The sequence below is a fragment of the Rhinopithecus roxellana genome, chromosome 8 (genome assembly GCF_007565055.1).
Source record: "Rhinopithecus roxellana isolate Shanxi Qingling chromosome 8, ASM756505v1, whole genome shotgun sequence".
NCBI classification, from domain to species: domain Eukaryota; kingdom Metazoa; phylum Chordata; class Mammalia; order Primates; family Cercopithecidae; genus Rhinopithecus; species Rhinopithecus roxellana.
The window spans coordinates 63,181,489-63,469,846 of record NC_044556.1 but is presented as its reverse complement, the minus strand read 5'-3'; positions in this window follow the sequence as shown (position 1 = coordinate 63,469,846).

Here is a 288,358-nt window from a genome sequence, read left to right as displayed (position 1 = left end):
CCAAGTATCACTTTAAAGATTCCACGAAAAGAGTGATAGCAAACTGCTTCCTGAGGTTTAAGTTAAAAGTCTGTGAGATGAACTCACAAATCAGAAAGAAGTTTCTCAGAAAGCTTCTTTCACATTTTGAAAGGATGAAATAGTCCTTTATCAGCGTAGGCCTCAATGCGATGCAAGGAAGCCCTTCTCAGATTCATGAAAGACAGTGTTAATGGACTGCTCCACGAAACATAAGTGTAACTCGGTGATATGAATTCACACATCACCAAGAAGTTTCTAAGAAAGCTTCTTTCTAGTTTTCGTCTGAGGATATTTCCTTCGTCACCGTAAGCTTCACTGCGCTAAGAGGTATCCCATTGCAGATTTCCAGAAAAATTAGTTAGCAAACTAATCACTGAAGAGAAACGTGTAACTCTGAGAGTTGCATTCACTCATGGCAATGCAGTTTCTCAGAAGGCTTCTTTCCAATTTTGATCTGAGGATATTTCCTTTTTCACCATACCCCTCAATGAGCTCCCAAATACACATTGGCAGAATCCACGAAAACAGTGTTAGCAAACTGTTCCAAGAAGGGAACGTTGGACCTCTGTGTGATGAGGCCACACATCAGAAAGCAATCTCTCAGAAATCTTCTCTCTAGTTATTATGAGAGGATATTTCCTTTTTCACCATGGCCCCCTATGGGCTCCCAAATATCACAATCCAGATTCCACAAAAAGAGTGTTAGCCATCTGCTTCCTAAAGTCTATGTTTTAAGGTTGTGAGATGAACTCACAGTTCAGAAAGAAGTTCCTCAGAAAGTTTCTTTCCGTTTTGAACGGATGAAATTTCCTTTATCAGCGTAGGCCTCAATGCGATCCAAGGAAGCCCTTCTCAGGTTCCTCAAAGACAGTGTTAATGGTCTGCTCCATGAAACATAAGTGTAACTCTGTGAGATGAATTCACACATCACCAAGAAGTTTCTAAGAAAGCTTCTTTCTAGTTTTCATCTGTGGATATTTCCTGTGTCACCGTAAGGTTCATTTCGCTCTGAAGTATCTTATTGCAGATTTCCAGAAAACTGTGTTAACAAACTGATCACTGAAGAGAAACGTGTAACTCCGTGAGTTGCATTCACACATGGCAATCCAGTTTCTCAGAAATTATCTCTTTAGTTATTATGTGAGGATATTTCCCTTTTCACCATAGCCCTCAATGAGCTCCCAAATATACCTTTGCAGAATCCACGACAACAGTGTTAGCAAACTGTTCCACGAATGGAAGGGTGGAACTATGTGTGAAGACTTCACACATCAGAAAGCAATCTCTCAGAAAGCTTCTCTCTTGTTATTATGTGAGGATATTTCCTTTTTCACCATGGGCCCCTGTCGGCTCCCAAATATCACGTTCCAGATTCCACGAAAAGAGTCTTAGCAAACTGGTTCCTGAAATCTAAGTTATAAGTCTGTGAGATGAACTCACAGATCAGAAAAATGTTTCTCAGAAAGCTTCTTTCACTTTTGGAATGGATAAAATATCCTTTATCAGCGTAGGCCTCAATGCGATCCAGGGAATCCCTTCTCAGGCTCCTCAAAGACAGTGTTAATGAACTGCTCCACGAAACATAAGTGTAATTCTGTGAGATGAATTCACACATCTCCAAGAAGTTTCTAAGAAAGCTTCTTTCTAGTTTTCATCTGAGGATATTTCCTTCGTCACCATTAGATTCATTGCGCTAAGAGGTATCCCATTGCAGATTTCCAGAAAACTTAGTTAGCAACCTGATCACTGAAGAGAAACGTGTAACTCTGTGAGTTGCATTCACTCATGGCAATGCAGTTTCTCAGAAGGCTTCTTTCCAGTTTTGATCTGAGGATATATCCTTTTTCACCACAGCCCTCAAAGACCTCCCAAATACACCTTTGCAGAATCCACGACAACAGTGTTAGCAAACTGTTCCAAGAAGGGAAGGGTGGAACTATGTGTGAAGACTTCACACATCAGAAAGCAATCTCTCAGAAAGCTTCTCTCTTGTTATTATGTGAGGATATTTCCTTTTTCACCATGGGACCCTGTCGGCTCCCAAATATCACTTTCCAGATTCCACGAAAAGAGTGTTAGCAACCTGGTTCCTGAAATCTAAGTTACAAGTCTGTGAGATGAACTCACAGATCAGAAAGAAGTTTCTCAGAAAGCTTCTTTCACGTTTTGAACGGATGAAATTTCCTTTATCAGCGTAGGCCTCAATGCGATCCAAGGAAGCCCTTCTCAGTTTCCTCAAATATAGTGTTAATGGACTGCTTCACGAAACATAAGTGTAATTCTGTGAGATGAATTCTCACATCACCAAGAAGTTTCTAAGAAAGCTTCTTTCTAGTTTTCATCTGTGGATATTTCCTTTGTCACCGTAAGGTTCATTCCCCTATGAAGGATCTAATTGCTGATTTCCAGAAAACTGTGTTAACAAACTGATCACTGAAGAGAAACGTGTAACTCTATGAGTTGCATTCACACATGGCAATGCAGTTTCTCAGAAAGATTCTCTTTAGTTATTATGTGAGGATATTTCCTTTTTCACCATAGCCCTCAATGAGCTCCCAAATATACCTTTGCAGAATCCACGACCACAGTGTTAGCAAACTGTTCCAAGAAGGGAAGGGTGGAACTCTGTGTGATGAAGTCACACATCAGAAAGCAATCTCTCAGAAAGCTTCTCTCTAGTTATTATGTGAGGATATTTCCTTTTTCACCATGGGCCCCTATGGGTTCCCAAATATCACTTTCCAGATTCCTCGAAAAGAGTGTTAGCAAACTACTTCCTGAAGTCTACTTTATAACTCAGTGAGATGAACTCACAGATCAGAAAGAAGTTACTAAGAAAGCTTCTTTCACGTTTTGAACAGAGGAAATTTCCTTTATTAGCATAGGCCTCTATGCGATCCAAGGAAGCCGTTCTCAGGTTCCTCAAAGACAGTGTTAACGGACTGTTCCACGAAACATAAGTGAAACTCTGTGAGATGAATTCACACATCACCGAGAAGTTTCTAAGAAAGCTTCTTTCTAGTTTTCATTTGAGGATATTTCCTTTGTCACCGTAAGGTTCATTGCGCTATGAAGTATCTAATTGCAGATTTCCAGAAAACTTAGTTAGCAAACTGATTACTGAAGAGAAACCTGTAACTCTGTGAGTTGCATTCACACATTTCAATTCAGTTTCTCAGAATGCTTCCCTTTACTTTTTATGTGAGGATATTTCCTTTTTCACCATAGCCGTCAATGAGCTCCCAATTATACCTTTGCAGAATCCAGGACAACAGTGTTAGCAAACTGTTCCAAGAAGGGAAGGGTGGAACTCTGTGTGATGAAGTCACACATCAGAAAGCAATCTCTCAGAAAGCTTCTCTCTAGTTATTATGTGAGGATATTTCCTTTTTCACCATGGGCCCCTTTGGGCTCCCAAATATCAATTTCCAGATTCCACGAAAAGAGTGTGAGCAAACTGCTTCCTGAAGTCTAAGTTATATGTCTGTGAGATGAACTCACAGATCAGAAAGAAGTTTCTCAGAACGCTTCTTTCATGTTTTGAACGGATGAAATTTTCTTTATCAGCGTAGGCCACAATGCGATCCAAGGAAGATCTTCTCAGGTTCCTCAAAGTTAGTGTTAATGGACTGCTCCACGAAACATAAGTGTAAATCTGTGAGATGAATTCACACATCACCGAGAAGTTTCTAACAAAGCTTTTTTCTAATTTTCATCTGAGGATATTTCCTTTGTCACCGTAATCTTCATGGCGCTAAGTGGTATCCCATTGCAGATTTCCAGAAAACTTAGTTAGCAAACTTATCACTGAAGAAAAAACGTGTAACTTTGTGGGTTGCATTCACTCATGGCAATGCAGTTTCTGAGAAGCCTTCTTTCCAGTTTTGATCCAAGGATATTTCCTATTTCACAATAGCCCTCAATGAGCTCCCAAATATACCTTTCCAGAATCCACGACAACAGTGTTAGCAAACTCTTCCAAGAAGGGAAGGGTGGAACTCTGTGTGATGAAGTCACACATCAGAAAGCAATCTCTCAGAAAGCTTCTCTCTAGTTATTATGTGATGATATTTCCTTTTTCACCATGGGCCCCTACGGGCTCCCAAATATCACTTTCCAGATTCCACGAAAAGAGTGTTAGCAAACTGCTTCCTGAAGTCTAAGTTATAAGTCTGTGAGATGAACTCACAGATCAGAAAGTAGTTTCTCAGAAAGCTTCTTTCACGTTTTGAACGGATGAAATTTTATTTATCAGCGTAGGCCTCAACGCGATCCAAAGAAGCCCTTCTCAAGTTCCTCAAACACAGTGTTAATAGACTGCTCCATGAAACATAAGTGTAACTCAGTGAGATGAATTCACACATCACCAAGAAATTTCTAAGAAAGCTTCTTTCTAGTATTCATCTGTGGATATTTCCTTTGTCACCGTAAGCTTCATTGCGCTATGAAATATCTAATTGCAGATTTCCAGAAAACTGTGTTAACAAACTGATCACTGAAGAGAAACGTGTAACTCTGTGAGTTGCATTCACACATGGCAATGCAGTTTCTCAGAGAGCTTCTCTCCAGTTATTATGTGAGGATATTTCCTTTTCTCCATAGCCCTCAATGAGCTCCCAAATATACCTTTGCAGAATCCACGACAACAGTGTTAGCAAACTGTTCCAAGAAGGGAAGGGTGGAACTCTGTGTGATGAAGTCACACATCAGAAAGCAATCTCTCAGAAAGTTTCTCTCTAGTTTTTATGTGAGGATATTTCCTTTTTCACCATGGGCCCCTATGGGCTCCCAAATATAACTTTCCAGATTCCACGAAAAGAGTGTTAGCAAACTGCTTCTTGAAGTCTAAGTTATAAGTCTGTGAGAAGAACTCACAGATCAGAAAGACTTTTCTCAGAAAGCTTCTTTCACTTTGAACGAATGAAATTTCCTATGTCAGCCTAGGCCTCAATGCGATCCAAGGACGCCCTTCTCAGGTTCCTCAAAGATAGTGTTAATGGACTGCTCCACGAAACATAAGTGTAATTCTCTGAGATGAATTCACACATCACCAAGAAGTTTCTAAGAAAGCTTCTTTCTTGTTTTCATCTGAGGATATTTCCTTTGTCACCGTAAGCTTCCTTGCGCTAAGAGGTATCCCATTGCAGATTTCCAACAAACTTAGTTAGCAAACTGATCAATGAAGAGAAACGTGTAACTCTGTGAGTTGCATTCACTCATGGCGATGCAGTTTCTCAGAAGGCTTCTTTCCAGTTTTGATCTGAGGATATTGCCTTTTACACCATAGCTCTCAATGAGCTCCCAAATATACCTTTGCAGAATCCATGACAACAGTGTTAGAAAACTGTTCCAAGAAGGGAAGGGTGGAACTCTGTGTGATGAAGTCACACGTCATAAAGCAGTCTCTCAGAAAGCTTCTCTCTAGTTTTTATGTGAGGATATTCCCTTTTTCGTCATGGGTCCCTTTGGGCCCACAAATATCACTTTCCAGATTCCACGAAAAGAGCGTTATCAAACTGTTTACTGAACTCTACGTTATAAGTCTGTGAGATGAACTCACAGATCAGAAAGAAGTTTCTCAGAAGCTTGTTTTACGTTTTGAATAGATGAAATTTCCTTTATTAGCGTAGGCCTCAGTGCGATCCAAGGAAGCCCTTCTCAGGTTCCTCAAAGACAGTGTTAATGGACCGCTCCACGAAACATAAGTAACTCTGTGAGATAAATTAACACATCACCAAGAAGTTTCTAAGAAAACTTTTTTCTAGTTTTCATCTGTGGATATTTCCGTTGACACCGTAAGGTTCTTTGCGCTATGAAGTATCTTATTGCAGATTTCCAGTAAAGTGTGTTAACAAACTGATCACTGAAGAGAAACGTGTAAATCTCTGAGTTGCATTCACACATGGCAATACAGTTTCTCAGAAGGTTTCTTTCCAGTTTTGATCTGAGGATATTTCCTTTTTCACCATAGCCCTCAATGTGCTCCCATATATACCTTTGCAGAATCCACGACAACAGTGTTAGCAAACTGTTCCAAGAAATGAAGGGTGGAACCCTGTGTGATGAAGTCACACATCAGAAAGCAATCTCTAAGAAAGCTTCTTTCTAGTTATTATATGAGGATATTTCCTTTTTCACCATGGGCCCCTATGGGCTCCCAAATATCACTTTCCAGATTCCACGAAAACAGTGTACCAATCTGCTTCCTGAAGTCTAAGTTATAAGTCTGTGAGATGAACTCACATATCAGAAAATGTTTCTCAGAAAGCTTCTTTCAAGTTTTCAACGCATGAAATTTCCTTTATCAGCGTAGGCCTCAATGCGATCCAAGGAAGACCTTCTCAGGTTCCTCCAAGTTAGTGTTAATGGACTGCTCCATGAAACATAAGTGTAACTCTGTGAGATGAATTCACACATCACCAAGAAGTTTCTAAGAATGCTTCTTTCTAGTTTTCATCTGTGGTTATTTCCTTTGTCACCGTGAGGTTCATTGCGCTATGAAGTATCTAATTGCAGATTTCCAGAAAACTGTGTTAACAAACTGATCACTGAAGAGAAACGTGTAAGTCTGTGAGTTGCATTCACATATGGCAATGCAGTTTCTCAGGGCGCTTCTCTTTAGTTATTATGTGAGGATATTTCCTATTTCACCATAGCCCTCAATGAGCTCCCAAATATGCCTTTGCAGAATCCAGTACAACAGTGTTAGCGCACTGTTCAAAGAAGGGAAGGGTGCAACTCTGTGTGATGAAGTCACACCTCAGAAAGCAATCTCTCAGAAAGCTTCTCTCTAGTTATTATGTGAGGATATTTAATTTTTCACCCTGGGCCCCTATGAGCTCCCAAATATCACTTTCCAGATTCCACGAAAACAGTGTTCCAAACTGCTTCCTGAAGTCTGAGTTATAAGTCTGTGAGATGAACTCACAGATCAGAAAATATATCTCAGAAAGCTTCTTTCACGTTTTCAACACATGAAATTTCCTTTCTCAGCGAAGGCCTCAATGCGATCCAAGGAAGCCCTTCTCAGGTTCCTCAAAGTTAGTGTTAATAGACTGCTCCACGAAACATAAGTGTAACTCTGTGAGATGGATTCACACATCACCAAGAAGTTTCTAAGAAAGCTTCTTTCTAGTTTTCAACTGTGGATATTTCCTTTGTCACCGTAAGGTTCATTGCACTCTGAAGTATCTAATTGCAGATTTCCAGAAAACTAAGTTAGCAAACTGATCACTGAAGAGAAACGTGTAACTCTGTGAGTTGCATTCACACATTTCAATTCAGTTTCTCAGAAAGCTTCTCTTTACTTTTTATGTGAGGATATTTCCTTTTTCACCATAGCCCTCAATGAGCTCCCAAATATACCTTTGCAGAATCCACGACAACAGTGTTAGCAAGCTGTTCCAAGAAGGGAAGGGTGGAACTCTGTGTGATGAAGTCACACATCAGAAAGCAATCTCTCAGAAAGCTTCTCTCTAGTTATTATGTGAGGATATTTCCTTTTTCATCATGAGCCCCTATGGGCTCCCAAATATCACTTTCCAGATTCCTCGAAAAGAGTGTTAGCAAACTGCTTTCTGAAGTCTAAGTTATATGTCTGTGAGATGAACTCACACATCAGAAAGAAGTTTCTCAGAAAGCTTCTTTCACGTTTTGAACGGATGAAATTTCCTTTATCAGCGTAGGCCTCAATGCGAACCACGGAAGCTCTTCTCAGGTTCCTCAAAGTTAGTGTTAATGGACTCCTCCACGAAACATAAGTGTAAATCTGTGAGATGAATTCACACATCACCAAGAAGATTCTAACAAAGCTTTTTTCTAGTTTTCATCTGAGGATATTTCCTTTTCACCGTAAGGTTCATTGCGCTAAGAGGTATCCCATTGCAGATTTCCAGAAAACTTAGTTTGCAAACTGATCACTGAAGAGAAACGTGTAACTCTGTGAGTTGCCTTCACTCATGGCAATGCAGTTTCTCAGAAGGCTTCTTTCCAGTTTTGATCTGAGGGTATTTCCTTTTTCACCATAGCCCTCAATGATTTTCCAAATATACCTTTGTAGAATCCACGATAACAGTGTTAGCAAACTGTTCCAAGAAGGGAAGGGTGCAACTCTGTGTGATGAAGTCACACATCAGAAAGCAATCTCTCAGAAAGCTTCTCTCTAGTTATTATGTGAGGATATTTACTTTTTCACCATGGGCCCCTATGGGCTCCCAAATATCACTTTCCAGATTCCAGGAAAAGAGTGTTAGCAAACTGCTTACTGAAGTCTATGTTATAAGTCTGTGAGATGAACTCACAGATCAGAAAGAAGGTTCTCAGAAAGCTTCTTTCACGTTTTTAACGGATGAAATTTCCTTTATCAGCGTAGGCCTCAATGCGATCCAAGGAAGCCCTTCTCAGGTTCCTCAAAGATAGTGTTAATGGACTGCTCCACGAAACATAAGTGTAACTCCGTGAGATGACCTCACACATCACCAAAAAGTTTCTAAGAAAGCTTCTTTCCAGTTTTCATCTTAGGATATTTCCTTTGTCACCGTAAGCTTTATTGCGATAAGAGGTATACCATTGCAGATTTTCAGAAAACTTAGCAAACTGATCACTGAAGAGAAACGGGTAACTCTGTGAGTTGCATTCACTCATGGCAATGCAGTTTCTCAGAAGGCTTCGTTCCAGTTTTCATCTCAGGATATTTCCTTTTTCAAAATAGCCCTCAAAGAGCTCCCAAATATACCTTTGCGGAATCCACGACAACAGTGATAGTTAACTATTCCAAGAAGGGAAAGGTGGAACTCTGTGTGATGAAGTCACACATCAGAAAACAATCTCTCAGAAAGATTCTCTCTAGTTATTATGTGAGGATATTTCCTTTTTCACCATGGGCCCCTATGGGCTCCCAAATATCACTTTCCAGATTCCACGAAAAGAGTGTTAGCAAACTGCTTCCTGAAATCTACGTCATAAGTCTGTGAGATGAACTCATAGATCACAAGGAAGTTTATCAGAAAGCTTATTTCAGGTTTGAAGGGATGAAATTTCCTTTATCAGCGTAGGTTGCAATGAGAACCAAGGAAGCCCTTCTCATATTCCTCAAAGACAGTGGAAATGGACTGCTCCAGGAAACGTAAGTGTAACTCTGTGAGATGAATTCACACATCACCAAGAAGTTTCTAAGAAAGCTTCTTTCTAGTTTTCATCTGAGGATATTTCCTTTGTCACCGTAAGCTTCATTGCACTAAGACATATCCCATTGCAGTTTTCCAGAAAAATCAGTTAGCAAACTGATCAGTGAAGAGAAACGGCTAACTCTGTGAGTTGCATTCACTCATGGCAATGCAGTTTCTCAGAAGGCTTCTTTCCAGTTTTGATCTGAGGATATTTCCTTTTTCACCGTAGCCCACAATGAGTTCCCAAATATACCTTTGCAGAATCCACGACAACAGTGTTAGCAAACTGTTCCAAGAAGGGAAGGGTGGAAATCTGTGTGATGAAGTCACACATCAGAAAGCAGTCTCTCAGAAAGCGTCTCTCTAGTTATTATGTGAGGATATTTCCTTTTTAACCATGGGCCCCTATGGGCTCCCAAATATCGCTTACCAGATTCCACGAAAAGAGTGTTAGCAAACTGCTTCCTGAAGTTTAAGTTATAATTGTGTGAGATGAACTCACAGATCAGAAAGAAGTTTCTCAGAAAGATTCTTTCACGTATTGAACGGATGAGAATTCCTTTATCAGCATAGGCCTCAATGCGATCCAAGGAAGCCCTTCTCAGGTTCCTCAAAGACAGTGTTTATGGACTGCTCCACGAAACATAAGTGTAACTCTGTGAGATGAATTCACACATCACCAAGAAGTTTCCAAGAAAGCTTCTTTCTAATTTTCATCTGAGGATATTTCCGATGTCACCGTAAGCTTCATTGCGCTAAGAGGTATCCCATTGCAGATTTCCAGAAAACTTAGCAAACTGATCACTGAAGAGAAACGTGTAACTCTGTGAGTTGCATTCACACATGGCAATGCAGTTTCTCAGAAGGCTTCTTTCCAGTCTGGATCTGAGGATATTTCCTTTTTCACCATAGCCCTTAAGGAGCTCCCAAATATCCCTTTGCAGAATCCACGACAACAGTGTTAGCAAACTGTTCCAAGAAGGGAAGGGTGGAACTCTGTGTGATGAAGTCACATCAGAAAGCAGTCTCTCAGAAAGCGTCTCTCTAGTTATTATGTGAGGATATTTCCTTTTTAACCATGGGCCCCTATGGGCTCCCAAATATCGCTTTCCAGATTCCACGAAAAGAGTGTTAGCAAACTGCTTCCTGAAGTTTAAGTTATAATTGTGTGAGATGAACTCACAGATCAGAAAGAAGTTTCTCAGAAAGATTCTTTCACGTATTGAACGGATGAGAATTCCTTTATCAGCATAGGCCTCAATGCGATCCAAGGAAGCCCTTCTCAGGTTCCTCAAAGACAGTGTTTATGGACTGCTCCACGAAACATAAGTGTAACTCTGTGAGATGAATTCACACATCACCAAGAAGTTTCTAAGAAAGCTTCTTTCTAGTTTTCATCTGAGGATATTTCCTTTGTCACCGTAAGCTTCATTGCGCTAAGAGGTATCCCATTCCAGATTTCCAGAAAACTTAGTTAGGAACCTGATAACTGAAGAGAAACGTGTAACTCTGTGAGTTGCATTCACTCATGGCAATGCAGTTTCTCAGAAGGCTTCTTTCCCGTTATGATCTGAGGATATTTCCTTTTTCACCAAAGCCTTCAATGAGCTCCCAAATATACCTTTACAGAATCCACGACAACAGTGTTAGCAAACTGTTCCAAGAAGGAAAGGGTGGAACTCTGTGTGATGAAGTCACATATCAGAAAGCAATCTCTCCGAAAGCTTCTCTCTAGTTATTATGTGAGGATATTTGCTTTTTCACCATGGGCCAATATGGGCTCCAAAATATCACTTTCCAGATTCCACGAAAAGAGTGTTAGCAAACTGCTTCCTGAAGTCTAAGTTATAAGCCTGTGAGATGAACTCACAGTTCAGAAAGAAATTTCTCAGAAAGCTTCTTTGACATTTTGAACGGATGAAATTTCCTTTGTCAGTGTAGGCCTCAATACGATGGAAAGTAGCCCTTCTCACTTTCCTCAAAGACAGTGTAAATGGACTGCTCCAGAAAAAATAAGTGTAGCTCTCTGAGATGAATTCACACATCACCAAGAAGTTTCTAAGAAAGTTTCTTTCTAGTTTTCATCTGAAGATATTTCCTTTGTCACCGTGAGCTTCATTGCGCTAAGAAGTATCCCTTTGCAGATTTCAAGAAAACTGTGTTAGCAAACTGATCACTGAAGAGAAACGTGTAAATCCATCAGATGCATTCATACATCGAAATGCATTTTCCCAGAATGCTTCGTTCCAGTTTTTATCTGAAGATATTTCCTTTTTCACCATAGCCCTCAATGAGCTCCCAAATATCACTGTGCAGAATCCATGACAACAGTGTTAGCAAACTGTTCCAAGAAGGGAAGGGTGGAAGTCTGTGTGATGAAGTCACACATCAGAAAGCAATCTCTCAGAAAGCTTGTCTATAGTTATTTTCTGAGGATGTTTCCTTTATCACAGTGACCCCAATGGGCTCTCAAATATCACTTTGTAGATTCCACGAAAAGCCTGTTAGAATACTGCTTCATGAGGACTACGTTGTAATTCTGTGACATGAATTCACAGATCTGAATGAAGTTTTTCAGAAAACTTCTTTCACGTTTTGAACTGATGATATTTCCTTTATCAGCGTAGGCCCCAATGCCAAGGAAAGTAGCGCTTCTCAGGTGCCTGAAAGACAGTGTTAATGGGCTGTTCACGGAAACATAAGTGTAACACTGTGAGATGAATTCACACATCACCAAGAAGTTTGTACGAAAGCTTCTTTCTAGTTTTAATCTGAGGATACTTCCTTTGTCACCGTAAGCTTCATTGTGCTAAGAAGTATCACAATGCTGATTTTAAGACAGCTGTGTTAGCAAACTGAACACTGAAGAGAAACATGTAATTCTGTGAGTTGCATTCATACATCGAAGTGTATTTTCCCAGAAGGCTTCTTCCCAGTTTTTATCTGAAGATATTTCCTTTTTCACCGTAGCACTCAATGAGCTCCCAAATATCACTTTGCAGAATCCACGAAAACAGTGTTAGCAAACTGTTTCAAGGAGGAAAGAGTGGAACTCTATGTGATGAAGTCACACATCAGAAACTAATCTCTCAGCAAGCTTCTCTCTAGTTATTCTCTGAGGATATTTCCTTTTTCACAATGGGCCACAGTGGGTTCCCAAATATCACTTTGGAGATTCCACGAAAAGACTGTTAGCAAACGGCTCCATGAGGACTAAGTTGTAACTATGTGAGATGAATTCACAAAGCACGAAGAAGTTTCTCAGAAAACTTCTTTCACGTTTTGACCTGATGATATTTCCTTTAGCAGCGTAGGACTTAATGCGATGGAAACTAGCTCTTCTCAGGTTCCTCAAAGACAGTGATAATGGTCTTTTCCAGGAAATTTAAGTGTAAATCTATGAGATGAATTCACACATCTCCGAGAAGTTTCCAAGAAAGCTTCTTTCTAGTTTCCATCTCAGGATATTTCCTTTGTCACCGTAAGCTTCATTGCGGTAAGAAGTATCCCACTGCAGATTTCAAGAAAACTGTGTTAGCAAACTGATCACTGAAGAGAAACGTGTAACTCTGTGAGTTGCACTCATACATCGAATTGCGTTTTCCCAGAAGTCTTCTTTCCAGTTTTTATCTGAAGATATTTCCTTTTTCACCATAGTCCTCAATGAGCTACCAAATATCACTTTGCAGAATCCACGACAACAGTGTTAGCAACTGTTCCAGGAAGGGAAGGGTGGAACTCTGTGTGATGAAGTCACACATCAGAAAGCAATCTCTCAGAAAACTTCTCTCTAGTTATTCTTGGAGGATATTTCCTTTTTTGCAATGGGCCAAAAAGGGCTCTGAAATATTACTTTGCAGATTCCACGAAAAGAGTGTTAGCAAACTGCTTCATGAGGTCGAAGTTGTAACTCTGTGAGATAACATCACAGATCACAAAGGAGCTTTTCAGAAAGCTTCTTTCACGTTTTGAACTGATGATATTTCCGTTATCAGCGTAGGCCTCCTTGTAATCGAAAGTAGCCCTTCTCACGTTCCTCAAAGACAGTGTTAATGGACTTTTCCGGGAAACACAAGTGTAACTCTGTGAGATGAATTCACACATCACCAAGAAGTTTCCAAAAAGCTTCTTTCTAATTCCATCTGAGGATATTTCCATTGTCACCGTAAGCTTCATTGCTCTAAGAAATATCCCATTGCAGATTTGAAGAAAACAGTGTTAGCAAACTGATCACTGAAGAGAAATGTGTAAATCTGTGAGTTGCATTCATTCATCGAAGTGCATTTTCAAAGAAGGCTTCTTTCCAGGTTTTATCTGAAGATATTTCATTTTTTACCATAGTCCTCAATGAGCTCCCAAATATCACTTTGCAGAATCCACGGCAAGAGTGTTTGGAAAATGTTCCAAGAAGGAAAGGGTGGAACTCTATGTGAGGATGTCACACATCAGAAAGCAATCTCTCAGAAAACTTCTCTCTAGTCATTCTCCGAGGATATTTCCTTTTCGCAATGGGCCCCAATGGGCTCCCAAGTATCACTTTGGAGATTCCACGAAAAGACGGTTACCAAACGGCTTCATGAGGACTAAGTTGTAACTCTGTGAGATGAATTTTCAGATCACAAAGAAGTTTCTCAGAAAGCTTCTTTCATGTTTTGAGCTGATGATATTTCCTTTATCGGCGTACTCCTCAAAGCGATGGCAAGTAGCCCTTCTCAATTTCCTGAAAGACAGTGTTAATAGACTGTTCCAGGAAACATAAATATAACTCTGTGAGATGAATTCACACATCACCAAGAAGTTTCTAAGAAAGCTTCTTTCTAGTTTTCATCTGAAGTTATTTCCTTTTTCACCATAAGCTTCATTGCACTAAGAAGTATCCCATTGCAGATTTCAAGAAAACTGTGTTACCAAACTGATCACTGAAGTGGAATGTGTAACCCTGTGATTTGCATTCATACACCGAAGTGCATTTTCCCAGAAGGCTTCTTTCGAGTTTTTATCTGAAGATATTTCCTTTTTCACCATAGAACTCAATGAGCTCCCAAATATCACTTTGCAGAATCCACGACAACAGTGTTAGCAAACTGTTCAAACAAGGGAAGGGTGGAACTCTGTGTGATGCAGTCACACATCAGAAAGCAATCTCTCAGAAAGCTTCTCTCTAGTTCTTCTCTGAGGATATTTCCTTTTTCACCTTGGGCCCCAATGGGCTCCCAAATATAACTTTTTCAGATTCCTCGAAAAGACTGTTAGCAAACTGCTTCATGAGGACTAAGTAGTAACTCTGCGAGATGAATTCACTGATCACAAAGAAGTTTCCCAGAATGCTTCTTTCACGTTTTCAACTCTTGGTGCAACAGACCATTAGCACTGTTATTGAGGAACCTGAGAAGGACTTCTTTTAATCGCATTGAGGCCTACGCTGATAAAGGAAATATCATCAGTGGGAAACATGATAGAAGCTTTCAGAGAAACTTCTTTGTGATCTGTGAATTCCTCCCACAGAGTTACAGCTTAATTCTCAGGAAGCAGTTTGCTAACACTCTTTTCGTGGAATCTGCAAAGTGAGGATTGGGAGCCCCTAGGGACCCATGGTGAAAAAGGAAATATCCTCAGATAATAACTAGAGAGAAGTTTTCTGAGAGATTGCTTTCTGATGTGTGACTTCGTCACACAGAGTTCCACGCTTCCCCTCTTGGAAGAGTTTGCTAACTCTGTTATCTTGTGTTCTGAAAAGTGATATTTGGGAGCTCATTGACAGCTACGGTGCAAAAGGAAATATCCTCAGATGAAAACTGCAAAGAAGCCTTCTGAGAAACTGATTTCGATGTGTGAATGCAACTCACAGAGTTACACGTTTCTCTTCAGAGTTCAGTTTGCTAACACAGTTTTCTGCACATCTGCAATGGGTAACTCTGAACGCAATGAAGTTTATACTGAAAAAGGAAATACCCTCAGATGAAAAAGAAAGAAGCTTTCGGAGAAACTTCTTAGTAATGTGTGAATTCATCTCACAGAGTTACACTTATGTTTCTTGCAACAGTCCATTATCACTGTTATTGAGGATCCTGAGAAGGACTTCTTTGGATGGCATTGAAGCCTATGCTGAAAAAGGAAATATCATCAGTTCAAAACGTGACAGAATCTTTCTGAGAGCCTTCTTTGTGATCTGTGAATTCCTCTCGCAGAGTTACAGCTTATTTCTCAAGAAGCAGTTTGCTAACACTCTTTTAGTGGAATCTGCAAAGTGAGATTTGGGAGCCCATAGGGGCCCATGGTGAAAAAGGAAATATCCTCAGATAATAACTAGATGGAAGCTTTTTGAGAGATTGCTCTCTGATGTGTGACTTCATCACACAGAGTTCCACCCCTCCCTTCTTGGAACAGTTTGCTAACTCTGTTATCTTGGGTTCTGCAAAGTGATATGTTGGAGCTCGTTTAGGGCTGTGTTGAAAAAGGAAATATCCTCAGATGAAAAGTGGAAAGAAGCCTTCTGAGACACTGCATTGCGATGTGTGAACGCAACCCACAGATTTACATGTTTCTCTTCAGTGTTCAGATTGCTAACACAGTTTTCTACAAATCTGCAATGGGATACCTCTGTACGCCATAAAGCTTATGGTGAAAAAGGAAATATCCTCAAATGAAAACTACAAAGAAGCCTTGTTATAAACAAAGCCTTCTTTGTGATCTGTGAATTCCTCTCACAGATTTACAGCTAAGTTCTCAGGAAGGAGTTTTCTAACACTCTTTTCGTGGAATCTGCAAAGTGAGATTTGGGGGCCCATAGGGGCCCATGGTGAAAAGGGAAATATCCTCAGATAATAACTAGAGAGAAGCTTTCTGAGAGATTGCTTTCTGATGTGTAACTTCATCACACACACTTTCAGCCTTCCCTTCTTGGAACAGTTTGTTAACTCTGTTATCTTGGGTTCTGCAAAGTGATATTTTGGATCTCATTGAGGGCTATGGTGAAAAAGGAAATATCCTCAGATGAAAACTGGAAAGAAGCCTTCTGAGAAACTGCATTTCGATGTGTGAATGCTACTCACAGAGTTACACTTTTGTCTTCAGTGTTCAGTTTGATAACACAGTTTTCTGCCAATCTACAGTGGGATACTACTGAACGCAATGAAGCTTATGGTGAAAAAGGAAATATCCTCAGATGAAAACTAAAAAGAAGCTTTCTCAGAAACTTCTTGGTGATGTGTGAATTCATCTCACAGAGTTACACTTATGTTTCATGCAACAGTCCATTATCACTGTTATTGAGGAACCTGAGAAGGACTTCTTTGGATCGCATTGAGGCCTATGCTGATAAAGGAAATATCATCAGTTCAAAACGTGAAGGAAACTTTCTGAGAAAATTCTTTGTGATTTGTGAATTCCTCTCACAGAGTTACAGCTTTGTTATCAGGAAGCAGTTTGCTCACACTCTTTTCGTGGAATGTGCAAAGTGAGATTTGGGAGCCCATAGGGGCCCATGGTGAAAAAGCAAATATCCTGAGATAATAACTAGAGGAAAGCTTTCTGAGAGATTGCTTTCCGATGTGTGACTTCATCACACAGAGTTCTACCCTTCCCTTCTTGGAACAATTTGCTAACTCTCTTTTGTTGGGTTCTGCAAAGTGTTATTTGGAAACTCATTGAGGGCTATGGTGAAAAAGGAAATATCAACAGATAAAAACTGTAAAGAAGCCTTCTGAGAAACTGCATTGCGATGTGTGAATGCAATTCACAGGCTTACACGTTTGTCTTCATTGTTCAGTTTGCTAACACCGTTTTCTGGAAATCTGCAATGGGATACTTCTGAACGCAATGAAGCTCACGGTGAGAAAGGAAATATCCTCAGATGAAAACTAGAAAGAAGCTTTCCTAGAAACTTCTTGGTGATGTGCGTATTCATCTCACAGAGTTACACTAATGTTTCCTGCACAGTCCATTATCACTGTTTTTGAGGAATCTGAGAAGGACTTCTTTGGATCGCCTTGAGGCCTATGCTGATAAAGGAAATATCATCAGTTCAAAACGTGAAAGAAGCTTTCTGAGAAACTACTTTGTGATCTGTGAATTCCTCTCACAGAGTTACAGCTTAGTTCTCAGGAAGCAGTTGGCTAAATCTCTTTTCGTGGAATCTGCAATGTGAGATTTGGGAGCCCATAGGTGCCCATAGTGAAAAAGTAAATATCCTCGTATAATAACTACAGAGAAGGTTACTGAGAGATTGCCTTCTGATGTGTGACTTCATCACACAGAGTTCCACCCTTCCCTTCTGGGAACAGTTTGCTAACTGTTTTGTTGGGTTCTGCAAAGTGATATTTGGAAGCTCATTGAGGGCTATGTTGAAAAAGGAAATATCTTCAGATCAAAACTGGAAAGAAGCTTTCTGAGAAACTACATTGCGATGTGTGAATGCAACTCACAGAGTTACACGTTTCTCTTCAGTGTTCAGTTTGCTGACACAGTTTTCTGGAAATCTGCACTGGGATTCTTCTGAACACAATGAAGCTTACGGTGGAAAAGGAAATATCCTCAGATGAAAACTAGAAAGAAGCTCTCTTAGAAACGTCTTGGTGATGTGTGAACTCATCTCACAGTGTTACACTTATGCTTCATGCGGCATTCCTTTAACACTGTCTTTGAGGAACCTGTCAAGGAGTTCTTTGGATCGCATTGAGGCTTACGCTGATATAGGAAATATCATCAGTTGAAAACGTGAAAGAAGCTTCTGAGAAACTTCTTTGTGATCTGTGAATTCCTCTCACAGAGTTACGTCTTAGTTCTCAGGAAGCAGTTTGATAAAACTCTTTTCGTGGAATCTGCAAAGTGAGATTTGGGATCCCATAGGGGCCCGTGGTGTAAAAGGAAATATCCTCATATAGTAAACTACAGAGAAGCTTACTGAGAGATTGCCTTCTGATTTGTGACTTCATCACACAGAGTTCCACCTTTCCCTTCTGGGAACAGTTTGCTAACTCTCTTTTGTTGGGTTCTGCAAAGTGATATTTGGAAGCTCTTTGAGGGCTATGTTGAAAAAGGAAATATCCTCAGATGAAAACTGGAAAGAAGCCTTCTGAGAAACTGCATTTCGATGTGTGAATGCAACTCACAGAGTTACACGTTTCTCTTCAGTGTTCAGTTTGCTGACACAGTTTTCTGGAAATCTGCAATGGGATTCTTCTGAACACAATGAAGCTTATGGTGACAAAGGAAATATCCTCAGATGAAAACTAGAAAGAAGCTTTCTTAGAAACTTCTTGGTGATGTGTGAACTCATCTAACAGAGTTACACTTTTGTTTCATGCAGCATTCCTTTAACACTGTCTTTGAGGAACCTGTGAAGGAGTTCTTTGGATCGCATTGAGGCTTACGCTGATATAGGAAATATCATTAGTTGAAAACGTGAAAGAAGCTTTCTGAGAAACTTCTTTGTGATCTGTGAATTCCTCCCGCACAGTTACAGATTAGTTCTCAGGAAGCAGTTTCCTAACACACTTTTCGTGGAATATGCAAAGTGAGACTTGGGAGCCCATAGGGGCCCATGGTGAAAAAGGAAATATCCTCAGAGAATAACTAGAGAGAAGATTTCTGAGAGATTGCTTTCTGATGTGTGACTTGATCACACAGAGTTCCACCCTTCCCTTCTTGGAACAATTAGCTAACTCTGTTATCTTGTGTTCTGCAAAGGTATATTTGTGAGCTCATTGAGGGCTATGGTGAAAAAGGAAATATCCTCAGACGAAAACTGGAAGGAAGCCTTCTAAGAAAGTGCATTGTGATGTGTGAATGCAACTCACAGAGTTACACCTTTCTCTTCAGTGTTCAGTGTGGTAACACAGTTTTCTGGAAATCTGCAATGGGATAATTCTGAACGCCATGAAGCTTACGGTGACAAAGGAAATATCCTCTGATGAAAACTAGAAAGAAGGTTTCTTAGAAACTTCTTGGTGATGTGTGAATTCATCTCACAATTTTACACTTATGTTTCATGCAGCATTCCATTAACACTGTCTTTGAGGATGTGAGAAGGACTTCTTTGGATCGCATTGAGGCCTATGCTGATAAAGGAAATATCATCAGTTCAAAACTTGAAAGAAGCTTTCTGAGAAACTTCTTTGTGATCTGTGAATTCCTCTCACAGAGCTAGAGCTTAGTTCTCAGGAAGAAGTTTGCTAACACTCTTTTCATGTTATCTGCAAAGTGAGATTGGGAGCTCTTAGGGGCCCTTGGTGAAAAAGGAAATATCCTCAGATAATAAGTATAGAGAAGCTTTCTGAGAGATTGCTTTCTGATGTGTGACTTCATCACACAGAGTTCCACCCCTCCCTTCTTGGAGCAGTTTGCTAACTCTGTTATCTTGGGTTGTGCAAAGTGGTATTTTATATCTCATTGAGTGCTATGGTGAAAAAGGAAATATCCTCAGATGAAAACTGGAAAGAAGCCTTCTGAGAAACTGCATTTTAATGTTTGAATGCAACTCACAGAGTTAAACGTTTCTCTTCAGTGTTCAGTTTGCTAACACAGTATTTCTGCAAATCTGCAATAGGATACTTCTGAACGCAGTGAAGCTTATGGTGAAAAAGGAAGTATTCTCAGATGAAAACTAGAAAGAAGGCTTCTCAGAAACTTCTTGGTGATGTGTGAATTCACCTCACAGAGTTACACTTATGTTTCATGCAACAGTCCATTATCACTGTTATTGAGGAACCTGAGAAGGACTTATTTGGATTGAATTGAGGCCTATGCGGATAAACTAAATATCATCAGTTCAAAACGTGACAGAAGCTTTCTGAGAAAATTCTTTGTGATCTGTGAATTCCTCTCACAGAGTTGCAGCTTAGTTCTCAGGAAGCAGTTTGCTAACACTCTTTTCGTGGAATCTGCAAAGTGAGATTTGGGAGCCCATAGGGGCCCATGGTGAGAAAGCAAATATCCTCCGATAATAACTAGAGAGAAGCTTTCAGAGAGATTGCTTTCTGATGTGTGACTTCATCTCACAGAGTTCCACCCTACTCTTCTTGGAACAGTTTTATAACTCTGTTATCTTGGGTTCTGCAAAGTGATATTTTGGAGCTCTTGGAGTGCCATTGTAAAAAAGGAAATATCCTCAGATGAAAACTAGAAAGAAGCCTTCTGAGAAACTGCATTTCGATGTGTGAATGCAACTCACAGAGTTACACTTTTCTCTTCAGTGTGCAGTTTGCTAACACAGTTTTCTGCAAATCTGCAATGGGATATTTCTGAACGCAATGAAGCTTATGGTGAAAAAGGAAATATCCTCAGATGAAAACTAGAAAGAAGCTTTCTCTGAAACTTCTTGGTGATGTTTCATTTCATCTCACAGAGTTACACTTATGTTTCATGCAACAGTCCATTATCACTGTTATTGAGGAACCTGAGAAAGACTTCTTTGGATCGCATTGAGGCCTACGCTGATAAAGGAAATATCATCAGTTCAAAACGTGAAAGAAGCTTTCTGAGAAAGTTCTTTGTGATCTGTGAATTCCTCTCACAGATTACAGCTTAGTTCTCAGGAAGCAGTTTGCTAACACTCTTTTCGTGGAATCTGCAAAGTGAGATATGGGGGCCCGTAGGGGCCCATGGTGAAAAAGGAAATATCCTCAGATAATAACTAGAGAGAAGCTTTCTGAGAGATTGCTTTCCGATGTGTAACTTCATCACACACACATCCACCCTTTCTTTCTTGGAACAGTTTGCTAACTCTGTTATCTTGGGTTCTGCAAAGTGATATTTTGGAACTCATTGAGAGCTATGGTGAAAAAGGAAATATCCTCAGATCAAAACTGGAAAGAAGCCTTCTGGGAAACTGCATTTTGATGTGTGAATGCAACTCACAGAGTTACACGTTTCTCTTCAGTGTTCAGTTTGCTAACACAGTTTTCTGCACATCTGCAATGGGATACTTCTGAACGCAATGAAGCTTACGGTGACAAAGGAAATATACTCAGATGAAAACTAGAAAGAAGCTTTCTTAGAAACTTCGTGGAGATGTGTGAATTCATCTCACAGAGTTACACTTCTGTTTCATGCAGCAGTCCATTATCACTGTTTTTGAGGAAACTGAGAAGGATTTCTTCGGATCGCATTGACTTCATCACACAGACTTCCACACTTTCCTTCTTGGAACAGTTTGCTAATAGTGTTGTCGTGGATTCTGCACAGTGATATTTGGGAGCTCATTGAGGGCTATGGTGAAAAAGGAAATATCCTCAGACAGAAAGTGGAAAGAAGCTCTCTGAGAAACTGTGTTGTGAAGAGTTAATGGAATTCACAGAGTTACACGTTTTGTTCAGTGCGGAGTTAGCTATCACAGTTTTATTTAAATCTGCAATGAGATACTTCTAAGCCCAATGCTGCTAATGGAGGCACAGAAAATATCTGCAGATGAAAACTAGAAAGAAGCTTTGTTAGAAACTTCTTGGTCATGTGTGAATTCATCTCACAGAGTTCCACTTATGTTTCATGGAGCAGGCCGTTAGCACTGTCCTTGGGGAACCTGAGAAGGGCTACCTTGGATCGCATTGAGGCCTGCGCTGATAAAGGAAATATCATCAGCTGAAAACAAGAAAGAAGCTTTCTGAGAAACTACTTTGAGATTTGTGAATTCGTCTCACACAGTTAAAACTTAGTCCTCAGGAAGTAGTTTGCTAACACTCTTTTCGTGGAATCTGCATGGTGATATTTGGGAGCCCTTTGGGGCCCATGGTGAAAAACGAAATATCCTCAGATAATAATTAGAGAGAAGCTTTCTGAGAGATTGCTTTCTGATGTGTGACTTCATTACGCAGAGTTCCACCCTTCCCTTTTTGGGACAGTTTGCTAACACTGTTGTCGTGTATTCTGCAAGGTGATATTTGGGAGCTCATTGAGGGCTACGGTGAAAAAGGAAATATCCTCAGGCAGAAACTGGAAAGAAGCCTTCTGAGAAACTGCATTGCGATGTGTGAATGCAACTCAGAGGGTTACACGTTTCTCTTCAGTGAGGAGTTGGCTAACACAGTTTTCTTGAAATCTGCAATGGGATACTTCTTAGCCCAGTGAAGCTTACGGTGACAAAGAAAATATCCTCAGATGAAAACTAGAAAGAAGTTTTCTTAGAAATTTCTTGGTAATGTGTGAATTCATCTCACAGAGTTACACTTATGTTTCATGGAGCAGGCCATTAACACTGTGTTTGGGTAACCTGAGAAGGGCTACTTTGGATCGGATTGAGGCCTACGCTGATAAAGGAAATATCATCAGTTAAAAACAAGAAAGAATCTTTCTGAGAAACTTCTTTGAGATCTGTGAATTCCTGTCACAAAGTTACAACTTAGTCCTCAGGAAGAAGTTTGGTAACACTCTTTTCGTGGAATCTGCAAAGTGATATTTAGGAGCCCATTGGGGCCCATGGTGAAAAAGTAAATATCCTCACATAATAAGTAGAAAGAAGCTTTCTGAGAGTTTGCTTTCTGGTGTGTGACTACATCAGGCAGAGTTCCACACTTCCTTCTTTTAACAGTTTGCTAACACTGTTGTCGTGGATTCTGCAAAGTGATATTTGGGAGCTCATTGAGGGCTATGGTGAAAAAGGAAATATCCTCAGGCAGAAACTGGAAAGAAGCTTTCTGAGAAACTGCATTGCGATGAGTGAGTGGAATTCACAGAGTTTCACGTTTGTGTTCAGTGTGGAGTTAGTTAACACAGTTTTCTTTAAATCTGCAATGAGATACTTCTTAGCCCAATGAAGCTAATGGTGACACAGGACATATCCGCAGATCAACACTAGAAAGAAGCTTTGTTAGAAACTTCCTGGTGATGTGTCAATTCATCTTACAGAGTTCCACTTATGTTTCATCGAGCAGGCCATTAACACTGTCTTTGAGAAACCTGAGAAGGGCTACTTTGGATCGCATTGAGGCCTACGCCGAAAAAGGAAATATTATCAGTTAAAAACGAGAAAGAATCTTTCTGAGAAACTTCTTTGAGATCTGTGAATTCGTCTCACAGATTTACCACTTAGTCGTCAGGAAGCAGTTTGCTAACCCTCTTTTCGTGGAATCTGCAAAGTGATATTTGGAGCCCATTGGTGCCCATGGTAAAAAAGGAAATATCCTCAGATAATAAGTAGAGAGAAGCTTTCTGAGAGATTGCTTTCTGATGTGTGAGTTCATCACGCAGAGTTCCACCCTTCCCTTCTTGGAACAGTTTGCTAACACTGTTGTCGTGGATTCTGCAAAGTGATATTTGGGAGTTCTTTGAGGGCTACGGTGAAAAAGCAGGCAGAAACTGAAAAGAAGCCTTCTGGGAAACTGCATTGCGATGTGTGAATGCACCTCACAGAGTTACACGTTTCTCTTCAGGGAGGAGTTAGCTAACACAGCTTTGTTGAAATCTGCAATGGGATACTTCTTAGCGCAATGAAGCTTACGGTGACAAAGGAAATATCCTCAGATGAAAACTAGAAAGAAGCTTTCTTAGAAACTTCTTGGTGATGTGTGAATTCATCTCACAGAGTTACACTTATGTTTCATGGAGCAGGTCTTTAACGCTGTCTTGGAGGAAATTGAGAAGGGCTACTTTGGATCGCACTGAGGCCTATGCTGATAAAGGACATATCATCAATTGAAAACGAGAATGAAGCTTTCTGAGAAACTTCTTAGTGATCTGTGAATTCATCTTACAGAGTTACAACTTAGTCCTCAGGACGCAGTTTGCTAACACTCTTTTCGTGGACTCTGCAAAGTGATATTTGGGAGCTCACTGGGGCCCATGGTGAAAAAGGAATTATCCTCAGATAATAACTAGAGAAAAGCTTTCTGAGAGATTGCTTTCTGATGTGTGACTTCATCACACAGAGTTCCACCCCTCCCTTCTTGGAACAGTTTGCTTACACTCTTGTCGTTGACTCTGCAAAGAGATATTTCACAGCCCATTGGGGCCCATGGTGAAAAAGGGAATATCCTCAGATATAACTAGAGACAAGCTTTCTGAGAGATTGCTTTCTGATATGTGACTTCATCACACCGAGTTCCACACTTCCCTTCTTGGAACAGTTTGCTAACACTATTGTCTTGGATTCTGCAGAGTGATATTTGAGATCTCATTGAGGGCTATGGTGGAAAAGGAAATATCCTCAGATCAAAACTGGTAAGAAGCCTTCTGAGAAACTGCATTGCGATGTTTGAATGCAACTCACAGAGATACACTTATGTTTCGTGGAGCAGTCCATTAACACTCTCTTTGAGGAAACTGAGAATTGCTACTTTGTATCATATTGAAAACTGCGCTGATAAAGCATATATCATAGTTCAAAACGTGAAAGAAGCTTTCCAAGAAACTTCTTTGTGATCTGTGAATTTCTCTCACAGATTTACAACTTAGACCTCATGAAGCAGTTTGCTAACACTCTTTTTGTGTAATCTGCAAAGTGATATTTGGGAGCCCATTGGGACCCATGGTGAAAAAGGAAATATCCTCAGATAAAAACTGGAAAGAAGCCTTCTGAGACACTGCATTGCGATCTGTGAATGCAACTCACAGACCTACACGTTTCTCTTCAGTGATCAGTGTGCTAACACAGTTTTCTTGAAATCTAGAATGGGATAGTTCTTAGCGTAATGAAGCTTATGGTGACAAAGGAAATATCCTCAGATGAAAACTAGAACCAAGATTTCTTAGAAACTTCTTCATGATGTGTGAATTCACCGCACAGAGTAACACTTATGTTTCATGGAGCAGTGCATTAACACTGTCTTTGAGGATCCTGAGAAGGGCTACTTTGGATCGTATTTAGGCCTATGCTGAGAAAGGAAATATCATCAGTTCAAAACGTGAAAGAAGCTTTCTGAGAAACTTCTTTGTGATATGTGAATGCATCTCACGGAGTTACAGCTTACTCCTCATGAAGCAGTTTGCCAACACTCTTCTCGTGGAATCTGCAAAGTAATATTTGGGAGATTGCTTTCTGATGTGTGACTTCATCACACAGAGTTCCACCATTCCCTTCTTGGAACACTTTGCTAACAGTGTTGTAGTGGATTCTACAAAGTGATATTTGCGAGCTCATTAAGGACTATGGTGAAAGAGAAAATGTTCAGATCGAAACTGGAAAGAAGCCTCTGAGAAACTGCATTGTGTTGTGTAAATGCAACTCACAGAGTTATACGTTTCTCCTCAATGATGAATTCTCTAACATAGTTTTTTGAAATCTGCAATGGGATACTTCTTAATGCAATGAAGCTTACAGGGACAGAGGAAATATCCTCAGGTGAAAACTAGTAAGAAGATTTCTTAGAGACTTCTTGGTGATGTGTGAATTCATCTCACAGAGTTACTCTTATGTTTCGTGGAGCAGTCCTTTAACACTGTCTTTCAGGAACCTGGGAAGGGCTATTTGGATCTCCGTGAGCCCTATGCTGAGAAAGGAAATATCATCTCTTCAAAACGTGAAGGAAGCTTTCTGAGAAACTTCTTTGTGATCTGTGAATTCATCTCACAGTGTTACAGCTTAATCCCCATGAAACAGTTTACTAACACTCTTTTTGTGGAATCCGAAATGGGATATTTGGGAGCCCATTGGGGCCCATGGTGAAAAAGGAAATATCCTCAGGTAATTATTAGAGAAAAGCTTTCTGAGAGATTGCTTTCTGATGTGTGACTTCATCACACAGAGTTCCACCCTTCCCTTCTTGGGACAGTTTGTTAACACTATTGTCGAGGATTCTGCAAAGTGATATTTTGGAGCTCATTAAGGGCTATGGTGAAAAATGAAATATCCACAGATGAAAACTGTAAAGAAGCCTTCTGAGAAACTGCACTGCGATGTGTGAATGCAACTCACAGAGTTCCAAGTTTATCTTGTGTGATCATTTCTCGAGAACAGTTTTCTTGAAATCTGCAAAGGGATACTTCTTACCACAATGAAGCTTACGGTGACAAAGGAAATATCCTCAAATGAAATGTAACAAGAAACTTTCTTAGAAATTTCTTGATGACGTGTGAATTCATCTCACTGAGTTACACTTATGTTTCGTGGAGCAGTACATTAACCCTGTCTTTGAGGAACCTGAGAAGGGCCACTTTCGATTGCATTGAGGCTTACACTGATAAAGGAAATATCTTCAGGTCAAAACGTGAAAGAAGCTTTCTGAGAAACTTCTTTGTGGTCTGTGAATTTATCTCACAGAGTTACAACTTATTCTTCATGAAGCAGTTTGCTAACACTCTTTTCGTGGCATCTGCAAAGTGATATTTGGAAGCCCTTTGGGGCCCATGGTGAGTATGGAAATATCCTCAGATAATAAGTAGAGAGAAGCTTTCTGAGAGATAGCTTTCTGATGTGCCACTTCATCACACAGAGTTCCACCTTTCCCTTCTTGGAACAGTTTTATCACACTGTTGTTGTGGATTTTGCAAAGTGATATTTGGGAGCCCATTGAGGGCTATGGTGAAAAAGGAAATATCCTCAGATGAAAACTGGAAAGAAGCCTTCTGAGAAACTGCACTGCGATGTGTGAATGCAATTCACAGAGTTACACGTTTCTCTTCAGTGATCAGTTCACTAACACAGTTTTATTAAAATATGCAATTTGATACTTCTTAGTGCAATGAAGCTTATGGTGACAAAGGAAATATCCTCAGAGGAAAACTAGAAATAAGCTTTCTTAGATACTTCTCGGTGATGTTTGAATTCGTCTCACAGAGTTACACTTAACTTTCGTGGAGCATTCCATTAACACTGTCTTTGAGGAATCTGAGAAGGGCTCCTTTCGATCTCATTGTGGCCTACGCTTATAAAGGAAATATCATCAGTTCAAAACATGAAAGAAATTATCTCAGAAACTTCTTTCTGATCTGTGAATTCATCTCACAGGGTTACACCTTAGTCCTCAGGAAGCAATTTGCTAACACTCTTTTCGTGGAATCTACAAAAGGATATTTGGGAGCCCATTGGGGTCCATGGTGAAAAAGGAAATATCCTCAGATTATAACTAGAGAGAAGCTTTCTGAGAGGTTGCTTTCTTATGTGTGACTTAATCACACAGATTTCCACCCTTCCCTTCTTGAAACAGTTTGCTAACACCGTTGTCGTGGGTCCTGTACAGTGATATTTGGGAGCCCATTGGGGCCCATGGTGATAAAGGAAATATCCTCAGATAATTATTAGAGAAAAGCTTTCTGAGAGATTGCTTTCTGATGTGTGACTTTATCACACAGAGTTCCACCCTTCCCTTCTTGGAACAGTTTGCCAACACTGTTGTAGTGGATTCTGCTAAGTGATATTTGTGAGCTCATTGAGTTCTATGGTGAAATAGGAAATATCCTCAGATGTAAACTGGAAAGAAGCCTTCTGAGAAACTACATTGCGATGTGTGAATGTAACTCACAGAGTTAAAAGTTTCTCTTCAGTGATCAGTTTGCTAACACAGTTTTCTTGAAATTTGCAATGGGATACTTCTTAGCGCAATGAAGCTTACAGTGACAAAGGAAATATCCTGAGATGAAAACCAAAAAGAAGCTTTCTTAGAATCTTCTCGCTGATGTGTGAATTCAAGTCACAGAGTTACACTTAACTTTCATGGAGCAGTGCATTAACACTGTCTTTGTGGAAACTGAGAAAGGCTACTTTGGATCCCATTGAGGCCTACGCTGAAAAAGAAAATATCTTCAATTCAAAACGTGAAAGAAACTTTCTGATAAACTTGTTTGTTATCTGTGAATTCATCTCGCAGAGTTACAAGTTAATCCTCATCAGGCAGTTTGCTAACCCTCCTTTGGTGGTATCTGCAAAGTGATATTTGGGAGCCCATTGGGGCCCATGGTGAAAAAGGAAGTATCCTTAGGTAATAACTACAGAGAAGCTTTCTGAGAGATTGCTTTCTGATGTGTGAGTTCATCATGCAGAGTTCCACCCTTTCCTTCTTGGAAGTGTTTGCTAACACTGTTGTCGTGGATTCTGCAAAGTGATATTTCGGAGCTCTTTGAGGGCTATGGTGAAAAAGGAAATATCCTTAGATCAAAACTGGAAAGAAGCCTTCTGAGAAACTGTACTGCGATGTGTGAATGCAACTCACAGAGTTTCACGTTTCTCTTCAGTGATCAGTTCGCTAACACAGTTTTCTTGAAATCTGGAATGGGATACTACTTAGCACAATGAAGCCTATGGTGACAAAGGAAATAATCTCAGATGAAAACTAGAAAGAAGCTTTCTTAGAAACTTCTTGGTGATGTGTGAATTCATCTCACCATGTTACACTTATGTTTCGTGGAGCAATCCATTAACACTGTCCTTGAGGAACATGCAAAGGGCTACTTTGGATCGCATTGAGGCCTACGCTGACAAAGGAAATATCATCAGTTCAAAACATGAAAGAAGCTTTCTGAGAAACTTCTTTGTGATCTGTGAATTCATCTCACAGACTTACAACTTAGTCCTCATGAAGCAGTTTGCTAACACTCATTTCATGGAATCTGCAAAGTGATATTCGGGAACCCATTGGGACCCATGGAGAAACAGGATATATCCTCAGACAATAACTAGAGAGAAGCTTTCTGAAAGATTGGTTTCAGACTGTGTGACTTCATCACACAGATTTCCACCCTTCCCTTCTTGGAACAGTTTGCTAACACTATTGTCGTGGCTTCTGCAAAGTGATATATGGGAGTTCATTGAGAACTCTGTGAGATGAATTTACACATCACAAAGAATTTCTAAGAAAGCTTCTTTTTAGTTCTTGTCTGATGATATTTCCTTTGCCTCCATAAACCTCTTTGCACTGAGAAGTATCCAATTGCATATTTCAAGACAACTGTGATAGCAAACTGATCTCTGAAGAGAAAAGTGTAACTCTGTGAGTGGCATTCACCCACCATAATGCCGTTTCTCTTAACGCTTCTTTCCAGTTTTTATCTCAGGGTATTTCCCTTTCAGCATAGCCGTCTATGAGTTCTCAAATATCACTTGGCAGATTCCGCGACCACAGTGTTAGCAAACTACATAATGAAGACAAAGTTGTAACTCGGTGAGATGAATTCACATGTCACAAAGAAGTTTCTCAGAAAGCTACGTTCTAGTTTTTATTTGAGGATATTTCCTTTGTCTCCGTCAGCTTCATTGCGCTAAGAAATATCCCAATGCAGATTGCAAGAAAAGAGTGTTAGCAAACGGATCAATGAAAAAGAAAGTGTAACTCTGTGAGTTGTATTCACGGTAACAATGCAGTTTCTCAGAACATTTCCTTCCAGTTTTTAACTGAGAATACTTCCTTTTTCACTATAACCCTCACTGGGCTTCCAAATATCACTTTGCAAATTCCACGAGAACATTCTTAGTGAATGGCTTCCTGAGGAGAAAGGTGTAACTCTGTGAGATGAATTCAGAGATCACATTGAAGTTTCTCAGAAAGCTTCTTTCTCATTTTCAACGGAGGATATTTCCTTTGGCCCTTTAGTCTTCAAAGGGATCGGAAATGTCATGTCTTAGATTCCACAATAACAGGGCTAGCCAATGGCTTCACGAAATGCAGGAGTAACTCAGTGAGTTGAATTCACACATCACAGAGCAGTTTCTCAGAAAGCTTCTTTCTTGTTTGAGCTGAGGTTATTTGTGGTCTCGGATCACCACTGTGTGTCTTATTACAGTTTCTGCGAAAACACTGTTAGCAAGCTTCTCAATGAAAAAAATCGTCTAACACTGTGAGCTGAATTCACCAACAACAAAGAAGTTTCTGAGAAGGCTTCTCTGCAGATTTCTCTGAAGATATTTGATTATTCACTATGAGATTCAACGATATCCAAGACATCACTTCTGAGATTCCACAAAGACAGTGCTAGCAGTCTCCTCCATGAAAGAGTGGTGTAACACTTTGAAAAGAATCCACACATCACAAACCAGTTTCTCAGAACACTTCTTTCCGGTTTTTCTCGGAGGATATTTCCTTTTTCTCCATAGCCCTCAATGAGCTCCCAAATACCACTTGGCAGAATCCACGACAACAGTGTTAGGAAACTGCTGCAAGAAGGAAAAAGTGAATCTCTGTGTTATGAATTCACACATCAGAAACCAACTTCTGAGAAAGCTACTGTCTAGTTATTATCTGAGGATATTTCCGTTTTCACCATAGGCCTCAATGCGATCCCAAATATCACTTTGAAGATTCCATGAAAACACCGTTAGCTAACTGCTTCATGGAGACTAAGTTGTTACTTTGTCAGATGAATTCACATATCACAAAGAAGTTTGCCAAAAAGCTTCTTTCACGATTTTAATTGAGGATATTTCCTGTAACAGCCTAGGCCTCAATGCGATCCGAGGTAGCCATACTCAGGTTCCTCAAAGACAGTGTTAATCGAATGCTCCATGAAACGTAAGTGTAACTCTGTGAGATGAATTCACACATCACAAAAAGTTTGTAAGAAAATTTTTTCTAGTTTTTGTCGGAGGATATTTCCTTTGTCGCCGTAAGCCTCATTGCGCACAGAAGTATCCAGTTGCAGATTTCAAGAAAACTGTGTTCGCAAACTGATCTCTGAAGAGGTAAGTGTAACCCTGTGAGTTGCATTCACACATCCTAATGCAGTTTCTCAGAATGCTTCTTTCCAGTTTTAATCTGAGAATATTTCCCTTTTCAGCCTAGGCCTCTATGAGCTCTCAAATATCACTTGGCATATTCCACGACAACAGTGTTAGGAAACTGTTGCAAGAAGGGAAAAGTGAATCTCTGTGTTATAAATTCACACATCAGAAAGCAACTTCTGAGAAAGCTTCTTTCTAGTTATTATCTGAGGGTATTTCTGTTTTCACCATAGGACTCAATGCGCTCCCAAATATCACTTTGCAGATTCCACGAAAACACTGTCAGCAAACTGCTTCATGAAGACTAAGTTGTTACTCTGTGAGATGAATTCACGTATCACAACGAAGTTTGTCACAAAGCTTCTTTCACGTTTTTAATTGAGGATATTTCCTGTAACGGCCTAGGCCTCAATGTGATCCAAGGTAGCCCTTCTCAGGTTCCTCAAAGACAGTGTTAATGGACTGCTCCATGAAACGTAAGTGTAAGTCTGTGAGATGAGTTCACACATCACAAAGAAGTTTCTAAGAATGCTTCTTCCTTGTTTTTGTCTGAGGATATTTCCTTTGTCACCATAAGCCTCATTGCGCTCAGAAATATCCAGTTGTAGATTTCAAGAAAACTGTGTTCGCAAATTGATCTCTGAAAAGTGTAACTCTGTGGGTTGCATTCACACATAATAATGCAGTTTCTCAGAACGCTTCTTTCCAGTTTTTATCTGAGTGTATTTCTTTTTTCACCATAGCCCTCAATGAGCTCCCAAATATTACTTGGCAGATTCCGCGACAACAGTGTTAGCAAACTGCTTCATGAAGACAAAGTTGTAACTCGGTGAGATGAATTCACATGTCACAAAGAAGTTTCTCAGAAAGCTACTTTCTAGTTTTTATTTGAGGATATTTCCTTTGTCACCATCTGCTTCATTGCGCTAAGAAATATCCCAATGCAGATTGCAAGAAAAGAGTTTTAGCCATGGATTAATGAAAAGGAAAGTGTAACTCTGTGAGTTGCATCCACATGCCACAATGAGGTTTCTCAGAATGCTTCTTTTCAGGTTTTATCTGAGGACATTTCCTTTTTCACCATGGCCCTCAATGAGCTCCCAAATATCACTTGGCAGAATCCATGACAACAGTGTCAGGAAACTTCTGCAAGAAAGGAAAATGAATCTCTGTGTTATGAATTCACACATCAGAAAGCAACTTCTGAGAAAGCTTTTTCCTAGGTATTATCTGAGGATATTTCCATTTTCACCATAGGCCTCAATGCGCTCCCAAATATTTATTTGCAGGTTCCACGAAAACACTGTTAGCAAACTGCTTCATGAAGAGTAGGTTGTTACTCTGTGAGATGAATTCACATATCACAAAGAAGTTTGTCACAAAGCTTCTTTCACGTTTTTAATGGAGGATATTTCCCGTAACAGCCTAGGCCTCGATGGGATCCAAGGTAGCCCTTCTCAGGTTCCTCAAAGACAGTGTTAATCTACTGCTCCATGAAACTTAAGTGTAACTCTGTGAGATGAATTCACACATCATCAAGAATTTTCTAAGAAAGCTTCTTTCTACTTTTTTTCTGAGGATATTTCCTTTGTCACCTTAAGCCTCATTGCGCTCCGTAGTATTCATTTGCAGATTTCAAGGAAACTGTGTTAGCAAACTGATCTCTGAAGAGAAAAGTGTAACTCTCTTAGTTGCATTTACACATCATAGTGCAATTTCTCAGAACGCCTCTTTCCAGTTTTTATCAGAGGATAATATCCTTTTTCACCATAGCCCTCAATGTGCTCCCAAATATCACTTTGCAGATTCCACGACAACTGTGTTAGGAAACTGCTACAAGAAGGGAAAGGTAAATCTCTTTGTGATGAATTCACACCTCACAAAGCAATTTCTCAGAAAGCTTCTTTCTAGTTTTTACCTGAGGATATTTCCATTTTCACCATGGGTCTCAATGCGCTCTCAAATATCACTTTGCAGATTCCACGACAACAGTGTTAGCAAACTGCTTCGTGAAGAAAAAGTTGTAACTCGGTGAAATGAATTCATATCCACAAAGAAGTTTCACAGAAAGCAACTTTCTTGTTTTTATTTGTGGATATTTTCTTTGTCTCCGTCTACTTCATTGCGCTAAGAAATATCCCAATGCAGATTGCAAGAAAAGAGTGTTAGCAAACGGATCAATGAAAAGGAAAGTGTAACTCTGCGAGTTGTATTCACAGGTCACAATGCAGTTTCTCAGAATGCTTCCTTCCAGTTTTTATCTGAGGATATTTCCTTTTTCAACATTACGTTCAATCAGCTCCCAAATATCACTAGGCAGAATCCACGATAACAGTGTTAGAAAACTGCTGCAAGAAGGGAAAAGTGAGTCTCTGTGTTATGAATTCACACATCAGAAACCAACTTCTGAGAAAGCTTCTTTCTAGTTATTATCTGAGGATATTTCCGTTTTCACCGTAGGCCGCAATGCGCTCCCAAGTATCACTTTGCAGATTCCACGAAAACACTGTTAGCAAACTGCTTCATAAAGACTAAGTTGTTACTCTGTGAGATGAATTCACATATCAGAAAGAAGTTTGTCGCAAATTTTCCTTCACGTTTTTAATTGAGAATATTTCCTGTAACAGCCTAGGCCTCAATGTGATCCAAGGTAGCCCTTCTCATCTTCCTCAAAGACAGTGTTAATCAACTGCTTCATGAAACGTAAGTGTAACTCTGTGAGATGAATTCACACATCACAAAGAAGTTTCTAGGAAAGCTTCTTTCTAGTTTTTGTCACAGGATATTTCCTTTGTCACCGAAAGCCTCATTGCACTCAGAACTATCCAATTGCAGATTTCAAGAAAACTGTGTTAGCAATCTGATCTCTGAAGAGAAAAGTGTAACTCTGTGAGTTTCATTCACACATCACAATGCAGTTTCACAGAACGCTTCTTTCCAGTTTTTATCTGAGGATATTTCCTTTTTCACCCTAGCCCTCAATGAGCTCCCTCTATGAGACAAATACACACATTGCAAAGCAGTTGCTCAGAAAGTTTCTCTGCAGGTTTCATCAGAAGACGTTTCGTTACTAACTACAAGCCTCCGGGCGTCACTAAATATCCCTTCACAGATTCTTCAATGACAGAGTTTCGGAATTGGGCAACATAGAGTAGTCACTAACTCAGTAAAGTGAATGCACATATCAGAGAACAGATTCTTGGAACGCTTCTTCCTCGATTTTATTTCATTATATTTCACCTTTCGCCATAGTCCTCAAGGCGCACCGAAATATCATGATTTCGGTCTCACAGGAACAGTGTTCATACGCTGCCTTGTCAAAAAAGTGGTATAACTCCTTGCGTGGAATGCATACATCACAAAATAGTTTCCCAGAAAGTTTCTACCCAGTTTTATCTGAAGATATCTCCTCTTTCACTGTAGGCCTGAATGTGTGCCCAAATGTCCCTTCATGAATCCGGGCATGTCAGAGTTTCCAAACTGCGTATTATAAGAAAAGTTTTAACTATGCGAGATGAATAAATGTATCTAACACAAAGCAGTTTCACAGAAATCTTCTTTCCAGTTTTTGTCTGAGGATATTTCCTTTTTCACCATAGCCTTCCCTATACTCCCGAATGTCTCTTGCTAGCTTTTACTCCAAAAGAGATTCTGGAATCCTCTAGCAGAAGAAAGGTATATTTCTGTGAGAGGAATGCACATGTCACAAAGCAGGTCTTCAGAAAGCTTCTCTCCAGTTTCTATCTGAAGACGTTTGCTTTCTCTCCATAAGCCTCAAAGCACTCCTCAATATCCCTTCACAGAATAAAAAAAAACAAGGCTATGATACTCTCTATGAAAAGAGAAGCTTAACTTTGTGAGCGGAATTCACATGACACAGAGCAGTTTCACAGAAAGCTTCCTTCTAATTTCTCTCTTCGGTTATTTCTTTTTCAGGATATTCTAAGGAGCGTTTCCTAATGTCCTATCGCAGATTCCACAGAAACAGTGATTTCATACGGCTCAATCAAAAGAATGATTTAACACTATGAGATGAACACAAACATCACAAAAGAGTTGCGCAGAAAGCTTCTCTCCAATTTTCAATGGAAGACATTTCCTTGCTCGACAGAGGCCTCCGGTTGCCACTTACTATCCCTTCCCAGAAACCTCAAAGACCGACTTTCAAACTGGGACATGTAGAGTATGCGTTAACCCTGTGAAAAGAATGGACATTTCAGAGAGCAGTTTCTTTGAGTGCTTCTTTCTGCTTTTTATTGGATGACATTTCACTTTTGGCCATAGTCTTCAATGTGCTCTGAATATCACTCTTTTGGTTTTACAGGAACAGTTTTCAAACTGTGCCTTATGAGAAGAAAGTTATAACTCCCGTAGGGGAATGCACACATCACTAAGCAGTCTCAGAAAGCTTCTCTCCAGCTTTTATCTGACTATATTTGCTATTTCACCATAGGCCTGAATGTGGTCCCAAATATACCTTCACGGATCCATCCATGAGGGAGTTTCCAAGCCATGTAATGTAAAGAAAGCTTCAACTATGTGAGATGAATAAACATAGGAAAAAGCAGATTCACAGAAGGCTTCTTTCCAGCTTTTATCTGAAGATATTTCCTTTTTCACCATACTCCTGAATGTGCTCCCGAAGGTCCCTTCGTGGATCCGTCCATGACAGTTTAGAAGCTGTGTAATGTAAAGAAAGCTTTATCTATGTGAGACGATTACACATATCACAGAGCACTTTTCTAGAAAGCTTCTTTCCAGTTTTTGTCTGAGGCTATTTCCCTTTTCACTATCCACGTCAACATGCTCCCGAATATCACTTGGTACCTGTTTCTCCAAAAGGATTTCCCCAACGCTGTGTGAAAAGAGACGTACAAAACTGTGAGTGGAATGCTCAGGTCACATAGCAGTTCCTCAGAAAGCTTCTCTCCAGTTTCGGTCTGAACATATTTCCTTTTTCACCGTAAGCCTCAAAGTGATCCCGAATATCCCATCACACGCTAAACATACACAGGGTTAGAAAACTGCTCAATGAAAGGAGAGGCTTAACTGAGTGAGAGTAATTAATACGACACAGAGCAGTTTCACAGAAAGCTTCCTCCTGGTTTTTTCCTGAGGATATTTCTTCCTCCATATTCTAAGGATCATTCCCAAATGTACTTCCTCAGATTCCACAAAAACAGTGATTTCATTCTGCTCAATCCAAAGAATGGTTTAACTCTATGAGACGAATGCACACATTGTAAAGCAGTTGCTCAGAAATTTTCTCTGCTGGTTTTATCGGAAGACGTTTCCTTGCTCACAACAAGCCTCCTGGCGTCGCTAAATATCCCTTCACAGGTTCTTCAAAGACAGAGTTTAGAAGCTGGGAAACATAGAGTAAGCATTAACTCTCTGAAGTGAATGCACATATCAGAGAGCAGATTCTAGGAACACTTCTTCCTCGATTTTATTTCAGTATATTTCACTCTTCACCATAGTCCTCAATGCACTCCAAAATATCACTTTTTCGGTTTCACAGGAACAGTGTTCAAATGCTGCCTTGTGAGAAAAGAGGTATAACTCCCTGAGTGCAAATCATACATCACAAAGCAGTTTCTCAGAAAGCTTCTATCCAGTTTTATCTGAAGATATCTCCTCTTTCACCATAGGCCTGTATGTGCACCCACATGTCCCCTCGCGGATCCATGCATGACGGTGCTTCCAAACTGCGTAATATAAGAAAAGTTTTAACTATGCGAGATGAATAAATATATCTAACACAAAGCAGTTTCACAGAAATCTTCTTTCCAGTTTTTATCTGAGGATATTTCCTTTTTCACCATAGCACTCCCTATACTCCTGAATGTCTCTTGGTAGCTCTTTCTCCAAAAGAGATTCCGGAATCCTCTAGGAGAAGAAAAGCATATTTGTGTGAGTGGAATGCACCCATCACAAAGCAGCTCCTCAGAAAGCTTCCCTCCAGTTTCTATCTGAAGATATTTCCTTTCTCAACGTAAGCCTCAAAGCACTTCTGAATATCCCTTCGTAGACTAAACAAAAACAGTGTTATGATACTGCTCAATAAAAAGAGAAGCTTAACTTTGTGAGTGGAATTCAAGTGACACAGAGCAGTTTCACAGAAAGCTACCTTCTGGTTTCTCTCTGAGGTTATTTCCTTTTCAGGATATTCTAAAGAGCGTTTCCAAATGTCCTTCCTCAGACTCCATGGAAACAGTGATATCAAACTGCTCAATCCAAAGAATGATTTAACTCTATGAGATGAATACAAACATCACAAAAGAGTTGTGCAGAAAGCTGCTCTCCAATTGTCGATGGAAGATATTTCCTTGCTCCACACAGGCCTCTGGTTGCCACTTACTATCCCTTCACAGAACCCTCAAAGACTGACTTTCAAACAGGGAAATGTAGAGTAAGCTTTAACCCAGTGAAAAGAATGGACATGTCAGAGAGCAGTTTCTTCGAGTGCTTCTTTCTGTTTTTTATTGGGCACCATTTCACTTTTTGCCATAGTCTTCAATGTGCTCTGAATATCACTCTTTTGGTTTTACAAGAACAGTGTTCAGACTGTGCCTTATGAGAAGAAAGTTATGACTCCCTGAGTGGAATGCACACGTCACCAGGCTGTTTCTCAGAAAGCTTCTCTCCAGTTTTTATCTGACTATATTTCCTATTTCACCATAGGCCCGAATGTGATCCCAAATATCTCTTCGTGGATCCATCCACGAGGGAGTATACAAGCTGCGTAATGTACAGAAAGCTGCATCTATGTGAGATTAATACACATAGCAAAAAGCAGATTCACAGAAAGCTTCTTTAGAGTTTTTACCTGAAGATTTTTTTTTTACCATAGTTCTGAATGTGCTCCCGACGGTCCCTTCATGGATCCGTCCATGTCAGTTTCCAAGCTGCAAAATGTAAAGAATGCTTTATCTAAGTGAGATGATTACACATATCATGGAGTATTTTCCTAGAAAACTTCGTTCCAGTTTTTGTCCCAGGCTATTTCCCCTTTCACCATGGGCGTCAACATGCTCCCGAATATCACTTGATACCTGTTTCTCCAAAAGGGTTTTTCCAACGCTGTATCGGAAGAGAGGTACAACACTGTGAGTGGAATGCACACGTCACAAAGCAGTTCCTCGGAAAGCTTCTGTCCAGTTTCGGTCTGAACATATTTGCTTTTTCACCATTAGACTCAAAGTGCTCCCGAATATCCCATCACACTCAAAGCATACACAGGGTTAGAAAACTGCTCAATGAGAAGAGAGGCTTAACTGAGCAAGAGGAATTAAGACGACTCAGAGCAGTTTCACAGAAAGCTTCTTTCTGGATTTTACCTGAGGATATTTCTTTCTCCATATTCTAAGGATGATTCCCAAATGATCTTCCTCAGATTCCACAAAACCAGTGATTTCAACCTGCTCAATCCAAAGAATGCTCTAATTCTATGAGATGAACACGCACATCTCAAAGCAGTTGCTCAGAAATTTTCTCTGCTGGTTTCATCGGAAGACGTTTCCTTGCTCACCACAAGCCTCTGGGCATCACTAAATATCCCTTCACAGATCCTTCAAAGACAGAGTTTCGAAACTGATCAACGTAGAGTAAGCATTACTCTGTGAAGTGAATGCACATATCAGAGAGGAGATCCTTGGAACGCTTCTTCCTCGATTTTATTACAGCATATTTCAGTATTCAACATAGTCCTCAATGCACTCCGAAATATCACTTTTTCGTTTTCACAGGAAGGGTATTCAAGCACTGCCTTGTGAAAAAAGAGGTATAACTCCCTGAGTGGAATGCATACATCACAAAGTAGTTTCTCAGAAAGCTTCTATCTAGTTTTTATCTGAAGGTATCTCCTCTTTGACCGTAGGCCTGAATGTGCTCCTGTATGTCCCTTCGTGGATCCGTGCATGATGAAGTCACCAAACTGCATAATGTAAGAAAAGTTTTAACTTTGCAAGATGAATAAATATAACTAACACAAAGCAGTTTCAGAGAAATCTTTCCAATTTTTGTCTGAGGATACTTCCTTTTTCACCATAGCCGTCCCTATACTCCCAAACCTCTCTTGGTAGCTTTTTCCCCAAAAGGGATTCCGGAATCCTCTAGGAGAATGGTATATTTCTGGGAGTGGAATGCACACGTCACAGAGCAGCTCCTCAGAAAGCTTTTCTCCAGTTTCTATCTGAAGACGTTTCCTTTCTCACCATAAGCCTCAAATCACTCCTGAATATCCCTTTGCAGACTAAACCAAAACAGTGTTATGATACTGTTCAATGCAAAGAGAAGATTAACTGTGTGAGTGGAAGTCACCTGACAGAGAGCAGATTCACAGAAAGCTTCCTTCTGGATTGTCTCTGAGGTTATTTCTTTTTAAGGATATTCCAAATAGTGTTTCCAAATGTCCTTTCTCAGATTCCACAGCAACAGTGATTTCAAACTGCTCAATCCAAAGAATGATTTAACTCTATGAGATGAATACAAACATCACAAAAGAGTTGCGCAGAAAGCTTCTCTCCAATTATCGATGGAAGACATTTCCTTGCTTGACTCAGGCCTCTGGTTGCCACTTACTATCCCTTCGCAGAACCCTCAAAGACTGACTTTCAAACTGGAACATGTAGAGTATGCTTTAACCCTGTGAAAAGAATGGACATGTCAGAGAGCAGTCTCTTCGTGTGCTTCCTTCTGTTTTTCATTGGACGACATTTTACTTTTTCCACAGTCTTCAATGTGCTCCGAATGTCACTCTTTTGGTTTTACAGGAACAGTGTTCAAACTGTGCCTTATGAGAAGAAATTTATAAGTCCCTGAGTGGAATGGACACATCACCAGACAGTTTCTCAGAAAGCTTCTCTCTAGTTTTTATCTGACTATATTTAGTATTTCACCATAGGCCCGAATGTGATCCCAAATATCCCTTCACGGATCCATCCACGTGGGAGTTTCCAAGCCGAGTAATGTAAAGATAACTTCAAGTATGTGAGATGAATAAATATAGCAAAAGGCAAATTCCCAGAAAGATTTTTTCCGGTTTTTATCTGAGGATATTTCCTTTTTCTCCATAGTCCTGAATGTGCTACCAAAGTTCCCTTCATGGATCCGTTCATGACAGTTTCCAAGCTGCATCATGTATAAAAGCTTTATCTATGTAAGATGATTACACGTGTCACAGAGTATTTTCCTTGATAACTTTTTTCCAGTTTTTGTCTGAGGCTATTTAACTTTTCACCATCGGCATCAACATGCTGCCAAATATCACTTGGTACTTGTTTCTCCAAAAGGGTTTCCATGACGCTGTATGAGAAGAGAGGTATAACACTGTGAGTGGAATGCACACGTCACAAAGCTGTTCCTCGGAAAGCTTCTCTCCAGTTTCGGTCTGAACATATTTCCCTTTTCACTGTAAGCCTCAAAGTGCTCCTGAATATCCCATCACAAATTAAACATAAACAGGGTTAGAAAACTGCTGAATGAAAAGAGAGGCTTAACTGAGCGAGTGGAATTAAGACAACACAGAGCAGTTTCACAGAAAGCTTCCTTCTGGATTTTACCTGAGGATATTTCTTTATATTCTAAGGATTGTTCCCAAATGTGCTTCCACAGATTCCACAAAAACAGTGATTTCATGCTGCTCAATCCAAAGAATGGTTTAACTCTCTGAGATGAATACACACATCGCAAAGCAGTTGCACAGAAAGTTTCTCTGCCGGTTCCATCAGAAGACGTTTCCTTGCTCACCACAAGCCCCCGGGTGTCACTAAATATCCCTTCACAGATTTTTCAAAGACAGTTGCCAACTGGGTACCATAGCGTAAGCATTAACTCTGTTAAGTGAATGCATATATCAGAGAGCAGATTCTTGGAACACTTCTTTCTCGATTTCATTTCAGTATATTTCATCATTTGCCATAGTCCTCAATGCACTCCGAAATATCACTTTTTCGGTTTCACAGGAACAGTGTTAAACACTTCCTTGTGAGAAAAGAGATACAACTCCCTGAGCAGAATGCATACATCACAAGTAGTTTCTCATAAAGCTTCTATCCAGTTTTTATCCGAATATGTCTCCTCTTTCACTGTAGGCCTGAAGTGCACCCGAATGTCCCTTTGCGGATTCGTGCATGATGGAGTTTCCAAACTGCATAATATAAGAAAGGTTTGAACTATGTGAGATGAATAGATATATCTAACACGAAGCAGTTTCACAGAAATCTTCTTTCAAGTTTTGTCTGAAGCTATTTTCTTTTTCACCATAGCCGTCCCTATACTCCAGAATGTCTCTTGGTAGCTCCTTCTCCAAAAGGGATTCCGGAATCCTCTAGGAGAAGAGAGGCATATTTCTGTGAGTGGAAAGCACACGTCACAAAGCAGCTCCTCAGAAAGCTTCTCTCCAGTTTCTACCTGAAGATGTTTCCTTTCTCACCGTAACCCTCAAATCGCTCCTGAATATCCCTTCACAGTCTAAACAAAAACAGTGTTATGATACTGCTCAATGAAAAGAGAAGCTTAACTCTGTGAGTGCAATTCACGTGACACAGAGCAGTTTCACAGAACGTTTCCTTCTGGTTTCTATCTGAGGCTATGTCTTTTTCAGGATATTCTAAAGAGCATCTCCAAATGTCCTTTCTCAGATTCCACAGAAACAGTGATTTCAAACCGCTCAATCCAAAGAATGATTTAACTCTTTGAGATGAATACAAACATCACAAAAGAGTTTCGCAGAAAGCTTCTCTCCAATTTTCGATGGGAGACATTTCTTTGCTCGACACAGGCCTCCCATTGCCACTTACTATCCCTTCGCAGAACCCTCAGAGGCAGACTTTCAAACTGGGAAATGTAGAGTAAGCTTTAACCCTGTGAAAAGAATGGGCATGTCAGAGAGCAGTTTCTTTGAGTGCTTCTTACTGTTGTTTATTGGACGACAATTCACTTTTTGCCATAGTCTTCAATGTGCTCCTAATATCACTCTTTTGTTTTGCAGGAACAGTGTTCAAACTGTGCCTTATGAGAAGAATGTTATACCTACCTGAGTGGAATGCTCATATCACCAAGCAGTTTCTCAGAAAGCTTCTCTCCAATTTTTATCTGATTATATTTCCTATTTGACCATAGGCCCGAATGTGATCCCAAATATCCCTTCGTGGATCCATCCATGAGGGAGTTTCCAACCTGCGTAATGTAAAGAAAGTTTCATCTATGTGAGATGAATAAACATAGAAAAAGCAGATTCACAGAAACCTTCTTTCCATTTTTTATCTGAAGATATATCCTTTTTCACCATAGTCCTGAATGAGCTCCCGAAGATTCCTTCGTGGATTCGTCCATGACAGTTTCCAAGCTGCGTAATGTAAAGAAAGCTTTATCTATGTGAGATGATTACACATATCACAGAATAGTTTCTTAGAAAGCTTCTTTCCAGTTTTTGTCTGAGGCTATTTCCCTTTTCACCATTGGTATCAACATGCTCCCGAATATCACTTGGTACCTGTTTCTCCAAAAGGGTTGCCCTGACGCTGTATGAGAAGAGAGGTATAACACTGTGAGTGGAATGCACACGTCCCAAAGCAGTTACTCGGAAAGATTCTCTCCAGTTGCTGTCTGAACATATTTCCTTTTTCACGTAAGAATCAAAGTGCTCACGAATATCCCATCACATGCTAAACATACACAGGGTTAGAAAACTGCTCAATGAAACGAGAGGCTTATTTGAGCAAAAGGAATTAAGTCGACACGGAGCATTTTCACAGAAAGCTTCCTTCAGACTTTTACCTGAGGATATTTCTTTCTCCATATTCTAGAGATCATTGCCAAATATCCTTCCTCTGATTCCACAAAAACAGTGATTTCAAGCTGCTCAATGCAAAGAATTGTTTAACTCTATGAGACGAATATACACATAACAAAGCAGTTGCTCAGAAAGTTTCTCTGCAGGTTTCATCAGAACACGTTTCCATGCTCACCACAAGCCTCCGGGAGTCACTAAATATCCCTTCACAGATTTATCAAAGACAGAGTTTTGAAACTGGGCAACATAGAGTAAGCATTATCTCTGTGAAGTGAATGCACATATCACAGATCACATTCGTGGAACGCTTCTTCCTCGATTTCATTTCAGTATATTTCACTATTCGCCAGAGTCCTCAATGCGGTCCGAAATATCACTTTTTCGGTTTCACAGGAACGGTGTTCAAACACTGCCTTAGGGAATGGAGGTATAACCCGTTGAGTGGAATGCATCCATCTAAAAGTAGTTTCTCAGAAAGCTTCTATCCAGTTTTTATCTGAAGATATCTCCTCTTTCATTGTAGCCCTTAATGTACTCCCGAATGTCCCTTCACGTATCCGTGCATGATGGAGTTTCCAAACTGCGTAATATAAGAAAAGTGTTAACTATGCAAGATGAATAAATATATCTAACAGAAAGCAGATTCACAGAAATCTTTTTTTCATTTTTTGTTCGGGGATATTTCCTTTTTCTCCAGAGCCATCCCTGTACTCTTGAATGTCTCTTGGTAGCTTTTTCTGCTAAAGGGATTACGGAATCCTCTCTGAGAAGAAAGGTATATTTCTATGACTGGAATTCACACGTGACAAAGCAGCTCCTCAGAAAGCTTCTCTCCAGTTTCTACCTGAAGACATTTCCCTTCTCACCATAAGCTTCAAAGCGCTCCAGAATATCCCTTCGCAGACTAAACTAAAAGAGTGTTATGATACTGTGCAATGAACAGAGATGCTTAACTGTGTGAGCGGAATTCATGTGACACAGAGCAGTTTCACTGAAGGCTTTCTTCTGGTCTCTCTGAGGTTCCTATTCTTTCAGGATATTGTAAAGAGTGTTTCCAAATGTCCTTTCTCAGATTCCACAGACAGTGATTTCAAACTGCTGAATCCAAAGAATGATTTAACTCTATGAGATGAATACAAATTTCACAAAGGAGTTGCACAGAAAGCTTTTCTCCAATTTTTGATGGAAGACATTTCCTTGCTTGACACAGGCCTCCGGTTGCCACTTACTATCCCTTCGCAGAATCCACAAAGACCAACATTCAAACTGGGAAATATAGAGAAAACTTTAACCCTCTAAAAAGAATGGAGAGGTCAGAGGGCAGTTTCATCGGGTGCTTCTTTCTGCTTTTTATTGGATGACGTTTCACTTTTTGCCATAGTCTTCAATGTGCTTTGAATATCACTCTTTTGGTTTTATAGGAACAGTGTTCACACTGTGCCTTAGGAGAAAAAATTATAACTCCATGAGTGGAATGCACCCATCACCAAGCAGTTTCTCAGAAAGGTCCTCTGCAGTTTTTATCTGACTATATTTTCTATTTCACCATAGGCCTGAATGTGATCCCAAATATCCCTTCGCAGATCCATCCAAGAGGGAGTTTCCAAGCTGCATAATATAAAGAAAGCATCATGTATGTGAGATGAATAATCACAGCAAAAGCTAGAATCACAGAAAGCTTCTTTCCAGTTTTTATCTTTCAGTTTCAGTTGCTCATCACAAGCCTCCGGACGTCACTAAATATTCCTTCACAGATTCTTCAAAGACAGAGTTTCGAAACTGGGCATCATAGAGTAAGTGTTAAGTAAGCATACTCATTAACATAGAGTAAGCATAACTCTGTGAAGTGAATGCACATATCAGAGAGCAGATTCTTGGAACGCTTCTTCCTTGATTTTATTTCAGTATATTTCACTATTCGCCATATTCCTCAACGCACTCCGAAATATCAGGTTTTTGGTTTTACAGGAACAGTGTTCAAACGCTGCCTTGTGAGAAAAAAGGTATAACTCCCTGAGTTGAATGCATACATCACAAAGTAGTTTCTCAGGAAGCTTCTATTCAGTTTTTATCTGAAGATATCTAATCTTTCAACGTTGGTCTGTATGTGCTCTAGAAAGTCCCGTTGGAGATCTGCTCATGATGGAGTTTCCAAACTGTGTAGTATAAGAAAAGCTTTAACTATGCGAGATAAATAAATATATGTAACACAAAGCAGTTTCACAGAAGTCTTCTTTCCAGTTTTTGTCTGAGGACATTTCATTTTCACAATACCCGTCCCTATACTCATGAATGTATCTTCGTAGCTATTTCTCTGAAAGGGATTCCAGAATCCTACAGGAGAAGAAAGGTGTATTTATTTGAGTGGAATGCACACGTCACAAAGCAGCTCCTCAGAAAGCTTCTCTCCAGTTTCTATCTGAAGACGTTTCCTTTCTCACCGTAACCCTCAGATTGCTCCTGAATATCCCTTCACAGTCTAAACAAAAACAGTGTTATGATACTGCTCAATGAAAAGAGAAGCCTAACTGTGTGAGTGAAATTCACGTGACACAGAGCAGGTTCACAGAAAGGTTCCTTCTGGTTTCTCTCTGAGGTTATTTCTTTTTCAGGATATTCTAAAGAGCGTGTCCAAATGTCCTTTCTCAGATTCCACAGAAACAGTGATTTCAAACTGCTCAATCCAAAGAATGATTTAACTCTTTGAGAGGAATACAAACATCACAAAAGTGTTTCGCAGAAAGCTTCTCTCCAATTTTCGATGGGAGACATTTCCTTGCTTGACACAGGCCTTCGGTTGCCACTTACTATCCCTTCGCAGAACCCTCAGAGGCCGACTTTCAAACTGGGAAATGTAGAGGAAGCTTTAACCCTGTGAAAAGAATGGGCATGTCAGAGAGCAGTTTCTTTGAGTGCTTCTTTCTGTTTTTTATTGGACGACATTTCACTTTTTGCCATTGTCTTCAATGTGCTCCGAATAACACTCTTTTTGTTTTACAGGAACCGTGTTCAAACTGTGCCTTATGGGAAGAACATTAAAATACCCTGAGTGGAATGCACACATCAACAATCAGTTAATCAGAAAGCTTCTCTCCAGTTTTTATCTGACTATATTTCCTATTTGACCATAGGCCCAAATGTGATCCCAAATATCCCTTCATGGATCCATCCACGAAGGAGTTTCCAAGCTGCATAATATAAAGAAAGCTTCATCTATGTGAGATGAATAAACATAGCAAAAAGCAGATTCACAGAAAGCTTCTTTCCAGTTTTTATCTGAAGATATTTCCTTTTTCACCGTAGACCTGAGTGTGCTCCCAAAAGTCCTTTCGTGGATCCATCCATGACAGTATTCAAGCTGTGTAATGTAAGGAAACCTTTATCTCTGTGAGATGATAACACATATCACAGTGTAGTTTCCTAGAAAGCTTCTTTCCAGGTTTTGTCTGAGGCTATTTCCCTTTTCATCATTGGCATCAACATGCCCCCGAATATCTCCTGGTACCTGTTTCTCCAAAAGGGTTTCCCTGACGCTGCATGAGAAGAGAGGTAAAACACTATGAGTGGAATGCACACGTCACAAAGCAGTTCCTCGGAATGCTTCTTTCCAGTTTCAGTCTGAAGAGATTTCTTTTTCACCGTAAGCCTCGAAGTGCTCCCGAATTTCCCAACACACGCTAAACATACACAGGGTTATAAAACTACTCAACGTAAGGAGAGGCTTAACTAAGCGAGAGGAATTAAGATGACACAGAGTAGTTTCACAGAAAGCTTCCTTCTGGATTTTACCTGAGGATATTTCTTACTCCAAGGTCTAGGGATCGATCCCAAATGTTCTTCCTCAGATTCCACAAAAACGGTGATTTCAATCTGCTCAATCCAAAGAATGGTTTAAATCTATGAGATGAATACACACATTGCAAAGTAGTTGCTCAGAAACTTACTCTGAAGGTTTCATCGGAAGTTGTTTCCTTGCTCCACACAAGCCTCGGGGCGTCACTAAATATCCCTTCACAGATTCTTCAAAGACAGAATTTCATAACTAGGCAACATAGAGTAATCATAAATTCTGTGAAGTGAATGCACATATCAGAGAGTAGATTCTTTGAACGCTTCTTTCTCGACTTTTTTTTCAGTATATTTCACTACTTGGCATAGTCTTCAGTTCGCTCCGAAATATCACTTTCTCGGATACACAGGAACAGTGTTTAAACACTGCCTTGTGAGAAAAGAGGTATAACTCCCTGAGCGGAATGCATACATCACAAGTATTTTCTCAGAAAGCTTCTATCCAGTTTTTATCTGAAGATATCTCCTCTTTCACTGTAGGCCTGAATGTGCTCCCAAATGTCCCTTCCTGGATTAGTGCATGATGGATTTTCCAAACGGCGTAATATATGAGAGGTTTGAACTATGCGAGATAAATAGATATATCTAACATGAAGAAGTTTCACAGAAATCTTCTTTCCAGTTTTGTCTGAGGATACTTCCTTTTTCACCATAGGGGTCCCTATACTCCCGAATGTCTCTTGGAAGCTTTTTCTCCAAAAGGGATTCCGGAATCCTCTAGGAGAAGAAAGGTTTATTTCTGTGAGTGGAATGCACACGACACAAAGCAGCTCCTCAGAAAGCTTCTCTTCAGTTTCTATCTGAAGGCGTTTCCTTTCTCACTGTAACCCTCAAATCGCTCCTGAATATCCCTTCACAGTCTTAACAAAAACAGTGTTATGATACTGCTCAATGAAAAGAGAAGCTTAACTGTGTGAGAGGAATTCACGTGACACAGAGCAGGTTCACAGAAAGCTTCCTTCTGGTTTCTCTCTGAGGTTATTTCTTTTTCGGGGTATTTTAAAGAGCATCTCCAAATGTCCTTTCTCAGATTCCACAGAAACAGTGATTTCAAACTGCTCAATCCAAAGAATGATTTAACTCTCTGAGATGAATACAAACATCACAAAAGAATTGCACAGAAAGCTTCTGTCCAATTTTCGATGGAAGACATTTCCTTACTCGACACAGGTTGCCACTTGCTATCCTTTTGAAGAACCCCCAAAGGCGGTCTGTCAAACTGGGAAATGTAGAGCAAGATTTAACCCTGTGAAAACAATGGGCATGTCAGAGAGTAGTTTCCTCGAGTGCTTCTTGCTGTTTTTTATTGAATGACATTTCACTTTTTGCCATAGTCTTCAATGTGCTCCCAATACCACTCTTTTGGTTTTACAGGAACACTGTTCAAACTGTGCCTTTTGAGAAGAAAGTTATAATTCCCTGAGTGGAATGGACACATCACCAAGCAGTTTCACAGAAGGCTTCTCTCCAATTTTTATCTGACTATATTTCCTAATTCACCATAGGCCTGAATGTGATCCCAAATATCCCTTCGTGGATGTATCCAAGAGAGAGTTTCCAAGCTGCGTAATGTAAAGAAAGCTTCATCTATGTGAGATGAATATACATAGCAAAAAGCAGACTTCCAGAAAGCTTCTTTTCAGTTTTTATCTTAAGATAGTTCCTTTTTCACAATAGTCCTGATTGTGCTCGCGAATGTCCCTTCATGGATCGGTCCATCACAGTTTCCAAGCTACGTAATGTAAAGAAAGCTTTATCTATGTGAGATGATTACACGTATCACAGAGTTGCTTCCTAGGAATGCTCTGTCCAGTTTTTGTCTGGGGTTATTTCCCTTTTCACCATCTGAATCAACATGCTACCGAATATCACTTGGTACCTGTTTCTCCAAAAGAGTTTCCCGACTTTGTATGAGAAGACAGGAAAAATACCGTGAGTGGAATGCAAACGTCACAAAGATGTTCCTCGGAAAGCTTCTCTCCAGTTTCGGTCTGAAAATACTTCCCTTTTCACCGTAAGCCTCAAAGTGCTCCCCAATATCCCATCACATGCTAAACATACACAGGGTTGAAAAACTGCTCAATGAAAAGAGAGGCTTAACTGACCAACAGGAATTAAGATGACACAAAGCAGTTTCACAGAAAGCTTCCTTCTGGATTTTACCTGAGGATATTTCCTTCTCCATATTCTAAGGATTGTTCCCAAATGTTCTTTCTCAGATTACACAAAAACTGTGATTTCTAGCTGCTCAATCCAAAGAAGGGTTTAACTCTATGAGATGAATACACACATCGCAAAGCAGTTGCTCAGAAACTTTCTCTGCAGGTTTCATGGGAAGACATTTCCTTGCTCACCACAAGCCTCCGGGCGTCACAAAATATCCCTTCACAAATTCTTCAAAGACAGTGTTTCGAAACTGGGCAACATAGAGTAAGCATTAACTCTGGAAAGTGAATGCACATATCAGAGAGCAGATTCTTGGACTGCTTCTTCCTCGATTTTATTTCAGTGGATTTTACTATTTGCGAGAGTCCTCAATGCCCTGCGAAATATCACTTTTTCGGTTTCACAGGAACAGTGTTCAAACACTGCCTTGTGAGAAAAGTGGTATAACTCCCTGAGTGGAATGCATACATCACAACGTAGTTTCTCAGAGAGATTCTATCCAGTTTTTATCTGAAGATATCTCCTCTTTCACCATAGGCCTGAATGTGCTCCCCAATGTCCCTTCACAGATCCATGCATGACAGAGTTTCCAAACTGCGTAATACAAGAAAAATTTTAACTATGCGGAATGAATCAATATATCTAACACAAAGCAGTTTCACAGGAATCTTCTTTCCAGTTATTGCCTGATGTTATTTCCTTATTCACCATAGCTGTCCCTATAGTCCCGAATGTCTCTTTGTAGCTTTTTCTCCAAAAGGGATTCTGGAATCCTCTATGAGAAGAAAGGTATATTTCTGTCAGTGGAATGTACACGTCACAAAGCAGTTTCCAAGAAAGCTTCTCTCTGGTATTTTTCTGACTATATTTCCTATTTCACCATAGGGCTGAATGTGATTCCAAATATCCCTTCGCAGATCCATCCACGAGGGAGTTTCCAAGCGGTGTCATGTAAAGAAAGCTTCATCTATGTGAGATGAATAATCATAGCAAAAAGCAGATTCACAGAAATCTTCTTTCCAGTTTTTATCTGTAGATATTTCCTTTTTCACCGTAGTCCTGAATGTGCCCACGAATGTCCCTTCGTTGATGGTCCATGACAGTTTCCAAGCTGCGTAATGTAAAGAAAGCTTTTTCTATGTCAGATGATTACACATATCCTGGAGTAGTTTCCTAGAAAGATTCTTTCCAGTTTTGGTCTGAGGCTATTTCCCTTTTCACCATCGGCAGCAACATGCTCCCGAATATCACTTGCTACCTGTTTCACCAAAAGGGTTTCCCCAATGCTGTGTGAAAAGAGACGTACAAAACTGTGAGTGGAATGCTCAGGTCACAAAGCAGTTCCTCAGAAAGCTTCTCTCCAGTTTCGGTCTGAACATATTTCCTTTTTCACCATAAGCCTTAAAGTGCTCCTGAATATCCCATCACATGCTAAACATACACAGGGTTAGAAAACTGCTCAATGAAAAGAGAGGCTTAACTGAGTGAGAGGAATTAAAACGACACAGAGCAGATTCACAGAAAGCTTCCTTCTGGATTTAACCTGAGGATATTTCTTTCTCCATAATCCAATGATCGTTTCTAAATGTCCTTCCTCAGATTACGTAAAAACAGTGATTTCAAATTGTTCAATGCAAAGAAAGGTTTAACTCTATGAGAAGAATACACACATCCCAAAGCAGTTACTGAGAAAGTTTCATTGCAGGTTTCATTGGAAGACCTTTCCTTCCTCACCACAAGCCTCGGGGTGTCACTAAATATCCCTTCACAGATTCTTCAAAGGCAGATTTTTGATACTTGGCAACATAGAGTAAGTATTAACTCTGTGAAGTGAATGCACATATCAGAGAGCAGATTCTTGCAACGCTTCTTTCTCGATTTTATTTCAGTATATTTCACTATTCGCCATAGTCTTGAATGTGCTCCGAAATATCGATTTTTCGGTTTCACAGGAACAGTGTGGAAACACTGCCTTGTGAGAAAAGAGGTTTAACTTCCTGAGTGGAATGCATACATCACAAAGTAGTTTCTCAGAAACCTTCTATCCAGTTTTTATCTGAAGAAATGTCCTCTTTCACAATATGCATGAATGTTCTCCCAAATGTCCCTTTGTGGATCCGTGCATGACAGAGTTTCCAAACTGCGTAATATAAGAAAAATTTTAACTATGCCAGATGAATCAATGTATCTAACACAAAGCAGTTTCTTTCCAGTTTTTGTCTGAGGATATTTCCTTTTTTACCATAGCTGTCCCTATACTCCTGAATGTCTCCTGGTAGCTTTTTCTGCAAAAGGGATTCCGGAATCCTCTATGAGAAGAAAGGTATATTTCTGTGAGTGGAATGCACAAGTCACAAAGCAGCTCCTCAGAAAGCTTATCTCCAGTTACTATCTGAAGACGTTTCCTTTCTCACTGTAAGACTCACAGCACTCTGGAATATCCCTTTCACAGACTAAACTAAAACAGTGTTATGATACTGCTCAATGAAAAGAGAAGCTTAGCAGTTTGAGTGGAAGTCACGTGACACAGAGCAGTTTCACAAAAGCTTCCTTCTTTTTTGTCTCTGAGGTTATTTCTTTTTCAGGATATTCTGAAGAGTGTTTCCAAATGTCCTTTCTCAGATTGCACAGAAGCAGTGATTTCAAACTACTCCATCCAAAGAATGGTTTAACTCTATGAGATGTATACAAACATCACAAAAGGGTTGTGGAGAAATCTTCTTTCCAATTTTTGATGGAAAACATTTCCTTGCTCGACCCAGGCCTCTGGTTGCTACTTACTATCCCTTCGTAGAATCTTCAAAGTCCGACTTTCAAACTGGAAAAGTATAGTAACCTTAAAACCTGTGAAGAGAATGGACATGTCAGAGAGTGGGTTCTTCTAGTGCTTCTTTCTGTTTTTTATTGCATGATATTTCACTTTTTGCCGTAGTCTTCAATGGGCTCGGAATATCACACTTTTGGTTTTACAGGAACACGGTTCCAACCGTGCCCTATGAGACGAATGTTATAACTCCCTGAGTGGAATGCTCACGTCACCAAGCAGTTTCTAAGAATGCTTCTCTCCAGTTTTTATCAGACTATATTTCCTATTTCTCCATAGGCCAGAATTTGATCCCAATTATCCCTTTGCGTATACATCCACGAGGGAGATTCCAAGTTGCGTAACGTAAAGAAATCTTTGTCAATGTGAGATGAATAAACATAGCAAAAAGCAGATTCATTGAAAGCTTCTTTCCAGGCTTTATCTGAAGATAATTCCTTTTTCTCCATAGTCCTGAATGTGCTCCCGAAGATCCCTTCGTGTATCCGTCCATGTCAGTTTCCAAGCTGTGTAATGTAAAGAAAGCTTTATCTATATATGATGACACATATCACAGAGTAGTTTCCTAGAAAGCTTCTTTCCAGTTTTTGTCTGAGGCAATTTCCTTTTTCACCATCAACATCAACATGCTCCAGAATATCACTTGGTACCTGCTTCTCCAAAAGGGTTTCCCCAACGCTGTATGAGAAGAGATGTATAGCACTGTGAGTTGAATGCAGACGTCACAAAGCAGTTCCTTGGAAAGCTTCTCTCCAGTTTCCATCTGAACATATTTCCTTTTTCACCGTAAGCCTCAAAGTGCTCCAAAATGTCCCATCACACACTAAACATACACAGGGTTAGAAAACCGTTCAATGAAATAAGAGCCTTAACTAAGTGAGAGGAATTAAGATGACACAGAGCAGTTTCACAGAAAGCTTCCTTCTGGATTTTACCAGGGGACATTTCTTGCTCCATATTCTAAGGATCATTCCCAAATGTCCTTCCTCAGGTTTCACAAAAACAGTGATTTCAAGCTGCTCAATCCAAAGAATGGTTTAACTCCATGAGACGAATACACACATTGCAAAGCAGTTGCTCACTAAGTTTCTCTGCAGGTTTCATTGGAAGACACTTCCTTGCTCACCTCAAGCCTCTGGGCATAACAAAAATCCCTTCACATATTATTCAAAGACAGAGTTTCGAAACTGGGCAACAAAGAGTAAGCATTAACTCTGTGAAATGAATGCACATAACAGAGAGCAGATTTTTGGAAAGGTTCTTCCTCGATTTTATTCAAGTATATTTCAGTATTCGCCATAGTCCTCAATGCACTCTGGTATCCCCTTTTTGATTTCACAGGAACAGTGTTCAAACACTGCTTTGTGAGAAAAGAGGTATAACTCCCTGAATGGAATGCATACATAACAAAGTAGTTTCTCAGAAAGCTTCTATCCCGTTTTTATCTGAAGATATCTCTTTTTTCACTGTAGTCCTGAATGTGCTTCGAATTTCCCTTCGCAGATCCGTGCATGATGGAGTTTCCAAACTGCGTAATGTAAGAAAAGTTTTAACTATGCGAGATGAATCAATATATCTAACACAAAGCAGTTTCACGGAAATCTTCCTTCCAGTTTTTGTCTGAGGATATTTCCTTTTTCACCATAGCAATCCCTATGCTCCCAAATGTCTCTGGGTAGCTTTTCCTTCAAAAGGGATTGTGGAATCTTCTATGAGAAAAAAGGTATATTTCTGTGAGTGGAATGCACACGTCACAAAGCAGCTCCTCAGAAAGCTTTTCTCCAGTTTCTATCTTAAGACGTTTTCTTTCTGAAAGGGAGTCTCAAAGCACTGTTTAATATCCCTTCGCAGACAAAACAAAAACAGTGTTATGATACTGCTCAATGAAAAGAGAAGCTTAACTGTGTGAGCGGAATTCCCGTGACACAGAGCAGTTTCACAGAACGTTTCCTTCTGCCTTCTCTGAGGTTATTTCTTTTTCAGGATATTCTAAAGGGCGTTTCCAAATGTCCTTTCTCAGATTCCACAGAAACAGTGATTTCAAACTGCTCCATCCAAAGAATGATTTAACTCTATGAGATGAATACAAACATCACAAAATAGTTGTGCAGAAATCTTCTCTCCAATTTTCCATGGAAGACATTTCCTTGCTCGACACAGGCCTTTGATTGCCACTTAACTATCCCTTCACAGAAGCCTCAAAGACGGACTTTCAAACTGGGAGTTATAGAGTAAGCTTAAACCCTGTGAAAAGAATAGATGAGTCAGAAAGCAGTTCCTTCAAGTGCTTCTTTCTGTTTTTTATTGGACGACATTTCCCTTTTTGCCATAGTCTTCAATGTGCTCCGAATATCACTCTTTTGGTTTTACAGAAACAGTGTTCAAACTGTGCCTTATGAGAAGAAAGTGATAACCCCCTGAGTGGAATGCACACATCACCAGGCAGGTTCTCAGAAAGTTTCTCTCCAGTTTTTATCTGAATACATTTCCTATTTCACCATAGGCCCGAATGTGATCCCAAATTTCCCTTTGCGGATCCATACACGAGGGATATTCCAAGCTGCGTAATGTAAAGAATGTTTCATCTATGTGAGATGTATACACATAGCAAAAAGCAGATTCACAGAGCTTCTTTCTAGTTTTTATCTGAAGATATTTCCTTTTTCACCATAGTCCTGAATGTTCTCCCGAAGGTCCCTTCGTGGATCCGTCCATGACTTTTCCAAGCTGTGTAATGTAAAGAAAGTTTTATTTATGTGAGATGATTACACATATCATGGAGTAGTTTCCTAGAAAGCTTCTTTCGCGTTTTTGCCTGAGGCTATTTCCCTTTTCATCAACGGAATCAACATGCTCCCGAATATCACTTGGTACCTGCTTCTCCAAAAGAGATTCCCCGATGCTGTATGAGAAGAGAAGTATAACACTGTGAGTGGAATGCACACATCACAATGCAGTTCCTCGGAAAGCTTCTCTCCAGTTTCGGTCTGAACATATTTCCTTTTTTACCGTAAGCCTCAAAGTGCTCCCGAATATCCCAGCACACGCTAAACATACACAGGGTTAGAAAACTGCTCAATGAAAAGAGAGGCTTAACTGAGTGAGAGGAATTAAGACGACATGGAGCAGTTTCACACAAAGCTTCCTTATGAATTTTACCTGACGATATTTCTTTCTCCATGTTCTAAGAATCGTTCCCAAATGTCCTTCCTCAGATGCCACAAATACAGTGATTTCAAGCTGCTCAATACAAAGAACGATTTAACTGCATGAGATGAATAGATACATTGCAAAGCAGTTGCTCAGAAAGTTTCTCTGCAGGTTTCATCGGAAGACGTTTCCTGAAGAAATGTCCTCATTCACCGTTCGCCTGAATGTGCTCCCAAATGTCCCTTCACGGATCCGTGCATGACGGAGTTTCTAAACTGCCAAATATAAGAAATGTTTTAACTATGCGAGTTGAATCAATATATCTAACACAAAGCAGTTTCACAGAAATCTTCTTCCCAGTTTTTGTGTGAGGATATTTACTTTTTCACCATAGCCGTCCAAATACTCCCGAATGTCTCTGGGTACCTTTTTCTCCAAAAGGGATTCTGGAATCCTCTGTGAGAAGAAAGGTGTATTTCTGTGAGTGGAATGCACAAGTCACAAAGCAGCTCCTCAGAAAGCTTCTCTCCATTATCTATCTGAAGTCGTTCCCTTTCTCACTGGAAGCCCCTTACCGCTCCTGAATATCCCTTCGCATATTAAACAAAAACAGTGTTATGATACTGCTCAAAGAGAAGAGAAGCCTAATGGTGTGAGCGGAATTCACGTAACTCAGAGCAGTTTCACAGAAAGTTTCCTTCTGGTTTTCTCTGAGGTTATTTCTTTTTCAGGATATTCTAAAGAACGTTTCCAAATATCCTTTATCAGGTTCCACAGAAACAGTGATTTCAAACTGCTCAATCCAAGAAAAGATTTTACTCTATGAAATGAATACAAACATCACAAAAGAGTTGCACAGAAAGCTTCTCTCCAATTTTCGATGGAAGACATTTCCTTGCTCGACACAGGCCTCCTGTTACCACTTACTATCCCTTCGCAGAACCCTCAAAGACCGACTTTCAAACTGGGAAATGTAGAGTAAGCTTTAACCCAGTGAAAAGAATGGACATGTCAGAGAGCACTTTCTTCGAGTGCTTCTTTCTGTTTTTTATTGGACGACATTTCACTTTTTGCCATACTCTTCAATGTGCTCTGAATATCACTCTTTTGGTTTTACAGGAACAGTGTTCAAACTGTGCCTTATGAGAAGAAAGTGATAACTCCCTGAGTGGAATGCACACATCACCAAGCAGTTTCTCAGAATGCTTCTCTCCAGTAATTATCTGACTATATTTCCTATTTCACCATAGGCCCGAATGTGATCCGATGTATCTCATCGCAGATCGATCCCCGAGGGAGTTTTCAAGCTGTGTAATGTAAACAAGGCTTCATCTATGTGAGATGAATAAACATAGAAAAAGCAGATTCACAGAAAGCCTCTTTCCTGTTTTTATCTGAAGATATTTCCTTTTTCACCATAGTCATAAATGTGCTACCGAAGGACCCTTCGTGGATTCGTCCATGACAGTTTCCAAGCTGTGTAATGTAAGGAAAGCTTTATCTGTGTCAGATGATTACACATATCACAGAGTAGTTTCCCAGGAAGCTTCTTTCCAGTTTTTTCTGAGACTACTTCCCTTTTCACCATCGACATCAACATACTCCCGAATATCACTTGGTACCTGTTTCTCCAAAATGGTTTGCCTGACACTGTATGAGAAAAGAGGTATAACACTGTGTGTGGAATGCACACTTTGCAAAGCAGTTCCTCGGAAAGCTTCTTTTCAGTTTCGTTCTGAACATATTTCCTTTTCACCATAAGCCTCAAAGTGCTCCCGATTATCCCATTACACGCTAAACATACACAGGGTTAGAAAACTGCTCAATGAAAAGAGAGACTTAATTGAGTGAAAGGAATTAAGACGACACAGAGTAGTTTCACAGAAAGCTTCCTTCTGGATTTTACCTGAAGATATTTCTCTCTCCATGTTGTAAGAATCGTTCCCAAATATCCTTCCTCAGTTGCCACAAAAACAGTGATTTCAAGCTGCTCACTCCAAAGAAGGGTTTAGCTTTATGAGATGAATACACACATCACAAAGCAATTGCTCAGAAAGTTTCTTTGCAGGTTTCATTGGAAGACGTTTCCTTGCTCACCACAAGCCTCCGGGCGTCACTAAATATCCCTTCACAAATTCTTCAAAGACAGAGTTTCTAAACTGGGCAACATAGAGTAAGCATTACGTCTGTGAAGTGAATGCACATATCAGAGAGCAGATTTTCAGAACGCTTCTTCCTCGATTTTATTTCAGTATATTTCAGTATTCGCCATAGTCCTCAATGGGCTGCGAAATATTTCTTTTTCGCTTTCACAGGAACAGTGTTCAAACACTGCCTTGTGAGAAAAGAGGTATAACTCTTTGAATGGAATGCATACATCACAAAGTAGTTTCTCAGAAGTATTCTATGCAGTTTTTCATGAAGATATCTCCTCTTTAACTATAGTCCTGAATATGTCCCGAATGTCCCTTCACGGATCTGTGCATGACGGAGTTTCCAAACTGCATAGTATAGGAAAAGCTTTAACTATGCGAGAAAAATCAATATATCTAATGCAAAGCAGTTTCACAGAAATCTTCTTTCAAGTTTTTGTCTGAAGATATCTCCTTTTTCACCATAGCCATTCCTATACTCCCGAATGTCTCTGGGTAGCTTTTTCTCCAAAAGGGATTCCGGAATCCTCTATGAGAAGAAAAGTATATTTCTGTGAGTGGAATACACACGTCATGAAGCAGATCCTCAGAAAGCTTCTCTCCAGTTTCTATCTGAAGACGTTTCCTTTCTCACCATAAGCCTCAAAGCGCTCCTGAATATCCCTTTCACAGACTAAACAAAAACAGTGTTATGATACTGCTCAATGAAAAGAGAAGCTTAATTATGTGAGCGGAATTCAGGAGACACAGAGCAGTTTCACAGAAAGCTTCCTTCTGGTTTCTATCTGAGGTTATTTCTTTTTCAGGATATTCTAAAGAGCGTTTAAAAATGTCCTTTCTCAGATTCCACAGGAAGAGTGATTTCAAACTGCTCAATCCAAAGAATGATTTAACTCTGTGAGTTGAATACAAACATCACAAAAGAGTTGCGCAGAAAGCTTATTTCCAATTTTCGATGGAAGACATTTCCATGCTCGACACAGGCCTCTGGGTTCCTCTAACTTTCCCTTCGCAGACACCTCAAAGACCAGCTTTCAAACTGGGAAATGTAGAGTAAGCTTTAACCCTGTGAAAAGAATGGACTTGTCAGAGAGTAGTTTTCTCGAGTGCTCCTTTCTGTTTTTCATTGGACGACATTTCACCTTTTGCCATAGACTTCAAAGTGCTCCGAATATCACTCTTTGGGTTTTACAGGAACACTGTTCTACCATGCATTATGAGAAGAAAGTTATAATACCCTGAGTGTAATGCTCACATCACCAAGCAGTTTCTCAGAAAGCTTCTCTCCAGTTTTTATCTGACTATACTTCCTATTTCACCATAGGCCCAAATCCGTCCATGACAGTTTCCAAGATGCATAATGTAAAGAAAGCTTTATCTATGTGAGATGATTACACATATCACAGAGTAGTTTCCTAGAAAGATTCTTTCCATTTTCTGTCTCAGGCTTTTCCCCTTTCACCATCAGCATCAACATGCTCCCGAATATCACTTGGTACCTGTTCCTCCAGAAGGGTTTCCTCGACACTGTATGAGAAGAGAGGTATAACACTGTGAATGGAATGCACACGTCACAGAGCAGTTACTAGGAAAGATTCTCTCAAGTTTCGGCCTGAACATATTTCCTTTTTCACCATAAGACTGAAAGAGCTCCCGAATATCCCCTCACATGCTAAACGTACACAGGTTTAGAAAACTGTTCAATGAAAAGGGAGGCTTAACTGTCGAGAGGAATTAAGGTGAAACAGAGCAGTTTCACAGAAAGCTTTCTTCTGGATTTAACCTGAGGATATTTCTTTCTCTATGTTCGAAGGATGGTTCCCAAATGTCCTTCCTCAGTTTCCACAAAAACAGTGATTTCAAGCTGCTCAATCCAAAGAATGGTTTAACTTTATGAGATGAATACATACATTGCAAAGCAGTTGCTCGGAAAGTTTCTCTGTAAATTTCATCCCAAGACGTTTCCTTGCTCTCCAAAATCCTCTGGGCATCACTAAATGTCAGTTCACAGATTCTTCAAAGACAGAGTTTCGAAACTGGGCAACATAGATTAAGCATTAACTCTGTGAAGTGAATGCACATATCAGAGAGCAGATTCTTAGAAAGCTTCTTTCTCGATTTTATTTCCTTATATTTTACTGTTCGAGAGAATCCTCCTTGGACTCCGAAATATCACTTTTTCGGTTTCACAGAAACAGTTTTCAAACACTGCCTTGTGAGAAAAGTGGTGTAACTCTATGAGATGAACACAAACATCACAAAAGAGTTGCGCAGACAGCTTCTCTCCAAGTTTCGATGGAAGACATTTCCCTGCATGACACAGGCCTCCAGTTGCCACTTACTATCACTTCGCAGTACCCTCAAAGACCGGCTTTCAAATTGGGAAATGTAGAGTAAGCTTTAACACTGTGAAAAGAATGGACATGTCAGAAAGCAGTTTCTTCGAGTGCTTCTTTCTGTTTTTTATTGGACGACATTTCACTTTTTGCCATAGTCTTCAGTGTGCTCAGAATATCACTCTTTTGGTTTTTCAGGAACAGTGTTCAAACTGTGCCTTATGACAAGAAAGTGATAACTCCCAGAGTGGAATGCACACATAACCAACCAGTTTCTCAGAAAACTTCTCTCTGAAGTTTTTATCTGACTATATTTCCTATTTCATCAGAGGCCCAAATGTGATCCTAAATATCCCTTCACAGATCCATCCACGAGGGAGTTTTGAAGCCGTGTAATGTAAAGAAAGCTTCATCTATTTGAGATGAATAAACATAGTGAAAAGCAGATTCACAGAATGCTTCTTTCCCGTTTTTATCTGAAGATAGTTCCTTTTTCACCCTAGCTCTGAATGTGCTCCTGAAGGTCCCTTCGTGGATCCATCCATGACAGTTTCCAAGCTGCGAAATGTAAAGAAAGCTTTATCTATTTGAGATAATTACACATATCACAGAGAAGTTCCCTGGAAAGGTTCTTTCCAGTTTTTGCCTGAGGCTGTTTCATTTTTCACCATCAGCATCAACATGCTCACCATTATCACTTGGTACTTGTTTCTCCAAAAGGGTTTCCATGATGCTGTATGAGAAGAGAGGTGTAACAACGTGAGTGGAATGCACACGTCACAAAGCAGTTCCTTGGAAAGCTTCTCTCCAGTTTCGGTCTGAACATGTTTCGTTTTTTACCGTAAGGCTCAAAGTGCTCCCGAATATCACATCACACGCTCAACATACACAGGGTAAGAAAACTGCTCAAAGACAAGAGAGGCTTAACAGAGCGAGAGGAATTAAGATGACACAGAGCAGTTTCACAGAAAACTTCCTTCTGGATTTTACCTGAGGATATTTCCTTCTCCATATTCTAAGGATCATTCCCAAATATCCTTCCTCAGATTCCTCAAAAACAGTGACGTCAAGCTGCTCAATCCAAATAATGGTTTAACCCTATGAAATGAATACACACATCACAAAGCAGTTCTCAGAAAGTTTCTCTGCAGGTTTCATATGAAGACGTTTCCTTGCACACCACAAGCCTCTGGGCATCACTAAATATCCCTTCACAGATTCTTCAAAGACAGAGTTTCGAAACTGGGCAACATAGAGTAAGCATTAACTCTGTGAAGTGAATGCACATATCAGAGAGCAGATCATTGGAACGCTTCTTCCTCGATTTTATTTCTGTATATTTCACTATTCGCCATAGTCTTCAATGCGATCTGAAATATCACTTTTTTGGTTTCACAGGAACAGTTTTCAAACACTGTCTGGTGAGAAAAGAGCTATAACTGTCTGAACGGAAAGCATACATCACAAAGTAGTTTCCCAGAAATCTTCCATCGAGTTTTTATCTGAAGATATCTCCTCTTTCACCATAGGCCTGAATGTGCTCACGAATGTCCCTTCACGGATCCGTGCATGACAGAGTTTCCAAACTGCGTAATGTAAGAAAAGTTTTAACTCTGTGAGATGAATCAATATATCTACCACAAAGCAGTTTCACAGAAATCTTCTTTCCAGTATTCGTCTGAGGATATTTCCTTTTTCACCGTAACCGTTCCTATACCCAGATTGTCTCTTGGTAGCTTTTCCTCCAAAAGGGATTCCAGAATCTTCTATGAGAAGAAAGGTATATTTCTGTGAGTGGAATGCACGCATCACAAAGCAGCTCCTCAGAAAGCTTCTCTCCAGTTTCTATCTGAACACATTTCGTTTCTCAATGTAAGCCTCAAAGCACTCCTGACTATCCCTTCGCAGACTAAACAAACACAGAGTTATGATACTGCTTAATGAAAAGAGAAGCCTAAATGTGATGGGATATTCAGGAGCACTTTGAGGCTTATGGTGAAAAAGGAAATATGTTCAGACCGAAACTGGAGAGAAGCATTCCGAGGAACTGCTTTGTGACGTGTGCATTCCACTCACTGTGTTGTACCTCTCTTCTCACACAGCATTGGGGAAACCCTTTCGCTGAAACAGGTAGCAAGTGATATTTGGGAGCATGCTGATGCCGATGGTGAAAAAGGAAATAGCCTCAGACAAAAGCTGGAAAGAAGCTTTCTGGGAAACTACTCCAGGATATGTGTAATCATCTCACATAGAAAAAGCTTTCTTAACATTACGCAGCTTGAAAACTGTCTTGGACGGATCCACGAAGTGACATTCTGAGCACATTCAGGACTATGGTGAAAAAGGAAATATCTTCAGATAAAAGCTGGAAAGAAGATTTCTGTGAGTCTGCTTTTTGGTATGTTTATTCATCTCACATAGATGAAGTTTCTTTACATTACGCAGCTTGGAAACTCCCTCGTGGGTGGATCAGTGAAGGGATATTTGGGATCACATTCAGGCCTATGGTGAAATAAGAAATATAGTCAGAAAAATACCAGAGAGAAGCTTTCTGAGAAACTGCTTGGTGATGTGTGCATTCAACTCAAGGAGTTATAACCTTCTTCTCACAAGGCACAGTTTGAACACTGTTCCTGAAAAACCGAGAGTGATATTCGGACCACATTGAAGAGTATGGCAAAAAGTAAAATGTCGTCCAATAAAAAACAGAAAGAAGCACTCGAACAAACTGCTCTCTGACGTGCCCATTCGTTTCACAGGGTTAAAACTTACTCTGCATTTCCCCGTTAGAAAGTCAGACTTTGAGCGTTCTGCAAAGGGACAGTAAGTGGCAACTGGAGGTCTGTGTCGAGCAAGGAAATGTCTTCCATCAAAAACTGGAGAGAAGCTTTCTCCGCAACCCTTTTGTGATGTTTGTATTCATCTCATAGAGTTAAACCATTCTTTGGATAGAGCAGTTTGAAATCATTGTTTCCGTGGAATCTGAGAAACGGCATTTGGAAATGTTCCTTAGAATAACCTGAAAAAGGAATAACTTCAGAGAAAAACCAGAAGGAAGCTTTCTGTGAAGCTGCTCTGTGTCTCGTGAATTCCACTGACACAGTTAAGCTTCTCTTTTCATTGAGCAATATCATAACACTGTTTTTGCTTAGTGTGTGAAGAGATGTTCAGGAGCCTTTTGAGGCTTTTGAGACTCATGGTGAGAAAGGAAACGTCCTCAGATAGAAACTGGAGAGAAGCTTTTTGAGGAGCTGCTTTGTGGCATGTGCATTCCAGTCACGGAAATATACCTTTCTTCTCATAGAGGATTCCGGAATCCATTTTGGAGAAAAAGATACCAAGAGACATTCGGGAGTATAGGGACGGATATGTTGAAGAAGGAAATATCCTCAGACAAAAACTGGAAAGAAGATTTCTGTGAAACTGCTTTGTCTTAGATATATTTATTCTTCTCGCATAGTTAAAACTTTTTCTATATTACGCAGTTTGGAAACTCTGTCATGCACACTTCCACGACGGGACATTCGGGAGCACACTCAGGCCTACGGTGACACAGGAGATATCTTCAGATAAAAACTGGATAGAACCTTTCTGAGAAACTACTTTGTGATGTATGCATACCATTCAGGGAGTTATACGTCTTTTCTCACATCAGAGTTTGAACAGTGTTCCTGTGAAACCGAAAAAGTGATATTTCGGAATGCATTGAGGACTATGGTGAATAGTGAAATATACTGAAATAAAATTGAGAAAGAAGCGTTCTAAGAATCTGCTCTCTCATATGTGCATTCACTTCAAAGTGGTAATGCTTACTATATGTTGCCCAGTTACGAGACTCTGTCTTTGAAGAATCTGTGAAGGGATACTTAGTGACACCCGGAGGCTTGTGGTGAGCAAGGAAACGTCTTCCGATGAAACCTGCAGAGAAACGTTCTGAGCAACTGCTATGGGATGTGTGTATTCGTCTCATACACTTAAACCATACTTTGGTTTGAGCAGCTTGAAATCTCTGTTTTTGTGGAAACTGAGGAAGGACATTTGGGAACGATCCTTAGAACATGGAGAAAGATGTATCCTCAGGTAAAATCCAGAAGGAAGCTTTCTGGGGAACCGCTCCGTGTCTCCTGGACTCCTCTCACTCATTTAAGCCTCTGTTTTGATTGAGCAGTTTTCTAACCCTGTGTATGCTTAGCTTGTGGTGGGATATTCGGGAGAACTCTGAGCCTTACGGTGAAAAAGGAAATATGTTCAGACCGTAACTGGAGAGAAGGTTTTCGAGGAACTGATTTATGGCCTGTGCATTGAACTCAGAGTGTTATACCTCCCTTCTCATACTGCGTCTGGAAAGCCTTTTGGAGAAACAGGTACCAAGTGATATTCAGGAGCATGTTGATGCCAATGGTGAAAAGGGAAATAGCCTCAGACAAAAACTGGAAAGAAGCTTTCTAGGAAAGTACTTTGTGATATGTGTAATCATCTCACATAGATAAAGCTTTCTTTACATTACACAGTTTGGAAACTGTCATGGACGGATCCACAAAAGGACATTCGGGAGCACATTCAGGATTATGGTGAAAAAGGAAATATCTTCAGATAAAAACTGGAAAGAAACGTTCTCTAAATCTGCTTTCTGCAATGTTTATTCATATCACATAGATGAAGATTTTTTAACATTATGCATGTTGGAGACTCCCTCCTGGATGGATGCGCGAAGGGATATTTGGGATCACATTTGGGCCTATGGTGAAATGGGAAATATGGTCAGATAAAAACTTGAGAGAAGCTTTCTCAGAAACTGCTTGGTGATGAGAGCATTCCACTCAGGTAGTTATCACTTTCTTCTCATAAGGCACAGTATGAACAGTGTTCCTGTAAAACCAAAAGAGTGATATTCAGAGCACATTGAAGACTATGGCACAAAGTGAAATATCGTCCAATAAAAAACAGAAAGAAGCACTCGAAGAAACTGCTCTCTGTCACGTTCATTCTGTCCACAGGGTTAAAGCTTACTCTAAATTTCCCAGTTTGAAAGTCAGTCTTTGAGGGTTCTGCGAAGGGATCATAAGTGCAACCGGAGGCCAGTGTCAATCAAGGAAAAGTCTTCCATCGAAAATTGGAGAGAACCTTTCTGCACAACTCTTTTGTGATGTTTGTATTCATCTCACAGAGTTAAATCATTCTTTGGATTGAGCAGTTTGAAATCACTTTTCCTGTGGAATCTGAGAAAGGACATTTGGTAATGCTCTTTAGAACATCCTGAAAAAGAAATAACCTCAGAGAGAAACCAGAAGGAAGCTTTCTGTGAAACTGCTCTGTGTCACCTGAATTCCGCTCACACAGTTAAGCTTCTCTTTTCATTGAACAGTATCATAACACTGTTTTTGTTTAGTCTGTGAAAGGGATATTCAGGAGCGCTTTGAGGCTTATGGTGAGAAAGGAAACGTCTTCAGATAGAAACTGGAGAGAAGCTTTCTGAGGATCTGCTTCATGACGTGTGTATTCCACTCACAGAAATATACTTTTCTTCTCATAGAGGATTCCGGAATCCCTTTTGGAGAAAAAGCTACCCAGAGACATTCGGGAGTATACGGACAGCTATGGTGTAAAAGCAAATATCCTCAGACAAAAACTTGAAAGAAGATTTCTGTGAAACTGCTTTGTGTTAGATATATTGATTCATCTCGCATAGTTAAAACTTTTCTTATATATGCAGTTTGGAAACTCCATCATGCACAGATCCTTGAAGGGACATTCAGCACATATTCAGGCCTATAGTGAAAGAGGAGATATCTGCAGATAAAAACTGGATAGAAGATTTACGAGAAACTACTTTGTGATGTATGCATTCTATTCAGAGAGTTATACCTCTTTTCTCACAAGGCAGTGCTTGAACACTGTTCCTGTGAAAGAGAAAAAGAGATATTTCTCAGCGCATTGAGAACTATGGCGAATAGTGAAAAATACTGAAATAAGATTGAGAAAGAAGCATTCTGAGAATGTGATCTCTGTTATGTACATTCACTTCACAGAGTTAATGCTTATTCTATGTTGCCCGTAAGGCTCAAAGTGCTCCTGAATATCCCATCACATGCTGAACATACACAGGGTAAGAAAACTGATCAATGAAAAGAGAGGCTTAACTGAGTTAGAGGAATTAAGATGACACAGCAGATTCACAGAAAGCTTCCTTCTGGAGTTTACCTCAGGATATTTCTTTCTCCATAATCCAAGAATCATTTCTAAATGTCCTTCCTCAGATTACACAAAAGCAATGATTTCAGGCTGCTCAATCCAAAGAAAAGTTTAACTCTATGAGAAGAATACAGACATCGGAAAGCAGTCACTGAGAAAGTTTCATTGCAGGTTTCATCGAAGACATTTCCTTCCTCACCACAAGCCAGGGGCGTCACTAAATATCCCTTCCCAGATTCTTCAAAGACTGAATTTCAATACTGGGCAACACAGAGTAAGTATTAATTCTGTGAAGTGAATGCACATATCAGAGAGCAGATTCTTGTAATGCTTCTTTCTCAATTTTATTTCAGTATATTTCACTATTCGCCATAGTCTTGAATGCGCTCCGAAATACCGAATTTTCGGTTTCACAGTAACAGTGTTCAAACACTGCCTTGTGAGAAAAGAGGTTTAACTTCCTGAGTGGAATGTATACATCACAAAGTAGTTTCTTAGAAAGCTTCTATCCAGTTTTTATCTGAAGAAATGTCCTCTTTCACAATATGCCTGAATGTGCTCCCTCCCGAATGTCCCTTCGTGGATCCGTGCATGACGGAATTTCCTACTGCGTAATATAAGAAAAGTTTTAACTATGCGAGATGAATCAGTGTATCTACACTAAGCAGTTTGTCAGAAATCTTCTTTCCAGTTATTGTCTGAGGATAATTCCTTTATCAGCATAGTCGTCCCTATAGTCCCGAATGTCTCCTGGTAGCTTTTTCTGCAAAAGGGATTCCGGAATCCTCTATGAGAAAAAAGGTATATTTCTGTCAGTGGAATGCACAATTCACAAAGCAGCTCCTCAGAAAGCTTATCTCCAGTTGCTATCTGAAGACATTTCCTTTCTCACCATAAGCCTCACAGTGGTCTTGAATATCCTTTTCGTAGACTAAACTAAAACAGTGTTATGATACTGCTCAATGAAAAGAGAAGCTTATCTGTTTGAGTGGAATTCACGTGACACAGAGCAGTTTCACAGAAAGCTTCCTTCTGGTTTCTCTCTGAGGTTATTTCTTTTTCAGGATATTCTAAAGAGCGTTTCCAAATGTCCTTTCTCAGATTCCACAGAAGCAGTGATTTCAAACTGCTCAATCCAAAGAATGGTTTAAATCTATGAGATGAATACAAACATCACAAAAGGGTTGCGGAGAAAGCTTCTCTCCAGTTTTTGATGGAAGACATTTCCTTGCTCGACACAGGCCTCAGGTTGCTACTTACTGTCCCTTTGCAGAATCTTCAAAGACCAACTTTCAAACTGGGAAAAGTAGAGTAACCTTAAAACCTGTGAAAAGAATGGAGATGTCAGAGAGCAGTTTCTTCGAGTGCTTCTTTCTGTTTTTTATTGCACGACATTTCACTTTTTGCCGTAGTCTTCAATGTGCTCGGAATATCACTTTTTGGTTTTACAGGAACACGGTTCAAACTGTGTCCTATGAGACGAATGTTATAACTCCCTGAGTGGAATGCTCACGTCACCAAGCAGTTTCTAAGAAAGTTTCTCTCCAGTTTTTATCTGACTATATTTCCTATTTCTCCATAGGCCCAAATTTGATCCCAATTATCCCTTCGAGTAATCATCCACGAGGGAGTTTCCAAGTTGCGTAATGTAAAGAAAGCTTTATCAATGTGAGATGAATAAACATAGCAAAAAGCAGATTCAAAGAAAGCTTCTTTCCAGGTTTTATCTGAAGATAGTTGCTTTTTCTCCTTAGTCCTGAATGTGCTCTCGAAGGTGCCTTTGTGTATCTGTCCATGACAGTTTCCAAGCTGTGTAATGTAAAGAAAGCTTTATCTATATGAGATAATTACACATGTCACAGAGTAGTTTCCTAGAAAGCTTCTTTCCAGTTTTTGTCTGAGGCAATTTACCTTTTCACCATCAGAATCAACATGCTCCGGAATATCACTTGGTACCTGCTTCTCCAAAAGGTTTTACCCGACGCTGTATGAGAAGAGAGGTATAGCACTGTGAGTTGAATGCACAAGTCACAAAGCAGTTCCTCGGAAAAATTCTCTCCAGTTTCGATCTGAACATATTTCCTTTTTCACCGTAAGCCTGAAAATGCTCCAGAATATCCAATCACATGCTAAACATACACAGGGTTGGAAAACTGCTCAGTGAAAAGAGAGGCTTAACTGAGTGAGAGGAATTAAGACAACACAGAGCAGTTTCACAGAAAGCTTCCTTCTGGATTTTACCTGAGAATATTTCTTTCTCCATATTCTAAGGATCGTTCCCAAATGTCCTTCCTCAGATGCCACAAAAACAGTGATTTCAAGCTTCTCAATCCAAAGAATCGTTTAACTCTATGAAACGAATACACACATCGCAAAGCAGTTGCTCAGAAAGTTTCACTGTAGGTTTCATCGGAAGACGTTCCCTTGCTCATCACAAGCCTCCAGGTGTCACTTAATATCCCTTCACAGATACTTCAAAGACAGAGTTTCGAAACTGGGTAACATAGAGTAAGCATTAACTCTGTGAAGTGAATGCACACATCAGAGAACAGATTTGAAACGCTTCTTTCTCTATTTTATTTCAGTATTTTTCACTATTCGCCGTAGTCCTCAATGCGCTCTGAAATATCACTTTTTCGGTTTCACAGAAACAGTGTTCAAACACTGCCTTGTGAGAAAAGAGGTATAACTGTCTGAGTGGAATGCATACATCACAAAGTAGTTTCTCACAAAGCTTCTATCCAGTTTTTATCAGAAGATATCTCCTCATTCACCATAGACCTGAATGTGCTCCTGAGTGTCCCTTCACGGATCTGGGCATGGCAGTATTTTTAAACTGCGTAATATAAGAAAATATTTAACTATGCGAGATGAATCAATATATCTAACTCAAAATAGTTTCACAGTAATCTTCTTTCAAGTTTTTGTCTGAGGATATTTCCTTTTCCACCATAGTCGTGCCTATACTCCTGAATGTCTCTGGCTAGCTTTTTCTTCAAAAGGTATTACGGAATCCTCTATGAGAAGAAAGGTATACTTATGTGAGTGGAATCCACACGTCACAAAGCAGCTCCTCAAAAAGCTTCTCTCCAGTTTCTATCTGAAGTCGTTTCCTTTCTCACCATAAGCCTCAAAGCACTCCTGAATATCCCTTTGCAGACTAAAGAAAAACAGTGTTATGATACTGTTCAATGAAAAGAGAAGCCTAACTGTGTGAGCGGAATTCACGTGACACAGAGCAGTTTCACAGACAGCTTCCTTCTGGTTTCTCTCTGAGGTTATTTCTTTTTCAGAATATTCTAAATAGCGTTTCCAAATGTCATTTCTTAGATTCCACAGAAGCAGTGATTTCAAACTACTCAATCCAAAGAAATATTTAACTCTATGAGATGAATACAAACATCACAAAAGTGTTGTGCAGAAAACTTCTCACTAATTTTCAATGGAAGACATTTCCTTGCTTGACAAAGGCCTCCGGTTGCCATTTACTATCCCTTCGCAGAAACTCCAAGACCGAGTTTCAACCTGGTACATGAAGGCGACCCACAGCAGTTTCACAGACAGCTTCCTTCTGGATTTTACCTGAGAATATTTCCTTCTCTATGTTCTAAGGATCGTTCCCAAGTGTCCTTCCTCAGATACCAGAAAAACAGTGATTTCAAGCTGCTCAATCCAAAGAATGGTTTAACACTATGAGACGAATACACACCTCACAATGCAGTTTCTCAGAAAGTTTCTCTGCAGGCTTCATCAGAAAATATTTCCTTGCTCACCACAAACCTCCGGGCCTCACTAAACATCCCTTCACAGATTCTTCAAAGACAGAGTTTTGAAACTGGGCAACATAGAGTAAGCATTAACTCTGTGAAGTGAACGCACATACCAGAGAGCAGATTCTTGGACCACTTCTTTATCGATTTTATTTCAGTATATTTCACTATTCGCCATAGTCCCCAATGGGCTCCGAAATATCACTTTTTCGGATTCACAGGATCAGTGTTCAAACACTGCCTTTTGAGAAAAAGGTATAACTCCCTGATTAGAATGCATACAACACAAAGCAGTTTCTCAGAAAGCTTCTATCCAGTTTTTATCTGAAGATATCTACTCTTTCCCCATCGATCTGAATGTGCTCCCGAATGTGCCATCACGGATCTGTGTGTGACAGAGTTTCCCACCTGCATAATATAAGTTATAACTATGCGAAATGAATCAATATATCTAACACAAAGCAGTTTCACAGAAATCTTTCCAGTATCTCTCTGAGAATATTTCCTTTTTCACTGTTGCCGTCCCTATACTCCCAAATTTCTCTTTGTAGCATTTTCTCCAAAGGGGGTTCTGGAATCCTCCATAAGAAGAAAGGTATTTTAGACATGAAGTACTTGCCCATGCCTATGTCCTGAATGGTATTACCTAGGTTTTCTTCTAGGGGTTTTTTTTAATTTTAATTTTAATTTTTTATTATACTTTATGTTATAGGGTACATGTGCATAACGTGCAGGTTTGTTACATATGTATGCTTGTGCCATGTTGGTATGCTGCACCCATCAACTTGTCTGCACACATCAACTCATCATTTACATCACTCCCAATTGCATTGTGTAACTCCCAATGCAATCACTCCCCCCTTCCCTTCCCCATGATAGACCCCAGTGTGTGATGTTCCCCTTCCCAAGTCCAAGTGATCTCATTGTTCACTCCCCACCTATGAGTGAGAACATGCAGTGTTTGGTTTTCTGTTCTTGTGATGGATTGCTAAGAATGATGGTTTCCAGCTGCATCCATGTCCCTACAAAGGACATGAACTCATCATATTTTCTGGCTGCTTGGTATTCCATGGTGTATATGTGCCACATTTTCTTAATGCAGTCTGTCACTGATGGACATTTGGGTTGACTCCAAGTCTTTGCTATTGTGAATAGTGCCGCAATAAACATACGTGTGCATGTGTCTTTATAGCAGCATGATTTATGATCCTTTGGGTATATACCCAGTAATGGGATTCCTGAGTCATATGGTACATCTAGTTCTAGATCCTTGAGGAATCGTCATTGTGTTTACCATAATGGTTGAACTAGTTTACAATACCACCAGCAGTGTAAAGTGTTCCTCTCTCTCCACATCCTCTCCAGCACCTGTTGTTTCCTGACTTTTGAATGATTGCCATTCTAACTGGTGTGGGATGGTATCTCATTGTGGTTTTGATTTGCATTTCTCTGATGGCCAATGATGATGAGCATTTTTTCATGTGTCTGTTGGATGTATGCATGTCTTCTTTTGAGAAATGTCTGTTCATATTCTTTGCCCACTATTGGATGGGGTTGCTTGTTTTTTTTCTTGTAAATTTGTTTGAGTTCTTTATAGGTTCTGGATATGAGCCCTTTGTCAGATGAGTAGATTGCGAAAATTTTCTCCCATTCTGTACATTGCCTGTTCACTCTGATGGTAGTTTCTTTTGCTGTGCAGAAGCTCTTTAGTTTAATGAGATCCCATTTGTCAGTTTTGGCTTTTGCTGCCACTGCTTTTGGTGTTTTAGACATGAAGTCCTTGCCCATGCCTGTGTCCTGAATGGTACTACCTAGGTTTTCTTCTAGGGTTTTTATGGTATTAGGTCTAACATTTAAGTCTCTCATCCATCTTGAATTAATTATCATATAAGGAGTAAGGAAAGGATCCAGTTTCAGCTTTCTACTTCTGGCTAGCCGATTTTGCCAGCACCATTTATTAAATAGGGAATCCTTTCCCCATTTCTTGTTTCTCTCAGGTTTGTCAAAGATCAGATGGCTATAGATGTGTGGTATTATTTCTGAGGACTCTATTCTCTTCCATTGGTCTATATCTCTGTTTTGGTATCAGTACCATGCTGTTTTGGTTACTGTAGCCTTGCAGTATAGATTGAAGTCAGGTAGCGTGATGTCTCCAGCTTTTTCCTTTTGACTTAGGATTGTCTTGGGAATGCGGGCTCTTTTTTGGTTCCATATGAACTTTAAAGCAGTTTTTTCTAATTCTGTGAAGAAACTCATTGGTAGCTTGATGGGGATGGCATTGAATCTATAAAGAACCTTTGGCAGTATGGCCATTTTCACGACATTGATTCTTCCTATCCGTGAGCATGGTATGTTCTTCCATTTGTTTGTGTCCTCTTTGATTTCACTGAGCAGTGGTTTGTAGTTCTCCTTGAAGAGGTCCTTTACATCCCTTGCAAGTTGGATTCCTAGGTATTTGATTCTCTTTGAAGCAATTGTGAATGGAAGTTCATTCCTGATTTGGCTCTCTGTTTGTCTGTTACTGGTTTATAAGAATGCTTGTGATTTTTGCACATTAATTTTGTATCCTTTTTTTTTTTTTTTTTTTTTTCTCTTTAAAAAGATTTTAATGAAAAACTGTTACATATTTTTAAGAGCTGCATTGAGGCACAATTAATGAACAATATAATCCATATACATAAAGTGTACATTATTGGAGATTTTGATATATGTATATACCTGTAAAACCATTCCAAAAATTATGAAAATAAGCATTCTCATTACCTCCAAAAGATTATTCACACCCCTTTGTGATGCCTTTCTCCTGCATATCTCTGCCCCAGGAACAATCTCTGGGCAACTACTGATCTGCTGTCACTGTAGATTAGTTTTCATTTTCCATAATTTTGCATAAATAGAATCATACACTATCTACTCTTATTGTTTGGCTTCTTCCAGTAGATATGATTGTTTTGAAATCTATCCATATTGCTGTGTATATCAATAGTTCATTCTTTTCAAATTGCTAAATAGAATTCCATTATGTGAACATACTATAATTTGTTTACCCTTTTACCTGTTGATGGATATATTATAATTGTTTCCAGCTTGGGGCTATTAAAAATAAAGTCCTTAAAAACATTTATGTATAACTCTTGGTATGGAGATGTGCTCTCCTTTCTCTTGGATTAATACCTTAGAGAGGAATGACTGGATCTGACAGTAGGTATATGTTTAACATTTTCAGAAATTACTTTTAGAAATTGTATTCCAAAGTGATTGTACCATTTTCCATTTCTTCCAGCAGTATATGAGAGTTCCAGTTACTCCACATCTATACCAACACATGGTGGAGAGTCCGTCATTTTCATTTTTGATTCTGTAGTGGTATCTCAATGTAGTTTTAATTTGTATTTTCCTAATAACGAATGAGGTTCAGCATATTTTCATGTGTTTATTTCCCATACATATATCTTTTTTGGTAAAACAACTATCCAAATATGTTGCCCAATTTTTAATTGGGTTGTTTGTTTTCTTGTTATTAGTCTTTGAAAGTTCTTTACATATTATTGGTACGTGTCCTTTATCAGATATATGATCTGCAAATATTTCCTCCCCATCTGTACTTGTCTTTTTATTATCTTTTTTTTTTTTTTTTTTTTTGATTTTAGTATTTTTTTTTTTTTTTTTTTTGATTTTAGTATTTTTTTTTTTTTTTTTTTATTATACTTTAAGTTCTAGGGTACATGTGCATAACGTGCAGGTTTGTTACATATGTATACTTATGCCATGTTGGTGTGCTGCACCCATCAACTCGTCAGCACCCATCAATTCATCATTTATATCATGTATAACTCCCCAATGCAATCCCTCCCTCCTCCCCCCTCCCCCCTCCCCATGATAGACCCCAGTGTGTGATGTTCCCCTTCCCGAGTCCAAGTGATCTCATTGTTCAGTTCCCACCTATGAGTGAGAACATGCGGTGTTTGGTTTTCTGTTCTTGTGATAGTTTGCTAAGAATGATGGTTTCCAGCTGCATCCATGTCCCTACAAAGGACGCAAACTCATCCTTTTTTATGGCTGCATAGTATTCCATGGTGTATATGTGCCACATTTTCTTAATCCAGTCTGTCACAGATGGACATTTGGGTTGATTCCAAGTCTTTGCTATTGTGAATAGTGCCGCAATAAACATACGTGTACATGTGTCTTTGTAGTAGACTAATTTATAATCCTTTGGGTATATACCCAGTAGTGGGATGGCTGGGTCATATGGTACATCTAGTTCTAGATCCTTGAGGAATTGCCATACTGTTTTCCATAATGGTTGAACTAGTTTACAATCCCACCAACAGTGGAAAAGTGTTCCTATTTCTCCACATCCTCTCCAACACCTGTTGTTTCCTGACTTCTTAATGATTGCCATTCTAACTGGTGTGAGATGGTATCTCATTGTGGTTTTGATTTGCATTTCTCTGATGGCCAGTGATGATGAGCATTTTTTCATGTGTCTGTTGGCTGTATGAATATCTTCTTTTGAGAAATGTCTGTTCATATCCTTTCCCCACTTTTTGATGGGGTTGTTTGTTTTTTTCTCGTATATTTGTTTGAGTTCTTTGTAGATTCTGGATATTAGCCCTTTGTCAGATGAGTAGGTTGCAAAAATTTTCTCCCATTCTGTAGGTTGCCTGTTCACTCTGATGGTAGTTTCTTTTGCTGTGCAAAAGCTCTTTAGTTTAATGAGATCCCATTTGTCAATTTTGGCTTTTGCTGCCGTTGCTTTTGGTGTTTTAGACATGAAGTCCTTGCCCATGCCTATGTCCTGAATGGTACTACCTAGATTTTCTTCTAGGGTTTTTATGGTATTAGGTCTAACATTTAAGTCTCTAATCCATCTTGAATTAATCTTCGTATAAGGGGTAAGGAAAGGATCCAGTTTCAGCTTTCTACTTATGGCTAGCCAATTTTCCCAGCACCATTTATTAAATAGGGAATCCTTTCCCCATTTCTTGTTTCTCTCAGGTTTGTCAAAGATCAGATGGCTGTAGATGTGCGGTATTATTTCTGAGGACTCTGTTCTGTTCCATTGGTCTATATCTCTGTTTTGGTACCAGTACCATGCTGTTTTGGTTACTGTAGCCTTGTAGTATAGTTTGAAGTCAGGTAGCGTGACGCCTCCAGCTTTGTCCTTTTGACTTAGGATTGTCTTGGCAATGCTGGGCTCTTTTTTGGTTCCATATGAACTTTAAAGCAGTGTTTTCCAATTCTGTGAAGAAAGTCATTGGTAGCTTGATGGGGATGGCATTGAATCTATAAATAACCTTGGGGAGTATGGCCATTTTCACGATATTGATTCTTCCTATCCATGAGCATGGTATGTTCTTCCATTTGTTTGTGTCCTCTTTGATTTCACTGAGCAGTGGTTTGTAGTTCTCCTTGAAGAGGTCCTTTACATCCCTTGTAAGCTGGATTCCTAGGTATTTTATTCTCTTTGAAGCAATTGTGAATGGAAGTTCATTCCTGATTTGGCTCTCTGCTTGTCTGTTGCTGGTGTATAAGAATGCTTGTGATTTTTGCACATTAATTTTGTATCCTGAGACTTTGCTGAAGTTGCTTATCAGCCTAAGGAGATGTTGGGCTGAGACGATGGGGTTTTCTAAATATACAATCATGTCATCTGCAAACAGGGACAATTTGACTTCTTCTTTTCCTAACTGAATACCCTTGATTTCTTTCTTTTGCATGATTGCCCTAGCCAGAACTTCCAACACTGTGTTGAATAGGAGTGGTGAGAGAGGGCATCCCTGTCTTGTGCCAGTTTTCAAAGGGAATTTTTCCAGTTTTTGCCCATTCAGTATGATATTGGCTGTGGGTCTGTCATAAATAGCTCTTATTATTTTGAGATATGTTCCACCAATACCGAATTTATTGAGCGTCTTTAGCATGAAAGGCTGTTGAATTTTGTCAAAGGCTTTTCTGCATCTATTGAGATAATCATGTGGTTTTTGTCTTTGGTTCTGTATATATGTTGGATTACGTTTATTGATTTGCGAATGTTGAACCAGCCTTTCATCCCAGGGATGAAGCCCACTTGATCATGGTGGATAAGCTTGCTGAATCCGGTTTTCCAGTATTTTACTGAGTGAAGCCCACTTGATCATGGTGGATAAGCTGCTGAATCCGGTTTTCCAGTATTTTACTGAGGTTTTTTGCATCGATGTTCATCAGGGATATTGGTCTAAAATTGTCCTTTTTTGTTGTGTCTCTTCCAGGCTTTGATATCATGATGATATTGGCGTCATAAAATGATTTAGGGAGGATTCCCTCTTTTTCTATTGATTGGAATAGTTTCAGAAGGAAAGGTACCAGCTTCTCCTTGTACCTCTGGTAGAATTCGGCTGTGCATCCATCTGGTCCTGGACTTTTTATCGTTGGTAGGCTATTAATTCTTGCCTCAATTTCAGAGCTTGCTATTGGTCTATTCAGAGATTCAATTTCTTCCTGGTTTAGTCTTGGAAGAGTGTACGTGTCCAGGAAATTATCCATTTCTTCTAGATTTTCTAGTTGATTTGCATAGAGGTGTTAATAGTATTCTCTGATGGTAGTTTGTATTTCTGTGGGGTTGGTGGTGATATCCCCTTTATCATTTTTTATTGCGTCTATTTGATTCTTCTCTCTTTTCTTCTTTATTAGTCTTACTAGCGGTCTGTCAATTTTGTTGATCTTTTCAAAAAACCAACTCATGGATTCATTGATTTTTTGGAGGGTTTTTTGTGTCTCTATCTCCTTCAGTTCTGCTCTGATCTTAGTTATTTCTTGCCTTCTGCTAGCTTTTGAATGTGTTTGCTCTTGCCACTCTAGTTCTTTTAATTGTGGTGTTAGAGTGTCAATTTTAGATCTTTCCTGCTTTCTCTTGTGGGCATTTAGTGCTATAAATTTCCCTCTACACACTGCTTTAAATGTGTCCCAGAGATTCTGGTATGTTGTATCTTTCTTCTCATTGGTTTCAAAGAACATCTTTATTTCTGCCTTCATTTCGTTATGTACCCAGTAGTCATTCAGGAGAAGGTTGTTCAGTTTCCATGTAGTTGAGCGGTTTTGATTGAGTTTCTTAGTCCTGAGTTCTAGTTTGATTGCACTGTGGTCTGAGAGACAGTTTGTTATAATTTCTGTTCTTTTACATTTGCTGAGGAGTGCTTTACTTCCAATTATGTGGTCAATTTTGGAATAAGTGCGATGTGGTGCTGAGAAAAATGTATATTCTGTTGATTTGGGGTGGAGAGTTCTATAGATGTCTATTAGGTCCGCTTGGTGCAGAGATGAGTTCAATTCCTGGATATCCTTGTGAACTTTCTGTCTCGTTGATCTGTCTAATGTTGACAGTGGAGTGTTGAAGTCTCCCATTATTATTGTATGGGAGTCTAAGTGTCTTTGTAAGTCTCTAAGGACTTGCTTTATGAATCTGGGTGCTCCTGTATTGGGTGCATATATATTTAGGATAGTTAGCTCTTCCTGTTGAATTGATCCCTTTACCATTATGTAATGGCCTTCTTTGTCTCTTTGGATCTTTGCTCGTTTCAAGTCTGTTTTATCAGAGACTAAGATTGCAACCCCTGCTTTTTTTGTTCTCCATTTGCTTGGTAGATCTTCCTCCATCCCTTTATTTTGAGCCTATGTTTGTCTCTGCATGTGAGATGGGTCTCCTGAAAACAGCAGATTGATGGATCTTGACTCTTTATCCAGTTTGGCAGTCTGTGCCTTTTAATTGGAGCATTTAGTCCATTTACATTTAAGGTTAATATTGTTATGTGTGAACTTGATCCTGCCATTATGATATTAACTGTTTATTTTGCTTGTTAGTTGATGCAGTTTCTTCCTGGCCTCCATGGTCTTTACATTTTGGCATGTTTTTGCAAGGCTGGTACCAGTTGTTCCTTTCCATGTTTATTGCTTCCTTCAGGGTCTTTTGTAAGGCAGGCCTTGTGGTGGCAAAATCTCTAAGCATTTGCTTATCTGTAAAGGATTTTATTTCTCCTTCATTTATGAAATGTAGTTTGGCTGGATGTGAATTTCTGGGTTGAAAATTCTTTTCTTTAAGAATGTTGAATATTGGCCCCCACTCTCTTCTGGCTTGGAGAGTTTCTGCTGAGAGATCTGCTGTTAGTCTGATGGGCTTCCCTTTGTGGGTAACCCGACCTTTCTCTCTGGCTGCCCTTAAGATTCTTTCCTTCATTTCAACTTTGGTGAATCTGGCAATTATGTGTCTTGGAGTTGCTCTTTTCGTGGAGTACCTTTGTGGCACCCTCTCTATTTCCTGAATTTGAATGTTGGCCTGCCCTACTAGGTTGGGGAAGTTCTCCTGGATGATATCCTGAAGAGTGTTTTCCAACTTGGTTCCATTTTCCCCCTCACTTTCAGGCACCCCAATCAGACCTAGATTTGGTCTTTTTACATAATCCCATACTTCTTGGGCGCTTTGTTCATTTCTTTTTCTTTTTTTCTTTTGGTTTCTCTTCTCACTTCTTTCATTCATTTGATCCTCAATCGCTGATACTCTTTCTTCCAGTTGATCGAGTCGGTTACTGAAGCTTGTGCATTTGTCACGTATTTCTCTTGTCATGGTTTTCATCTCTGTCATTTCGTTTATGACCTTCTCTGCATTAATTATTCTAGCTATCAATTCTTCCACTCTTTTTTCAAGTTTTTTAGATTCCTTGTGCTGGGTACGTAATTCCTCCTTTAGCTCTGAGAAGTTTGATGGACTGAAGCCTTCTTCTCTCATCTCGTCAAAGTCATTCTCCATCCAGCTTAGATCCTTTGCTGGCAATGAGCTGCGCTCCTTTGCAGGGGGAGATGCGCTCTTATTTTTTGAATTTCCAGCTTTTCTGCCCTGCTTCTTCCCCATCTGTCTGGTTTTACCTGCCTCTGGTCTTTGATGATGGTGACGTACTGATGGGGTTTTGGTGTAGGTGTCTTTCCTGTTTGATAGTTTTCCTTCTAATGGTCAGGACCCTCAGCTGTAGGTCTGTTGGAGATTGCTTGAGGTCCACTCCAGACCCTGTTTGCCTGGGTATCATCAGCAGAGGCTGCAGAAGATAGAATATTGCTGAAAAGCTAGTGTACCGGTCTCCTTCTTATTTTGGAAGCTTCCTCTCAGGAGTGTACTCCACCGTGTGAGATGTGGGGTGTCAGTTCGCCCCTAGTGGGGGATGTCTCCCAATTAGGCTACTCCAGGGTCAGGGACCCACTTGAGCAGGCAGTCTGTCCCTTCTCAGATCTCAACCTCCGTGTTGGGAGATCCACTGCTCTCTTTAAAGCTTTCAGACAGAGTCGTTTGCGTCTGTAGAGGTTTCAGCTGCTTTTTTGTTTTTGCTGCTGTTGTCGTTCAGCTGTGACCTGTCCCCAAAAGTGGAGTCTACAGAGACAGGCAGGCTTCCTTGAGCTGCTGTGAGCTCCACCCAGTTCGAGCTTTCCAGCGACTTTGTTTACCTACCTAAGCCTTAGCAACGGTGGGCGCCCCTCTCCCAGCCTCGCTTCTGTCTTGCGGTTAGATCACAGGCTGCTTTGCTAGCAATGAGGGAGGCTCCATGGGCGAGGGACCCACCCGGTCAGATGTGGGATACAATCTCCTGGTGTGCCCATTTGCTTAAAGCACAGTATTGGGGTTGGAGTTACCCGATATTCCAAGTGTTGTGTGTCTCAGTTCCCCTGGCTAGGAAAAGGGATTCACTTCCCCCTTCCACTTCCATGGTGAGGCGATGCCTCGCCCTGCTTCAGGTCTCGCTGGTCGGGCTGCAGCAGCTGACCAGCACTGATTGTCTGGCCCTCCCTAGTGAGATGAACCTAATACCTGAGTTGAAAATGCAGCAATCAACGATCTTCTGTGTCGCTCACGCTGGGAGTTGGAGACTGGAACTGTTCTCATTCCGCCATCTTGCTCGACAAACCCGAATATCACTCTTTTGGTTTTACAGGAACAGTGTTCAAACTGTGCCTAATAAGAAGAAAGTTATAACCCACTGAGTGGAAAACTCACATCACCGAGCAGTTTCTCAGAAAGCTTCTCTTCAGTTTTTATCTGACTGTATTTCCTATTTCACCATAGTCCCAAATGTGACCCAAATATCCCTTCACGGATCCATCCACGAGGGAGTTTCCAAGCTGTGTAACGTAAAGAAAGCTTCATCTATGTGAGATGAATAAACATTGCAAAAGCTGATTTACAGAAAGTTTCTTTCCAGTTTTTATCTGAAGATATTTCCTTTTTCACCATCCTCCTGAATGTGCTCCCGAAAGTTGCTTGGTGGATCCGTTCATGATAGTTTCCAGGCTGCGTAATGTAAAGAAAGTTTTATCTATGTGAGATGATTACACATATCACAGAGTAGTTTCCTAAAATGTTTCCTTCCAGTTTTTGTCTGAGGCTATTTCCCTTTTCATCATCAGCAACAACATGCTGCCGAATATCACTTGGTACATGTTTCGCCAAAAGGGTTTCCCCGATGCTGTATGATAGGAGAGGTATAACACTGTGAGAGGAATGTACACGCCACACACAGTTCCTCGGAGAGCTTCTCTCCAGTTTCGTTCTGAACATATTTTCTTGTTCACCGTAAGCCTCAAAGTGCTCCTGAATATGGCATCAGATGTTAAACATACACAGTGTTAGAAAACTGCTCAATGAAATGAGAGGCTTAACTGAGGGAAAGGAATTAAGATGACACAGAGCAGTTACACAGAAAGCTTTCTTCTGGATTTTACCTGAGGATATTTCTTTCTCCACGTTCTAAGGATTGTTCCCAAATGTTCTTCCTCAGATTTCACAAAAACAGTGTTTTCTAGCTGCTCAATCCAAAGAATAGTTTAACTCTATGAGACGAACACATTCATCGCAAAGCAGTTACTGAGAAAGTTTCTCTGCAGGATTCATCGGAAGACGTTTCCTTGCTCACCACAACCCTCCGGGCGTCACTTAATATCCCTTCACAGATTCTTCAAAGACAGAGTTTCAAAACTGGGCAACATAGAGTAAGCATTAACTCTGTGAAGTGAATGCACATATCAGACAGCAGATTCTTGGAACGCTTCTTTCTCCATTTTATTTCAGTATATTTCACTATTTGCCATAGTCCTCAATGTGCTCCGAAATATCACTTTTTCTGTTTCACAGGAACAGTGTTCAAACAGTGCCGTGTGAGAAAAGAAGTTTAAATTCCTGAGTGGAATGTGTACATCACAATGTAGTTTCTCAGAAAGCTTCTATCCAGTTTTTATCTGAAGAAACATCCTCTTTCACCATAGACCTGAATATGCTTCCGAATGTCCCTTGGTGGATCCGTGCATGATTGAGTTTCCAAACTAGGTAATATAAGAAAAGTTTTACCTATGTGAGATGAATCAATATATCTAACCCAAAGCAGTTTCTCAGAAATCTTCTTTCCAGTTTTTGTCTGAGGACATTTCCTTTTTCAATGTAGCAGTCCCTATACTCCTGAATGTCTCTTGGTAGCTTTTTCTTCAAAAAGGATTCCGGAAACCTCTATGAGAAGAAAGGTATATTTCTCTGAGTAGAATGCACACATCACAAAGTAGCTCCTCAGAAAGCTTCTCTGCAGCTTCTATCTGAAGACGTTTCCTTTCTCACCGAAAGTCTCAAAGTGCTCCTGAATATCCCTTTCACAGACTAAACAAAAAGAGTGTTATGATACTGCTCAATGAAAAGAGAAGCTTAACCGTGTGAGCGTAATTCACGTAACATAGAGCAGTTTCACAGAAAACTTCCTTCTGGTTTTATCTGAGGTTATTTCTTTTTCAGGATATTCTAAATAGCGTTTCCAAATGTCCTTTCTCAGATTCCACAGAAACAGTGATTTTAGACTGCTCAATCCAAAGAATGATTTAACTCAATGACATGAATACAAACATCACAAAAGAGTTGCGCAGAAAGCTTCTCTGCAAATTCGATGGAAGGCATTTCTTGTTTCACACATGCCTCTGGGTGTCAGTTACTATCCCTTCGCAGATCCCTCAAAGACCGACTTTCAAACTGGGAAATGTACAGTAAGCTTTAACCCTGTGGAAAGAATGGACATGTCAGAGAGCAGTTTCTTCGAGTGCTTCTTTCTGTTTTTTATTGGACGACGTTTCACTTTTTGCCATAGTCTTCAATGTGCTACGAATATCACTCTTTTGGTTTTACAGGAACACTGTTCAAACTGTGCCTTATGAGAAGAAAGTTATAACTGCCTGAGTGGAATGCACACACGACCAAGCAGTTTCTCAGAAAGCTTCTCTCCAGTCTTAATCTGACTATATTTCCTATTTCACTATAGGCCCGAATGTGATCCCAAATATCCCTTCGCAGATCCATACAGCAGCAATTTTCCAAGCTGTGTAACGTTAAGAAAGCTTCATATATGGGAGATGAATAAACTTAGGAAAAATTAGATTCACAGAAAGCTTCTTTTCAGTTTTTATCTGAACATATTTCCTTTTTCACCATAGTCCTGATTGTGCTCCTGAATGTCCCTTCTTGGATCCGTTCATGACAGTTTCCAAGCTGTGTAATGTAAGGAAAGCTGTATCTATGTGAGATGATTACACATATCACAGAGTAGTTTCCTAGAAAGCTTCTCTCCAGTTTTTGTGTGAGGCTATTTCCCTTTTCAACATCGGCATCAACATGCTCCCGAATATCACTTGGTACCTGTTTCTCCATAAGGATTTCCCCGATGCTGTATGAGAAGAGAGGTATAACACTGTGAGTGGAATGCACACGTCACAAAGCAGTTCCTCCAATAAATTCTCTCCAGTTTCGGTCTGAACATATTTAATTTTTCACCGTAAGGCTGAAAGTACTCCCGAATATCCCATCAAAGCCTACACATACACAGGGTTAGAAAACTTCTCTATGAAAAGAGAGTCTTAACTGAGAGAGAGGAATTAAGATGACACCGAGCAGTTTCACAGATAGCTTCCTTCTGGATTTTACCTGAGGATATTTATTTATCTATGTTCTAAGGATCGTTCCCAAATTTCCTTCCTCAGATTCCAGAAAAACAGTGACTTCAAGCTGCTCAATCCAAACTATGGTTGAACTCTATGAGATGAATACACACATCACAAACCAGTTGCTCTGAAAGTTTCTCTTCAGGTTTCATCAGAAGATGTTTCCTTCCTCACCGTATGCCTCTGGGCGTCACTAAATATCCCTTCACAGATTCTTCAAAGACAGAGTTTTGAAACTAGGTAACACAGAGTAAGCGTTAACTCTGTGATGTGAATGCACATATCAGAGAGCAGATTCTTGGAACGTTTCTTCCTTGATTTTATTTCAGTATATTTCACTATTCGCTGTAGTCCTCAATGCGTTCCAAAATACCACTTTTTCGGTTTCACAGGAACAGTGTTCAAACATTCCCTTGTGAGAAAAGAGGTATAACTCCCTGAGTGGAAGGCATACATCAAAAAATAGTATCTCAGAAAGCTTCTATCCAGTTTTTATCTGAAGATATCTCCTCTTTCGCCATAGGCTTTTATGTGCTCCCCGATGTCCCTTCGCAGATCCGTGCATGACGGAGTTTTGAAACTTCGTAATACAAGAACAGTTTTAACCATGCGAGATGAATCAATATATCTAACACAAAGCAGTTTCACAGAAATTTCTTTCCAGTTTTTGTCTGAGGATATTTCCTTTTTCACCAGAGCCATCCCTATACTCCAGAATGTCTCCGGGTAGCTTTTTCTCCAAAAGGGATTCCGGAATCCTCAGTGAGAAGAGAGGTATATTTCTGTGAGTGAAATGCACAGGTCACAAACCAGCTCCACAGATATCTTCTCTGCAGTTTCTATCTGAAGACGTTTCCTTTCTCACTGTAAGCCTCAAAGCACTCCTGAATATCCCTTCACAGACTAAACAAAAACAGTGTTATGATATTCCTCAATGAAAAGGGAAGCCTAAACCTCTGAGCGAAATTCACGTGACACAGAGCAGTTTCACAGAGAGCTTCCTTCTGGTTTCTGTCTGAGGTTATTTCTTTTTCTGGATATTCTAAAGAGCATTTCAAAACGTCCTTTCTAAGATTCCACAGAAACAGTGATTTGAAACTGCTCAATCCAAAGAATTATTTAACTCTATGAGATGAATACAAACATCACAAAAGTGTTGCACAGAACGCTTCTCTTCAATTTTCGATGGAAGACATTTCCTTGCTCGACACAGGCCTCTGATTCCCACTTACTATCCCTTCGCTTAACACTCAAAGTCCGACATTCAAACTGGGATATATAGAGTAAACGTTAACCCTGTGGAAAGAAATGATATGTCAGAGAGCATTTTCTTGAGTGTTTCTTTCTGTTTTTTATAGCACGACATTTCACCTTTTGCCATAGTCTTCTATGTGTTGTGAATATCATTCTTTTGGTTTTACAGGAACAGTGTTCAAACTGTGCCTTATGAGAAGAAAGTGATAACTCCCTGAGTGGAATGCTCATATCACCAAGCAGTTTCTCAGAAAGCTTCTCTCCATTTTTTATCTGACTCTATTTCCTATTTCACCATAGGCCCGAATGTGATCCCAAATATCACTTCGCGGATCCATCCATGAGGGAGCTTCCAAGCTCGGTAATGTAAAGAAAGATTCATCTATATGAGAATAATAAACATAGCAAAAAGCAGATTCACGGAAAGCTTCTTTCAGGTTTTTATCTGAAGATATTTCCTTTTTCACCATAGTTCTGAATGTGCTCCCGAATGTCCCTTTGTGGATTTGTCCATGATAGTTTCCAAGCTGCATAATGTAAAGAAAGCGCTATCTATGTGAGATGATTACACATATCACAGAGTAGTTTCCTAGAAAGCTTCTTTCCAGTTTTTGTCTGAGGCTATTTCCCTTTTCATCATCAGCAGCAACATGCACCCAAATATCACTTGGTACCTGTTTCTCCAAAACCATTCTTTGGATTGAGCATCTTGAAATCACTGTTTTTGTGGAATCTGAAGAAGGACACTTGGGAACGATCCTTAGAATATGGAGAAAGAAATATCCTCAGGTAAAATCAAGAAGGAAACCTTCTGAGAAACTGCTCTGGGTTGCCTTAATTCCTCTCCCTCAGTTAAGCCTCTCTTTTCATTGAGCAGTTTTCTACCCCTGTGTATGTTTAACGTGCGATGGGATATTCGGGAGCACTTTGAGGCTTACGGTGAAAGAGCAAATATGTTCAGACCAATACTGGAGAGAAGCTTTCCGAGGAACTGCTTTGTGAAGTGTGCATTCCACTCACAGTGTTGTACCTCTCTTCTCATACAGCGTCCGGGAAACCCTTTTGGAGAAACAGGTACCAAATGACATTCTGAGCATGTTGGTGTGGATGGTGAAAAGGGAAACAGCCTCAGACAAAAACTGGAAAGAAGCTTTCTAGGAAACTACTCTGTGATATGTGTAATCATCTCACATAGATAAAGCTTTCTTTACATTACGCAGCTTGGAAATGGTCATGGGCAGATCCACGAAGGGACATTTGGGAGCACATTAAAGACTATGATGATAGAGGAAATATCTTCAGATAAAAACTGGAAAGAAGCTTTCTGTGAATCTGTTTTTTTCTATGTTCATTCATCTCAGATAGATGAACCTCTTTAACATTGCGCAGCTTGGAAATTCCCTCCTGGATGGATCTGTGAGTAGATATTTGGGATCACATTCGGGCCTATGGTCAAATAGGAAATATAGTCAGATAAAAACTGGAGAGAAGCTTTCTGAGAAACTGCTTGTTGATGTGAGCATTCCACGCAGGTAGTTATAATTTTCTTCTCATAAGGCACAGTTTGAACACTGTTCCTATAAAACCCAAAGAGTGATATACAGAGCACATTGAAGACTATGGCAAAAAGTGAAATGTCGTCCAATAAAAAACAGAAAGAGGCACTCGAGGAAACTGCCCTCAGACGTGTCCATTGTTTTCACAGCTGTAAAGCTTACCCTACATTTCCCTGTTTGAAAGTCGGTCTTTGAGGGTTCTGCGAAGGGATAGTAAGTGGCAACTGGAGGCCTGTGTCAAACAAGAAATGCCTTCCATCGAATTTGCAGAGAAGCTTTCTGCGCAACTCTTTTGTGATGTTTGTATTCATGTCATTGAGTTAAATCATACTTTGGATTGAGCAGCTGGAAATCACTGTTTTTGTGGAATCTGAGGAGGGACATTTGGGAATGATCTTTGAATACGGAGAAAAAAATATCCTCAGGTAAAATCCAGAAGGAAGCTTTCTGTGAAACTGCTCTGTGTCGCCTTAATTCTTCTCACTCAGTTAAGTCTCTCTTTTCATTGAGCAGTTTACTAACCCTGTGTATGTTTAGCGTGTGATGGGATGTTTGAGAGCACTTTGAGGCTTATGGTGAAAAAGCAAATATGTTCAGACCGAAACTGGAGAGAAGCTTTCCGAGGAACTGCTTTGTGACGTGTGCATTCCACTCACAGTGTTATACCTCTCTTCTCATACAGCGTCGGGGAAACCCATTCGGAGAATGAGGTACCAAGTGATATTCGGGAGCATGTTGATGCTGATGGTGAAAAGGGAAATAACCTCAGACAAAAACTTGAAAGAAGCTTTCTAGGAAACTGCGCTGTGATACATGTAATCATCTCACATAGATAAAGCTTTCTCTACATTACACAGCTTGAAAACTGTCATGGACGGATCCACGAAGGCACCTCCGGGAGCACATTCAGGATTATGGTGAAAAAGGAAATATCCTCAGATGAAAATTGGAAAGAAGCTTTCTGTGAATCTGCTTTTTGCTATGTTTATTCATCTCACATAGATGAAGCTTTCTTTACATTAGGCACCTTGGAAACACCCTCGTGAATGGATCCGTGAAGGGATATTTAGGATCACATTTGGGCCTATGGTGAAATGGGAAATATAGACAGATAAAAACTGGAGAGAAACTTTCTGAGAAACTGCTTTGGTGACATGTGCATTCCTCTCAGGGAGTTATCACTGTCTTCTCCTAAGGCACTGTTTGAACACTGTTCCTGTAAAACCAAAAGAGTGATATACGGAGCACATTGCAGACTATGGCAAAAAGTGAAATGTCGTCCAATAAAAAACAGAAAGAAGCAGTCGAAGAAACTGCTCCCTGACATGTCTATTCTTTCCACAGGGTTAAAGCTTACTCTACATTTCCCAGTCTGAAACTCGGTCATTGAGGGTTCTGCAAAGGGATACTGAGTGGCAACAGGAGGCCTGTGTTGATCAAGTAAATGTCTTCAATCGAAAATTGGAGAGAAGTCTTCTGCACAACTCTTTTGTGATGTTTGTATTCAGCTCATAGAGTTAAATCATTCTTTGGATTGAGCAGTTTGAAATCACTGTTTCTGTGGAATCTGAGAAAGGACATTTGGAAACGCTCTTTAGAATATGCAGGAAAAGGAATAACCTCAGAGAGAAACAAGAAGGAAGCTTTCTGTGAAACTGTTATGTGACACATGAATTCCACTCACTCAGTTAAGCTTCTCTTTTCGTTGAGCAGTATCATAACACTGTTTTTCTTCAGTTTGTGAAGGGATATTCAGGAGCGCTTTGAGACCCATGGTGAGAAAGGAAACGTCTTCAGATAGAAACTGAAGAGAAGCTTTCTGAGGAGCTGCTTTGTGACGTGTGCATTCCACTCACAGAAATATATCTTTCTTTTCATAGATGATTCCTGAATCCCTTTTGAAGAAAAAGCTACCAAGAGACATTCAGGAGTATAGGGACGGCTATGCTGAAAAAGGAAATGTCCTCAGACAACAACTGGAAAGAAGATTTCTGTGAAAATGCTTTGTGTCAGATATATATTCATCTTGCATAGTTAAAACTTTTCTTATGTTACGCAGTTTGGAAATTACGTCATGCACGGGTCTGCGAAGGGACATTAGGGAGCACATGCAGGTGTATGGTGAAAGAGGAGATATCTTTAGATAAAACTGGATAAAAGCTTTCTGAGAAACTACTTTGTGATGTATGCATTCAACTCAGGGAATTACACCACTTTTCTCACAAGGCAGTGTGCAAACACTGTTCCTGTGAAACCAAAAATGTGGTATTTTGGAGTGCATTGAGGACTCTGGCAAATAGTAAAATATAAAGAAATAAAATCGAGAAAGGAGCATTCTAAGAATCTGCTCTCTGATATGTGCATTCACTTCACAGAGTTAATGCTCAGTCTATGTTGCCCAGTTTTAAAACTCTGTCTTTGAAGAATCTGTGAAGGGATATTTAGTGATGCCCGGAGGCTTGTGGAGAGCAAGGAAACGTCTTCAGATGAAACCTGCAGAAAAACTTTCTGAACAACTGCTTTGCAATGTATGCATTCGTCTCAGAGTTAAACCATTCTTTCTACTGAGCAGCTTGAAATCACTGTTTTTGTGGAAACTGAGGAAGGACATATGGGAACGATCCTTAGAACATGGAGAAAGACATATCCTCAGGTAAAACCAAGAAGGAAGCTTTCTATGAAACTGCTCTGCTTAAAATTAATTCCTCTCGCCAGTTAAGCCTCTCTTTTCATTGAATGGTTTTCTAACCCTGTGTATGTTTAGCATGTGAGGGGATATTGGGGAGCACTTTCAGTCTTACAGTGAAAAAGGAAATATGTTCAGACCGAAACTTGAGAGAAGCTTTCCAAAGAACTTCTTTGTGACGTGTGCATTGAACTCACAGTCTTATACCTCTCTTCTCATACAGCGTTGGGGAAACCCCTCTGGAGAAACAGGTACCAATTGATATTCAGGAGCATGTTGATGCCAATGGTGAAAGGGGAAATAGCCTGTGACAAAAACTGGAAAGAATTTTTCTAGGAAACTACTCTGTGATGTGTAATCATCTCACATAGATAAAGCTTTCTTTACATTACGCAGCTTGGAAACTGTCATGGACGGATTTGGGCCTATGGTGAAATAGGAAGAATAGTCAGACTAAAAACTGGAGAGAAGCTTTCTGAGAAACTGCTTGGTGATGTGAACATTCCACTCAGGGAATTGTAACTTTCTTCTCATAAGGCACCATTAAAAGAGTGTTCCTGTAAAACCCATAGAGAGATACTCGGAGCACCTTGAAGACTATGGCAAAAAGTGAAATGTTGTCCAATGAAAAACAAAGAGAAGCAGTCAAGTAAACTACTCTCTGACATGTCCACTCTTTTCACAGGGTTAAAGCTTACTCTACATTTCCCAGTTGGAAAGTTGGTCTTTGAGGGGTCTGCAAAGGGATAGTTAGAGGAACCTGAGGCCTGTGTCGAGCAAGGAAATGTCTTCCATCGAAAATTGGAAAGAAGATTTCTGCACAACTCTTTTGTGATGTTTGTATTCATCTCACAGAGTTAAATCATTCTTTGGATTGAGCAGTTTGAAATCACTCTTCCTGTGGAATCTGAGAAAGGACATTTTTAAATGCTCTTTAGAATATCCTGAAACAGAAATAACCTCAGATAGAAACCAGAAGGAAGCTTTCGGTAAAACTGCTCTGTGTCACGTGAATTGCACTCACACAGTTAAGCTTCTCTTTCATTGAGCAGTATCATAACACAGTTTTTGTTTAGTCTGCGAATGGGATATTCAGGAGTGCTTTGAGGCTTATGGTGAGAAAGGAAACGTCTTCAGATAGAAACTGGAGAGAATTTCTCTGAGGAGCTGCTTCGTGACGTGTGATTCCACTCATAGAAACATACTTTTCTTCTCATAGAGGATTCCGGAATCCCTTTTGGAGAAAAAGCTACCCAGAGACATTTGGGAGTATAGGAATGGCTAAGGTGAAAAAGGAAATATCCTCAGACAAGCACTTGAAAGATTTCTGTGAAACTGCTTTGTGTTTGATATATTGATTCATCTCGCATAGTTAAAACTTTTCTTATACTATGCAGTTTGGAAACTCCATCATGCATGGATCCATGAAGGGACATTGGGAAGATATTCAGGCCTTTGTGAAAGATGAGATATCTTCAGATAAAAACTGGGTAGAAGATTTCTGAGAAATTACTTTGTGATGTGTGCATTCCACTCAGAGAGTTATACCTCTTTTCTCACAAGGCAGTGTTTGAACACTGTTCCTGTGAAAGAAAAATAGAGATATTTTGGAGCGCATTGAGGACTATGTCGAATAGTGAAATATACTGAAATGAAATCTAGGAAGAAGAGTTCCGAGAATCTACTCTCTAATATGTGCATTCACACCACAGAGTTAATGCTTCTCTATGTTGCCCAGGTTGGAAACTCTGTCTCTGAAGAATTTGTGAAGGGATATTTAGTGACGCCAGTAGGCTTGTGGTGAGAAAGGAAACGTCTTCCGATGAAACCTGCAGAGAAACTTTCTTAGCCACTGCTTTGTGATGTGTGTATTCGTCTCAGAGAGCTAAACCATTCTTTGGATTGAGCAGCTTGAAATCACTGTTTTTGCGGCATCTGAGGAAGGACATTTGGGAAAGATCCTTAGAATATGGAGAAAGAAATATCCTCAGGTAAAATGCAAAAGGAAGCTTTCTGTGAAACTGCTCTGTGTCGTCTTAATTCCTGTCACTCAATTAAGCCTCTCTTTTCATTGAGCAGTTTTCTAACCATGTGTATGTTTAGCGTGTGATGGGAGATTAGGAGCATTTTGAGGCTTATGGTGAAAGGAAATATATTCAGACCAAAACTGGAGAGAAGCTTTCCGAGGAACTGCTTTGTGAAGTGTGCATTCCACTCACAGTGTTATACCTCTCTTCTCATACAGTGACAGGGAAACCATTTTGGAGAAACAGGTACCAAGTGATATTCGGGAGCATGTTGACGCCGATGGTGAAAATGGAAGTAGTCTCAGAAAAAACTGGAAAGAAGCTTCCTAGGAAACTACTCTGTGATATGTGTAATCATCTCCCATAGTCAAAGCTTTCCTTACATTACGCAGCTTGGAAACTCTCATGGACGGATCCACTAAGGGACCTTCGGGAGCACATTCATGACTATGGTGAAAAAGGAAATATCTTCAGATAAAAACAGGAAAGAAGCTTTCTGTGACTCAGCTATTTACTATGTTTATTCATCTCACATAGATGAAGCTTTCTTTACATTACACAGCTTGAAAACTCCCTCGTGGATCGATCGGTGATGGAATACTCCGGATCACATTCGGGCCTATGGTGAAATAGGAAATATAATCAGATAAAAACTGGAGAGAAGCTTTCTGAGAAACTGATTGGTGATGTGTGCATTCCTTTCAGGGAGTTAGAACTTTCTTCTCATAAGGCACACTTTGAACACTCTTTCTGTCAAATGAAAACAGTGATATTCGGAGAACATTGAAGAGTATGGCCAAAAGTGAAATGACTTCCAATAAAAAACAGAATAAAGCACTCGAAGAAACTGCTCTCTGACATGTCCATTCTTTTCACAGGGTTAAAGCTTAATCTACATTTCCCAGTTTGAAGGTCGGTTTTGAAGGTTCTATGAAGGAATAATGAGTTGCAACCAGCGGCCTCTGTCTAGCAAGGAACTGTCTACCATCGAAAATTGGAGAGAGGCTTCCTGTGCAACTCTTTTGTGATGTTTGTATTCATTTCATAGAGTTAAATCATTCCTTGGATTGAGCAGTTTGAAATCACTGTTTCTGTGGAATCTGAGAAAGGACATTTGGAAACGATCTTTAGAATATCCTGAAAAAGAAATAACCTCAGTGAGAAACCAGAAGGAAGCTTTCTATGAACCTGCTCTGTGTCACGTGAATTCCGCTCACACAGTTAAGCTTCTCTATTCATTGAGAAGTTTCACAACACTGTTTTTGTTTAGACTGCGAAGGGATATTCAGGAGCGATTTGAGGGTTACAGCGAGAAAGGAAACGTCTTCAGATAGAAACTGGAGAGAAGCTTTCTGAGGAGCTGCTTCATGACGTGTGCACTAAACTCACAGAAATATACTTTTCTTCTCATAGAGGATTCCGGAATCCCTTTTGGAGAAAAAGCTACCCAGAGACATTCGGGAGTATAGGGATGGCTATGCTGAAAAAGAAAATACCTTCAGAAAAAAACATGAAAGAAGATTTTTGTGAAACTGCTTTGTGTTAGATATATTGATTCATCTCGCATAGTTAAAACTTTTCTTATACTATGCAGTTTGGATACTCCGTCATGCACAGAATAATGAAGGGACATTTAGAACATATTCAGGCCTATAGTGAAACAGGAGATATCTTCAGATAAAAACTGGATAGAAGATTTCTGAGAAACTACTGTGTGATGTATGCATTCCATTCAGAGGGTTATACCTCTTTTCTCACAAGGCAGTGTTTGAACACTGTTCCTGTGAAAGCGAAAAAGAGATATTTCTCAGCGCATTGAGGACTATGTCGAATAGTGAAATATACTGAAATAAAATCGAGGAAGAAGCGTTCCGAGAATTTGCTCTCTGATATGTGCATTCACTTCATAGAGTTAATGCTTACTCTATGTTGCCCAGTTTTGAAACTCTGTCTTTGAAGCATTTGTGAAGGAATATTAATGAAGCCTGAAGGCTTGTGGTGATCAAGGAAATGTCTTCCGATGAAACCTGAAGAGAAACTTTCTGAGTAATTGCTTTGTGATGTGGGTATTCGTCTCATTGAGCTAAACCATTCTTTGGAGTGAGCAGCTTGCAATCACTGTTTTTGTGGCATCTGTGGAAGGACATTTGGGAAAGATCCTTAGAATATGGAGAAAGAAATATCCTCATGTAAAATGGGGAAGGAAGCTTTCTGTGAAACTGTTCTGTGTCTTCTGAATTCCTCTCGCTCAAAAAAGGCTCTCTTTTCATTGAGCAGTTTTCTAACCCTGTGTATGTTTAGCGTGTGATGGGATATTCGGGAGCACTTTGAGGCTTACGGTGAAAAGGAAATATGTTCAGATCGAAACTGAAATGAAGCTTTCCGAGGAACTGCTTTGTGAAGTGTGCATTCCACTCACAGTGTTATACCTCTCTTCTCGTACAGCGTCGGGGAAACCATTTTGGAGAAAAAGGTAGCAAGTGATATTCGGGAGCATGTTGATGTCGATGGTGAAAGGGAAAGTAGCCTCAGAAAAAACTGGAAAGAAGCTTTCTAGGAAACTACTCTGTGATATGTGTAATAATCTCACATAGATAAAGATTTCTTTACATTACACAGCTTGGAAACTGTCATGGACGAATCACCAAGGGACTTTCGTGAGCACATTCGGGACTATGGTGAAAAAGGAAATATCTTCACATAAAAACTAGAAAGAAGTTTTCTGTGAATCTGCTTTTTGGTATGTTTATTCATCTCATATAGATGAAGCTCTCTTTACATTACACAGCTTGGAATCTCCCTCATGGTTGGATCCACAAAGGGATATTTGGGATCACATTCGGGCTGATGGTTAAATATTAAATATAGTCAGTTAAATACTTCAGAGAGAAGCTTTCTAAGAAACTGCTTGCTGATGTATGCATTCCACTCAGGGAGCTATCATTTTCTTCTCACAAGGCACAGTTTGAACACTGTTCCTGTAAAACCAAAAGATTTGAATTCAGAGCACATTGAAGACTATGGCAAAAAGTGAAATGTCGTCCAATAAAAAACAGGAAGAAGCACTCGAAGAAACTGCTCTCTGACATGTTCATTCTTTTCACAGGGTTAAAGCTTACTCTACATTTCCCAGTTTAAAAGTCGGTCTTTGAAGGTTCTGTGAAGGGATAGTAAGTGGCAACCGGAGGACTGTGTCGATCAAGTGAATGTCATCCATCAAAAATTGGAGAGAAGTTTGTGTGCAAGTCTTTGTATTGTTTGTATTCATCTCATAGAGATAAATCATTCTTTGGATTGAGAAGTTTGAAATCACTGTTTCTGTGGAATCTGAGAAAGGACATTTGGAAATGCTCTTTAGAATATCCTGAACAAGAAATAACCTCAGAAAAAAAGCAGAAGGAAGCTTTCTGTGAAACTGCCCTGTTTCACGTGAATTCCGCTCACACTGTTAAGCTTCTCTTTTCATTGAGCACTATCATAACACTGCTGTTGTTTAGTCTGCCAAGGGATGTTAAGGAGCACTTTGAGACTCACGGTGAGAAAGGAAACGTCTTCAGATAGAAACTGGGGTGAAGCTTTCTTAGGAACTGCTTTTTGACATATGCATTCCACTCACAGAATACACCTTTCTTCTCATAGAGGATTCTGGAATCCCTTTTGGAGGAAAAGCTACCAAGGGACATTCGGGAGTATAGGGATGGTATGGTGAAAAAGGAAATATCCTCAGACAAAAACTGGAAAGAAGATTTCTCTGAAACTGCTTTGTGTTAGATATATTGATTCATCTCATATAGTTAAGACTTTTCTTTTATTATGCAGTTTGGAAAGTCCGTCATGCATGGATCTGTGAAGGGACATTCGGGAACACATTCAGGCCTACGGTGAAAGAGGAGATATCTTTAGATAAAAACTGGATAGAAGCTTTCTGAGAAACTACTTTCTGATGTATGCATTCCACTCAGGGAGTTATGCTTCTATTCTCACAAGGCAGTGTTTGAACACTGTTCCTGTGAAACTGAAAATGTGATATTTCGGAGTGCTTTGATCACTATGGTGAATAGTGAACATACTGAAACAAAATCTAGGCAGAATCGTTCAAGAATCTCCTCTCTGATATGTGCATTCACTTCTCAGAGTTAATGGTTACTCTATGTTGCCCAGTTTCGAAACTCTGTCTTTGAAGAATCTGTGAAGGGATATTTAGTGATGCCCGGAGGCTTCTGGTGAGCAAGGAAACGCCTTCTGATGAAACCTGCAGAGAAACTTTCTTTGCAACTGCTTTGCGATGTGTGTATTCGTCTCATATAGTTAAAGCATTCTTTGGATTGAGCAGCTTGAAATCACAGTTTTTGTGGAATCTGAGGAAGGACATTTGGGAACGATCCTTAGAATATAGAGAAAGAAATATCCTCACGTAAAATCCAGAAGGAAGCTTTCTGCAAAACTGCTCTGTGTCATCTTAATTCCTCTCGCTCAGTTAAGTCTCTCTTTTCATTGAGCAGTTTTCTAACTCTGTGTATGATTAGCATGGAATGGGATACTTGGGAGCACTTTGAGGCTTGCGGTGAAAAAGGAAACATGTTCGGACCGAAACTGGAGAGAAGCTTTCTGAGTAACTGTTTTGTGATGTGTGCATTGAACTCACATTGTTGTATCTCTTTTCTCATACACCATCAGGGAAAGCCTTTTGGAGAAACAAGTACCAAGTGATATTCCGGAGCACGTTGATGCCAATGGTGAAAGGGGAAATAACCTCAGACAAAAACTGGAAAGAAGCTTTCAAGGAAACTACTCCTTACTATATATGTAATCATATCACATAGTTAAAGCTTTCTTTACATTACGCAGCTTGGAAACTGTCATGGACGGATCCATGAAGGGACATTTGGGAGCACATTCGGGACTATGGCGAAAAAGGATAATTCTTCAGATAAAACCTGGAAAGATGCTTTCTGTGAATCTGCTTTTTGCAATGTTTATTCATCTCACATAGGTGAAGCTTTCTCAACAGTAGGCATGTTGTAAACTCCCTCCTGAATGGATCTGCGAAGGGATATTTGGGATCACGTTTGGGCCTATGGTGAAATAGGAAATATTGTCAGAAAAAAACTTGAGAGAAGCTTTCTCAGAAACTGCTTGGTGATGAGAGCATTCCACTCAGGGAGTTATCACTTTCTTCTCATAAGGCACAGTTTGAACACTGTTCCTGTAAAACCAAAAGAGTGATATTTGGAGAACATTGAAGACTATGGAAAAAATTTAAATGTCGTCCAATAAAAAACAAAAGAAGCACTTGAAGAAACTGCTCTCTGACATGTCCTTTCTTTCCACAGGGTTAAAGCTTACTCTCCATTTCCCAGTTTGAAAGTCAGTCTTTGAGGGTTCTGCAAAGTGATAGTAAGTGGCAACCAGAGGCCTGTGTCGAGCAAGGAAATGTCTTCTATCAAAAATTGAAGAGAATCTTTCTGCACAACTCTTTTGTGATGTTTGTATTCATGTCATAGAGTTAAGTCATTCTTTGGATTAAGCAGTTTGAAATTACTGTGTCTGTGGTATCTGAGAAAGGACATTTGGAAACACTCTTTAGAATATCCTGGAAAAAAAATAACCTCAGTGAGAAACCAGAAGGAAGCTATCTGTGAAACTGCTCTGTGTCACGTGAATCCCACTCACCCAGTTAAGCTTCTCTTTTCGTTGAGCAGTATGATAACACTGTTTTTGTTTAGTCTGCGAAATGGTATTCAGGAGCGCTTTGAGGCTTACGGTGAGAAAGGAAACGTCTTCAGATAGAAACTGGAGAGAAGCTTTCTGAGGAGCTGCTTTGTGAAGTGTGCATTCCACTCACAGAAATATGCGTTTCTTCTCACAGAGGATTCCGGAGTCCCATTAGGAGAAAAAGCTACCCAGAGACATTCGGGAGTATAGGGACAGCTATGGCGATAAGGAAATATCCTCAGACAAAAACTGGAAAGAAGATTTCTGTGAAACTGCTTTTTGTTAGATATATTGATTCATCTCGCATAGTTAAAACTTTTCTTATCCTATGCAGTTTGGAATCTCCATTATGCACAGATCCGTGAAGGGACATTCGGGACATATTCAGGCCTATAGTGAAAGAGGAGATATCTTCAGATAAAAACTGGATAGAAGATTTCTGAGAAACGACTTTGTGATGTATGCATTCCATTCAGAGAGTGATACCTCTTTTCTCACAAGGCAGTGTTTGAACACTGTTCCTGTGAAAGCGAAAAAGAGATATTTCTCAGCGCATTGAGGACTATGGTGAATAGTGAAATATACTGAAATAAAATCGAGGAAGAAGCATTCTGAGAATCTGCTCTCTGATTTGTGCATTCACGTCACAGAGATAAAGCTTACTTCATGTTGCCCAGTTTAGAAACTTTGTCTTTGAATTATTTGTGAAGAGATTTTTAGTGATGCCTGGAGGCTTGTGGTGAGCAAGGAAACGTCTTCTGATGAAATCTGCAAAGAAACTTTCTGAGCAATTGCTTTGTGATGTGTGTATTCGTCTCATAGAGCTAAACCATTCTTTGGGGTTAGCAGCTTAAAATCACTGTTTTTGTGGCATCTGAGGAAGGACATTTGGGAAAAATCCTTAGAATAAGGAAAAGAAATATTTTCAGGTAAAATCCAGAAAGAAGCTTTCTGTGAAACTACTCTGTGTCATCTTAATTCCTCTCACTCAATTAAGCCTCTCTTTTCATTGAACAGTTTTCTAACCCTGTGTATGTTTAGCGTGTGATGGGATATTCGGGAGCACTTTGAGGCTTATGTTGAAAAAGAAATATGTTCAGAACGAAACTGAAATATGTTCAGAACGAAACTGCTTTGTGACGTGTGCATTCCACTCACAGTGTTATATCTCTCTTCTCATACAGCATCTGGGAAATCATTTTGGAGAAACAGGTACCAAGTGATATTCGGGAGCATGTTGATGTCGATGGTGAAAAGGGAAGTAGCCTCAGAATAAACTGGAAAGAAGCTTCCTGAGAAACTACTCTGTGATATGTGTAATCATCTCACATAGATAAAGCTTTCCTTACATTACGCAGCTTGGAAACTGTCATGGACGGATCCATGAAGGGACCTTCGGTAGCACATTAAGGAATATGGTGAAAAAGGAAATATCTTCAGATAAAAACAGGAAAGAAGCTTTCTGTGAATCTGCTTTTTTCTATGTTTATTCAGCTCACATAGATAAAGCTTTCTTTACATTACGCAGCTTGGAAACTCCCTCTGGGATGGATGCACGAAGGGATATTTGGGTTCACATTTGGGCCTATGGTGAAATAGGAAATGTAGTTAGATAAAAACTGGAGAGAAGCTTTCTGGGAAACTTTTGGTGATGTGTGCATTCCACTCAGGGAGTTATCACTTTCTTCTCATAAGACACAGTTTGAACCCTGCTCCTGTAAAACCAAGAGAGTGATATTCGGAACATATTGAAGACTATGGCAGAAAGTGAAATGTCGTCCAATAAAAACCAGAAAGAAGCACTCGAAGAAACTGCTCTCTGACATATCCATTCGTTTCACAGGGTTAAATCTTACTCTACATTTCTCAGTTTGAAAGTCGGTCTTTGAGAGTTCTGCGAAGGGATAGTAAGTGGCAACTGGAGGCCTGTGTCGAGCAAGGAAATGTCTTCCATTGAAAATTGGAGAGAAGCTTTCTGTGCATCTCTTTTGTGATGTTTGTACTCATCTCATAGAGATAAATCATTCTTTGGATTGAGCAGTTTGAAATCACTGTTTCTGTGGAATCTGAGAAAGCACATTTGGAAATGCTCTTTAGAATATCCTGAAAAAGAAATAACCTCAGATAGAAAACAGAAGGAAGCTTCCTGTGAAACTGCTCTGTGTCACGTGAATTCAACTCACACAGTTAAGCTTCTCTTTTCATTGAGCAGTATCATAACACTGCTTTTGTTTAGTCTGTGAAAGGGATATTCAGGAGCGCCTTGAGGCTTACGGTCAGAAAGGAAACGTCTTCAGATAGAAACTGGAGAAAAGCTTTCTGAGGAGCTGCTTTGTGACGTGTGCATTCCACTCACAGAAATATACCTTTCTTCTCACAGAGGATTCTGGAATCCCTTTTTCAGAAAAAGTTACCAAGAGACTTTCGTGTGTATAGGGATGGTTATGGGGAAAAAGGAGATATCCTCAGACAAATACTGCAAAGAAGATTTCTGTCAAACAGCTTTGTGTTAGATATATTGAATCAACTCGCATAGTTAAAATTTTCTTATATTAGACACTTTGGAAACTCCGTCATGCATGTATCCTTGAAGGGACATTCGGGAGCATATTGCAGCCTATGGTGAATGAGGACATTTCTTCAGATAAACCTGGATAGAAGCTTCCTTAGAAACAACTTTTTGATGCATGCATTCCACTCAGGAAGTTATACCTCTTTTCTCACAAGGCAGTGTTTGAACACTGTTCCTGTGAAGCCGAAATAGCCATATTTCGGAGTGCATTGAATACTATGGTCAATGGTGTAATATACTGAAGTGAAATCGAGGAAGAAGGGTTGCAAGAATCTGCTCTCTGATATGTGCATTCACTTCACAGAGTTAATGCTTACTCTATGTTGCCCCGTTCTGAAACTCTGTCTTTCAAGCATCTGTGAAGGGATACTTAGTGACGCCCGTAGGCTTTTGGTGAGCAAGGAAGCGTTTCCTGATAAAACCTGCAGAGAAACATTCTGAGCAACGGCTTTGCAATGTGTATATTCATCTCATAGAGTTAAACCGTTCTTTGGATTGAGCAGCTTGAAATCACTGTATTTGTGGCATTTGAGGAAGGACATTTAGGAACAATCCTTAGAATATGTACAAAGAAATATCCTCAGGTAAAAACCAGAAGGAAGCTTTCTGTGAAACTGCTCCATATCGTCTTAATTCCTATTGCTCAGTTAAGCCTCCCTTTTCATTGAGGAGATTTTTAACCCTGTGTATGTTTAGCATGTGTTGGGATATTCGGGAGCACTTTGAGGCTTACGGTGAAAAAGGAAATATGTTCAGACCAAAACTGGAGAGAAGCTTTCCGAGAAACTGCTTTGTGACGTTTGCATTCCACTCACAGTGTTATACCTCTCTTCTCATACAGCGTCGGGGAAATCTTTTAGGAGAAACAGGTACCAAGTGATATTCGTGAGCATGTCGATGCCGATGGTGAAAAGAGAAAGAGCCTCAGAAAAAACCTGGAAAGAAGCTTTCTAGGAAACTACTCTGTGATATGTGTAATCATCTCACATAGATAAAGCTTTCTTTACATTACAAAGCTTGGAAACTCTCATGGACGGATACACAAAGGGACCTTCGGGAGCACATTCAGGACTTTGGTGAAAAAGGAAATATCTTCAGGTAAAATTAGAAAACCTTTCTGTGAATCTGGTTTTTGCTATGTTTACTTATCTCACATAGATGAAGCTATCTTAACATTATGCAGCTTGGATTTTCCCTCGTGGATAGATCCACGAAGGGATATTTGTGATCACATTTGGACCTATGGTGAAATAGGAAATGTAGTCAGAAAAAAACTGGAGAGAAACTTTCTGAGAAACTGCTTGGTGATGTGTGCATTCCACTCAGGGAGTTATCACTTTCTTCTCATAAGGCACAGTTTAAACACTGTTCCTGTAAAACCAAAAGAGTGATTTTCAGAACACATTGAAGACTATGGCAAAAAATGAAATGTCATCCAATAAAAAACAGAAAGAAGCACTCGAAGAAACTGCTCTCTGACAAGTCCATTCTTTCCATAGGGTTAAAGCTTACTCTCCAATTCCCAATTTTAAAGTCGATCTTTGAGGGTTCTGGGAAGCGATAGTAAGTGGCAACCGGAGTCCTGTGTCGAGCAAGGAAATGTCTTCCATCGTAAATTGAAGAGAAGGTTTCTGTGTAACTCTTTTGCTATGTTTGTACTCATCTCATAGAGATAAATCATTCTTTGGATTGAGCAGTTTGAAATCACTGTTTCTGTGGAATCTGAGAAAGGACACATGGAAATGCGCTTTAGAATATCCTGAAAAAGAAATAATCTCAGAGAGAAAGCAGAAGGAAGCTTTGTGTGAAACTGCTCAGTGTCACGTGAATTCCGCTCACACAGTTAAGCTTCTCTTTTCATTGAGCAGTATCATAACGCTGTTTTTGTTTAGTCTGCGAAGGGATATTGAGGAGCGCTTTGAGACTCACTTTGAGAAAGGAAACGTCTTCAGATAGAAACTGGAGTGAAGCTTTCTGAGGTGCTGCTTTGTGATGTGTGCATTCCACTCACAGAAATATACCTTTCTTCTCATAGAGGATTGCAGAATCCCTTTTTGAGAAAAAGCTCCCCAGAGACATTCGGGAGTATAGTGACAGCTATGGTGAAAAAGGAAATATCCTCAGACAAAAACTGGAAAGAGGATTTCTGTGAAACTATTTTGTGTTAGATATATCGATTCATCTCAAATAGTTAAAACTTTTCTTATATTATGCAGTTTGGAAACTCCGTCATGCACGGATCCGCAAAGGGACATTCGGAAGCACATTCATGCCTACGGTGAAAGAGGAGATATCTTCAGATAAAAACTGGATAGAAGCTTTCTGAGAAACTACTTTGTGATGTATGCATTCCACTCAGGGAGTTATACCTCTTTTCTCACAAGGCAGTGTTTGAACAGTCTTCCTGTGAAACCGAAAAAGTGATATTTCAAAGCGCATTGAGGACTATGGTGAATAGGCAAATATCCTGAAATAAAATCGAGGAAGAAGCGTTCCAAGAATCTGCTCTCTGATATGTGAGAGAGTTCACTTCACAGAGTTAATGCTTACACTATGGTGCCCAGTTTTGAACGTCTGTCTTTGAAGAATCTGTGAAGAGATATTTACTGATGCCCACAGGATTATGGTGGGCACGGAAACGTCTTCTGATGAAACATGCAGAGAAATTTTCCGAGCAACTGCTTTGCGATGTGTGTATTTGGCTCATAGAGTTTAACCATTCTTTGAATTGAGCACCTGAAATCACTGTTTCTGTGACATCTGAGTATGGACATTTGGGAATGATCCTTAGAACATAGAGAAAGAAATATCCTCAGTTAAAATCCAGCAGGAAGCTTTCTGTGAAACTGCTCTGTGTCATCTTAATTCCTCTCACTCTGTTAAGCCTCTCCTTTCATTGAACAGTTTTCTAACTCTGTGTATGTTTAGCGTGTGATGGGATATTCCAGAGCACTGTGCGGCTTATGGTGAAAAAGAAAATATGTTCAGACCGAAACTGGAGAGAAGCTTTTTGAGGAACTGCTTTGTGACGTGTGCATTCCACTCACACTGTTATACCTCTCTTCTCATACAGCGTCGGGGAAACCCTTTTGAGAAACAGGTACCAAGTGTTATTCGGGAGCATGTTGATGCCAATGGTGAAAAGGGTAATAGCCTCATGCAAAACATGGAAAGCTTTCTAGGAAACTACTCTGTGATATGTCTACTCATCTCACTTAGATAACTTTCTTTACAATACGCAGCTTGGAAACTGTCATGGATGGATCCACCAAGGGACCTTCGGGAGCACATTCAGGACTATGGTGACAAAAGAAATATCTTTAGATAAAAACTGGAAAGAAGCATTCTGTGAATCTGCTTTTTGCTATGTTTATTCATCTCACATAGATGATGCTTTGTTTATATTACGCAGCTTGGAAACTGCCTCGTGGATGGATCCCTGAAGGGATATTTGGGATCACATTCGGGCCTATGGTGAAATAGAAAATATACTCAGATAAAAACTAGAGAGAAGCTTTCTGAGGAACTTCTTGGTGATGTGTGCATTCCACTCAGGGAGTTATCACTTTCTTCTCATAAGGCACAGTTTGAACACTGTTCCTGTAAAACCAAAAGAGTGATATACGGAGCACACTGAAGTCTATGCCAAAAAGTTAAATGTTGTCCTATAAAAAACAGAAGGAAGCACTCGAAGAAACTGCTCTCTGACATGTCCATTTTTTTCACTGGGTTAAAGCTTACTCTACACTTGCCAGTTTGAAAGTCGGTCTTTGAGGGTTCTGCGAAGGGATAGTAAGTGGCAACTGGAGGCCTGTGTGAAGCAAGGAAATGTCTTCCATTTAAAATTCGAGAGAAGCTTGCTTAGCAACTCTTTTGTGATGTTTGTATTCATCTCATAGGGTAAAATCATTCTTTATATTGAGCAGTTTGAAATCACTGTTTCTGTGGAATCTGAGGAAGGACATGTGGAAATGCTCTTTAGAATATCCTGAACAGGAAATAACCTCAGAGAGAAAGCAGAAGGAAGCTTTTGTGAAACTGATCTGTGTCAGATGAATTCCGATGACACAGTTAAGCTTCTCTTTTCATTAAACACTATCATAACACTGCTCTTGTTTAGTCTGCGAAGGGATAATAAGGAGTGCTTTGACACTCATGGTGAGAAAGGAAACGTCTTCAGATTGAAACTGGAGTGAAGATTTCTGAGGAGCTGCTTTGTGACGTGTGCATTCCACTCACTGAATATACCTCTCTTCTCATAGAGGATTCCGGATGCTCTTTTGGAGGAAAAGCTACCCAGAGACATTCGGGAGTACAGGGACGGCTATGGTGAAAAAGGAAATATCCTCAGAGAAAAACTGGAAAGATTTCTGTGGAACTGCTTTGTGTTAGATATATTGATTCATCTCGCATAGTTAAAACTTATCTTATCTTACACAGTTTGGAAAGTGTCATGCACGGATCCGTGAAGGGACATTTGGGAGCACATTCAGGCCTATGGTGAAAGAAGAGATATCTTCAGATAAAAAGTGGATAGAAGCTTTCTGAGAAACTACTTTCTGATGTATGCATTCCACTGAGGGAGTTATAGCACTTTTTTCACAAGGCACTGTTTGAACACTGTTCCTGTGAAACCAAAAATGTGATATTTTGGAGCGCTTTGAGGTCCGTGGCGAATAGTGAAATATACTGAAACAAAATCGAGGAAGAAGCGTTCCAAGAATCTGCTCTCTGTTATGTGCATTCAGTTCACAGAGTTAATGGTTACTCTACATTGCCCAGTTTTGAAACTCTGTCTTTGAAGAATCTGTGTAGGGATATTTAGTGAGGCCCAGAGGCTTGTGGTGAGTAAGGGAATGCCATCCGATGAAACCTGCAGAGAAACTTTCTTCGCAACTGCTTTGTGATGTGTGTATTCGTCTCATACAGTTAAAGCATTCTTTGGATTGAGCAACTTGAAATCACAGTTTTTGTGGAATCTGAGGAAGGACATTTGGGAAAGATCCTTAGAATGTGGAGAAAGAAATATCCTCAGGTAAAATCCTGAAGGAACCTTTCTGTGAAACTGCTCTGTGTTGTCTTAATTCCTCTCGTTCATTTACGTCTTTCTTTTCATTGAGCAGTTTTCTAACCCTGTGAATCATTAGCGTGGAATGGGATATTCGGGAGCACTTCGAGGGTTACGGTGAAAAAGGAAATATGTTCAGACCAAAACTTTAGAGGAGCTTTCCAAGGAAATGCTTTGTGATGTGTGCATTGAACTCACACTGTTTTACCTCTCTTCTCATACAGCATCGAGGAAACCCTTTTGGAGAAAGAGGTACCAAGTGATATTCGGGTGCATGTTGATGCCAATGGTGAAAAGGGAAATAGCCTCAGACAAAAATTGGAAAGAAGCTTTCTAGGAAACTACTATGGTATGTGTAACAATCTCACATAGATAAAGCTTTCTTTACATTACGCTGCTTGGAAACTGTCATGGACGGATCCACGAAGAGACCTTCGGGAGCACATTCAGGACTATGGTGAAAAAGGAAATATCTTCAGATAAAAACTGGAAAGAAGCTTTCTGTGAATCTGTTTTTTGCTATGTTCACTCATCTCACATAGATGAAGATTTCTTGACATTACGCAGGTTGGAAACTCCCTCGTGGATGGATCCGTGAAGGGATATTTGGGATCACATTCAGGGCTATGGTGAAATAGGAAATATAGTCAGATAGAACCTGGAGAGAAGCTTTCTGAGAAACTGCTTGGTGATATGGGCATTCCACACAGGGAGTTATAACTTTTTCCCATAAGGCACAGTTTCAACACTGTTCCTGTAAAACCAAAAGAGTGTTATTGGCAGCACATTGAAGACTATGGCAAAAAGTGATATGTCGTCCAATAAAAAAAAGAAAGAAACACTCAAGAAACTGCTCTCTGACAAATCCATTCTTTTCACAGGGTTAAAGCTTACTCTACATATCCCAGTTTGAAGGTCAGACTTTGAGGGTTCTCTGAAGGTATACCAAGTGGCAACCGAAGGCCTGTGTCGAGCAAGGAAATATCTTCCATCGAAAATTGGAGAGAAGCTTTCTGTGCATATGTTTTGTGACGTTTGTACTCATCTCATAGAGTTAAATCATTCTTTGAATTGAGCAGTCTGAAATCACTGTTTCTGTGGAATCTGAGAAAGGACATTTGGAAGCAGTCTTTAGAACATCCTGAAAAAGAAATAACCTCAGAGAGAAACCAGAAGGAAGCTTTCTGTGAAACTGCTCTGTGTCACTTGAATTCCACTCTCACAGTTAAGCTTCTCTTTTCGTTGAGTTGTATCATAACACTGTTTTTGTTTCGTCTGTGAAAGGGATATTCAGGAGCACTTTGAGGCTTACGGTGAGAAAGGAAATGTCTTCAGATAGAAAATGGAGAGAAGCTTTTTGAGGAACTGCTTTGTGACGTGTGCATTCCATTCACAGAAATATACCTTTCTTCTCATAGAGGATTCCAGAATCCCTTTTGCAGAAAAAGCTACCAAGAGACATTCAGGAGTATAGAGATGGCTATGGTGAAAAAGGAAATATCCTCAGACAAATACTGGAAAGAAGATTTCTGACAAACTGCTTTGTGGTAGATATATTCATTCCTCTCGCATAGTTAAAACTTTTCTTATATGAGGCAGTTTTTAAACTCCATCATGCAGGGATCCGCCAAGGGACATTCGTGAGAACGTTCAGGCGTATGGTGAAAGAGGAGATATCTTCAGATAAACCTGGATAGAAGCTTTCTGAGAAATCTGCTCTCTGATATGTGCATTCACTTCACAGAGTTAATGCTTACTCTGTGTTGCCCAGTTTCGAATCTCTGTCTTGGAATAATCTCTGAAGGGATATTTGGTGACGCCTGGAGGCTTGTCGTGAGCAAGGAAACATCTTCCGATGAAACCTGCAGAGAAACATTCTGAGCAACTGCTTCGTGATGTGTGTATACGTCTCATAGAGGTAACCATTATTTCGATTGAGCAGCTTGAAATCAATGTTTTTGTGACATCTGAGGAAGGATATTTGTGAACGATTCTTAGAATATGGAGAAAGAAATATCCTCAGGTAAAATCCAGAAGGAAACTTTCTGTGAAACTGCTCTGTGTCGCCTTCATTCCTGTCACTCAGTTAAGCCTCTCTTTTCATTGAGCAGTTTTCTAACCCTGTGTATGGTTAGCGTGTGAAGAGATATTCGGCAGCAGTTTCCGGTTATGGTGGAAAGGAAATATGTTCAGACCAAAACTGGAGAGAAGGTTTCTGAGGAACTGCTTTGTGATGTGTGCATTCCACTCACAATGTTATACCTCTCTTCTCATACAGTGTCAGGGAAACCCTTTTGGAGAAACAGGTACCAAGTGATATTCGGGAGCATGTTGATGCCGATGGTGAAAAGGGAAGTAGCCTCAGAATAAACTGGAAAGAAGCTTCCTGAGAAACTACTCTGTGATATGTGTAATCATCTCACATAGATAAAGCTTTCCTTACATTACGCAGCTTGGAAACTGTCATGGACGGATCCATGAAGGGACTTTCGGACCACGTTCAGGACTATGGTGAAAAAGGAAATATCTTGAGAGAGAAACTGGAAAGAAGCTTTCTGTGAATCTGCTTTTTACTGTTTATTCATCTCACATAGATGAAGCTTTCTTTACATTACGCAACTTGAAAACTCCCTCGTGGATGGATCCGTGATGGGATACTTGGGATCACATTTGGGCCTATGGGGAAATAGGAAGTATAGTCAGATAAAAACTGGAGAGAAGCTTTCTGAGAAACTACTTGGTGATGTGAGCATTCCTCTCAGGGAGTTATCACTTTCTTCTCATAAGTCACAGTTTGAACACTGTTCCTGTAAAACCTAAAGAGTGATATTCGGAGCACATTGAAGACTATGGTAAAAAGTGAAATGTGGTCCAATAAAAAACAGAAGGAAGTAGTCGAAGAAACTGCTCTCTGACATGGCCATTCTTTTCACAGAGTTAAAGGTTCCTCTAAGTGTCCCAGTTTCAACGTCCATCTTTGTGGGTTCTGCGAAGGGATAGTAAGTGGCAACCGGAGGCCTGTGTCGAGCAAGGAAATGTCTTCCATCGAAAATTGGAGAGAAGCATTCTGCACAACTCTTTTGTGATGTTTGTTTCATCTCATAGAGTTAAATCATTATTTGGATTGAGCAGTTTGAAATCACTGTTTCTGTGGAATCTGAGAAAGGACATTTGGAAACACTCTTTAGAATAACCTGAAAAAGAAATAACCTCAGAGAGAAACCAGAAGGAAGCTTTCTGTGAAACAGCTCTGTGTCACGTGAATTCCGTTCAACACTTAAGCTTCTGTTTTCACTGAACAGTATCATAACACTGTTTTGTTTAGTCTGCGAAGGGATATTCAGGAGCACTTTGAGGCTTCGGTGAGAACAGAAACGACTTCAGATAGAAACTGGAGAGAAGCTTTCTGAGGAACTGCTTTGTGACGTGTATATTCCAATCACAGAAATATATCTTTTTTCTCATAGAGGATTCCGGAATCCCTTTTGGAGTAAAAGCTACCAAGAGACATTCGGGAGTATAGGGATGGCTATTGAGAAGAAGGAAACATCCTCAGACAAAAACTGGAAAGAAGATTTCTGTGAAACTGCTTTGCATTAGATATATTTATTCATCTCGCATAGTTAAAACTGATCTTATATTACCCTGTTAGGAAACTCCGTCATGCAAGGATCTGCGAACGGACATTCAGGAGCATATTCAGGCCTATGGTGAAAGAGGAGATATCTTCAGATAAAAACTGGATAGAAGCTTTCTGAGAAACTACTTTTGTGATGTATGCATTCCACTCAGGGAGTAATACCTCTTTTCTCACAAGGCAGTGTTTGAACACTATTCCTGTGAAACCAAAAAGGTGATATTTCAGAGCGCATTGAGGACTATGTCGAATAGTGAAATATACTGTAATAAAATCCAGAAAGAAACATTCCATGAATCTGCTCTCTGGTATGTGCATTCACTTCACAGAGTTTATGCTTGCTCTATGTTGCCCCGTTTCGAAACTCTGTCTTTGAAGAATCTGTGAAGGGATATTTAGTCACATCAGGAGGTCTGTGGTGAGGAAGGAAAGGTCATCCGATGAAACCTGCAGAGAAACATTCGAGCAACTGTTTATGATGTGTGTATTCGTCTCATAGAGTTAAACCATTCTTTGGATTGAGCAGCTTGAAATCACTGTTTTTGTGGAATTTGAGGAAGGACATTTGGGAACGACACTTAGAATATGGAGGAAGAAATATTCTCAGGTAAAATCCAGAAGGAAGCTTTCTGTGAAACTGCTCTGTGTCATCCTAATTCCTCTCGCTCAGTTAAGCCTCTCTTTTCATTGAGCTGTTTTCTAACCGTGTGTATATTTAGTGTGTGATGGAATATTCTGGAGCCCTCTGAGGCTGACGATGAAAAAGAAAATATGTTCAGACTGAAAGTGGAGAGAAGTTTTCCGAGGATCTGCCTTTGTGACGTGTGCATTCCACTCACAGTGTTATACCTCTCTTTTCATACAGCGTCAGGGAATCCCTTTTGGAGAAACAGGTTTCAAGTGCTATTCGGGAGCATGCTGATGCCGATGGTGAAAAGGGAAATAGACTCAGACAAAAACTGGAAAGAAGCTTTCTAGGAAACTACTGTGTGATATGTGTAATCATCTCAAATAGATAAAGCTTTCTTTACATTATGCAGCTTGGAAGCTGTCAAGGACGGATCAATGAAGGGACCTTCGGGAGCACATTCAGGACTATGTTTAGAAAGGAAATATCTCAAGATAAAAACTGGAAAGAAACTTTCTGTGAATCTGCTCTTTGCTATGTCTATTCATCTCACATAGTTGAAGCTTTCTTTACATTACATGGCTTGGAAATTCCCCCATGGTTGTATCTGCGAAGGGATATTTGGGGTCACATTTGGGTCTGTGGAGAAATAGGAAATATAGTCAGAGAAAAACTGGAGAGAAGCTGTCTGAGAAACTGCTTGGTGATGTGAGCATTACACTCAGGGAGTTATCACTGTCTTCTCAGAAGGCACAGTTTGAACACTGTTCCTGTAAAACCAAAAGAGTGATATTTGGAGCAAATTGAAGACTGTGGCAAAAAGTGAAATGTCGTCCAATAAAAAACAGAAAGAAGCACTCGAAGAAACTGCTGTCTGTCATGAGCATTCTTTCCACAGGGTTAAAGCTTACTCTACATTTCGCAGTTTGAAACTCGGTCCCTGAGGGTTCTACAAAGGGATAGTAAGTGGCAACCGGAGGTCTGTGTCAAGCAAGGAAATGTCTTACTTCTTAAATTGGAGAGAAGTTTTCTGCACAACGCTTTTGTGATGTTTGTATTCATCTCATAGAGTTAAATCATTCTTTGGTTAGAGCAGTTTGAAATCACTGTTTCTGTGGAATCTGAGAAAGGAAATTTGGAAATGCTCTTTAGAATATCCTGAAAAAGAAATAACCTCAGAGAGAAACCAGAAGGAAGCTTTCTGTGAAATTGCCCTGTGTCACATGAATTCTACTCAGACAGTTAGGCTACTCTTTTCATTGAGAAGTACCATAACACTGTTTTTGTTTAGTCTGTGAAAGGGATATTCAAGAGTGCTTTGAGTCTTATGGTGAGAAAGGAAACGTCTTCAGATATAAACTGGAGAGAAGCTTTCTGAGGAGCTGCTTTGTGACGTGTGCATTCAACTCACAGAAACATACCTTTGTTCTCACAGAGGATAACGTAATCCCTTTTGGAGAAAAGCTACCAGTAGATATTCTGGAGTATAGGGATGGCTATGGTGAAAAAGGAAATATCATCAGACAAAAACTGGAAAAGATTTCAGTGAAATTGCTTTGTGTTAGATATATTGATTCATTTCTCATAGTTAAAACTTTTCTTATATTACGCAGTTTGGAAACTCCATCATGCACGGATCCGTGAAGGGACATTCGGGATCACATTCAGGCCTATGGTGAAAGAGGAGACATCTTCAGATAAAAACTGGATAGAAGCTTTCTGAGAAACTACTTTGTGATGTATGCATTCCACTCAGGGAGTTATACCTCTTCTCTCACAAGGTAGTGTTTGAACACTGTTCCTGTGAAACCGAAAAAGTGATATTTTAGAACGCTTTGAGGACTATGGTAAATAGTGAAATATACTGAAACAAAATCGAGGAAGAAGCGTTCCAAGAATCTGCTCTCTGATATGTGCATTCACTTCACAGAGCTAATGCTTACTCTGTTTCGAAGTTTCGAAACTCTGTCTTTGAAGGATCTGTGAAGGGATATTTAGTGATGTCCAGAGGCTTGTGGTGAGCAAGGAAACCCCTTCCGATGAAACCTGCAGAGAAACTTTCTTCGCAACTGCTTTGCGATGTGTGTATTCATCTCATAGAGTTAAATCATTCTTTGGATTGAGCAGCTGGAAATCACAGTTTTTGTGGGATCTGAGGAGGGACATTTGGGAACGTTCCTTAGAATATGGAGAAAGAAATATCCTCAGGTAAAATCCAGAAGGAAGCTTTCTGTGAAACTGCTCTGTGTCATCTTAATTCATCTCACTCAGTTAAGTCTCTCTTTTCATTGAGCAGTTTTCTAACCATGTGTATGATTAGCATGTGATGCGATAATCGGGAGCACTTTCAGGCTTATGGTGAAAAAGGAAATATGTTCAGAACGAAACTGGAGAGGAGCTTTCCGAGGAAGTGCTTTGTGATGTGTGCATTGAACTCACAGTGTTTTACCTCTCTTCTCATACAGCGTCCGGGAAACCCTTTTAGAGAAACAAGTACCAAGTGATATTCGAGTGCATGTTGATGCCGATGGTGCAAAGGGAAATAGACTCAGACAATAATTGGAAAGAAGCTTTCTAGGAAACTACTCTGTGGTATGTGTAATCATCTCACAAAGATAAAGCTTTCTTTACATTATGCAGCTTGGAAACTGTCATGGACGCATCCACAAAGGGACATTCAGGACTATGGTGAAAAAGGAAATATCTTCAGATAAAAACTGGAAAGAAGTTTTCTGTGAATCTGCTCTTTGCTATGTTTATTCATCTCACATAGATGAAGCTTTCATGACATTACACAGCTTGCAAACTCCTTCGTGGAGGCTCCGTGAATGGCTATTTGGGATCACAATCGGGCCTGTGGTGAAATACAAAATATAGTCAGATAAAAACTGGAGAGAAGCATTCTGAGAAACTGCTTGGTGATATGAGCATTCCACTCAGGGGGTTATAACTTTCTTCTCACAAGGCACAGTTTGAACACTGTTCCTGTAAAACCAAAAGAGTGACATTCGCAGCATATTGAAGACTATGGCAAAAAGTGAAACGTCGCCCAATTAAAAAGAGAAAGAAGCACTCGAAGAAATTGCTCTCTGACATGTCCATTCTTTTCACAGCGTGAAAGCTTACTCTACATATCCCAGTTTGAAAGTCGGACTTTGAGGGTTCTGCGTAGGGATAGTAAATGACAACCGGAGGCCTATGTCAGGCAAGGAAATGTCTTCCATTGAAAATTGAAGAGAATCTTTCTGCGCATCTCTTTTGTGATGTTTGTATTCATCTCATAGAGTTAAATCATTCTGTGGATTGAGCAGTTTGAAATAACTGTTTCTGTGGAATCTGAGAAAAGACATTTGGAAATGGATATTTTCTAACTCTCTTTAGAATATCCTGAAAAAGAAATAACCTCAGAGAGAAGCCAGAAAGAAGCTTTCTGTGAAACTGCTCTGTGTCACGTATTTCCACTCACACAGTTAGGCTTCTCTTTTCATTGTGCAGTATCATAACACCGTTTTTGTTTAGTCTGTGAAGGGATATTCAGGAGCACTTTGGGACTGACGGTGAGAAAGGAAACATCTTCAGATAGAAACCGGAGAGAAGGTTTTTGAGGAGCTGCTTTGTGACGTGTGCATTCCACTCACAGAAATATATCTTCCTTCTCATGAAGGATTCAGGAATCTCTTTTGGAGAAAAAGCTACCAAGAGACATTCGGGAGTATAGGGACGGCTATGGTGTAAAAGGAAATATCCTCAAACAAAAACTGGAAGGAAGATTCCACTGAAACTGCTTTGTGTTAGATATATTGATTCATCTCGCATAGTTAAAACTTTTCTTATCTTACGCAGTTTGGAAACTGAGTCATGCACGGATCCGCGAAGTGACATTTGGGAGCACATTCAGGCCTACGGTGAAAGAGGAGATATCTTCAGATAAAAAATGTATAGAAGCTCCCTGAGAAACTACTTTGTGATGTATGCATTCCACTCAGGAACCTTTACATATTTTCTCACAAGGCAGCGTTTGAAAATTGTTGCAGTGAAACCGAAAAAGTGATATTTGCAAGTGCATTGAGTACTATGGTGAAGAGTGAAATATACTGAAATAAAATCGAGGAAGAAGCATTCCAAGAATCTGCTCTCTGATATGTGCATTCACTTCACAGAGTTAATGCTTACTCTATGTTGCCCAGTTTCGAAACTCTGTATTTGCAGAATCTGTGAAGGGATATGTAGTGATGCCTGGAGGACTGTGGTGAGCAAGGAAACGACTTCCAATGAAACCTGCAGAGAAACTTTCTTTGCAACTGCTTTGCGATGAGTGTATTCATCTCACAGAGTTAAACCGTTCTGTGGATTGAGCAGCTTCACATCACTGTTTCTGTGGAATCTGAGGATGGACATTTTGGAACGAACCTTAGCATATGGAGAAAGAAATATCCTCAGGTAAAATCCAGAAGGAAGCTTTCTGTGAAACTGCTCTGTTTTGCCTGCATTCCTGTCACTCAGTTAAGCCTCTCTTTTCATTGAGCAGTTTTCTAAACCTGTATATGTTTAGCGTGTGATGGGATATTCGGGAGCACTTTCCAGCTATGGTGGAAAGCAAATATGTTCAGACCGACACTGGAGAGAAGCTTTCTGAGGAACTGCTTTGTGACGTGTGCATTCCACTCACAATGCTATACCTCTCTTTTCATACAGTGTCAGGGAAACCCTTTTGGAGAAACAGGTACCAAGTGATATTCGGGAGCATGTTGATGCCGATGGTGAAAAGGGAAGTAGCCTCAGAATAAACTGGAAAGAAGCTTCCTGAGAAACTACTCTGTGATATGTGTAATCATCTCACATAGATAAAGCTTTCCTTACATTACGCAGCTTGGAAACTGTCATGGACGAATCCACGAAGGGACTTTCAGAGCACGTTCAGGACTATGGTGAAAAAGGAAATATCTTGAGATAGAAACTGGAAAGAAGCTTTCTGTGAATCTGCTCTTTACTATGTTTATTCATCTCACATAGATGAAGCTTTCTTTACATTATGCAATTTGAAAACTCCCTCATGGATGCATCGTCGATGGGATACTTGGGATCACATTCGGGCCTATGGTGAAATAGGAAATAGAGTCAGATAAAAAATGGAGAGAAGCTTTCTGAGAAACTACTTGGTGATGTGAGCTTTCCACTCAGGGAGTTATCACTTTCTTCTCATAAGGCACAGTTTGAACACTGTTCCTGTAAAACCTAAAGAGTGATATTCGGAGCACATTGAAGACAATGTTAAAAAGTGAAATGTCGTCCAATAAAAAACAGAAGGAAGCACTCGAAGAAACTACATTCTGACATGACCATTCGTTTCACAGGGTTGAAGCTTGCTCTATATTTTCCAGGTTGGAAGCCGGTCTTTGAGGGTTTTGCGAAGGGATAGTAAGTGGCAACCTGAGGCCTGTGTCGAGCAAGGAAATGTATTCCATCAAATATTGGAGAGAAGCTTTCTGTGCAACTCTTTTGTGATGTTTGTATTCATCTCATAGAGAAAAATTATTCTTTGGACTGAGCAGTTTGAAATCACTGTTTCTGTGGAATCTGAGAAAGGACATTTGGAGACGCTCTTTAGAATATCCTGAAAAGAAAACAACCTCAAAGAGAAACCACAAGGAATATTTCTGTGAACCTGTTCTGTGTCATGTGAATTCTGCTAACACAGTTGAGCTTCTGATTTCATTGAGCAGTATCATGACACTGTTTTTGTTTTGTCTGTAAGGGATATTAAGGAGTGCTTTGAGACTCACGGTCAGAAAGGAAAGGTCTTCAGATAGAAACTGGAGAGAAGTTTTCTGCGGAGCTGCTTTGTGACGTGTGCATTCAACTCACAAAAATATCCCTTTCTTCTCATAGAGGATTCCGGAATCGCTTTTGGAGAAAAAGCTACCGGGAGACATTCGGGAGTATAGGGACGGCTATGTTGAAAAAGGAAATATCCTCAGAGAAAAGCTGGAAAGATGATTTCTGTGAAACTGCTTTGTGTTACATATATTGATTCATCTCGCATTGTTAAAACTTTTCTTATACTACAGCAGTTTAGAAAGTCCGTCATGCACGGATCTGGGAAGGGACATTCGGGAGCACATTCAGGCCTATGTCGAAAGAGGAGATATCTTCAGATAAAAACTAGATAGAAGCTTTCTGACAAACTACTTTCTGATTTGTGTATTCCACTCAGGGAGTTATACCTCTTACTTACAAGGCAGTGTTTGAATACTGTTCCTGTGAAACCGAAAATGTGATATTTCGCAGCGCTTTGTTCTCTCTGGTGAATAGTGAAATATATTGAAACAAAATCGAGGTAGAAGCGTTCCAAGAATCTGGTCTCTGATATGTGCATTCACTTCACAGAGTTAATGGTTACTCTATGTTGCCCAGTTTCGAAACTCTGTCTTTGAAGAATCTGTGAAGAGATATTTAGTGACACCCAGAGGCTAGTGGTGAGCAAGGAAACGCCTTCGATTGAAACCTACAGAGAAACTCTCTTAGCAACTGCTTTGCGATGTGTGTTTTCGTCTCATATATTTTAAGCATTCTTTGAATTGAGCCACTTGAAATCAGAGTTTTTGTGGAATATGAAGACGGACATTTGGGAACGATCCTTAGAATATGGAGAAAGAAATATCCTCAGGTAAAATCCCGAAGGAACCTTTCTGTGAAACTGCTCTGTGTCGTCTTAATTCCTCTCAGTCAGTTAAGCCTCTCTTTTCATTGAGCAGTTTTCTAACCCTGCGTATGATCAGCGTGGAATGGGATCTTCGGGAGCACTTTGAGGCTTATGGTGAAAAAGGAAATATGTTCACCGAAACTGGAGAGGAGCTCTCGGGGGAAACACTTTGTGTTGTGTGCATTGAACTCACAGTGTTTTACCTCTCTTCTCATACAGCGTTGGGGAAACCCTTTTGGAGAAAGAGGTACCAAGGGATATTCGGGTGCATCTTGATGCTGATGGTGAAAAGGGAAATAGCCTCAGACACAAATTGGAAAGAAGTTTTCTACGAAACTACTCTGTGGTATGTGTAACAATCTCACATAGATAAAGTTTCTTTACGTTACACGGCTTGGAAACTGTCATGGACGAATCCATGAAGTGACCTTCAGGAGCACATTCAGGACTATGGTGAAAAAGGAAATATCTTCAGATAAAAACTATCAAGAAGCTTTCTGTGAATCTGGTTTTTGCTATGTTTACTCATCTCACATAGATGAAGCTATCTTGACATTATGCAGGTTGGAAACTCCCTCCTGGATGGATCCGCGAATTGATATTTGGGATCATATTCTGGGCTATGGTGAAAAAGGAAATATAGTCAGATGGAACCTGGAGAGAAGATTTCTGAGAAATTGCTTAGTGATATGAGCATTCCATTCAGGGAGTTATAACTTTCTTCTCATAAGGCACAGTTTGAACACTGTTCCTGTAAAACCAAAAGAGTGATATTTGGAGCACATTGAAGACTATGGCAAAAAGTGAAATATCGTCCAATTAAAAAAAAAAAAGAAACACTTAAGAAACTGCTCTCTGACGTGTCCATTCTTTTCACAGGGTTGAAGCTTACTCTACATTTCCCAGGTTGAAAACCGGTCTTTGAAGTTACTGCGAAGGGATAGTAAGTGGGTACCGGAGACCTGTGTCGAGCAAGGAAATGTCTTCCATCGAAAATTGGTGAGAAGCTTTCTGCGCAGCTCTTTTGTGATGTTTGTATTCCTCTCATAGAGTTAAATGACTCTTTGGACTGGGCAGTTTGAAATCACTGTTTCTGTGGAATCTGAGAAAGGACATCTGGAAAAGCTCTTCAGAATACCCTGAAAAAGGAAAAACCTCAGACAGAAAGCAGAAGGAAGCTTTCTGTGAAAATGTTCTGTGTCAGGTGTATTCGGCTAACACAGTTAAGCTTCTGATTTCATTGAGCCTTATCATAACACTGTTTTCGTTGAGTCTCCGAAGGGATATTCAGGAGCGCTTTGAGGCTTACTGTGAGAAAGTAAACGTCTTCAGATAGAAACTGGAGAGAAGCTTTCTGAGGAGCTGCTTTTTGATGTGTGTATTTCACTCACAGAAATATAACTTTCTTCTCATTGAGGATTCTGGAATCTCTTTTAGAGAAAAAGCTACCAAGAGATATTCGGGAGTAAGGGACGGCAACTGTGTAAAAGGAAATATCCTGAGGCAAAAACTGGAAAGAAGATTTCTGAGAAACTGCTTTCTGTTAGATATATTGATTCATCTCGCATAGTTAAAACTTTTCTTATATTGCACAGTTTGTAAACTCTGTCATGCATGGATTTGCGAAGTGACATAATGGAGCACATTCAGTCCTATGGTGAAAGAGGAGATATCTTCAGATAAAAACTGGATAGAAGGTTTCTGTGAAACTGCTTTGTGATGTATGCATTCCACTGAGGGAGTTATACCTCTTTTCTCACAAGGCAGTGTTTGAACACTGTTGATGTGAAACCTAAAAAGTGATATTTCACAGAGCATTGAGGACTATGGCGAATAGTGAAATATACTGAAATAAAATCGAGGAAGAAGCGTTCCAAGAATCTGCTCTCTGCTATGTGCATTCACTTCACAGAGTTAATGCTTACTCTATGTTGCCCAGTTTAGAAACTCTGTCTTTGAAGAATCTGTGAAGTGATGCCCGGAGGCTTGTGGTGAGCAAGGAAACGTCTTCCGATGAAACATGCAGAGAAATGTAGTGAGCAACTGCTTTGCAATGTGTGTATTCCTCTCATGGAGTTAAACCATTCTTTGGATTTAGCAGCTTGAAATCACTGTTTTTGTTGAATGTGAGGAAGGACATTTGGAAAGATCCTTAGAATATGGAGAAAGAAATATCCTCAGGTAAAATTTAGAAGGAAGCTTTCTGAGAACCTGGTCGGTGATGTGAGCATTCCACTCAGGGAGTTATAACTTTCTTCTTATTAGGCACAGTTTGAACACTGTTCCTGTAAAACCAAAAGAGTGATATTCGGGTCTGTCGAGCAAGATGGCAGAAGAGGAACAGCTCCAGTCTCCAACTCCAAGTGCGTGTGACACAGAAGACTGGTGATTTCTGCATTTTCTACTGAGGTACTGGGTTCAGCTCAATAAGGAGTGCCGGACTGTTGGTGCTTTTCAGCTACTGCAGCCCGACCAGCGCCAGCTGAAGCAGGCCGGGGAATCGCCTCACCGTGGAAGCGCAAGGGGGAAGGGAATCCCTTTTCCTAGCCAGGGGAACAGGTACACACATCACGTGGAATATCGGGTAACTCCCACCCGAATACTGCACTTTAAGCAAACGGGCACACCAGGAGATAATATCCCACAACTGGCCAGAAGGGTCCCACGCCCACGGAGCTTCCGTCATTGTTAGCACAGCAGTTTGCAATCTAACCGCAAGGCAGCAACGAGTCTGTGGGAGGGGCGCCCGCCATTGCTGAGGCTTAATTAGGTAAAAAAAGCTGCTGGGAAGCTCGAACTGGGTGGAGCTCACAGCACCTCAAGGAAGCCTGCCTGTCTCTGTAGACTTCACCTATGGGGACAGGGCACAGCTCAACAACAACAACAACAACAACAACAACAACAACAACAGCAGAAGAAGAAGCCTCTGCAGACGCAAGCAAGTCTTTCTGACAGATTTGAAGAGAGCAGTGGATCTCCCAACACGGAGATTGAGATCTGAGAAGGGACAGACTGCATGATCAAGTGGGTCCCTGACCCCTGAGTAGCCTAACTGGGAGACATCCCCCACTAGGGGCAGACTGACACCCCACACCTCAGACAGTGAAGTACACCCCTGAGAGGAAGCTTCCAAAATAAGAAGCAGACAGGTACACTCGCCGATCAGCAATATTCTATCTTCTGCAGCCTCTGCTGCTGATACCCAGGCAAACAGGGTCTGGAGTGGACCTCAAGCAATCTCCAACAGACCAACAGCTGAGGGTCCTCTCTGTTACAAGAAAAACTATCAAACCGGAAGGACACCTGCACCAAAACCCCATCAGTACGTCACCATCATCAAAGACCAGAGACAGAGAAAACCACAAAGATGGGGAAAAAGCAGGGCAGAAAAGCTGGAAATTCAAAAAATAAGAGCGCATCTCCCCCTGCAAAGGAGCACAGCACATCGCCAGGAATGGATCAAAGCTAGGCGGAGAATGACTTTGATGAGATGAGAGAAGAAGGCTTTATTCAATCAAACTTCTCAGAGCTAAAGGAGGAATTACGTACCCAGCGCAAAGAAACTAAAAATCTTGAAAAAAGAGTGGAAGAATTGATAGCTAGAATAATTAATGCAGAGAAGGTCATAAACGAAATGACAGAGATGAAAACCATGACACGAGAAATACGTGACAAATGCACAAGCTTCAGTAACTGACTCGATCAACTGGAAGAGAGAGTATCAGCGATTGAGGATCAAATGAATGAAATGAAGCGAGAAGAGAAACCAAAAGAAAAAAGAAGAAAAAGAAATGAACAAAGCCTGCAAGAAGTATGGGATTATGTAAAAAGACCAAATCTAGGTCTGATTGGGGTGCCTGAAAGTGAGGGGGAAAATGGAACCAAGTTGGAAAACACTCTTCAGGATATCATCCAGGAGAACTTCCCCAACCTAGTAGGGCAGGCCAACATTCAAATTTAGGAAATACAGAGAACGCCACAAAGATACTCCTCCAGAAGAGCAACTCCAAGACACATAATTGCCAGATTCACCAAAGTTGAAATGAAGGAAAAAATCTTAAAGGCAGCCAGAGAGATAGGTCGGGTTACCCACAAAGGGAAGCCCATCAGACTAACAGCAGATCTCTCGGCAGAAACTCTACAAGCCAGAAGAGAGTGGGGGCCAATATTCAACATTCTTAAAGAAAAGAATTTTCAACCCAGAATTTCACATCCAGCCAAACTAAGTTTCATCACTGAAGGAGAAATAAAATCCTTTACTGATAAGCTAACACTTAGAGATTTTGTCACCACAAGGCCTGCCTTACAAGGTACCCTGAAGGAAGCACCCAACATGGAAAGGAATAATCGGTACCAGCCTTGCAAAACCATGCCAAAATGTAAAGACCATGGAGGCCAGGAAGAAATTGCATCAACTAACAAGCAAAATAAACAGTTAATATCATAATGGCAGGATCAAGTTCACACATAACGATATTAACCTTAAATGTTAATGGACTAAATGGTCCAATTAAAAGACACAGACTGGCAAACTGGATAAAGAGTCAAGACCCATCAGTCTGCTGTATTCAGGAGACCCATCTCACATGCAGAGACATACATAGGCTCAAAATAAAGGGATGGAGGAAGATCTACCGAGCAAATGGAGAACAAAAAAAAGCAGGGGTTGCAATCCTAGTCTCTGATAAAACAGACTTTAAACCATCAAAGATCAAAAGAGACAAAGAAGGCCATTACATAATGGTAAAGGGATCAATTCAACAGGAAGAGCTAACTCTCCTAAATATATATGCACCCAATACAGGAGCACCCAGATTCATAAAGCCAGTCCTTAGAGACATACACGGAGATTTAGACTCCCTTACAATAATAATGGGAGACTTAAACACCCCACTGTCAACATTAGACAGATCAACGAGACAGAAAGTTAACAAGGATATCCAGGAATTGAACTCATCTCTGCACCAAGCAGACCTAGTAGACATCTATAAAACTCTCCACCCCAAATCAACAGAATATACATTCTTCTCAGCACCACATCATACTTATTCCAAAATTGACCACATTATTGGAAGTAAAGCACTCCTCAGCAAATGTAAAAGAACAGAAATTATAACAAACTGTCTCTCAGACCACAGTGCAATCAAACTAGAACTCAGGACTAAGAAACTCAATCAAAACCACTCAACTACGTGGAAACTGAACAACCTGCTCCTGAATGACTACTGGGTACATAAAGAAATGAAGGCAGAAATAAAGATGTTCTTTGAAACCAATGAGAAGAAAGATACAACATACCAGAATCTCTGGGACACATTTAAAGCAGTGTGTAGAGGGAAATTTATAGCACTAAATGCCCACAAGAAAAAGCAGGAAAGATCTAAAATGGACACTCTAACATCACAATTAAAATAACTAGAGAAGCAAGAGCAAACACATTCAAAAGCTAGCAGAAAACGAGAAATAACTAAGATCAGAGCAGAACCGAAGGAGATAGAGACACAAAAAACCCTCCAAAAAATCAATGAATCCTAAGTTTTCTTCTAGGGTTTTTACGGTATTAGGTCTAATGTTTAAGTCTCTAATCCATCTTGAATTAATTTTCGTATAAGGAGTAAGGAACGGATCCAGTTTCAGCTTTCTACTTATGGCTAGCCAATTTTCCCAGCACCATTTATTAAATAGGGATCCTTTCCCCATTTCTTGTTTCTGTCAGGTTTGTCAAAGATCAGATGGCTGTAGATGTGTGGTATTATTTCTGAGGACTCTGTTCCGTTCCATTGGTCTATATCTCTGTTTTGGTACCAGTACCATGCTGTTTTGGTTACTGTAGCCATGTATTATAGTTTGAATTCAGGTAGCGTGATGCCTCCAGCTTTGTTCTTTTGACTTAGGATTGTCTTGGCAATGTGGGCTCTTTTTTGGTTCCATATGAACTTTAAAGCCGTTTTTTCCAGTTCTGTGAAGAAACTCATTGGTAGCTTGATGGTGATGGCATTGAATCTATAAATAACTTTGGGCAGTATGGCCATTTTCACGATATTGATTGTTCCTATCCATGAGCATGGTATGTTCTTCCATTTGTTAGTGTTTTATTTTATTTCACTGAGCAGTGAAATAAACACTGAGATATCACACTGTTATATCTCTCTTCTCATATAGCTTCGGGGAAACCCTTTTGGAGAAACAGTTACATGTCTCTGATGAAACCTGTGTAGAAATTTTCTGAGCAACTGCTTTGTGACGTGTGTATTTGTCTCACAGGGTTAAACCATTCATTCAATCCAGCAGCTTGAAATCACTGTTTTTGTGGAATCTGAGGAAGGACGTTTGGGAACCATCCTTAGAACATGGAGAAAGAAATATTCTCCGGTAAAATCCAGAATGAAGCTTTCTGTGAAACTGTTCTGTGTCATCTTAATTCTACTCGGTCAGTTAAACCTCTCTTTTCATTGAGCAGTTTTCTAACCCTGTGTATGTTTAGCGTGTGATGGGATATTCGGGAGCACTTTGAGGCTTATGGTGAAAAAGGAAATATGTTCAGACTGAAACTGGAGAGCAGAGTGTTATACCTCTCTTCTCATACAGTGTCAGGGAACCCTTTTGGAGAAACAGGTACCAAGTGATATTCGGGAGCATGTTGATGCCGATGGTGAAAAGAAAAATAACTTCAGACAAAAACTGGGAAGAAGCTTTCTAGGAAACTATTCTGTGATATGTGTAATCATTTCACATAGATAAAGCTTTCTTTACATTATGCAGCTTAGAAACTGTCATGGATGGATCCAGGAAGGACCTTCGGTAGCACATTCAGGACTATGGTGAAAAATGAAATATCTTCAGATAAAAACTGGAAAGAAGCTTTCTGTGAATCTGCTTTTTGCTATGTTTATTCGTCTCACATAGACGAAGCTTTCTTTACATTACGCAGCTTGGAAACTCCCTCACGGATGATCTGTGAAGGAATATATGGGATCACATTGGGGCTTACAGTGAAATAGGAAATATAGTCAGAGAAAAACTGGAGAGAAACATCGTGAGAAATTGCTTGGTGATGTGTGCATTACACACAGGGAGGTATAACTTTCTACTCATAAGGCACAGTTTGAACACTGTTCATGTAAAACCAAAAGAGTGATATTCGGAGCACATTGAAGACTATGACAAAAATTGAAATGTCGTGCAATAGAAAACAGAAAGAAGCACTCTGGGAAACTGTTCTCTGACATGTCCATTCTTTTCACAGAGTTAAAGCTTACTCTACATTTTCCAGTTTTAAAGTCGGTCTTGGAAGGGTTCTGCGAAGGGATAGTAAGTGGCAACCGGAGGCCTGTGTCAACCAAGGAAATGTCTTCCATCGAAAATTGGAGAGAAGCTTTCTGCACAACTCCTTTGTGATGGTTTTATTCATCTCATAGAGTTAAATCATTCTTTGGATTGAGCAGTTTGCAATCACTGTTTCTGTGCAATCTGAGAAAGGACATTTGGAAACGCTTTTTAGAATATCCTGAAAAAGTAATAACCTCAGAGAGAAACCAGAAGGAAGCTTTCTGTGAAACTGCTCTGTGTCACGTGAATTCCGCTCACGCAGTTAAGCTTCTCTTTCCATTGAGCAGTATCATAACTCTATTACTGTTTAGTCTGCAAAGGCATATTCCAGAGCACTTTGAGGCTTACAGTCAGAAAGTAAACGTCTTCAGATAGAAACTTGAGAGAAGCTTTCTGAGAGGCTGCTTTGTGAGGTGTGCATTCCACTCACAGAAATATACCTTTCTTCTCCTAAAAGATTCCGGAATTCCTTTTGGAGAAAGAGCTACCAAGAGAAATTTGGGAGTATAGGGAGGGCTATGGTGAAAAAGGAAATATCCTCAGACAAAAACTGGAAACAAGATTTATGTGACACTGCTTTGTGTTAGATATATTTATTCATCTCGCATATTTGAAACCTTTCTTATATTACGTAGTTTGGAAACTCCATCATGCACGGATCTGCGAAGGCACATTCGGGAGCAAATTCAGGTTTATGGTTAAAGAGGAGATATCTTCAGATAAAACTGGATAGAAGCTTTCTGAGAAACTACCCTGTGATATATGCATTCCACTCAAGGAATTACACCTCTTTTCTCACAAGGCAGCGTTTGAACACTGTTCCTGTGAAACCGAAAAATTGATATTTCAGATCTCATTGAGGGCTATGACGAACAGTGAAATATACTGAAATGAAATCGAGGAGGAAACGTTCCCAGAATCTCTTCTCTGATATGTGCATTCACTTCACAGAGTAAATGCTTATTCTATGTTGCCCAGTTTCGAAACTCTGTCTTGAAGAATCTGTGAAGGGATAATTAGTGACGCCCAGACGCTTGTGGTGAGCAAGGAAACGTCTTCCGATGAAACCTGCAGAGAAACTTTCTGAGCAACTGCTTTGCCCTGTGTGTATTCATCTCATAAAAGTAAACCATTATTTGGATTGAGCAGCTTGAAATCACTGTTTTTGTGAAATCTTAGGCAGGACATTTGGGAAAAATCCTTAGAATATGGAGAAAGAAATATCCTCAGGTAAAATCCAGAAGGAAGCTTTCTGTGAAACTGCTCTGTGTCATCTTAATTCCTCTTGCTCAGTTAAGCCTCTCTTTTCATTGAGCAGTTTTCTAACCCTGTGTATGTTTAACATGCGATGGGATATTCAGGAGCACTTTGAGGCTTATGGTGAAAAAGAAAATATGTGCAAACCGAAATGGGAGAGAAGCTTTCCGAGGAACTGCTTTGTGATGTGTGCATTCCACTCACAGTATTATACTTCTCTTCTCATACAGCGTCGGGAAAACCCTCTTGGAGAAACAGGTACAAAGTGATATTCGGGAGCATGTTGATGCCGATGATGAAAAGGGTATTAGCCTCAGACAAAAACTGGAAAGAAGCTTTCTAGGAAACTACTCTTTGAAATGTGTAATCATCTCACATAGATAAAGCTTTCTTTACATTACGCAGCTTGGAAACTGTCATGGATGGTTCCATGAACGGATCTTCAGTAGCACTTTCAGGACTATGGTGAGAAAGGAAATATCTTCAGATAATAAGTGGAAAGAAGCTTTCTGTGAATCTGCTTTTTGCTATGTTTATTCATCCCACAGAGATGAAACTTTCTTTACATTACACAGCTTGGAAACTCCCTTGTGGATGGATCCGCGAAGGGATATTTGGGATCACGTTTGGGCCTATGGTGAAATAGGAAATATAGTCAGATAGAAACTGGAGAGAAGCTTTCTGAGAAACTGCTTGGTGACCTGTGCATTCCACTCAGGAAGTTACAACTTCTGCACCTTCTGAGTGAAGGTTACACATTCACTCAGGGAGCTATAACTTTCTTCTCATAAGGCTTAGTTTGAACACGTTTCCTGTAAAATCAAAGAGTGACATTCGGAGCACATTGAAGACTATGGCAAAAAGTGAAATGTTGTCCAGTAAAAAACAGAAAGAAGCACTCTGGGAAACTGCTCTCTGACATGTCCATTCTTTTCACATGGTTAAAGCTTTATCTACATTTGCCAGGTTGAAAGTCAGTCTTCCAGGGTTCTGCGAAGTGATAGTAAGTGGCAACCAGAGGCCTGTGTCAAGCAAGGAGATGTCTTCCATTGAAAATTGGAGAGAATCATTCTGCGCAACTCTTTTGTAATGTTTGTATTGATCTCATAGAGTTAAAATATTCTTTGGATTGAGCAGTTTGAAATCATTCTTTCTGTGGAATTTGAGAAAGGAAATTTGGAAACGCACTTTAGAATATCCTGTAAAGAAATAACCTCAGAGAGAAACCAGAAGGAACCTTTCTGTGAAACTGCTCCGTGTCACGTGAATTCTGCTCACACAGTTAAGCTTCTCTTTTCATTGAGCAGTGTCATAACACTGATTTGTTTACTCTGCGAAGGGATATTCTGGAGTTCTTTGAGGATTACGGTAAGAAAGGGAACATCTTCAGATAGAAACTGGAGAGAAGCTTTCTAAGGAGCTGCTTTGTGACGTGTGCATTCCACTCACAGAAATATACCTTTCTTCTCCTAGAGGATTCCGGAATCCCTTTTGGAGAAAAAGCTACCAAGAGACATTCGGGAGTATAGCGACGGCACTGGTGAAAAGGAAATATCCTCAGACAAAAACTGGAAAGGAAATTTCTGTGAATCTGCTTTGTGTTAGATATATTTATTCATCTCGCATTGTTAAAACTTTTCTTATATTACGCAGTTTGGAAACTCTGTCATGCATGGATCCGTGAATGGACATTCGAGAGCACACTCAGGCCTACAGTGAAAGATGAGATATCTTCAGATAAAAACTGGATAGAAGCATTCTGAACAACTAATTTGTGATGTATGCATTCCACTCAGGGAGTTATACTTCTTTTCTCAAGGCAGCATTTAAACACTGTTCCTGTGAAATCGAAAAGGTGATATTTCAGAGTGCATAGAGGACTATGGCAAACAGTGAAACATACTGAAGTAAAATCGAGGAAGAAACATTCTTAGAATCTACTCTCTGATATGTGCATTCACTTCACAGAGTTAATGCTTGCTCTATGTTGCCCAGTTTCGAAACTCTGTCTTTGAAGAATCTGTGAAGGGATATTTAGTGACGCCCAGAGGCTTGTGGTGAGCATGAAAACGTCTTCTGATTAAATCTGCAGAGAAATTTTCTATGCCATTGCTTTGTGATGTGTGTATTCGTCTCTCAGACTTAAACCACTCTTTGGATTGAGCACCTCGAAATCACTGTTTTTGTGGCATCTGAGGAAGGACATTTAGGAACAATCCTTAGAAAACGGAGAAAGAAATATCCTCAAGTAAAATCCAAAAGGAAGATTTCTGTGACACTGCTCTGTGTCGTCTTAATTCCTCTCGCTCAGTTGAGCTTCTGTTTTCATTGAGTAGGTTTCTAACCCTGTGAATGTTTAGCGTGTGATGGAATATTCCGGAGCACTTTGAGGCTTATGGTGAAAAACGAAATATGTTCTGACGGATACAGGAGAGAAGCTTTCCGAGGAACTGCTTTGTGACTTGTGCATTCCACTCACATTCTTATACTTCTCTTCTCATACAGCGTCGGGGAAACCCTTTTGGAGAAACAGTTACCAAGTGATATTCGGGAGCATGTTGATGCCGATGGTGAAAAGGGAAATAGCTTCAGACAAAAACTGGAAAGAAGCCTTCTAGGAAACTGCTCTGTGATATGTGTAATCATCTCACATAGATAAACTTTCTTTACATTACGCAGCTTGGATACTGTCATGGACGGATCCACGAGGGGACTTTCGGGAGCACATTCAGTACTATGGTGAAAAAGGAAATATCTTCAGATAAAAACTGGAAAGGAGATCTCTGTGAATCTGTTTTTTGCTATGTTTATTCATCTGACATAGATGAAGCTTTCTTTACATTACGCAGCTTGGAAACTCCCTCGTGGATGGATCCGTGAATGGATATTTGGGATCACGTTCGGGCCTATGGTGAAACAGGAAATATAGTCAGATAAAAACCTGAGAGACGCTTTCTAGAAACTGCTTCGTGATGTGTGCATTGCACTCAGGGAGTTATGACATTTGTCTCATAAGGCACTGTTTGAACACTGTTCTTGTAAAACCAAAAGAGTGATACTCGGAGCACATTGAATACTATGGCAATAAGTGAAATGTCGTCCAAAAAAAAAAAAAACAGAAAGAAGCACTCCAAGACTGGTCTCTGACATGTCCATTCTTTTCACAAGGTTAAAGTTTACTCTGCATTTCGCACTTTGAAAGTCGGTCTTTGAGGGTTCTGCGAAGGGATAGTAAGTGGCAACTGGAGGCCTGTGTCAACCAAAAAGTGTTCCAAGAATCTGCTCTCTGATATGTTCATGCACTTCACAGAGTTAATGTTTATCTATGTTATCCAGTTTCGAAATTCTGTCTTTGAAAAATCTGTGAAGGTGTATTTAGTGAGGCCCAGAGGCTTGTGGTGAGCAAGGAAATGTCTTCTGATGAAAGTTGCAGAGAAACTTTCTGAGCAACTGCTTTGCAATGTGTGTATTCTCTCATAGACTTAAACCATTCTTTGGATTGAGCAGCTTGAAATCACTGTTTTTGTGGAATCTGAGGAAGGACATTTGGGAACGATCCTTAGAATATGGAGAAAGAAATATCCTCAGGAAACATCCAGTAGGAAGCTTTCTGTGAAACTGCACTGTGTTGTTTTAATTCCTCTTGCTCAGTTAAGCCTCTCTTTTCATTGAGCAGTTTTCTAACCCTGTGTATGTTTAGTGTGTGATGGTATATTCGGGAGCACTTTGAGGCTTACAGTGAAATAAAAAATATGTTCAGACTGAAATATGTACAGAAGCTTTCTGAGGAACTGCTTTGTGACGTGTGCATTCCACTCACAGTGTTATACCTCTCTTCTCATACAGCGTCGGGGAAACCCTTTTGGAGAAACAGGTACCAAGTGATATTCAGGATCATGTTGATGCCGATGATGAAAAGGGAAATAGCCTCAGACAAAACCTGGAAAGAATCATTCTAGGAAACTAGTCTGTGATATGTGTAATCATCTCACATAGATAAAGGTTTCCTTACATTACACAGCTTGAAAACTGTCATGGAGGGATCCATGAAGGGACTTTCGGGAGCACACTCAGGAATATGGTGAAAAAGGAAATATCTTCAGATAAAATCTGGAAAGAAGCTTTCTGTAAATCTGCTCTTTTCTATGTTTATTCTTCTCACATAGATGAAGCTTTCTTTACATTACACAGCTTGGAAACTCCCTCGTGGATGGATCCACGAAGGGATATTTGGGATCACATTCAGTCCTATGGTCAATAGGAAATATAGTCAGATAAATACTGGAGAAAAGCTTTCTGAGAAACTTCTTGGTCATGTGTGCATTCCACTCAGGGGGTTTTAATGTTCTTCACATAAGGCACACTTTGAACACTGTTCCTGTAAAACCAAAAGAGTGATATTCGGAGCATATTGAAGAATATGGCAAACAGTTAAATGTCATCCGATAAAAAAAGAAAGAAGTTCTCGAAGAAACTGCTCTCTGACATGCCCATTATTTTCACAGGGTTAAAGCTTCCTCTACATTTCCCAGTTTGATAGTCGGCCTCTGAGTGTTCTGCAAAGGGATAGTATGGGGCAACCGGAGGCATGTGTCGAGCAAGGAAACGACTTCCGTTGAAAACTGTAGAGAAGCTTTCTGCGCAACTCTTTTGTGATGTTTGTATTCATCTTAAACAGTTAAATCATTCTTTGGATTGAGAAGTTTGAAATCACTGATTCGGTGGAATCTGAGAAAGAACATTTGGAGACGCTCTTTAGAATATCCTGAAAAAGAAATAACCTCAGAGAGAAAAGAAGGAAACTTTCTGTGAAACTGCTCTGTGTCATGTGAATTCCACTCACACAGTTAAGCTTCTCCTTTTACTGAGCGGTATCATAACACTATTTTTGTTTAGACTGTGAAGGGATATTCAGGAGCGATTTCAGGTTTATGGTGAGAAAGGAAACCTCTTCATATAGAAACTGGGGGAAGCTTTCTGAGGAGCTGCTTTGTGACGTGTGCATTCCACTCACAGAAATACACCTTTCTTCTCCTAGAGGATTCCGGAATGCCTTTTGGAGGAAAAACTACCAAGAGACATTCGGGAGTATAGGGAGGGCTATGTGAAAAAGGAAATATCCTCAGACAAAACTGGAAAGAAGATTTCTGTGAAACTGCTTCATGTTAGATATATCTATTCCTCTAGCATAGTTCAAACCTTTCTTATATTAAGCAGTTTGGAAATTCCGACATGCTCTGAACCACGAAGGGACATTCGGGAGCACATTCAGGCCTACCGTGAAAGAGGAGATATCTTCAGATAAAAACTGGGTAGAAGCTTTCGGAGAAACTACTTGTGATGTACGCATTCCGCTCAGGAAGCTATACCTCTTTTCTCACAAGGCAGTGTTTAAGCATTGTTCCTGTGTAACCAAGAAAGTGATATTTTGGAGTGCACTGAGGACTATGGCAAATAGTGAAATATACAGATAAAAAATCGAAAAAGAAGCTTTCCAAGAATCTATTCTCTGATATGTGCATTCACTTCACAGAATTCTTGCTTACTCTATGTTGCCCGGTTTTGAAATTCTGTGTTTGAAGAATCTGTGAATGGATATTTAATGATGCCCTGAGGCTTGCAGTGAGCAAGGAACCATCTTCTGGTGAAACCTGCAGGGTTACTTTCTGAGCAACTGTTTTGCATTGTGTGTACTCGTCTCCTAGATTTAAACTGTTCTTTGAATTGAGCAGATTGAAATCACTGTTTTTGTGGATTCTGAGGAAGGACACTTGGGAACGATCCTTAGAACATGGAGAAAGAAATATCCTCAGGTAAAATCCAGAAGGAAGCTTTCTGTGAAACTACTTCGTGTCGTCTTAATTCCTCTCACTCAGTTAAGCCTCTCCTTACGTTGAGTAGTTTCATAACCTTGTGTATGTTTAGCGTGTGATGGGACATTCGGGAGCACTTTGAGGCTTATGGTGAAAAAGGAAATATGTTCAGACCGATACCAGAGAGAAGCTTTCCGAGGAACTGCTTTTGATGTGTGCATTCCACTCATAGTGTTATACATCTCTTCTCATACAGCATTGGGGAAACCACTTTGGAGAAAGAGGTACCATGTAATATTCGGGAGCATGCTGACGCCAATGATGAAAAGGGAAATAGCCTCAGACAAAACCTGGAAACTTTCCAGGAAACTACTCTGTGAAATGTGTAATCATCTCACAGAGATAAAGGTTTCCTTACATTACACAGCTTGAAAACTGTCATGGATGGATCCACGAAGGGACTTTCCTGAGCACGCTTAGGACTATGGTGAAAAAGGAAATATCTTCAGATAAAAACTGGAAAGAAGTCTTCTGTGAATCGGCTTTTTTCTGTGTTTATTCTTCTCACATGGATGAAGCTTTCTTTACATTACGCAACTTGGAAACTCCCTCGTGGATGGTTCCAAGAAGGGATATTTGGAATCACATTCTGGCCTATGGTCAAATAGGAAATAGAGTCAGATAAAAACTGGAGAGGGCTGGACGTGGTGGTTCAAGCCTGTAATCCCAGCACTTTGGGAGGCCGAGACAGGCGGATCACGAGGTCAGGAGATTGAGACCATCCTGGCTAACACGGTGAAACCCCGTCTCTACTAAAAATACAAAAACTAGCCGGGCGAGGTGGCGAGCTCCTGTAGTCCCAGCTACTCGGGAGGCTGTGGCAGGAGAATGGTGTAAACCCGGGAGGCGGAGCTTGCAGTGAGCTGAGATCTGGCCACTGCACTCCAGACTGGGCGCAGAGCGAGACTCCGCCTCAAAAAAAAAAAAAAAAAAAACTGGAGAGAAGCTTTCTGAGAAACTGCTTGGTGATGTGTGCATGCCACTCAGGTAGTTTTCATGTTCTTCTCATAAGGCACAGTTTGAACACTGTTCCTGTGAAACCAAAAGCCTGATATTCAGAACACATTGAAGACTATGACAAAAAGTGAAATGTCGTCCAATAAAAAACAGGAAAAGGCACTCGAAGAAACTGCTCTCTGACATTCCCATTCTATTCACAGGGTTAAAGGTTACTCTACATTTCCCAGTTTGAAAGTCGGCCTCTGAGGGTACTGCGAAGGGATAGTAAGTGGCAACCAGAGGCCTGTGTCGAGCAAAAAAATGTCTCCCATCGAAAGTTGGAGAGAAGCTTTCTGCACAACTCTTTTGTGATGTTTGTATTGATCTCATAGAGTTAAATCATTCTTTGAATTGAGCAGTTTGAAATCACTGTTTCTATAGAATCTGAGAAAGGACATTTGGAGACACTTTTTAGAATATCCTGAAAAAGAAATAACCTCAGAGAGAAATCAGAAGGAAGCTTTCAGTGAAATTGCTCTATTTCCCGTGAATTCTGCTCACACAGTTAAGCTTCTCTTTTCATGGAGCAGTATCCTAACACTGTTTTTGTTTAGACTGCGAAGGGATATTCATGAGCAATTTGAGGGTTATGGTGAGAAAGGAACCATCTTCAGATAGAAACTGGAGAGAAGCTTTCTGAGGAGCTGCTTTGTGACGTGTGCATTCCACTCACAGAAATATACCTTTCTTTTCCTAGAGGACTCCAGAATCCCTTTTGGCAAAAAAGCTGCCAACAGATATTCGGGAGTATAGGGACCGCGATGATGAAAAAGGAAATATCCTCAGACAAAACTGGAAAGAAGATTTCTCTGAAACTGCTTCGTGTTTGATATATCTATTCATCTCACATAGTTCAAGCTTTTCTTATATTACGCAGTTTGGAAACTCCGTCAGGCATGAATCCACGAAGGGACATTCGGGAGCACATTCATTCCTACAGTGATAGAGGAGATATCTTCATATTAAAACTGGGTAGAGGCTTTCTGAGAAACTACTTGTGATGTATGCATTCCGCTCAGGGAGTTATACCTCTTTTCTCACAAGGTAGTGTTTAAACAGTGTTCCTGTGTAACCGAAAAAGTGATATTTCCGAGCGCATTGAGGACTATGGCAAATAGTGAAATATACTGAAATAAAATCGAGAATGAAGAGTTCCAAGAATCTGCTCTCTGATATGTGCATTCACTTCACAGAGTTATGCTTACTCTATGTTAAAGAGTATGCTTACTTAACACTTACTCTATGCTGCCCAGTTTCGAAACTCTGTCTTTGAAGAATCTATGAAGGGATATTTAGTGATGGCCAGAGGCTTGTGATGAGCCAGGAAACGTCTTCCGATGAAAGCTGCAGAGAAACATTCTGAGCAACTGCTTTGCGATGTGTGTTTTCATCCCATAGAGTTAAACTTTTCCTTGGATTGAGCAGCTTTAAATCACTGTTTCTGTGGAATTTGAGGAAGGACATTTGGCAACAATACTTCGAATATGGAGAAAGAAATATCCTCAGGTAAAATATAGAAGGAAGCTTTTTGTGAAATTGCTCTGTGTCTTCTGAATTCTTCTCGCTCAGTTAAGCCTCACTTTTCATTGAGCAGTTTTCTAACCCTGTGTATGTTTACCTTGTGTTGGATATTCTGAAGCACTTTGAGGCTTACGGTGAAAAAGGAAATATGTTCAGACTTGAACTGGAGAGAAGCTTTCCAAGGAACTGCTTTGTGACTTGTGCATTCCACTCACAGTGTTGTACCTCTCTGCTCATACGGTGTCAGGGATACCCTTTTGGAGAAACAGGTAGCAAGGAAGCTTTTGGTGAAACTGCTCTGTGTCACGTGAATTCCGCTCACACAGTTAAGCTTCTCTGTTCATTGCGCAATATCGTAACACTGTTTTTGTTTAGTCTGAGAACGGATATTCTGGAGCACTTTGAGGCTCATGGTGAGAAGGGAAATGTCTTAAGATAGAAACTGGAGAAGACCTTTCTGAGGAGCTGCTTTGTGACGTGTGCATTCCAGTCATAGAAATATACCTTTCTTCTCAGAGAGAATTACAGAATCCCTTTTGCAGAAAAAGCTACCAAGAGACATTCAGGAGCATAGGGACGGCTCTGGAGAACAAGGAAATATCCCCAAACGAAAACTGGAAAGAAGATTTCTGTGAACCTGCTTTGTGTTAGATATATTTATTCATCTCGCATACTTAACACTTTTCTTATATTATGCAGTTTAGAAACTATGTCATGCACGGATACGTGAAGGGACTTTCGGGAGCACGTTAAGGCCTATGGTGAAAGAGTAGATATCTTCAGATAAAAACTAGATAGAAGCTTTCTGAGAAACTACTTTTAGACGGATGCATTCCACTCAGGGGGTTATACCTCCATTCCCCAAGGCAGTGTTCGAACACTGTTCCTGTGAAAGTGAAAAAATGATATTTCGGACCGCATTGAGGAATCTGGTGAAAAGTGAAATATACTGAAATGAAATCGAGGAAGAAGCGTTCCACGAATCTGCTCTGTGATATGTGCATTCACTTCACAGAGTTAATCCTTACTCTATGTTGCCCAGTTTGGAAACTCTGTCTTTGATAAATCTGTGAAGGGATATTTAGTGACTCCCGGAGGCTTGTGGTGAGCACAGAAACGTGTTCCAATGAAACCTTCAGAGAAACTTTCTCAGCAACTGCTTTATTATGTGTGAATTCGTCTCATAGAGTTAAACCTTTCTTTGGATTGAGCAGCCAAAAATCACTGTTTTTGTGGAATCAGAGGAAGGATATTTGGCAATGATCCTTAGAATATGGAAAAAGAAATATCCTCAGGTAAAAGCCGGAAGGAAGCTTTCTGTGAAACGGCTCCATGTCATCTTAATTCCTTTCGCTCAATTAAGCCTCTCATTTCATTGAGCAGTTTTCTAAACCTGTGTATGTTTAGCGTGTGATGGGATATTCGGGAGCACTTTGATACTTACGTTGAAAAGGAAATATGTTCAGACTGCAAATGGAGAGAAGCTTTCCGAGTAACTGCTTTGTGATGTGTGCATTCCACTCAAAGTGTTTTACCTCTCTTCTCATACAGCGTCAGGGCAACCCTTTTGGAGAAACAGGTACCAAGTGATATTCGGGAGCATGTTGATGCTGATGGTGAAAAGGGAAATAGCCTCAGACAAAAACTGGAAAGAAGCTTTCTAGGAAACTATTCTGTGATATGTGTAATCATCTCACATAGATAAAGCTTTCTTTACATTACACAGCTTGGAAACTGTCACGGACGGATCCACGAAGGAACCTTCGGGAGCTCATTCAGGACTATGGTGAAAAAGAATATATCTTCAGATAAAAAATGGAAAGAAGCTTTCTGTGAACCTGCTTTTTGCTGTGTTTATTCATCTCACATAGATGAAGCTTTCGTTACATTACGCAGCTTGGAAACTCCCATGTGGATGGATCCACGAAGGGATATTTGGGATCATTTTTGGGCCTATGGTCAAATAGGAAATATAGTCAGATAAAAACCAGAGAGAAGCTTTCTGAGAAACTGCATGGTGATGTGAGCATTCAACTCAGGGAGTTATAACATTCTTCTATTAAGGCACAGTTTGAACACTGTTCATGTAAAACCGAAAGAGGGATATTCGGAGCACATTGAAGATTATGGCAAAAAGTGAAATGTCGTCCAATAAAAAAGAGAATGAATCACTCGAAGAAATTGCTCTCTGACTTGACCATTCTTTTCACAGCGTTAAAGCTGACTCTACATTTCCCAGTTTCAAAGTCAGTCTTTTAGGATTCTGCGAAGGGATAGTAATTGGCAACCGCAGGCCTGTGTGGAGCAAGGAAATGTATCCCATCGAAAATCGGAAAGAAGGTTTCTGCGCAACTCTTTTGTGATGTTTGTATTCACCTCATAGAGTTAAATCATTCTTTGGATTGAGCAGTTTGAAATCACTGTTTCTGTGTAATCTGAGAAAGGACATTTGGAAACGCACTTTAGGATGTCCTGAAAAAGAAATGACCTCAGAGAGAAATCAGAAGGAAGCTTTCTGTGAAACTGCTCTGTGTCACGTGAATTGCACTAACACAGTTAAGCTTCTCTTTTCGTTGGCTAGTATAATAACACTGTTTCTGTTTAGTCTGTGAAGGGATATTCAGGAGCACTTTGAGGCTTATGGTGAGAAAGGAAACGTCTTCAGATTGAAACTGGAGAGAAGTGTTCTGAGGAGCTGCTTTGTGACATGTGCATTCCACTCACAGAAATATACTTTTCTTCTCCTACAGGATTCCGGAATGCCTTTTGAAGAAAAGCTACCAGGAGTCATTCGGGAGTATAGGGACGGCTATGGTAAAAAAGGAAATATCCTCAGACAAAAAGTGTAAAGAAGATTTCTGTGAAACTGCTTTGTGTTAGATATATTTGTTCATCTTGCATAGTTAAAACTTTTCTTCTATTACACAGTTTGGAAACTCCATCATGCATGGATCCATGAAGGGATATTCAGGAGCACATTCAGGCCCACAGTGAAAGAGGAGATATCTTCAGATATAAACTGGATAGAAGCTTTCTGAGTAACTACTTTGAGATGTATGCATTCCACTCAGGGAGTTATACCTCTTTTCTCACAAGGCAGTGTTTGAACACTGCTCTGGTGAAACCCAAAAAGTGGTATTTCGAATTGCTTTGAGGTCTATGACGAATAGTGAAATATACTGAAATAAAATCGAGGAAGAAGCGTTCCAATGATCTGCTCTCCAATATGTGCATTCACTTCACAGAGTTAATGCTTACTCTATGGGGTCCAGTTTTGAAAATCTGCCTTTGAAGAATCTGTGAAGGGATATTTAGTGATGCACGAAGGCTTGTGGTGAAAACTGCAGAGAGACATTCTGAGCAACTGCTTTGCGATGTGTATTCGTCTCATAGAGGTAAAACATTCTTTGGATTGAGCAGCTTGAAATCACTGTTTTTGTGGAATCTGAGGAAGGACATTTGGGAACGATCCTTAGAATACGGAGAAAGAAATATCCTCATTTAAAATCCAGGAGGAAGCTTTCTGTGAAACTGCTCTGTGTCATCTTAATTGCTCTCACTCAGTTAGCGTCTCTTGTCTTTGAGCAGTTTTCTAACACTGTGTATGTTTAGCGTGCGATGGGATATTCGGGAGCGCTTTGAGGCTTACAGTGAAAAAGGAAATATGTTCAGACCCAAACTGGAGAGAAGGTTTCCGAGGAATGGTTTTGTGACTTGTGCATTTCATTCACAGTGTTATACCTCTCTTCCCATACCACGTCAAGGAAACCCTTTTTGAAAAACAGGTACCAGGTGATATTCGGAAGCATGTTGATGCCGATGGTGAAAAGAGAAATAGCCTCAGACAAAAACTGGCAAGAAGCTTTCTAGGAAACTACTCTGTGTTATGTGTAATCATCTCACATAGATAAAGTTTTCTTTACATTACATTAGCTGGGAAACTATAATGGACGGATCCAAGAAGGATCATTCAGGAGCCCAATAAGGACTATGATGAAAAAAGAATTGTGTTCAGATAAAAAATGGAAAGAAGCTTTCTGTGAATCTGCTTTTTGCTATGTTTATTCATCTCAGATAGATGAAGCTTCTTTACATTATGCAGTTTGGAAACTCCCTCTTGGATGGATCCCTGAAGGGATATTTGGGATCACATTCGGGCCTATGGTCAAATAGGAAATATAGTCAGATAAAAACCAGAGAGAAGCTTTCTGAGAAACTGCTTGGTGATGTGTGCATTCCACTCAGGCAGTTTTAATGTTCTTCTCATAAGGCACAGTTTGAAAACTGTTCCTGTAAAACCAAAAGAGTGATATTCAGAGCACATTGAAGACTATGGCAAAAAGTGAAACGTCGTCCAATAAAAAACAGAAAGAAGCACTCGAAGAAACTGCTCTCTGACATGCCCATTATATTCACAGGGTTAAAGCTTACTCTATGTTTCCCAGTTTGAAAGTCGGCCTCTGAGCGTTCTGCGAAGGGATAGTAAGTGGCACCCGGAGGCCTGTGTCGAGCAAAAAAATGTCTCCCATCGAATATTGGAGAGAAGCTTTCTGCGCAACTCTTTTGTGATGTTTGTATTCATCTCACAGAGTTAAATCATTCTTTGGATTGAGCAGTTTGAAATCACTGTTTCTGTGGATTCTCAGAAAGGACATTTTGAAGCTCTCTATAGAATATCCTGAAAAAGAAATAACCTCAGAGAGAAACCAGAAGGAAGCTTTCTGTGAAACTGCTCTGTGTCACGTGAATTCCGTTCACTCAGTTAAGATTCTCTTTTTATTGAGCAGTATCATAACACTGTTTTTGTTTAGTGTGTGAAGGGATATTCAGGAGCAATTTGAGCGTTACGGTGAGAAAGGAAACGTCTTCAGATAGAAACTGTAGAGAAGCTTTCTGAGGAGCTGCTTTGTGACGTGTGCATTCCACTCACAGAAATAAACCTTTCTTCTCCTAGAAGATTCCAGAATCCCTTTTGAAGAAAGAGCTACCAAGAGACATTCAGGAGTATAGGGAGGGCTATGGTGAGAAAGGAAATATCCTCAGACAATCACTGGAAAGAAGATTTCTGTGAAACTGCTTAGTGTTAGATATATTTGTTCATCTCGCATAGTTAAAACTTTTCTTATATTATGCAGTTTAGAAACTCTGTCATGCACAGATCTGCGAAGGGTCATTCGGGAGCACATTCAGCCCTATGGAGAAAGAGGAGATATCTTCAGATAAAACTGGATAGAAGCTTTCTGAGGAACCACTTTGTGATGTATGCCTTCCAGTAAGGGAGTTATAACTCCTTTCTCACAAGGCAGCATTTGAACACAGTTCATGTGAAAACGAAAAAGTGATATTTCCGAGTGCATTAAGGACTATGAAGAATATTATAGTATACTGAAATAAAATCGAGGAAGAAACGTTCCAAAAATCTGCTCTCTGATACGTGCATTCACTTCACAGAGTTAATGGTTACTCTATGTTCCCCAGTTTCGAAACTCTGTCTTTGAAGAATCTGTGAAGGAATATTTAGTGACGCCTGGAGACTTGTGGTGAGCAAGGAAACGTCTTCCGATACAACCTGCAGAGAAACTTTCTGAGCAACTGCTTGGTGATGTGTGTATTCGTCTCATAGAGTTAAACCATTCTTTGGACTGAGCAGCTTGAAATCACTGTTTTTGTGGCACCTGAGGAAGGACATTTGGGAACGATCCTCAAATATGGACAAAGAAATATCCTCAGGTAAAATCCAGAAGAAAGCTTTTTGTAAAGCTGCTCTGTGTCGTCTTATTTCCTCTCGCTCCATTAAGCCTCTCTTTTCATTAAGCTGTTTTCTAACCCTGTGTATGTTTAGCTTCTAATGGGTTATTCGGGAGCACTTTGAGGCTTATGATGAAAAAGGAAATATGTTGAGACCGAAACTGGAGAGAAGCTCCCTGAATAACTACTTTGTGACGTGTGCACTGCACTCAGCGTGTTATACGTCTCTTCTCATACAGCGTCAGGGAAACCCTTTTGGAGAAACAGGTACCAAGTGATATTCAGGAGCATGTTGATGCCAATGGTGAAAAAGGAAATAGCCTCAGACAAAAACTGGAAAGAAGTTTTCTAGGAAACTACTCAGTGACATATGTAATCATCTCACATAGATAAAGCTTACTTTAGATTACGCACCTTGGAAAATGTCATGGATGGAATCACAGAGGGATCTTCAGTAGCACCTTCAGGGTTATGATGAAAAAGGATATATCTTCAGATAAAAACTGGAAAGAAGCTTTCTGTGAATCTGCTTTTTGCTATGTTTATTCATCTCACATAGATGAAGGTTTCTTCACATTATGCAGCCTGGAATCTCCCTCGTGGATGGATCCACGAAGGGATGTTTGGGATCACATTTGGGCCTACGGTGAAATAGGAAATATAGTCAGATTTACTGGAGAGAAGCTTTCTGAGAAACTGCTTGGTGATGTGAGCATTCCACTCAGGGAGTAATAACTTTCTTCCCATAAGGCACAGTTTGAACACTGTTCCTGTAAAACAAAAGAGTGATATTCACAGCACATTGAAGACTATGGCAAATACTGAAATGTTGTCCAATAAAAAACAGAAAGAAGCACTCGAATATACTTCTCTCTGATATTTCATTTTTTTCACATGGTTAAAGCTTACTCTACATTTCCGATTTTGAAATTCGGTCTGTGAAGGCTCTGCAAAGGGTTAGTAAGTGGCAACTGGAGGCCTGTGTCGAGCAAGGAAATGTCTTCCATCGAAAATTGCACAGAAGCTCTCTGCATAAGTCTTTTGTGATGTTTGTATTCATCTCATAGAGTTAAATCATTCTTTGGATTGAGCAGTTTGAAATCACTGTTTCTGTGTAATCTTAGAAAGGACATTTTGAAGGAATCTTTCTGTGAAACTGCTCTGTGTCATGTGAATTCAGCTCACACAGTTAAGCTTCTCTTTTCATTGAGCACTATCGTAACACGGTTTTTATTAGTCAGAACAGTGTTTAATCATAACACTGTTTTGTTTATTGAAAGAGGAGATATCTTAAGTTAAAAACTGGATAGAAGCTTTCTGAGAAACTACTTTGTGATGTATGCGTTTCACTCAGGGAATTTTACCTCATTTCTCACAAGGCAGGGTTTGAACACTGTTCATCTGTAACCGAAAAGGTAATGTTTCTGAGTGCATTGAGGACTATGGTGAATAGTGAAATATACTGAAGTAAAATCAAGGAAGAAGCGTTCCAAGAACCTGCTCTCTGATATGTGCATTCACTTCACAGAGCTAATGCTTTCTCTATGTTGTGCAGTTTCGAAAATCTGTCTTTGAAGAATCTGTGAAGGGATATTTAGTGACTCCCGGAGGCTTATGGTGAGCAAGGAAACGACTTCCGATGAAACTTGCAGAGAAACTTCCTGTGCAACTGCCCTGCTATGTGTGCATTCGTCTAATAGATTTAAACCATTCTTTGGGTTGAGCAACTGGAAATCACTATCTTTGTGGAATCTGAGGAAGGACATTTGGGAACGAACCGTAGAATATGGAGAAAGAAATATCCTCAGATAAAATCCAGAAGGATGCTTTGTGAACCTACTCTATGTAGTCTTAATTCCTCTCGCTGAGTTAACCTCTGCATTCAATGAGCAGTATTCTAATCCTGTGTATGTTTAGCATGTGATGGGATATTGGGGAGCACTTTGAGGCTTACACTGTAAAGGGAAATATGTTCAGACAGAAACTGGAGAGAAGCTTTCCGAAGAACTGCTTTGTGACGTGTGCATTCCACTCACAGTGTTATACCTCTCTTCTCATACAGCTTCGGGGAAACCCTTTTGCAGAAACAGGTACCAAGTGATATTCGGGAGCATGTTGATGCCGATGATGAAAAGGGAAATAGCCTCAGACAAAAACTGGAAAGAAGCTTTCTAGGAAACTACTCTGTGAGATGTGTAATCATTTCACATGGATAAAGCTTTCTTTACATTACACACCTTGAAAAAGTCATGGACGGATACACGGAGGGACCTTTGGTAGCAACTTCAGGGCTATGATGAAAAAGGAAAAATCTTCAGATAAAAACTGGAAAGAAGCTTTCTGTGAATCTGCTTCCTGCTATGTTTATTCATCTCATAGATGAAGCTTTATTTACCTTACGCAGATTGGACACTCCCTTGTGGATGGATCAGAAAAGGGATATTTGGTGTCACTTTCGGGTCTATGGTGAAATAGCAAATATAGCCAGATAAATCTGGAGAGAAGATTTCTGAGAATCTGCTTGGTGACGTGTGCATTCCACTCAGGGAGTTATAACTTTCTTCTCATAGGGCACAGTTTGAACACTGTTCCTGTAAAACCAAAAGGGTGATATTCAGAGCACAGTGAAGACTATGGCAAAAAGTGAAATGGCGTTCAATACAAAACAGAAAGAAGCACTCGAAGAAACTGCTGTCTGACTAGTCTAATTTTTGCACAGGGTTAAACCTCACTCTACATTTCCTAGTTTTAAAGTCAGTCTTTGAGAGTTCTGTGAAGGGACAGTAAGTGGCAAACAGAGGGCTGTGTCGAGCAAGAAAATGTCTTGCATCGAAAATTGTTGAGAAGCTTTCTGCGCAACTCTTTGTGATGTTTGTATTCATCTCATAGAGTTAAATCATTCTTTGGATTGAGCAGTTTGAAATCACTCTTTCTGTGGAATCTGAGAAAGGACATTTGGAAACGCTCTTTAGAATATTCTGAAATAGATATAACCTCAGAGACAAACCAGAAGGAAGCTTTTTGTTAAACTGCTCTGTATCACATGAATTCCGTTCACACAGTTAAGCTTCTCTTTTCATTGAGCAGTATTATAACGCTGTTTTTGTTTGTTTTGTGAAGGGATATTCAGGAGCAATTGAGGCTTATGGTGAGAAAGGAAACTTCTTCAGATTGAAACTGGAGAGAAGATTTCTGAGGAGCTGCTTTGTGACATGTGCATTCCACTCACAGAAATATACCTTTCTTCTCCTAGAGGATTCCAGAATCCCTTTTGGAGAAAAAACTACCAAGAGACATTTGAGAGTATAGGAACAGCTATGATGAAAAAGTAAATATACTCAGACAAACATTGGAAATAAGATTTCTGTAAAACTGCTTTGTGTTAGATATATTTATTCATCTCACATAGTTAAAACTTTTCGTATATTACATAGTTTAGAAATTTCATCATGCACGGATCCGCGAAGGGAAATTCAGGAGCACATTCAGGCCTACGGTGAAACAGGAGATATCTTCAGTTAAAAACTGGATAGAAGATTTCTGAGAAACTAATTTGTGATGTATGCATTCCACTCAGGGAGTTATAAGTCTATTCTCACAAGGCAGCACTTGAACACTGATCCTGTGAAACCGAAAAAGTGATATTTCACAGCGCATTGAGGACTATGGCGAATAGTGAAATATACTGAAATAAAATCGAGGAAGAAGCATACCACGAATCTTCTCTCTGATATGTGCATTTACTTCAGAGAGTTAATGCTTACTCTGTGTTGCCCAGTTTCAAAACTCAGTCTTGGAAGAATCTGGGAAGGGATATTTAGTGACGCCCAGAGGCTTGTGGTGAGCAAGGAAACGTCTTCTGATGAAACCTGCAGAGAAACTTTCCAAGCAACTGCTTTGTGATGTGTGTATTTCGTCTCATAGAGTTAAACCATTCTTTGTTGGAGCAGCACTCTTTTTGTTTAATCTGAGGAAGGACATTTGTCAACGGTACTTAGAACATGGAGAAAGAAATATCCTCAGGTAAAGTCGAGAAGGAAGCTTTCTGTGAGACTGCTCTGTGTAGTCTTAATTCCTCTCACTCAGTTAAGCCTCTCTTTTCATTGAGCAGTTTTCTAACCCTGTGGATCTTTAGCATGTGATGGGATATTCTGGAACACTTTGAGGCTTCCAGTGAAAAAGGAAATATGTTGAGACCGAAATTGGAGAGAAGCTTTCCGAGGAACTGCTTTGTGATGTATGCATTCCACTCACAGAGTTATGCCTCTCTTCTCATACAGCGTTGGAGAAACCCTTTGGGGGAAAAGCATATCAAGAGATATTCGGGAGCATGTTGCTGCTGATGGTGAAAAAGGAAAGAGCCTCGGACAAAAACTGTAATGGAACTTTCTAGGAAACTACTCTGGATATGTGTAATCATATCACATAGATAAAGCTTTATTTACATTTCGCAGCTTGGAAACTGTCATGGACGGATCCACGCAGGGACCTTCGGGAGCACTTTCAGGACTATGGTGAAAAAGGATGTATCTTCAGATAAAAACTGGAGAGAAGCTTTCTGTGAATCTGCTTTTTGCTATGTTTATTCATCACACATAGATGAAGCTTTCTTTACATTATGCAGCTTGGAATCTCCCTCCTGGACGGATCTGCGAAGGGACATTTGGGATCACATTCAGGTCTATGGTGAAATAGGAAATATAGTCAGATAAAAGCTGGAGAGAAGCTTTATGAGAAACTGCTTGGTGATATGTGCATTCCCCTCAGGGAGTTATAACTTTCTTCTCATAAGGTACAGTTTGAGCACTGTTCATGTAAAACCAAAAGAGTGTTATTCGGAGCACATTGAAGACTACAGCAAAAAGTGAAATGTCGTCCAATAAAAAAGAGAAAGAAGCAATCGAAGAAACTGCTCTCTGACATGTCCATTCTTTTCACAGGATTAAAGCATACTCTACATGTCCCAGTTTGAAAGTTGGTCTTTGAGGGTTCTGCGAAGGGTCAGTAAATGGCAACCGGAGGCCTGTGTTGAGCTAGGAAATGTTTTCCATCGAAAATTGTAGAGAAGCTTTCAGTGCAACTCTTTTGTGATGTTTCTATTCATCTCATAGAGTTAAATCATTTTTTGGATTGATCAGTTTGAAATCACTGTTTCTGTGGAATCTGAGAAAGGACATTTGGAAACACTATTTAGAATATCCTGAAAAAGAAATTACCTCTGATAGATCCTAGGGGGAAACTCTCAGTGAAACTGCTCTTTGTCACTTAAATTCCGCACACACAGTTAAGCTTCACTTTTCATTGAGAAGTATCATAACACTGTTTTTGTTTAGTCTCCGAAGGGATATTCAGGAGCGCTTTGAGGCTTACGGTGAGAAACGAAAGGTCTTCAGATAGAAACTGGAGAGAAGCTTTCCGAGGAGCTGCTTTGTGACGTGTGCATTCCAGTCACAGAAATATGCGTTTCTTCTCCTAGAGGATTCCAGAATCTCTTTTGGAGAAAGAGCTACCAAGAGACATTCGGGAGTATAGGGACGGCTATAGTGAAAAAGGAAATATCCTCAGACCAAACTGGAAGGAAGATTTCTGTGAAACTGCTTTGTGTTACATTTATTCATCTCGCATAGTTAATACTTTTCATCTATTACGCAGTTTGGAAATCCCGTCATGCATGGATCCACGAAGTGACATTCAGGAGCACATTCAGGCCTATGATGAAAGAGGAGATATCTTCAGAAAAAAACTAGATAGAAGCTTTCTGAGAAACTCCATTGTGATTTATGCATTACACTCAGGGAGTTATACCACTTTTCTCACAAGGTAGCGTTTGAACACTGTTCCTGTGATACCGAAAAAGTGATATTTTGGAGCACATTGAGGACAGCGAATAGTGAAATATACTGAAATAAAATCGAGGAAGAAGCGTTCCAAGAATCTGCTCTCTGATATGTGCATTCACTTCACAGAGTTAATGCTTACTCTATGTTGCCCAGTTTCGAAACTCTTTCTTTAAAATCTGTGAAGGGATATTTAGTGAGGTCCGGAGGTTTTTGGTGAGCAAGGAAATGTCTTCCGATGAAACTTGCAGGGAAACTTTCTGAGCAACTACTTTGCGATGTGTGTATTCCTCTCACAGAGTAAAACCATTATTTTGATTGAGCAGCTTGAAATCACTGTTTTTGTGGAATCTGAGGAAGGACATTTGGGAACGATCTTTAGAATATGTACAAAGAAATATCCTCAGGAAAAAACCAGGAGGAAACTTTTTGTGAAACTGTACTGTGTCGTCTTAATTCCTTTCACTCAGTAAAGCCTCACTTTTCATTGAGCAGTTTTCTAACGCTGTGTATGTTTAGGGTGTGATGGGATATTCGGGAGCACTTTGAGGCTTACGGTGATAAAGGAAATATGTTCAGACCGAAATATGTTCAGAAGCTTTCCGAGAAACTGCATTGTGACGTGTGCATTCCACTCAGAGTGTCTTACCTCTCTTCTCGTACAGCGTCGGGGAAACCCTTTTAGAGAAACAGGTACCAAGTGATATTCAGGAGCATGTTGATGCCGATGGTGAAAAGGGAAATAGCCTCAGCCAAAACCTGGAAAGAAGCTTTCTAGGAAACTACTCAGTGATATGTGTAATCATCTCACATAGATAAATCTTTATTTATATTACTCAGCTTAGAAACTGTCATGGACGGATCGAGGAAGGGACTTTCGGGAGCACATTCAGGACTATGATGAAAAAGGAAATATCTTCAGATAAAAACTGGAAAGAAGCTTTCTGTGAATCCCCTTTTTGTTATGTTTATTCGTCTCACATAAATGCAGCTGCCTTACATTACACAGCTTGGAAACTCCCTCATGGATGGATCGGTGAAGGGATATTTGGGATCACATTCGGGCCTATGATGAAATAGGAAATATAGTCAGATAAAAACTGGAGAGAAGTTTTCTGAGAAACTGCTAGGTGATGTGTGCCTTTCACTCAGGGAGGTGTAACTTTCTTCTCATAAGGCACGGTTTGAAAAATGTTCCTGTAAAATCAAAAGAGTGATATACGGAGCACATAGAAGACTATGGCAAAAAGTGAAATGGCTTCCAATAAAAAGCAGAAGGAAGCACTCTAAAAAACTGCTCTCTGCTGTGTTCATTCTTTTCACTGGGTTAAAGCTTACTCTACATTTCCCAGTTTGAAAGTCGATCTCTCAGGATTCTGCGAAGGCATAATAAGTGGCAACCGGAGGTCTGTGTCAAGCGAGGAGGTGTCTTACATCGAAAGATGGAGAGAAGCTTTCTGCGCAACTCCTTTCTGTGTTTGTGTTCATCTCATGGAGTTAAATCGTTCTTTGGATTGAACAGTTTAAAATCACTGTTTCTGTGGAATCTGAGAAGCGACATTTGGCAACGCTCCTTAGAATATGCGGAAAAGAAATAACCTCAGAGATAAACCAGATGGAAGCTTTCTGTGAAACTGCTCTGTGTCACGTGAATTCTGCTCACACAGTTATGCTTCTCATTCCATTGAACAGTATCATAACACTGTTTTTGTTTAGTCTGTGAAGGGATATTCAGGAGTGCTTTGAGGCTTATGGTGAGAAAGGAAACGTCTTCAGATAGAAACTGGAGAGAAGCTTTCTGCAGAGCTGCTTTGTGACGTGTGCATTCCACTCACAGAAATATACCTTTCTTCTCATAGAGGATTCCAGAATCCCTTCTGAAGGAAAAGCTACCAAGAGACATTCGGGAGGATAGGGACGGCTATGGTGAAAAAGGAAATATCCTCAGACAAAAACTGGAAAGAAGATTTCTGTGAAACTCCTTTGTGTTAGATATATTGATTCATCTCGCTTAGTTAAACTTTTCTCATATTAAGGAGTTTGCAAACTCCGTCATCTACGGATCTGCGAAGCGATATTCGGGAGCACATTCAGGCCCACAGTGACAGAGGCGATATCTTCAGATAAAAACTGCATAGAAGCTTTCTGAGAAACAAGTTTGTGATGTATGCATTCCACTCGGGGAGTTATACCTCTTTACTAACATGGCAGTGATTCAACACTGTTTCTCTGAAACTGAAAAAGTGATATTTCAGAGCGCATTGAGGACTATGGCGAATAGTGAATATACTGAAATAAAATCGAGCAAGAAATGTTCCAAGAATCTGCTCTCTGATATGTGCATTCACTTCACATATTTAGTGTTCAGTTTTGAAACTCTGTCTTTGAAGAGTCTGTGAAGGGATACGGAGTGACGCCCGGAGGCTTGTGGTGAGCAACGAAACGTCTTCCGATGAAAGCTGCAGAGAAACTTTCTGAGGAACTGCTTTGCGATGTGTGTATTTGTCTCATAGAATTAAACCATTCTTTGGATTGAGCAACTTGAAATCACTCTTTTTGTTTAATCTAAGGAAGGACATTTGGGAACAATCCTTAGAATATGGAAAAAGAAATATCCTCGGGTAAAATCCAGAAGGAAGCTTTCTGTGAAACTGCTCTGTGTCACGAGAATTTCACTCACACAGTAAGCTTCTCTTTTCATTGAGCAGTATCATAACCCTGTTTTTGTTTCATCCACGAAAGGGATATTCAGGGGCGCTTTGAGGCCTACAGAGAGAATGGAAAAGTCTTCAGATAGAAACTGGAGAGAAGCTTTCTGAGGAGCTGCTCTGTGACGTGTGCATTCCACTCACAGAAATATACCTGTCTTCTCAAAGAGGATTCTGGAATCCCTTTTGGAGAAAAATGTACCAAGAGGCATTCGAGAGTATATGGACAGCTATGGTAGAAAAGGAATTATCCTCAGACAAAAACTGAAAAGAAGACTTCTGTGAAACTGTTTTGTGTTAGATATATTTATTCATCTTGCATAGTTAAAACTTTTCTTATAATATGCAGTTTGGAAACTCCTTCAGGCGCAGATCTGCGAAGGGACATTAGGGAGCACATTCATGCCTATGGTGAAACAGGAGACAACTTGAGATAAAAACTGGTTAGAAGCTTTCTGAGAAACTACTTTGTGATGTATGCATTCCACTCAGGGAGTTATACCTCTTTTCTCACATGGCAGTGTTTGAACACTGTTCCTGTGAAACCGAAAAAGTGATATTTCGGAGAACATTGAGGACTATGGCAAGTAGTGAAATATACTGAAATGAAATCGAGAAAGAAGTGTTCCAAGATCCTGCTATCTGTTATGTGCATTCATTTCACAGACTTAATGCTTACTCTATGTTGCCCAGTTTCGAAACTCTGTCTTTGAAGAATCTGTGAAGGGATATTTAGTGATGCCCAGAGGCTTGTGGTGAGCAAGGAAACGTCTTCCGATGAAACCTGCAGAGAAATTTTCTTAGCAACTGGTTTGCGATATGTGTATTCGTCTCAGAGATTTAAAACATTCTTTGGATTGAGCAGCTTGAAATCACTGTTTTTCTGGAATCTGAGGAAGGACATTTGGGAATGATTCTTAGAATATCGAGAAAGAAATATCCTGAGATAAAATCCGGAAGGAATCTTTCTGTGAAACTGCTCTGTGTCATCTTAATTCCTATCACTCAGTTACGCCTCTTATTTCATTGACCAGTTTTCTAAACCTGTGTATGTTTAGCATGTGATGGGATATTCGGGAGCACTTTGAGGCTGACAGTGAAAAAGCAAATATGTTCAGACCGAAACTGGAAAGAAGCTTTCCGAGGAACGTGTGCATTCCACTCAGAGTGTTATACCTCTCTTCTCATACAGTGTCGGGAAACTCTTTGGAGAAACAATTACCAAGTGATATTCGGGAGCATGTTGATGCCAATGGTGAAAAGGGAAATAGCCTCAGACAAAACTTGGAAAAAAGCTTTCTAGGAAACTACTCTGTGATATGTGTAATCACCTCACATAGATAAAGCTTTCATTACATTGCACATCTTGGAAACTGTCATGGACAGAACCATGGATGGAAATTCGAGAGCAGATTTAGGACTACAGTGAAAAAGGAAATATCTTCAGATAAAAACTCAAAAGAAGCTTTCTGTGAATCTGCTTTTTGCTATGTTTATTCATCTCCCATAGATGAAGCTTTCTTTACATTACACAGCTTGGAAACGCCCTCGTGGATGGATCCACGAAGGGATATTTGGGATCACATTCATGTTTATGGTTAAATAGGAAATATAGTCAGATAAAAACCAGAGAGAAGCTTTCTGAGATACTGCTTGGTGACTTGTGCATTCCACTCAGGAAGTTACAACTTTCTTCTCATAAGGCACAGTTTGAACACTGTTCCTGTAAAACCAAAAGAGTGATATTCGGAGCACATGGAACACTATGGCAAAAAGGGAAATGTCATCCAATAAAAAGCAGAAAGAAGCACTCGAAGAAACTGCTCTCTGACATGTCCATTCTTTTCACAGGGTTAAAGCTTACTCTACACTTCCCAGTTTGAAAGTCGCTCTTTGAGGGTTCTGCAAAGGGATAGTAAGTGGCCAGCAGAGGCCTGTGTCGAGCAAGGAAATGTCTTCCATGGAAAATTGGAGAGAAGCTTTCTGCGCAACTCTTTTGTGATGTTTGTATTCATCTCATAGAGTTAAATCATTCTATGGATTGAGCAGTTTGAAATCACTTTTTCTGTGGAATCTGAGAAAGGACATTTGGAAACGATCTTTAGAATATCCTGAAAAAGAAATAACCTCAGAGAGAAACCAGAAGGAAACTTTCTGTGAAACTGCTCTGTGTCATGTGAATTCTGCTCACACAGTTAAGCTTTTCTTTTCATTGAGCAGTATCATAACACTGTTTTTGTTTAGTCTGCGAAGGGATATTCAGGAGCACTTTGAGGCTTACGGTGAGAAAGAAACGTCTTCAGATAGAAACTGGAGAGAAGCTTCCTTAGGAGCTGCTTTGTGATGTGTGCATTCCACTCACAGAAATATACCTTTCTTCTCCTAGAGGATTCCGGAATTCCTTTTGGAGAAAAAGCTACAAAGAAAAATTCGGGAGTATAGGGAGGGCTATGGTGAGGAAAGAAATATCCTCACTCAAAATTTGGAAAGAAGATTTCTGTGAAACTGCTTTGTGTTAGATATATTTATTCATCTCTTATAATTAAAACTTTTCTTATATTACGCAGTTTGGAAACTCTGTCTTGCACAGACCACGAAGGCACTTCCGGGAGCACATTGAGGCATATGGTGAAACAGGAGATATCTTCAGATAAAACTGGATAGAAGCTTTCTGAGAAACTAGCCTGTAATGTATGCATTCCGCTCAGGGAGTTATACCACTTTTCTCACAAGGCAGCATTTGAACACTGTTCGGTGAAACTGAATAAGTGATATTTCAGAGCGCATTGAGGATGATGGTGAATAGTGAGATATACTGAAATAAAATCGTGGAATCTGTCTGATATGTGCATTCACTTCACAGAGTTAATGCTTACTCTATGTTGCCCAGTTTCGAAACTCTGTCTTTGAAGAATCTGTGATGGGATATTTAGTGACTCCTGGAGGCTTGTAGTGAGCGAGGAAATGACTTCTGATGAAACCTGCAGAGAATCGTACAAAGCAACTGCTTTGTGATGTGTGTATTCGTCTCATAGAGTTAAACCATTCTTTGGATTGAGCAGCTTGAAATCACTGTTGTTGTGGAATCTGAGGAAGGACATTTGGGAACGATCCTTAGAATATGGAGAAAGAAATATCCTCAGGTAAAATCCAGAGGAAGCTTTCCCAGAAACTGCTTTGTGCCGTCTTAATTTTTCTCGCTCACTTAAGCCTCTCTTTTCATTGAAGAGTTTTCTAACCCTGTGTATGTTTAGCATGTGATGGGATATTCAGGAGCACCTTGAGGCCTGCGGTGTGAAAGTAAATATGTTCAGACCGAAACTGGAGAGAAGCTTTCCAAAGAACTGCTTTGTGACGTGTGCATTCCAGTCACAGTGTTCTATGTCTCTTCAAATACAGCATCTTTGAAACCTTTTTGGAGAAGCAGGTACCAAGCGATATTCGGGAGCCTGTTGCTGCTGATGGTGAAAATGGAAATAGCCTCAGATAAAAATTGCAAAGAAGCTTTCTAGGAAACTACTCTGTGATATGTGTAATCATCTCACATAGATAAAACTTTCTTTACAATAGGCAGCTTGGAAACTGTCACGGACGGATCCAGGAAAGGACCTTCATTAGCACATTCAGGACTACGGTGAAAAAGGAAATATCTTCCGATAAAACCTGGAAAGAAGCTTTCTGTGAATATGCTTTTTGCTATGTTTATTCATCTCACATAGATGAAGCTTTCTTTACATTACGCAGCTTGGAAACTCCCTCGTGGATGGATCCGCGAAGGGATATTTGGGATCACATTGGGACCTATGGTGAAATAGGAAATATGGTAAGATAAAACTGGAGAGAAGCTTTCTGAGAAACTGCTTGGTGATGTGAGCATTCCACTCAGGGAGTTATAACTTTCTTCTCATAAGGCACAGTTTGAACTCTGCTCCTGAAAAACCGAAAGAGCGTTATTCGGAACACATTGAAGACTATGTCAAAAAGTGAAATATCGTCCAATAAAAAGCAGATAGAAGCACTCAATGAAAGTGCTCTCCGACATGTACATTCTTTTCACAGAGTTAAAGCTAGGTTTCTGTGAAACTGCCCTGTGACACGTGAATTCTGCTCCCACAGTTAAGCTTCTCTTTTCATTGAGCAGTATCATAACACTGTTTTTGTTTAGTCTGTGAAGGGATATTCTGGAGTGCTTTCAGGCTTACGATGAGAAAGGAAACGTCTACAAATAGAAACTGGAGAGAAGCTTTCTGAGGAGTTGCTTTGTGACTTGTGCATTCCACTCTCAGAAATATACCTTTCTTCTACTAGAGGATTCCGGAATCTCTTTTGGAGAAAGAGCTATCAAGAGACATTCGGCTGCATAGGGAGAGATATGGTGAAAAAGGAAATATCCTCAGCCAAAAACTGGAAAGAAAATTTCTGTGAAACCATTTTTTGTTTGATATATTTATTCATCTCGCATAGTTAAAACTTTACTTATATTATGCAGTTTGGAAACTCCGTCATGCACGGATCCGCGAAGGGACATTAGGGAGTACATTCAGGCCTATGGTGAAAGAGGAGATATCTTCAGATAATACCTGGATAGAAACTTTCTGAGAAACTACTTTGTGATGTATGCATACCACTCAGGGAGTTATACCTCCTCTCTCACAAGGCAGTGTTTGAACAATGTTCCTGTGAGACAGAAAAAGTGATATTTCAAAGCGCATTGTGTACTATGGCGAACTGTGAAATATACTGAAATAAAATCGAGGAGGAAGCATTCCAAGAAACTGCTCTCTGATATGTGCATTCACTTCACAGAGTTAATGTTTACTCTATGTTGCCCAGTTTCGAAACTCTGCGTCTCCTTTCATTAAGCAGTTTTCTAACCCTGTGTATGTTTACCGTGTGATGGGATATTCGGGAGCACCTTGAGGCTTGTGGTGTGAAACGAAATGTGTTCAGACCGAAACTGGAGAGAAGCTTTCCGAAGAACTGCTTTGTGACCTGTGCATTCCTCTCACAGTGTTATACCTCTCTTCCATACAGCTTTGGTGAAACCCTTTTGGATAAACAGAAACCAAGTGATATTCGGGAGAACGTTGCTGCTGATGGTGAAAAGGGAAATAGCCTCAGACAAAAGCTGGAAAGAAACTTTCTAGGAAATTATTCCATGATATGTGTAATCACCTTACATAGATATAGCTTTCTTTACATTACGCTGCTTGGAAACTGTCATGGACGGATCCACGAAGGGACATTCGGGAGCAGATTCCGGACTACGGTGAAAAAGGAAATATCTTCAGATAAAGAATGGAAAGAAGCTTTCCGTGAATCTGCTTTTTGCTATGCTTATTCATCTCGCATAGATGAAACTTTCTTTGCATTATGAAGCTTGGAAACTCCCTCGTGGATGGATCCGCAAAGGGATATTTGGGATCACATTTGGGTCTATGGTGAAATAGGAAATATAGCCAGAGAAAAACTGGAGAGAAGCTTTTTGAGAAACTGCTTGGTGATGTGTGCATTCCACACAGGGAGCTATAAATTTTTCTCATAAGGCACAGTTTGAACTCTCTTTCTGAGAAACCAAAAGAGTGATATTCAAAGCACATTGAAGACGATGGCAAAAAGTGAAATGTCGTGAAATAAAAAACAGAAAGAAGCACTCTAAGAAACTGCTCTCTGACATGTCCATTCTTTTCACAGGGTTAACATTTACTCTATATTTCCCAGTTTGAAAGTGGGTCTCTGAGGGTTCTGCGAAGGGATCGTAAGTGGCAGTTGGAGGCTTCTGTCGAGTAAGGAAATTTCTTCCATGAAAAACAGGAGAGAATCTTTCTGCACAACTCTTTTGTGATGTTTGTGTTCATCTCACAGACATAAATCATTCTTTGGATCAGCAGTGTGAAATCACTGTTTCTGTGGAATCAGAGAAAGATCATTTGGAAATGCTCTTTAAAATATCCTCAAAAGAAATAACCTCAGAGTGAAACCGGAAAGAAGCTATCTGTGAAACTGCTCTGTGTCACGTGAATTCCATTCAGACAGTTAAGTTTCTCTTTTCATTGAGCAGTATCATAAAACTGTTTTTGTTTAGTCTGTGAAGGGATATTCAGGGGCGCTTTGAGGCTTACGGTGAGAAAGGAAACTTCTTCAGATAGAAACTGGAGAGAAGCTTTCTGAGGAGCTGCTTTGTGAGGTGTGCATTCCATTCACAGAAATACACCTTTCTTCTCCTAGAGGATTCCGGAATCTCTTTTGGAGAAACAGATACCAAGAGACATTCAGGAGTATAGGGATGGCTATGGTGAAAAAGGAAATATCCTCAGACAAAAACTGGAAAGAAGATATCTGTGAAACTGCTTTGTGTTAGATATACTGATTCATCTCACATAGTTAAAACTTTTCTTATATTACGCAGTTTGGAAACTCCATCACGCATGGGTCCATGAAGGGACATTCGGGAGCACATTCAGACCTACAGGGAAAGAGGAGATATCTTCAGATAAAACCTAGAGAGAAGCTTTCTGAGAAACTACTTTGTGATGAATGCATTCCACTCAGGGAGTTATACCTCTTTTCTCACAAGGCAGTGTTTCAACACTGTTCCTGTGAAAAGGAAAAAGTGATATTTTGGAGCGCATTGAGGACTATGTCAAATAGTGAAATGTACCAAAATAAAATCGAGGAAGAAACATTCCAAGAATCTGCTCTCTGATATGTGCATTCACTTCACAGAGTTAATGCTTAGCATGTTGACCTGTTTTGAATCTCAGTCTTTGAAGAATCTGTGAAGGGATATGTAGTGACGCCCGGAGGCTTGTGGTGAGCAAGGAAGCATCTTCCGATGAAACCTGCAGAGAAACTTACTGAGGAACTGCTCTGCTATGTGTGTATTCATCTCATACAGTTAAACCATTCTTTGGATTGAGCAACTTGAAATCACTGTTTTTGTGGCATCTGAGGAAGGACATTTGGGAACAATCCTTAGAATATGGAAAAAGAAATATTCTCAGGTAAAATCCAGAAGGAAGCTTTCTGTGAAACTGCTCTTTGTCGTCTTAATTCCTCTAACTCAGTGAAGCCTCCCTTTTCATTGAGCAGCTTTTTAACCATGTGTATGTTTAGCATGTGATGGGGTATTTGGGAGCACTTTGAGGCTAACGGTGAAAAAGGAAATATGTTCAGACCGAAACTGGGGAGAACCTTTCCGAGGAACTGCTTTTTGATGTGTGCGTTCCACTCACAGTGTTATACCTCTCTTCTCATACAGCGTCGGGGAAACCCTCTTGGAGAAACAGGTACCAAGTGATATTCGTGAGCATGTTGATGCTGATGGTGAAAAGCGAAATAGCCTCAGACAAAAACTGGAAAGAATCTTTCTAGGAAACTACTCTGTGATGTGTGTAATCATCTCACATACATAAGGCTTTCTTTACGTTATGCAGCTTGGAAACCCTCGTAGACGGATCCATGAAGGGACCTTCGCTAGCACATTCAGGACTCTGGTGAAAAGGAAATATCTTAAGATAAAATTGGAACGAAGCTTTCTGTGAATCTGCTTTTTGCAATGTTTATTCATCTTCCATAGATGAAGCTTTCTTTACATTACACAGCTTGGAAATTCCCTCTTGGATGTATCCTCGAAGGGATATTTGAGATCACATTCGGGCCTATGTTGAAACAGGAAATATAATCACATAAAACCTGGAGAGAAGCTTTCTGAGAAACTGTTTGGTGACGTGTGCATTCCACTCAGTGAGTCATAACTTTCTTCTCATAAGGCACAGTTTGAGCAGTGTTCCTGTAAAACCAAGAGTGATATTCGAAGCACATTGAAGAATAGGGCAAAAAGTGAAATGTCCTCCAATAAAAAAGAGAAAGAAACACTCGAAGAAACTGCTCTCTGACATGTCCACTCTTTTCACAGGGTTAAAGCTAACTCAACATTTCCCAGTTTGAAAGTCAGTCTTTGAGGGTTCTTCGAAGGCATAGTACATGGCAACGGGAGGCCTGTGTCGAGCAAGGAAATGTCTTCCATCGAAAATTGGCGAGAAGTTTTCTGCACAACCCATTTGTGATGTTTGTATTCATCTCATACATTTAAATCATTCTTTGGATTGAGCAGTTTGAAATCACTCTTTCTGTGGAATCTGAGAAAGGACATTTGGAAACGCTATTTATAACATCCTGAAAAAGAAATAACCTCAGTGAGAAACCAGAAGGAAGCTTTCTGTGAACCTGCTGTGTGTCACGTGAATTCCGCTCACACAGTTAAGCTTCTTTTTTCATTGAGCAGTATCATAACACTGTTTTTGTTTAGTCTGCGATGGGATATTCTGGAGTGCTGTGAGGCTTACAGTGAGAAAGGAAACGTCTTTAGATGGAAACTGGAGAGAAGCTTTTTGAGGAGCTGCTTTGTGACGTGTGTGTTTCACTCACAGAAATATACCTTTCTTCTCACAGAGGATTCCGGAATCTCTGTTGGAGAAGAAGGTACCAAGAGACTTTCAGGAGTACAGGGACTGCTGTGGTGAAAAAGGAAATATCCTCAGACAAAAACCGGAAAGAAGATTTCTGTGAAACTGCTTTGTGTTAGATATATTTATTCATCTCGAATAGTTAAAACTTTTATCATATTATGCAGTTTGGAAACTCCGTCATTCCCGGATCTGTGAAGGGACATTCGGGAGAACATTGAAGCCTATGGTGAGTTAGGAGATATCTTCAGATAAAAGTGGATAGATCTTTCTGAGAAACTATTTTGTGATGTATGCATTCCACTCAGGAAATTATACCTCTTTTCTCAGAAGGCAGTGTTTGAACACAGTTCCTGTGAAAGGGAAAAGTGATATTTCAGAGCGCATTGAGGACTGTGGTGAATAGTGAAATATACTGAAATAAAATAGAGGAAGAAGCGTTCCAAGCATCTACTATCTGATATCCGCATTCACTACAGAGATTTAATGCTTACTCTATGGAACCCAGTTTTGAAACTCTATGTTTGAAGAATCTGTGATGGGATATTTAGTGAGGCCCGAAGGCTTGTGGTGGGCAAGAAAACGTCTTCCGATGACACTTGCAGAGAAACTTTCTGAGCAACTGCTTTGTGATGTGTGTATTTGCTTCATAGAGGTAAACCATTCTTTTCATTGAACAACTTGAAATCACTGTTTTCATGGAATCTGAGGAAGGATATTTGTGAACGATCCTTAGAATATGGAGAAAGAATATCCTCAGGAAAAATCCAGTAGGAAGTTTTCTGTGAAACTGTTCTGTGTTGTCTTAATTCCTCTCACTCAGTTAAGCCTCTCTTTTCATTGAGCAGTTTTCTAACCCTGTGTTTGTTTAGTGTGTGATGGGATATTCGGGAGCACTTTGAGGCTTACGGTAAAAAGCAAATATGTTCTGACTGAAACTGTAGAGAAGCTTTCCGTGGAACTGCTTTGTGACATGTGCATTCCACTCACAGTGTTATACCTCTCTTCTCATGAAACAGGTACCAAGTGATATTCGAGATTATGTTGATGCTGATGATGAAAAGGGAAATAGCCTCAGACAAAAAATGGAAAGAAGCATTCTAGGAAACTACTCTGTGGTATGTGTCATCATGTCATATAGATAAAGCTTTCTTTACATTACGTAGCTTGGAAAATGTCATGGATGGATCCACGAAGGGACATTTGGGAGTACATTCAGGACTATGGTGAAAAAGGAAATATCTTCAGATAAAAACTGGAAAGAAGCATTCTGTGAATCTGCATCTTGCTACGTTTATTCATCTCACATAGATGAAGCTTTCTTTTTTTTTATTATTATACTTTAAGTTGTAGGGTACATGTGCATAACGTGCAGGTTTGTTACATATGTATATTTGTGCCATGTTGGTGTGCTGCACCCATCAACTCGTCAGCACCCATCAAGTCATCATTTATATCAAGTATAACTCCCCAATGCAATCCCTCCCCCCTCCCCCCTCCCCATGATAGGCCCCAGTGTGTGATGTTCCCCTTCCCGACTCCAAGTGATCTCATTGTTCAGTTCCCACCTATGAGTGAGAACATGCGGTGTTTGGTTTTCTCTTCTTGTGATAGTTTGCTAAGAATGATGGTTTCCAGCTGCATCCATGTCCCTACAAAGGACGCAAACTCATCCTTTTTTAGGGCTGCATAGTATTCCATGGTGTATATGTGCCACATTTTTTAATCCAGTCTGTCACAGATGGACATTTGGGTTGATTCCAAGTCTTTGCTATTGTGAATAGTGCTGCAATAAACATACGTGTGCATGTGTCTCTGTAGTAGAATAATTTATAATCCTTCGGGTATATACTCAGTAGTGGGATGGCTGGGTCATATGGTACATCTAGCTCTAGATCCTTGAGGAATTACCATACTGTTTTCCATAATGGTTGAACTAGTTTACAATCCCACCAACAGTGTAAAAGTGTTCCTATTTCTCCACATGCTCTCCAACAACTGTTGTTTCCTGATTTTTTAGAGATTGCCATTCTCACTGGTGTGAGATGGTATCTCATTGTGGTTTTGATTTGCATTTCTCTGATGGCCAGTGATGATGAGCATTTTCTCATGTGTCTGTTGGCTGTATGAATGTCTTCTTTTGAGAAATGTCTGTTCATATCCTTTGCCCACTTTTTGATGGGGTTGTTTGTTTTTTTCTTGTATATTTGTTTGAGTTCTTTGTAGATTCTGGATATTAGCCCTTTATCAGATGAGTAGATTGCAAAAATTTTCTCCCATTCTGTAGGTTGCCTGTTCACTCTGATGGTAGTTTCTTTTGCTGTGCAGAAGCTCTTTAGGTTAACCATATCCCATTTGTCAATTTTGGCTTTTGCTGCCATTGCTTTTGGTGTTTTAGACATGAAGTATTTGCCCATGCCTATGTCCTGCATGGTACTACCTAGATTTTCTTCTAGGGTTTTTATGGTATTAGGTCTAACATTTAAGTCTCTAATCTATCTTGAATTAATCTTCGTATAAGGAGTAAGGAAAGGATCCAGTTTCAGCTTTCTACTTATGGTTAGCCAATTTTCCCAGCACCATTTATTAAATAGGGAATCCTTTCCCCATTTCTTGTTTCTGTCAGGTTTGTCAAAGATCATATGGCTGTAGATGTGTGGTATTATTTCTGAGGACTCTGTTCTGTTCCATTGGTCTATATCTCTGTTTTGGTACCAGTACCATGCTGTTTTGGTTACTGTAGCCTTGTAGTATAGTTTGAATTCAGGTAGCGTGACGCCTCAAGTTTGTCCTTTTAACTTAGGATTGTCTTGGCAATGCGGGCTCTTTCTTGGTTCCATATGAACTTTAAAGCAGTTTTTTCCAATTCTGTGAAGAAACTCATTGGTAGCTTGATGGGGATGGCATTGAATCTATAAATAACCTTGGGCAGTATGGCCATTTTCACAATATTGATTCTTCCTATCCATGAGCATGGTATGTTCTTCCATTTGTTTGTGTCCTCTTTGATTTCACTGAGCAGTGGTTTGTAGTTCTCCTTGAAGAGGTCCTTTACATCGCTTGTAAGTTGGATTCCTAGGTATTTTATTCTCTTTGAAGCAATTATGAATGGAAGTTCATTCCTGAATTGGCTCTCTGCTTGTCTGTTACTGGTTTATAAGAATGCTTGTGATTTCTGCACATTAATTTTGTATCCTGAGACTTTGCTGAAGTTTCTTATCAGCTTAAGGAGATTTTGGGGTGAGATGATGGGGTTTTCTAAATATACTATCATGTCATCTGCAAACAGGGACAATTTGACTTCTTCTTTTCCGAACTGGATACCGTTTATTTCTTTCTCTTGCCTGATTGCCCTAGCCAGAACTTCCAACACTATGTTGAATAGGAGTGGTGAGAGAGGGCATCCCTGTCTTGTGCCAGTTTTCAAAGGGAATTTTTCCAGTTTTTGCCCATTCAGTATGATATTAGCTGTGGGTTTGTCATAAATAGCTCTTATCATTTTGAGGTACGTTCCATCAATACCGAATTTATTGAGCGTTTTTAGCATGAAGGGCTGTTGAATTTTGTCAAAAGCCTTTTCTGCATCTTTTGAGATAATCATGTGGTTGTTGACTTTGGTTCTGTTTACATGTTGGATTACGTTTATTGATTTGCGAATGTTTAAACAGCCTTGCATCCCAAGGATGAAGCCCACTTGTTCATGGTGGATAAGCTTTTGGATGTGCTGCTGAATCCGGTTTGCCAGTATTTTATTGAGGATTTTTGCATCAACGTTCATCAGGGATATTGGTCTAAAATCTCTTTTTTTGTTGTGTCTCTGCCAGGCTTTGGTATCAGGATGATGTTGGCCTCATAAAATGAGTTAGGGAGCATTCCCTCTTTTTCAACTGATTGGAATAGTTTCAGAAGGAATGGTACCAGCTCCTCCTTGTACCTCTGGTAGAATTCAGCTGTGAATCCATCTGGTCCTGGACTATTTTTGGTGGGTAGGCTATTAATTTTTGACTCAATTTCAGAGCCTGCTATTGGTCTATTCAGGGATGCAACTTCTTCCTGGTTTAGTCTTGGGAGAGTGTAAGTGTCCAGGAAATTATCCATTTCTTCTAGATTTTCTAGTTGATTTGCGTAGAGGTGTTTATAGTATTCTCTGATGGTAGTTTGTATTTCTGTGGGGTCGGTGGTGATATCCCCTTTATTATTTTTATTGCATCTATTTGATTCCTCTCTCTTTTCTTCTTTATTAGTCTTGCTACTGGTCTGTCAATTTTGTTGATCTTTTCAAAAAACCAACCCCTGGATTCATTGATTTTTTGGAGGGTTTTTTGTGTCTCTATCTCCTTCAGTTCTGCTCTGATCTTAGTTATTTCTTGCCTTCTGCTAGCTTTGGAGTGTGTTTGCTCTTGCCTCTCTTGTTCTTTTAATTGTGATGTTAGAGTGTCAATTTTAGATCTTTCCTGCTTTCTCTTGTGGGCATTTAGTGCTATAAATTTCCCTCTACACACTGCTTTAAATGTGTCCCAGAGATTCTGGTATGTTGTATCTTTCTTCTCATTGGTTTCAAAGAACATCTTTATTTCTGCCTTCATTTCGTTATGTACCCAGTAGTCATTCAGGAGCAGGTTGTTCAGTTTCCATGTAGTTGAGCGGTTTTGATTGAGTTTTTTAGTCCTGAGTTCTAGTTTGATTGCACTGTGGTCTGAGAGACAGTTTGTTATAATTTCTGTTCTTTTACATGTGCTGAAGAGTGCTTTACTCCCAATTATGTGGTCAATTTTGGAATAAGTACGATGTGGTGCTGAGAAGAATGTATATTCTGTTGATTTGGGGTGGAGAGTTCTATAGATGTCTATTAGGTCCGCTTGGTGCAGAGATGAGTTCAATTCCTGGATATCCTTGTGAACTTTCTGTCTCGTTGATCTGTGTAATGTTTACAGTGGAGTGTTGAAGTCTCCCATTATTATTGTATGGGAGTCTAAGTGTCTTTGTAAGTCTCTAAGGACTTGCTTTATGAATCTGGGTGCTCCTGTATTGGGTGCATATATATTTAGGAGAGTTAGCTCTTCCTGTTGAATTGATCCCTTGACCATTATGTAATGGCCTTCTTTGTCTCTTTTGATCTTTGATGGTTTAAAGTCTGCTTTATCAGAGACTAGGATTGCGACCCTGCTTTTTTTTTGTTCTCCATTTGCTCGGTAGATCTTCCTCCATCCCTTTATTTTGAGCCTATGTATGTCTCTGCATGTGAGATGCGTCTCCTGAATACAGCAGACTGATGGGTCTTGACTCTTTATCCAGTTTGCCAGTCTGTGTCTTTTAATTGGAGCATTTAGTCCATTAACATTTAAGGTTAATATTGTTATTTGTGAACTTGATCCTGCCATTATGATATTAACAGGTTATTTTGCTCGTTAGTTGATGCAGTTTCTTCCTAGCCTCGATGGTCTTGACATTTTGGCATGTTTTTGCAATGGCTGGTACCGGTTGTTCCTTTCCATGTTTAGGGCTTCCTTCAGGGTCTCTTGTAAGGCAGGCCTGGTGGTGACAAAATCTCTAAGCATTTGCTTATCTGTAAAGGATTTTATTTCTCCTTCACTTTGTTTGGCTGGATGTGAAATTCTGGGTTTAAACTTCTTTTCTTTAAGAACGTTGAATATTGGCCCCCACTCTCTTCTGGCTTGTAGAGTTTCTGCCGAGAGATCTGCTGTTAGTCTGATGGGCTTCCCTTTGTGGGTAACCCGACCTTTCTCTCTGGCTGCCCTTAAGATTTTTCCTTCATTTCAACTTTGGTGAATCTGGCAATTATGTGTCTTGGAGTTGCTCTTCTGGAGGAGTATCTTTGTGGCGTTCTCTGTATTTCCTAAATTTGAATGTTGGCCTGCCCTACTAGGTTGGGGAAGTTCTCCTGGATGATATCCTGAAGAGTGTTTTCCAACTTGGTTCCATTTTCCCCCTCACTTTCAGGCACCCCAATCAGACGTAGATTTGGTCTTTTTACATAATCCCATACTTCTTGCAGGCTTTGTTCATTTCTTTTTCTTCTTTTTCCTTTTGGTTTCTCTTCTCGCTTCATTTCATTCATTTGATCCTCAATCGCTGATACTCTTTATTCCAGTTGATCGAGTCAGTTACTCAAGCTTGTGCATTTGTCACGTATTTCTTGTGTCATGGTTTTCATCTCTGTCATTTCGTTTATGACCTTCTCTGCATTAATTAGTCTAGCTGTCAATTCTTCCACTCTTTTTTCAAGATTTTTAGTTTCTTTGCGCTGGATATGTAATTCCTTCTTTAGCTCTGAGAAGTTTGATGGACTGAAGCCTTCTTCTCTCATCTCGTCAAAGTCATTCTCTGACCAGCTTCGATCCGTTGCTCGCGATGGGCTGCGCTCCTTTGCAGGTGGAGATGCACTCTTATTTTTTGAATTTCCAGCTTTTCTGCCCTGCTTTTTCTCCATCTTTGCGGTTTTATCTGTCTCTGGTCTTTGATGATGGTGACGTACTGATGGGGATTTGGTATAGGTGTTCTTCCTGTTTGATAGTTTTCCTTCTGACAGTCAGGACCCTTAGCTATAGGTCTGTTGGTGATTGCTTGAGGTCCACTCCAGACCCTGTTTGCCTGGGTATCAGCAGCAGAGGTTGCAGAAGATAGAATATTGCTGAACAGCAAGTGTCCCTGTCTGATTCTTACTTTGGTAGCTTCCTTTCAGGGGTGTACTCCGCCCTGTGAGGTGTGGGGTGTCAGACTGCCCCTAGTGGGGGATGTCTCCCAGTTAGGCTACTCAGGGGTCCGTGACCCACTTCAGCAGGCAGTCTGTCCGTTCTCAGATCTCAACCTCCGTGTTGGGAGATCCACTGCTCTCTTCAAAGGTGTCAGACAGAGTCGTTCGCATCTGCTCAGGCCTCTGCTGTTTCCCCTGTTGTTTTTTAGCTGAGCCCTGCCCCCAGAGGTGGAGTCTATAGAGACAGGCAGGTTTCCTTGAGCTGCTGTGAGCTCCACCCAGTTCGAGCTTCCCAGGTGCTTTGTTTAACTGCTTAAGCCTCAGCAATGGCGGGCGCCCCTCCCCCAACCTCGCTACTGCCTTGCGGTTAGATCGCCGCAGACTGCTGTGTTAACAATAAGGGAGACTCTGTGGGCGTGGGACCCTCCCGGCCAGGTGAGCGATATATTCTTCTGGTGTGTCCATTGCTTAAAGCGCGGTATTGGGGTGGGAGTTACCCGATTTTCCAGGTGTTGTGTGTCTCAGTTCCCCTGGCTGGGAAAACGGATTCCCTTACCCCTTGTGCTTCCAGGTGAGGCGATGTCTCGCCCTGCTTCAGCTCTCGCTGGTCAGGCTGCAGCAGCTGACCAGCACCGATTGTCTGGCACTACCTAGTGAGATATCCCCAGTACCTCAGTTGAAAATGCAGAAATCACCTGTCTTGTGTGTCGCTCGCACTGGGAGTTGGACACTGGAGCTGTTCCTATTCGGCCATCTTGCTCCGCCAACAGATGAAGCTTTCTTTACATTACACAGCTTGGAAAGTCCCTCGTGGATGGGTCCATGAAGGGATATTTGGGATCACATTCGGTCCTATGGTGAAATAGGAAATATAGTCAGATAAAAACTGGAGGGAAACATTCTGAGAAACTGCTTGGTGATGTGTGCATTCCACTCAGGTAGTTATAACTTTCTTCTCATAAGGCACAGCTTGAACACTGTTGCTGAAAAACCAAAAGAGTAATATTTGGAGCATATTGAAGACTATGGCAAAAAGTGAAATGTCGTCCAATAAAAAACCAAGAGAAGCACTCGAAGAAACTGCTCTCTGACATGTCCACTCTTTTCACTGGGTTAAAGTTTACTCTACATTTCCCAGTTTGAAAGTCGGTCTTTGAGGGTTCTGCGAAAGGATAGTAAGCGGCAACCAGAGGACTATGTCGAGCAAGGAAATGTCTTCCATCGAAAATTGGAGAGAAGCTTTCTGTGCAACAATTTTGTGATGTTGTTATTCCTCTCACAGAGTTGAATCATTCTTTGGATTGAGCAGTTTGAAATCATTGTTTCTGTGGAATCCGAGAAAGGACATTTGGAAACGCTCTTTAGAATATCCTGAAAAAGAAATAACCTCAGAGAAAAACAAGAAGGAAGCTTTCTATGAAACTGCTCTCTGTCATGTGAATTCCACTCACACAGTTAAGCTTCTCATTCCATAGATCAGTATCATAACACTGTTTTTGTTTAGTCTTTGAGGGGATATTCAGGAGCGCTTTGAGGCTTGCAGAGAGAAAGGAAATGTCTTCAGATAGAAGCTGGAGGGAAGTTTTCTGAGGAGCTTCTTTGTGTCCTGTGCATGCCACTCACAGAAATATACTTTTCTTCTCATAGAGGATTCCGGAATCCTTCATGGATAAAAGGATACCAGGAGATATTCGGGAGTATAGGGATGGCTATGGTGAAAAAGGAACAGTATTTCTCAGAAAAACTGGAAAGAAGATTTCTGTGAAACAGCTTCGTGTTAGATATATTGATTCATCTTGCATAGTTCAAACTTTTCTTTTATGTAGTGGGAAACTCCATCATGCACGGATCCACGAAGGGACATTTGGGGGCACATTCAGGTCGACGGTGAAAGAGGAGGTATCTTCAGATAAAACTGGATAGAAGCTTTCTGGGAAATTACTTTGTGATGTGTACATTCCACTCAGGGAATTTTACCTCTTTTCTCACAAGGTAGCGTTTGAACTCTGTTCCTGGAAACCGAAAAGTGATATTTCGGAGCATATTGAGGACTAGCTTTCTGAGAAACTGTTTTGTGATGTGTACATTCCACTCAGGGAATTTTACCTCTTTTCTCACAAGGTAGCGTTTGAAAACTGTTCCTGGAAACAGAAAAGTCATATTTCAGAGCATATTGAGGACTCTGGCGAATAGTAAAATATACTGAAATAAAAGAGAGGAAGAAGCATTCCAAGAATGTGGTCTCGGATTTGTGCATTCATTTCACAGAGTTAATGCTAACTCTATGTTGCTCAGTTTCGAAACTCTGTCTTTGAGAAATCTGTGAAGGGATATTTGGTGATGCCTGGAGGCTTGTGGTGAGCGAGGAATGTCTTCCAATGAAACCTGCAGACAAACGTTCTGAGCAACTGCTTTGCATTGTGTGTATTCGTCTCATAGAGTTAAACCATTCTTTGGATTGAACAGCTTGAAATCACTTTTTTTGTGGAATCTGAGGAAGGACAGTTGGGAATGATTCTTAGATTATGGAGAAAGAAATATCCTCAGGAAAAATCCAGTAGGAAGCTTTCTGTGAAACTGCTCTGTGGCGTCTTAATTCCTCTCATTCAGCTACGCCTCTCTTTTCATTGAGCAGTTTTCTAACCCTCTGTACGTTTAGTGTGTGATGGGATATTCGGGAGCACTTTGAAGCTTATGGTGAAAAAGGAAATATGTTCAGACGAAACTGGAGAGAAGCTTTCCAAGGAACTGCTTTGTGACGTGTGCTTTCCACTCACAGTGTATACCTCTATTCTCATACAGCGTCGGGGAAACCCTTTTGGAGAAACAGGTACCAAGTGATATCGGGAGCATGTTGATGTCGATGGTGAAAAGGGAAATAGCCTCAGACAAAACCTGGAAAAAAGCTTTCTAGGAAACTACTCTGTGATATGTGTAATCATCTCACATAGATAAAGCTGTCTTTACATTAGGCAGCTTGGAAACTGTCATGGACGGATCCACAAAGGGACATTAGGGAACAAATTAAAGAAGACGGGGAAAAAGGAAATATCTTTAGATAAAAACTGGAAAGAATTTATCTGTGAATCCCCTTTTGTTATGTTTATTCATCTCACATAGATGAAGCTTTCTTAACATTATACAGCTTGGAAACTCCCTCGTGGATGAATCTGCAAAGGGATATTTGGGATCACATTCCGGCCTATGGTCATAATAGGAAATATAGTCAGATAAAAACTGGAGAGAAGCTTTCTGAGAAAGTGCTTCGTGATGTGTGCATTCCACTCAGGGACTTATAACTTTCTTCTCATAAAGCAGAGTTTGAACACTGTTCCTGTAAAAGCAAAAGAGTGATATTTGGAGCACATTGAAGACTATGGGAAAAAGTGAAATGTCATCCAAAAACACAGGAAGAAGCAATCGAAGAAACTGGTCTCTGACATGTCCATTCTTTTCACAGGGTTAAAGCTTACTCTACGTTTCCCAGTTTGAACGTTGGTCTTTGAGGGTTATGCAAAGGGATGGTAAGTGGCAATTGGAGTCCTGTGTGAGCAAGGAAATGTCTTCCATCGAAAATTGGAGAGAAGCTTTCTGTGCAACCCTTTTGTGATGTTCGTATTCATCTCATAGAGTTAAATAATGATTCATTAATGATTCTTTGGATTGAGCAGTTTGAAATCACTGTTTCTGGGGAATCTGAGAAAGGACATTTGGAAACGCTCTTAAGAATATCCTGAAAAAAAAAATACCTCAGATAGAAACCAGAAGGAAGCTTTTGGTGAACTAGTTCTGTGTCACGTGAATTCCGTTCACACAGTTAAGCTTCTCTTTTCATTGAGCAGTATCATAGCACAGTTTTTGTGTAGTTTGCGAAGGAATATACAGCAGAGCTTTGAGGCTTACGATGTGAAAGGAAACCTCTTCAGATAGAAACTGGAGAGAAGCTTTATGAGGACTTGCTTTGTGACGTGTGCAATCCACTCCCAGAAATATAGCTTTCTTCTCCTACTGGATTCTAGAATTCCTTTTGGAGAAAAAGCTACCAAGAGACAATCGGGAGTACAGGGACAAATATGGTGAAAAAGGAAATATCCTCAGACAAAAACTGGAAAGAATATTTCTGAAAAACTGCTTTGTGTTACATATATTTATTCATCTCGCATAGATAAAACTTTTTTTATATTACACAGTTTGAAAACTCCGTCATGCACGGATCCATGAAGGGACTTTCAGGAGCACATTTGGGCCTACGGTGAAAGAAGAGATGTCTTCAGATAAAAACTGGATAGAAGCTTTCTGAGAAAGTACTTTGTTATGTATGCATTCCACTCTGGTAATTATACCTCTTTTCTCATAAGGCAACGTTTGAACACTCTTCCTCTGAAACCAAAAAAGTGATATTTCAGAACGCATTGAGGACTATAGCGAATAGTGAAATATACTGAAATGAAATCGAGGAAGAAGCGTTCCAAGAATCTGCCCTCTGATATATGCTTTCACTTCACAGAGTTAATGCTTACTCTATGTTGCCCAGTTTCGAAAGTCTGTCTTTGAAGAATCTGTGAAGGGATATTTAGTGACGCCCAGAGGCTTGTGGTGAGCAAGGAAACGTCTTCTGATGAATCCTGCAGAGAAACTTTCTGAGCAACTGCTTTGTGTTGTGTGTATTCGTCTCATAGAGTGAAATCTTTCTTTGGATGGAGCAGCTTGGAATCACTGTTTTTGTGGAATCTGAGGAAGGACATTTGGGAACGATCCTTAGAACATGGAGAAAGAAATATTCCCAGGTAAAATTCAGAACAAAGCTTTCTGTGAAACTGCTCTGTGTCATTTAATTCCAGTCACTCAGTTAAACCTCTCTTTTCATTGAGCAGTTTTCTAACCCTGTGTATGTTTAGCGTGTGGTGGGATATTCGGGAGCACTTTGAGGCTTACGGTGAGAAAGGAAATATGTTCAGACCGAAACTGGAGAGGTTTCTGAGGAACTGCTTTGTGACGTGTGCATTCCACTCACAGTGTTATACCTCTCTTCTCATACAGCGTTGGGGAAACGCTTTAGGAGAAACAGGTACCAAGTGATATTCGGGAGTATGTTGATGCTGATGGTGAAAAGGGAAATAGCCTCAGACAAAAACTGGAAAGAAGCTTTCTATGAAACTACTCTGTGATATGTGTAATAATATCACATAGATAAAGCTTTCTTTACATTATGCAGCTTGGAAACTGTCATGGTAGCATCCACGAAGGGACCTTCGGGAGCCCATTCAAGACTATGGTGAAAAAGGAAATATCTTCAGATAAAAACTGGAAAGAAGTTTTCTGTGAATCTGATTTTTGCTATGTTTATTCATCTCACATAGGAGAAGCTTTCTTTACATTACACAGCTTGGAAACTCCCTCGTGGATGGAACTGGGAAGGGATATTTAGCATCACATCTGGGCCTATGGTGAAGTAGGAAATATAGTCAGATAAAAACTGGAGAGAAGCTGTCTGAGAAACTGCTTGGTGATGTGTGCATTCCACTTAGGGAGTTAACAATTTCTTCTCATGAGGCACAGTTTGAACACTGTTCCTGTAAATCCAAAAGAGTGATATTCGGAGCACACTGAAGTATATGGCAAAAAGTGAAATGTCGTCCAATAAAAAACAGAAAGAAGCACTCGAAAAAACTGCTCTCTGACATGTGCATTCCTTTCTCAGTGTTAAACCATACTCTACATTTCACAGTATAAAATCTGTCTTTAACGGTTCTGCGAAGGGATAATAAGTGGCAACTGGAGGCCTGTGTTGAGCAAGGAAAAGTCTTCTTCGAAAATTGGAGAGAAGCTTTCTGCGCAACTTTTTGTGATGTTTGTATTCATCTCATAGAGTGAAATCATTCTTTGGATTGAGCAGTTTGAAATCATTGTCTCTGGAATCTGAGAAAGCACATTTGGAAACACTCTTTAGAATATCCTGAAAAAGAAATAACCTCAGAGATAAACCAGAAGAAAGTTTTTGTGAAACTGCTCTGTGTCACGTGAATTCTGCTCACTCAGTTAAGCTTCTCTTTCCTTTGAGCAGTATCATAACACTGTTTTGGTGTAGTCAGCTAAGTGATATTCAGGAACGCTTTGAGACTCACGGTGAGAAAGGAAACGTCTTCCTATAGAAACTGGAGAGACGTTTTCTGAGGAGCTGCTTTCTGACGTGTGCATTCCACTCACAAAAATATACCTTTCTTCTCATAGAGGATTCCAGAATCCCTTTTGGAGAAAAAGCTACTGAGAGACATTCAGGAGTAAAGGGATTACTACGGTGAAAAAGGAAATAACCTCAGACACAACCTGGAAAGAAGATTTCTGTGAAACTGCTTTGTGTTAGATATGTGTATTCATCTCGCATAGTTAAACTTTTCTAATATTACGCAGTTTGGAAACTACCTCATCCGAGGATTGGCGAAGGGACATTCGGGAGCACAGTCAGGCCTATGGTGAAAGAGTAGATATCTTCAGATGAAAACTGGATAAAAGCTTTCTGAGAAACTACTTTGTGATGTATGTATTCCACTCAGGGAGTTATACCTCTTTTCTCACAAGGCAGTGTTTGAACACTGTTCCTGTGAAATCGAAAAAGTGATATTTCGTAGCGCATTTAGGACTATGACGAATAGTGAAATACACTGAAATAAAATCAAAGAAGAAGCGTTCCAAGAATCTGCTCTCTGATATGTGCATTTGCTTCACAGATTTAATGCTTACTCTATGTTGCCCAGTTTCGAAACTCTGTCTTGGAAGAATCTGTGAAGGGATATTTAGTGACGACTGGAGGTTTGTGGTGAGCAAGGAAACGTCTTCCGATGAAACCTGCAGAGAATCTTTCTGAGCAACTAATTTGCAATGTGTGTATTCGTCTCATAGTGTTAAACCATTCTTTGGATTGAGTAGCTTCAAAGCACTGTTTTTGTGGAACCTGAGGAAGCACATTTGGGAACGATCCTTAGAATATGGAGAAAGAAATATCCTAAGGTAAAATCCAGAAGGAATCTTTCTTTGAAACTGCTCTGTATCGTCTCAATTCCTTTCGCTCAGTTAAGCCTCTCGTTTCATTGAGCTGTTTTCTAACGTTGTGTATGTTTAGCATGTGATGGGATATTCAGGAGCACTTTGAGGCTTACGGTGAAAAAGGAAATATGTTCGGACCAAAACTGGAGAGAAGCTTTCCAAGGAACTGCTTTGTGACATGTGCATTCACTCACAGTGTTATAGCTCTTTTCTCATACAGCATTGGGGAGACCCCTTTGGAGAAACGGGTACTAATTGATATTTGGGAGTATGTTGATGCTGATGGTGAAAAGGGAAATAGCCGCAGACAAAAACTGGAAAGAAGATTTCTAGGAAACTACTCTGTGATATGTGTAATCATCTCACTTAGATAAAGCTTTCTTTACATTACGTAGCTTGGAAACTGTCATGGACGGATCCACAAACTCCTGAGTGTTCAGGAGCACACTCAGGACTATGGCGAAAAAAAATTAACCTCATATAAAAACTGGAAAGAAGCTTTCTATGAATCTGGTTTTTGCTATGTTTGTTCATCTCACATAGATGAAGCTTTCTTTACATTATGCAGCGTGGAAAATCCCTCATGAATGGATCCGCGAATGGATATTTGGGTCCACATTCAGGCCTCTGGTGAAATAGGAAATATAGCCAGATAAAAATTAGAGAGAAGCTTTCAGATAAACTGCTTAGTGATGTGTGCATTCCACTCAGGGAGTTATAACTTTCCTCTCATAAGGCACAATTTTAAAAGTGTTCCTGTAAAACCAAAAGGGTGATTTTTGGAGCAAATTGAAGACTATGGCAAAAACTGAAATTTCGACCAACAAAAAACCAAAAGAAGCAGTTGAAGAAAGTGCTCTCTGACATGTCCATTCTTTTCACAAGGTTAAAACTTACTCTATATTTCCCAGTTTGATCGTCCGTCTTTGAGGGTTCTGCGAAGGGATAGTAAGTGGCAACCGGAGGCCTGTGACGAGCTAGTAAATGTCTTCCACGGAAAATTGGAGAGAAGCTTTCTGCGCAACTCTTTTGTGATGTTTGCATTCTTATCATAGAGTTAAATCATTCTTTGGATGGAGCAGTTGGAAATCACTGTTTCTGTGCAATGTGAGAAAAGACATTTGGAAACGCTCTTTAGAATATCCTGAAAAAGCAATAACCTCAGAGAGAAACCAGAAGGAAGCTTTCTGTGAAACTGCTCTGAGTCACGTGAATTCTGCTCACACAGTTAAGTTTTTCATTGAGCAGTATCAAAACACTGTTTTTGTTTAGTCTGTGAAGGGATATTCAGGAGCGCTTTGAGGCTTATGGTGAGAAGGGAACTTCTTCAGATAGATACTGGGGAGAAGCTTTCTGAGGAGCTGCTTTGTGATGTGTGCATTCCACTCACAGAAATATACCTTTCTTCTCATAGAGGATTCCGGAATCCCTTTTAAAGAAAAAGCTACCAAGAGACATTCGTGAGTATAGGCATGGCTATGGTGAAAAAGGAAATAACCTTGGACAAAAACTGGAAAGGAGATTTCTGTAAAAATCCTTTGTGTTAGATACATTGATTCATCTCACATATTTAAAACTTTTCTTAAATTACGCAGATTGGAAACTCCATGATGCACGGATCCGCAAAGGGACATTCAGGAGCACATTCAGGCCTATGGTGAAAGTGGAAGTATCTTCAGATAAAAATTGAATAGAAGCTTTGTAAGAAACTACTTTGTGATGTATGCATTCCACTCAGGGAGTTATACCTCTTTTCTCACAAAGCAGTGTTTGGATACCGTTCCTGTGAAACCGAAAAGGTAATATTTTGGAGCACACTGAGGACTATGGTGAATAGCGAAATATACTGAAATAAAATCGGAAAGAAGTGTTCCAAGAATATGCTGTCCAATATGTAGATTAACTGTGTTAGCGGAATTCACGTGACACAGAGCAATTTCACAGAAAGATTCCTTCTGGTTTCTCTCTGTGGTTATTTCTTTACAGGATATTCTAAAGGGCGTTTCCAAATATCATTTCTCAGATTCCACAGAAACAATGATTTCAAACTGCTCAATCCAAAGAATATTTTAACGCTATGAGATGAATACAAACATTACAAAAGAGTTGCGCAGAAAGCTTCTCTCCAATTTTCGATGGAAGACATCTCCTTGCTCGACACAGGCCTCCAGTTGACACTTAGTATCTCTTCGCAGAACCCTGAAAGACCGACTTTCAACCTGGCAAATGTAGAGAAAGCTTTAACCCTGTGGAAAGAATGGACATGTCAGAGAACAATTTCTTCAATTGCTTCTTTCTGTTTTTTATTGGACAACATTTCACTTTTTGCCATAGTCTTCAATGTGCTCCGAATATCACTCTTTTGATTTTACAGGAACAGTGTTCAAACTAAGCCTTATGAGAAGAAAGTTATAACTCCCTGAGTGGAATGCACCAGTCACCAAGCAGTTTCTCAGAAAGCTTCTCTCCAGTTTTTATCTGACTATATTACCTATTTCACCATAGGCCCAAATGTGATCCCAAATATCCCTTAGCGGATCCATCCATGAGGGAGTTTCCAAGCTGCATAATGTAAAGAAAGTTTCATCTCTGTGAGATGAATAAACATACCAAAAAGCAGATTCACAGAACGTTTCTTTCCAGTTATTATCTGAAGATATTTCCTTTTTCACCGTAGTCCTGAAAGTGCTGCCAAAGGTCCATTCATGGATACGTCCATGACAATTTCCAAGCTATGTAATGTAAAGAAAGCTTTATCTATGTGAGATAATTACACATATCAAAGAGTAGTTTCCCTGAAAGCTTCTTTCCAGTTTTGTCGAGGATATTTCCCTTTTCACCATCAGAATCAACATGCTCCTGAATATCACTTTGAACCTGTTTCTCCAAAAGGGTTTCCCTATCGTTGTATGAGAAGAGAGGTATAACACTGTGAGTGGAATGCACACATCACAAAGCAGTTCCTTGGAAAGCTTCTCTCCCGTTTCAGTCTGCACATATTTCCTTTTTCACCTTAAGCCTCAAAGTGCTCCCGAATATCCCATCACATGCTCGACAAACACAGGGTTAGAAAACTGCTCAATGAAAAGAGAGGCTTACCTGACCGATATAAATTAAGACGACACAGAGCAGTTTCACAGAAAGCTTCCTTCTGGATTTTACATGAAGATATTTCTTTCTCCATATTCTAAGGATTTTTCCCAAATGTCCTTCCTTAGATTTCACAAAAACAGTGATTTCAAGCTGCTCAACCCAAAGAATGGTTTACCTCTATGAGATGAATACACATATTGCCAAGCAGTTGCTCAGGAAGTTTCTCTGCAGGATTCATCAGAAGACGTTTCCTTGCTCACCAAAAGCCTCCGGGCATCCCTAAATATCCCTTCACAGATTCTTGAAAGACAGAGTTTCGAAACTGGGCAACATAGAGAAAGCAGTAACTCTCTGAAGTGAATGCACATATCAGAAAGCAGTTTCTTGCAATGCTTCTTACTCGATTTTATTTCAGTATATTTCACTATTCACCATAGTCCTCAATGCACTCCGATATATCACTTTTCATTTTCACAGGAACACTGTTCAAACACTACCTTGTGGGAAAAGAGGTGTAGCTCCCTGACTGGAATGCATACATCACAAAGTAGTTTCTCAGAAACCTTCTATCAAGTTTTTATCTGAAGATATCTCCTCTTTCACCATAGGCCTGAATGTTTTCCCGACTGTCCCTTCTTGGATCCGTGTATGATGGAGTTTCAAAACTGCGTAATATAAGGAAAGTTTTAACTATGCTAGATGAATCAATATATCTAACACGAAACATTTTCACAGAAATCTTCTTTCAAGTTTTTGTCTGAGGATATATCCTTTTTTACCATAACTGTCCCTATATTCCCGGATGTCTCTTGGTAGCTTTTTCTCCAAAAGGATTTCCAGAATCCTCTATGAGAAGAAAGATATATTTCTGTGAGTGGAATGCACACGTCACAGAGCAGCTCCTCAGAAAGCTACGCTCCAGTTTCTATCTGAAGATGGTTCCTTTCTCACCATAAGCCTCAAAGCGCTCCTGAATATCCATTTCACAGACTAAACAAAGAGTTTTATGATACTGTTCAATGAAAAGAGAAACTTAACTGTGTGAGTGAAATTCACGTTAAACAGATTAGTTTCACAGAAAGTTTCTTTCTCGTTTCTCTCTGAGGTTATTTCTTTTTCAGGATATTCTAAAGAGCGTTTCCAAATGTCCTTTCTCAGATTCCACAGAAACAGTGATTTCAAACTGCTCCTTCCAATGAATGATTTCACTCTATGAGTAGAATACAAACATCACAAAAGAGTTGCGCAGAAAGCTTCTCTCCAATTTTCGATGGAAGACATTTTGTTGCTTGACACAGGCCTCCGGTTGCCACTTAATATCCCTTCACAGAACCTTCAAAGAACGACTTTGAAACTGGGAAATGTAGAGTAAGCTTTAACCCTGTGAAAAGAATGGACATGTCAGAGAGCAGTTTCTTCGAGTGCTTCTTTCTGTTTTTTCTTGGCCGACATTTCACTTTTTCCCATAGTCTTCAATGTGCTCCGAATATCACTCTTTTCCTTTTACAGGAATAGTTTTCAAACTGTGCCTCATGAGAAGAAAGTGATACTCCCTGAGTGGAATGCACACATCACCAAGTAGTTTCTCAGAAAGCCTCTCTCCAATTTTTATCTGACTATGTTTCCAATTTCACCATAGGCCCGAATGTGATCCCAAATATCCTGTCGTGGATCCATTCACGATGGAGTTTCCAAGCTGTGTAATGTAAAGATCGTTTCATCTATGTGAGATGAATAAACCTAGCAAAAAGGAGATTCACCGAAAGCTTCTTTCCAATTTTTATCTGAAGATATTTCCTTTTACACCATAGTCGTGAATGCTCCCGAAGGTCCCTTCGTGGATCCGTCCATGACAGTTTCCAAGCTGCATAATGTAAAGAAAGCTTTATCTATGTGAGATGATTACACATATCACAGAGTAGTTTCCTAGAAAGCTTCTCTCCAGTTTTAGACTGAGGCTATTTCCCGTTTGACCATCGGCAGCAACATGCTCCCGAATATCACTTGGTACCTCTTTCTGCAACAGGGTTTCTCCGACGCTCTATGAGAAGAGAGGTATACCACTGTGAGTTCAATGCACACATCATATATCGGAATGAACACACAGTGAAGACTATGGCAAAAACTGAAATGTCGTCCAATAAAAAAAAGAAAGATGCACTCGAAGAGACTACTCACTGACATGTCCATTCCATTCACAGAATTAAAGCTCTCTCTACATTTCCCAGTTTGAAAGTCGGTCTTTGAGGGTTCTGTGAAGGGATAGTAAATGGCAAGCGGAGGCCTGTGTCGAGTGAGGATATGTCTTCCGTTGAAAATTGGAGAGAAGCTTTCTGCACAACTCTTTTGTGATGTTTGTATTCATCTCATAGAGTTAAATCATTCTTTGGATTGAGCAGTTTGAAATCACTGTTTCTGTGGAATCTGAGAAAGGAAATTTGTAAACGATCTTTAGAATATCCTGAAAAAGAAATAACCTCAGAGAGAAAGCAGAAGGAAACTTTCTGTGAAACTGCTCTGTGTCATGTGAATTCAACTCACACAGTTAAGCTTCTCTTTTCATTGAGCAGTATCATAACACTGTTTTTTGTAGTCTGCGATGGGATATAGAGCAGCACTGTGAGACTTCCGGTGAGAAAGGAAACGTCTTCAGATAGAAATTGGAGAGATGTTTTCTGACGAGCTGCTTTGTGTCCTGTGCATTCCACTCACAGAAAAATACCTTTCTTCTCCTAGAGGATTCCAGAATCCCTTTTGGAGAAAAAGCTACCAAGAGACATTCGGGAGTATAGGGAAAAGAATGGTGAAAAAAGAAATATCGTCAGGTAAAAACTGGAAAGAAGATTTCTGTGAAACTGCTTTGTGTTAGATGTATTAATTTATCTCACATAGTTAAAACTTTTCTTATATTACACAATTTGGAAACTGCGTCATGCACAGATCCGCGAAGGGACATTCGGGAGCACATTCAGGCCTACGGTGAAAGAGGAGATATCTTCAGATAAAAACTGGATAGAAGCTTTCTGAGAAAGTACTTTGTTTTGTATGCATTCCACACAGGGAGTTATACCTCTTTTCATTTGAACACTGTTCCTGTGAAACGGAAAAAGTGATTTTTTGGAACGCTTTGAGGACTATGGCGAATAGTGAAATATACGGAAATAAAATCGAGGAAGAAGCGTTCCAAGAATCTGCTCTCTGATATGTGCATTCATTTCACAGAGTTAATGCTTGCTCTATATTGCCCAGTTTCGAATCTCTGTCTTTGACGAATCTGTGAAGGGATAATTTAGTGACGCCCAGAGGCTTGTGTTGAACAAGCAAACGTCTTCCAGTGAAACTTGCAGAGAAACTTTCTGAGCAACTGCTTTGAGATGTGTGTATTCGTCTCATAGATTTAAACCATTCTTTAGATTGAGCAGCTTGAAATCACTGTATTAGTGAAATCTGAGGAAGGACAATTTTAAACGATCCTTAGTATATGGAGAAAGAAATATCCTCAGGTAAATTCCAGAAGGAAGCTTTCTGTGAAACTGATTTGTGTCATCTTAATTCCGCTCACTCAGTTGAGCCTCTCTTTTCATTGAGCAGTTTTCTAACCCTGTGTATGTTTAGCATGTGATGGGATATTCGGGAACACTTTGAGGCTTACGGTGTAAAGGGAAATTTGTTCAGACCAAAACTGGAGATAAGCTCTCTGAGGAATTGCTTTGTGACGTGTGCATTCCACTCAGAGTGTTATACCTCTCTTCGCATACAGCATCAGGGAAACCCTTTTGAATAAACAGGTACCAAGTGATTTTCGGGAGCATGCTGATGCCAATGTTGAAAAGGGAAGTAGCCTCAGACAAAAACAGGAAAGAAGCCTTCTAGGAAACTACTCTGTGATATGTATAATCATCTCACATAGATAAAGCTTTCTTTATATTACGCAGCTTGGAATCTGTCATGGTCGTATCCATGAAGGGACCTTCAGCAGCACATTCAGGACTAAGGAGAAAAAGGAAATATCTTCAGATAAAACCTGGAAAGAAGCTTTCTGTGAATCTGCTTTTTGCTGTGTTTATTCATCTCACATAGAAAAGCTTTCTTTACATTACACAGCTTGGAAACTCCCTTGTAGATGGATCCTCAAAGGGATGTTTGGGATCACATTCAGGCCTATGCTGAAATAGCACATATAGCCATATTAAAACCGGAGAGAAGATTTCTGAGAAACTGTTTGGTGACGTGTGCATTCAACTCAGGGAGTTATAACTTTTTTCTTATAAGGCACAGTTTGAACACTGTTCCTGTAAAACCAAAAGAGTGATATTCAGAGCACATTGAAGACTATGGCAAAAAGTGAAATAGCGTCCAATAAAAAACAGACAGAATCACTTGAATAAACTGCGCTCTGACACGTCCTTTTTTTCACAGGGTTAAAGCTTACTCTATATTTCCCAGTTTGAAAGTCGGTCTTTGAGGGTTCTGTGAAGGGATAGTAAGTGGCAACTGGAGGCCTGTGTTGAGCAAGGAAGTGTCTTCCATCGAAAATTGGAGGGAAGATTTCTGCGCAACTCTTTTGTGATGTTTGTATTCATCTCATAGATTTAAATTGTTCTTTGGATTGAGCAGTCTGAAATCACTGTTTCTGTGGAATCTGAGAAAGGACATTTGGAAATGCTCTTTAGAATATACTGAAAAAGAAATATCCTCAGAGACAAACCAGAAGGAAACTTTCTGTGAACCTGCTCTGTGTCACGAGAATTCCGCTCACACAGTTAAGCTTCTCTTTTCATTGCGCAGTATCATAACGCTGTTTCTGTTTATTCTGTGAAGGGATATTGAGGAGTGCTTTGAGGCTTACGGTGAGAAAGGAAATGACTTCAGATAGAAACTGGAAAGAAGTTTTCTGAGGAGCTGCTTTGTGACGTGTGCATTCCACTCACAGAAATATACTTTTCTTCTCCCAGAGGATTCCAGAATCTCTTTTGTAGAAAAAAGCTACCAAGAGACATTTGGGAGTATAGGGATGGCTATGGTGAAAAAAGAAATATCCTCAGACAAAAACTGGAAAGAAAATTTCTTTGAAACTGCTTTGCGTTAAATATATTTATTCATCTCGCATAGTTAAAACTTTTCTTATATTACACAGTTTGGAAACTCCGTCATACACGGATCTGCAAAGGGACATTCGGGAGAACATTGAGGCCTATGGTGAAAGAGGAGATATCTTCAGATAAAACTGGATAGATCTTTCTGAGAAACTACTTTGTGATATATACATTCCACTCAGGGAATTGTACGTCTTTTCTCCAAGGCAGTGTTTGACACTGTTCCTGTGAAACCAAAATATTGATATAGCGGAATGCATTGAGGACTATGACAAATAGTGAATTACACTGAAATAAAATTGGAGAAGCAGGATTCCACGAATCTGCTCTCTGATATGTGCATTCACTTCACAGAATTAATGCTTACTCTATGTTGCCCAGTTTCAAAACTCTGTCTTTGAAGAATCTGTGGAGGGATATTTAGTGAAGCCTGGAGGCTTGCAGTGAGCGAGGAAATGTCTTCCGATGAAACCTGCAGAGAAAAGTTCTGAGCAACTGCTTTGGGATGTGTGTATTCGTCTCATCCAGTTAAACCATTCTTTGGATTGAGCAGCTTGAAATCACTGCTTTTGTGGAATCTGAGGAAGGACGTTTGGAAACGATACTTAGAATATGGAGAAAGAAATATCCTCAGGTAAAATCCAGAAGGAAGCATTCTGTGAAATTGCTCTCTGTCCCATTAATTCCTCTCACTCAGTTTAGCCTCACTTTTCATTGAGCAGTTTTCTAACCATGTGTATGTTTAGCGTGTGGTCGGATATTCAGGAGGACTTTGACCTTACGGTGAAAAAGGAAATATGTTCAGACCGAAACTGGAGAGAAACTTTCCGAGAAACTGGTTTGTGACATGTGCATTCCACTCACAGTGTTATACCTCTCTTCTCATACAGCGTCGGGGAAACCCTTTTGAGAAACAATTACCAACTGATATTCAAGAGCATGTTGATGCCGATGGTGAAAAAGGAAATAGCCTCAGACAAAATCTGGAAAAAAGCTTTCTTGGAAACTACTCTGTGATATGTGTAATCACCTCACATAGATAAAGCTTTCTTTACATTGCGCAGCTTGGAAACTGTCATGGACGGATCCACGAATGGATGTTCAGGAGCAGATTCAGGACTACGGTGAAAAAGGAAATATCTTCAGATAAAAACTGGAAAGAAGCTTTCTGTGAATCTGCTTTTAGCTATGCTTATTCATCTCACATAGATGAAGCTTTCTTTACATTATGCAGCTTGGAAACTCCCTACTGGATGGATCGGCGAAGGGATATTTGGGATCACATTCAGGCCTATGGTGAAATAGGAAATATAGTCAGATAAAAACCAGAGAGAAGCTTTCTGAGAAACTGCTTGGTGACGTGTGCATTCCACTCAGGAAGTTACAACTTCCTTGTCATAAGGCACAGTTTGAACACTGTTCCTGTAAAACCGAAAGAGTGATATTTGGAGCACATTGAAGACTATGGCAAAAAGGGAAATGTCGTACAATAAAAAACAGAAAGAAGCACTTGAAGAAACTGCTCTCTGACATGTCCATTCTTTTCACAGGGTTAAAGCTTACTCTACATTTCTCAGTTTGAAAGTCGGTCTTTGAGGTTTCTGTGTCAAGCAAGGAAATGTCTTCCATTGAAAATTGGAGAGAAGTTTTCTGCGCAACTCTTTTGTGATGTTTGTATTCATCTAATAGAGTTAAATCATTCTTTGGATTGAGAAGTTTGAAATAACTGTTTCTGTGGAATCTGAGAAAGGACATTTGGAAACGATCTTTGAATATCCTGAAAAAGAAATAACCTCAGAGAGAAACCAGAAGGAAGCTTTCTGTGAAACTGCTCTGTGTCACGTGAACTCCGCTCTCATAGTTAAGCTTCTCTTTTCATTGAGCAGTATCATAACACTGTTTTTGTTTAGTATGCAAAGTGATATTCAGGAGTGCTTTGAGGCTTATGGTGAGAAAGGAAACGTCTTCAGATAGAAACTGGAGAGAAGCTTCCTTAGGAGCTGCTTTTTGATGTGTGCATTCCACTCACAGAAATATATCTTTCTTCTAGAGGATTCCGGAATTCCTTTTGGAGAAATAGCTACAAAGAAAAATTTGGGAGTATCAGGAGGGGCATGGTGAAGAAGAAAATATCTTCAGACAAAAATTGGAAAGAAGATTTCTGTGAAACTGCTTTGTGTTAGATATATTTATACATCTCACATAATTAAAACCTTTCTTATATTTCGCATGTTGGAAACTCCGTATTGCGCGAACCACGAAGGCACTTTCAGGAGCACATTCAGGCCTATGGTGAAACAGGAGATAGCTTCATATAAAACTGGATAGAAGCTTTCTGAGAAACTAGCCTGTAATGTATGCATTCCACTCAGGGAATTATTCTGCTTTTCTCACAAGGCAGCATTTGAACACTGTTCTGTGAAACCGAAAAAGTGATAATTCAGAGCGCATTGAAGATGAAGGCGAATAGTGAAATACACTGAAATAAAATCGAGGAAGAAGCATTCCAAGAATCTGCTGTCTGATATGTGCATTCACTTCACACAGTTAATGCTTACTCTATATTGCCCAGGTTCGAAACTCTGTCTTTGAAGAATCTGTGAAGGGATATTTAGTGACTGCTGGAGGCTTTTGGTGAGTGAGGAAATGTCTTCTGATGAAACCTGCAGAGAATCGTACAAAGCACCTGCTTTGTGATGTGTGTATTCGTCTCATAGGGTTAAACCATTCTTTGGATTGAGCAGCTTGAAATCACTGTTTTTGTTGAATCTCAGGAAGGACATTTAGGAACGATCCTTAGAATATGGAGAAAGAAATATCCTCAGGTAAAATCCAGAAGGAAGCTTTCTGTGAAACTGCTCTGTTTTGTCTTAATTTCTCTCGCTCAGTTAAGCCTCGCTTTTTGTTGAGCAGTTTTCTAACCCTGTGTATGTTTAGCATGTGATGGGATATTCGGGAGAACTTTGAGGCTTACGGTGAAAAAGGATATATGTTCAGACTGAAACTGGAGAGAAGCTTTCTGAGGAACTGCTTTTTGACGTGTGCATTCCCCTCACAGTGTTATACCTCTCTTCTCATACAGTGTCAAGGAAACCCTTTTGGAGAAACAGGTACCAAGTGATATTCGGGAGCATGGTCATGCTGACGGTGAAAAGGGAAATAGCCTCAGTGAAAATCTGGAAAGAAAAGTTGTAGGAAACTTCTCTGATTTATGTGTAATCACCTCACATAGATAAAGTTTTGTTTACATTATGCAGATTGGAAACTGTTATGGACAGATCCAAGAAGGGACATTCGGGAGCAAATTCAGGACTATGGTGAAAAAGGAAATATCTTCAGATAAAAACTGGAAAGAAGCTTTCTGTGAATATGGTTTTTGCTATGTTTATTCATCTCACATAGATGAAGCTTTCTTTACATTACACAGCTTGGAAACTCCCTCGTAGATAGATTCACGAAGGGATATTTGGGATTACATTCACCCCTATGGTGAAATAGGAAACATAGAGAAAAAATGGAGAGAAGCTTTCAGAGAAAATGCATGGTGTTGTGTGCATTACACTCAGGGAGGTATAACTTTTTTCTCATAAGGCACAGTTTGAACACTGTTCCTGTAAAACCTGAAGAGTGATATTCGGAGCACATTGAAGACTATGGCAAAAAGCGAAATGTTGTCCAATAAATACAGAAAGAAGCACTCTAAAAAACTGCTCTCTGACATGTCCATTCTTTTCACTGGGTTAAAGGTTACTCTACATTTCCCAGTGTGAATGTCCACCTTTGAAGGTTCTGCGAAGGGACAGTTAGAGGTAACCAGAGGCCTGTGTCAAGCAAGGAAATGTCTTCCATCGAAAATTGGAGAGAAGCTTTCTGCGTGACTCTTTTATAATGTTTGTATTCATCTCATAGGATTGAATCATTCTTTGGATTGAGCAATTTGAAATCACTGTTACTGTGGAATCTGAGAAAGGACATTTGGAAACGCTCTTTAGAAATCCTGAAAAAGAAATAACCTCAGAGAGAAACCAGAAGGAAGCTTTCTGTGAAACTGCTCTGTGTCACCTGAAATCCGCTGACACAGTTAAGCTTCTCTTTTCATTGAGGAGTATCATAACACTGTTTTTGTTTAGTCTGTGAAAGGATATTCAGGAGCACGTTGAGGCTTATGGTGAGAAAGGAAACGTCTTCAGAGAGAAAGTGGGGAGGAACTTTCTGATGAGCTGCTTTGTGACGTGTATATTTCACTCACAGAAATATACCTTTCTTCTCCTAGAGGATTCTGAAAGCCCTTTGGGAGAAAGAGTTACCAAGAGATATTGGGAAGCATAGGAAGGGCTATGGTGAAAAAGGAACTATCCTCATACAAAAAGTGGAAAGAAGATTTTTGTGAAACTGCTTTGTGTTAGATATATTTATTTATCTCGCATAGTTAAAACTTTTCTTATATTACGCAGTTTGAAAATGCCGACATTCACTGATCTGCGAAGGGATATTCGGGAGTACATTCAGGCCTAGGGTGAAAAAGGAGATATCTTCATATAAAAACTGGATAGAAGCTTTCTGAGAAACTAATTTGTGATGTATGCATTCCACTCAGGGAGTCATACCTCTTTTCTCACAAGGTAACGTTTGAATACTGTTCCTGTGAAACCGAAAAAGTGATATTTCGGAGCACATTGAGGACTCTGGCGAATTGTGAAATATACTGAAATAAAATCGAGGAAGAAGCGTTCCAAGAATCTGCTGTCTGATATGTACATTCACTTCACAGAGTTAATGCTTACTCTATGTTGCCCAGTTTCGAAACTCTGTCTGTGAAGTATCTGTGAAGGAATATTTAGTGACGCCCGGAGGCTTGTGGTGTGCGTGGAAACGTCTTCCGATGAAACCAGCATAGAAACTTTCTTAGCAACTGCTTTGCGATGTGTGTATTCATCTGATAGTGTTAAATAGTTCTTTTGATTGAACAGCTTGAAATCACTGTTTTTGTGGAATCTGAGGAAAGACATTTGGGAACGATACGTAGATTATGGAGAAAGAAATATCCTCAGGTAAAATCCAGAAGGAAGCTTTCTGTGAAACTGCTCTGTGTCGTCTTAATTCCTCTCGCTCAGTTAAGCCTCTCTTTTCATTGAACAGTTTTCTAACCCTGTGTATGTTTAGCGTGTGGTAGGATGTTTGGGAGCTCTTTGAGGCTTACGGTGAAAAAGGAAATATGTTCAGACCAAAAATGGAGGGAAGTTTTCCGAAGAAGTGCTTTATGACGTATGCATTCCACTCACAGAGTCATACCTCTCTTCTCATACAGAGTCAGGGAGCACTTTTGGAGAAACAGCTACCAAGTGATATTTGGGAGGATGTTGATGCTGATGGTGAAAAGGGAAATAGCCTCAGACAAAAACTGGAAGGAAGCTTTCTAGGAAACTACTCTGTTATATGTGTATTCATGTCACATAGATAAAGCTTTCTTTACATTACGCAGCTTGGAATCTGTCATGGTTGTACCCACGAAGGGACCTTCAGTAGCACATTCATACCAATGGAGAAAAAGGAAATATCCACAGATAAAAACTTGAAAGAAGCTTTCTGTGAATCTGCTTTTTGCTATTTTTATTCATCTCACGTAGTTGAAGCTTTCTTTACATTACACAGCTTGGAAACTCCCTCGTGGATGGATCCTCAAAGTGATATTTGGGATCACATTCGGGCTTATGGTGAAATACGAAATATAGTCAGATAAAAGCTGGAGAAAAGCTTTCTGAGACCGCTGAGTGATGTGTGCAATCCACTCAGGGAGTTATAACTTTCTTCTCATAATGCACAGTTTGAACACTGTTCCTGTAAAACCAAAAGAGTGATATTCAGAGCACTTTGAGAACTCTGGCAAAAAGTGAAATGTTGTACAATAAAGAAGAGAAAGAAGCACTCGAAGAAACTTCTCTCTGATACGTCCATTCGTTTCACAGGGTTAAAGCTTTCTCTACATATCCCAGTTTGAGCGTCGGTCTCTAAGGGTTCTGCGAAGGGATAGTAAGTGGCAACCGGAGGTCTGTGTCGAGCAAGAAAATGTCTTCCATCGATAATTGGAGAGAAGCTTTCTGTGCATCTCTTTTGTGATGTTTGTACTCATCTCATAGAGATAAATCATTCTTTGGATTGAGCAGTTTGAAATCACTGTTTCTGTGGAATCTGAGAAAGGACATCTGGAAAAGCTCTTCAGAATACCCTGAAAAAGAAATAACCTCAGACAGAAAACAGAAGAAAGCTTTCTCTGAAACTGCTCTGTGTCACGTAAATTACACTCACACAGTTAAGCATCTCTTTTCATTGAGGAGTATCATAACGCTGTTTTTGTATAGTCTGTGAAGGGATATTCAGGAGTCCTTTGAGGCTTACAGTGAGAAAGGAAACGTCTTCAGATAGAAACTGGGGAGAAGCTTTCTGAGGACCTGCTTTCTGACGTGTGCATTCCACTCACAGAAATATACCTTTCTTCACCTAGAGGATAAGTGAATCCCTTTTGGAGAAAAAACTACCAAGAGACATTTGGGAGTATAGGGATGGCTATGGTGAAAAAGGAAATATCCTCAGAGAAAACTCGAAAGAAGATTTCTGTGAAACTGCTTCGTGTTAGATATATCTATTCATCTCGCATAGTTGAAACCTTTCTTATACTGTGCAGTTTGGAAACTCCGTCATGCACGGATCCATGAAGGGACATTCGGGAGCACATTCAGGCCTACAGTGAAAGAGGAGATATCTTCGGATAAAAACTTGATAGAAGCTTTCTGAGAAACTACTTGTGATGTATGCATTCCGCTCAGGAAGTTATACCTCTTTTCTCACAAGGCAGTGTTTAAACACTGTTCCCGTGTAACCCAAAAAGGCGATATTTTGGAGTGCACTGAGAACTATGGCAAATAGTGAAATATACTGAAATAAAATCGAGAAAGAAGCGTTCCAAGAATCTGCTCTCTGATATGTGCATTCACTTCACAGAATTTATGCTTACTCTACGTTGCCCAGTTTCGAAATTCTGTCTTTGAAGAATCTGTGAAGGGATATTTTGTGATGCCCAGAGGCTTGCGGTGAGCTAGAAATCGTCTTCCGATGAAACCTACAGAGTAACTTTCTGAGCAACGGCTTTGCGATGTGTGCACTCGTCTCATAGAGTTAAACCATTTTTTGGATTGATCAGGTTGAAATCACTGTTTTTGTAGAATCTGAGGAAGGACATTTGGCAACGATTCTTAGAATATGGAGAAAGAAATATCCTCAGGTAAAATCCAGAAGGAAGCTTTCTGTGATACTGCTCTGTGTCGTCTTAATACCTCTCGCTTAGTTAAGCCTCTTCTTACGTTGAGTAGTTTTATAACCCTGTGTATGTTTCACGTGTGATGGGACTTTTGGGAGCACTTTGAAGCTTACGGTGAAAAAGGAAATATGTTCAGACCGAAACTGGAGAGAAGCTTTCCAAGGAACGGCTTTGTGACGTCTGCATTCCACTCACAGAAATATACCTTTCTTCTCCTAGAGGATTCCGGAATCCCTTTTGGAGAAAAAGCTACCAAGAGACATTCAGGAGTACAGGGATGGCTATGGTGAAAAAGGAACTATGCTCAGACAAACCTGGAAAGAAGATTTCTTTGAAACTGCTTCATGTTAGATATATCTATTCTTCTCGCATAGTTCAAACCTTTCTTATATTACACAGTTTGGAAACTCCGTCATGCACGAATCCGCAAAGGGACATTCGGGAGCACATTCAGGCCTACGGTGAAAGAGGAGATATCTTCAGATAATAACTGGATAGAAACTTTCTGAGAAACTACTTGTGATGTATGCATTCCACTCAGGAAGTTATACCTCTTTTCTCACAAGGCAGTGTTTAAACACTGTTCCTGTGTAACCGAAAATGTGATATTTCGGAGTGCATTGAGGACTATGGTAAATAGTGAAATATACTGAAATAAAATCGAGAAAGAAGCGTTCCAAGAATCTGTTCTGTGATATGTGAATTCACTTCACAGAATTTATGCTTATTCTATGTTGCCCAGTTTCAAAATTCTGTCTTGCAAGAATCTGTGAAGGGATATTTGTGATGCCTGGAAGCTTGTGGTGAGCAAGAAAACATCTTCCGATGAAACATACAGAGTAACTTTCTGAGCAACTGCTTTGCGATGTGTGTATTCGTCTTATAGATTTTAACCGTTCTTTGGATTGAGCAGATTGAAATCACTGTTTTTGTGGAATCTGAGGAAGGACACTTGGGAACGATCCTTAGAACATGGAGAAAGAAATATACTCAGGTAAATTCCAGAAGGAAGCTTTCTGTGAAACTACTCTGTGTCATCGTAATTCCTCTTGCTTAGTTAAGCCTCTCCTTACATTGAGTAGTTTTATAACATTGTGTATGTTTAGCGTGTGATGGGACATTCGGAAGCACTTTGAGGCTTACAGTGAAAATGTTAATGTGTTCAGACTGAAACTGGAGAGAAGCTTTCCGAGGAACTGCTTTGTGACGGGTGCATTCCACTCACAGTGTTATACCACTCTTCTCATAGAGCGTCGGACAAACCCTTTTGGAGAAACAGGTACCAAGTGATATTCGGGAGCATGTTGATGTCGATCATGAAAAGGGAAATACCCTCAGACAAAACCTGGAAAGAAACTTTCTAGGAAACTACTTTGTGATATGTGCAATCATCTCACATAGATAAAGGTTTCCTTACATTACACAGCTTGAAAACTGTCATGGACTGATCCACAAAGGGACTTTTGGGAGCACACTCAGGACTATGGTGAAAAAGGGAATATCTTCAGATAAAAACTGGAAAGAAGCTTTCTGTGAATCCTCTTTCTTCTATGTTTATTCTTCTCAAATAGATGAAGCTTTCTTTACATTTTGTAGCTTCCACGAAGGAATATTTGGCATCACATTCGGGCCTATAGTCAAATAGGAAATATAGTCAGATAAAAACTGGATAGAAGCTTTCTGAGACACTGCTTGGTGATGTGTGCCTTCCACTCAGGGAGTTTTAATGTTCTTCTCATAAGGCACAGTTTGAACTCTGTTCCTGTAATACCAAAAGAGTGATATTTGGAGCACATTGAAGACTATGACAAAAAGTGAAACGTCCCCATGGAGGGACGTTCGAAGCAACTTCAGGGCTATGATGAAAAAGGAAATATCTTCAGATAAAAACTGGAAAGAAGCTTTCTGTGAATCTGCTTTTTGCTATGTTTATTCATCTCCATAGATGAAGCTTTATTTACATTAGGCAGCTTGGAAAATCCCTTGCGGATGTATCCGCAAAGGGATATTTGGGATCACATTTGGGTCTATGGTGAAACGGCAAATATAGCCAGATAAATCTGGACAGAAGATTTCTGAGAATCTGCTTTGTGACGTGTGCATTCCACTCAGGGAGTTATAACTTTCATCTCATAAGGCACAGTTTGAACACTGCTCCTGTAAAACCAAAAAAGTGATATTCAGAGCACATTGAAAACTATGGCAAAAAGTGAATTGGCGTCCAATAAAAAACAGAAAGAAGCACTCCAAGAAACTGCTGCCTGACACGTCTATTTTTTGCACAGGGTTAAAGCTTACTCTACATTTCCCAGTTTGAAAGTCGGTCTTTGAGAGTTCTGCGAAGGGATAGTAAGTGGCAAACAGAGGTCTGTGTCGGGCAAGAAAATGTCTTCCATCGAAAATTGGACAGAAGCTTTCTGCACAACTCTTGTGATGTTTGTATTCATCTCATACAGTTAAATCATTCCTTGAATTGAGCAGTTTGAAATCACCATTTCTGTGGAATCTGAGAAAGGACATTTGGAAACGCTCTTTAGAAAATCCTGAAATTGATATAACCTCAGAGACAAAGCAGAAGGAAGATTTTGTGAAACTTCTCTCTTTCACGTGAATTCCACTCACACAGTTAAGCTTCTCTTTTCATAGAGCAGTATCATAACGCTGTTTTTGTTTATTTTGTGAAGGGATATTGAGGAGAAATGGAGGCTTACGGTGAGAAAGGAAACGTCTTCAGATTGAAACTGGAGAGAAGATTTCTGAGGAGCTGCTTTGTGACGTGTGCATTCCACTCACAGAAATATACTTTTCTTCTCCTAGAGGATTCCAGAATCCTTTTTGGAGAAAAAGCTACCAAAAGACATTCGGGAGTATAGGAACAGCTATGATGAAAAAGTAAATATACTCAGACAAACATTGGAAAGAAGATTTCTGTAAAACTGCTTTGTGTTAGATATCATTATTCATCTCACATAGTTAAAACTTTTCTTATATTATGCAGTTTGGAAATTTCGTCATGCACGGATATGCGAAGGGACATTCAGGAGCACATGCAGGCCTAAGGTGAAACAGGAGATATCTTCAGTTAAAAACTTGATAGAAGCTTTCTGAGAAACTAATTTGTGATGTATGCATTCTACTCAGTGTGTTATACCTCTATTCTCACAAGGCAGCATTTGAACACTGATCCTGTGAAACTGAAAAAGTGATATTTCGCAGCGCATTGAGGACTATGGCAAATAGTGAAATATACTGAAATAAAATTGAGGAAGAAGCGTACCAGGAATCTTCTCTCTGATATGTGCATTCACTTCACAGAGTTAATGCTTACTCTATATTGCCCAGTTTCGAAACTCTGTCTTGGAAGAATCTGGAAAGGGATATTTAGTGACGCTCGGAGGCTTGTGGTGAGCAAGGAAACGTCTTCTGATGAAACCTGCAGAGAAACTTTCCGAGCAACTGCTTTGCGATGTGTGTATTCATCTCATAGAGTTAAACCATTCTTTGTTGGAGCAGCTTGAGATCATCTTTTTGTTTAATCTGAGGAAGGACATTTGTAAACGATCCTTAGAACATGGAGAAAGAAATATCCCCAGGTAATTCCAGAAGTAAGGTTTCTGTGAAACTGTTCTGTGTCCTCTTAATTCCTCTCACTCAATTAAGCCTCTCTTTTCATTGAGCAGTTTTCTAAACCTGTGGATCTTTAGCGTGTGATGGGATATGCAGGAACACTTTGAGGCTTACAGTGAAAAAGGAAATATGTTGAGACCGAAACTGGAAAGAAGCTCTCTGAGGAACTGTTTTGTGACGTATGCATTCCACTCACAGAGTTATACTTCTCTTCTCATACAGCATCGGAGAAACGCTTTTGGAGAAAACATTTCAATAGATATTCGGGAGCATGTTGCTGCCGATGGTGAAAAAGGAAAGAGCCTCAGACAAAAACTGTAAAGGAACTTTCTAGGAAACTACTCTGGATATGTGTAATCATCTAACATAGATAAAGCTTTCTTTACATTACGCAACTTGGAAACTGTCATGGACTGATCCACCCAGGGACCTTCGGGAGCACTTTCAGGACTACGGTGAAAAAGGATATATCTTCAGATAAAAACTGGAAAGAAGCTTTCTGTGAATCTGCTTTTTGCGATGTTTATTCATCTCACATAGATGAAGCTTTCTTTACATTATGCAGCACTTGAAAACACTGCTCTCTGACATGTGCATTCCTTTTTCAGTGTTAAAGCTTACTCTACATTTCCCAGTTTGAAAGTCGGTCTTTGAGGGTTCTGCAAAGGGATAATAAGTGGCAACTGAGGCCTGTGTCGATCCAGGAAATGTCTTCCATGGGAAATTGGAGAGAAGCTTTTGGCGCAACTCTTTTGTGATGTTTGTATTCATCTCATAGAGTGAGATCCTTCTTTGGATTGAGCAGTTTGAAATCATTATCTCTCTGGAATCTGAGAAAGGACATTTGGAGACGCTCTTTAGAATATCCTGAAAAAGAAATAACCTCACAGAGAAACCAGAAGAAAGATTTCTGTGAAAATGCTCTGTGTCACGTGAATTCTGCTCACTCAGTTAAGCTTCTCTTTCCTTTGAGCAGTATCATAACACTGTTTTTGTGTAGTCAGCTAAGTGATATTCAGTAGCTCTTTGAGACTCACGGTGAGAAAGGAAATGTCTTCCTATAGAAACTGGAGAGAAGTTTTCTGAGGAGCTGCTTTGTGACATGTGCATTCCACTCACAGAAATACACCTTTCTTCTCATAGAGGATTCTGGAATCACTTTTGGAGAAAAAGCTACCAAGAGACATTCGGGAGTAATGGGATGGCTATGGTGAAAAAGGAAATATCCTGACAAAAACTGGAAAGAAGATTTCTGTGAAACTGCTTTGTGTAAGATATGTGTATTCATCTCGTATGGTTAAACTTTTCTTATATTACGCAGTTTGGAAACTACCTCATCCAAGGATCGGTGAAGGGACATTAAGGAGCACAGACAGGCCTACGGTGAAAGAGGAGATATCTTCAGATAACAACTGGATAGAAGCTTTCTGAGAAACTACTATGTGATGAATGCATTCCACTCAGGAAGTTTTACCTCTTTTCTCACAAGGCAGTGTTTGAACACTGTTCCTGTGAAATCGAAAAAGTGATATTTCGTAGCGCATTGAGGACTATGAAGAATAGTGAAATATACTGAAATAAAATCGAAGAAGAAGCGTTCCATTAATCTGCTATGCCATATGTGCATTTACGTCACAGAGTTAAAGCTTACTCTATGTTGCCCAGTTTCGAAACTCTGTCTTGGAAGAATCTGGGAAGGGATATTTAGTGACGCCCGGAGGTTTGTGGTGAGCAAGGAAATGTCTTTCGATGAAACCTGCAGAGAAACTTTCTGAGCAACTAATTTGCAATGTGTGTATTCGTCTCATAGAGATAAACCATTCTTTGGATTGAGCAGCTTCAAATCACCATTTTTGTGGAAACTGAGGAAGCACATTTGGGAACGATCCTTAGAATACGGAGAAAGAAATATCCTCAGGTTAAATCCAGAAGGAACCTTTCTTTGAAACTGCTCTGTGTCGTCTCAATTCCTCTCACTCAGTTAAGCCTCTCTTTTCATTGAGCTGTTTTCTAACGTTGTGTATGTTTAGCGTGTGATGGGATATTCAGGAACACTTTGAGGCTTACGGTGAAAAAGGAAATATGTTCAGACCGAAACTAGAGAGAAGCTTTCCGAGGAATGGCTTTGTGACGTGTGCATTCCACTCACAGTATTATAGCTCTCTTCTCATACAGCATCGGGGAGACCCTTGTGGAGAAATGGGTACTAAGTGATATTCGGGAGTATGTTGATGCCGATGGTGAAAAGGGAATAGCCGCAGACCAAAACTGGAAAGAAGCTTTCTAGGAAACTACTCTGTGATATGTGTAATCATCTCACATAGATAAAGCTTTCTTTGCATTACGCAGCTTGGAAACTGTCATGGATGGCTCCACGAACGGACCTCAGGAGCACATTCAGGACTATGGTGAAAAAAGAACTATCATCAGATAAAAACTGGAAAGAATCTTTCTATGAATCTGCTTTTTGCTATGTTTATTCTTCTCACATAGATGAAGCTTTCTTTACATTATGCAGCATGGAAACTCCCTCGTGAATGGATCCACAAATGGATATTTGGGTCCACATTCAGGCCTCTTTTGAAATAGGAAATATAGTCAGATAAAAACTGGAGAGAAGCTTTCAGAGAAACTGCTTAGTGATTTGTGCATTCCACTCAAGGAGTTATACGTTTCCTCTCATAAGGCACAGTTTTAACAGTGTTCCTGTAAAACCAAAAGGGTGATTTTCAGAGCACATTGAAGACTATGGCAAAAAGTGAAATTTCCACCAATAAAAAACCGAAAGAAGCAGTTGAAGAAACTGCTCTCTGACATGTCCATTCTTTTCACAGGGTTAAAACTTACTCGATATTTCCCAGATTGAAAGTCTGTCATTGAGGGTGCTGTGAAGGGATAGTAAGTGGCAACCGGAGGCCTGTGACGAGCAAGGAAATGTCTTCCACCGAAAATTGGAGAGAAGCTCTCTGCGCAACTCTTTTGTGATGTTTGCATTCTTATCACAGAGTTAAATCATTCTTCGGATGGAGCAGTTTGAAATTACTGTTTCTGTGCAATGTGAGAAAAGACATTTGGAAACGCTCTTTAGAATATCTTGAAAAAGAAACAACCTCAGGGAGAAACAAGAAGGAAGTTTTCTGTGAAACTGCTCTGTGTTATGTGAGTTCCACTCAAACAGTTAAGCTTTTCATTGAGCAGTATCAAAACACTGTTTTTGTTTAGCCTGTGAAGGGATATTCAAGAGCGCTTTGAGGCTTATGGGGAGAAGGGAAAGGTCTTCAGATAGATACCAGAGAGAAGCTTTCTGAGGAGCTGCATTGTGATGTGTGCATTCCACTCACAGAAATATACCTTTCTTCTCATAGAGGATTTCGGAATCCCTTTTAAAGAAAAAGCTATCAAAGACATTCGGGAGTATAGACATGGCTATGTTGAAAAAGGAAATAACCTTGGACAAAAACTGCAAAGGAGATTTCTGTGAAAATCCTTTGTGTTAGATAGATTGATTCATCTCACATACTTAAAACTTTTCTTAAATTAGGCAGATTGGAAACTCCGTGATGCACGGATCAGCGAAGGGACATTCGGGAGCACATTCAGGCCTATGGTGAAAGAGGAAGTATCCTCAGATAAAAATTGAATAGAAGGGGCGGAGCAAGATGGCTGAATAGGAACAGCTCCAGTCTCCAACTCCCAGCGCTAGCGACACAGAAGACCGGTGATTTCTGCATTTTCAGATGAGGTACTGGGGTCATCTCACTAGGGAGTGCGGACAATCGGTGCTGGTCAGCTGTTGCAGCCTCACCAGCGAGAGCTGAAGCAGAGCAAGGCATTGCCTCACCTGGGAAGTGCAAGGGGGAAGGGAATCCCTTTTCCTAGCCAGGGGAACTGAGACACACAACACCTGGAAAATCGGGTAACTCCCACCACAATACCGCGCTTTAAGGCACGGGCACACCAGAAGAATATATCCCTCATCTGGCTGGGACGGTCCCACGCCCACGGAGCCTAACTCATTGTTAACACAGCAGTCTGCAGCGATCTAACCGCAAGGCAGCAGTGAGGCTGGGAGAGGGGTGCCCGCCATTGCTGAGGGTTAAGTAGGTAAACAAAGCTGCTGGGAAGCTTGAAATCGGTGGAGCTCACAGCAGCTCAAAGAAACCTACCTGTCTCTGTAGACTCCACCTCTGGGGACAGGGCTCAGCTAAAAAACAACAACGGAAGCAGCAGAGGCCTGAACAGGCGCGAATGACTCTGTCTGACAGCTTTGAAGAGAGCAGTGGATCTCCCAACACGGAGGTTGAGATCTGAGAATGGACAGACTGCCTGCTCAAGTGGGTCACTGACCACTGAGTAGCCTAACTGGGAGACATCCCCTACTAGGGGCAGTCTGACACCCACACCTCACAGGGTGGAGTACACCCCTGAAAGGAAGCTTCCAAAGTAAGAATCAGACAGCTATACTCGCTGTTCAGCAATATTCTATCTTCTGCTACCTCTCCTGCTGATACCCAGGCAAACAGGGTCTGAAGTGGACCTCAAGCAATCTCCAACAGACCTATAGCTGAGGGTCCTGACTGTCAGAAGGAAAACTATCAAACAGGAAGGAACACCTAGACCAAAACCTCATCAGTACGTCACCATCACCAAAGACCAGAGACAGATAAAACCACAAAGATGGGGAAGAAACAGGGCAGAAAAGCTGGAAATTCAAAAAATAAGAGCACATCTCCCCCTGCAAAGGAGCGCAGCCCATCGCCAGCAACGGATCGAAGCTGGTCAGAGAATGACTTTGACGAGATGAGAGAAGAAGGCTTCAGTCCATCAGACTTCTCAGAGCTAAAGGAGGAATTACGTACCCAGCGCAAAGAAACTAAAAATCTTGAGAAAAGAGTGGAAGAATTGACAGCTAGACTAATTAATGCAGAGAAGGTCATAAACGAAATGACAGAGATGAAAACCATGACACGAGAAATACGTGACAAATGCACAAGCTTCAGTAACAGACTCGATCAACTGGAAGAAAGAGTATCAGCGATTGAGGATCAAATGAATGAAATGAAGCAAGAAGAGAAACCAAAAGAAAAAAGAAGAAAAAGAAATGAACAAAGCCTACAAGAAGTATGGGATAGTGCAAAAAGAACAAATCTACGTCTGATTGGGGTGCCTGAAAGTGAGGGGGAAAATGGAACCAAGTTGGAAAACACTCTTCAGGATATCATCCAGGAGAACTTCCCCAACCTAGTAGGGCAGGCCAACATTCAAATTCAGGAAATACAGAGAATGCCACAAAGATACTCCTCCAGAAGGGCAACTCCAAGACACATAATTGCCAGATTCACCAAAGTTGAAATGAAGGAAAAAATCTTAAGGGCAACCAGAGAGAAAGGTCGGGTTACCCACAAAGGGAAGCCCATCAGACTAACAGCAGATCTCTCGGCGGAAACTCTACAAGCCAGAAGAGAGTGGGGGCCAATATTCAACGTTCTTAAGGAAAAGAAGTTTAAACCCAGAATTTCATATCCAGCCAAACTAAGTTTCATAAGTGAAGGAGAAATAAAATCCTTTACAGATAAGCAAATGCTTAGAGATTTTGTCACCACCAGGCCTGCCTTACAAGAGACCCTGAAGGAAGCCCTAAACATGGAAAGGAACAACCGGTACCAGCCATCGCAAAAACATGCCAAAATGTCAAGACCATCGAGGCTAGGAAGACACTGCATCAACTAACGAGCAAAATAACCAGTTAATATCATAATGGCAGGATCAAGTTCACACATAACAATATTAACCTTAAATGTAAATGGACTAAATGCGCCAATTAAAAGACACAGACTGGCAAACTGGATAAAGAGTCAAGACCCATCAGTCTACTGTATTCAGGAGACGCATCTCACATGCAGAGACATACATAGGCTCAAAATAAAGGGATGGAGGAAGATCTACCAAGCAAATGGAGAACAAAAAAAAAAAAGCAGGGGTTGCAATCCTAGTCTCTGATAAAACAGATTTTAAACCATCAAAGATCAAAAGAGACAAAGAACGCCATTACATAATGGTCAAGGGATCAATTCAACAGGAAGAGCTAACTATCCTAAATATATATGCACCCAATACAGGAGCACCCAGATTCATAAAGCAAGTCCTTAGAGACTTACAAAGAGACTTAGACTCCCATACAATAATAATGGGAGACTTCAACACTCCACTGTCAACATTAGACAGAACAACAAGACAGAAAGTTAACAAGGATATCCAGGAATTGAACTCATCTCTGCACCAAGGGGACCTAATAGACATCTATAGAACTCTCCACCCCAAATCAACAGAATATACATTCTTCTCAGCACCACATCGCACTTATTCCAAAATTGACCACATAATTGGAAGTAAAGCCCTCCTCAGCAAATGTAAAAGAACAGAAATTATAACAAACTGTCTCTCAGACCACAGTACAGTCAAACTAGAACTCAGGACTAAGAAACACAATCAAAACCGCTCAACTACATGGAAACTGAATAACCTGCTCCAGAAAGACTACTGGGTACATAATGAAATGAAGGCAGAAATAAAGATGTTCTTTGAAACCAATGAGAACAAAGATACAACATACCAGAATCTCTGGGACACATTTAAAGCAGTGTGTAGAGGGAAATTTATAGCACTAAATGCCCACAAGAGAAAGCTGGAAAGATCTAAAATTGACACTCTAACATCACAATTAAAAGAACTAGAGAGGCAAGAGCAAACACATTCAAAAGCTAGCAGAAGGCAAGAAATAACTAAGATCAGAGCAGAACTGAAGGAGATAGAGACACAAAAAACCCTCCAAAAAATCAATGAATCCAGGAGTTGGTTTTTTGAAAAGATCAACAAAATTGACAGACCGTTAGCAAGACTAATAAAGAAGAAAAGAGAGAGGAATCAAATAGATGCAATAAAAAATGATAATGGGGATATCACCACCGACCCCACAGAAATACAAACTACCATGAGAGAATATTTTAAACACCTCTACGCAAATCAACTAGAAAATCTAGAAGAAATGGATAATTTCCTGGACACTTACACTCTCCCAAGACTAAACCAGGAAGAAGTTGCATCCCTGAATAGACCAATAGCAGGCCCTGAAATTGAGGCAACAATTAATAGCCTACCCACCAAAAAAAGTCCAGGACCAGATGGATTCACAGCTGAATTCTACCAGAGGTACAAGAAGGAGCTGGTACCATTCCTTCTGAAACTATTCCAATCAATAGAAAAAGAGGGAATCCTCCCTAACTCATTTTATGAGGCCAACATCATCCTGATACCAAAGCCTGGCAGAGACACAACAAAAAAAGAGAATTTTAGACCAATATCCCTGATGAACGTCGATGCAAAAATCCTCAATAAAATACTGGCAAACCGGATTCAGCAGCACATCCAAAAGCTTATCCACCATGAACAAGTGGGCTTCATCCCTGGGATGCAAGGCTGGTTCAACATTCGCAAATCAATAAACATAATCCAGCATATAAACAGAACCAAAGACAAGAACCACATGATTATCTCAATAGATGCAGAAAAGCCTTTTGACAAAATTCAACAGCCCTTCATATTAAAAACGCACAATAAATTCGGTATTCATGGAACGTACCTCAAAATAATAAGAGCTATTTATGACAAACCCACAGCTAATATCATAGTGAATGGGCAAAAACTGGAAAAATTCCATTTGAAAACTGGCACAAGACATGGATGCCCTCTCTCACCACTCCTATTCAACATAGTGTTGGAAGTTCTGGCTAGGGCAATCAGGCAAGAGAAAGAAATCAAGGGCATTCAGTTAGGAAAAGAAGAAGTCAAATTGTCCCTGTTTGCAGATGACATGATTGTATATTTAGAAAACCCCGTTGTCTCATCCCAAAATCTCCTTAAGCTGATAAGCAACTTCAGCAAGTCTCAGGATACAAAATTAATGTGCAGAAATCACAAGCATTCTTATACACCAGTAACAGACAAGCAGAGAGTCAAATCAGGAATGAACTTCCATTCACAATTGCTTCAAAGAGAATAAAATACCTAGGAATCCAACTTACAAGGGATGCCAAAGACCTCTTCAAGGAGAACTACAAACCACTGCTCAGTGAAATCAAAGAGGACACAAACAAATGGAAGAACATACCATGCTCATGGATAGGAAGAATCAATATCGTGGAAATGGCCATACTGCCCAAGGTTATTTATAGATTCAATGCCATCCCCATCAAGCTACCAATGAGTTTCTTCACAGAATTGGAAGAAACTGCTTTAAAGTTCATATGGAACCGGAAAAGAGCCTGCATTGCCAAGACAATCCTAAGTCAAAAGGACAAAGCTGGAGGCGTCACGCTACCTGACTTCAAACTATACTACAAGGCTGCAGTAACCAAAACAGCATGGTACTGGTACCAAAACAGAGATATAGACCAATGGAACAGAACAGAGTCCTCAGAAATGATACCACACATCTACAGCCATCTGATCTTTGACAAACCTGAGAGAAACAAGAAATGGGGAAAGGATTCCCTATTTAATAAATGGTCCTGGGAAAATTGGCTAGCCATAAGTAGAAAGCTGAAACTGGATCCTTTCCTTACTCCTTATAGGAAGATTAATTCAAGATGGATTAGAGACTTAAATGTTAGACCTAATACCATAAAAACCCTAGAAGAAAACCTAGGTAGTACCATTCAGGACATAGGCATGGGCAAGGACTTCGTGTCTAAAACACCAAAAGCAACAGTAGCAAAAGCAAAAATTGACAAATGGGATATGATTAAACTAAAGAGCTTCTGCACAGCAAAAGAAACTACCATCAGAGTGAACAGGCAACCTACAGAATGGGAGAATATTTTTGCAATCTAGTCATCTGACAAAGGGCTAATATTCAGAATCTACAAAGAACTCAAACAAATATACAAGAAAAAAACAAACAACCCATCAAAAAGTGGGCAAAGGATATGAACAGACATTTCTCAAAAGAAGACATTCATATAGCCAACAGACACATGACAAAATGCTCATCATCACTCGCCATCAGAGAAATGCAAATCAAAACCACAATGAGATACCATCTCACACCAGGTAGAACGGCAATCATTAAAAAATCAGGAAACTACAGGTGCTGGAGAGGATGTGGAGAAATAGGAACACTTTTACACTGTTGGTGGGATTGTAAACTTGTTCAACCATTATGGAAAACAGTATGGCATTTCCTCAAGGATCTAGAACTAGATGTACCGTAGGACCCAGCCATCCCACTACTGGGTGTATACCCAAAGGATTATAAATTATTCTACTATAAAGACACATGCACACATATGTTTATTGCAGCACTATTCACAATAGCAAAGACTTGGAATCAACCCAGATGTCCATCTGTGACAGACTAGATTAAGAAAATGTGGCACATATACACCATGGAATACTATGCAGCCATAAAAAAGGATGAGTTTGCGTCCTTTGTAGGGACATAGATGCAGCTGGAAACCATCATTCTTAGCAAACTATTACAAGAAGAGAAAACCAAACACCACATGTTCTAACTCATAGGTGGGAACTGAACAATGAGATCACTTGGAGTAGGGAAGGGGCCTATCATGGGGAGGGGGGGTTGCATTGGGGAGTTATACATGACATAACTGATGAATTGATGGTTGCTGACGAGTTGATGGGTACAGCACACCAACATGGCACAAATATACATATGTAACAAACCTGCACATTATGCACATGTACCCTAGAACTTAAAGCATAATAAAAAAAAATTAAATAGAAACTTTGTGAGAAACAACTTTGTGATGTATGCATTTCACTCAGGGAGTTATACCTCTTTTCTCACAAGGCAATGTTTGGATACTGTTACTGTGAAACCGAAAAGGTGATATTTCGGAGCGCATTGAGGACTATGGCGAATAGTGAAATATACTGAAATAAAATCGGAAAGAAGTGTTCCAAGAATCTGCTCTCTGATATGTGCATTCTCTTCACAGAGTTAGTGCTTACTCTATGTTGCCCAGTTTCGAAACTCTGTCTTTGAAGAATCTGTGAAGGGATTTTTAGTGTCGCCCAGAGGCTTGTGGTGAGCAAGGAAACGTCTTCCGATGAAACCTACAGAGAAACTTTCTGAGCAACTGCTTTGCAATGTGTGTATTCATCTCGTAGGGTTAAACCATTCTTTCGATTCAGCAGCTTGAAATCACTGTTTTTGCGGGATCTCAGGAAGGACATTTGGGAACCATCCTTAGAATATGGAGAAAGACATATCCTCAGGTAAAATCCAGAAAGAAGATTTCTGTGAAATTGCTCTGTGTGGCCTTAATTCCCCTCACTCAGTTAAGCCTCTCCTTTCATTGAGGAGTTTTCTAACACTGTGTGTGTTTAGCGTGTGATGGGATATTCACGACCATTTTGAGGCATATTTTGAAAAAGGAAATATGTTCAGACCGAAACTGGAGAGAAGCTCTCTGAGGAACTGCTTTGTGATGTGTGCAGTGAACTCACACTGATATAACTCTTTTCTCCTACAGCATCGGGAAACCCTGTTGGAGAAAGAGTTATCAAGTGATATTCGGGAGCATGTTGATTCTGATGGTGAATAGGAAAATAGCCTCAGACTAAAACTGGAGAGAAGCTTTCTAGGAAACTACTCTGTGATATATGTAATCATCTCACATAGATAAAGCTTTCTTTACATACACAGCTTGGAAACTGTCATGGACGGATCCACGAAGGGACCTTCGGGAGCATTCACGACTATGGTTAAAAGGAAATATCTTCAGATAAAAACTGGAAAGAAGGTTTCTGTGATCTGCTTTTTGTTATGTTTATTTATCTCACATAGATAAAGCTTTCTTTATATTACGTAGCTGGAAACTCTGTCGAGGATGGATCCGTGAAGGGATGTTGGGGATCACATTCGGGCCTATGGTGAATTAGGAAATATAGTCAGATAAATACTGGAGAGAAGCTTTCTGAGAAACCGTTTGGTGATGTGTGCATTGCACTCAGGGAGTTACCACTTTCTTCTCATGAGGCACAGTTTGAACACTATTCCTGTAAAAGCAAAAGAGTGATATTCGGAGCACATTGAAGACTATGGGAAAAAGTGAAATGTTGGTCAAGAAAAAACAGAAAGAAGCACTCGAGGAAACTGCTCTCGGACATGTCCATTCTTTTCACAGGGTTAAAGCTTACTCTACATTTCCCAGTTTCAAAGTCGGTCTTTGAAGGTTCTGTGAAGGGATATTAAGTGGCAACCGGAGGCCTGTGTCAAGCAACAAAATGTCTTCCATCGAAAATTGGAGAGAAGCTTTCTGTGCAACTCTTTTGTGATGTTTGTATTCTTCTCATAGAGTGAAATCATTCATTGGAATGATCAGTTTGAAATCACTGTTTCTGTGGAATCTGAGAAAGGACATTTGGAAACGTTCTTTAGAAGATCCTGAAAAAGAAATAACCTCAGAAAGAAACCAGAAGGAAGCTTTCTGTGAAACTAATCTGTTTAAAGTGAATTTCGCTCACACTGTTAAGTTTCTCTTTTCATTGAACAGTATCATATCACTCTTTTTGTTTAGTCTGCGAAATGCATATACAGAGGCGCTTTGAGGCTTATGGTGAGAAAGGAAACGTCTCAGATTGAAACTGGAGAGAAGCTTTCTGAGGAGCTGCTTTGTGACGTGTGCATTCCACTCACAGAAATATACCTTTCTTCTCATAGAGGATTCTGGAAATCCTTTTGGACAAAAAGCTACCAAGAGACATCCGGGAATATAGGGATGGCTATGTTGAAAAAGGATATTTACTCTGACAAAAACTTGAAAGAAGATTTCTGTGAAACTGCTTTGTGTTAGATATATTGATTCATCTAGCATAGTTAAAACTTTTCTTATATTACACAGTTTCGAAACTCCGTCATACACGGATCCGCGAAGGGACATTCAGGAGCACATTCAGGCCTACGGTGAAAGAGGAGATATCTTCAGATAAAAACTTGATAGAAGGTTTCTGAGAAACTACTTTGTGATGTGTGCATTCCAGTCAGGGAGCTATACCACTTTTCTCACAAGACAGTGTTTGAACAGTGTTCTTGTGAATCCGAAAAGTGATATTTTGGAGTGCATTGAGGACTATGGCGAATAGTGAAATACACTGAAACAAAATCGAGGAAGAAGCATTCCAAGAATCTGCTTTCTGATATGTACATTCACTTCAGAGGGTTACTGCTTACTCTAACTTGCCCAGTTTCGAAACTCAGTTTTTCAAGTATCTGTGAAGGGATATTTAGGGACGCCCAGAGGCTTTTGGTGGGCAAGGAAACGTCTTCTGATGAATCCTGCAGAGAAACTTCCAGCGCAACTGCTTTGCGATATGTGTAGTCGTCTCATAGAGGTAAACCATTCTTTGGGTTGAGCAGCTTGAAATCACTGTTTTTGTGATATCTTAGGAAGGACATTTGGGAAAAATCCTTAGAATATGGAGAAAGAAATATCTTCATGTAAAATCCAGAAGGGAGCTTTCTGTGAAACTGCTCTGTGTCATCTTAAATCCTATCGCTCAGGTAAGCCTCTCTTTTCATTGAGCAGTTTTCTAACCCTGTGTATGTTTGGCGTGTGATGGGATATTCGGGAGCAATTTGAGGCTTATGGTGAAAAAGGAAATATGTGCAGACAGAAACGGGAGAGAAGCTTTCCGAGGAACTGGTTTGTGATGTGTGCATTCCACTCACAGTGTTATACGTCTCTTCTCATACAGCGTCGGGGAAACCCTTTTGGAGAAACAGGTACAAAGTGATATTCGGGAGCATGTTGATGCCGATGGTGAAAAGGGAAATACCCTCAAAAAAAACTGGAAAGAAGCTTTCTAGGAAACTACTCTTTGATATGTGTCATCATCTCACATAGATAAAGCTTTCTTTGCATTATGCAGCTTGGAAATTGCCATGAACATATCCATGAATGGACCTTCGGCAGCACTTTCAGGACTATGGTGAAAAAGGAAATATCTTCAGATAATAACTGGAAAGAAGCTTTCTGTGAATCTGGTTTTTTCTATGTTTATTCATCTCACAGAGATGAAACTTTCTTTACACTACGGAGCTTGGAAACTCCCTTGTGGATGGATTTGCGAAGGGATATTTGGGATCACGTTTGAAACAGGAAATATAGTCAGATAAAAACTGGAGAGAAGCTTTCTGAGAAACTGCTTGGTGACTGGTGCATTCCACGCAGGGAGTTATAACTTTCTTCTCATAAGGCTTAGTTTGAACACTGTTCCTGTAAAACCAAAAGAGTGATCTTTGGAGCACATTGAAGGCTATGGCAAAAAGGGAAATGTCGTCCAATAAAAAACAGAAAGAAATACTCGAAGAAACTGCTCTCTGACATGTCCATTCTTCTCACAGGGTTAAAACTTGCTCTACATTTATCATTTTGAAAGTCAATCTTTGAGGTTTCTGCGAAGTGATAGTAAGTGGCAACCAGAGGCCTGTGTCAATCAAGGAAATGTCTTCCATCGAAAATTGGAGAGAAGCTTTCTTCACAACTCTGTTGTGATGTTTGTATACATCTCATAGAGTTAAATCACTCTTTGGGTTGAACAGTTTGAAATCACTGTTTCTGTGGAATCTGAGAAACGACATTTGGAAACGATCTTTAGAATATCCTGAAAAAAAATAACCTCAGATAGAAACCAGAATGAAGCTTTCTGTGAAAGTGTTCTGTGTCACGTGAATTCCGCTCACACAGTTAAGCTTCTCTTTTCGTTGAGTAGTATCATAACACTGTTTATGTGTAGTCTGCGAAGGGATATACAGCAGCGTTTTGAGGCTTACAGTGAGAAAGGAAACATCTTCAGATAGAAACTGAAGAGATGCTTTCTGAGGAGCTTCTTTGTGAGGTGTGCATTCCACTCACAGAAATTTACTTTTCTTCTCCTAAAGGATTCTGGAATTCCTTTTGGAGAAAAAGCTACCAAGAGACAATCAGGAGTATAGGGGAAAATATGGTGAAAAAAGAAATATCCTCAAACAAAAACGGGAAAGAAGATTTCTGTGAAACTGCTTTGTGTTAGATGTATTTATTCATCTAGCATAGTTAACACTTTTCTTATATTACGCAGTTTGGAAACTCCAACACGCACGGACCTGCGAACGGACATTCGGAGCACATTCAGGCCTATGGTGAAAGAGGAAATATCCTCTGATTAAACTGTATAGAAGCTTTCTGAGAAACTACTTTGTGATGTATGCATTCCATTCAGGGAGTTACACCTCTTTGCTCACAAGGCAGCGTTTGAATACTGTTCCTGTGAAACCGAGAAAGTGATATTTTGGAGCACATTGAGGTCTATGGCGAATAGTGAAATATACGGAAATAAAATCGAGGAAGAAGCATTCCAAGAATCTGCTCTCTGATATGGGCATTCACTTCACAGAGTTAATGCTTACTCTATGTTGCCCAGTTTCTAAACTCTGACTTTGAAGTATCTCTGAAGGGATGTTAAGTGCTGCCCGGTGGCTTGAGGTGAGTAAGGAAACGACTTCCGATGAAACCTGCAGAGAAACTTTCTGAGCAACTGCTTTGTGGTGTGTGTATTCGTCTCATAGAATTAAACCATTTTTTGGATTGAGGAACTTGAAATCACTCTTTTTGTTGCATCTGAGGAAGGACATTTGGGAACAATCCTCAGAATACGGAGAAAGAAATATCCTCAGGTAAAATCCAGAAGGAAGCTTTATGTGAAACTGTTCTGTGTTGTCTTAATTCCTCTTGCTCAGTTAAGCCTCTCTTTTCATTGAGCAGTTTTCAAACCCTGTGTATGTTTAGCGTGTGATGGGATATTTGGGAGTACTTTGATGCTAACGGTGGAAAAGCAAATATGTTCAGACCGAAACTGGAGAGAAGCTTTCCGAGGAACTGCTTTGTGACGTGTGCACTCCACTCAAAGTGTTATACCTTTCTTCTCATACAGCGTCGTGGAAATCCTTTTGGAGAAACAGGTACCAAGTGATATTCGGGAGCATGTTGATGCCGATGGTGAAAAGGGAAATAGCCTCAGACAAAACCTGGAAAAAACCTTTCTAGGAAACTACTCTGTGATATGTGTAATCACCTCACATAGAGAAAACTTTCTTTATATTGCACAGCTTGGAAACTGTCATGGACGGATCCATGAAGAGACGTTCGGGAAGAGATTCTGGACGACGGTGAAAAAGGAAATATCTTCAGATAAAAACTGGAAAGAAGCTTTCTGTAATTCTGCTTTTTGCTATGTTTATTCATCTCACATAGATAAAGTTTTCTTTACATTATGCAGCTTGGAAACTCCCTGATGGAGGAATCCGAGAAGGAATATTTGGGATCACGTTCGGGTCTATGGTGAAATAGGAAATATAGTCAGATAATAACTGTAGAGAAGCTTTCTCAGAAACCGCTTGGTGATGTCTGCATTCCACTCAGGGAGTTACAACTTTCTTCTCAGAAGGCACAGTTTGCACACTGTTCCTGTAAAACTGAAACAGTGATATTCGGAGCACATTGAAGACTATGGCAAAAATTGAAATGTCGTTCAATAAAAAACAGAAAGAAGCACTCGAAGAAACTGCTCTCTGACATATCCATTCTTTTCACAGTGTTAAAGCTTACTCTACATTTCCCAGTTTGAAAGTCGGTCTTTTGCCGGGCCTGATGGCTCAAGCCTGTAATCACATCACTTTGGGAGGCTAAGACACGTGGATCACGAGGTCAGGAGATCGAGACCATCCTGGCTAACATGGTGAAATCCCATGTCTACTAAAAAATACAAAAAACTAGCCAGATGACGTGGCGGGTGCCTGTAGTCCCAGCTGATCGGGAGGCTGAGGCAGGAGTATGGCATAATCCCAGGAGGCGGGGCTTGCAGTGAGCTGAGATCCGGCCATTGCACTCCAGCCTGGGTGGCAGAGTGAGACTCTGTCTCAAAAAAAGAAAAAAAAAAGAAGGTAGGTCTTTGAGGCTTCTGCGAAGGGATAGTAAGTGGCAATCGGAGGCCTGTATGAGACAAGGAAATGTCTTCCATCGAAAATTGGAGAGAAGATTTCTGCCCAAATCCTTTGTGATGTTTGTATTCATCTCACAGAGAAAAATCATTCTTTAGATTAAGCAGTTTGAAATCAATGTTTCTGTGGAATCCAAGAAAGGACATTTGGATACGCTCTTTAGAATATCCTGAAAAATAAATAACCTCAGATAGAAACCAGAAGGAAGCTTTCTGTGAAACTGCTCTGTTTCACGTGAATTCTGCTCACACCGCTGAGCTTAACTTTCCATTCAGCAGTATCATAACACTGTTTTTATTTAGTCTGCAAAGGCATATTCAAGAGCGCATTGAGGCTTATGGTGAGAAAGGAAACCTCTTCAGATAGAAACTGGAGAGAAGCTTTCTGAGGAGCCGCTTTGTGACCTGTGCATTCCACTCACAGAAATATACCTTTCTTCTCCTAGAGGATTCCGGAATCCCTTTTGGAGAAAGAGCTACCAAGAGTATTCAGGAGTATAGGGAGGGCTATGGTGAAAAAGGAAATATCCTCAGACAAAAACTGGAAAGAAGATTTCTGGGAAACTGCTTTGTGTTAGATGTATTAATTCATCTCGCATAGTTAAAACGTTTCTTATAGTACGCAGCTTGGAAACTCCGTCATGGACGAATCCATGAAGTGACATTCGGGAGCACATTCAGGCCTATGGTGAAAGAGGAGATATCTTCAGATAAAAACTGGATAGAAGCTTCCTGAGACCGCACTTTGTTATGTATGAATTCCACCCAGGGAGTTATACCTCTTTTCATTTGAACACTGTTCCTGTGAAATGGAAAAAGGGATATTTTGGAACCCCTTGAGGACTATGGCGAATAGTGAAATATACGGAAATAAAATCGAGGAAGAAGCGTTCCAAGAATCTGCTCTCTGATATGTGCATTCACTTCACAGAGTTAATGCTTACTCTATATTGCCCAGTTTCGAAACTCTGTCTTTGAAGTGTCTGTGAAGGGATATTCAGTGTCGCCTGGAGGCTTGTGTTGAACAAGCAAATGTCTTCCGGTCAAACTTGCAGAGAAACTTTCTGAGCAACTGCTTTGAGATGTGTGTATTCGTCTCATAGAGTTAAACGATTCCTTAGATTGAGCAGCTTGAAATCACTGTATTTGTGGAATCTTAGGAAGGACATTTTTAAAGGATCCTTAGTATATGGAGGAAGAAATACCCTCAGGTAAAATCCAGAAGGAAGCTTTCTGTGAAACTGATTTGTGTCATCTTAATTCCGCTCGCTCAGTTAAGCCTCTCTTTTCATTGAGAAGTTTTCTAACCCTGTGTATGTTTAGCATGTGATGGGATATTCGGGAGCACTTTGAGGCTTACGGTGTAAAGGGAAATATGTTCAGACTGAAACTGGAAATAAGCTTTCCGAGGAACTGCTTTGTGACCTGTGCATTCCACTCAGAGTGTTATACCTCTCTTCTCATACAGCGTCGGGGAAACCCTTTTGGATAAATAGGTACCAAGTGATATTCGGGAGCATACTGATGCCGATGTTGAAAAGGGAAATAACCTCAGACAAAAACTGGAAAGAAGCCTTCTAGGAAACTACTCTGTGATATGTGTAATCATCTCACATAGAGAAAGCTTTCCTTATATTACGCAGCTTGGAATCTGTCATGGTCGTATCCATGAAGGGACCTTCGGCAGCACATTCAGGACTATGCAGAAAAAGGAAATATCTTCAGAATAAACCTGGAAAGAAGCTTTCTGTCAATTTGCTTTTTGCTATGTTTAGTCATCTCACATAGACAAGCTTGCTTTACATTACGCAGCTTGGAAACACCCTTGTGGATGGATCCGCAAAGGGATATTTGGGATCACATTCGGGCCTATGCTGAAATAGCAAATATAGCCAGATTAAAACTGGAGAGAAGATTTCGGAGAAACTGTTTGGTGACGTGTGCATTCCAGTTTGAACACTGTTTCTGTAAAACCAAAAGAGTGATATTCAGAGCACATTGAAGACTATGGCAAAAAGTGAAATGGCGTCCAATAAAAAACAGACAGAAGCACTCTAAAAAACTGCTCTCTGACATGTCCATTTTTTTCACAGGGTTAAAGCCTACTCTATATTTCCCATTTTGAAAGTCGGTCTTTGAGGGTTCTGTGAAGGGATAGTAAGTGGCAACCTGAGGCCTGTGTCGAGCAAGGAAATATCTTCCATCGAAAATTGGAGGGAAGATTTCCGCACAACTCTTTTGTGATGTTTGTATTCATCTCATAGAGTTAAATCATTCTTTGGATTGAGCAGTCTGAAATCACTGTTTCTGTGGAATCTGAGAAAGGACATTTGGAAACGCTCTTTAGAATATACTGAAAAAGAAATATCTTCAGAGAGAAAACAGAAGGAAGCATTCTGTGAACCTGCTGTGTGTCACGTGAATTCCGCTAACACACTTAAGCTTGTCTTTTCATTGGGTAGTATCATAACGCTGTTTTGTTTATTCTGTGAAGGGATATTGAGGAGCGCTTTGAGGCTTATGGTGAGAAACGAAACGACTTCTGACAGAAACTGGAGAGAAGCTTTCTGAGGAGCTGCTTTGTGACGTGCGCATTCCACTCACAGAAATATACCTTTCTTCTCCTAAAGGATTCCAGAATCTCTTTTGCAGGAAAAGCTACCAAGAGACATTCAGGAGTATAGTGAGGGCTATGGTGAAAAGGAAATATCCTCAGACAAAAACTGGAAAGAAAATTTCTGTGAATCTGCTTTGCATTAGATATATTTATGCATCTCGCATAGTTAAAACGTTTTTTCATTAAGCAGATTGGAAATTCTGACATGCATGGATCCACGAAGGGACATTCGGAAGCACATTCAGGCCTACGGTGAAAGAGGAGATATCTTTAGATAATACTGGATAGAAGCTTTCTGGAAAACAACTTTGTGATGTATGCATGCGACTCAGGGAGTTATACCTCTTTTCTCACAATGCAGCATTTGAACACTGTTCCTGTGAAACAGAGAAAGTGATATTTCGTGGCGGATTGAGGACTATAGCGAATAGTGAAATATACTGAAATAAAATCGAGGAAGAAGCGTTCCAAGAATCTCCTGTCTGATATGTGCATTCACTTCACAGAGTTAACACTTACTCTATATTGCGAGTTTCGAAACTCTGTCTTTGAAGAATCGGGAAGGGATATTTCGTGATGCCCAGAGGCTTGTAGTGAACAAGGAAACGTCTTCCGATGAAACCTGCAGAGAAACGTTCTGAGCAACTGCTTTGTGATGTGTGTATTCGTCTCATAGAGATAAACCCTTCTTTCGATTGAGCAGCTTGAAATCACTGTTTTTGTGGAATCTGAGGAAGGACATTTTGGAAGGATCCTTAGAATATGGAGAAAGAAATATCCTCAGGTAAAATCCAGAAGGAGGCTTTCTGTGAAACTGCTCTGTGTCATCTTAATTTCTCTCATTGAGTTAAGCCTCTCGTTTCATTGAGCAGTTTTGCAACCCTGTGTATGTTTAGTGTGTGATGGGATATTTAGGAGCACTGTGAGGATAGCGGTGAAAAAGGAAATATATTCAGACCGAAACTGGAGAGAACCTTTCTGAGGAACTGCTTTTTGACGTGTGCATTCCACTCACAGTGTTATAGCTCTCTTCTCTTACAACGTCGGGGAAACCCTTTTGGGGAAACAGGTACCAGATGATATTCGGGAGCATGTTGATGATGATGATGAAAAGGGAAATAGCCTCAGATAAAAACTGGAAAGAAGCTTTCTAGGAAACTACTCTATGGTATGCATCATCATGTCATATAGAAAGCTTTCTTTACATTTCACAGGTTGGAAACTCCTTCGTGGATGGATCTGCAAAGGGCTATTTGGGATGACATTTAGACCTAAGGTGAAATGGAAAATGTAGTGAGATAAAAACTGGAGAGAAACTTTCTGAGAAACTGCTTGTTTGTTTGTGCATTCCACTCAGGGACTTATGACTTTCCTCTCAGAAAGCACAGTTTAAACACTGATCCTGTAAAACAAAAAGAGTGGTATTTGGAGCACATTGACGACTATGGCAAAAAGTGAAATGTCGTCCAATGAAAAACAGGAAGAAGCACTCGAAGAAACTGCTCTCTGACATATCCATTCTTTTCACAGGCTTAAAGCTTACTCTACATTTCCCAGTTTGAAAGTCGGTCTTTGAGGGTTCTGTGAAGGGATAGTAAGCGACAACCGGAGGCCAGTGTCGAGCAAGGAAATTTCTCCCATCGAAAATTGGAGAGACACTTTCTGCGCAATTCTTTTGTGATGTTTGCATTCATCTCACAGAGTTAAATCATTCTTTGGATTGAGCAGTTTGAAATCACTGTTTCTGTGGAAACTGAGAAAGGACATTGGGAAACGCTCTTTAGAATATCCTGAAAAACAAATAACTTCAGAGAGAAAGCAGAAGAAAACTTTCTGTGAAACTGCTCTGTGTCACGTGAATTCTGCTCACACAATTAAGCTTGTCTTTTCATTGAGCAGTGTCAGAGCACTGTTTTTGCTTAGTCTGGGAAGGGTTATTCCGGAGCACTTTGAGGTTTACGGTGAGAAAGGAAACGTCTTCAGATAGAAACTGAAGAGAAGCTTTCTGAGGAGCTGCTTTGTGACGTGTGCATTCCACTCACAGAAATATACCTTTCTTCTCAAAGAGAATTCCAGAATCCCCTTTAGAGAAAAAGCTATCAAGAGACATTCAGGGGTATAGGGACGGCTATGGTGAAAAGGGAAATATCCTCAGACAAAAACTGGAAAGAAGATTTCTGTGAAACCAGCTTTGTATTAGATATATTTATTCATCTCTCATAGTTAAAACTTTACTGATATTACGCAGTTTGGAAACTCCGTCATGCACGGATACATGAAGGGACATTCGGGAGCACTATCAGGCCAACGGTGAAAGAGGAGATATCTTCAGGAAAAACTGGATAGAATCTTTGTGAGAAACTACTTTGTGATATATGCATTCCACTCAGGGCGTTATACCTCTTCTCTCACAAGGCAGTGTTTGACACTGTTCCTGTGAAACCGAAAAATTGATATTGCGGAAAGCATTGACGACTATGGCAAATAGTGAATTATACTGAAATAAAATTGGGAAAGAACCATTCCAAGAATCTGCTTTCTAAAATGTGCATTCACTTCACAGAGTTAATGCTTACTTTATGTAGCCCAGTTTCGAAACTCTGTCTTTGAAGAATCTGTGAAGGGATATTTAGTGAAGCCCGGAGGCTTGTAGTGAGCGAGGAATCATCTTCCAATGAAACCTGCAGAGAAAAGTTCTGAGCAACTGCTTTGGGATGTGTGTATTCATCTCACACAGTTAAACCATTCTTTGGATTGAACAGCTTGAAATCACTGCTTTTGTGGAATCTGAGGAAGGACATTTGGGAACGATCCTTAGAATACGGAGAAATAAATATCCTCAGGTAAAATCCAGAAGGAAGTGTTCTGTGAAATTGCTATGTGTCCTATTAATTCCTCTCGCTCAGTTAAGCCTCTCTATTCATTGAACAGTTTTCTAAACCTGTGTATGTTTAGTGTGTAATGGGATATTCGGGAGCACTTTGAGAATAAAGGTGAAAAAGGAAATATGTTCAGAGTGAAACTGGAGAGAAGGTTTCCGAGGAACTGATTTGTGACGCGTGCATTCCACTCACAGTGTTATACATCTCTTCTCATACAGCATCGGGGAAACCCTTTGGAGAAACAATTACCAAGTGATAATCGGGAGCATGTTGATGCCGATGGTGAAAGAAATAGCTTCAGACAAAACCTGGAAAAAACCTTTCTAGGAAACTACTCTGTGATATGTGTAATCACCTCACCTAGATAAAGCTTTCTTTACATTGCGCAGCTTGGAAACTGTCATGGATGGATCCACGAATGGATATTCGGGAGCAGATTCAGGACTACGCGGAAAAAGGAAATATCTTCAGATAAAAACTGGAAAGAAGCTTTCTGTGAATCTTCTTTTTGTTATGTTTATTCATCTCACATAGATGAAGCTTTCTTTGCATTACGCAGCTAAGAAACTCCCTTGGGGATGGATCCACGAATGGATATTTGGGATCACATTCAGGCCGATGGTGAAATAGGAAATATAGTCAGATAAAAACTGGAAAGAAGCTTTCTGAGAAACTGCTTGGTGATAGGTGTATTCCACTCAGGTTGTTTTAATGTTCTTCTCATAAGGCACAGTTTGAACACTGTTCCTGTAAAACCGAAAGAGTGATATTTGGAGCACATTGAAGACTGTTGCAAAAAGGGAAATGAAGCACTCGAAGAAACAGCTCTCTGACATGTCCATTCTTTTCACAGGGCTAAAGCTTACTCTACAGTGTCCAGTTTCAAAGTTGGTCTTTGAGGGTTCTGCGAAGAGATAATAAGTGACAATCAGCGGCATGTGTCGAGCAAGGAAATGTCTTCCATCGAAAATTGGATAGAAGCTTTCTGCACAACTCTTTTGTGATGTTTGTATTCATCCCATAGAGTTAAATCATTCTTTGAATTGAGCTCTTTGAAATCACTGTTTCTGTGGAATCTGAGAAAGGACATTTGGAAACACACCTTAGAATATCCTGAAAAAGAAATAACCTCAGAGAGAAACCAGAAGGAAGCTTTCTGTGAAATTGCTCTGTTTCACGTGATTTCCACTCACACAGTAAAGTTTCTCTTGTCATTGAGCTGTAGCATAACACTGTTTTTGTTTAGTCTGCGACGGGATATTCAGCAGTGCTTTGAGGCTTATGGTGAGAAAGGAAACGTCTTCAGATAGAAACTGGAGAGAAGCGCTCTGAAGAGCTGCTTTGTGATGTGTGCATTCCACTCACAGAAATATGCCTTTCTTCTCCTGGAGGATTCCGGAATCCCTTCTGGAGAAAAAGCTACCAACAGACATTTGGAAGTAAAGGGACGGCTATCGTGATAAACGAAATAACCTCAGACAAATATTGGAAAGAAGATTTCCGTGAAACTGCTTTGTGTCAGATGTATTTATTCATCTCCCATAGTTATAACTTATATTACGCAGTTTGGAAACTCCATCATGCACGAATCCGTGAAGGGAGATTCGGGAGCACATTCAAACCTACTATGAGAAAGGAGATATCTTCAGTTCAAAACTTCATAGAAGATTTCTGAGAAACTGCTTTGTGATGTATGCATTCCACTCAGGGAGTTATAACACTTTTCTCACAAGGCAACGTTTGAACACTGTTCCTGTGAAACCGAAAAGGTGATATTTCGCAATGCATTGAGGACTCTGGCGAATAATGAAATGTACTGAAATGAAATCGAGAAAGAAGTATTCCAAAAATCTGCTCCCTGATATGTGCATTCACTTCACAGAGTTAATGCTTACTCTATGTTGCCCAGTTTTGAAACTCTGTCTTTGAAGAATCTCTGAGGGGATATTTGGTGATGCCCGGAGGCTTGTGGTGAGCCAGGAAACGTCTTCTGATGAAACCTGCAGAGAACCTTTCTGAGCAACTATTTATGATGTGTGTATTCGTCTCATCGAGTTAAACCATTCTTTGGATTGAGAAGCTTGAAATAACTGTTTTTGTGGCATCTGAGGAAGGACATTTGGGAACAGTCCTTAGATTATGGAGAAAGAAATACCCCCAGGATAAACCCAGTAGGAAGCTTTCTGTGAAACTGCACTGTGTCATCTTAATTAGTCTCGCTCAGTTAATCCTCTTTTTTTATTGAGCAGTTTTCTAACCCTGTGTATTTTTAGCATGTGATGGGATATTCGGGAACACTTTGAGGCTTACGGTGAAAAAGGAAACAAATTCAGACCAAAACTGGAGTGAAGCTTTCTGTGGAACTGCTTTGTGACGTGTGCATTCCACTCACAGTGTTATACATCTCTTCTCATACAGCGTCGGGGAAACCCTTTTCGGGAAACAGGTACCAAGTAATATTCAGGAGCACGTTGATCCCGATGGTGAAAATTGAAATAGCCTCAGACAAAAACTGGAAAGAAGCTTTCTAGAAAATTACTCTGTGATACATGTAATCATCTCACATAGATAAAGGTTTTATATATTATGCAGCTTGGAAACTGTCATGGACGGATCCACGAAGGGATCTTCGCGAGCATATACAGGACTATGTTGAAAAAGTACATATATTCAGATAAAAACTGGAATGAAACTTTCTGTGAATCTGCTTTTAGCTATGCTTATTCATCTCACATAGACGAAGCTTTCTTTACATTACACAGCTTGTAAACTCCCTCGTAAATAGACCCACGAAGCGATATTTGGGATCACATTTGAGCCTATGGTGAAATAGGAAATATAGCCAGATAAAAACTGGAGAGAAGCTTTCTGAGAAAGTGCTTGGTGATGTGTGTATTCCACTCAGGGTGTTATAACTTCCTTGGCATAAGGCAAAGTTTGAACAGTGTTCCTGTAAAACCAAAAGAAAGATATTTGGAGCACATTGAAGACTATGAGAAAAAAGTGAAATGGAGTCCAATAAAAAACAGAGAGAAGCACTCGAAGAAACTGCTCTCTGACATGTCCATTCTTTCCACAGGGTTAAAGATTATTCTACATTTCCCAGTTTGAATATCTGCCTATGAGGGTTCTGCGAAGGGACAGTAAGAGGCAACCGGAGGCCTGTGTTGAGCAAGAAAATGTCTTCCATCGAAAATTGGAGAGAAGATTTCTGCACGACTCTTTTGTAATATTTCTATTCATCTCATAGAGTTAAATCATTCTTTGGATTGAGCAATTTGAAATCACTGTTACTGTGGAATCTGAGAGAGGACATTTGGAAACGCTATTTAGAATATCCTGAAAAACAAATAACCTCAGAGAGAAACCAGAAGGAAGCTTCCTGTGAAACTGCTCTGTGTCACGTGAATTCCGCTCACACAGTTAAGCTTCTCTTTTCATTGAGCATTATCATAACACTGTTTTTGTTTAGTCTGTGAAAGGATATTCAGGAGCACGTTGAGGCTTATGGTGAGAAAGGAAATGTCTTCAGATAGAAACTGGGGAGAAAATTTCTGAAGAGCTGCTTTGTGACGTGTACATTTCACTCACAGAAATATACCTTTCTTCTCCTAGAGGATTCTGGAAGCCCTTTGGGAGAAAGAGTTACCAAGAGATATTGGGTAGCATAGGGAGGGGTATGGTGAAAAAGGAAATATCCACATACAAAAAGTGGAATGAAGATTTCTGTGAAACTGCTTTGTGTTAGATATATTTTTTCATCTCGCATAGTAAAAACTTTTCTTGTATTATGCAGTTTGAAAACTCCATCATGCACTGATCTTTGAAGGGATATTCAGGAGCACATTCAGGCCTATGGTGAAAGAGGAGATATCTTCAGATAAAAACTGGATAGAAGCTTTCTGAGAAACTAATTTGTGATGTATGCATTCCACTCAGGGAGTTATACCTCTTTTCTCACAAGGCAACGTTTGAATACTGTTACTGTGAAACAGAAAAGTGATATTTCGGAGTGCATTGAGGACTCTGGCAAATTGTGAAATACACTGAAATAAAATAGAGGGAGAAGCATTCCAAGAATCTGGTCTCCGATATGTGCATTCACTTCACATAGTTAATGCTAACTCTATGTTGCCCAGTTTCCAAACTCTGTCTTTGTAGTATCTGTGAAGGGATATTTAGTGACACCCGGAGGCTTGTTGTGAGCATGGAAACGTCTTCCGATGAAACCTGCATAGAAACTTTCTGAGCAACTGCTTTGCGATGCGCATATTCATCTCATAATGTTAAATCGTTCTTTGGATTGAGCAGCTTGAAATCACTGTTTTTGTGAAATCTGAGGAAAGATATTTGGGAACGATCCTTAGATTATGTTGAAAGAAATATCCTCAGGTAAAATCCAGAAGGAAGCTTTCTGTGAAACTGCTCTGTGTCGTCTTAATTCCTCTCGCTCAGTTAAGCCTCTTTTCATTGAGCAGTTTTCTAACCCTGTGTATGTTTAGTGTGTGATAGGATGTTCGGGAGCACTTTGAGGCTTACGGTGAAAAAGGAAATATGTTCAGACCAAAACTGGAGAGAAGCTTTCCGAGGAACTGCTTTGTGACGTGTGTATTCCACTCACAGTGTTATACCTCTCTTCTCATACAGCATCATGCAAACCCTTAGGAGAAAATTGTGCCAAGTGATATTCAGGAGCATGTGGATGCCGATGGTGTAAAGGGAAATAGCCTCAGACAAAAACTGGAAAGAAGTTTTCTAGGAAACTACTCTGTGATATGTGTAATCATCTCACATAGATAAAGCTTTCTTAACATTACGCAGCTTGGAAACTGGCAGGGACGGATCCACGAAGGGACCTTCAAAAGCACATTCAGTACTATGGTGAAAAAGGAAATATCTTCAGATAAAAACTGGAAAGAAGTTTTCTGTGAATCTGTTTTTTTGCTATGTTTATTCATCTCATATAGAAGAGATTTTCTTTACATTAGGCAGCTTGGAAACGCCCTCATGGATGGATCCCCAAAGGGATAATTGGGATCACATTCGGGCCCATGGTGAAATAGGAAATATAGTCAGATAAAAACTGGAGGGAAGCTTTTTCAGAAACTGCTTGGTGACCTGTGCATTCCACTCAGGGAGTTATAACTTTCTTCTCATAAGGCACAGTTTGAACATTGTTCCTGTAAAACCAAAAGAGTGATATTCGGAGCACATTGGAGACTATTGCGAAAAGTAAAATGTCGTCCAATAAAAAACAGAAAGAAGCAATCGAATAAACTGCTCTCTGACATGTCCATTCTTTTCACAGGGTTAAAGCTTATCTACATTTCCCTGTTTGAAATTCGGTCTTTGAGGGTTCTGCGAAGGCACAGTAAGTGGTAACAGGAGGCTTCTGTGAGGCAAGGTAATGTCTTATATAGATAAATTGTAGAGAAGATTTCTGCGCAACCCTTTTGTGATGTTTGTTTTCATCTCACAGAGTTAAAACATTCTTTGGATTGAGCAGTTGTAGATCATTGTTTCTGTGGAATCTGAGAAAGGACATTTGGAAACACTCTTTAGAATATCCTGAAAAAGAAATAACCTCAGAGAGTAACCAGAAGGAAACATTCTGTGTATCTGCTTTGTCAGGTGAATTCTACTCACACAGTTAATCTTCTCTTTGCATTGAACAGTATCATAACACTGTTTTTGTTTAGTCTGCGAAGGGATATTCATCACCGCTTTGAGGCTTACGGTGAGAAAGAAAACGTCTTCAGATAGAAACTGGAGAGAAGCTTTCTGAGGACCTGCTGTGTGACGTGTGCATTCCAATCACAGAAATATACCTTTCTTCTCCTAGAGGATTCTGGAAACCCTTTTGGAGAAAAAACTACCAACAGACATTCGGGAGTACAGGGACGGCTATGGTGAAAAAGGAAATATCCTCAGACAAAAACTGGAAAGAAGGTTTCTGTGAAACTACTTTGTGTTAGATGTATTGATTAATCTCGTATAGTTAAAACTTTTATTTATTACTGTGTTTGGAAACTCCGTTGTGCTCCACGAAGGGACATTTTAGAGCATATTGAGGCCTATGGTGAAAGAGGAGATATCTTCAGTTAAAAACTGGATAGAAGCTTTCTGAGAAAGTACTTTGTTATGTATGCATTCCTATGCATTATTTTCTCACAAGGCAGCGTTTGAACACTGTTCCTGTGAAACCGAAAAAGTGATATTTTGGAGCGCATTGAGGACTATGGCGAATAGTGAAATATACTGAAATAAAATCAAGGAGGAAGTGTTCCAAAAATTTGATCTCTATATGTGAATTCTCTTCACAGAGTTAATGCTTACTCTAGGTTGCCCAGTTTTGAAAATCTCTCTTTGAAAAATCTGTGAAGGGATATATAGTGACTCCCGGAGATTAGTGCTGAGTAAGGAAACGTCTTCCAATGAAACCTGCAGAGAATCTTTCTGAGAAACTGCTTGTGATGTGTGTTTCGTCTCATAGGTTTAAACCTTTCTTTGGATTGAGCAGCTTGAAATTATTGTTTTTTGTGGAATCTGAGGACGGACATTTTGGAACGAAACTTAGAACATGGAGAAAGAAATATCTTCAGGTAAAATCCACAAGGAAGCTTTCTGTGAAACTGCTCTCTGTCATCTTAATTCCTCTTGCTCAGTTAAGCCTCTCTTTTCATTCAGCATTTTTCTAAGACTGTGTACGTTTAGCATGTGATGGGATATTCGGGGGCACGTTCAGCCTTACGGTGAAAATGGAAATATATTCAGACCGAAACTGGAGAGAAGTTTTCTGAGGAACTGCTTTGTGATGTGTGCATTCCACTCACAGTGTTATACCTCTCTTCTCATACAGCGTCGGGGAAACTCATTTGGAGAAACAGGTACCAAGTGATATTCGGGAGTATGTTGATGCCGATGGTGAAAAGGGAAATAGCCTCAGACAAAAACTGGAAAGAAACTTTCTAGGAAACTACTCTGTGATATGTGTAATCATATAACATAGGTAAAGCTTTCTTTATATTATGCAGCTAGAAAAATGTCATGGACGGATCCATGATGGGACCCTCGGGAGCACACTCAGGACTATGGTGAAAAAGGAAATATATTCAGATAAAAACTGAAATGAAGCTTTCTGTGAATCTGTTTTTTCTATGTTTATTCTTCTCACATAGTTGAAGCTTTCTGTACATTACACAGCCTGGAAACTCCCTCGTGGATGGATCCACAAAGGGATATTTGGGATCACATTCGGGTCTATGGTCTAATAGGAAATATAGTCAGATAAAAACTGGAGAAAAGGTTTCTGAGAAACTGCTTGGTGATGTGTGCATTCCACTCAGGTGGTTTTAATGTTCTCCTCATAAGGCACAGTTGAACACTGTACCTGTAAACTCAAAAGAGTGATATTCGGAGCACATTGAAGACTATGGCAAAAAGTGAAATGTCGTCCAATGAGAAACAGAAAGAAGCACTCGAAGAAACTGCTCTCTGACTAGCCCATTCCTTTAACAGGGTTAAAGCTTACTCTACATTCCCCGGTTTGAAAGTCGGCATCTGAGGATTCTGCAAAGGGATAGTAAGTGGCAACTGGAGGCCTGCGTCGAGCAAGGAAATGTCTCCCATCGAATATTGGAGAGAAGCTTCCTGCACAACTCTTTTTTGATGTTTTTGTTCATCTGAAAGTGTTAAATCATTTTTTGGATTGAGCAGTTTGAAATCACTGTTTCTGTGGAATCTGAGAACGGACATTTGGAGAGGCTCTTTAGAATAGCCTGAAAAAGAAATAACCTCAGAGAGAAACCAGAAGGAAGCTTTCTGTGAACCTGCTCTGTGTCACGTGAATTCTGCTCACACAGTTAAGCTTCTTTTCATTGAGCAGTATCATAACACTGCTTTTTTTTAGACTGCAAAGGGATATTCAGGAGCTATTTGAGGGTTACTGTGAGAAAGGAAACGTCTACAGATAGAAACTGGAGAGAAGCTTTCTGAGGAGCTGCTTTGTGACGTGTGTATTCCACTAACAAAAATATACCTTTCTTCTCCTAGAGGATTCCGAAATCCCTTTTGGTGAAAAAGCTACCAAGAGACATTCAGGAGTATAGGGAAGGCTATGGTGAAAAAGGAAATATCCTCATAAACAACAGGAAAGAAGATTTCTGTGCAACTGCTTCGTGTTAGATATATCTATTCATCTTGCATAGTTCAAACCTTTCTTATATTACGCAGTTTGGAAACTCCGTCATGTACGAATCCACAAAGGGACATTCGGGAGCGCATTCAGGCCTACGGTGAAAGAGAAGATATCTTCAAATAAAAACTGGATGTAAGCGCTCTGAGAAACTACTTGTGATGTATGCATTGCACTCAGGGAGTTTTACCACTTTTCTCACAAGGCAGTGTTTAAACCCTGTTCCTGGGCAACCGAAAAAGTGGTATTTTGGAGTGCACTGAGGACTATGGCAAATAGTGAAATATACTGGCAAAAAATCTAGAAAGAAGCGTTCCAAGAATCTGCTCTCTGATATGTGTGGTCACTTCACAGAATTTATGCTTACTCTATGTTGCCCAGTTTCAAAATTCTCTCTTTGAAGAATCTGTGAAGGGATATTTAGTGAGTCCCGGAGGCTTGTGGTGAGCAAGGAAACATCTTCCGATGAAACCTGCAGAGTAACTTTCTGAGCAACTCCTTTGGGATGTGTGTATTCGTCTCATAGATATAAACCATTCTTTGATTCATCAGATTGAAATCAATGTTTTTGTGGAATCTGAGGAAGGACATTTGGGAATGATCCTTAGAACATGGAGAAAGAAATATCCTCAGGTAAAATCCAGAAAGAAGCTTTCTGTGAAACTACTCTGTGTTGTCTTAATTCCTCTCGCTTAGTTAAGCCTCTCTCTCCTTACGTTGAGTAGTTTTATAACACTGTGTATGCTTACATTGAAAAAGGAAATATCTTTAGACCGAAACTGGAGAGAAGCTTTCTGAGGAACTGCTTTGTGACATGTGCATTCCACTCACAGTGTCAAACCTCTCTTCTCATATAGCGTCGGAGAAACCCTTTTTGAGTAACAGTTACCAAGTGATATTCAGGAGCATGTTGATGCTGATGATGAAAAGGGAAATAGCCTCAGACAAAAGCTGGAAAGAAAATTTCTAGGAAACTACTCTGTGGTATGTGTAAGCATCTCACATAGATAAGGGTTTCCTTATATTACACCGCTTGAAAACTGTCATGGACGGATCCACGAAGGGACTTTCAGGAGCACACTCAGGATATGGTGAAAAAGGAAATATCTTCAGTTAAAAACTGGAAAGAATCTTTCTGTGAATCTGCATTTTTTATGTTTATTCTTCTCACGTAGATGAAGCTTTCTTTACATTATGCAGCTAGGTAACTCCGTCGTGGATGGATCCACGAAGGGATATTTGGGATCACATTCGGGCCTAGGACCAATAGGAAACATAGTCAGATAAATACTGGAGAGAAGCTTTCTGAGAAACTGCTTGGTGATGTGTGCATTCCACTCAGGGGTTTTAATGTTCTTCTCGTAAGGCACCGTTTGAACACTGTTCCTGAAAAATCAAAACAGTGATATTCGGAGCACATTGAAGAATATGGCAAACAGTGAAATGTCGTCCAATGAGAAACAGAAAGAAGCACTCGAAGAAACTGCTCTCTGATATTCCCATTCTTTTCACAGGGTTAGAGCTTTCTCTACATTTCCCAAGTTGAATGTTGGCCTCTGAGTGTTCTGCGAAGGGATAGTAAGTGGCAACCAGAGGCCTGTGTTGAGCAAGGAAATGTCTCCCATCGAAAATTGGAGAGAAGCTTTCTGCGCAACTCTTTTGTGATGTTTGTGTTCATCTCAAAGAGTTAAATCATTCTTTAGATTTAGCAGTGTGAAATCATTTTTTCTGTGGAATCTGAGAAAGGATATTTGGAGACACACTTTAGAATACCCTGAAAAAGAAATAACCACAGAGAGAAAGCAGAAGGAAGATTTCTGTGGACCTGCTCTGTGTCACCTGAATTCCACTCACACAGTTAAGCTTCTCTTTTCATTGAGCAGTATCATAATACCGTTTTTGTTTAGACTGTGAAGGGATATTCAGGAGCGATTTGAGGGTTACGGTGAGGAAGGAAACGTCTTCAGCTAGAAACTGGAGAGAAGCTTTCTGAGGAGCTGCTTTGTGCTGTGTACATTTCCCTCACAGAAATACACCTTTCTTCTCCTAGAGGATTCTGTAATCCCTTTTGGAAAAAAGCTACCAAGAAACATTCGGGAATATATTGACGGCTATGGTGAAAAAGGAAATACCCTCAGACAAATCTGGAAAGAAGATTTCTGTGAAACTGCTTAGTGTTAGATATATCTATTCATCTTGCATAGTTCAAACCTTTCTTATATTAAGCAGTTTGGAAACTCCGATATGCTCTGAAACATGAAGGGACATTCGGGAGCACATTCCTGCCTACTGTGAAAGAGGAGATATCATCAGATAAAAACTGGATAGAAGCTTTCTGAGAAACTACTTGTGATGTATGCATTCCGCTCAGGGAGTTATACCTCTTTTCTCACAAGGCAGTGTTTAAACACTGTTCCTGTGTATCCGAGAAAGTGATATTTCGGAGCGAACTGAAGACTATGCCAAGTAGTGAAATATACTGAAAAAAAAAATCGAGAAAGAAGCATTCAAAGAATCTACTCTCTGATATGTGCATTCACTTCACAGAATTTATGCTTACTCTATGTTGCCCAGTTTCGAAATTCTGTCATTGTAGAATCTGTGAAGGGATATTTAATGACGCCCGAAAGCTTGTGGTAAGCAAAGAAACTTCTTCCGATGAAACCTGCAGGGTTACTTTCTGAGTAACTGCTTTGTGATGTGTGTATTCGTCTCCTAAATTTAAACCGTTATTTGCATTGAGCAGATTGAAATCACTGTTTTTGTGGAATCTGAGGAAGGATACTTGGGAACGATCCTTAGAACATGGAGAAAGAAGTATCCTCAGGTAAAATCCAGAAGGAAGCTTTCTGTGAAACTACTCTGTGTCGTCTTAATTCCTCTCCCTCAGTTAAAACTCTCCTTACATTGAGTAGTTTTATAACCCTTTGTATGTTTAGTGTGTTATGGGACATTCAGGACCACTTTGAGGCTTACGATGAAAAAGGAAATATGTTCAGACCGAAACTTTAGAGAAGCGTTCCGAACAACTGCTTTCTGACGTGTGCATTCCACTCACAGTGTTATACATCTCTTTTCATACAGCGTCGGGGAAACCCTTTTGGAGAAAGAGGTACCATGTGATATTCGGAAGCATGTTGACATCGATGATGAGAAGGGAAATAGCCTCAGACAAAACCTGGAAAGAAGCTTTCTAGGAAACTACTCTGTGATACGTGTAATGATCTCACAGAGATAAAGGTTTCCTTACATTGCACAGCTTGAAAACTGTCATGGACAGATCCACGAACGGACTTTCCAGAGCACGCTCAGGACTATGGTGAAAAGGAAATATCTTAATATAAAAACTGGAAAGAAGCCTTCTGTGAATCGGCTTTTTTCTATGTTTATTCTTCTCACATAGATGAAGCTTTCTTTACATTATGCACCTTGGAAACTCCCTCGTGGATGGATCCACGAAGGGATATTTGGGATCACATACGGGCCTATGGTCAAATACGAAATAGAATAAGATAAAAAGTGGAGAGAAGTTTTCTGAGAAACTGCTTGGTGATGTGTGCATTCCACTCAAGGAGTTTTAATGTTCTTCTCACAAGGCACAATTTGAACACTGTTCCTGTAAAACAAAAAAGAGTGATATTCGGAGCACATTGAAGACAATGGCAAAAAGTGAAATGGTGTCCAATAAAAAACAGAAAGACGCACTCAAAGAAACTGCTCTCTGACATACCCATTCTTTTCACAGGGTTAAAGCTTACTCTACATTTCCCAGTTTGAAAGTCGTCCTGTGAGGGTTGTGCAAAGGGATAGTAAATGGCAACCAGAGGCCTGTGTTGACCAAGGAAATGTCTTTCATCGAAAATTGGAGAGAAGCTTTCTGCGTAACTCTTTTCCGATGTTTGTATTCATCTCATAGAGTTAAATCATTCTCTGGATTGAGCAGGTTGAAATCACTGTTTCTGTGGAATCTGAGAAAGGACATTTGGAAACGCTTTTTAGAATATCCTGAGAAAGAAATAATCTCAGAGAGAAACCAGAAGGAATCTTTCTGTGAATATGCAATCTGTCAGGTGAATTTCACTCACACAGTTAATCTTCTCTTTGCATTGATCAGTATCATAACACTGTTTTTGTTTAATCTGCGATGGGTTATTCAGGAGCGCTTTGAGGCTAACGGTGAGAAAGGAAATGTCTTCAGATAGAAACTGGAGAGAATCTTTCTGAGAAGCTGCTTTGTGAAGTGTGCATTCCACTCACAGAAATATACCTTTCTACTCATAGAGGATTCCAGAATCCCTTTTGGGGAAACAGCTACCAAGAGAGATTCGGGAGTATAGGGATGGCTATGGTGAAAAACGAAAAATCCTCAGACAAAAACTGGAAAGAATATTTCTGTGAATCTGCTTTGTGTTAGATATAGTTACTCATCTCTCATAGTTAAACCTTTTCTTGATTACACAGTTTGGAGACTCCGTCATGCACAGATCCGCAAAAGGACATTCAGGAGCACATTCAGGCCTACAGTGAAAGAGGAGATATCTTCAGATAAAAACTGGATAGGAGCTTTCTGAGAAAGTATTTTGTGTTGTATGCATTCCTCTCAAGAGTTATACCTCTATTCATAAAAGGCAGCATTTGAACATTTTCCTGTGAAACCGAAAAAGTTATATTTTGGAGCTCATTGAGGACTATGGGGAATAGTGAAATATACTGAAATAAAATGGAGGAAGAAGCGTTCCAAGAATCTGCTCTCTGATATGTGCATTCACTTCACAGAGTTAATGCTTACTCTATGGTGCCCAGTTGGATATTGTCTTTGAAGAATCTGTGAACCTATATTTAGTGACACCCAGAGGCTTGTGGTGAGCAAGGAAACGTCTTCTGATGGAACCTGCGGAGAAACGTTCTGAGCAACTGCTTTGCAATGTGTGTATTTGTCTCATAGAGTTAAACCATTCTTTGGATTGAGCAGCATGAAATCACTGTTATTGTGGAATGTGAGGAAGCACATTTGGGAACGATTCTTAGAGCATAGAGAAAGAAATATCCTCAGGTAAAATTCAGAAGGAAGCTTTCTGCGAAACTGCTCTGCGTTGTCTTAATTCCACCCTCTCAGTTAAGCCTCTCTTTTCATTCAGCAGTTTTCTAACCCTGTGTATGTTTAATTTGTGATGGGATATTCAGGAGAACTTTGAGGCTTATGGTGAAAAGAGAAATATGTTCAGACCAAAAGTGGAGAGAAGCTTTCCAAGGAACTGCTTTGTGATGTGAGCATTCCACTCAGAGTGTTATACCTCTCTTCTCATACAGCGTCAGAGAAACACTTTTGGAGAAACAGGTACCAAGTGATATTCGGGAGCATGTTGATACCAATGGTGAAAAGTTAAATAGCCTCAGACAAAAAATGGAAATAAGCTTTCTAGGAAATATTCTGTGATATGTGTAATCATTTCACATAGATAAAGCTTCTTTTACATTATGCAGCTTAGAAACTGTTATGGACGGATTCATGAAGGGACCTTCGGTAGCACACTCAGGACTATGGTGAAAAAGGAAATATCTTCAGACAAAAACTGGAAAGAAGCATTCTGTGAATCTGCTTTTTGCTATGTTTATTCATCTCATAGATGAAGCTTTCTTTGCATTACTCACCTTGGAAACACCCTGATGCATGGATCCGTGAAGGAATATATGGGATCACATTTGGGCCTATGGTGGAATAGGAAATATAGTCAGATAAAAACTGGAGAGGAGCTTCGTGAGAAACTGCATGGTGATGTGTGCATTACACTCAGGGAAGTATAACTTTTCACTCAGGGTTCTGCGAAGGGCTAGTAAGTGGCAACCGGAGGCCTCTGTCGAGCAAGAAAGTATCTTCCATCGAAAATTGGGGAGAAGCTTTCTGCAGAACCCTTTTGTGATGTTTGTATTCATCTCATAGAGTTAAATAATTCTTTGGATTGAGCAGATGGAAATCACTGTTTTTGTGGCATGTGAGTAAGGACATTTGGGAACGAATATGGAGAATGCAATATCCTCAGGTAAAATCCAGAAGGAAGCTTTCTGTGAATCTGCTCTGTGTCGTCTTAATTCCTCTCACTCAGTTAAGCCTCTCTTTTCTTTGAGCAGTTTTCTAACCTTGTGTATGTTTAGCGTTTGATGCGATATTCAGGAGCACTTTGAGGCTTACAGTGAAAAAGGAAATATGTTCAGACCGAAAGTGTAGAGAAGCTTTCCGAGGAACTGCTTTGTGACGTGTGCAATCCACTCACAGTGTTATTACTCTCTTCTCATACAGTGTCGGGGAAACCTTTCATAGAAAGAGTTACCAAGTGATATTCGGGAGCACTTTGATGCCTATGGTGAAAAGAAAAATAGCATCAGACAAAACCTGGAAAGAAGCTTTCCAGGAAACTACTCTGTAATATGTGTAACAATATCACATAGATAAAGCTCTCTTTACATTACACAACTTGGAAACTGTCGTGGACGGATCCATGAAGTGACATTCGGGAGCAGATTCACAACTATGGTGAAAAAGGATGTATCTTCAGATAAAAACTGGAAAGAAGCTTTCTGTGAATCTGCTTTTTGGTATCTTTATTCATCTGTCATAGATGAAACTTTCTTCACATTACGCAGCTTGGTAACTCCCTCGTCGATGGATCCGCAAAGAGATATTTGGGATCACTTTCAGGCCTATGGTGAAATAGGAAATATAGTCAGATAAAAACTGGAGAGAAGCTTTCTGAGAAACAGCTTGGTGATGTGTGCATTACACTCAGTGGGGTATGAGTTTCTTCTCATAAGTCACAGTTTGAACACTGTTCCTGTAAAACCAAAAGAGTGATACTCAGAGCACATTGAAGACTATGGCAAAAAGTGAATTGTCATCCAATAAAATACAGAAAGAACACTCGAAGAAACTGCTGTCCGACATGTCCATTCTTTTCACAGGGTTAAAGTTTACTCTACATTTTCCAGTTTGAAAGTCGGTCTTTGAGGGTTCTGCGAAGGGATATTAAGTGACAACCGGAGGCCTGTGTGAGCCATGGAAACGTCTTCCATCGAAAATTGGAGAGAAGCTTTCTGTGCAACTCTTTTGTGATGTTTGCATTCATCTCATAGAGTGAAATCATTCTTTGGATTGAGCAGTTTGAAATCACTGTTTCTATGGAATCTGAGAAAGGACATTTGGAAACGCTCTTTAGAATATCCTGAAAAAGAAATAACCTCAGAGAGAAACCAGAAGGAAGCTGTCTGTGAAACTGCTCTGTGTCACCTGAATTCCGCTCACACAGTTAAGCTTCTCTTATCATTGAGCAGTATCATAACACTGTTTTTGTGTAGTCTGTGAAGGGATATTCAGGAGCGCTTTGAGGATTACAGTGAGAAAGGAAACGTCTTCTGATAGAAACTGGAGAGAAGATTTCTGAGGAGCTGCTTTGTGATGTGTGCATTCCACTCACAGAAATATGCCTTTCTTCTCCTAGAAGATTCCGACATCCCTTTTGGAGAAAGAACTCTCAAGAAACATTCAGGAGTATATGCAGGGCTATGGTGAAAAAGGAAATACCCTCAGGCAAAAACTGGAAAGAAGATTTCTGTGAAACTGCTATGTGTTAGATGTATTTATTCATCTCACACAGCTAAAACTTTTCTTATATTAAGCAGTTTGGAAACTCCGTCATGCACGGATCCACGAAGGGATATTCGGGAGCACATTCAGGCCTACCATGTAAGAAGAGATATCTTCAGATAAAAACTGGATAGAAGCACTCTGAGAAAGTATTTTGTTATGTATGCATTCCCCTCAGGGAGTTATACCTCTTTTCTCACAAGGCAACGTTTGAATACTCTTCCTGTGAAATAGAAAATGTGATATTTCGGAATGCCTTGAGGACTATGGCGAATAGCGAAATATACTGAAATAAAATCGAGGAAGAATAGTTCCAAGAATCTGATCACTGATATGTGCATTCAGTTCAAAGAGTTAATGCTTACTCTATGTTGCCCAGTTTCGAAACTCTATCTTTGAAGAATCTGTGAATGCCTCTCTTCCCATTGAGCAGTTTTCTAACCCTCTGTATGTTTAGAGTGTGATGGGATATTCAGGAGCACGTTGAGGCTTACGGTGAAAAGGGAAATATGTTCAGACCGAAACTGGAGAGAAGCGTTCCAAGGAACTGCTTTGTGACGTGTGCATTCCACTCTCACTGTTGTACGTCTCTTCTCCTACAGCGTCGGGGAAACACTTTTGGAGAACCAGGTATCAAGTGATATTCAGGAGCATGTTGATGCTGATGGTGAAAGGGGAAATAGCCTCAGACAAAAACTGGAAAGAAGCTTTCTAGGAAAATACTCTGTGATATGTGTAATCACCTTACATAGATAAAGCTTTCTTTACATTATGCAGCTTGGAAACTGTCATGGACAGATCCAAGAAGGGACCTTCCAGAGCACATTCAGGACTATGGTGAAAAAGGAAATATCTTCACATAGAAACATAGAAACTGGAGGGAAGCTTTCTGAGGAGCTGCTTTGTGACGGGTGCATTCCACTCACACAAATATACTTTTTTTCTCCTAGAGGATTCCGGAATCCCTTTTGGAGAAAGAGCTACCAAGAGACATACTGGAGTATAGGGAGTGCTATGGTGAAAAAGGAAATATCGTCAGGTAAAAACTGAAAAGAAGATTTCTGTGAAACTGCTTTGTGTTAGATATATTTATTCATCTTGCATAGTTAAAACTTTTCTTATATTATGCAGTTTGGAAACTCCGTCATGCACGGATCCACGAAGGGACATTCGGGTCCACATTCAGGCCTATGGTGAAAGAGGAGATATCTTCAGACATAAGATAACATAACCCTGTCTATGTTTAGGGTGTGATGGGATATTTGGGAGCACTTTGAGGCTTACAGTGAAAAAGGAAATATGTTCAGATTGAAACTGGAGAGAAGCTTTCCGAGGAACTGCTTTGTGACGTGTGCATTCCACTCACAGTGTTATACCTCTCTTCTGATACAGCTTTGGGGAAATTCTTTTGGAGAAACAGGTACCAAGTGATATTCGGGAGCATGTTGATGCCGATAGTGAAAAGGGAAATAGCCTCAGACAAAAACTGGAAAGAAGCATTCTAGGAAAGTGCTCTGTGATATGTGTAATTATCTCACATAGATAAAGCTTTCTTACAGTATGCAGCTTCTAAACAGTCATGAACGGAACCACGAAGGGACCTTCAGGAGCACATTCAGGACTATTGTGAAAAAGGAAATATCTTCAGATAAAAACTGGAAAGAAGGTTTCTGTGAATCTGCTTTTTGCTATGTTTATTCATTCTTACATAGATAAATCTTTCCTTACATTACTCAGCTTGGAAACTCCCTCTTGGATGGATCCATGAAGGGATATTTCAGACCACATTTAGGCCTATGATGAAATAGGAAATGTAGTCAGATAAAAATTGGAGAGAACTTTTCAGAGAAACTACTTGGTGATGTGTGCATTACACTCAGGACAGTATAACTTTCTTCTCATATGCACAGATTGAACTCTGTTCCTGTAAAACCAAAAGAGTGATATTCGGAACACATTGAAGTCTATGGCAAAAAGTGAATTGTCATCCAATAAAAAACAGAAAGAAACACTCAAAGAAACTGCTGTCAGACATGTCCATTCTTTTCACAGGGTTAAAGCTTACTCTACATTTCCCAGTTTGAAAGTCGGTCTTTGATGGTTCTGCAAACGGATAGAAAGTGGCAACCGGAGGAATGTGTTGAGCAAGGAAATATCTTCCATCGAAAATTGGTGAGAAGCTTTCTTCGCAACGATTTTGTGATGTTTGTATTCATCTCATAGAGTTAAATCATTCCTTGGATTGAGCATTTTGAAATCAATGTTTCTGTGGAAATTTGGAAACACTCTTTAGAATATCCTGAAAAAGAAATAACCTCAGAGAGAAACCAGAAGAAGCTTTCTGTGAAACTGCTCTGTGTCACGTGAATTCTACTCTCACAGTTAAGCTTCTCTTTTCATTGAACAGTATCATAACGCTGTTTTAACTTAGTCTGTTAAGGGTTATTCAGGAATGCTTTGAGGCTTACGGTGAGAAAGGAAACGTCTTCAGATAGAAACTGTAGCGAAGCTTTCTGAGGGGCTGCTTTGTGACGTGTGCATTCCACTCATAGAAATATACCTTTCGTCTCAATGAGGATTCCAGGGTCCCTTTCTGAGAAAGAGCTACCAAGGACATTTGGGAGTATAGGAGGGCTATGGAGAAAAAGGAAATACCCTCAGACAAAAACTGGAAAGAAGATTTCTGTGAAACTGCTTTGTATTAGATATATTGGTTCATCTCACATAGTTAAAACATTTCTTATATTACGCAGTTTGGAAACTTTGTCATGCACGGATCCACAAAGGGATATTCAGGAGTACAAGCACGCCTATAGTTACAGAGGAGATATCTTCAGACAAAAACTGGATAGAAGCTTTCTGAGAAACTAGTTTTTGATGTATGCATTCCTCTCAGGGAGTTATACCTCTTTTCTCACAAGGCACTGTTTCAACACTGTTTCTGTGAAACCGAAAAAGTGATATTTCGGCGCACATTGAGGACTAGGTGAATAGTGAAATATACGGAAATAAAATCGAGCAAGAAATGTTCCAAGACTGCGCTCTCTCTTATGTGCATTCACTTCACAGAGTTAATGTTTACTCTATGTTGCCCAGTTTCGAAACTCTGTCTTTGAAGGATCTGTGAAGGCACATTTAATGACGCCCGGAGTCTTGTGGTAAACAAGGAAACGTCTTTCGATTAAATCTGCAGAGAAACTTTCTGAGCAACTCTTTGCAATGTGTGTCTTCATCTCATAGAGTTAAACCATTATTTTTATTGAGCACTTTGAGATCACATTTTTTGTGGAATCTGAGGAAGGACATCTGTAAATTATCCATAGATTATGGAGAGAGAAATATCCTCAGGAAAATTCCAGTAGGAAGCTTTCTGTGAAACTACTCTGTGTCGTCTTAATTCCTTTCGCTCAGTTAAGCCTCTCTTTTCAATGAGCAGTTTTCTAACCCTGTGTAAGTTTAGCATGTGATGTGATATTCGGGAGTACTTTGAGGCTTATGGTGAAAAAGGAAAATGTTCAGTCCGAAACTGGAGAGAAGCATTCCGAGGAACCACTTAGTGATGTGTGCATTCCACTCGCAGTGTTATACCTCAATTCTCATACAGCGTCGGGGAAACCCTTTTGGAGATACAGTTACTGAGTGATATTCGGGAGCATGTTGATGCCGATGGTGAAAAGGGAAATACCCTCAGACAAAAACTGGAAAGACGTATTCTAGGAAACTACTCTGTGATATGTGCAATCACCTCACATAGATAAACCTTTCTTTACATTATGCAGCTTGGAAACTCCCTCGTAGAGCGATCTGCGAAGGGATATTTGGGCTCACATTCGGACCTATAGTGAAATAGGAAATATACTCAGATAAAAAATGGAGAGAAGCTTTCTGAGAAACTGTGCTGATGTGTGCATTTCACTTAGGGAATTAAAACTTTCTTCTCATAAAGCACAGTTTGAACACTATTCCTGTAAAACCACAAGAGTGAAATTCGGAGCACATTGAAGACTATGGCAAAAAGTGAAATGTCGTCCATTAAAAAACAGGAAGAAGCACTTGAAGAAATTGGTCTCCAACATGCCCATTATTTTCACAGGGTTAAAGCTTACTCTACATTTCCCAGTTTGAAAGTCGGTCTTTGAGGGTTCTGCAAAGGGATAGTAAGTGGCAACTGGAGGCCTGTGTGAGCTAGGAAATGTCTTCTTTCGAAAATTGGAAAGAAGCTTTCTGAACAACTCTTTTCTGATGTTTGTATTCATCTCATAGAGTTAAATCATTCTTTGGATTGAGCACTTTGAAATCACTGTTTCTGTGGAATCTGATAAAGGACATTTGGAAAAGATGTTTAGAACATCCTGAAAAACGAATAACCTCAGAAAGAAACCAGAAGGAAACTTTGTGTGAAACTGCTCTGTGTCACTTGAATTCCGCTCTCACAGTTAAGCTTCTCTTTTCATTGAGCAGTATCACAACACTGTTTTTGTTTACTCTGTGAATGGTTATTCAGGAGTGCTTTCAGGCTTTCGGTGAGAAAGGAAACGTCTTCAGATAGAAACTGGAGAGAAGGTTTCTGAGGAGCTGCTTTGTGACGTGTGCATTCCACTCACAGAAATATACCTTTCTTCTCCTAGAGGATTCTGGAATCCCTTTTGGTGAAAGAGCTACCAAGAGACATTCGGGAGTATAGAGAGGGTTACAGAGAAAAAGGAAATATCCTCAGAAAAAAACTAGAAAAAAGATTTCTGTGAAACTGCTTTGTGTTAGATATATTTATTCATCTCGCATAGTTAAAACTTTTCTTATATTACGCTGTTTGCAAACTCCGTCATGCACGGATCTGCGAATGTACATTCGGGAGCCCATTCAGGCCTATGGTGAAACAGGAGATATCTTCTGATAAAACTGGATAGAAGCTTTCTGAGAAACTACTTTGTGATGTTGCTTTCTCCTCAGGGAGTTATACCTCCTTTCTCACAATGCAGTGTTTGAACACTGTTCCTGTGAAACCGAAAAAGTGATATTTTGGAGCGCATTTAGGACTATGGCGAATAGTGAAATATACTGAAATAAAATCGAGGAAGAAGCACTCCAAGGATCTGTTCTCTGATACGTGCATTCACTTCACGGAGTTAATGATTACTCTATGTTGCCCAGTTTCGAAACTCTGTCTGTGAAGAATGTGTGAAGGGATAGTTTGTGACGCCAGGAGGCTTTTGGTGAGCAAGGAAACGTCTTCCGATGAAACTTGCAGAGAAACTTTCTGAGCAACTGCTATGCGATGTGTGTATTTGTCTCATAGGGTTAAACCACTCTTTGGATTGAGCAGCTTGAAATCACGGTTTTTGTGGAATCTGAGGAAGGACATTTATAAACGAACCTTGGATTATGGAGAAAGAAATATCCTCAGGAAAAATCCAGGAGGAAGCTTTCTGTGAAACCGCTCTGTGTCACCTTAATTCCTCTTGCTCAGTTAAGCCTCTCATTTCATTGAATAGTTTTCTAACCCTCTGTATGTTTAGCGTGTGAAGGGATATTTGGGAGCACTTTGAGGCTTACGGTGGAAAAGGAAATATGTTCAGACAGAAACTGAAGAGGACCTCTCTGAGGAACTGCTTTGTGACGTGTGCATTCCACTCACGGTGTTATATGTCTTTTCTCATATAGCATCGGGCAAACCCTTTTGGAGAAACAGGTACCAAGTGATATTCGAGAGCATGTTGACACTGATGGTGAAAAGGGAAATAGCCTCGACAAAAACTGGAAAGAAGCTTTCTAGGAACTCTTCTGTGATATGTGTAATCATCTAACATAGATAAAGCTTTCTTTACCTTATGCAGTTTGGAAACTGTCATGGGCGGTTCCATGAAATGACCTTCGGGAGCACATTGAGGACTATGGTTAAAAAGGAAATATCTTCAGATAAAAACTGGAAAGAAGCTTTTTGTGAATCTGCTTTTTGCTATGTTTATTCATCTCACATAGATGAACCTTTCTTTACATTACGCAGTCTGGAAACCCCCTCGTCGATGGAACTGCGAAGGATATTTGGGATCACATTTACGCCTATGGTGAAATAGGAAATATAGTCAGATAAAAACTGAAGAGAAGCTTTCTGAGAAACTGCTTGGTGATGTGCATTCCACTCAGGGAGTTATAACTTTCTTCTCATAAGACACAGTTTGAACACTGTTCCTGTAAAACCAAAAGAGTGATATTCGGAGCACATTGAAGACTATGGCAAAAAGTAAAATGTCGTCCAAAAAAAAAAAAAACAGAAAGAAGCACTCGAAGAAACTGCTCTCTGACATGTCCATTCTTTCACAGGGTTAAAGCTTTCTCTACATTGCCCAGGTTGAAAGTCAGTCTTTTTGGGTTCCTCGAAGGGATAGTAATTGCCAACCAGAGGCTCCTGTTGATTAAGGAAACATCTTCCATAGAAAATTGGAGAGAAGCGTTATGCGCAACTCTTTTATGATGTTTGTATTCATATCATAGAGTTAAATCATTCCTTGGATTGAGCAGTTTGAAATCACTCTTTCTGTGGAGTCTGAGAAAGGATATTTGGAAATGCTCATTAGAATATCCTGAAAAAGATATAACCTCAGATAGAAACCAGAAGGAAGCTTTCTGTGAAACTGCTCTGTGTCACGTGAATTCCTCTCACACAATTAAGCTTCCCTTTTCATTGAGAAGTATCATAACACTGTTTTTGTTTAGTCTGCGAAGGGATATTCAGGAGTGCTTTAAGGCTTACGGTGAGAAAGGAAACGTCTTCAGATAGAAACTGGAGAGGTCTTCTGAGGAGGTGCTTTGTGACACGTGCAATCCACTCACAGAAATATACCTTTCTTCTCCTAGAGGATTCCAGAAAAACTACCAAGAGACGTTCGGGAGTACAGGGAAGGCTACGGTTAAAAAGGAAATATCCTTAGGCAAAAAGGGGAAAGAAGATTTCTGTCAAACTACTTTGTGTTAGATATATTTATTCATCTTGCATAGTTAAAACTTTTCTTATATTATGCAGTTAGGAAACTCTGTCATTCACTTATCTGAGAAGGGACATTCGGGAGCACATTCAGGCCTACGGTGAAAGAGGAGATATCTTCAGATAAAAACTGGATAGAAGCTTTCTGAGATACTACTTTGTGATGTATGCATTCCACTCAGGGAGTTTTACCTCTTTTCTCACAAGGCAGTGTTTGAACACTGTTTCTGTGAAACCGAAAAGGTGATGTTTCTGAGCACGTTGAGGACTATGGCGAATAGTGAAATATACTGAAATAAAATCGAGGAAAAAGTGTTCCAAGAATCTGCTCTCTGATATGTGCATTCACTTCACAGAGTTAATGCTTACTCTATGTTGCACAGTTTCGAAACTCTTTCTTTGAAGAATCTGTGACGGGATATTTAGTGACGCCCGGAGGCTTGTGGTGAGCAATGAAACGTCTTCCAATGAAACCTGCAGAGAAGCTTCCTGTGCAACTGACTTGCGATCTGTGCATTCGACTAATAGAGTTAAACCATTCTTTGGGTTGAGCAGCTGGAAATCACTATTTTTTTGGAATCTGAGGAAGGATATTTGGGAAAGATCCTTAGAATACGGAGAAAGAAATATCCTCAGGTAAAATCCAGAAGAAAGCTTTGTGAAACTGCTCTGTGTCATCTTCATTCCTCTCGCTGAGTCAAGCCTCTCCTTTCATTGAGAAGTTTTCTAACCCTGTGTATGTTTAGCATGTGATGGGATATTTGGGAGCACTTAGAGGCTTACGGTGTAAAGGGAAATATGTTCAGACCGAAACTGGAGAGAAGCTTTCCGAGGAACTGCTTTGTGACGTGTGCATTCCACTCACAGTGTTATACCTCTCTTCCCGTACAACGTCGGGGAAACCCTTTTGGAGAAATAATAACCAAGTGATATTCGGGAGCATGTTGATGCCGATGGTGAAAGGGAAATAGCCCCAGACAAAAACTGGAAAGAAGCTTTCTAGGAAAATACTCTGTGATATGTGTAATCATCTCACATAAATAAAGTTTTCTTTACATTACGCAGCTTGGAAACTGTCATGGACGGATCCACGAAGGGACTTTCAGGAGCACATTCAGGACTATGTTCAAAAAGGAAATATCTTCAGATAAAACCTGGAAGAAGCTTTCGGTGAATCTGCTTTTTGCTATGTTTATTCTTCTCACATACATTAAGCTTTCTTTACATTAGGCAGCTTGGAAACTCCCCCGTGGATGCATCCACAAAGGGATATTTGGGATCACCTTCGGGTGTATGTTGAAATAGGAAATATAGTCATATAAAAACTGGAAAGAAGCTTTCTGAGAAACTGCTTGCTGATGTGAGCATTCCACTCAGGGATTTATAACTTTCTTTTCATAAGGCACACTTTGAAAACTGTTCTTCTATAACCAAAAGAGTGACATTTGGAGCACATTGAAGACTATGGCAAAAATCAATTGTCCTCCAATAAAAAAACAGAAAGAAGGACTCGAAGAAACTGCTCTCTGACATGTCCATTCTATTCACAGGGTTAAATCTAACTCTACAGTTCCCACTTTGAAAGTCAGTCTTTGAGTGATTGGCGAAGGGACAGTAAGGGAAACCCGGAGGCCTGTGTCAAGCAAGGAAATGTCTTCCATCGAAAATTGGAGAGAAGCTTTCTGCGCAACTCTTTTGTGATGTTTGTATTCATCTCATAGAGTTAACTCATTGTTTGGATTTAGCAGTTTGAAATCGCTCCTTCTGTGGAATCTGACAAAGGACATTTGGAAACGCTATTTAGAATATCCTGAAAAGGAAATAACCTCAGAGAGAAAACAGAAGGAAGCTTTCTGTGAAACTGCTGTGTCACGTGAATTCTGCTCACAAAGTTAAGCTTCTCTTTTCATTGTGCAGTATCATAACACTGTTTTTGTTTAGACTGCGAAAGGGATATTTAGGAGCGCTTTGAGGCCTATGGTGAGAACGGAAACGTCTTCAGATATAAAATGGAGAGAAGTTTATTCAGGAGCTGCTCTATGACGTGTGCATTCCACTCACAGATATATACTTTTCTTCACATAGAGGATTCCGGAATCCCTTTTAGAGTAAAAGCTACCAAGAGACATTTGGGAGTATAGGGACGGCTATGGTGAAAAAGGAAATATGCTCAGACAAAAACTGTAAAGAATATTTATGTGATACTGCTTCATGTTAGATATATTGATTCATCTCGAATAGTTAAAACTTTTCTTATATTATGCACTTTGGAATCTCCATCATCCACGGCTCCACAAAGGGACATTCGGGATCATATTCAGGTCTATGCTGAAAGTGGATATATCTTCAGAAAAAACTGGATAGAAGCTTTGTGAGGAAATACTTTGTGATGCAAGCATTTCACTCAGGGAGTTATACCTCTTTTCTCACAAGGCAGTGTTTGAACACCGTTCCTGTGAAACCAAAAAGGTGATACTTCAGAGCGCATTGAGAACTATGGTGAATAGTGAAATATATTGAAATAAAATCTGAAAGAAGTGTTCCAAGAATCTGCTCTCTGATATGTGCATTCATTTCACAGAGTTAATGCTTACTCTATGTTGCCCAGTTTTGAAACTCTGTCTTTGGAGAATCTGTGATGGAATATTTAGTGACGCCTGGAGGCTTGTGGTGAGCAAGGAAACGTCTTCCGATAAAACATACAGAGAACCTTTCTGAGCAACTGCTTTGCGATGTGTGTATGCGTCTCATGGAGTTACACCATTGTTTGGATTGAGCAGCTTGAAATCACTGTTTTTGCGGAATCTGAGGAAGGACGTATGGGAACAATACTTAGAACATGGAGAAAGAAATATCCTCAGGTAAAATCCAGAAGGAAGATTTCTGTGAAACTGCTCTGTGTTGCCTTAATTCTTATCTCTCAGTTAAGCCTCTCCTTTCATTGAGCAGTTTTCTAACCCTGTGTGTGTTTAGCATGTGATGGGATATTCGGGAGCACTTTGAGGTTTACGGTGAAAAAGGAAATATGTTCAGACAGAAACTGGAGAGAAGCTCTCTGAGGAACTGCTTTGTAATGTGTGCATGAACTCACAGTGGCATACCTCTCTTCTCATACAGCGTCGGCTAAACCCTGTTCGAGAAAGAGATACCAAGTGATATTCCGGAGCATGTTGATGCCGATGGTGAAAAGGGAAATAGCCTCAGACAAAAACTTGAAAGAAGCTTTCTAGGATACTACTCTGTGATATTTGTAATCATCTCACATCGATAAAGCTTTCTTTACATTACACAGTTTGGAAACTGTCATGGACAGATCCACGAAGGGACCTTCGGGAGCACATTCAGGACTATGGTGGAAAAGTAAATATCTTCAGATAAAAACTGGAAAGGAGCTTTCTGTAATCTGCTTTTTGCTATGTTTATTCATCTCACATAGATGAAGCTTTCTTTCCATTACGCAGCTTGGAAACTCCCTCGTGCATGGATCTGCGAAGGTATATTTGGGATCAAATTCGGGCTTATGGTGAATAAGGAAATATAGTCAGATAAAAACTGGAGAGAAGCTTTCTAAGTAACCGTTTATTGATGTGTGCATTCCACTCAGGGAGTTATCACTTTCTTCTCATGAGGCACAGTTTGAACACTGTTCCTGTAAAACCAAAGGGGTGATATTCGGAGCCCATTGAAGACTATGGCAAAAAGTGAAATGTCGTCCAATAAAAAATGGAAAGAAGCACTCAAAGAAACTGCTCTCTGACATATCCATTCTTTTCACAGGGTTAAAGCTTACTCTACATTTCCCAGTTTGAATGTCCCTCTTTGAAGGTTCTGTGAAGGAATATTAAGTGGAAACCAGAGTCCTGTGTCGAGCAAGGAAATGTCTTCCATCGAAATTGGAGAGAAGTTTTCTGTGCAACTCTTTTGTGATGTTTGTTTTCATCTCATAGAGTTAAATCATTCTTTGGATTGAGCAGTTTGAAATCACTGTTTCCATGGAAACTGAGAAAGGACATTTGGAAACGCTCTTTAGAATATCCTGAAAAAGAAATAACCTCAGAGAGAAAACAGAAGAAAGGTTCTGTGAATGTGCTCTGTGTCACGTGACTTGCACCCACACAGTTCAGCTTCTCTTTTCATTGAGCAGTATCATAACACTGTTTATATTTGGTCTGCGAAGGGATATTCAGGAACACTTTTAGGCTGATGGTGAGAATGGAAACGTCTTCAGATAGAAACAGGACAGAAGCCTTCTCAGAAGCTGCTTTGTGACATTCGCATTGCACTCACAGTAATATACCTTTCTTCTCATAGAAGATTCCAGAATCCCTTTTGGAGAAAAAGCTACCAAGAGACATTCGGGAGTATAGAAACGGCTATGGTGAAAAAGGAAATATCCTCGGACCAAAACTGGAAAGAAGATTTATGTCAAACTGCTTTGTGTTAGGTATGTTTATTCTTCTCACATAGTTAAAACTTTGCCTGTATTACGCAGTTTGGAAACCCCATCATGCACGGATCCATGAAGGGACATTCCGGAGCACATTCAGGCCTACAGTGAAAGAGGAGATACCTTCAGATAAAAACTGGATAGAAGCTTTCTGAGAAACTACTTTGTGATGCATGCATTCCACTCAGGGAGTTATACCTCTTTTCCAACAAGGCAGTGTTTGAACACTGTTCCTGTGAAACTGAAAAAGTGATATTTTGGAGTGCTTTGAGGGCTATGGCGAATAGGGAAATATACTGAAATAAAATCGAGCAAGAAGCGTTCCAAGAATCAGCTCTCTGATATGTGTATTCAATTCACAGAGTTAATGCTTCCTCTATGTTGCCCAGTTTCGAAACTCTGTCTTTGAAGAATCTGTGAAAGGATATTTAGTGACGCCTGGAAACTTGTGGTGAGTAAGGAAACGTCTTCTGTTTAAACCTGCAGAGAAACTTTCTGAACAACTGCTTTATGATGTGTGTATTCCTCTCATAGAGGTAATCCATTATTTGAATTGAGCAGCTTGAAATCACTGTTTCTGTGGCAACAGAGAAAGGACATATGGGAACAATCCTTAGAATATGGGGAAAGAAATATCCACAGGAAAAAACCAGAAGGAAGCTATCTGTGAAACTGCTCTGTGTCATCTTAATTCCTCTCGCTCAGTTAAACCTCTCTTTTCGGCCGGGCGCGGTGGCTCAAGCCTGTAATCCCAGCACTTTGGGAGGCCGAGACGGGCGGATCACGAGGTCAGGAGATCGAGACCATCCTGGCTAACACGGTGAAACCCCGTCTCTACTAAAAATACAAAAACTAGCCGGGCGAGGTGGCGGGCGCCTGTAGTCCCAGCTACTCGGGAGGCTGAGGCAGGAGAATGGCGTAAACCCGGGAGGCGGAGTTTGCAGTGAGCTGAGATCTGGCCACTGCACTCCAGTCCGGGCGACAGAGCGAGACTCCACCTCAAAAAAAAAAAAAAAAAAAAAAAAAAAAAAAAAAAAAAAAAAAAAAAAAAAAAAAACCTCTCTTTTCATTGAGCAGTTTTCTAAACCTGTGTATGTTTAGCATGTGATGGGATATTCGGGAGCCCTTTGAGGTTTATGGTGAAAAAGGAAATATGTTCAGACCGAAAGTGTAGAGAAGGTTTCCGAGGAACTGCTTTGTGACGTGTGCATTCCACTTACCGTGGTGTACCTCTCTTCTCATACAGCGTCGGGGAAACCCTTTTTGAAGAAACAGGTACCAAGGGATATTCTGGAGAATGTTAATGCCGATGGTGATAAGGGAAATAGCCTCAGACAAAAACTGGAAGGAAGCTTTCTAGAAAACTACTCTGTGATATGTGTAATCATCTCACATAGAGAAAGTTTTCTATACATTTTGCAGCTTGGAAACTGTCATGGATGGATCCACGAAGGGACCTTCGGGAGCACACTCAGGACTATGGTGAAAAAGGAACTATCTTCACATAAAAAGTGGAAAGAAGCTTTCTGTGAATCTACTTTTTGCTAAGTTTACTCATCTCACATGGATGAAGCTTTCTTTCCATTACGCAGCTTGGAAAATCCCTCGTGGATGGATCCGCGAAGGGATATTTGAATTCCACTCACACAGTTAGCTTCTCTTTTCATTGAGCAGTATCATAACACTGTTTTTATTTAGTCTGTGAAAGGGATATTCAGCAGCGCTTTGAGGCTGATGGTGACAAAGGAAACGCCTTCTGATAGAAACTGGAGAGAAGCTTTCTGAGGAGTTGCTTTGTGACGTGTGCATCCCACTCTCATTAATATAAATTTCTTCTTATAAAGGATTCCAGAATCCCTTTGGGAGAAAAAATTACCAAGAGACATTCGGGAGTATAGGGATGGCGATGGTGAAAAAGCAAATATCCTCAGACAAAAACTGGAAGTAAGATTTCTGTGAAACTGCTTCATATTAGATATATTGATTCATCTCACATAGTTGAAACTTTTCTTATATTATGCAGCTTGGAAACACCGTCGTGCATGGATACACGAAGGCACAATAGGGATCAAATTCAGGCCTATGGTGAAAGAGGAAATATCTTCAGCTAAAAACTGGATAGAAGCTTTCTGAGAAATTAATTTTGATGTATGGATTATACTCAGGGAGTTATACCTTTTTTCTCACAAGGCAGGGTTTGAACACGGTTCCTATGAAACCGAAAAACTGATATTTCTGAGTGCCTTGAGGACTATGGCCAATATTGAAATATACTGAAATAAAATCGAGGAAGAAGCATTCCAAGAATCTACTCTCTGATATGTGCATTCACTTCACCGAGTTAATGCTTACTCTATGTTGCCCAGTTTTGAAATTCTGTCTTTGAAGAATTTGTGAAGGGATATTTAGTGATGTCCGGAAGTTTGTGCTGAGCAAGGAAACGTCTTCCGATGAAACCTGCAGAGAAACTTTCTGAGCAACTGCTTTGTGATGTGTGTATTCATCTCATAGAGTTAAACCATTCTTTTGATTGAGCAGCTTGAAATCACTGTAGAATATGAGGAAGGACATTTGGGATCGAAACATAGAACATGGAGAAAGAAATATCCTCATGTAAAATCCAGAAGGAAGCTTTCTGTGAAACTGCTGTATGTAACGTAAATTCTGTTCACACAGTTAAATTTCTCTTTACATTGAGCAGCATAATAACACTGTTCTTGTTTAGTCCGTGAAAGGGATATTCAGGTGCACTTTGAGGCATATGGTGAGAAAGGAAACGTCTTCAAATAGAAACTGGATAGAAGCTTTCTGAGGAACTGTTTTGTGAAGTGTGCATTCCACTCACAGAATTATACCTTTCTTCTCATACAGGATTCCGGAATCCCTTTTGGAGAAAAAGCTGCCAGGAGACATTCGGGAGTATAGGGACGGCTCTGGTGAAAAAGGAAATATCCTCAGACAAAAACTGGAAAGAATATTTCTGTGAAACTGCTTTGTGTTAAATATATTGATTCATATCGCATAGTTAAAAGTTTTCTTATATTATGCAGTTTGGTAACTCCGTCATTTCCAGATCTGTGAAGGGACATTCGGGAGCACATTCAGCCGTACAGTGACATAGGAGGTATCTTCTGATAAAAACTACATAGAAGCTTTCTGAGAAAATGCTTTGTGATGTATGCATTCCACTCAGGGAGTTATACCCCTTTTCTCACAATGCAGTGTTTGAACACTGTTCCTGTGAAACCGAACAAGTGATATTTTGGAGCGCATTGTGGACTATGGCGAATAGTGAAATATACGGAAATAAAATCGAGGAAGAAGAGTTCCAAGAATCTGCTCTCTGATATGTGCATTCACTTCACAGATTTAATGCTTACTCTATGTTGCCCAGTTTCGAAACTCTGTCTTTGAAGAATCTGTGAAGGGATATTTCCTGATGCCTGGAGGCTTGTGGTAAGCAAGGAAACGTCTTCCAATGAAACCTGCAGAGAAACTTTCTGAGCAACTGCTTTGCGATGTGTGTATTCATCTCATGGAGTTAAACCCTATTTTCGATTGAGCAACTTGAAATCACAGTTTTTGTGGATTCTGAGAAAGGACATTTGGGAATGATCCTTAGAATATGGAGAAAGAAATATCCTCAGGTAAAATCCAGAAGGAAGCTTTCTGTGCAACTGTTCTGTGTCATCTTAATTCCTATCCCTCAGCTAAGCCTCTGTTTTCATTGAGCAGTTTTCTAACCCTGTGTACGTTTAGTGTATGAAGGGATATTTGGGAGCCCTTTGAGGCTTACGGAGAAAATGGTAATATGTTCAGACTGAAACTGGAGATAAGCTTTCCGAGGAACTGCTTTCTAACGTGTTCATTCCACTCACGGTGTTATACCTGTCTTCTCATACAGCATCAGGGAACCGCTTTTGGAGAAACAGTTACCAAGTGATATTCGGGAGCATGTTGATACCGATGGTGAAAAGGGAAATAGCCTCAGACAAAAAGTGGAAAGAAGCTTTCTACGAAACTACTCTGTGACATGTGTAGTCTTATCACATAGTTAAAGCTTTCTTTACATAACGCAGCTTGGAAACTGTCAAGGACGGATCCACGAAGGGACCTTCGATAGCACATTCACGACTATGGTGAAAAAGGAAATATCTTCAGATAAAAACTGGAAAGAAACTTCTGTGAATCTGCTTTGCTATGTTTATTCATCTTACATAGATGAAGCTTTCTTTACATTACGCTGCTTGGAAACTCCCCCATGGATGGATCCGCGAAGGGATATTTCGGAGCACATTTGGGCCTAAGGTGAAATAGGAAATCTAGTCAGATAAAAATGGGAGAGAAGCTTTCTGAGAATCTGCTTGGTGATCTCGGCATTCCTCTCAGGGAGTTATAACTTTCTTCTCAGAATTCACAGTTTGAACAGTGTTCCTGTAAAACCAAAAGAGTTATATTCGGAGCACATTGAAGACTATGGCGAAAAGTGAAATGACGTCCAAAAAAAACAGAAAGAAGCACCCCAAGAAACTGCTCTCTGACATGTCCATTCTTTTCACAGGGTTATAGCTTATTGTACATTTTCCAGTTTGAAAGTTGGTCATTGAAGTTCCTGGGAAGGGATTGTAAGTGGCAAATGGAGGCCTGTGTCGACCAAGGAAATGTCTTCCATCGAAAATTGGAGAGAAGCTTTCTGCATAACTCTTTTCTCTGTTTGTATTCATCTCATGGAATTAAATCGTTCTTTGGATTGAACAGTTTAAAATCACTGTTTCTGTGGAATCTGAGAAGGGACATTTGGAAATGCTCCTTAGAATATCCTGAAAAGAAATAATCTCAGAGAGAAACCAGAAGGAAGCTTTCTGTGAAACTGCTCTGTGTCATGTGAATTCCGCTCACACAGTTATGCTTCTTGTTCCATTGAGCAGTATCATAACACTGTTTTTGTTTAGTCTGTGAAGGGATATTCAGGAGCGCTTTGAGGCTTATGGTGAGAAAGGAAACGTCTTCAGATAGAAACTGGAGAGAAGCTTTCTGCAGAGCTGCTTTGTGACGTGTGCATTCCACTCACAGAATTATACCTTTCTTCTCCTAGAGGATTCCGGAATCCCTTCTGAAGGAAAAACTACCAAGAGACATTTGGGAGTACAGGGACGGGTATGGTGAAAAAGGAAATAGCTTCAAATAAAAACTGGAAAGAAGATTTCTGTAGAACTCCTTTGTGTTAGATATATTGATTCATCTCGCTTAGTTAAACTTTTGTCATATTACGGAGTTTGCAAACTCCATCATCCACGGATCTGCGAAGCAATATTTGGGAGCACATTCAGGCCTACAGTGACAGAGGAGATATCTTTAGATAAAAACTGCATAGAAGCTTTCTGAGAAACTAGTTTGTGATGTATGCATTCCACTCAGGGAGTTATACTTCTTTACTCACAAGGCAGTGTTCCAACATTGTTTCTCTGAAACAGAAAAAGTGATATTTCAGAGCTCATTGAGGACTATGGCGAATAGTGAATATACTGAAATAAAATCGAGCAAGAAAAGTTCCAAGAATCTGCTCTCTGATATGTGCATTCACTTCACATATTTAGTGCTCAGTTTCGAAACTCTGTGTTTGAAGAATCTGTGAAGGGATATGTGGTGATGCCCAGAGGCTTCTGGCGAGCAAGGAAACGTCTTCCGATGAAACCTGCAGAGAAACTTTCTGAGGAACTGCTTTGCAATGTGTGTATTTATCTCATAGAATTAAACCATTCTTTGGATTGAGCAACTTGAAATCACTGTTTTTGTGGCATCTGAGGAAGGACATTTGGGAACAATCCATAGAATATGGAGAAAGAAATATCCTCGGGTAAAATCCGGAAGGAAGCTTTCTGTGAAACTGCTCTGTGTCACGAGAATTTCACTCGCACAGTAAGCTTCTCTTTTCTTTGAGAAGTATCATAACACTGTTTTTGTTTCGTCCATGAAAGGGATATTCAGGAGTGCTTTGACGCCTACGGTGAGAACGGAAACGTTTTCAGATAGAAACTGGAGAGAAGCTTCTGAGGAGCTGCTCTGTGACGTGTGCATTCCACTCACAGAAATATACCTGTCGTCTCAAAGGGGATTTCGGAATCCCTTTTGGAGAAAAACGTACCAAGAGGCATTCGGGAGTATAGGGACAGCTATGGTGGAAAAGGAAATATCCTCAGACAAAAACTGAAAAGAAGATTTCTGTGAAACTGCTTTGTGTTAGATATATTTACTCATCTTGTATAGTTAAAACTTTTCTTATAATACGCAGTTTGGAAACTCCGTCAGGCGTGGATCCGCGAATGGACATTAGGGAGCACATTCAGGCCTATGGTGAAACAGGAGATAACTTGAGATAAAAACTGGATAGATGCTTTCTGAGAAACTACTTTGTGATGTATGCATTCCACTCAGGGAGTTATACCTCTTTTCTCACATGGCAGTGTTTGAACACTGTTCCTGTGAAACCGAAAGTGATATTTAGGAGCACATTGAGGACTATGGCGAATAGTAAAATATACTGAAATGAAATTGAGAAAGAAGTGTTCCAAGATCCTGCTATCTGATATGTGCATTCATTGCACAGACGCAATGCTTACTCTATATTGCCCAGTTTCGAAACTCTGTCTTTGAAAAATCTGTGCAGGGATATTTAGTGACGCCCAGAGGCTTGTGGTGAGCAAGGAAACGCCTTCCGATGAAACCTGCACAGAAATTTTCTTAGCAACTGCTTTGGGATGTGTGTATTCGTCTCATAGAGTTAAAACATTCTTTATATTGAGCAGGTTGAAATCACTGTTTTTGTGGAATCTGAGGAAGGACATTTGGGAACGATACTTAGAATATCGAGAAAGAAATATCCTCAGGTAAAATCCAAAAGGAATCTTTCTGTGAAACTGCTCTGTGTTGCCTTAATTCCTATCACTCAGTTACGCCTCTCTTTTCATTGAGCCGTTTTCCAACCCTGTGTATGTTTAGCGTGTTATGGGATATTCGGGAGCACTTTGGGCTAACGGTGAAAAGGCAAATATGTTCAGACCGAAACTGGAAAGAAGCTTTCCGAGGAACTGCTTTGGGACGGGTGCATTCCACTCACAGTGTTATACCCCTCTTTTCGTACAGCGTTGGGGAAACCCTTTGGAGAAACAATTACCAAGTGATATTCTGGAGCATGTTGATGCAGATGGTGAAAAAGGAAATAGCCTCAGACAAAACCTGGAAAAAAGCTCTCTAGGAAACTACTCTGTGATATGTGTAATCACCTCAAAAAGATAATGCTTTCTTTACATTGGGCAGCTTGGAAACTGTCTTGGATGGATCCAAGGATGAATATTCGGGAGGATTTTCAGGACTATGGTGAAAAAGGAAATGTCTTCAGATAAAAACTGGAAAGAAGGTTTCTGTGAATCTGCTTTTTGCTATGCTTATTCATCTCAGATAGATGAAGCTTTCTTTACATTACGCAGCTTGGAAACCCTCGTGGATGGATCCACGAAGGGATATTTGGGATCACATTCGGGCCTATGGTTAAATAGGAAATATAGTCATATAAAAACTAGAGAGAAGCTTTCTGAGAATCTGCTTAGTGACGTGCGCATTCCAATCAGGGAGTTATAACTTTCGTCTCATAAGGCACAGTTTGAACACTGCTCCTGTAAAACCAAAAAAGTGATATTCAGAGCACATTGAAAACTATGGCAAAAAGTGAATTGGCGTCCACTAAAGAACAGAAAGAAGCACTCCAAGAAATTGCTGCCTGACACGTCTATTTTTTGCACAGGGTTAAAGCTTACTCTACATTTCCCAGTTTGAAAGTCGGTCTTTGAGGGTTCTGCAAAGGGATAGTAAGCGGCCACCGGAGGCCTGTGTCAAGCAAGGAAATGTCTTCCATCGAAAATTGGAGAGAAGCTTTCTTTGCAACTCTTTTGTGATGTTTGTATTCATCTCATAGAGGTAAATCATTCTTTGGATTGATCAGTTTGAAATCACTGTTTCTGTGGAATCTGAGAAAGGACATTTGGAAACGATTTTTAGACTATCCTGAAAAAGAAATAACCTCAGATAGAAACCAGAAGGAAGCTTTCTGTGAAACTGCTCTGTGTCACGTGAATTCCGCTCACACAGTTAAGCTTCTCTTTTCATTGAGCAGTATCATAACACTGTTTTTGTTTAGTCTGTGAAGGGATATTCAGGAGCACTTTGAGGCTTACGGTGCGAAAGAAACCTCTTCAGATAGAAACTGGAGAGAAGCTTTCTGAGGAGCTGCTTTGTGATGTGTGCATTCCACTCACAGAAATATACCTTTCTTCTCCTAGAGGATTCTGGAATCCCTTTGGAGAAAGAGCTACAAAGAACAATTTGGGAGTATAGGGAGGGCTATGGTGAAGAAGGAAATATCCTGAGACAAAAACTGTAAAGAAGATTTCTGTGAAACTGCTTTTTGTTAGATATATTTATTCATCTCACATAGTTAAAACTTTTCTTATATTACGCAGTTTGGAAACTCCATCTTACACAGACCACGAAGGCACTTTCGGGAGCACATTGAGGCCTATGGTAAAACAGGAGATATCTTCAGATAAAACTGTGTAGAAGCTTTCTGTGAAACAAGCCTGTAATGTATGCATTCCACTCAGGGAGTTACACCACTTTTCTCACAAGACAGCATTTGAACACTGTTCTATGAAACCGAAAAAGTGATATTTCGGAGCACATTGAGGATGATGGCGAATAGTGAAATATACTGAAATAAAACCATGGAAGAATCTTTCCAAGAATCTGCTGCCTGATATGTGCATTCACTTCAAAGAGTTAATGCTTAATGTATGTTGCCCAGTTTCGAAACTCTGTCTTTGAAGGATGTGTGAAGGTATATTTAGTGACTCCTGGAGGCTTGCGGTGAGCGAGGAAACGTCTTCTGATGAAACTTGCAGTGAATCGTAAAAGCAACTGCTTTGTAATGTGAGTATTCGTATCATAGAGTTAAACCATTGTTTGGATTGAGCAGCTTGAAATCACTGTTTTTGTGGAATCTGAGGAAGGACATTTAGGAACGATCCTTAGAATATGGAGAAAGAAATATCCTCAGGTAAAATCCAGAAGGAAGCTTTTTGTGAAACTGCTCTCTGTCATCTTAATTCCACTCGCTCAGTTAAGCCTCGCTTTTCATTGAGCAGTTTTCTAACCCTGTGTATGTTTAGCATGTGATGGGATATTCAGGAGAACATGAGATTTATGGTGAAAAAAGAAATATGCTCAGACCGAAACTGGAGAGAAGCTTTCCGAGGAACTGCTTTGTGACGTATGCATTCCACTCACAGAGTCATACCTCTCTTCTCATACAGAGTCCGGGAAACATTTTTGGAGAAACACCTACGAAGTGATATTCCGGAGGATGTTGATGCCGATGGTGAAAAAGGAAATAGCCTCAGACAAATACTGGAAGGAAGCTTTCTAGGAAACTACTCTGTGATATGTGTATTCATGTCACATAGATAAAGCTTTCTTTACATTACGCAGCTTGTAATCTGTCATGGTCGTATCCACAAAGGGACCTTTGGCAGCACATTCATGCCCATGGAGAAAAAGGAAATATCCACAGATAAAAACTGGAAAGAAGCTTTCTGTGAATCTGCCTTTTGCTAAATTTATTCATCTCACATAGTTGAAGCTAGTTTTACATTACGCGGCTTGGAAACCCCTGCATGGATGGATCTGCGAAGGGATATTTGGGATCACATTCGGGCCTATGGTGAAATAGGAAATATAGTCAGATAAAAACTGGAGAGAAGCTTTCTGAGAATCTGCATGGTGATGTGTGCATTCTGCTCAAGGAGTTATAAATTTCTTATCCTAAGGCACAGTTTGTACATTGTTCCTGTAAAACCAAAAGAGTGATATTCGGAGCGCATTGCAGACTATGGCAAAAAGTGAAATGTCGTCCAATAAAAAACAGAAAGATGCACTTGTAGAGACTGCTCTCTGATATGTCCATTTTTTTCACAGGGATAAAGCATACTCTACATGTCCCAGGTTGGAAAGTCGGTCTTTGAGGGGTTTGGGAAGGGATAGTAAGTGGCAACCCGAGGCCTGTGTCGAGCAAGGAAATGTCTTCCATCGAAAATTAGAGAAAAGATTTCTGCACAACTCTTTTTTGATGTTTGTATTCCTCTCATAGAGTTAAATCCTTCTTTGCATTGAGCAGTTTGAAATCACTCTTTCTGTGGAATCTGAGAAAGGACATTTGAAAATGCTCTTTAGAATATCCTGAAAAAAAAAAAAATAACCTCAGAGAGAAACCAGAAGGAAGGTTTCTGTGAAAGTGCTCTGTGTCATGTGAACTCCACTCACACAGTTCGGTTTCACTTTTTATTGAGCCCTATCGTAACACTGTTTTTGTTTAGTCTGTGAAAAGATATCAAGGAGTGCATTGAGACTCACAGTGAGAAAGGAAACTACTTCAAGTAGAAACTGGAGAGAAGCTTTCTGAGGAGCTGCTTTGTGACGTGTGCATTCCACTCACAGAAATATACCTTTCTTCTCCTAGAGGATTCCGGAATCCCTTTTGGAGAAAAAGCTACAAAGAGACATTCGGGAGTATAGGGAGGGCTATGATGAAAAAGGAAATATCGTCGGACAAAAACTGGAAAGAAGATTTCTGTGAAAATGCTTTGTGTTAGATATATTTTTTCATCTTGCATAGTTAAAACTTTCCTTATATTATGCAGTTTGGAAACTCTGACATGCATGGATCCACGAAGCGACATTCGGGAGCATATTCAGGACTATGGTGAAAGAGGAGATATCTTCAGATTAAACTGGATAGAAACTTTCTGAGAAACTATTTTCTGATGTATGCATTCCACTCAGGGAGTTTTACCTCTTATCTCACAAGGCAGCTTTTGAAACCTGTTCCTGTGAAACCGAAAAAGTGATATTTCAGAGCACGTTGAGGACTATGACGAATAGTGAAATACACTGAAAAACAATCGAGGAAGAAGAATTCCAACAATCTGCTCTCTGATATGTGCATTCACTTCACAGAGTTAATGCTTACTCGATGTTGCCCAGTTTCAAAACTCTGTCTTTGAAGAATCTGTGAAGGGGTATTTAGTGATGCCCAGAGGCTTGTGATTAGCAGAGAAATGTCTACCGTTGAAACCTGCAGAGAAACTTTGTGAGCAACTGCTTTGCGATGTGTGTATTCGTCTCATAGAGTTAAACCATGCTTTTCTTTGAACAGCTTGAAATCACTGTTTTTGTGGCATCTGAGGAAGGACGTTTTGGAACGATACCTAGAATATCCAGAAAGAAATATCCTCAGGTAAAATCCAGAAGGAAGCTTTCTGTGAAATTCCTCTGTGTCGTCTTAATTCCTATCGCTCAGTTAAGCCTCTCTTTTCATTGTGCAGATTTCTAACCCTGTGTATGTTTAGCGTGTGATGGGATATTTGGGAGCACTTTGAGGCTTATGGTGAAAAAGGAAATATGTTCAGACCGAAACTGGAGAGAACCTTTCCGAGGAAGTGATTTGTGACATGTGTATTCCACTCACAGTGTTATACCTCTCTTCTCATACAGCGTTGTGCAAACCCTTAGGAGAAAAATATACCAAGTGATATTCGGGAGCATGTTGATGCCGATGGTGAAAAGGGAAATAGCCTCAGACAAAAATTGGAAAGAAGCATTCTAGGAAACTACTTTGTGATATGTGTAATCATCTCATATAGATAAAGGTTTCTTTACATTTCACAGCTTGAAAACTGTCATGGACGGATCCATGAAGGGACTTTTGAGAGCACACTCAGGACTATTGTGAAAAAGGAAACATCTTCAGATAAAAACTGGAAACAAGCATGCTGTGAATCTGCTTTTTTCTATGTTTATTCTTCTCACATAGATGAAGCTCCTTTACACTACTCATCTTGGAAACTCCCTCGTGGATGGATCCACGAAGGGATATTTCCCATCACATTCGGGCCTATGGTCAAATAGGAAATATAGTCAGATAAAATCTGGAGAGAAGCTTTCTGAGAAGCTGCTTGGTGCTGTATGCATTCCACTCAGGTAGTTTTAATGTTATTCTCTTAAGACACACCTTGTACACTGTTCCTGTAAGACTGAAAGAGTGATATTCGGAGCACATTGAAGAAAATGGCAAAAAGTGAAATAACTGGAGAGAAGCTTTCTGCACAACTCTTTTGTGATGTTTGTGTTCATCTCAAAGAGTTAAATAATTCTTTGGATTGAGCGGTTTGAAATCACTGTTTTTGTGGAATCTGAGAAAGGACATTTGAAGATGCTCTTTAGAATACCCTGAAAAAGAAATAACCTCAGAAAGAAACCAGACGGAAGCTGTCTCTGAACCTGCTCTGTGTCACGCGAATTCCGCTCACACAGTTAAGCTTCTCTTTTCATTGAGCAGTATCATAACACTGTTTTTGTTTAGATGCAAAGGGATATTCATCAGCTATTTGAGGGTTATGGTGAGAAAGCAAACGACTTCAGATAGCAACTGGAGAGAAGTTTTCTGAGGAGCTGCTTTGTGACGTGTTCATTCCACTCATGGAAATATATCTTTATTCTCCTAGAGGATTCCGGAATCCCAAGAGACATTCCTGAGTATAGAGACGGCTATGGTGCAAAAGGAAATATCCTCAGACAAAAACTGGAAAGAAGATTTCTGTGAAACTCCTTCGTGTTAGATATATCTATTCATCTCACATAGTTAAAACCTTTCTCATATTACACAGTTTGGAATCTCCGTCATGCACGTGTCTGTGAAGGGACATTCAGGAGCACATTCTGGCCTTTGGTGAAAGAGGAGATATCATCAGATAAAAACTGGAAAGAAGCTTTCTGAGAAACGACTTTTTGATTTATGCATTCCACTCCGGGAGTTAAATCTCTTTTCTCACAAGGCTGGGTTTGAACACTGTTCCTGTGAAACTGAAAAAGTGGTATTTCAGAGCACACTGAGGACTATGGCAAATAGTGAAATATACTGAAATAAGATCGAGGAAGAAGCATTCCAAGAATCTGCTCTCTGATATGTGCATTCACTTCACAGAATTTATGTTTACTCTACGTTGCCCAGTTTCAAAATTCTGTCTTCGAAGTATCTGTGAAGGGATATTTAGTGACGCCCGTAGACTTGTGGTGAGCAAGGAAACATCTTCCGATGAAACCTGCAGAGTAACTTTCTGAGCAACTGCTTTGCGATGTGTGTATTCGTCTCATAGATTTAAACTGTTCTTTGGATTGAGCTAATTGAAATCACTGTTTTTGTGGAATCTGAAGAAGGAGATTTGGGCACATTCCTTAAAACATGGAGAAAGAAATATCCTCAGTTAAAATCCAGAAGGAGGCTTTCTGTGAAAGTACTCTTTGTAGTCTTAATTCCTCTCGTTTAGTTAAGCCTCTCCTTACATTGAGTAGTTTTGTAACCCTGTGTATTTCTAGCGTGTGATGGGACATTCGGGAGCACTTTGAGGCTTACGTTGAAAAAGGAAATATGTTCAGATCGAAACCGGAGAGAAGCTTTCCGAGGAACTGCTTTGTGACGTGTGCATTCCACTGACAGTGTTATACCTCTCTTCTCATACAATGTCGGGGAAACCCTTCTGGAGAAACAGGTACCAACTGATATTTGGGAGCATGTTGATGCCGATCATGAAAATGGAAATAGCCTCAGACAAAATCTGGGATGAAGCTTTCTAGGAAACTACTTTGTGATATGTGTAATCATCTCAGAGAGATAATGATTTCCTTACATTACACAGCTTGAACACTGTCGTGGATGGATCCATGAAGGGACTTTCAGGAGCACACTCAGGACTATAGTGAAATAGGAAATATATTCAGATAAAAACTGGAAAGAAACTTTCTGTGAATCTGCTTTTTTCTATGTTTATTCTGCTCACATAGATGAAGCTTTCTTTACATGATGCAGCTTGGAAACTCCCTCGTGGATGGATCCACGAAGGGATATTTGGGATCACATTCGGTCCTATGGTCAATAGGAAATATAGTCAGATAAATACTGGAGAAAAACTTCTGAGAAAGTGCTTGGTGATGTGTGCACTCTACTCAGGGAGTTTTAACGTTCTCATAAGGCACAGTTTGAACACTGTTCCTGTAAAACCAAAAGAGTGATATTCGGAGCACATTGAAGACTATGGCAAAAAGTCAAATGTCGTCCAATAAAAAACAGAAAGAAGCACTCGAAAAAACTGCTCTCTGACATGCCCATTCTTTTCACAGGGTTAAATCATACTCTACATTTCCCAGTTTGAAAGTCGGCCTCTGAGATTTTGGCAAAGGGATAGTAAGTGGCAACCGGAGGCCTGTGTTGAGCAAGGAAATGTCTCCCATTGAAAATTGGAGAGAAGCTTTCTGCACAACTCTTTTGTGATATTTGTATTCATCTCAAAGAGTTAAATCATTCTATGGCTTGAGCAGTTTGAAATCACTGTTTCTGTGGAATCTGAGAAAGGAGATTTGGAGATGCTCTTTAGAATACCCCGAAATAAAATAACCTCAGAGAGAAACCAGAAGGAAGCTTTCTCTGAACCTGCTCTGTGTCACGTGAATTCTGCTCACAGAGTGGAGGTCCTCTATTCATTAAGCGGTATCAAAAAACTATTTTTGTTTAGACTGCAAAGGGGTATTCAGGAGCGATTTAAGGGTTACGGTGAGAAAGGAAACGTCTTCAGATAGAAACTGGAGAGAAGCTTCCTGAGGAGCTGCATTGTGACGTGTGCATTCCACACACAGAAATATGCCTTTCTTCTCCTAGAGGATTCCAGAATCTCTTTTGGAGAAAAAGCTACCAAGAGACAATCAGAAGTATAGGGATGGCTATGGTGAAAAAGGAAATATCCACAACAAAACTGGAAGAAAGATTTCTGTGAAATTGCTTCATGTTCAATATATCTATTTATCTTGCATAGTTCAACACTTTCTTATATTACGCAGTTTGGAAACTCCGTCATGCACGAATCTGCAAAGGGACATTTGGGAGCACATTCAGGCCTACGGTGAAAGAGGACATATCTTCAGATGAAAACTGGATAGAAGCTTTCTGAGAAACTACTTGTGATGTATGCATTCCACTCAGGGAGTTATACCTCTTATTTCACAAGGAAGGGTTTGAACACTGTTCTTGTGAAACAGAAAAAGTGATATTTGGGAGCACCCTGGGGACTATGGCGAATAGTGAAATATACTGAAATAAAATCGAGGAAGTAGCGTTCCACGAATCTGCTCTCTGATATGTGCATTCACTTCACAGAATTTATGCTTACTCTATATTGCCCAGTTTCGACATTCTGTCTTTGAAGAATCTGTGAAGGGATATTTAGTGACGCCCAGAGGCTTGTGGTGAGCAAGGAAGCATCTTCCAATGAAACCTGCAGAGTAACTTTCTGAGCAACTGCTTTGCAGTGTGTGTATTCGTCTCCTAGATTTAAACCATTCTTTGGATTGAGCAGATTGAAATCACTGTTTTTGTGGAATCTGAGGAAGGACATTTGGGAACGATCTTTAGAACATGGGGAAAGAAATATGCTCAGGTAAAATCCAGAAGGAAGCTTTTTGTGAAACTCGTCTGTGTCGTCTTAATTCCTCTCGCTCAGTGAACCCTCTCCTTACATTGAGCAGTTTTAAAACCCCTGTATGTTTAGCGTGTGATGGGACATTCGGGAGAACTTTGAGGGTTATGGTGAGAAAGGAAATATGTTCAGACCGAAACTGGAGAGAAACTTTCTGAGGAATAGCGTTGTGACGTGTGCATTCCACTCACAGTGTTACACCTCTCTTCTCATACAGCGCCAGGGAAACCCTTTTGGAGAAACAGGTATCAAGTGATATTCAGGAGCGTGTTGATGCCGATGATGAAAAGGGAAACAGCCTCAGACAAAACCTGGAAAGAAGCTTTCCAGGAAACTACTCTGTGATATGTGTAATCATCTCACAGAGATAAAGGTTCCTTCGATTACACAGCTTGGACCCTGTCATGGACGGATCCACAAAGGGACTTTCTGGAGCACACTCAAGACTATGGTGATAAAGGAAATATCTTCAGATAAAAACTGTAAAGAAGTTTTCTGTGAATCTGCTTTTTTCTATGTTTATTCTTCTCACATAGATGACGCTTTCTTTACATTATGCAGCCTGGAAACTCCCTCATGGATGGATCCACGAAGGGATATTTGGGATCACATTTGGGCCTATGGTCAAATAGGAAATGTAGTGAGATAAAAACTGGAGAGAAGCTTTCTGAGAAACTGCTTGGTGATGTGTGCATTCCACTCAGTGAGTTTTACTGTTCTTCTCACAAGGCACAGTTTGAACACTGTTCCTGAAAAACCAAAAAAGCGATATTCGGAGCACATTGAAGACTATGGCAAAAAGTGAAATGTCGTCCAACAAGAAACAGAAAGAAGCACTCAAAGAAACTGCTCTCTGACATGCCCATTCTTTTCACACGGTTAAAGCTTACTCTATATTTCGCAGTTTGAAAGTCGGCCTCTAAGGGTTCTGCGAAGGGATAGTAAGTGGCAACAGGAGGCCTGTGTCGAGAAAGGAAATGCCTCCCATCGAAAAGTGGAGAGAAACGTTCTGCGCAACTCTATTGTGATGTTTGTGTTCATGTCAAAGAGTTGAATCACCCTTTGGATTGAGCAGTTTGAAGTCACTGTTTCTGTGGAATCTGAGAAAGGACATTTGGAGACGATCTTTAGAATACCCTGAAAAACAAATAACCTCAGAGAGAAAACAGAAGGTAGCTTTGTATGAAACTGCTCTGTGTCAAGAGAATTCCACTCACACAGTTAAGCTACTCTTTTCACTGAGCAGTATCATAACACTGTTTTTGTTTAGACTGCGAAGGGTTATTCAGGAGCGATTTGAGGGTTACGGTGAGATAGGAAACGTCTTCAGATAGAAACTGGAAAGAAGCTTTTTTCTCACATGGCAGCGTTTGAACACTGTTCTGGTGAAACCAAAAAACTGATTATTTCGGAGCGCATTGAGGACTATGGCGAATAGTGAAATATACTTAAATAAAATCGAGGAAGAAGGGTTCCAAGAACCTGCTCCCTGATATGTGCATTCACTTCACAGAGTTAATGCTTTCTCTATGTTGCACAGTTTCGAAAATCCGTCTTTGAAGAATCTGTGAAGGGATATTTAGTGACGCCCGGAGGCTTGTGGTGAGCAAGGAAACGACTTCAGATGAAACCTGCAGAGAAACTTCCTGTGCAACTGCCCTGCGATGTGTGCATTCATCTAATAGATTTAAACCATTCTTTGGGTTGAGCAGCTGGAAATCACTATTTTTGTGGAATCTGAGGAAGACATTTGGGAACGAACTTTAGAATATGGAGAAAGAAATATCCTTAGGTAAAATCCAGAAGGATGCTTTGTGAACCTGTTCTATGTAGTCTTAATTCCTCTCACTGAGTTAAGCCTCTCCGTTCATTGAGCAGTTTTCTAATCCTGTGTATGTTTAGGATGTGATGTGATATTCGGGAGCACTTTGAGGCTTATGGTGTAAAGGGAAATATGTTCAGACAGAAACTGAAGAGAAGTTTTCCGAGGAACTGCTTTTATGTGTGCATTCCACTCACAGTGTTATACCTCTCTTCTCATACAGCTTCGGGGAAACCATTTTGCAGAAACAGGTACCAAGTGATATTCGGGAGCATGTTGATGCCGATGATGAAAAGGGAAAGAGCCTCAGACAAAAACTGGAAAGAAGCTTTCTAGGAAACTTCTCTGTGAGATGTGTAATCATTTCACATAGATAAAGCTTTCTTTACATTATGCACCTTGAAAAATGTCATGGATGGATCCACGGAGGGACCTTCGGTAGCAACTTCAGGGCTATGATGAAAAAGGAAATATCTTCAGATAAAAACTGGAAAGAAGCTTTTTGTGAATCTGCTTTTTGCTATGTGTATTCATCTCACATAAATGAAGCTTTATTTACATTACACAGCTTGGTAACTCCGTTGTGGATGGATCCGCAAAGAGATATTTGGGATCACATTCGGGTCTATGGTGAAATAGCAAATATAGCCAGATACATCTGGAGAGAAGATTTCTGAGAATATGCTTGGTGACGCGTGCATTCCACTCAGGGAGTTATAACTTTCTTCTCATAAGGCACAGTTTGAACGCTATTCCTGTAAAACCAAAAAAAGTGATATTCAGAGCACATTGAAAACTATGGCAAAAAGTGAAATGGCATCCATTAAAAAACAGAAAGAAGCACTCGAAGAAACTGCTGTCTGATACGTCTATTTTTTGCACAGGGTTAAAGCGTACTCTACATTTCCCAGCTTGAAAGTTGGTCTTTGAAAGTTCTGCAAAGGGATAGTAAGTGGCAAACAGAGGCCTGTGTCGAGCAAGAAAATGTCTTCCATCGAAAATTGGACAGAAGCTTTCTGCACAACTCTTTTGCGATGTTGTTATTCATCTCATACAGTTAAGTCATTCTTTGGATTGAGCAGTTTGAAATCACTGTTTCTGTGGAATCTGAGAAAGGACATTTGGAAACGATCTTTAGAATATCCTATAATAGATATAACCTCAGAGACAAACCAGAAGGAAGCTTTTTGTGAAACTGCTCTGTATCACGTGAATTCCACTCACACAGTTAAGCTTCTCTTTTCATTGAACAGTATCATAACTCTGTTTTTGTTTATTTTGTGAAGGGATATTGAGGAGCAATTGAGGCTTATGGTGAGAAAGGAAACATCTTCAGATTGAAGCTGGAGAGAAGCTTTCAGAGGAGCTGCTTTGTGACGTGTGCATTCCACTCACAGAAATATACCTTTCTTCTCCGAGAGGATTCCAGAATCCTTTTTGGAGAAAAAGTTACCAAGAGACATTCGGGAGTATAGGAACAGCTATGGTGAAGCAGGAAATATCCTCAGACAAAACCTGGAAGGAAGATTTCTGTGAAACTGCTTTGTGTTACATTTATTCATCTTGCACAGTTAAAACTTTTCTTCTATTATGCAGTTTGGAAACCCATCATGCATGGATTCATGAAGGACATTCAGGAGCACATGCAGGCCTACGTTAAAAGAGGAGATATCTTCAGATAAAACTGTATAGAAGCTTTCTGAGAAACTCCATTGTGATGTGTGTATTCCACTCAGGGAGTTTTACCTCTTTTCTCACAGGTAGCGTTTGAACACTGTTCCTGTGATACCGAAAAAGTGATATTTCAGAGCACATTGAGGACGATGGAGAATAGTGACCTATACGGAAATAAAATCGAGGAAGAAGCGTTCCAAGAATCTGCTCTCTGATATGTGCATTCACTTCACAGAGTTAATGCTTACTCTATGTTGTCCAGTTTCGAAACTCTGTCTTTGAAGAATCTGTGAGGGGATATTTAGTGAGGCCTGGAGGCTTTTGGTGAGCAAGGAAATGTCTTCTGATGAAACTTGCAGAGAAACTTTCTGAGCAACTACTTTGCGATGTGTGTATTCCTCTCACAGAGTTAAACCATTCTTTTGATTGAGCAGCTTGAAATGACTGTTTTTGTGGAATCTGAGGAAGGACATTTGGGAACGATCCTTAGAATATGGAGAAAGAAATATCCTCAGGAATAAACCAGGAGGAAACTTTTTGTGAAACAGCACTGTGTCGTCTTAATTCCTCTCGCTCAGTGAAGCCTCACTTTTCATTGAGCAGTTTTCTAACCCTGTGTATCTTTAGCGTGTGATGGGATATTCGGGAGCACTTTGAGGCTTACGGTGATAAAGGAAATATGTTCAGACCGAAATATGTTCAGAAGCTTTCTGAGGAACTGCTTTGTTATGTGTACATTCCACTCACAGTGTTATACCTCTCTTCTCATACAACATCGGAGAAACCCTTTTGGCAAAACAGGTACCAAGTGATATTCGGGAGCATGTTGATGCTGATGGTGAAAAGGGAAAGAGCCTCAGACAAAACATGGAAAGAAGCTTTCTAGGAAACTACTCAGTGATATGTGTAATCATCTCAGATAGATAAATCTTTCTTTACATTACTCAGCTTAGAAACTGTCATGGACGGATAGAGGAAGGGACATTCGGGAGCACATTCAGGACTATGGTGAAAAAGGAAATAACTTCAGATAAAAACTGGAAAGAAGCATTCTATGAAACTGCTTTTTGTTATGTTCATTCATCTCACGTAGATGAAGCTTTCTTTACATCACACAGCTTGGAAACTGCCTCATGTATGGATCGGCAAGGGGATATTTGGGATCACATTTGGGCCTACGGTGAAATAGGAAATGTAGTCAGATAGAAACTGGAGAGAAGCTTTCTGAGAAACTGCTTGGTGACGTGTGCATTCCACTGAGGGAGTTATAACTTTTTTCTCATAAGGCACAGATTGAACACTGTTCCTGTAAAACCAAAAGAGTGATACCCGGATCACATTGGAGACCATGGCAAAAAGTGAAACGTCTAATAAAAAACAGAAAGAAGCACTCGAAGAAACTAATCTCTGACACTTCCAAATCTTTTCACAGGGTAAAAGCTTACTCTGCATTTCCCAGTTTGAAAGTCAGTGTTGGAGGGTTCTGCAAAGGGATAGTAAGTGGCAACCGGAGGCCTGTGTTGAGCAAGAAAATATCTTCCATCGAAAATTGGGGAGAAGCTTTGTGCACAACACTTTTGTGATTTTTGTATTGATCTCATAGAGTTAAATCATTCTTCACATGGAGCCGTTTGAAATCATTGTTTCTGTGGAATCTGAGAAAGGACATATGGAAACCATCTTTAGAATATCCTGAAAAAGAAATAACCTCAGAGAGAAACCAGAAGGGAGCTTTCTGTGAAACTGCTCTGTGTCACGTGAATTCCGCTCACACAGTTAAGCTTCTCTTTGCATTGAGCAGTATCATAACATTGTTTTAGTTTAGTCTGCAAAAGGATATTCAGGAGCGCTTTGAGGCTGATGGTGAGAAAGGAAACGTCTTCAGATAGAAACTGGAGAGAAGCTTTCTGAGGAGCTGCTTTGTGATGTGTGCATTCCACTCACAGAAATATACCTTTCTTCTCATAGAGGATTCCTTAATCCCTTTTGGAGAAAAAACTACCAAGAGACATTTGGGAGTATAGGGACGGCTATGGTGAAAAAGGAAATGTCCTCAGACAAAAACTGGAAAGAAGATTTCTGTGAAACGGCTTTGTGTTAGATATATTGATTCATTTCACATAGTTAAAACTTTTCTTATATTTTGCAGTTGGGATACTCCGTCATTCACGCATCCACGAAGGGACATTCGGAAGCACATTCAGGCCTTTGGTGAAAGAGGAGATATTTTCAGCTAAAAACTGGATAGAAGCTTTCTGAGAAACTACTTTGGAATATATGCATTCCACTCAGGGAGTTATACCTCTTTTCTCACAAGGCAGTGTTTCAACAGTGTTCCTGTGAATCCAAAAAAGAGATATTTTGGAATGCATTGAGGACTATGGCAAAGGGTGAAGTACACTGAATTAAAATGGAGAAAGAAGCGTTCCAAGAATCTGCTCTCTGATATGTCCATTGAGTTCACAGAGTTAATGCTTACTCTATGTTGCCCAGTTTCGAAACTCTGTCTTTGAAAAATCTGTGAAGGGATATTTAGTGAAGCCTGGAGACCTGTGTTGAGCAAGGAAACGTCTTCCGATGAAACCAGCAGAGAAACTTTCTGAGCAACTGCTTTATGATGTGTATATTCGTCTCATAGAGTTAAACCGTATTTTGGATTGAGCAGTTGAAATCACTGTTTTTGTGGAATCTGAGGAAGGACATTTGGGAACGATCCTTAGAATATGGAGAAAGAAATATCCCCAGGTAAAATCCAGAAGGAAGCTTTCTGTGAAACTGCTCTGTGTCATTTTAATTCCTCTTGCTCAGTTAAGCCTCTTTTCATTGAGAAGTTTTCTAACCCAGTGTATGTTTAGCATGTGATTGGATATTCGGGAGCATTTTGAGGCTTACAGTGAAAAAGGAAATATGTTTAGACCGAAACTGGTGAGAAGGTTTCCGAGGAACTACTTTGTGACTTGTGCATTCCACTCAAGTGTTATAACTCTCTTCTCATGCAGCGTTGGGAAAACCCTTTTGGAGAAACAGGTACCAAGTGATATTCGGGAGCATGTTGATGCTGATGGTGAAAAGGGAAAAGACTCAGACAAAAACTGGAAGAAGGTTTCTAGGAAAATACTCTGTGATATGTGTAATCACCTCACATAGATAGAACTTTCTTTATATTAGGCAGCTTGGAAACTGTCATGGACGGATCCATGAAGGGACATTCGGGAGGACATTCAGGACTATGGTGAAAAAGTAAATATCTTTAGAAAAAAACTGGAAAGGAGCTTTCTGTGAATCTGCTTTTTGTTATATTTATTCATCTCTCATAAACGAAGTGTTCTTTACATTACGCATCTTGGAAACTCCCTCGTGGATGGATGCACGAAGGGATATTGGGGATCATATTTGGGCCTATGGTGAAATAGGAAATATAGTCAGATAAAAACTGGAGAGAAGCTTTCTGAAAAACTGCTTCGTAATGTGCGCATTCCACTCAGGGGGTTATAACTTTTCTCTCATAAGGCACAGTTTGAACACTGTTCCTGTAAAACCAAAAGAGTGATATTCGGAGCAGATTGAAGATTATTGCTGAAAGTGAAATGTCGTCCAATAAAAAACAGAAAGAAGCACTCGAAGAAACTGCTCTCTGACATGTCCATTCTATTCACAGGATTAAAGCTTACTCTCCATTTTCCAGTTTGAAAGTCAGTCTTTGAGGGTTCTGCAAAGGGATAGTAAGTTGCAAACGGAGGCCTGTGTCAAGCAAGGAAATGTCTTCCGTCAAAAATTGGAGAGAAGCATTCTACACAACTCTTTTCTGATGTTTGTATTCATCTCATAGAGTTGAATCATTCTTTGTATTGAGCAGGGTGAAATCACTGTTTCTGTGGAATCTGAGAATGGACATTTGGAAACACTCCTTAGAATATCCTGAAAAAGAAATAACCTCAGAGAGAAACCAGAAGGAAGCTTTCTGTGAAACTGCTCTGGGTCACGAGAATTCCACTCACACATTAAAGCTTCTCTTTTCATTGAGCAGTATCATAACACTGTTTTCGATTAGTCTGCAAAGGGATATTCAGGAGGGCTTTGAGGCTTACGGAGAGATAGGAAATGTCTTCAGATGGAAAATGGCCAGAAGCTTTTTGAGGAGTTGATTTGTGACGTGTGCATTCCACTCAAAGAAATATACCTTTCTTCTCCTAGAGGATTCCAGAATCCTTTTTGGAGAAAAAGCTACCAAGAGACATTCAGGAGTATAGGGAGAGCTATGGTAAAAAAGGAAATATCCTCAGACAGAAACGGGAAAGAAGATTTCTGTGAAACTGCTTTGTGCTAGATATATTTATTCATTTCGCATAGTTAAATCTTTTCTTCTGTTGCGCAATTTGGAAACTCTGTCATGCATGGATCCGCGAAGGGACATTCGGGAGCACATTCAGGCCTAAGGTGAGAGAGGATATATCTTCAGATAAAAGCTGAATAGAAGCTTTCTGAGAAACTACTTTGTTATGTATGCATTCCACTCAGGGAGTTAAACCTCTTTTCTCACAAGTCAGCGTCGGAACACTGTTCCTGTAAAACCGAAAATGTGATATTTCGGAGTGCATTGAGGACTCTGGCGAATAGTGAAAAATACTGGAATAAAATCGAGAAAGAAGCATTCCCAGAATCTGCTCTCTGATATGTGCATTCACTTCACAGAGTTAATGCTTACTCTATGTTGACCAGTTTCGAATCTCTGTCTTTGAAGAATCTGTGAAGGGATATATAGTGACGCCCAGAGGCTTGTGGTGAACAAGGAAAAGTCTTCCGATGAACCTTGCAGAGAAACTTTCTGAGAAACTGCTTTGCAATGTGTGTATTTGTCCCATAGTGTTAAAGCACTCTTTTGATTGAGCAGGTTGAAATCACTATTTTTGTGGAATCTGAGGAAGGACATTTGTTAACAATCCTTAGATTATGGAGAAAGAAATATCCTTAGGAAAAATCCAGAAGGAAGCTTTCTGTGAAACTGCTCTAGGTCGTCTTAATTCCTCTTGCTCAATTAAGCCTCTCTATTCAATGAACAGTTCTAACCCTGTGTGTGTTTAGTTTGTGATGGGATATTCAGGAGCACTTTGAGGCTTACGGTGAAAAAGGAAATATGTTCAGACCGAAACTGGAGAGAAGCTTTCCGAGGAACTGCTTTGTGACGTGGGCATTCCACTCAAATGTTATACCTCTCTTCTCATACAGCGTCAGGGAAACCCTTTTGGAGAAACAGGTACCAAGTGATATTAGGGAGCATGTTGATGTCGATGGTGAAAAGGAAAATAACCTCAGACAAAAACTGGAAAGAAGCTTTCTAGGAAACTACTCTGTGATATGTGTAATCATTTCACATAGATAAAGCTTTCTTTACATTACATAGCTTGGAAACTGTCATGGACGGATCCACGACGGGTCCTTCAGGAGCACATTCAGGAATATGGTGAAAAAGGAAATATCTTCAGATAAAAACTGGAAAGAAGCCTTCTGTGAATCTGCTTTTTGCTGTGTTTATTCATCTCACATAGTTGAAGCTTTCTTTACATTACACGGCTTGGAAACTCCATCGTGGATATATCCGCTAAGGTATATTTGGGATCACATTCAGGCCTATGGTGAAATAGCAAATATAGTCAGATAACAGCTGGAGAGAAGCTTTCTGAGACTGCTTAGTGATGTGTGCATTCCCCTACTGGAGTTATAACTTTCTTCTCATAAGGCACAGTTTGAACACTGTTCCTGTAAAACCAAAAGAGTGATATTCAGAGCACATTGAAGACTATGGCAAAAAGTGAAATGGCGTCCAATAAAAAGCAGAAAGAAGCACTCAAAGAAACTGCTCTCTGACATGTCCATTCTTTTCACAGGGTTAAAGCATACTATACATATCCCAGTTTGAAAGTCGGTCTTTGAGGGTTCTGTGAAGGGATAATATGTGGCAACCGGAGGCCTCTGTCAAGCAAGGAAATGTCTTCCATTGAAAATTGGAGAGAAGCTTTCTGTGCAGCTTTTTTGTGATGTTTGTGTTCATCTCATAGAGTTAAATCATTCTTTCGATCGAGCAATGTGAAATCACTGTTTCTGTGGAAACTGAGATAGGACATTTGGAAACGCTCCTTAGAATATCCTGAAAAAGAAATAACCTCAGAGAGAAACCAGAAGGAAGCTTTCTGTGAAACTTCTCTGTGTCACGTGAATTACGCTCACACAGTTAAGCTTCTCTTTTCATTGAGAGTATCATAGAGTTCTTTTTGTTTATTCTGTGAAGGGGAATTGAGGAGCACTTTGAGGCTTACATTGAGAAAGCAAACGTCTTCCAGAAGAAACTGGAGAGAAGCTTTCTGAGGATCTGCTTTGTGACGTGTGCATTCCTCTCACAGAAATATACCTTTCGTCTCCTAGAGGATTCCAGAATCTCTTTTGGAGTAAAAGCTAGCAAGACAACATTCGGGAGTATAGGGAGGGCTATGGTGAAAAAGGAAATATCCTCAGACAAAAAATGAAAAGAAGATTTCTGTGAAACTGCTTTGTGTTAGATATATTTATTCATCTCACATAGCTAAAACTTTTCTTATAATACCCAGTTTGGAAACTCCGACATGCCCGGATCCGTGAAGGGACCTTCGGGAGCACATTCAGGCCTACAGTGAAAGAGGAGATATCTTCAGATAAAACTGGATCGAAGCTTTCTGGGAAACTACTTTGTGATGTATGCATTCCACTCAGGGAGTTATACCCCTTTTCTCACAAGGCAGCGTTTGAACACTGTTCCTGTGAGACCAAAATCGTGATATTTCATTGTGCATTGAGGACTATGGCAAATTGTGACATATAATGAAATAAAATCGAGGAAGATGCGTTCCAAGAATCGGTTCTCTGATATGTGCATTCACTTCTCAGAGTTAATGACTACTCTATGTTGCCCAGTTTCGAAACTCTGTCTTTGAAGAATCTGTGAAGGGATATTAAGTGAAACCCAGAGGCTTGTAGTTAGTAAGGAAACGTCTTCCGATGAAACCTGCAGAGAAACTTTCTGAGCAACAGCTTTGCATCGTGTGTATTCGTCTCATAGAGCTAAACCATGCTTTTGATTGAACAGCTTGAAATCACTGATTTTGTGGCATCTGAGGAAGGACATTTGGGAATGATCCTTAGAATATGGAGAAACAAATATCTTCAGGAAAAATTCAGAAGGAAGCTTTCTGTGAAACTGCTCTATGTCATCATAATTCCTCTCATTCAGTTAAGCCTCTCTTTTCATTGAGCAATTATCTAACCCTGTGTATGTTTAGCATGTGATGGGATATTCGGGAGCACTTTGAGGCTTATGGTGAAAAAAGAAATATCTTCAGAGCAAAACAGAGGAGAAACTTTCCGAGGAACTGCTTTGTGTCATGTGCATTCCACTCACAGTGTTATACCGCTCTTCTCATACAGCGTCAGGGAAAATCTTTTGGTGAAACATGTACCAAGTGATATTCGGGAGCATGTGATGCCGATTGAGAAAAGGAAAATAGCCTCAGAGAAAAACTGGAAAGAAGCTTTCTAGGAAACTACTCTGTGATATGTGTAATCATCTCACATAGATAAAGCTTTCTTTATATTACACAGCTTGGAAACTGTCATGGAGGGATCCACGAAGGGACCTTGGGAGCACATACAGGACTGTGGTGGAAAAGGAAATTTCTTCTGATAAAAACTGGAAAGAAGCTTTCTGTGAATCTGCTTTTTGCTATGTTTATTCATCTCACATAGACGAAGCTTTCTTTACATTATGCAGATTGGAAACTCCCTCGTGGATGGATCTGCGAAGGGTGATTTGGGATCACATTCGGGCCTTTGGTGAAATAGGAAATAGAGTCAGATAAAAACTGGAGAGAAGCTTTCTGAGAAACTGCTTGATGACGTGTGCATTCCACTCAGCGATTTATCACTTTCTTCTCATAAGGCAGAGTTTGAACACTGCTCCAGTAAAACCAAAAGAGTGATATTTGAAGCAAATTGAAGACTATGCCAAAAAGTGAAATGCCGTCCAAACAGAAAGAAGCACTCGAAGAAACTACTCTCTGACATGTCCATTCCTTTAACAGGGTTACAGCTAACCCTACATTTCCCAGTTTGAAAGTCAGGTTTAACTGCTCTGTGTCAGTTGAATTCCACTCACACAGTTAAGTTTCTCCTTTCATTGAGCAGTATCATATCACTGTTTTTGTTGAGTCTGTGAAGGGATATTCAGGAGCGCTTTGAGGCTTACGGTGAGGAAGGAAACGTCTTCAGATAGACACTGGAGAGAAACTTTCTGAGGAGCTGCTTTCTGACATGTGCATTGCACTCACAGAAATATACCTTTCTTTTCCTAGAGTATTCCAAAATCCCTGTTGGAGAAAGAGCTACCAAGAGACATTTGGGTGTATAGGGAGGCCTATGGTGAAAAAGGAAATATCCTCATACAAAAACTGGAAAGAATATTTCTGTGAAACTGCTTTGTGTTAGACATATTTATTTATCTCGCATAGTTAAAAGATATTTTATATTACGCAGTTTGCAAACTCTGTCATGCACGGATCCGAGAATTGACATTTGGGAGCACATTCAGACCTACGGTGAAAGAGGGCATATCTTCAGATAAAAACTGGGTAGAAACTTTCTGAGAAACTACTTTGTGATGTATGCATTCCACTCAGGGAATTTTTACCTCTTTTCACACAAGGCAGTGTATGAACACTGTTCCTGTGCAACTGAAAAAGTGATATTTCGAGGCACATTGAGGACTATGGTGAATAGTTAAATATACTGAAATAAAATAGAGGAAGGAGCGTTCGAAAAATCTGCTCTCTGATACGTGCATTCACTTCACAGAGTTAATGCTTATTCTATGTTGCCCAGTTTTGAAACTCTGTCTTTGAAGAATCTGTGAAGGGATATTTAGTGACTCCTGGAAGCTAGTGGTGAGTAAGGAAACGTCTTCCGATGAAACCTGCAGAGAAACTTTCAGAGAAACTGCATTGCAATGTGTGTATTCATCTCATAAAGGGAGCTCATTGAGGGCTATGGTGAAAAAGGAAATATCCTCAGATAAAAACTGGAAAGAAGCGTTCTGTGAAACTGCATTGTGATGTGTGAATGCAACTCACAGTTACACTTTTCTCTTCGGAGATCAGTTGGCTAACACAGCTTTCTTGAAATCTGCAATTGGATACTTCTGAGAGCAAAGAGGCATATGGCAACAAAGAAAATATCCTCAGACAAAAACTAGAAAGAAGCTTCTGTAGAAAGTTCTCTGTGATGTGTGAATTCATCTCACAGAGTTACACTTTTGTTTCATGGATCAGTCAATTAACACTGTCTTTGAGGAATCTGAGAAGGGCTACCTTGGATCGCATTGAGGCCTAGGCTGTTACAGGAAATATCCTCAATTAAAAACGTGAAAGAAGCTTTGTGTCAGACTTCCTTCTGACAAGTGAATTCATCTCACAGAGTAACAACTTAGTCTTCATGAAGCAGTTTGCTAACAGTGTTTTTGTGGAATTCACAAAGTGATATTTGGGAATGCATTGAGGCTTATGGAGGAAAGGGAAATATCCTCAGATGATAACTAGAAAGAAGCTTTCTCAGAAGTTGCTTTCTGATGTGTGAATTCATAACACAGAGATTCACTTTTCATGTCTTGCAACAGTTTCCTAACAGTGTTGTCGTGGATTCTGGCAAGTGATATTTGGGAGCTCATTGACGGCTATGGTGAAAAGAGAAATATCCTCAGATAAAAACTGGAAAGAAGCGTTCTGAGAAACTGCAATGTGACATGTGGATGCAACTCACAGAGTTACACTTTCCTTTTCATTGATCCGATTGCTAACATTCTTGTCTTGAAATCTACATTGGGATATTTCTTTGCACAATGAAACTGATGGTGAGAAAGGAGATATCCTCAAATAAGAACTAGAAAGTAGCTTTCTGAGAAACTTCTTTGTGACCTGTGAATTCATGTCACCGAGTTACAACTTTGTCTTCATGAAGCAGTTTGCGAACACTGTTGTCGTGGAATCTGCCAAGTGATATTCGGGAGTGCACTGAGGCCCATCATGAAAACGGAAATATCCCCACGTAAAAACTAGAAACAAGCTTACTGAGAAATTGCCTTCTGATATGTGAATTCATCACACAGAGATTCACCTTTCCCTTCTTGTAGCAGTGTGATAAAACTGTTTTCGTGGATTCTTCCAAGTGATATTTGGGAGCTCATTGAGGGCTATGGTGAAAAAGGAAATATCCTCCGAGAAAACCCAGAATGAAGCTTTCTGAGAAACTGCTTTGTGATGTGTGAATTCACTTCAAAGTGTTACACCACTCTTTCATGGAGTAGTCTGCTAGCACTGACTTTGTGGAAGCTCAGAAGTGATGTCTTGGATATAGTTGAATCCCATGGTGAATAATGAAATATCTTCAGAGAAATCCGCAGAGAAGCCTTCTCAGAAACTTCTTTGTTGTGTTTGAATTCAGCTCACAGTGTTAGCTGATTGTTTTCATTCAGAATCTTGCTAACAGTATTTTTGAAGAAACTGCAATAAGACACAGGGTGGCGCTCCGAGACCACAAATAACCTCAGCTCAAACAAGAAAGAAGCTTTCTGAGAAACTGCTCTGTGATGTTTTTTTTTTTTTTTTTTTTTTTTTATTATACTTTAAGTTCTAGGGTACATGTGCATAACGTGCAGGTTTGTTACATATGTATACTTATGCCATGTTGGTGTGCTGCACCCATCAACTCGTCAGCACCCATCAATTCATCATTTATATCATGTATAACTCCCCAATGCAATCCCTCCCTCCTCCCCCCTCCCCCCTCCCCCCTCCCCATGATAGACCCCAGTGTGTGATGTTCCCCTTCCCGAGTCCAAGTGATCTCATTGTTCAGTTCCCACCTATGAGTGAGAACATGCGGTGTTTGGTTTTCTCTTCTTGTGATAGTTTGCTAAGAATGATGGTTTCCAGCTGCATCCATGTCCCTACAAAGGACGCAAACTCATCCTTTTTTATGGCTGCATAGTATTCCATGGTGTATATGTGCCACATTTTCTTAATCCAGTCTGTCACAGATGGACATTTGGGTTGATTCCAAGTCTTTGCTATTGTGAATAGTGCCGCAATAAACATACGTGTACATGTGTCTTTGTAGTAGACTAATTTATAATCCTTTGGGTATATACCCAGTAGTGGGATGGCTGGGTCATATGGTACATCTAGTTCTAGATCCTTGAGGAATTGCCATACTGTTTTCCATAATGGTTGAACTAGTTTACAATCCCACCAACAGTGTAAAAGTGTTCCTATTTCTCCACATCATCTCCAACACCTGTTGTTTCCTGACTTCTTAATGATTGCCATTCTAACTGGTGTGAGATGGTATCTCATTGTGGTTTTGATTTGCATTTCTCTGATGGCCAGTGATGATGAGCATTTTTTCATGTGTCTGTTGGCTGTATGAATATCTTCTTTTGAGAAATGTCTGTTCATATCCTTTCCCCACTTTTTGATGGGGTTGTTTGTTTTTTTCTCGTATATTTGTTTGAGTTCTTTGTAGATTCTGGAAATTAGCCCTTTGTCAGATGAGTAGGTTGCAAAAATTTTCTCCCATTCTGTAGGTTGCCTGTTCACTCTGATGGTAGTTTCTTTTGCTGTGCAAAAGCTCTTTAGTTTAATTAGATCCCATTTGTCAATTATGGCTTTTGCTGCCGTTGCTTTTGGTGTTTTAGACATGAAGTCCTTGCCCATGCCTATGTCCTGAATGGTACTACCTAGATTTTCTTCTAGGGTTTTTATGGTATTAGGTCTAACATTTAAGTCTCTAATCCATCTTGAATTAATCTTCGTATAAGGGGTAAGGAAAGGATCCAGTTTCAGCTTTCTACTTATGGCTAGCCAATTTTCCCAGCACCATTTATTAAATAGGGAATCCTTTCCCCATTTCTTGTTTCTCTCAGGTTTGTCAAAGATCAGATGGCTGTAGATGTGCGGTATTATTTCTGAGGACTCTGTTCTGTTCCATTGGTCTATATCTCTGTTTTGGTACCAGTACCATGCTGTTTTGGTTACTGTAGCCTTGTAGTATAGTTTGAAGTCAGGTAGCGTGACGCCTCCAGCTTTGTCCTTTTGACTTAGGATTGTCTTGGCAATGCGGGCCCTTTTTTGGTTCCATATGAACTTTAAAGCAGTTTTTTCCAATTCTGTGAAGAAAGTCATTGGTAGCTTGATGGGGATGGCATTGAATCTATAAATAACCTTGGGGAGTATGGCCATTTTCACGATATTGATTCTTCCTATCCATGAGCATGGTATGTTCTTCCATTTGTTTGTGTCCTCTTTGATTTCACTGAGCAGTGGTTTGTAGTTCTCCTTGAAGAGGTCCTTTACATCCCTTGTAAGCTGGATTCCTAGGTATTTTATTCTCTTTGAAGCAATTGTGAATGGAAGTTCATTCCTGATTTGGCTCTCTGCTTGTCTGTTGCTGGTGTATAAGAATGCTTGTGATTTTTGCACATTAATTTTGTATCCTGAGACTTTGCTGAAGTTGCTTATCAGCTTAAGGAGATTTTGGGCTGAGACGATGGGGTTTTCTAAATATACAATCATGTCATCTGCAAACAGGGACAATTTGACTTCTTCTTTTCCTAACTGGATACCCTTGATTTCTTTCTCTTGCCTGATTGCCCTAGCCAGAACTTCCAACACTATGTTGAATAGGAGTGGTGAGAGAGGGCATCCCTGTCTTGTGCCAGTTTTCAAAGGGAATTTTTCCAGTTTTTGCCCATTCAGTATGATATTAGCTGTGGGTTTGTCATAAATAGCTCTTATTATTTTGAGGTACGTTCCATCAATACCGAATTTATTGAGCGTTTTTAGCATGAAGGGCTGTTGAATTTTGTCAAAAGCCTTTTCTGCATCTATTGAGACAATCATGTGGTTCTTGTCTTTGGTTCTGTTTATATGCTGGATTACGTTTATTGATTTGCGAATGTTGAACCAGCCTTGCATCCCAGGGATGAAGCCCACTTGATCATGGTGGATAAGCTTTTTGATGTGCTGCTGAATCCGGTTTGCCAGTATTTTATTGAGGATTTTTGCATCAATGTTCATCAGGGATATTGGTCTAAAATTCTCTTTTTTTGTTGTGTCTCTGCCAGGCTTTGGTATCAGGATGATGTTGGCCTCATAAAATGAGTTAGGGAGGATTCCCTCTTTTTCTATTGATTGGAATAGTTTCAGAAGGAATGGTACCAGCTCCTCCTTGTACCTCTGGTAGAATTCAGCTGTGAATCCATCTGGTCCTGGACTTTTTTTGGTGGGTAGGCTATTAATTGTTGCCTCAATTTCAGAGCCTGCTATTGGTCTATTCAGGGATTCAACTTCTTCCTGGTTTAGCCTTGGGAGAGTGTAAGTGTCCAGGAAATTATCCATTTCTTCTAGATTTTCTAGTTGATTTGCGTAGAGGTGTTTATAGTATTCTCTGAGCGTAGTTTGTATTTCTGTGGGGTCAGTGGTGATATCCCCTTTATCATTTTTTATTGCATCTATTTGATTCCTCTCTCTTTTTTTCTTTATTAGCCTTGCTAGCGGTCTGTCAATTTTGTTGATCTTTTCAAAAAACCAACTCCTGGATTCATTGATTTTTTGGAGGGTTTTTTGTGTCTCTATCTCCTTCAGTTCTGCTCTGATCTTAGTTATTTCTTGCCTTCTGCTAGCTTTTGAATGTGATTGCTCTTGCCTCTCTAGTTTTTTTAATTGTGATGTTAGAGTGTCAATTTTAGATCTTTCCTGCTTTCTCTTGTGGGCATTTAGTGCTATAAATTTCCCTCTACACACTGCTTTAAATGTGTCCCAGAGATTCTGGTATGTTGTATCTTTGTTCTCATTGGTATCAAAGAACATCTTTATTTCCGCTTTCATTTCGTTATGTACCCAGTAGTCATTCAGGAGCAGGTTGTTCAGTTTCCATGTAGTTGAGCGGTTTTGATTGAGTTTCTTAGTCCTGAGTTCTAGTTTGATTGCACTGTGGTCTGAGAGACAGTTTGTTATAATTTCTGTTCTTTTACATTTGCTGAGGAGTGCTTTACTTCCAATTATGTGGTCAATTTTGGAATAAGTGCGATGTGGTGCTGAGAAGAATGTATATTCTGTTGATTTGGGGTGGAGAGTTCTATAGATGTCTATTAGGTCCGCTTGGTGCAGAGATGATTTCAATTCCTGGATATCCTTGTTAACTTTCTGTCTCGTTGATCTGTCTAATGTTGACAGCGGAGTGTTGAAGTCCCCCATTATTATTGTATGGGAGTCTAAGTCTCTTTGTAAGTCTCTAAGGACTTGCTTTATGAATCTGGGTGCTCCTGTATTGGGTGCATATATATTTAGGAGAGTTAGCTCTTCCTGTTGAATTGATCCCTTTACCATTATGTAATGGCCTTCTTTGTCTCTTTTGATCTTTGATGGTTTAAAGTCTGTTTTATCAGAGACTAGGATTGCAACCCCTGCTTTTTTTTGTTCTCCATTTGCTTGGTAGATCTTCCTCCATCCCTTTATTTTGAGCCTATGTATGTCTCTGCATGTGAGATGGGTCTCCTGAATACAGCAGACTGATGGGTCTTGACTCTTTATCCAGTTTGCCAGTCTGTGTCTTTTAATTGGAGCATTTAGTCCATTAACATTTAAGGTTAATATTGTTATGTGTGAACTTGATCCTGCCATTATGATATTAACTGGTTATTTTGCTCGTTAGTTGATGCAGTTTCTTCCTAGCCTCAATGGTCTTTACATTTTGCCAAGTTTTTGCGATGGCTGGTACCGGTTGTTCCTTTCCATGTTTAGGGCTTCCTTCAGGGTCTCTTGTAAGGCAGGCCTGGTGGTGACAAAATCTCTAAGCATTTGCTTATCTGTAAAGGATTTTATTTCTCCTTCACTTATGAAACTTAGTTTGGCTGGATATGAAATTCTGGGTTGAAAATTCTTTTCTTTAAGAACGTTGAATATTGGCCCCCACTCTCTTCTGGCTTGTAGAGTTTCTGCCGAGAGATCTGCTGTTAGTCTGATGGGCTTCCCTTTGTGGGTGACCCGACCTTTCTCTCTGGCTGCCCTTAAGATTTTTTCCTTCATTTCAACTTTGGTGAATCTGGCAATGATGTGTCTTGGAGTTGCTCTTCTGGAGGAGTATCTTTGTGGCGTTCTCTGTATTTCCTGAATTTGAATGTTGGCCTGCCCTACTAGGTTGGGGAAGTTCTCCTGGATGATATCCTGAAGAGTGTTTTCCAACTTGGTTCCATTTTCCCCCTCACTTTCAGGCACCCCAATCAGACGTAGATTTGGTCTTTTTACGTAATCCCATACTTCTTGCAGGCTTTGCTCATTTCTTTTTCTTCTTTTTTCTTTTGGTTTCTCTTCTCGCTTCATTTCATTCATTTGATCTTCAATCGCTGATACTCTTTCTTCCAGTTGATCGAGTCGGTTACTGAAGCTTGTGCATTTGTCACGTATTTCTCGTGTCATGGTTTTCATCTCTGTCATTTCGTTTATGATCTTCTCTGCATTAATGAGTCTAGCTGTCAATTCTTCCACTCTTTTTTCAAGATTTTTAGTTTCTTTGCGCTGGGTACGTAATTCCTCCTTTAGCTCTGATAAGTTTGATGGACTGAAGCCTTCTTCTCTCCTCTCGTCCAAGTCATTCTCTGACCAGCTTTGATCCGTTGCTGGTGATGGGCTGCGCTCCTTTGCAGGGGGAGATGCGCTCTTATTTTTTGAATTTCCAGCTTTTCTGCCCTGCTTCTTCCCCATCTTTGTGGTTTTATCTGTCTCTGGTCTTTGATGGTGGTGACGAACTGATGGGGTTTTGGTATAGGTGTCCTTCCTGTTTGATAGTTTTCCTTCTGACAGTCAGAAGGACTCTCTGTTGGTCTGTTGGAGATTGCTTGAGGTCCACTCCAGACCCTGTTTGCCTGGGTATCAGCAGCAGAGGTTGCCGAAGATAGAATATTGCTGAACAGCGAGTGTACCTGTCTGATTCTTCCTTTGGAAGTGTCCTCTCAGGGGTGTACTCCACCCTGTGAGGTGTGGGGTGTCAGACTGCCCCTAGTGGGGGATTTCTCCCAGCTAGGCTACTCAGGGGTCAGGGACACACCTTAGCAGGCAGTCTGTCCGTTCTCAGATCTCAACCTCCGCGTTGGGAGATCCGCGGCTCTCCCCAAAGCTGTCAGACAGAGTCGTTCGCGTCTGCACCGGCTCCCGCTACTTCCCCTGTTGGTCTTCAGCTGTGCGCTGTCCCCAGAGGTGGAGACTACAGAGACAGGCAGGCTTCCTTGAGCTGCTGTGAGCTCCACCCAGTTCGAGCTTCCCAGCGGCTTTGTTTACCTACTTAAGCCTCAGCAATGGCGGGCGCCCCTCCCCCAGCCTCGCTGCTGCCTTGCGGATAGATCGCGGCAGACTGCTGTGTTAGCAGTGAGGGAGGCTTCGTGGGCGTGGGACCCTCCTGGCCAGGTGTGGGATATATTCTCCTGGAATGCCTGTATGCTTACAGCACAGTATTGGGGTGGGAGTTACCCGATTTTCCAGGTGTTGTGTGTCTCAGTTCCCCTGGCTAGGAAAACGGATCCCCCTTCCCCCTTGCGCTTCCAGGTGAGGCGATGCCTCGCCCTGCTTCAGCTCTCACTGGTCAGGCTGCAGCAGCTGACCAGCACCGATTGTCCGGCACTCCCTAGTGAGATGACCCCAGTACCTCAGTTGAAAATGCAGAAATCACCGGTCTTCTGTGTCGCTCGCACTGGGAGTTGGAGACTGGAGTTGTTCCTATTCGGCCATCTTCTGCTCTGTGATGTTTGAATTCAACTCACTGAGTTACTCCTGTATTTCGTGGAGCCGTTGGCTAGCCCTGTTTTTATGGAATCTGAGAACTGATATTTCAGATCTATTTGAAGACTATAGGGCCAAAGGAAATATCCTCCGTTAAAAATGAGAAAGAAGCTTTCTGAGAAACTTCAATGTGATCTGTGAATTCATCTCACAGAGTTACACCTTTCTCCTCATGAAGCCGTTCGCTAAGACTGTTCTCGTGGAATTTGCAAAGTGCTACTTGGGAGCCCAGTGAGGGTTATGGTGAAAAAGGAAATATCTTCCTATAAAAACTGGAAGGAAGCGTTCTGCGAAACTGCATTGTGACCTGTGAATACAACTCACAGAGTTGCACTTTTCTTTTCATTGATCCGTGTGTTAACATTCTTTTCTTGCAATCTGCATTGGGATATTCCTTAGCGCAGTGAAGCTGACGGAGACAAAGGAAATATCCTGAAATATAAACAAGAGAGTAACTTTCTGAGAAACTTCTTTGTGACATGTGAATTCATCTAACTGAGTTACAACTTTGTCTTCACGAAGCAGTTTGCTAACACTGTTGTTGTGGAATCTGCCAAGTGATAATTGAGAGCTCATAGAGGGCTATGCCAAAAAGGGAAATACCCTCAGATAAAAACTGGAAAGAAGCATTCTGAGAAACTGCATTATGATGTGTGAATGCAACTCGCAGATTTACACTTTTCTCTTCAGAGATCAGTTGGCTAACACAGTTTTCTTGAAACCTGCAATTGGATACTTCTGAGTGCAATGAGGCTTACGGCGACAAAGGAAATATCTTCAGACAAAAACTAGAAAGAAGCTTTCTTAGAAACTTCTTTGTGATGTGTGAATTCATCTCACAGAGTTACACTTACGTTTCATGGAGCAGTTGATAAACACTGTCTTTGAGGAACCTGAGAAGGGCTATCTTGGATCGCATTGAGGCCTAGGCTGTTACAGGAAATATCCTCAATTAAAAACGTGAAAGAATCTTTGTGACAAACTTCTCTGTGATATGTGAATTCATCTCACAGAGTAACAACTTAGTCTTCATGAAGCAGTTTGCTAACAGTGTTTTCGTGGATTCTGCAAAGTGATATTTGGGAGCGCATTGAGGCCTATGGTGAAAACGGAAATATCCTCAGATAATAACTAGAAAGAAGCTTTCTCAGAAGTTGCTTTCTGAAATGTGAATTCATAACACAGAGATTCACTTGTCCCTTCTAGCAACAGTTTGCTAACACTGTTGTCATGGTTTTGCCAAGTGATATTTGGGAGCTCATTCAGGGCTACGGTGAAAGGGGAAATATTCTCACAGAAAAACTGGAAAGAAGCGTTCTGAGAAACTGCATTGTGACACGTAGATGCAACTCACAGAGTTACACTTTCCTTTTCTTTGATCCGTTTGCTAACACTCTTGTCTTGAAATCTGCATTGGGATATTTCTTAGTGCAATGAAGCTGACGGTGCGAAAGGAGATATCCTCAAATAAAAACTAGAAAGTAGCTTTTTGAGAAACTTCTTTGTGACATGTGAATTCATCTCACCGAGTTACAACTTTGTCTTCACGAAGCAGTTTGCTAACACTGTTTTCTTGGTATCTGCAAAGTGATATTTGGGAGCACCTTGAGGCCTATGGTGAAAACGGAAATATCCTCAGATAATAACTAGAAAGTAACTTTCTCAGAAGTTGCTTTCTGATTTGTGAACTTGTAACACAGAGATTCACTTTTCCCTTCTTGCAGCAGTTTCCTAACACTGTTGTCGTGGATTCTGCCAAGTGACATTTGGGAGCTCATTTAGGGATATAGTGAAAAAGAAAATATCTTCAGATAAAAACTGGAAGAAGCGTTCTGAGAAACTGCATTGTGACATGTGGATGCAACTCACAGAGTTACACTTTCCTTTTCATTGATCCATTGCTAAGACTCTTTTCTTGCAATCTGCATTCAGATATTTCTTAGCACAATGAGGCTTACCGTGACAAAGGAAATATCCTCAGACGAAAACTAGAAAGAAGCTTTCTTAGAAACTTCTTTGTGATCTGTGAACTCATCTCACAGAGTTACACTTACGTTTCATGGAGCAGTTGATTAACAGTGTCTTTGAGGAACCTGAGAAAGGCTACCTTGGATCACATTGAAGCCTAGGCTGTTACAGGAAATATCCTCAATTCAAAACGTGAAAGAAGCTTTGTGGCAAACTTCTTTGTGATATGTGAACTCATCTCACAGAGTAACAACGTAGTCTTCATGAAGCAGTTTGCTAACAGTGTTTTCGTGGAATCTGCAACGTGATATTTGGGAGCGCATTGAGGCCTATGGTGAAACTGGAAATATCCTCAGATAATAACTAGAAAGAAGCTTTCTCAGAAGTTGCTTTCTGATGTGTGAATTCATAACACTGAAATTCACTTTTCCCTTTTTGAAGCAGTTTGCTGACACTGTTGTCTTGGATTCTGTCAAGTGATATTTGGAAGCTCATTGAGGGCTATGGTGAAAAAGGAAATATCCTCCGAGAAAACCCGGAATGAAGCTTTCTGAGAAACTGCATTGTGATGTGTTGATTCATTTCAAAGTGTTACACCACTCTTTCATGGAGGAGTCTGCTAGCACTGACTTTGTGGAAGCTCAGAAGTGATGTATTGGATATCATTGAATCCCATAGTGAATAATGAAATATCTTCAGAGAAATCTTCAGAAAAGCCTTCTCAGAAATTTCTTTGTTGTGTTTGAATTCAGCTCACAGTGTTAGCTGATTGTTTTCATTGAGAAGATTGCTAACAGTGCTTTCACAGAAACTGCAATAAGAAACACAGTGGCGCTCCGAGACCACAAGTAACCTCAGCTCAAACAAGAAGGAAGCTTTCTGAGAAACTGCTCTGTGATGTTTGAATTCAACTCACTGAGTTACTCCTGTATTTCATGGAGTCGTTGGCTAGCCCTGTTTTTGTGGAATCTGAGAACTGATATTTCGGATCCCTTTGAAGACTATAGGGCCAAAGGAAATATCCTCCATTAAAAATGAGAAAGAAGCTTTCTGAGAAACTTCAATATGATCTGTGAATTCATCTCACAGAGTTACACCTTTCTCCTCATGAAGCCGTTCACTAAGACTGTTCTCATGGAATTTGCAAAGTGCTACTTGGGAGCCCAGTGAGGGTTATGGTGAAAAAGGAAATATCGTCAGATAAAAAATGGAAGGAAGCGTTCTGCGAAACTGCATTGTGACCTGTGAATACAACTCAGAGAGTTACACTTTCCTTTTCATTGATCCGTGTGCTAACACTCTTTTCTTGCAATCTGCATTGGGATATTTCTTAGCGCAATGAAGCTGATGGAGACAAAGGAAATATCCTGAAATAAAAACTACAAAGTAGCTATCTGAGAAACTTCTTTGTGACCTGTGAATTCATCTCACCGAGTTACAACTTTGTCTTCACGAAACAGTTTGTTAACACTGTCATCGTGGAATCTGCCAAGTGATATTTGAGAGCTCATAGAGGGCTATGCTGAAAAGGGAAATATCCTCAGATAAAAACTGGAAAGAAGCATTCTGAGAAACTGCATTAGGATGTGTGAATGCAACTCACAGGGTTATACTTTCCTCTTCAGAGATCAGTTTGCTAACACAGTTTTCTTGAAATCTGCGATTGGATAGTACTGAGCGCAATGAGGCTGACAGCGACAAAGGAAATATCCTCAGACAAAAACTAGAAAGAAACTTTCTTAGAAACTTCTTTGTGATGTGTGAATTCATCTCACAGAGTTACACTTACTTTTCATGGAGCAGTTGATTAACAGTGTCTTTGAGGAACCTGAGAAGGGCTACCTTGGATCACATTGAGGCCTAGGCTGTTACAGGAAATATCCTCAATTCAAAACGTGAAAGAAGCTTTGTGGCAAACTTCTTTGTGATATGTGAATTCATCTCACAGAGTAACAACTTAGTCTTCATGAAGCAGTTTGCTAACAGTGTTTTCATGGAATCTGCAACGTGATATTTGGGAGCGCATTGAGGCCTATGGTGAAACTGGAAATATCCTCAGATAATAACTAGAAAGAAGCTTTCTCAGAAGTTGCTTTCTGATGTGTGAATTCATAACACAGAGAATCACTTTTCCCTTCTTGCAGCAGTTTGCTAACACTGCTGTCGTGGATTCTGACAAGTGATATTTGGGAGCTCATTGAGGGCTATGGTGAAAAAGGAAACAACCTCAGGTAAAAACTGGAAAGTAGCGTTCTGAGAAACTGCATTGTGACATGTGGCTGCAACTCACAGAGTTACACTGTCCTTTTTGTTGATCCGTTGCTAAGACTCTTTTCTTGAAATCTGCATTGGGATATTTCTTAGCACAATGAAGCTGACGGTGACAAAGGAAATATCCTCAAATAAAAACTAGAAAGTAGCTTTCTGAGAAACTTCTTTGTGACATGTGAATTCATCTCACCGAGTTACAACTTTGTCTTCATGAAGCAGTTTCCTAACACTGTTGTCGTGGAATCTGCCAAGTGATAAGGGAGCTCATTGAGGGCTATGGTGAAAAAGGAAATATACTCAGACAAAAGCTGGAAAGAAGATTTCTGAGAAACTGCTTAGTGTTAGATATATTTTTTAATCTCGTATAGTTAAAACTTTCCTTATATTACGGAGTTTGGAAACTCCGTCATGCATGGATCTGTGAAGGCACATTCGGGAGCACATTCAGGCCTATGGTGAAATGGGAGATTTCTTTACATAAAACTGGATAGAAGTCTTAGGGGAAATTAATTTGTGATACATGCATTCCACTCAGGAAGTCATATGTCTTTTCTCACAGGCAGCATTAGAACACTGTTCCTGTGAAACCGAAAGAGTCATATTTTGGAGTGCATTGAGGACTATGGCGAATAGTGAAATATACTGAAATGAAATCGAGGAAGAAGGGTTCCAAGAATCTGCACTCTGATATGTGCATTCACTTCACAGAGGTAATGCTTACTCTATGTTGCCCAGGTTCAAAACTCTGTCTTTGAAGAATCTGTGAGGGGATATTTAGTGACCTCTGGAGGCTTGTGGTGAGCAAGGAAACGTCTTCCAATGAAACCTGCAGAGAAAGTTCCTAAGGAACTGCTTTGCGTCGTGTGTATTCAACTCATAGTGTTATACCATTCTTTGTATTGAGCAGCTTGAAATCACTGTTTTTGTGGCTTCTGAGGAAGGACATTTGGGAATGATCCTTAGAATATGGATACAGAAATATCCTCAGGTAAAATCCAGAAGGAAGCTTTCGGTGAAACTGCTTTGTGTTAGATATATTTATTCATCTTGCATAGTTAAAACGTTTCTAGTATTACACTGTTCAGAATCTCCGTCATGAACGGATCCACGAAGGGACATTTGGAGCACATTCAGACCAACGGAGAAAGAGGAGATATCTTAAGATAAAAACTGGATAGAAGATTTCTGAGAAATTACTTTATGATGTATGCATTCTACTCAAGGAGTTATACCTTTTTTCTCACAATGCAGTTTTGAACACTGTTGCTGTGAAATGGATAAAGTGATATTTCAGAGCGCATTGAGGACTGTGGAAAATAGTGAAATATACTGCAATAAAATCAAGGAAGAAGTGTTCCAAGAATCTACTCTCTGATATGTGTATTCACTTCACAGAATAAATGTTTACTCTATGTTGCCCAGTTTCGAAACTCTGTCTTTAAAAATCTGTGAAGTGATATTTAGTGACGCCCGGATGCTTGTGGTGAGCAAGGAAACGTCTTCTGATGAAACCTGCAGGGAAACTTTCTGAGCAACTGCTTTGCGATGTGTGTATTCGTCTCATAGAGTTAAATCATTCTATGGATTGAGCAGCTTGAAATCACTGTTTTTGTGGAATCTGAGAAAGGACATTTGGAAACGATCCTTAGAACATGGAGAAAGAAATATCCTCAGGTAAAATCCAGAAGGAAGCTTTCTGTGATACTGCTCTGTGTCGTCTTAATTCCTCTTGCTCAGTTAAGCCTCTCTTTTCATTGAGTAATTTTCTAACCCTGTGTATGTTTAGCATTTGATGGGATATTCAGGAGCACTTTGAGGCTTACGGTGAAAAAGGAAATATGTTCAGACGGAAACTGGAGAGAAGCTTTCCGAGGAACTACTTTGTGACTTGTGTATTTCACTCACAATGTTTTACCTCTCTTCTCATACAGCATCGGGGAAACCCTTTTGGAGGAAAAGATACCAAGTGATATTTGGGAGCATATTGATGCCGATGATGAAAAGGGAAATAGCCTCAGACAAAACTGGAAAGAAGGTTTCTAGGAAACTACTCAGTGATATGTGTAATCATCTCACGTAGATAAAGCTTTCTTTATGTTACGCAGCTTGGAAACTGTCATAGACGGATCCACAAAGGGACGTTGGGAGCACAATCAGTACTTCAGTGAAAAGGAAATATCTTCAGATAAAAACTGGAAAGAAGCTTTCTGTGAATCTGCTTTTTGTTATGTTGATTCATCTCACAGAGATGAAGCTTTCTTCACATTACTAAACCTGGAAACTCCCTCATGGATGGATCCGTGAAGGGATACTTGGGATCACATTCGGGCCATGGTGAAATAGCAAATATAGTCAGAAAAAAACTGGAGAGAAGCTTTCTGTGAAACTGCTTGGTGATGTGTGCATTTCAGTCAGGGAGTTGTAACTTTCTTCTCATAAGGCACAGTTTGAAAACTGTTCCTGTAAAACCAAAAGAGAGATATTCAGAGCACATTGAAGAATATGGCAAAAAGTGAAATGTCATCCAATAAAAAACAGAAAGAAGCACTCGAAGGAACTGCTCTCTGACATGTCCATTCTTTTCACAGGGTCAAAGCTTACTCTACCTTTCCCAGTTTGAAAGTCGGTCTTTGAGTGTTCTGTGAAGGGATAGTAAGTGGTAACCAGAGGACTGTGTGAGGCAAGGAAATGTCTTCCATCGAAAATAGGAGAGAAGGTTTCTGCGCAAATCTTTTGTGATATTTGTATTCAACTCACAGAGTTAAATCATACTTTGGATTGAGCAGTATGAAATCACTGTTTCTGTGGAATCTGAGAAAGGACATTTGGAGACGCTCTTTAGAATATCCTGAAAAAGAAATAATCTCAGAGAGAAACCAGAAGGAAGTTTTCTGTGAAACTGCTCTGTGTCACGTGAATTCTGCTCACACAGTTAAGCTTTTCTTTACATTGAGCAGTATCATAACACTGTTTTTGTATAGTCTGCGAAGGGATATTCAGGAGGGCTTTCAAGCTTTCGGTGAGAAAGGAAACGTCTTCAGCTAGAAACTGGAGAGAAGCTTTCTGAGGAGCTGCTTTGTGACGTGTGCATTCCACTCACAGAAATATACCTTTCTTCTCCTAGAGGGATCCAGAATCTCTTTTGGAGAAAAAGCTACCAACAGACATTCGGGAGAATAGGGATGGATATGGTGAAAAGGTAAATATCCTCAGACAAAAACTGGAAAGAAGATTTCTGTGAAACTGCTTTGTGTTAGATATATTTATTCATCTCGCATACTTATAACTTTTCTTGTATTACACAGTTTGGAAACTCCGTCATGTACGGATGCACAAAAGGACATTCGGGAGCATATTCAGGCCTACGGTGAAAGAGGAGATATCTTCATATAAAACCTGGAGAGAAGCTGTCTGAGAAACTACTTTGTGATGAATGCATTCCACTCAGAGAGTTATACCTCTTTTCTCACAAGGCAGTGTTTCTACACTGTTCCTGTGAAACCAAAAGAGTGATATTTCATAACGCATTGAGGACTATGGCTAATAGTGAAATATACTGAAATAAAATCGAGGAAGGAGCGTTCGAAGAATCTACTCTCTGATATGTTCATTCACTTCACAGAGTTAATGCTTACTCTATGTTGCCCAGTTTCGAAACGCTGTCTTTGAAGAATCTGTGAAGGGATATTTAGTGACTCCTGGAGGCTAGTGGTGAGCAAGGAAACGTCTTCTGATGAAACCTGCAGAGAAACGTTCTGAGCAACTGCTTTGCGATGTGTGTATTCTTCTCATAGAGTTAAACAATTATTTGCATTGAGCAGGTTGAAATCACTGTTTTTGTGGCATCTGAGGAAGGACATTTGGGAATGATCCTTAGAATATGGAGAAAGAACTATCTTCAGGTAAAATCTGGAAGAAATCTTTCTGTGAAACTACTCTCTGTCGTCTGAATTCTTCTCGCTCAGTTAAGCCTCTCTTTTCAATGAGCAGTTTTCTAACACTGTGTATGTTTAGCGTGTGATGGGACATTTGGGAGCACTTTGAGGCTTAAGATGAAAGAAGGAAATATGTTCAGACCGAAACTAGAGAGAAGCTTTCCGAGGAACTGTTTTGTGACGTGTGCATTCCACTCATGGTGTTATACCTCTCTTCTCATACAGCATCAGGGAAACCCTTTTGGGGAAACAGGTACCAAGTGATATTTGGGAGCATGTGGATGCCGATGGTGAAAAGGGAAATAGCCTCAGACAAAAACTGGAAGGAAGCATTCTGGAAAACTATTCTGTGATATGTGTAATCATCTCACATAGATAAAGCTTTCTTTACATTAGGCAGCTTGGAAAATGTCATGGACATATCCACCAAGGGACCTTTGGGAGCACATTCAGGACTATGGTGAAAAAGGAAATATCTTCAGATAAAAACTGGAAACAAGCTTTCTGTGAATCCCCTTATTGCTATGTTTATTCGTCTCACATAAATGAAGCTGCTTTACATTACACAGCTTGGAAACTCCCTCATGGATGGATTGGAGAAGGGATATTTGGGATCACATTCGGACCTATGGTGAAATAGGAAATATAGTCAGATAAAAACTGGAGAGAAGTTTTCTGAGAAACTGCTAGGTGATGTGTGCATTTCACTCAGAGAGGTGTAACTTTCTTCTCATAAGTCACAGTTTGAAAACTGTTCCTGTAAAATCAAAAGAGTGATATTCGGAGCACATTGAAGACTATGGCAAAAAGTGAAATGGTGTCCAATAAAAAACAGAAAGAAGCACTCGAAGAAACTCCTCTCTGACATATCCATTCTCTTCACTGGGTTAAAGCTTACTGTACGTTTCTCAGTTTGAAAGTCGATGTTTGAGGGTTCTAGGAAGGCATAATAAGTGGCAACCGGAGGTCTGTCTCTAGCGAGGAGGTGTCTTCAATTGAAAATTGGAGAGAAGCTTTCTGCACAACAGTTTTGTGATGTTTGTATTCATCTCATAGAGTTAAATGATTCTTTGGATTGAGCAGTTTGAAATCACTGTTACTGTGGAATCAGAGAAAGTACATTTGCAAACGATCTTTGGAATATCCTGAAAAAGAAATCACTTCAGAGAAAAACCAGAAGGAAGCTTTCTGTGAAACTGCTCTGTGCCACGTAAATTCTGCTCACACAGTTAAGCTTCTCTTTTCATTGAGCAGTATCATAACATTGTTTTTGTTTAGTGTGTGAAGGGATATTCTGGAGCACTTTGAGGCTTACGGTGAGAAAGAAAACGTCTTCAGATAGAAACTGGTGAGAAGCTTTCTGAGGAGCTGCTTTGTGACATGTGCATTCCACTCACAGAAATATACCGTTCCTCTCATAGAGGATTCCAAAATCCGTTTTGGAAAAAGCTACCAAGAGACATTCGGGAGTATAGGGACGACTATGGTGAAAAAGGAAATATCCTCAGAGAAAAACTGGAAAGAAGATTATTGTCATACCGCTTAGTGTTAAATATATTTATTCATCTCGCATAGTTAAAAGTTTTCTTATATTATGCAGTTTGTAGACTCTGTCATGCACGGATCCGAGAAGGGACATTCGGGAGCACATTCAGGCCTACAGTGAAAGAAGAGATATCTTCAGATAAAAACTGGATAGAATCTTTCTGAGAAACGACTTTTTGATGCATGCATTCCTCTCAGGGAGTTATACTTCCTTTCTCACAAGGCAGTCTTTGAACACTGTTCCTGAGAAACGGGAAAAGTGATATTTCAGAGCACAATGAGGATTATGGCGAATCGTGAAATATACTGAAATAAAATCGAGGAAGAAGCGTTCCAAGAATCTGCTCTCTGATATGTGCATTCACTTCACAGAGTTAATGTTTACTCTATGACGGGCAGTTTTGAAACTCTGTCTTTTAGGGATCTGTGAAAGAATATTTAGTGACACCCGGATGCTTGTGGTGAGCAAGGAAGCATCTTTGATGAAACCTGCAGAGAAATTTTCTGAGCAATTGCTTTGTGATATGTGTATTCGTCTCATAGAGTTAAACCACTCTTTGGCCTGAGCAGCCTGAAATCACTGTTTTTGTGGAATCTAAGGAAGAACATTGGGAACAATCCTGAGATTATGGAGAAAGAAATATCCTCAGGAAATGTACAAAAGGAAGCTTTCTGTGAAACTGCCCTGTGTCGCCTTAATTTCTCTCGCTCAGTTAAGCCTCTCTTTTCATTGAGCAGTTTCCTAACCCTGTGATTGTTTAGAGTGTGATGGGAAATTCGGGAGCACTTTGAGGCTTACGGAGAAAAAGGAAATATGTTCAGACCGAAACTGGAGAGAAGCTTTCCGAGAACCTGCTATGTGACGTGTGCATTCCACAAACAGTGTTACACCTCTCTTCTCATACAGCGTCGAGGAAACCCTTTTGGAGAAACAGGTACCAAGTGATATTCGGGAACATGTAGATGCCGATGGTGAAAAGGGAAATAGCCTCAGACAAAGACCAGAAAGAAGCTTTCTAGGAAACTTCTCTGTGATATGCGAAATCATCTCACATAGATAAAGCTTTCTTTACATTAGAGAGCTTGGAAAATGTCATGGACAGTACCACGAAGGGGCATTCGGGAGCACATTCAGTTCTATGCAGAAAAAGGAAGTATCTTCAGATAAAAACTGGAAAGAAGCTTCCTTTGTATCCACTTTTTGCTATATTTATTCATCTCACATAGTTAAACCTTTATTTGGAGGCAGATTCAGGACTACGGTGAAAAAGGAAATATCTTCAGATAAAAACTGGAAAGAAGCTTTCTGTGAATCTGCTTTTTGCTATGCTTATTCATCTCACATAGATGAAGCTTTCTTTACATTACGCAGCTTGGAATCTCCCTCGTGGATGGATCCACGAAGGGATATTTGGGATCACATTCGGGCCTATGGTGAAATAGGAAATATAGTCAGATAAAAACTGGAGGGAAGCTTTTTGAGAAACTGCTTGGTGATGTGTGCATTCCTCTCAGGGAGCTATAAATTTCTTCTCATAAGGCACAGTTTGAACACTGTTCCTGTGAAACCAAAAGAGTGATATTCAAAACACATTGAAGACTATGGTAAAAAGTGAAATATCGTACAATAAAAAACAGAAAGAATCACTCAAAGAAACTGGTCTCTGACATGTCCCTTCTTTTCACAGGGTTAAAGCTTACTCTACATTTCCCAGTTTGAAAGTCAGTCTCTGAGGGTTCTGCGAAGGGATAGTAAGTGGCAATTGGAGGCTTCTGTCGAGCAAGGAAATGTCTTCCATCGAAAACTGGAGAGAAGCTTTCTGCGCAACTCTTTTGTGATGTTTGCATTCATCTCACAGAGTTAAATCATTCTTTGGATTGAGCAGTGTGAAATCACTGTTTCTCTGGAATCAGAGAAAGGACATTTGGAAATGCTCTTTACAATATCCTGAAAAAGAAATAACCTCAGAGAGAAAACAGAAGGAAGCTTTCTGTGAAACTGCTCTGTGCAACGTGAATTCCACTCAGACAGTTAAGTTTCTCTTTTCATTGAGCAGTATCATAACACTGTTTTTGTTTAGTCTGTGAAGGGATATTCAGGAGTGCTTTGAGGCTTATGGTGAGAAAGAAAACGTCTTCAGATAGAAACTGGAGAGAAGCTTTCTGAGGAGCTCCTCGTGAGGTGTGCATTCCATTCACAGAAATGCACCTTTCTTCTCCTAGAGGATTCCAGAAACACTTTTGGAGAAAAACTACCAAGAGACATTCGGGAGTATAGGGATGGCTATGGCGAAAAAGGAAATATCCTCAGACAAAAACTGGAAAGAATATTTCTGCGAAACTGCTTTGTGTTAGATATATTGATTCATCTCGCATAGTTAAAACTTTTCGTATATTACACAGTTTGGAAACTCCATCATGCATGAGTCCACGAAGGGACATTTGGGAGCACATTCAGGCCTTCAGGGAAACAGGAGATATCTTCAGATAAAACCTGGAGAGAAGCTTTCTGAGAAACTACTTTGTGATGAATGCATTCCACTCAGGGAGTTATACCTCTTTTCTCACAAGGCAGTGTTTCAACACTGTTCCTGTGAAACGGAAAAAGTGATATTTCGGAGCGCATTGAGGACTATGTCAAATAGTGAAATATACCGAAATAAAATCAAGGAAGAAACATTCCAAGAATCTGCTCTCTGATATGTGCATTCACTTCACAGAGGTAATGCTTAGTCTATGTTGACCAGTTTTGAAACTCTGTCTTTGAAGAATCTGTGAAGGGATATGTAGTGACGCCCAGAGGCTTGTGGTGAGCAAGGAAATGTCTTCCAATGAAACCTACAGAGAAACTTTCTGAGCAACTGCTTTGCGATGTGTGTATTCGTCTCATAGAGTTAAACCATTCTTTGGATTGAGCAAGTAGAAATCACTGTTTTTGTGGCATCTGAGGAAGGACATTTGGGAACGATCCTTAAAATATGGAGAAAGAAATATCCTCGGGTAAAATCCAGAAGGAAGCTTTCTGTGAAACTGCTCTGTGTCACGAGAATTTCACTCACACAGTAAGCTTCTCTTTTCATTGAGCAGTATCATAACACTATTTTGTTTCGTCTGCGAAAGGGATATTCAGGAGTGCTTTGAGGCCTACAGTAAGAATGGAAACGTCCTCAGATAGAAACTGGAGGGAAGCTTTCTGAGGAGCTGCTCTGTGACGTGTGCATTCCACTCACAGAAATATACCAGTCTTCTCACTGAGGATTCCGTAATCCCTTTTGGAGAAAAAGCTACCAAGAGGCATTCGGGAGTATAGGGACAGATATGGTGGAAAAGGAAATATCCTCAGACAAAATATGGAAAGATTTCTGTGAAACTGCTTTGTGTTAGCAATATTTATTTATCTCGCATAGTTAAACTTTTCTTATAATAGGAAGTTTGGAAACTCCCTCAGGCGCAGATCCGCGAAGGGTCATTTGGGAGCACATTCAGGCCTACCGTGATACAGGAGATAACTTGAGATAAAAACTGGATAGAAGCTTTCTGAGAAACTACTTTGTGATGTACACATTCCACTGAGGGAGTTATACCTCTTTTCTCACAAGGCAGTGTTTGAACACTGTTTCTGTGAAACCAAAAAAGTGATATTTCGGAGCGCATTGAGGACTATGGCGAATAGTGAAATCTACTGAGATAAAATCGAGAAAGAAGTGTTCCAAAATAATGCTCTCTGATAAGTGCATTCATTTCACAGACTTAGTGCTTACTCTATGTTGCCCAGTTTCGAAAGTCTGTCTTTGAAGAATCTGTGCAGGGATATTTAGTGACGTCCAGAGGCTTGTAGTGAGCAAGGAAATCTCTTCCGATGAAACCTACAGAGAAATTTTCTGAGCAACTGGTTTGCATTGTGTGTATTCATCTCATAGAGTTACAACATTCTTTGGATTGAGCAGCTTGAAATCTCTGTTTTTGAGGAATCTGAGGAAGGACATTTGGGAACGATCCTTAGAATATCGAGAAAGAAATATCCTCAGTTAAAATCCAGAAGGAAGCTTTCTGTGAAACTGCTCTGTGTCGTCTTAATTCCTATCACTCAGTTACGCCTCTCTTTTCATTGAGCAGTTTTCAAACGCTGTGTATGTTTAGCATGTGATGGGATATTCGAGAGCTCTTTGAGGCTTTCGGTGAAAAAGGAAATATGTTCAGACCGAAACTGGAGAGAAGGTTTCCAAAGAACCGTTTGTGATGTGTGTATTCCACTAACAGTGTTATACCTCTCTCCTCGTACAGCATCGGGAAAACCCTTTTGGAGAAACAGGTACCAAGTGATATTCGGGAGCATGTTGATGCTGATGGTGAAAAGGGAAATAGCCTGAGACAAAAACTGGAAAGAAGCTTTCATGGAAACTACTCTGTGATATGTGTAATCATCTTACACAGATTAAGCTTACTTTACATTACGCAGCTTAGAACCTATAATGGACGATTCCATGAAGGGACATTCGGGAGCACATTCAGGACGATTGTGAAAAAAGAAATATCTTCATAAAAACTGAAAAGAAGCTTTTTGTGAATCTGCTTTTTGCTATGTTTATTCATCTCAACAAGATAAAGCTTTCTTTATATTACGCCGCTTGGAACCTCCTTCGTGGATGGATCTGCGAAGGGATATTTGGGATCACATTTGTGCCTATGGTGGAATAGGAAATATAGTGAAATAAAAACTTGAGAGAAGTTACTGTGAAACTGCTTAGTGATGTGGGCATTCCTCTCAGGGAGTTATAACTTTCTTCAAATAAGGCCCGTTTTGAACACTGTTTCTGTAAATCAAAAGAGTGATATTCAGAGCACATTGAAGACTATGGCAAAAAGTGAAATGACGTCCAATGAAAAACAGAAAGAAGCACCCCAAGAAACTGCTCTCTGACATGTCCATTCTTTTCACAGGGTTATAGCTTACTGTAGATTTTCCAGTTTGAAAATCGGTCATTGAAGGTCCTGTGAAGGGATTGTAAGTGGCAAACGGAGGCCTGTGTCTGGCAAGGAAATGTCTTCCATTGAAAATTGGAGAGAGGCTTTCTGTGCAACACTTTTCTGATGTTTGTATTCATTTCATGGAGTTAAATCATTCTTTGGATTGAACAGTTTCAAATCACTGTTTCTGTGGAATCTGAGAAGGGACATTTGGAAACGCTCCTTAGAATATCCTGAAAAGAAATAACCTTAGAGAGAAACCAGAAGGAAGCTTTCTGTGAAACTGCTCTGTGTCACGTGAATTCTGCTCACACAGCTATGCTTCTCGTTCCATTGAGCAGTATCATAACACTGTTTTTGTTTAGTCTGTGAAGGGATATTCAGGAGTGCTTTGAGGCTTACGGTGAGAAAGGAAATGGCTTCAGATAGAAATTGGAGAGAAGCTTTCTGTGGAGCTGCTTTGTGACGTGTGCATTCCACTCACAGAAATATGCCTTTCTTCTCATAGAGGATTCTGGACTCCCTTTTGAAGGAAAAGCTACCAAGAGACATTCGGGAGTATAGGGACGGCTATGGTGAAAAAGGAAATTTATTAACCATCCAGAGTGTAAAGCAGACAAAACTGGAAAGTAGATTTCTGTGAAACTTCTTTGTGTTAGATATATTGATTCATCTCACATAGTGAAACTTTTCTCATATTATGGAGTTTGCAAGCTCTGTCATCCATGGATCCGTGAAGGGATATTCGGGAGCACATTCAGGCCTACAGTGACAGAGGAGATATCTTCAGATAAAAGATGCATAGAAGCTTTCTAAGAAACTAGTTTGTGATGTATGCATTCCACTCAGGGAGTTATACCTCTTTAATCACAAGGCAGTGTTTCAACACTGTTTCTCTGAAACAGAAAAAGTGATATTTCAGAGCGCATTGAGGACTATGGCGAATAGTGAATAAACTGAAATAAAATCGAGCAAGAAACGTTCCAAGAATCTGCTCTCTGATATGTGCATTCACTTCACAGATTTAGTGCTTAGTCTATGTTGCCCAGTTTCGAAACTCTGTCTTTGAAGAATCTGTTAAGCGATATGTAGTGACGCCTGGAGGCTTGTGGTGAGCAAGGAAACGTATTCCGATGAAACCTGCAGAGAAACTTTCTGAGGACCTGCTTTGCGATGTATGTATTCGTCTCATAGAGATAACCCATTCTTTGGATTGAGCAAGTAGAAATCACTGTCTTTGTGGCATCTGAGGAAGGACATTTGGGAACAATTCTTAGAATACGGAGAAAGAAATATCCTCGGGTAAAATCCAAAAGGAAGCTTTCTGTGAAACTGCTCTGTGTCACGAGAATTCCGCTCACAATATTAAGCTTCCCTTTTCATTGAGTAGTATCATAACACTGTTTTCATTTAGTCTGCGAAGGGATATTCAGGAGAGCTTTGAGGCTTACAGTGAGAAAGGAAACGTCTTCAGATAGAAACTGGAGAGAAGCTTTCTGAGGAGCTGCTTTGGAACGCGTGCATTCCAGTCACAGAAATATACCTTTCATCTCAAAGAGGATTGCAGAATCCCTTTTGGAGAAAGAGCTACCAAGAGACATTCAGTATAGGGAGGGCTATGGTGAAAAAGGAAATATCCTCAGACAAAAACCTGGAAAGAAGATTTCTGTGAAACTGCTTTGTGTTAGATATATTTATTCATCTAGCATAGTTAAAACTTATATTACGCAGTTGGGAAACTCCGTCATGCATGGATCTGTGAAGGGACATTCGAAGCACATTCAGGACTATGGTGAAAAAGGAGATATCTTCAGATAAAACAGGGATAGAAGTTTTCTGAGAAACTACGTTGTGATGTATGCATTTCACTCAGGGTGTTATACCACTTTTCTCACAAGGCAGGGTTTGAACACTGTTCCTGTAAAACTGAAAAAGTGATATTTTGGAGCGCATTGAGGACTATGGCAAATAGTGAAATGCACTGAAGTAAAATCGAAGGAGAAACATTCCAAGAATCTGCTCTCTTATATGTGCATTCACCTAACAGAGTTAATGCTTACTCTATGTTGCTCAGTTTCGAAACTCAGTCTTTGAAGAATATATGAAGGTATATTTAGTGACTCCTGGAGGCATGTGGTGAGCAAGGAAACGTCTTCCAATGAAACCTACAGAGAAACGTTCTGAGCAACTGCTTTGCAATGTGTGTATTCGTCTCATACAGTTAAACCATTCTTTGGATTGAGGAGCTTGAAATCACTGTTTTTGTGGCATCTGAGGAAGGACGTTTGGGAACGATACTCAGAATATGGAGAAAGAAATATCCTCAGGTAAAATCCAGAAGGAAGCTTTCT